Genomic DNA, 288,358 nt, shown 5'->3' with positions numbered 1-288,358 from the left:
TGTGGAGCAACAGGAAGCAATCTTTACACAAGCACACACGCACGTACATACAAATTGATCAGTCTGCAAAATGAAAACTGGCTCGTCCTATAGTTCAGGATAGTGCAGGAGAAACTAGTATTTATCCTTCTGTGATACCTTTCTTATTCTTTTCTCATCCAAACCTGTCTCCCTGCAGTTTAGGCCTTACCCTACAACCCCCTTCTCAAAAATACCACCAATACACCCACACCCTCATTTACCAAGTGACTCCATTCACCCTGCACTGGACCCTGCCAACGTAACATATTCCTCTCCCAGTTCAGAACCCTACTAACCTCCTCAGCTCCCTCTAGCTCCCCTCAGCTCAGAAGCACACGTATGAGAGAAGATTCTTCTCCATGGCTTGAGCTGCCCCCTCAGCTCTGAACCCTCTCCCAGCCAACACAACCAGGATCAGAGAGCACCCACCCCTGCCACATACACACACATTCCTCCAAAGTCAGAACCTTTCCCCTTCCAACTGGATAGCCACCATCATACTCCAAAAGTCACTTCCCCACAGCTCAGAAATCACACATACACCCCACCCCTACATTTATTGCTGGGTTTCCAAAAGCAGGAGCAAAGGCAGCAGGGAGCATGAGCATTTGATCGGAAATAGCCCCAGAGAGGCTTGTATTCCTTGCTCTGTGCCTCCTCCCTCTGCTGCCTGCAGACTGCCTGTCAGAATTGCCCCTCCCCCCGCCCCCCACTCCCCGGGGCAGTCCCAGTGCTGGAACAACTCCTGCCCCAACAGGAATCCCCCAGTGGCAGCAAGTGGTAGTGCAACCTGCAGTATGTCAGCCACACTACCAATGTGACATTATCAACTGGGCTCTAGCACCCTTAGCTCCTAACAAGCATCTTTTGGATGGGAGATTCCTGACCACTAATGATCATTAAAGATCTCATGACACTTTTCACAAGAGGAGTGTTATCCCCTATGACTTTCCAAATTCCAATCTGGGCAAATAACATGCTACCTAGTTAAACATTCAACATAAGCGTGTAGTTTCACTTTAATAAGGCTTTCATCACACTCCTGTTTTAAGCAGGCCTATATTTTTGCAGTGTGTTATTAAACAACTGCTGTGTTCTATTCCAGTTGTGGCTGCATTTATTGGTGATTAAAAGATTCCTACATATGGAGTATATATTCTGTAAAATGCTTTGGAATCCTTTTGAATGAAATATATTAATAATACTGCAATAATAAGTAGAGAACCAATTGTTTCTTACATTAGTAGCATTCATGTCATGCACTTATTAAATTACATATGCAATTACTGTCATAATTTAATGACAGGTGTTAACTTGATTAACAATAGTCTATAAATTAGTTTTTCAAAATGACACAATCAATTTGAAATCTAGTCAATTTTTCAAAATGAGTTAAAAGTATTTTCACTTATTACATCTGTCGCTAACTCTCTCCCTACCATCTTCATAATCTTTTTATGGTTTTACAACCACATTCTCCTGTGTTTAAATGCTTTGCTCTCCCTCTATCCCAGTTGCTGTGTGAAAGACTCATACAAAGAGTGAACAAGTGAAAATGATCATATGGAATGTTACGACAAATACAGGAAACAAACATAATATTAAAAAAAATTGTAATCTTCAGTTATGACAGTCTTGTTACTTGAAACAATAGTAGGAACAATTGCTATTTTTAGACAGTAGTGGGTATTTTTGTTTGTTTTAGCCGATAATCCCTTTAAGAAACATTCTGCACAAAAGTGTTACAAGTGAATGTGCAATACTCATTAACATAGATAAATGTTATCTAATTAGATCTTGGAAGTAGTTGGTTTCTCTTCTAATCTGATTAATTTGATATGTTTGTGGATATTACTACAAAATGTGTAATTGTATTTCTCTATGTTGTGGGGCATTTTTTATTAGGAGTTTATGAAAACCTTTGTTTAATTCAGGTTGAAAGCAACAGCCCACAATGCCATACTTCAAAAATAGAACTAAGTGGAGATGGGAAGTTTAGATTAAAGAGAATCCTCTCTTTAGCGCTTCAATAGCATTTCTATTGAACCACATTAATGGCCTGATCCCACTCAGTGATAAAACTCCTACTGAGGTTAATGGTGGCAGAAGCTAATCCTACCCATTAAGGACCAGGTTCTGATATCCTTGCATGTTGAATAACACTTCACAGTTTGTGGCTCCATTGATGTTAGTGGGACAACTTGTGGAATAAGGTCCTACTGTGTATCGGAGGTGAGGGTGAGGGTATCAGAATCTGGCCCTAAACCCCACAGCAAGCCTTTGAGGTAGGTTAGTAAACCTAGCTCAGCTATTCATTGCAAGCAAAATGCATTACTAATCTAGCCCTGACAGGTTTCAGAGTAGCAGCCGGGTTAGTCTGTATCAGCAAAAACAATGAGGTCCTTGTGGCACCTTAGAGACTAACAAATTTATCTGGGCATAAGCTTTTGTAGCCCACGAAAACTTATGCCCAAATACATTTGTTAGTCTCTAAGGTGCCACAAGGACTCCTCGTTGTTTTTGCTAATCTTGCCCTGGTCTCTGTACAGAAATCATTTGTGAAACATTCCTAATTCCTACTAACAGGTTTGTTATTTGTGAACAATTTTGATGAATAATTTTTAACCTTTGAGCTGTTCAGGAATTGTTTATATCAGTCCATCTTCATTCCTATTGTGTGACTGAATGGTCATCTAAACCATTAGTATAGTTTTTACTGGCTGGCTGGAACTTTTTAAACAGGGCACTGACCAGCAGTGAACAACAAGTGTCTGGTATGAATTTTCTGATGTCAAGCCATTTTTGTGTATGGCTGTTGGGATCTACACATACGTCTTCATGAATAGCTGGGAATCACCTAAATATTTACAAATAGTGAATAATATGACCTGAAAATCACAGTGAACTGAACTCAGTGCTTTTATTCACAACGTATTTGTGAATCAGCTCCTTTCACTGAATGGCTATGGTAGCAATTTGTGCCTTTGAAGCTCTCCCTGTGTATTGGTTAGTATTATCTCCATTTTATATATAGTGAAACTGAGGCACAGAAAGGTTAGGTGACTCATCCAAGATTGTACCAATTGCTGTCAGATCAGGGAAAGGTCCCAGGTCTCCTGTTTCCAAGTCATATATTTTAGGCTGTGTTCTCGTTCTCAGGACCCGTGTATAGTCTCCCACACCTAAAGCCAAACTGGACCTTTACTAAAGTTTTTTAAACAGTTGACTAAAGCCAAAACCAGAAATGGAAGCACTAAAATATTGAGACAGAGTATTGTTCTCATGTACTTGATGGTGAAGATTGAAAGTAGAAGTCAGATAAATCTGATGAGACAGTATATGTTGCCAGGTGTCTAGCATAACTTTGCAGAAAGCAGGAATCTATATAGTTCAGATAAGCTTCAGATAACCATCCAAAAGTTTGCACACTTGGCTGAACTGAAACCAAACTCAGAAACTTTCAAGGATCACCCACCACTGGTATTAACAAAAAAACGCCTATTTATCTTTATTATGACAAATGTAGATCCACAATAGGGAGATGAGCTGAAGAGACCAGAATAAACTAGGGCTTATCACATAACAGCTATGGATATTTTCACAAACTGACCAAGTAAATCTGACCAGTGCTCAGTGTGAGTCACTTTACTTTCAATAAATATTTATAATAAATACTGAATCAGCAGGGTCTGGGAAACAAGCTGCCCCAGTGTTCTACTAACAATCAATTTATTTTAATGAAAAAACCAAGATCAACAGTTTCTGTGATTTGCTCCAGCTCAAGTCATACCTTTGAAAGTCAAGCAGAACAATTTCAAAAACTTTTCCTAACTGGCACCACAAACCAACACAGCTGTATACAACACAGTGTTAAATAAATGAAAGTCAGTGGGACTTGGGGTCCTAAATCATTTAGGGTAAGTCTATTCAACCCACACTAGGAAGTGTCAGATGCTGGGTTGATGGACTTGGGCTCACAGGCTACCACTATAATGCTAAAAACAGCTGTGATGGGCTCGGGCTGAAATGTGGGTCTGAAGCCCACCTCCTCCCTAGGCTTTAGAGTCCTAGTTTGAGCCCAAACATCTACACAGCTATCTTTAGCACGGTAGCGCAAGCCCAAGTCTGTCAGCCTGGGCTCTGAGACTTGCTACCATGGGCTGCCACTTGCCATATAGATTGTGCTTTTGAAAATTTTACCGAAGTCTGCACAGTAAACACAGGTTTTATACCAATTTTACTATTTCAGTCCGGGGTGTGATTTGTTACTGAAATAACTAAATCAGAACAACCCTTAGGCCTAGTCATCTCTAGGAAATAAAGGTGTGTTCCTTCTAGATTAGACACTTGTAGTGCATTCTCCATGGGGCTACATCTTAAAACCAAACCATTCAAAGACTCAAGCTGGTACAGAACATAATAGTTCTCTTATTGAGCAGGGCTTCTTGCAGGGATCATGTGCACCAGTGCTTAGGCATCTGCACTGGCTGCCCATACCCATGGTCTTCATGTGGAATTTAAGGTGTTGGTCATGATCTATAAAGCCCTAAATGGCCTGGGACCAGCCTACCTGAGGGATCTCCTCTCTCCCCATGTCTTACTGCCCCAACTGTAGTCAGCATAGGTGCTCGAGCTAGCTCCCTCGATCATACAAGAGAGGGAGTGGCTGGTGGGTTGTTCTCTGTTTGGGCTCCAGGACTCTGGAACTTGCTCCTCCCTTGGTCTGAAAAAGCCCAAATTTAGTGACCTTCTGGGCATGCTGCTAAAGATACCTGTTGGACAGTTTTTGGAGAGAGCTGAGGGTACACTCCCTAGATGATGAAGGATCAGAAAAAGAGTTTTGTATATGACTGGCTGGCTGAGTTACTCCAGAATTGATTCTTATAATGCTGCTGAGATCTGATTGCAGTGCTAGTGATATGTTACAGTTCCTAGAGCCCTGAATAGGCATCTTTTCAGTTATTATTCAAATCTAAATACTATCTGGTAGCTAACATGCAGTAACTAACACAAGGTAAAACCCTTGTGAAGACAAGTAGTCTATCCCACCCTGCTAATATGTATGAAAACTACAAACTGCCTTGTCTTCTCTAGGATTTATCAGGTGGAAGTTTCCACATGTTAGCTAATATATGGTAGATGTAGTCAATGGAGCTATGGCAGTTTACACCAGCTGAGGATCTGCTCCTATGCATTTATGTTTGAGAAACTGAGACAGTTCCGATGATGCACCAAAGCCTCTCTTTAAAACTTGTAAAATTCATTTTCTAGCCTTAGTAATTTGTGATGTACATTATACTTGGAACTGAATAGATTCGATACAACCCCTCTGCATGTGAAGCTTGCTGTGTGGCATGCAAATATTTCAGTAAACTATTATACCAGCTATACAATATTATTTCAATTGCAATTAGATCAGGTTAAAATATAGCATATAGTTTGCAAATCCAAAGATATAAAAGAAGTAAGATAAGATGGGTCCAGAGTGGAGGGGGAAAAGTATATTTAAAGCAACTTCATAACAGTTTTGGTTGTTTTGCTAAACACTGGCTGGAAACTGTCTTTTGTTTTTTAAAAATTGAAATGTTATGTGCAATCATTCTTTCATATGGGCCGATACCCTTGCCAAAACCTGAGAGTGCACTGACGCATCAACCAGCAGACAGTTGGAAAATGTTTGCTGACCTTTTAAAAAAAATGCATGTCATTAAAAATCTGAAGTTTCTTCATCACTTGGCTCCTGCACTCCCCTTTCAACCTGCACCAGCCTGCTTCTGAAATAGCTTAATTCACTGTTGTCTAGCTGCTATTTCTGCTGAATATCAATGTCTATCAACCCGTTCTCCTTTAAATATTTTATTTCAATTTGAGATTTTTCCAGATCACAAATGAAAGTGGAAATTGATTCTATTTGCCTAGAAGAGAAAAGGTGGGGCCCTGAGTTAGTTACTTTGCTTAACTTTAAACACGTCATTTGTCTCATTGACCAAATTGGGGTCTAAAGTCAGAGCATGTATTGTAGCAAGGAAAAGTTAACTATCACGTATGCCAATTTACTGTGAATTTGATCCATTTGCCTGTACTGATACAGAGTTAACACTGCTATATACGGAAAAGAGCTATTAGGCTAATTGGTGAATCCCACTTTCAGAGCAGTGGGATTTACTAATTAAATTTCAAAAATCAAGCAGAATCTGTTTAAGGCTCTTATGAGAATTTCAGAACAGCATCCTTTTGCTAGGATATTGCATATCCTTTAGCTCTGTGACATTACCCAGGGTACAAGTTGGACCAAAGAACAGCTGTGACTCCTCAGTTCTCCAACTTGGGGTGCTTTTTACACTGCTTTGCTGTGGGAGTTACCACTCTTGGTCTGCTCAGACACAGCCTCCAGCATGTAAATTAGTCCCAGTTATATTGCAAGAGTGCTATGCCCAGCCACCCTTGAATTACATTGCGGAGCAACACCAGCGAATTCTTACTCACAGACTTTCCCCCAGAAATATATGCCTTGTACTGCCCAGCTCTCTGCTGGACAATACAAGCTCATATAAAGTCCATCATGTTATTAATAGAAAATGATATGCACAGATTCTCTTATGCCAAATGGAGTTTTCCAAACACTGCAATCCAAGCACACTGGTTTAGATAAAACAATAAAACAATTTTATTAACTATAGAAAGGTAGATTTTAAGTGACTACAAGTTGTGAGGCATAAAAGTAAGAATTGGTTACAAGAAAATAAAGTAAATCGCAACTAAAATCTAATTTAACAAGCTAGAGTGAATTCAAAGCAAAAGGTCTGTCTCACCACATGTTCTAGCCAGTAAGACTGAATTCCTTTCAGCCAGGATCCCTCCACAGTCCAATGATGCTTCCTTTGTCCTTCAAGTGTTGTCGATGCCATGAGTAGAGATGAAGAAAGAGATATTTTGGGCCATCTGTGCCCCATTCTTATACCTTTTCCTCTCTTTGAGAATCATCTCCAGCTGGGGTTCAGGAGACCAGAAAGTCTGTGGGTAATCTGCAGCTGTTTCTTTGCCAAGATGTGAATTTCTCGCTCACACCATTTTTCCTGTCAAAGAATGGCCACTTAGCCAGATGAGAGTCCATTGGATTTTGTTGACACTTGGCTGAGGCATTAGTTTGTATTTTGTGTCTGAGGAACTGGCTTGTGGCTGCTTCCCCATGTCCCAGTAACATCACCCAGTAGAATCTTATAACTTTATATACAATGTTGCCACACATATTTTACCAGGACATTAACAACAATAATAATCAGCAAATTATACATTTTCAAATGATACCTCACAAGGCATACTTTGTACAAAATTTATCATAGTTTTGAAAAAGGGTGGACGTAGGGATACCGACTATCACAACTATATCCCATAACTCTTTGGGACTTTAGACTTTGTTGGGCAAAATTATTTTCCAACAAAAACTTGGCCAAAATACATACATAAAGTGTGAGTAAGAAAATGTGCTTATTCTGAAATACTTTCTTTTCACCACACTCAAGTGCAGCACAATCACTAATCAGTAACATCATGACTGCCACAAAACCTCTCCAAACGTATCTGTCCCAAGAGGACTATGCTGCTATCAGGTTTATTCTCCAGTTCTAGGACAGAGGTTTAATTGTTTCTTTGCTGTAGTGACATTCATTGGGAACAGTGTTTTTAAAGTAGTGCTTTCCATGGCAGATTTCTGAGTTACACTTTCTTAGACCTGGCTGAGAATTACTGGGATATTTGTTTCAGAGTAACAGCCGTGTTAGTCTGTATTCGCAAAAAGAAAAGGAGTACTTGTGGCACCTTAGAGACTAACCAATTTATATGAGCATGAGCTTTCGTGAGCTACAGCTCACTTCATCGGATGCACACTGTGGAAGCTGCATCCGATGAAGTGAGCTGTAGCTCACGAAAGCTCATGCTCAAATAAATTGGTTAGTCTCTAAGGTGCCACAAGTACTCCTTTTCTTTTTGGGATATTTGTGCCTTTTTTTAAAAAATAAAGCACCTTCAGCTAATTAGACCTCTCACTTGGCTGAGCATTCTGACACCTCCTTTTGCCAAATACGAGGTCATTGCTTGTGTGATGTGGTGTCCAGCATACTATGCTATTGCACAAGAGGTGGGGGTCTTAAAAAATGGTATGAATAAATACATTAAACATGTCTGCTCTGCTAATCAGCCCTGGCATACACCTGTTCATTTTGCCCTGGGAACCAGAGTGTAGCTCCTTCTCCCTTCTGGCTCGGGAAACTAAATTAAAGATTTTCCTGGGTGTCTGCCAATGAGATGGTATTTCTTATTGCACTCCAGATCATTGAAAGACATGGATTAACTTCTCTCCTTTTCCCTCATCAGCTCCTCCTAGGAATGGGAGGATGAACAGCAGAGGTGGTCAAATAGGGGGGAAAAACTATTTTCAAATATAATATTCATTATGTATCACCAGCATGTAAATAATATGTTTGCGAAACAGTTTTCTGCAAAATCCTTTAAAGGGTATATGCTGCTACTATGTCTGCCCTTTCCGCTAGCTCTTTTACTTGCTATTTACTGTTAATTTTCAGGGGCTCTGCTGCTAAGGAGATCTGTGAGAGATATATGGTGATAATTTGCAGGAATAATTGCCTCTAGGCTTTAAAAAAAGGCAGCCTTCATAAGCCAGTATCAGTACCGTGTTTGGATCTTTTCTGCAATCTGGAAATGGTTGACATGTTTTAAATTACTTAGTAGTGTGAAAATATATGACCAGCTGAAGACTGTTGACTGTGTAAATATTTCATTGGTAGGGTTGCCAGCCCTTGATTAATAAAGTAATATTTATTCAAGGCTATTTATGTTGATTTCTTTTAATAATATGAGTGGATTTAAAGTTGACAAAACTTGCCAAAGAGGATTAGGATGTAAAATAGTGGCTCACTATTTGCCTTTCACATTTTATAAAAAAAAAAAAGGTTATCCTGAATCACTGGTTAACAAAAACAAAATTTTAACATTTCCCTAATGTGAAATATATTAAATATGTATTAGAGTATAAATATTTGTTAATGGTGTAATGCACTGAGGTCATTCTCATGAACCATCCAAAGTTAAACAAAAATAATTCCCTGCTTTCCGATAAATATAACAAAAAGCATCCTGCTAGCCTTAACTTCTGATTCATTTGTTCTTATAACATTGTTGAACAACCATCTCCAAGTGTATAAAAGACATCAAGTACAAGAGGAAAGATGCATGCACTCTTCTTACATCATGTCGTACTGTAAGGGCTTCATCATTCCCTCTTATATATGGCTCACAATATTGCTAATGGTAGTGTGCTCAGTGCCAACAGTGTGCTCAGCCCAAGGAAACATATAGTCTTAGGCTTCAGTCCTGCAGTGAGCTCTGTGCAGGCAAATCCCTGCACCCGTATGGAGCTTATTGCAGAATTGGGGTCTACGTGCTCCATCTCTATATTTGGGCCAGATTATGCCTGACCTGTATTGCAAGCATGCAGGGTGGGAAGGGTGCTCAACCCCTGCTCAAGGACCAGGGAGAATTACAGTTCTGGGCTCTTGGAAGCACATGTATCGTTCCATTTCTACTTCCTCAGGGTCACAAAGAACTGCAAAGAAGGAGAGGAGGTGAAGTCATGGCCCTGCAGTGACCCTGGCATGCAGTGGGACATATGCCATACCACTACAGGGATGTAGTAGCAGACACCCCAATACCCTGTGCAACAGGGAGCTCCAAGAGGCAGTCTTCCTCCATAAGGAAAAACGTACCCACTGAGGTAGTGTAACTCTGTATTACCCTTTCCTCTGGGCTACTCCTAGCAGACCCAGTTAAGCCCTTTGCAAGCAAGCTGGGGCAATGCACATAAATGCACAAGAACTGCAGCTGATTCTACAAGCTACCCAGCTGTGCTCATCCATGTGTCATCACAGGGCAGGATTTAGTCTTTAATGTTTATTGCAATGTAAACATTTCCACTGGCTGATCACAAATGTAGCCAAGGCCAAGGAAGCTTCCTTCTAAAATCTCTGCTGCAAGTTTCAGACAATCAGAATCCTTGTTTTGTTTAAATACTGTACTATATGGCCCAATTAATATGCATTCTAAAGTGTCTTCAACTCAGCTAGTTACAGGTAGGACCTCAGGCAGCATTTTAATTAAATTTTATAGGTCTCTTGTAGTTTTGCTGCTTTTCATTACTTTCAAGATGAAAATCTTCTGTTGTGCACTCATTGTATGCAGCAAGGTGAGAGCTGTTCAGAGAGCAGTTGCTTCAGAAATGGATATTAACTGATTAGCAGTGATGGGTGAACAGGGTCAGACTATATCTGTATTTAGGGGTCATATTAGTAAAATGCCCCAGAGCACTCTGGAATTTCAAAACCCCAGGATGTGAAAGCCTTAGTCACAAATGGAGTAGGAATAGTGGTTCCTGTTCTGGGACTAGGCAAGGCTGAAGTTCCCACAGGCTGGGAGTAGCTCATCCAGCTGAGATTCATTTATGTGCTGCAGACAATTATTATGTAAATCACACACATACACCTGGCAAACCAGGACTACAACTCTAGCTCTTCAGTTCCCCAAACAGCATCTACCTTTCAAACTAAAGGAAAACTTTTAAAGCTGCTAGCAGTAGCAGACACTTGTACCTCTTGTGGGCCAGTATCTGGAGAGTAAGCATAAATTATCCATCCACATATGTTATATGACCAGCCGAGAAGATCTAGGAAGTGGAAAAGGGCCACCTTCTGCCCCTTATGAGCTTGAAGAAGAGTGGTTAGAAAGCCACCAGATTTCCTCTCTAGGAGATATTTTTGGTTAAGGGCTACGGGAAGCCTGTTCTGAAGAAGGGAGAAGGATTCCTGTGAGAAGTGGGGAAGGGATCCAGGTCCGCAGAAAAGGAGAGAGAGTTCTTGACTGCCCAGCCATTGCTAAGTTTTCATGAGACATGAGGGCAGTCCATCTGAGCTGTGTTGGCTTGTCTAGCTCTAACAAGAAAGAGAAGCTGTGTAGAAACCATGAAGGAGCCAGAGGAGGTCTAGTGCTGTTGAGTGATACTGTGGGTGGTCCTACCAGAAGCCAGGTTAAGGCTATGGGTAAGCAGTAAAAATCTTTTTGTGAAAATTTGTGTACACACTTTTCCTTTTCATTTTAGGCTTTTTCACACCGCAAAACTTTGGTTTTCAGTGACATTTTGGTAATTCCCTCCCCACTTCCCATGCTGAAGCATCTGAAAATGGAAAACACCACTTTTGCTCATGGTTTGGTGCTGTGAAACTTCAGGTGGGAATAGTCTGCTTTCTGGGCTGCTAAAATAAAATTCTTGCAAGATGAAGTTTATGACATGCAAAAAATGTAAATGATCAATTCCTGCCCCCTCCCCCATTCTGCTCCACATTGTTATCTGAAGCCACAAACTCAGGGAGATTCATCCAGTCAGCCACTGATTCCAACCCCCCTGCCCCACACCTCAGTTTATGAAACCAATTAAATGTAGCATATGATATTTGGAAACTGTGTCCTGCTGTAGGCAGGTCTAGCTCCACTCCTTAGAACAGCACTTTGGGATGACTCTACTCCCAGCAGATGAAGCTAACATGCTAGAGGTGTTTTAATTGGTGACAGCTGTCTCCTGCTGACAGTGTCAGCTTTCTTCTTTTGGGAGATAAGGTGTAAACCATGATGTGCTTGGTATATTGGCCTTCCAACATGCATTAGTGCTCTCTGAATACATACATGACTGCCTGATTAGAGGGGCAATAGTGCATGTTTATACTTGGTCATGACACCTGTGGGATTATTCACATGCATATATATTTACAAGGTTAGAGCCCTAGATGCAAAATACATCTTATTCCAATTCTGAGCTATCCAGTGTGTGTGTGTGTGTGTGTGTATGTCTACTGAACTTTGTGACTTTGTCCTCACCCACAACTATTTCAGATTTGGGGACAATTTGTACCTTCAAGTCAACGGGACTGCTATGGGTACCTGCATGGCCCCTCAGTACGCCAACATTTTTATGGCTGACTTAGAACAACGTTTCCTTAGCTCTCGTCCCCTTATACCTCTACTCTACTTGCGCTACACTGATGACATCTTTATCATTTGGACCCATGGGAAGGAGGCCCTCAAGGAATTCCACCAAGATTTCAACAGTTTCCACCCTACCATCAACCTAAGCCTGGACCAGTCCACACAAGAGGTCCACTTCCTAGACACTACAGTGCTAATAAGCGATGGTCACATAAACACCACTCTATACCGGAAACCTATTGACCACTGTACTTACCTACATGCCTCCAGCTGTCATCTAGACCACATCACATGATCCATTGTCTACAGCCAAGCTCTAAGATAGAACTGTATTTACTCTGATCCTGCAGACAGAGACAACCACCTACAGAATCTCTATCAAGTGTTCTTACAACTACAATACCCACCTGCTGAAGAGAAGAAACAGGTTGACAGAGCCAGAAGGATACCGAAACGTCACCTACTACAAGACAGGCCCAACAAAGGAAGTAACAGAACGCCACTAGCTGTCACCTACAGCCCTCAACTAAAACCTCTCCAGTGCATCATCAAGGATCTACAACCTATCCTGAAGGACGATCCCTCTCTCTCACAGACCTTGGGAGACAGGCCAGTCCTCGCTTACAGACAGCCCCCCAACCTGAAGCAAATACTCACCAGCAACTACACAACACACAACAAAAACACTAACCCAGGAACCAAACCCTGCTACAAACCCCAGTGCCAACTCTGTCCACATATCTATTCAAGAGACACCATCGTAGGACCTAACCACATCAGCCATGCCATCAGGGGCTCGTTCACCTGCACATCTACCAATGTGATATATGCCATCATGTGCCAGCAATGCCCCTCTGCCATGTACATTGGCCAAACCGGACAGTCTCTACGCAAAAGAATAAATGGATACAAATCTGACATCAGGAATCATAACATTCAAAAACCAGCAGGAAAACACTTCAGTCTCTCTGGTCACTCAATAACAGACCTAAAAGTGGCAATTCTTCAACAAAAAAACTTCAAAAATAGACTCCAACGTGAAGCTGCAGAACTGGAATTAATTTGCAAACTGGATACCATCAGATTAGGCCTGAATAGAGACTGGGAGTGGTTGGGTCATTACAAAACCTAAATTTAACTTCCCCAATACTAATTTCCCCCTACTATTACTCACACCTTCTTGTTAACTGTCTGTAATGGGCCACTCTCTTACCACTTCAAAAGTGGTTATTTTTCCTCCCTTGGTATCCTGCTGTTAATTGATTTATCTCATTAGACTGACCTCACACTTGGTAAAGCAACCCCCCATCCTTTCATTTCTTTATACCTGCTCCTGTATTTTCACTCCATGCACCCAATGAAGTGGGTTCTAGCCCATGAAAACTTATGCTCAAATAAATTTGTTAGTCTCTAAGGTGCCACAAGAACTCCTCATTGTTTTATCTACACACACACACACATAGATAAACACACACATACATACACACGCATACATATATGTTATACACACATAACATACATACTACTTTTCAAACTTAAAAATAAAATTGGCTTGAGTTTAGTTTGAGGGATGGGCAATAATCCAGACCATTTCTTATTTTAACTGAAACAGTTTGCCCAGTGCTAATTTTAACCCATACAATTTATTTATCTGCCAATAGTACTCTCATTCTCCCCACCCCATTACCTCACCTCCCACCACTGGAAAGTGTGATGTCACCGATTTGGTTAGATGTACTCTTTATTTATAGAATCCTGCTATTGAAAGATGCATATTCTTCTTACCAGGCATAGCTATCTCTGCAGGGAAGAAGGAGATGTAAGCACTATCTAGATATTGTAGATACCTCCAGGGAAATAGTAGATTTAGGGCCTAATTATGCAAGCCTTTCTCTCCCATGAACGTCATACATGGAGTGCCGGGAATCTCAGTCAAAGACTATGTGAAGATAAGTATTACACCTGTACCTAGGGAGAAAAAAAGCAAAGAGGAAATGCTGTGTGTAAACTAGAAAATCGGTTAGAGACCCCTGACAGCAGCCTGTGACCTGTCCCTCACTTTTAATAAAAATGTCCATGACAAAACAGGGAGGGAGGACAGTCGAGCACCCTGCCTGGCTGTGGCTGGGAGCTGCGGCTCCTACCCCTTGGCTGGGAGCTGGGAGGGATGCCCACCTGTGGTGGCTGGGGAGCAGCGGGGGATCCCTGGCTGCCCTGGGACTGGGGAGCTCTGGGGGATTCCCCCAACAGGCGGGGGAGCTGTGAGGCTTCTCTGCCGCTTGCAGCGGCTAGGGAGCTGCCGGGGTCCCCTGCATCCGCGGGGACTGGGGAGCTCCCGGGGATTCCCTCCGCCCTCCGAGGCTGGGGAGTTGCGGGGAACCCCCGCCACTGGGGGCAGCAGGAGTAGCCCGCAGCGCCCAGCCACCACGGGAGGTGGGGGAACCCTGCAGCTCCTGGCCGCTACAGGCTGAAGTCACGGAAGTCATGGATTCCGTGACCAAATGATAGCCCTAAACATAACTAGTAGCACTCTCAGTTGGGGCTGGTTGAAAAGTTTCCATCAAAACTGGGTTGGATGGAAAACTGGGTTTTCAACTAAAAGGGTTTTTCCATAAAGGGTGTCTGCTTTCTACACAGAATTTCCCTATAAAGGGAACACCCCAAACTCAAAAAGCCTATCTCCTATGATGCACCATGGTCGCTCAACACGAGGGCAGACCACGGTGTGTTGTGGGAGCTAGAGTCTGCCCGGGGAGCAGAATGGTGACATGAGGCACCTGACTTACAACTCCCATGAGGCATTGCGGTGCCATTTCTGAATCCGAATGTTCCCTTTAAAACCAAAAGCTTTCAGGTAAATTTTTGTGGGTTTGGCTGAAAAATTCTGACTTTTGATTTTTTTGCCAAATAGTTAAAATTGTCTTGGGGGCAAGGGATCAGCACATTTTCTGACCAACTCTACTTTCAGTTCATTGCCTACCAGTGAAGCCACCAACACCTCACAGACTTTTTATTATTACTCTTTGTACACCGCTGTGTCCCGACCAAAATGGAGGCCACATTGTGCTACATACTGTACACAGTAAGAGACAGTCTCTACCCCGGAAGACTTACGGTCTAACTAAACAAGACAGATAGCTGTAGAAAACACCTACATAGGTCATCCAGTTCATCCTTCTGTGATGAAGGATGGTTTCCTAGAACATATACTTGCTGTAAGTAGTTTTCCTCATAGTCTAGTGCAGGGGTTCTCAGACTTCGTTGCACTGCGACCCCCTTTCTGACAACAAAAATTACTACATGACCCCACAAATGGGGACTGAAGCCTGAGCCCGCCCAAGCCCCACTATCCCAGAAGGGGGGGCCAAAGCCCGAGCCCCACTGCTCTAAGAGGGGGAGGAGGCGGCTGTAATCTGAGCCCCACCCACTAGGGTTGAAGCCATCAGGCTTTGGCAGTGGGGCTCAGGCTTTGGCCCCAGGCCCCAGCAAGTCTAAGCCAGTCCTGGCAATGCCATTAAAATGGTGTCACAACCCACAGCTTGAGAACCACTCGTCTAGTGCTAAATATCTAAAGACTGGACCATACTGTACTGTCTAATGGATCTCACTGTTGAAGAAATATCCTTTTTCTTAATTTATGTAGTGCTATAAATGTGCACCTCTATTTACATTCGATAAAGCATGCCAAAGAATGGAATTCCTATCCTGAGTACAGTCTAAAAGGAATGGATGAGTACAATACAGAACAATGGAAAACAGAACAAACAGAGTCTCTAGTGACCTTTACAGCTGGAGTGCCTCAGAGAACACTGCAGTTTTGAGAAAGTAAATGGAGAACAAGCACAAGGTATAGCATGGAAGAAGGTATGTATTTACAAATGGAAGGAGACAGAGGAAGCAATCAAGAGGGAAATATAACAAGAACATGGGGTATAGGAGGAGATAAAAGTAAGATGTAGGAAAACATGGATTTATGGACTGTTTTGAAAATGAGAAATCTAAACTTTGTGGAAGGGGGAGTGGGGTTGATTTTCTTAATTACATCCCTCTTATTTTTAGCTACACTGTTTTCTTGTACAATCCTGTACAAGGTTTGGCATCGTTCTAAAGTGACCCCATCATAGCTGTTACAAGCCTAGATGTTGAATGTCATATGATTCAGAAGGATGCTATATTAGGGTGTGACCAACCCAGTGAGCCCTAAAGTCTTGAGTCTCTCCCACCTCCCATATTTTAACACTTTAGTACCAAATCCCAATACATCACTTTAGTCTCCTGTTGAGGATAGCTCAGCACTTTCACTATATTGCAACCCTTTATTCTCAGAGAACCAGCTCCCTGTGGTCAACTCTGTTCCCTAGCCTGCTTCTCCTGTGCCTCAGGCCTGTCTCTTCACTCACTTTCCTTCCTCCTGCCAGCCAACATCCCACAGTGCTCAGGGTCAGCTTCTCCTGGGAGGCAGCTGGCGCAGCAGCAGCTGCTAAGCTCATGCAGGTCCAGCCCACCTGGCTCACCTCACTGCTGTTGCTCCACTGCCCAGTGCTGGCCTTTCTGCCTCTCCACAAGGGCACCTGTTAGGCCTAGTCGTGGTTGGCACAACTGGTGAGCATGGCCTTATGCACCAGGAGACGAGAGAGAGAGTGAACAGAAAGTTGAAGCCGGAGCCACTTGAGATCATCCATTGACTTTTCCTCCAGTTATATTCCTTTAGAACCACAACAGCTACAAACATGCTGAATATGAGAAACAGAAAGAATACATTTTTACCAACTATAAATGGAACTCAGTGGTCAAAATAAAAGCAGGGAAGCAGAGTCTAAACCGTCAATCAGAGCAGAGCCCCACTCTGACATATGGTTGAGTTTATGGTTTTGTGTGATACTTAAAAAGAACAGGAAAGGACACAACTTTTTAAAAAACACTGACTCTTAAAATAGAGTGTAAATGAAGGTATGTGATGCACGCTTTCGTTAACAGCCTGGGAAGCATAGTTACTTCTGTACAATCACACCTTTTAGCATCCAGGTTTAAAATTATACCCCAGCTGTCCATTCAACACACTTCATGATTTAAGAGAGCATTACAAAATATTCCTCTAGAATTACAGCATTCTGATTTATGTGCCCTATTAATTCTATGTGAAAAAAAGATCTTTGATAAAAGCAACTTTCTGCTGGTGAAGTATGCAGAGTAGGAGCCTTAGGGGATAAAAGTCCAATGATATTCTGAGTTCTCTTGATCCAAAATAGTCTGTCTCTCTGTGCCATGTTTACTTTCAGATAACCCAGATTTCTTAATGCACTTTTTAAAAATTAGTCCCCCCCATGAGTCAACACTCTTTAGGAGGGTGGGAGCCAATTACAAACCAATGACAGGGTGATCTTCTTAGGCAAATCTTCACTAGGTTGAAAAGAGTAAGCTACTGGGGATGCAAAAGGAGCTGTAATGCACACGCTAGAAACTCTCTGAATAGTCTATCATGATCTAAAGATGGATGTTAACCACTGTCCAGCTTCTGATGCCTTACTCATGTTCAGAAGTACCTTGTCTGCACCACCTTGGCCTGTTTATTAAAAGAAAGGTGGACATATTAAGTCACATAGAGATGGATAAGGATTAAGATTCCATGTAAATAAGCTAACCTACTTGTGATCTACTACCAGCCTAACTGAGACACAGGTCAAGGTGAAATGTGTTTGGAGACCTCAATTAGCTGATTGCCAGCACAGCAAACCTACCCATTTTCTTAACTTGTTGAATTTGGTTTCCAGCTAGCTCTACATTCATTAATCACTAAAATGCTCTTAGTCAGCCTTTTCTATTTAATTTCAGTATAGTGGTGATGGTGGTTATACGTGAAGTTTTCTGTGGCTGTTCAGACTCTCTTCTTTGCTCCCACAAAACATGTGAGAGAAGTTCCCAGATTATTAGAAGAGATGACGCTAGACCACATTTTTGACATAATGTTTGAAAAGCACTTTGAAGATGTGTAAGTGGTACTCTAAGTATTATTATTACTTATATAGTGTGCATAGTCACCAGTGGAAGCCTGGCTTTAAGTGCAGTTGGGAAGAAGGTGGAAGAAGGCTTTGCACAAATTCTATATCCCACTACTTTCACTGCATCTGTGCAGCTGGGAAATTGAGATAACTAGCACCTTCAGTTCCTCTGCTGTTTGCCTTAATTGTAAAGTGCAACCAAAAAGAAAGAGATCTAGGCAAGTGCTGAAAAAAGAGATGTAAAATGGGTTTTTTGAGTTGTCCAGCCCAAACTCCCTCACAACAATGGTTAAAACTGGCAAGATGCATTCAAACCCAGACAACTCTGAAATGCTTTCAATATCAATTTGTTTATAAAAAGATATTCAGAGGAACAGCCTATTCTAAAGCTTTTGAATGCCCCCTTACCGTATGATGCGCGGAGGTGGGAAGGGGAGATTTGCTACAGTACAAAAAAATTGAATGCCTATGTGTGGAAATGGAAAAGAATGCATAAGGGTAAAGGGTTATGTGGGTAAGTAAGGGTATGGGAAGGGCTTTATGAATGGGGAGAGGAGTAGGAGCATTTATTGAACAAATAGGTAGAACTTGGCTATCCCATTGGGTCCCAGCAATGGAGATGACTCCGATGGAGTGGAAGGGAGGAGTATGGGCTCTGTACCTTTCCCCTAAAGCCCATGGAAGCCCCTCCATAGCTTCTCTGTGGAGACCGAACTCTGCAGAGCAGTGCTATTTGAGTGGTTGATCTTCACAATCTCTCTCTTTCAAACCCCACAGGAAATAAACCAGATGATGCATACAAATCCCATCAGGATTATCTATCTAGTTTTCTCCTCAGCACTCTGAACACCCCACTCACTCACTGGATGATTGAATGCCATAGCCAGTACAGGGGAAAGCACAAAGTCCACGTAGACTAAGGTGGGCTGTAGGCAGCATGGAGGTAATGGGGAAATAGTCCGGCTCTCAAGCCAATCTCAGAAGATCCATAAGTTTCATGACCTTGATCCTCTTCTCATTCCCCAAGAATCAAACCCCCTTTCGACAGTAAGGCAAAATAATTTACTAAGTAAGAGAAGAAAAATAGGCCCTGATGTTGCCAGTTAGTCTGAATAGGCATATCCCAGCACCCACACAGAACCTCATCAGCTTCAGGGAACTCCATGCAGGTCCATCGGAGCAGATACATTTTCTGGATCCAGGCCATAGGGTGTAATGCATTTCAAACGTTAGACCTAGTGCGTGTATAGATGAAGTACATTTGAACCAGTTACACCAGTACAATACCCTAACATACGCTACACTGGGGTAAGTCATAGCAGCACAAGCACCAATTTACACCAAGGCAGGGCATCTGCACTGGGGAGGTTGTGGTAGCATAGCTACCTGAGTGTAAAACCTTAGGGAAGACAGATTATTGAGTAGAAGTTGTTGTGGGAATAAAAGAGATATAGACATGACTTGCATCTCCAACTGTCTCATTTCCTTGACCTCAGTGGAGTTATGCCAGTTTATACCAGCTGAGGCTCTGACCCAAGAGATGTATTTTTATCTGCACCAAAGTATAGACGGCTGTTTGTTGGCTTTATATTTAGCTTTCAGATAACTTCCATGAGAGGCGAAAACACAAAGGCATATAAATACCGGCCGAGTGCTGGAAAATCTTTTAGACTATTGGCAACAAAACACATTGAAGCAATGTTAGGATTATTGACGCCCAGACAAAAGCTAGGAGCATTCCAAGTGAAGGCTGATGCTGTATTTTGAACAGGTCCTGCTGGTGTGTTTATGTGTTGCAGAATGTACCCCGGTGAGATGTAAATGACTTTGTGAATGGTATAGAAAATATGGTTCTTATGTTTAAAGTGTCAGTTTGTGTGATTCCAGAACAGCTTCAAGTTTGAGCCAAACTACTTCAGAGTCTTCAGAGGCAGCAAACTCCATGACTCAGCAGAAGCTGAGACTGAAAGTGCTTGTTTCAGCAGGGACTAGTGGTATTAAGATCCTAAAGTATCCAGAGGTTTCTATAATCCCTTAAAGTATTTTCCATGCTGTTTTCCCCCATTTAGTTGTTGACAACTTATAAGGGAGGCCAGTGTCACTAATGAGTTCCAATCTGCATGTTTAATGATCACACCAGCTGGAGCCTTTTTCATCCAATGTGATTGTTCCCTATGTCTTATTTATTTGGGGCCAGATTATGGATTCCCCTTACATAGCTATGCTGTGGGGAAAGGAGGATGGGGAAAGGATGCTCCCCACCCTTGCAGAGCATACATAGGAGCTGGAACTCAGGAGTGTGAGGCTGCTGCTCAAGTATTTGATCAGGCCCTTTGTAAGCAACATTCCAAACAACAAAGAGGGCAGGGAGGGGCAGAAAGGAGGAAGAGCCCTAGCTCTGGCCCCGTGCTACACAAGCCAGCAGGGCTAGGGAAGTACACTATGCCCCAGCACCTCTTAAAGTGATGGGGCAGATCCAGGGAGCTACAGGAGTCAGAACACCGCATGGCACTCCCCAGATTGGCACAGCATGGAATTGCTTCAGTGCAGGACTGTGGCTAACTGTCCCAATCTAGCTCTTCCTAGATTTGACACCAAGTTCTCTATTTATTATATTTATGGGGGTTTTTGTCACAAAGCAGCCGCTAACGTTTTTAAAAATTGTTTTGCCACTTAACTGAATTACAATGAAAAGTCATGAGGAAGCTGTATGACTCTGAGTATGTTCACAACTCACTGAAGCAGGACTAAACAATTTAGCTGCACAACCTTCCTTGGAGGGGGGTTAAGTTCATGAACATTAGATTTCATCATATCTCCTCATGAGCCTGATCATCTGACCATTGAATTTGAGAGGCACTTTTAAGTTGATTAAAATGTGTGAATATTTTTATCCACTATCCCACCAGTTGGAAACATGCAACTCTGGACTAGATCTGTCTTGAGGAAGAGTTTAAATGTCTGCCCATTTGCCCCCTTAAATAGGTCTCTAGTCCTGATTCTTCTTTTATTATCCAGGTACTTCTGCCACTTCTGTTTCTCAATAATGCAGTAGAGATTGCACTGTTCATTTGGCATGAGGGTCTTTTGCCACACAGAATCAGAGGGGTAACCATGTTAGTCTGTATCTACAAAAACAACTAGGAGTCCGGTGGCACCTTAAAGACTAACAGATTTATTTGGGCATAAGCTTTCGTGGGTAAAAATCCCACTTCTTCAGATGCATGACTCCAAAAAAACTGGTAGTCTTTAAGGTGCCACTGGACTCCTCATTGTTTTAGCCACACAGATTGCATTGGCAGTAATCAGCAATATGATCCCATATGCTGTACACTACTAACCCCTAATAACAATCCCAAGAATGGCTGTCTCTGGGTGTTTCTCTGCCAGTACTCTAACCACCCCTTCCCACCAAAATTACCTCCAGCCCTAAATCCCAACATGCTGGTGCATCGGCGGCTGCATTTGGATCATCATGGGTACAAAATGATATTAGCATTTTGGCACCAGTCAGTGTTACAGGAGTACTCTATCGCTGTATATATTTAGTTAGTTAACAAATAGGGTGCCAGTAATGGTGATCAAGAATATGTAGTATAGCTCCTAGGTTTGACAGGACCAATAAAACTTGTAGCTGTGCACTGTAAATGGCTTCTTCTGACAGCTCTTTACACCAGCTGTTAATAATAAGTATTCAAGACATGTTTATACAATGTTCCTTTAGCTTCTACCAAAGAATAAGGGTACATTTAAAGTTCTTTACTAGGATCAGAATGCTATTGCTGTTCTCACCCAGCGATGCACGAGCATCATGGAATTTGCACTTTAAGAAGTTTTCAAGAAAGATAGAGTTTGGGAAAAGGTCGATCCTTGGCTATGGCCAAGAAGCACACAATACAAATCAGAGGAGGTCAAAGGCTGCAGTGGTGATATAAAACTTACCTTTCAGTCTCCTGATCCTGGGGCAGAGCTAATCTTCAAGTATAAATTACAATAGCCTGGAGGATCCTGGAACAGCTCAAATGGGCAGAAACCTCAGCCAGAGACTGGCTCAGGGTAGTGGTTTCCCAGCCATGACCCCATTCTTTTGGACACACCCTTTATGTTAGTAGCAGAGAGAAGGGCAGTGTGGAGCCCTCTGTACCAGCTCTGTGTCACCCCAGGATTCTCCACATGCCAGAATGATCCTTGCAGGGCCAGATACATCAGCGCGATGGTCAGAATCAGCTGGAGGATCAAGCTACAAGTGTCTGAACTGAGCAGCTAGTAGAGGGGTGGGATAAAACCCTTTATGAAAGTTTGGGGGCAATCTTCCCTCAGAAAAACATTGTGGAAATATATCATGTGGTGCAGTCTATTGCATTTAAAAAAGTGCTCTTCAGAGGCAGTTTCTGAGCCAAGGATAAAAGTGACCCATCAGACATATTTAGAGAAGAGAACTCTATAGGAAGAAGGTAAATGCTCTGCCTTACACTACAGAAGTTGGTCCACTAAAAGATATTACCTCACCCACCTTGTCTGCCCTCTACTGTTTACTTCAAATACTGAAAATGGGAGTGGTGGAAGAATTGTTAAGGATAAAAGAAGAGCTGGGCCTGAACCAGAGACTGGAAATAACACAGATTTGGGGGAACTCTGGATACATATATACTGAGATGCTTAGAAATATGAAGTGCAACCCTATTACACCATAAACAGGTTAATTTTCAGTGGCTGCAGCATCTGTCAATTAAGCTTCAAGGAATCTCTGGCTACTTTCTGGGTAATGCCTGCCCCCATCCATATTTCAGCAGCAGGGATAGCTTCCTGTTTCCCTCAGTAGACAGGAAAATCAGAAAAAAAATATTTTAAAGTGAAAATATAAACTAAGGCCAGATGCTCCCAACTTCTGCCCAGCACAATGAGGAGAAAAAGTGCAAAAAAAACCCACAAAAAATGGGAAAAACCTCTCTAGAATTTGGTCAAGCTAGGCATACCACATGCTCCCCTACCCCTGAGCCTGTGGAAAGGCCAGAAAAGGCTCCATAGAAAATTGGGGTGATGGGTGAGGTAGTTGATAGACATCTGCTATGTTAAAAAATAAAAAAGGCCTACAGACAGATCAAACAACTATGTAAATAGCAAATAAAGCTATTGGCACTCCTGAAAAACTCCCTAGAGAGGGGCTTGAAATTACAGTGACGTGGCAAGTGAATGAGGACTGGGAGAGATACTGAGTTCGGGTCTGACCCTCACTGTTGGGACAATGTTTCCAGCAGAACCTGATATATCCAGGTGTACCAGATCTGAAATTAACAAGATGAAATTCAATAAAAACAAATGCAAAGTACTACCCTTGGGAAGTAAAAATCAAATGCACAACTACAAAATGGGGAATAACTGGCTAGGCTGAAAAGGATCTGGGCTTCTAGTGGATCACAGATTGAATATGAGTCAACAATGTGATGCAGTTTTGAAAAAGACTAATATAATTTTAGGGTGCATTAGCAAGAGTGTCATATATAAGACAAAGGCCTGTCCTGCTCTACTCAACACTGGTGAGGCCTTAGGTGGGGTACTGGGTTAGATATTAGAAAAAACTCTAACTATAAGGATAGTTAAGTACTGGAATAGGCTTCCAAGGGAGATTGTGGAATCCCCATCATTGGAGGTTTTTATGAACAGGTTGGAAAAAACAACTGTCAGGGTTGGTCTAGGTTTACTTGGTCCTCCCTTAGTGTGGTGGAATAGGCTAAGTGACCTCCAACCTTACATTTCTATGATTCTATCATTTGTCTCCTGTCTCTTCCACAAAGATTGCCATCCCCACCTTCTCAAAGGAGTGATCCATACAGAATATTCAGGTGTCTTCTTCTTGCATATATTTTTCTGCAGGGGTGACCTGACTAGAAGGTGAAACTGGTTAGAAATCCTGGTGCCCTTTGAAGTCAATGGCAAAACTCTCATTGACTATAATGGGGCCAGGATTTTACCCAGAAAGTTAAACTAACTAGTCTAGTTTAATTGTGAGCAGTGCAGAAGTAAACAAACAGCATAGCTGGTGAAATGTAAACTAGAGTCTGCTTCTATAATTAAGAAATTAGTAGCATATATAAGGATTTTTTTTAAAAGAAGCTGTGTCTTGATACTATCCTTTATTATTTTGCAGATAATTAAATGTATATTCCCAAACTATAGGCCAGAGTCTGACATCCTGATTCAGTGGACTAGCACCTTTCTGCATGAGTGGTCCCACTTGATTCCATTAATTTAGTTTCACTCAGGGAACCAGAATCTGATTCTATGATTACTGTGAACTTTCAATTCAAAGCAAATTTACAGCTTGTGTACATGGGGGGCTTAAATCAGATCAAACTAAGTTAATCCAGTTTGAAAACACGTGCGTACCCACAATACCAACCATCACATAAACCCATGTAAACTGTTTTTATATGGGAAATGCTTGGATGAATCCTTCCATCGCACCATAATCTTGAGACAAAAGATAAACAACAATCATGTGTCAAAGTAAAAAGACAATTAGAAAGCTGATTTATACTAAATTAAAAATTTATTGACTAAAGTATGTTCTCCAGACAACATGATCTGATGGTCTATGGCTGCATACACGCAATGAAGTTGAACATGACGGTAGTTTAACATGGAATGTCAAACAAATTAGTATAATGTGTTAAACAAAACCCTTTATCTGTGCTACTGCGCAATGAAACCAAGCAATGTATTCCCTTGGTTGATCTGTGTTGAGCTAAAAGGCAATGTGGTTGAAGAAACTGGTAGATTTCTTTAGCATATATTTCAAATAAATTAGTTAGAATTGTACTCTTTAGAAACCCTTTCAGCTTCACTTTCATTCCAAACAAAATCTAAGTGCAAACATCAAAATTGCTGAATTCATCTAGAAAGATTTAACTGTCAACATTGGATTGAACCAGACTATTACAGTTGAGTATATGATTATGTGTAGGACAAAAACAAAAAACAAAAAAAACCCAGTTACTGAAAAATTCATGTAGGCACATTTTATTATTAATCCAACTCAAAGCATTTCTTCTAAGTTTCTCACATTAAAGACTAAAGCTTGTTTACAGTACTACAATCTCTATCATTCAAGCATCAATTATTACATAACAGGGAGAAGGACTAAATGATCTAATAGGTCTTTTCCATCTCTAACAGCTACAAAAGAAAATCATTCATGCCAGCAAGAGCACCACTCCTACTTTCTGGACCTGATCATACAGTCCTTGCTCAGGCAATACTCTCACTGGCATTCGAGAGAGTTTTTCCAGAGTAAGATCTACAGGATTAGGTGCTTTTAAAAAAACAAAACAAAACCCTCTATTCATACCTAACAAAGTAATAGCATCCATCATAGGATACATGGAAAGTAAGATATTGAATTAAAATAAAAAGTCAGACATGTGCTTTATTTGCACTGCAGGAATCATATAATGTAAACACCATGGTGGCCCACATCTCCACAAATACCATCAGAAAATGTCAACTATAAGTTTGCTGTGTGTGTTTCTCAAAGCTTGTGAGTGTGTCTTATGTATGTATGTCTCCAGGGAAACGCCTTCCCCACACAAATCCCAAATACACATACCTGTGTGATAGAAATAACTGAAGGTGCCTTGATTGTCTGACTCCAACTCTTAAATCTGCAAGTGGTAGCAAAATGGTTTTTTAAAAGGCTTTCATTATACTGTATGTGTGAGCTGTTGAATGTGAATATTGCTTTAGAAAACAAAATGTGGATGATACTGTAGGAATGATGTAGGTGTGCAGAACATCCAAACTCCACACACAACAAAATCTACCTGTATGAAGAATAGAGAAGTCTCTGATCAATGTATTTTGGTGGGCCTTGTTTGAAATTTTCACTGATGTGATTCAAAGGATATAAAGTTATCCATGAAGAAGTCTATTGATGCCAAGAGGATCAAAAGAGGAAGTTTACCTTCAAAGTGCAAATTTTAATAATGGAATGTTCTTGACAGGGAAATGATCAAAGACAATACTAGGTCTTTCACTTGTTCAACAGGAAAAACATATCTTCATCTTCAGGCAGCATTTCATTCTGAAAAAAGTGATTTCTTTTTTTTTAGTACAACAGAAGACTTTAGAAATGAACACACTATGCACAGACACATTTAGACATTTACATCCTTTCTAGAAAAACAAAACCCTACCTTAATGTTGGCTAATCTTCTCTTCTTTCTTAGTATTTAAATTCTTTAAACCAGCTGCTTTAAATACCAATATGTACTGTACCACCCCCATGCCACCCCTAGAGCCCCAGAAAACACCAAGTAACTTAAAAGTGTTTATGATTGTTAAAAACTCCTGGTTGAGACTATTAAGTACCACCTCCACTGGAACAAAATGAACACTGCATGCATCTTCCAATGCATTTCATTTAATAGTTGAGCAGCTCGGAATGGTTAGATCTCTAGGTCATCAGGTCTAGGTCTACTACTGGCTAGGCTGCTGGCTCTGCTAGGTGGCCTTTGGTCCACAAGGGTGAGGGGCTGCAGCTCAAGCCCTGATGCCAGTTTTTTAGTGTTCTGGGGATCATCATGTAAATCAAAGGGCTGGGCATGAGAGTTGGAGATGGTGCTGCCAGCCTGTCCCAATCTGTTCTGCTCAGCACTGTAATTTGCCCAGTTTTGCTCACTGGCTTGTTTATTGTAGTTACGACAGGAGGAATTGTTCCTGTCACCAGTAACAAGCTTGTAGCCTGGTGGAGACATGGGTGATAAGGGGGCAGTGGGAGAGGAACAGCCATTGAAATAAGCATATTTCGTGGATCCACATTCCTTGGCAGGACTCACAGTACCGGTGGGAGAGTAGGGGTCTGGTTTTCCTTTCACACGATCCTTGACACCCTTGAAGAACACATAGAAAAGCTCAATAATGTTCAAGGCAAGAGATACTAAAGACACTACCAGCATGAAGATAATGAAGATGGTTTTCTCAGTTGGACGGGAGAGGAAGCAGTCCACTCTGTGTGGGCATGGGTCTCGCTCACAAGTGTAAATAGCATTCAGGCTAAACCCATAGACGTACCATTGTATCACCAAGAAGGCCACTTCAAAGATAGACTTAAAGAGAATGGTGATTATGTAAGTACGGAGCAGTCCTCCTCGCATTTTAACTTTGCCATGCACTTCAATTCCATACTTGAATTTCTTCATCTCTATTTGTTTGAGGTGCATCTCCACGTTCACACCATCATTTTGGACACCCTTGAGCTCTTCTTCTCTCTTGTTCAGTTTCTCTTCTTTCCGCATCACATAGAACACATGTGCCAGATACAAGAGGGTAGGCACAGACACAAATATGATCTGCAGAACCCAGAAGCGCACATGAGAAATTGGAAAGGACTTGTCATAGCAGACGTTCTCGCAACCAGGCTGCTGAGTGTTGCACCGGAAAGCAGATTGCTCATCTCCCCAGGCTGATTCCACTGCTGTCCCCAAGAGCAAGATGCGGAAAATAAAGAGGACAGAGAGCCATACCTTCCCTCCTGCAGTAGAATAAGCTTGAACCTTGTCAAGAAGTTTTCCCAGGGCACTCCAGTCACCCATCTTCACGGGATGCTGGCTAAAAACAAAACAAAAATAGTAATAATTAAAGCTATGTTAACTGTATTCACACCTGTAGGTTTATAACACATGTAAGCCACCATAACACAGTCCTTATCTTGGTTCATGGATGTTAGTCTAGAGGGGGATATGTAGGTGGCCAAGAAAAACTCTCCTTCTACAACAAGGAGAATATTTCATAGTAGTAGTTCCACTGGTGAGGTATCAAACAGAAGTCACTATAGGAAGTCCACATGCACAAAATATAGAGCCAGATCCTCTGCTGATAGTAGAACTGGCAGTCCACTATAATGTTAACTGGTATAGCTCTAGGAACTTGCATTTACACTGATTTACACTAACAGGAGAAATACTTTATGGTGAGCTCCTTAATTTGTAGGCCTGTATTTAATGTAAATAAAATATATGACAAATTAAATATTGCATTGCATTTCAGTGCCCTATGGGAAATGTGTTTGCCAATTTCATTCCACTTTTCAATGGAAAGCAGTCACCACCACAAAAGTTGCCATCCGAGTTGGCACTAATTGGCATCTTTGTTGTCACAGTCTCAGCACAGATGCCAAAGCCTGAATGAGCCAGATCAAAGTGGAGATTCAATATGGAAGCAGTCTGGGGAAGTTTGCATTGACGCTGCCCGAGTATTCTCTGGATAAACAGAATATTTCAAATGCTTGGCCAGCAATCTAGATCAATCTTCACAAGTACTACATTCACACTTCAGTCAAAAAGAAAAGAAAACACATTGCAATATCATGCAAAAGCAGCGGAAAGGTTGTACAATTAAAATAATAAAAATCACAAAATACATAGGTTAAAATTATTTTTGCATGGTTAACTCAGCCAACTTTCACTCCGTATACTGTATGTTTAAGAATATAGGTCCAAAAGCTGAAAATATTTGCACACATGCTTAACTTGAAGTGACTCGTAGTGTATATATTTAACACAGAAAACAGGACTAGAAAATATTAAATATATGATATGTAGCCAAGCTAAGGTTCACATAGTGAAGAAACCTTAATGTCTGCATTTCCTGACTTATGTGGCTTCCTTATTTTGTGTTGTTTTTAGCCTTGTGTTTATGTAATTTCTGCATTTAAATTTCTATATTTTTTTTGAAAGAGAAAAAGGAAATAATGGAACAAAAAGGAAAGCAAATCCTTCCTATCTCCCCCATTGTTAACCATATAAATATCACATGGGTGCCTTCAACAAATGCGCCAGCCCTGCAGTGTGCAAGTAATAGGTATGCATTTCAAGAAGTCTGAAATAAGGCTAGTTTAACTGTCTCTCTCAATTTGATATTGAAGTGTCCATTTCTAGATTATGTGTACCTTATGCAGCATATCTGCAAATACACAAATACCTTAAAATGTAATGAAATGGTCAATTTTGCATGCTTGATTCCTGGCAGAGGTAACAAGCACTGTTGCCTTTGGCCAAATGGTACATGTTAACCTACTTAGAAATCTGTATCCTGGAACATCTAACCGGCATTGAAAATTTTGCACCTAAAAGAAGCATCCCTTTGGAAGCATGATTTGTCAGATAGTGATATTTAGTACCACGCAAACTGAGTAAAAGATTTTCCAATATTCATAACTTTATTAACTTCTAACCAGTTTCTTTCACAGTGGATTAGGGATGTACTCCTCAGTAAGGGCTATTGACTTGCCAAGTTCTACATTTCAGATATTCGTAATCCAGAAATGATTGAAACTGTTTTCTTTAAACTTTCTCGGGGGGAAAAAAAACTACCATAGACTTAGAATAGGACATTTCAGCCCCTGAAGATAATTTTTAGGAAAGTTAGGAGTGAAAGAAAACAGGAGGTTATAATGGAAACTGTTTGGCAACCTTAACCATAGTAATTGCTGTTAAATAAATTAACTGGCACCACCTCCTTCCCACAGGCAGCAGGCTGAGGGAGCAAGAAGAGGCAAGAGTTTAAAGGACCTACTTGTGGTTGCTGTCTCTTATCCTTGAGTCCCTTCTAACCTCCTTAACCCACATGGACATGCTCCTAAGGGTATGAAGAAGGACTCCCCATAATAACCTTTAAACCCCCTCACATGATTAGCTCTTTCTCATGCAAGTAGTCCTTTGAAGAATCAGACCTCTTTTAGAATTTAGCACAAGAGGCCATGTATCAACCTCTACAAGGGAGATTCTAGGAAGTATTTATTTGCCTTCCCATGTTAGTTCTGGGGAAAGGTGTTTGTCCTCACTGGTCCATTTTGATTGAGAAGAAGACTGACACATTCATTTAAGGGTCTCTGAAAAAAGATTATGAGCCCAGCAGCAAATTTTTTTATCATAAAAACTGGCAGGTTATGCTACCTCAGTAAAACACTGCTTCTCAAGCTATAATTGTTGAAACAGAAAACAATCTGTTGTGGTGCATAATATATTAAGTTTATTTAAAAGGCAAACTCCTTTCTCCATGTCCTAACTATGGAAATGGACAAAAGCAAGGATTTTTTTTCTTCAAATAATAGTTTCTTGATTATATTAGCCAGTTTTTGAATGATTTGAAAATACTGCATTAGCAGGCTTTCCCCAGGCTCAGTGGATTTCATTACAGTGTAAATGTTATTTCAGATTAAAAGTATGATTAAAAAAACAGAAGAGGTGTTATTTCTAGGCAGTTATAGGCTGCTTGCTTTTTAATTACACTCCACTCGGGTCCCTTAATATAGGATGATATACTCCAGTTTTGACTTACTTAATCCCACACCTGCAGTATTTTTAGAATTTATTGCCTATTTTCCAATTTGTTTCAGCATGCAAAATTATTAAGTTTCATTATATCCTCTGGCAATACAAACTCCAGGAGGACACATTCCTTGCTTGAATTACTTATACATAGTTCTGAAAAGCAAATTTTTTTTTAAAAAAAGAGATCAATTACCCTTTAGCATTTGCCAGTGCTAAAACACTTACATCAAATCATAACAGTGTGCTGTTAAGCAGATAACCTTGAAATGGCACAAACATATTATTCCTTTGCTTAAGTAGAGACTATTGTTCTATGAAGCACAGTATTTCAGTTTGTTGCAGAGAAAATTCATTGACTGGATCTACGTTGCTTACTTTCAGTGTACCAAAAGAGCATTTCTATTAATGAATTTACACTATTTGTTTACCAGATATTACGAAGAGTTTTTCTCTATTTCTGCAATGAACAACTATTTAAATGTTCTTACTGCTTTAAATTGCTTTAAAACTAAAGATCTCCTTTAGTGAGCAGCCCCTAATATCTCTTACCTTTTATGATTTAGACTGCTTTTAGCAATGTCATCCTAATGGAATGATTGCATCATAGCACAGTGGCTGATATAACTGATAAATAGTCAGACCCCCAAATTCAGCAAGGTACTTAACTATGGGACTGGCATGAAGTAGCCTAAGTTCTTACTCATTACTATTTTATGTGATGATATAGCTTGTTTTGAGATGGCTAATACAAAACTTGGACTGTAAAGCATTTTAGTAGGTCGATTTCTTCTCGGTTCTAGAGTGTGTGTGTGTGTGTGTGTGTGTGTGTGTGTGTGTGTGTGTGTGTGTGTGTGTGGAGACAGAGACTATGCTGTACAGAAGAAAGAACTATGACAATATTCATCTGTATGAGTTTTGGATGGCCACATGTAAAAGAAATTTGATCTATACATCACAATTGAGAAATTTGAGAACTTTTTTTTATGGAAGACATTCATCATGTCATGTGGTTCATATTTTCCAGGGGGAATAGGGTACTCTGAGTGCGCTGCTAAAGAGTCCAGGTCTGACTGCAGTGTCAGTAGGTCACATGGTAATGAGTAGATCAGGCACAGGGCTGCAGTGCAGTAAGTGTGTGGGATCTGAAATGGGGCTGTACAGCTGCAAGAGCATTTAGGAAATGGGCTAAGAGCTCTGGCCCTCCCCTAAACTCCTGCAAAAGCCTGCCCTTGAAACACAAATAGAAATAAATAACTAATAAAAAACAGAGCCTTTGAGAGAATTCCTTCCCCTTGAGCATCGATCACCGTGAGCCTTTCCCAAGAGCAGCCGACAGCTGAGGGAAAGGAGCTAAGATGCACGAGACTTGGGGTTGAGGATTTTTTTTTTAATGTTACATGTATTCAGTCTCACAAAGGTTAGGGAAATGGTACTCTTACATTCCACTGGGAAGGTAGAGTCCATCTGTAGGTCTGTAGATGCATGTCAGGGATAGAGAATTTCACCCACAAGACAGAGAGGGCACCCTAGATGGTTGCACAGTAATTGGTGCTTAACAGTCATAACTGGTCATTTGTTTTCTTTTCCAAGCTTCCAGTACTAATAACCACTGATGGAGTCTCTCCTCTATCTTTAGCTGCTCTTTCTACACCTATCTACCTCTATGGAGCTTTACAGAAGGACCAAATGCAAGACCGAAAAAACACAAGAACTTCCAGTTGTACAAGTCAGGTCTCCAGCTTATGAAACCCATTAACAGCCTATGAACCATGCATTCATGTTTTGGTTCAAATTTATCTGTTGTGTAAGTTGCTGCAGATCCCTTTGAAATCAGTGAAAGCTGCATCCACGTACTGTAGGCATGAATTTGATCCTGTATGTTTAACATGTATAAGTTTTCAAATAAGGAAGCCTGCAAAGGAAATGTGATATAAATGTGTATCCAGGTGCCCACATTCAAAGGGTGGAGGGAATATTATTTGTTTCACTAGGAATACTGCATAGACTTCCAATCCCACAAGTGTCTTTTTACCTAAACTGAGGTGCATTTGATTTCAGCATCAGACTGTACTCGTTTTTCAGGCTTGATACAAATGAGAGGTGAAAGCATTTTACAATATTTAGTGTGTGTATATACACATATTTGCTACAAATCAAATCCATTGCTCCTTCCTTTTCCCCATTTGAACTCAGCCCGTTGCTCATCCTTCTCCTATTTGTATTTGCTTGTTAGGTATCATGGGTCAGTGCCAATGTTTAGCTTTGAAGGTTCTGAGGGAAACACTTCAGTAAACATTTCAAAGTCAGGGGACTTCAGGAGTTCTACAGCGCAGTGTGTGCTGTCCAGATGTTAAGATGGCAAGATGAAAGGCTCAGTGCAAGTTCCCTCCATGCGCACAGACACAGAGAAATCAGAGACATGAGTTGTTTCTCAGGTCTGCTTTGTTGTTGGTTTTAATGAAACTCACTTAGAAGACTCTCAGTGAACATTCTGTTAGGAAAATACCCCAAACTGCAGGGCCAGTCAGTTATATTAGGACAGATGTGGGGAAATCCTAGCTGGGCACAATAAAACACAATTGTGATGTTCCACTGAAGTCCCTTCTTCATCCCCCTTGTTTTGTTCTTTAATTACTGGCAAGCACCCATGCAACAACAACAATAAAGAATCACACCAGAGTCTTGCAATCTGTTATAACTTCAGACAAGAGTCACTTCTGTGAAAGATGCTGCCCAAGAATTCCGTTCCTCTTCAGTCCTGTACTACAGCATTCAAGGCAGATTATTGGAAATGTATCCTGACACATATTGGGACTATTCTCAGACTGTTTCCCTTACAGAACTTGCACAGGCATTGCCAGCGTGGTGAGGCGGATGCCTGAGTGCTGCAGGGCTCCTCTAAAATCCCTCACTGGGGTTGCTAACACAGACTAACTATACACAAACTGGGTTTAAAGAAATCCTTAAACACACTTCTGGATTTTATCACATCCATTTAAAAGAAGGGAGAAAAAAATCAGCAAGACCACGTGAAAGTCACCAGATTAGTACCAGCAGAATTTTAACAAAGCAACTAATTAAGAACCTTGCTTTGCACAAACTATTAAACATCAATCAAGATTGCCATATGAAAGCAAAATGCATGGGGGACAAATGGGAAACACTTAGTATACAGTCTCTCTGTTATTAACTTCTGAGACCTTTTCAGTGCAACAAGGGATTCCGGCACACTGATTAAGAAAAAATAACAATTTAAAAGTAAACTAGCAAATTTAGACCTAGAAAATTGTGCACATTGAATTATTTTACCAAAATCCAATAGAGAGTCTCATAATCCAGTTTTGCAGATGAAGTTTTGCCATAGTTTACCTGTTGTAGAACTAGGTTAGTAGTTGAAAATTAAAATTATTTAGAGAAATGTTCAAAATGTAACAAAAACAAACAATAAATCTCCAGAAATGTTAACTGGATAACTTCTTTACAAATGTTGTGCTGTTTTGTACAGTTGTGGTTTAAATACTCCAATAATGGGGAAAACAACAGAAAACTCCTGAAATCAAACAAAGTAAAAACTTTCCAACTTACCCCTGCTGATGATCAGAGAAGCAAGCAAACAAGTGCCTCTTTGGAAGAGTGAGCTAAAATGGAAAAGCAAGTTCAGGCTTTCAGACCTGTCTATTTAAACTTTAAAAGTCTACTGCTGTTTTGTAGTTTTCATCCTTCCTTACCCACTAATGAAAGAAAAGTGCTGATACCTCGTAAAAAAAGGTTTTTTCAAACTTGGAACACTGGGAGAGCTTTTAACCAGCCACTGAAGGGAGGAGGGGAGAGGAGGGAAAGCTAGGGAATGGGGAGGAGAAAAGGGGGAGGAGGAAAAGCAAGAAGAAACAGCAGAAAACATTTTGGAATAAAGGAGAGAGTTTTGAGTGTATTGAAGTTGAACAAATGAAGAGTCACTCAGTAAGGAATATTTGAGATATACTAAGTGATACACTGAGTGGTAGTTTATCCAGAATAGGACTCAGGGTTACCTGGGACAAATGAGGTGGTTTAACTTTCTTAAGGAGTGTGGAGTCTTAGGAAAGGGAACAGAGTGAGAGGAATCAATTTGTAACCTGAGCCAGCCTACCAGGCTCTGGCTTGGGATAGTCTATTTTGCCCTCTTCATTCTCCTCCCTGTGGAATGGCAGTCACTGCATAAGAAGTTTATCTTTAGTTTCTTTGCATATCTTTAGTTTACTTGCTTCCATTTCTCTTAGGTGCTCAACAGAAAGTAACAGTGTGTTTGTTAATGTACTTTTTCAGCCCTCTGGTTGCCTCAAGAGATACACAGCACATTATATTTTGGTGAAGATTCCAGGGGAGCAGTGAACTTACATTCCAGAAAACTCATGCCAGGAAATTTCAATACAACACCCACAAAATAATGCAGGGCATTCAATCTCCAATAGTGAGCAGCACTGAGTAATCACAGTATTTCAGTTCATTTCACTGAATGCGCACAAGAAAAAGAAAAAAAGACCCTTCCAATTGGATTGAAGCCAAAATGGCTTTTGCCCCGACCTGATTTCGATAAACCCCCTTACAACAAAATGCTTTCTCTGTAAAACACAGCAAATTTTGTACTGTCCATTATGGTGAGGTTTCTCAGACACAGAGTCAAACAAGTGTCTATATGAACTGGACCATTCTGGACACTACATTAGGAATTTTATTTGTATTTTTCTGTATCATGTGGTGTTGGCTCCTTTATTGCCCTGGCCTGGGCAATGACTAGGATGGTTTAACTACTACTCCAACAGCTCCAAGTGGTTGGACAGCTCCCCATGACCATTCTTCTGTGATGCTCTACACTTAGAGTTTTTCAGGTTCATTTTGGGCCCTAATCCTCAGGGAAGGGTACTTCTGGATCCATTCAGGGTTCACAGCTTCTGGTCTCACTTAAAAGACTTATAACAGGGAGAAGGTAAAATAATAGCCATTTTGGTGTTCATCCCTGATTTTGGGTAAAGTTTCCTACTCATCTTCTTCTTGGAACTATGGATGTCAAATCATGTGACCCTAAGTATGGATAATATCATAGTCTTTTGCTTAGCTCTTATAGAGTGCTTTCTACCCATAGCTTTCAAAGTAGTTTATAGATTAAGGTAAGTATCATTACTCAGATGGGGAAAATAAGGCAAAGATATTTGTCCACAGACACACAGCAGGTTAGTGGCATGGCTGGCAAAGGAACCCAAATATACTGACTTCCAGTTCAGTGTTCACACTGTCTCCTGTTTTAAAAAGATAACACATGGGTTATCTATATACCCCTAAACCCTCCTTTTCCTGCGGCCACAGCCTGATACACTTGATTCTCTATCTTGTCTGGTTTCCCTTGATATTGGTCTGTTGTGTGAGGTGTTTTTTAGTTATTGTAGTCACCAAGCCCTGTGAGTATTGTTTTTCCTTTACTGGGAACTTTAACTCTGAAGAGGGAGAGCATCTGGGTAAGAGGATTGGGGCTATGTGCATTAGAGGGCCCTGGGCCCTTGTTGAAAGTTAAAATAATTTACAAGCCATGGGGTTCGGTCCCTTCTTCCCTCCCTCTCTAAATATGGGTGAGGATAGCCACTTAAGTAAATAAAATGTTCCTAATGCAACCTAGTATAGACTTTAGTTATTAAGTGGAGTATGGATACAAACCTCATTAGGTGACCATGGGATTATCAGCTGGACCCAGAAGGCCCCACACCTACTAAGGTGGGTGAGAAGATTTGGAGTGGCTTGGAGTTTGCCATTGGTGGAAGTGTTGTTCCTCCTGAAGATTGCCTTAATTTGAAAGGGAATCAGATTCTCCTCTACAGTCTGGCATGCTGGAATACAGTGCTGTAATCTATATGAGAGACTTTCAGGGTCCTTGGGCCAAAATTTGCCATACCTTATTTTTTTCTCCTATATCTGTCTGGAAGGTCTTTGTAATTCTTCATGCATGTCGTTCTCAAAAGAAAAGCTTGGAAGTGTTTCTCCACCTAAATAAACCAACCGTAAATGTCAGCAACCCAACTTCATAGTGTAACCATACAATAATGAGCCAGTGCATATAAGCACTATAAGAAAAAGAAATTTGGTAATAGTAAATGTAATACTTGGCATTGCCCTCTGAAAGGAAAGTGTTCTGTTTCAAACTTCCAACAGGACATTATAAAGAAATAAGAAAGATTATTATTATTGTTATTTTATGGCAAATACCTTGCCAATGTCTCTTTAAGAATTAGACTTGTCACTGAATTCATGTTTCACAGCTCGATTTTACCAGCTCTGCCAGAAAAGGGGCCAAAATTCCACTCACCTTTATTTGTGTGAAAAATTAAACTAACTTTTTCAAACCAAGTGAACATTTTCACACAGCTGCCCTCCAGTCAGATTCCTCAGTGTTCAGCAGAAATTTTGAAGGATGTCAGAGCTGTGATATTTGTAGGTCTGTTCCTATCTAAGAAGGACTAGGGGGTGAGTGAAAAGATGGATGTGGGATCTCACATGGAGATTTTCTGTTATTGAACCCAAACATCTTTCACTTTTTTGGAATGAGATCTTAGAGCATGGAGTATTGGGACCAGTCTTGCCATCTGATGATGTTTGCATTTTGAAGCATAAGTCATGATGTCATGAAGCAACACTTGAGCGTGGCAATGCTATTTCTGTGGAACATGTCTGGGTTTGATCTGGCAGGCTAGAATGCAACCAGTGCAGGCAAGTTCAGGTTCCTACCCAAACATTTTATCCTCACTCAGCTTCTGTTACATAGATCATTGTGACTAAAACTCAGAGGCAATTTATGCAGTATTTCTTTTAATTCTCTGTTCAGTCATCACTGGAGTAAGATCCTTTATATTAGGGCAACAGTTCAGAGACTGCAGTTCTGTTTCAATTTTTTCTGTCCAGGACTCAGATTTATCAGAGAGGAAATTAACTACACATTCTGACAGTTTATTTAATATTTATTGTCTTTAATACAGCACTCAGTCCAGTATTCCTTTTCTATTTATTACACACACATATGGTATGGTGAACATATATAATTCTACACAAAGGCTTTATTCTAAAAGATGCTATTTTTTTAATCAACTAGTTCACCAGGAAAGGCTGAATAGTGGAGTTTCATTTGAAATATAGTATTAATATGTCTATCAGGTCACTGATGTTAAAATCTGTTTGTCCAAATTGGTGGACATTACAGAGGCAAAAATTTCCCATTGACTTCTAAGACCCACTCAGAGCAAAGGGGTTTCACTATCCTACTGGTGCTGTGGATGCATAGCACATTCTTCCTGAGCTGCAATCTGAGCATGCGGCTTTGTCTGCACTGAAACTTTGTCTGCAAAACTTTTGTTGTTCAAGGGTGTTAACCCCCGCACCCTGAACGACAAAAGTTTTACCAATGAAAAGCACCAGTGTGTGAACAGCGTTTGTCGGCAGGAGCACTCTCCTGCCAACAAGGCTGCTGCCACTCGTTGAGGGTGGAAGTTTTTTTGTCGGCAGGAAAGCTCTCTCCTGCCAACAAACAGCAGCTACACTGTGTCACTAAAAGGTGAGGAGTGTAGACAAAGCCTGAGTGTGTTGACTGCAAATCTAACTTCACTGTACTCCCCTGTACTGCTCAGCCCTCCTTAACTGTGGTTCAGAGAATGAGGCCATTCAATGCAAAGTACGCTCAGCTGTGCACGCATGCACAGCACCAGTTGTGCATTACAGAGGAATTAGGCCTCTAACCAGGAAAGTAACTTAACTATGACCCTAGATGACCAGAAAAATTTCAACATCTTTCTTTGTTGTATGCTTAGGGTTATGGTTGGTGCAGAGCTGCAATGTCCCATGTCTTGCTGATGGAGGGTTGGTAATTCAGAATGCATGTTACCATAACTGTGCATGGTATCTTACTTATCTTAGTGCTTAAATGTGCAACCTTAACATTTTTTTAGAATAGTCGTGTTTTGGTTTTATTTTGTGAAATTAAGAAAAGGAAGAATTATATTCTTCATAGCTTTGAAGTTCTGCTTGCGTTCAACAAATTGGTCAAAACCTTGGTAATTTCCATAATCTAGGACCATTGGCCTAGAATCCACCCAGAAGACCTTATCCCACACAATTTAGGACTGAAGGAGGGAGCACCACAAAATGCACTGCTTATGAATTTCAAAAGGTCATTACTTGGTCAAATACAAGCTAAAAATCTTTAGATTGTAAACCCAAGGGGCAGGGATTGTCTCTTTTCTCTGCTTGTACAGCACACTCGGGCCCCAATCCTTTGGGTGCTACTATTATATAAATATTTACTGAGAATGAAAAACAATTGGGACATTCAAAAGATTCCTTCTTAGCAAGCATTATTGCCATTCCTTTCTACCCACAAGGTGTTGTGACTGTAGGGCTGTTCAAAAAAGGTAGCAACAATCTTTTCTAATGTTTTTTACTCTCCTTTTACTCAAAATCAGGTAAACTATTTTTGAATCAAACATTACAATTAAAAATATATAGGGTATCATCTTTGGGCAGAGATCAAGACTGAAGAATTTCAGCTGAAGGTTTCCAAAAGTTAGAAGTGACTAAAACCAGGTGGTTAATAGAATTCTTTATTCAACCTTAACTATAACAATCACTGTCACTCCTGCTGTAGTAATATTTTGAGATTCTATCCTGACATCTGTCTAGGATCTCAGAGTGTTTTACAAACATCAGTGAAAGTTAAGCCTTACTCTACCCCTATAAGCTATGTAGTATGAAGTATTTTAACACACAGGGAAACTAAAACATGGAGAAATTAAGCAGCTTGCCCATGGCCACACTGCCAGCTATTGATAAAGACAGAACTAGAACGGAGATCTACTAACTCCCAGGACAACACCTTTCTCTAGTCTTTCTGAAATACTGTTTAAGCAGTAAGAACAATTAAATTCAGGGTTTTTTTTTTTTAAAAATTACAACAGGTGTTACTGAAGTAACTCGAGGTTTGAAGTGAGGATGGGCTGCAGGGGATGTGGCTCTCCCCACCCCACTCCAAGTATCACAGCATGCAACTGAACAGCATTTTTCACAACTGAGCTGACACCACTACTCACTCATGGCAGTGTACTCAGTGCTGCTTGCCCCCTTCTCATGCCACATGCCGTGACATACTAACTCACCCCAATTTTATTCGCTGGTTGGTGGACAAAATGTGGGGAGGGTAATGAATGGTTCCTCTGATTCCTTTTGACTGTGCTAGCAGAACTTAATGAAGAGAACTTAAAGATTGAAAAGTGGTGGCTTTGTTCAAATAAAATAAAAAATTAACTGATCAGTGTAACTGATTCTGGCTAATGTCCACCCCTTCTGAACAAACCACCCTCCATCAAAGCAGTCATATAAATGAAAAAGCCAGTCAGAAGAGCATTTCAAGCAGGGAACGAAGAATGTGTCTATAGATACTTGAGAATTTGGCTCCACCTTCTGTACATAGTGAAAATAAACATGAATTAAATTGTGTCTTGAATGCTATTTTCACTTGTTATTGTTTTTACTTTCCAGTTCAGTTTCAAAAGCCTACCCAGATAGGTTCTCATGCGTTTTAGTGAATCTTCATCTCCACGTGTTGAAGCAGAGGTTTTTCAGTAATTCAGTTCCAAAGAGTGGGAGTATTTTTTATTTGGGAGTATTTATAATTCACTTTAATTTATCATTTTATATGGGAGTATTTTTAATTCAATTACTTTAGGGAATTGAAGTCAGGGTAGCAGCTGGGACTATTTAAAGATGTGTGATCTTTAGATTCTTTTAGATTTTTTTGGTGTGTAGAGGATTCAGTAAGGGTATGTTAGAATTTAGACCAGACTGTGTAGTGCTTACTTACATTGGCAAGTATTTACTCACATTAGTAATCCCATTGAATTTCTTAGGACTCTGCCCATGAGTAACTGCTCACTATAGTGAGCAAGGGCTCCACAGTCAGAACCCTAACTAGAACCTTATTTATGAATAAAAGGAGAAGAGGTTGCAAAAACCCTAAAGGTTTAACAGTTTAAGACATTTTTGAACTTCTATTATTTTAAAAATGCTTTCATTATCATTTGAATGTTCTTATAATTTGACGTACTATTAGTCTGCACAATAATCTGCATGCCCATGGTAGTTATAATAAATGAAATGATTAACATGTAAATAATAATACTTACCATAGCGTTTACATAGCTGTTTTTTCTCCAAGGATTGCAAATATTAATTAATACCTGGTAACACCAATATCTGCAATAGCTCACAAGGTTAGGCTGGAAAGTCTGAGTTACAGAGTGTTAACAGTATGCCAGGGGAAGAGAACCTAGGAGAACTGATTCTTTTCACCCTGAATTTAGAATTTCCTGGGTTTTCTGAGTTTCATTCAAATCCTTCATATTATTTAAACCAAGTTTTTCATTTGGGCATCTGGAGATACGAGTGTGAGGGTGGGAGACAAAGTGTTTTATCCACAGTATCAAACTAGACAATTTAATTATAGTGTCCTTCAAATGACTTAGTACCAAGAGGTGTTTGGAAATACATTTCTTCTTTGAGTCTGTGCTGTAAATTAGAAAAGAGACAGTGAGAGCCAATCATTTGCCAGTTGTGCATTTGTTATTCCTTTCCTATAGGAAGAACATGATCTAACTCAATTACTAGCTTTATTTTTATCATATCAAGATTAGAAAAAAGTTTTAGGCAGCACTTGTGTGCACGCAGTGTTTAGATTGACTAGCTCATCCAAATGTAACTTGCTAAACATGGGCACTCACCAGCATGCAGCGTATGTTGGTAACTTTAATGCCCTCTTCTTATTCAACAACCATGACAGGAAAGACAGTTGGTAATATGCCACATTGTAACTTGTTTGGGGTGCGGATAAGAGTAACATCACATGACCGAATTAAAATTACCAAAAAAAAAAAATGACAAGATTGACAACTGCGAGAAACAGTAATGGGTGAGATAAGACTATTAACTAACTCTTTCTCTTAGGACTAGTTCAGGGGAAACAAAATCAACAGATGGTATTGATAATATTTATGAGACTATCCCAAAAAGGTGGTCCCACATTATACAACTGAGTTTTTTAAGGCACACCAACCAAATAGACAAAACAGTTTAACTTTGTAACAAAACTTATTTAAACAAAATTGTAAATGTAACTGAACTGTGAGGATGTACAATGGAATTACACAGTATACAAGGTAAATAACTGAGTCAAAGTAGCACTATGTGTAAAGAAACAAAAAAGATTGAATTTATATTTCTTTATGTGTTTAAGCATTTTTAATCATAGTTGCGCATTTGAATAGTAGTTATTTAGCTGAATGTTGTAATCAAGCCAGATATACTTAAATCATATTCTAATATAACCTAAAGTATAGCCTAATCATCCTAGAAACAAACAAAAGAAATAAAAAAATAAAGTGAGAAAAACTATATTAAACTATATTAATACCATAAAAATGTTATTAAACCAAAGTAGGTTTAAGTCTAATAATTCTTTCTATACTGCCTTAGAATGAAATAAAAAGTTTCTAAAGCTTAATACAGTATTAAAAAGCAACAGCTTTCAATCAGGTAACAACCATATAGCTCAATGCTAATATTTATCTACACATGGGTAGTTGAAACCATTACTAGTGCAATTCTAGCACACTTCATTACAGTTCAAACCAAACTGAATACTGAAAACTGGTTTTACAAAGATTCTAATTTCAGTTTTTTTAACTGTTTAGGAAGGCAGTACTTTCTTCTTTCCCTGGTCAAAATCTTACACTCCCTTCAGAGCACAGTGTTCACCTATAGTATATGTATGACACATTTTGTTTTGCTCAACATCTCTACACTGAAGCAGGATAAGACAATCTCACCCTCAGCTTGAATTCCCTGCCTAGAGATGTTCTTCATGTCCTCAATCTTTAGGAAATATTCTATTTCCCAAGGCAACTTTGGTTAGGATATGGGATCCTAGTACTCAAATCCTCCAAATGTTTTGTTCATGGAGGACTTGGTTAAAGAAATGCCTCTGTTTTGGGGACAGGAAGATTACCTTTTCAGGACTATAAGAAGTGAGTGGAGAGTCTCTGGATCAGGATCAAGACAACTCTTCACTCAGGATGTGTGGATCTTCAGGTGCGGCTGCTACTCCACCAACCTGTGGTGATGAGGGTCTTCTTTTATGCACAAATTTTCCATTCAGTTGCATAGATGGTTTTGGGCCATCTCCTTGTGCACCATGTTCTGATATCAGCACTTTTACCATTGGTTAGAGAAAATTTGTGGGATGACCCTTCTTCAGGTTATAGATAATATCCATCACTTAGGCTAGTCAGGGGTCACTGACTTCTTTCCACCCATCCAGTAGCTGGCATTCAGACTTCACAAAGGTGCTTTCTAGAATCTCATAAATCTAAAAGAGAATTTAAATTATTATGCCAATGGTAATATTCTGAGGTCTTTTAGTTCTGTTTTCTGCTGTTAATTTGTCTTCTAACATTCAAGAACAGCTGTAACAGTCTCTTTGCATTCTGTTGTATATGTACAATACTCTTAAACTCCTTCAGTCTTGAAGCTTAAAGTTCATTTTTCATTTACTTAAAACTAACTTAAATTCAAGGTAAGTTTATCTTTTCCAGCCTCAAATATAGGAAACGTTATCCCCAAAGTTTGCTAAACATTAAACAACTTCCAAGGCTCAGTATCAAATTAACATTTCAGTTCCAAACATCAAAATACTCTTTGCCATTTCAAATTAAACACTTTTACTTTAACCAAAATTAATGCAGTAAACAACTTGCTTTGTGGGGATGGGTGTGAGGCGGACAGCCAGGGTCATGGAAAGTCTGATTTCTCAACCTCCAGCAGCCCACCTGGAAGGCTCTTGACAATTGCACTTTCTGCCTGCAGGGAGGCAGAAGAGCAGCCAGCATGTAAAAAATTCTGCATTAGGTCTCCCAAAAGGGAATAATTTTTTTTGGTATATTTGATTTTTCATCTTGATTCAGGATGCAAAACTTTCAAAAAAGTGAAATTTCTCATGGGAAGGGACTTCCATTTTCCAGCCAACTCTATTCAGAAACAGACATGAGGACCTGCTTTATTTCAACACTAATGCCCATCTAGTTTCTCCAGTATTTTGACTATATTTTAATTATGACCCTGTAGTAGGTTCCCTCACTGCTGGGGTGCCTTCTTGTGGCTGAGTCTGGGGATTAACTCCTTTCAGGGCTGGTGCCTCCCTTCTGATGGTTGTTTACATTGTGTTCCCCCAACCACTACCACCACTCTCCAGGACTCACAGTGCTTCCTCTTTGTGACCCAGCCCTCTTCTGAGGTATCGAAGTCCCACTGGATGAGTCATCCACATACCATTCCAGACAGATTTCCAATCCAAGGCCAGGTCCTGTGCCATTTTCCCAGCGGCTGGTTGGGGAACCTGGGCCCTTCCACTACTTTGGATTCCAGCCCAGGATTCCTATGTCCAGCAACTATGGTCTGTTTGCTCCCAGACCACGCCACCATCTCCCTGGACTCCTTCCTACTTCTCTATCTTCTGCCTCCACCCCCACCCCTACCCCCACCCCTCTCTGGGTTTACCAACCCAAACTCCCTCTTACCAGTGAGTAACTGAAGACTACTTTCAGCTCTGACTTCTTGCCAGACTCTGTAGCCCCAAACAAATCTCCCTTCTCACAAGAAGTGAAGGCAGACCATTTCATCCCTTTATACAAGCCCAGCCTGCTACTTCTCAACAGGACTTCATGTTCCAGTAAGCTTTACTGGTCCCTGAATCTCTTCCAGGTGTGGCTTATAAAGTTAATTGACCTAATTTAACCTGCTCTGCCTTTTGAGGGGTGAACATCCCATCACAGACCCCTTAAGTGTGACTGTAGAAATCCTACTAAAAAGAATGACTTGTGTGCCTAGTATAGATGCCTAAATTATGGTATTCTTTTAATGTCTCTATAATAGGTATTTACTTTGTGGTTGGTACGTAAGAATGACCAATGGTCCACCTAGCCCAGTATCTCTGACAGTGGCCAGTACCAGATGTTTCAGAGGGAATGAACAGAACAGGGCAATTATCGAGTAATCCATCCCCTGTCATCCAGTCCCAGCTTCTGGCAGTCAGAGGTTTAGAGACACCCAGAGCTTGGGTTTGGGCTAATTGTCATTGATGCACTGATCTTCCATGAACTTATCTAATTTTTTTAACCCAATTATATTATATTGGCCTCAGGGTGAACTAGAGAGTAAGTCTCTTCTCTTGCATGCCTTACAGCTGAGAAGGTTTCAAAGATGAGAGAAGGTTGGTTGTCTGTTCTTCTTTCAAGCAATGTATTTCTCTTTCAAAAAGGGCAAATAATGGTTCCAGACAATGTGAACCTATAAACAAGAGACAGGTCTGTCTTTATGTGCTATGCAATGCAGCGCACATTGCTGGCACACAGTACATAATAATAACAAATACAATAATAATAAATACAAATATTGATACAACATCATATTTGGGGAAATTTTGACCAACTCTAATTGTAATATCTATTAGCAGAGTTATTTTTCCCAGCTTCACGTGTATAAGCTATACACTAGCTATAACTAAAGATTTGTCTTACGTATTGTGACAATGATCTCTTTTGATTTTTGGCAATGTGCCAAGAAGCCAAAACATTGATACTTGTTTAACATCTGTTTCCAGACATAAAATAAAAAAAATCAAGGTACAGAACCATAGAAAGGTGTCTGAATAAAATATTTTGTTCATCTCTGACATTTGAAGATGTGCACAGAACAAAGAGGTACAATCTGTATATATCTGGTAATTCTCAGATGTACCCATCACATATTAACTTCTGGAAATGGTGAATGCTTAAGATATTTCAGGAACAGGCAATCTTTGTAAGTCTCTGTTTATGCTTACTAATAGTCTGGCATCTCACAGAGTAGATTCCTTTCTTGAAATATAGAAATTAGTCTCAGGTGTGGAGCCAGTTAGCCTGATAAGTGTAGAAAGAGCTTGCCAAAAAGGTTTCTAGATAAAGGAAAAGGAATCATGCCATTGAGCTAGAAAGATTAAAGACAGCCTAAATCCTAGGAAAGTGAGAACACAAAGCAACAGCTGCAATCCCAATGTTAAAAACCAAGATGAATCCTATTTGTATTATTTCAGTAACAAATTTATGGCTATGCTATATACTATATGCTATATATATCAAATCATTTCATGACTCAACATCCACTTACTGTAAAGTGATACCTATTCATACACAGGGCAAAATTATTCTCTCTAATCCCCACTGGCAGATCTCCATCGCAGATTCAACATTTGTTCCATGCACAGAATTCCCAGTGATGTCAACAAGAATTCTACATACAGAACAAACAGGGTCTATGCTGTAGAAAATCATACTGCGGTTCAGAGAGAAGAATTTTGCCCTTTGAGTGGACATGTGTATAAATATATATAACAAAAGACAGGCAACTGTGAGTTACGTGGATATACATAACCTTTCATAGCCAGTCTAAATATACATTAACTTTAGGAAAACACATTCTAAACAGTACTGTACACTAAACAATGTATGACAGTCAGTTTTGACTTCTCTATAATCTCACAAATGTAGGCTTGGTGGTCCAGGGAATAATAATGCACTTTTTTCCCTTTTATTTTTATAAGTTGTCCTGCAGAAAAGTTCAGGGCCTTAGTCCCATGGCATCCAAGACTGGATGGCAACATTTTTATCTCAGAAGAAAGGAAAGGTCACAAAGGAGTGAACTACAAATCTGAGTACTTTTTCTTATGTTCATGATATAATTTAGAAAATGCATGCACACTGGCTAGTAATCATACAGTGTTAATTCTGAATCTTAACTTTGTCCCTTGTACTTATGCCTTAAAGTATGGTCTATCTTTATGCTATTACAAATTATTTGTCAATTAATACAAAATGGAATTTCCATACAACTTCACAGATAAAAAGTTAGAGATTGTTATACAAATTTTTCAGATGTTTATTTTTAAAGAGACAAGTATGACTGAGGATAGAGTTTACCCCACAGAATCTTTATTCCTAGTGATAATGCATGAAGCACAGCTTGACTTTCAGGTCCCAAACTCAGTTTGCTGCATTGGCACTTAGAAAAAAACCTCACTGCAAACTGAGCAAACGTAACAGGGAATACACCGAGACAAAGGAAGCATGGAATGCCACAATGCAATTTTTACAGTCTCTTTTCAGATTTTAAAACACAATTTTAAGTTATTAAAATAAAACTTAAATTCATTACATTAGAATTTTCCTCCAGTTTTTTTTATATCACTAAGAGTCAAATTGTTGTGAAACAGTGAGTGCTTTTCCCCAGTGTGAGGCTCTTCTTAAAAGAAAAGGATATATTTATTTATTGATTTAGGAACAGAAGTGAAGTTTAGAAAGTTTGGGTTCTCTAGAAACTGCTGGATGTTAACATTTCATGTCACTTCCCACTAGGGGGAGATGTTACATAACAAGCTCTTCCTCCCTCTCCTCCCACCCCCAAAATCCCTCCCCCTCCCAGCACATCTGCTTGAAATCTGCCCACTAACTGTGGGTTACAAAAACACTTATCCATGGCCTCCACAGTTTTTATTGTTTATTGATCCCTGTTTGAGATAAACAAAAAAAAACCCAATATCTTCAGCAAACACTTTTTAAAAAAGTGTTTTGTTGTTGTTGCTGCAAGAAATACATGGCTGCGGATATCGGCTATTGACAAGCAAAACTCACCAGCTTTTTGTTTGCAGAAGTGAATCATTGTGCTTTAGGTAGATTCTCCCTCTTCTCATTTCACTTTGACCTTTAGGTTTGAATGAAACTAAAATCAAACCCACAAAATGTCTTGCATGATTTCCCCCTGAAACTATAAATTGACCCCAAATTGCTTGAAATTCAGTTCAATTTTTTTGAAACTTACCCCAGCCTTGTTGGAACTATGGAATACACTTGCCAAAAGGTTTACAGACCCTGACAAATCTCTACAAAGCTGACTCCGTTTTGATTTTCCAAAGAAACCTAAGGTGAGTTTTTGAATTTTTTTCACAACTCTACTACAACTCACTGTGGCCACTCTGCAAAATCACTCTGGGTTCGCCAAGAACGTGAATGATAATACCACATATTGTGACTCAGTGGTGCAATCCTCTTAATTTGCCTCTTGTCACTGCATCTCTGCAACATCTGCAAAGCACATTACATATATTATACAACCATTTGGGCTTGCACCCAAGTCTTTCCAATGACTTGTTGTGAAACAATCATATCCATTGCATTGTATGTTCTTTACTATGGTTGCATTTTAATTCATACAAATATTCAAGCTTTTAGCATCATGCTGTACTCTAGCATCAATAAAAACACATCATGCATTGCAGTCTGTGGTCTAATCTGTCAATGCTACATATATAATAAGCTGATAAGAGATCACTGACAACTGATTTGATCTATTCCAATTGGGAAGTACTTAAAACTATTGTGGAACTGGTTACTTTACCAACTGTTTAAATCTCACAAGAATTTCTGACAAGTGCTGAAGTTTCAATACGGGGCTGGTGCTGCTCTGTAAGAAGGCTGAGGACTTAGATCCCTGCACCTCTGTCTATCTACAAAGGCACTGCAATTCTTTTAAAGTAAATTAATAGAAGCAACACCTCTGGATACGGATATTTTGGGATTTAATGTCACAGAAGAGAAAAGCTTAATTTGCTAGAATTGTGACATCACTTCCAAAAATACCACTTTATACATTCGAGGTCAGTGAATACATGGATAATATGGGGCATCCTTGGTATATGTAGATTACAGGAATTTCAAATCCTACTCATTTCTATTAATGAAACAAAAAATATACCGTTTAGTTAAATAATGGGCATCTGTCCAATTCTATTTAGGAAAGTGGAAGTTACTATAAAGGACAACAAACCAAGAAATCGGAAAGCCAGAAATTGTACTATTTCCACCACTGAATTTAAGTGGTAGTATCAGTCATGCTGAGCTGGCTGCAATATTCACCATTAACGTTATATTTGATTAATTTAGCTCCTTTTCCTGTTCATAAATGATCTGCAAACAGACTTTGATTGTTACAGATTTATTCATTATTCAGAATGATTCAGCTAAAAGTTTATGTGAATATATTTCAGCCTAAGGAATGCCCATCATGAACTATTCACTATGACTGCTGCTTTTAGTATTCAGTGTCTGTAACTATTATTTGCGCTGTGTGAGTGAACACATAGGTCATATGGTATTATTTATATTCTGATTGGATGAGTCTCAAACCCATAAAGAACTTTGCAGATGGCCACTTAAATGAACACTTCTGGTACAAATACTTGTGCAAATGCACATTCACGTGCATATTTCTGACACTTTGCCTTTTAACAAATATTCTTTCAAACAATTTTTTTCCCCTTCACTAATATCCACAAAAAGCTGTAAAACGCTATGAATATGCATTAGCCAAACATAAAGTTATGCTTTAATCAAACATGTTACTAATTATTACAATAATAATATATAAACAATATTATTAACATATTACAATTATTAAGCTCAATGCAAGTGTAACTCGATTTAATGTAATGACCTGTCATATGCAGAAGGTCAGACCATATGTTTTAATGGTCCCTTTTGGCCTTAAACACTATGAATCTATTCATCTGTGAATGCTGTTGAAGCAGATTTGTGTTTTTTATTGAAGTAAGTTTTCACAAACACTTTTTTGCAGCGTTTATTTAAGGATATGGCATCGACTCTCGTGGTGGGTGTGTTAGAAATCTAGATAGATCAAGAAGGTAGGAAGGTCAATGGAATTTACAATTCAAGTCAGGGACATACAAATTGAGAATGAAGATGGTAGCAGCAAAAGAATTTTTAGTGCAGATACAAGAAATGAAAAATAAAGGACAAACTGCCAAGGACTTTCTGTATTGAAGGAAGGAGATCAAGAATGAAAACATTCTTAAATCAACTACTGAGGAGCTCAAAACCAAAACAGAAAAAAAATCATGTCACATAAAGTAGGTTACTATATCTTTCTTTTCATAGCTTGAGTTATTTAAAACTAAACCGGACAAAGCACAAGATACTACCCTGTAGGGAACAAGACCTCCAATGGCAAAGGGATAAATGAGATGACTTAATAAGTTATTTCCATTCTAATTCTTATTATTTTATGTTCATTCATTGTGGGATGTGAATGTAAAACGTAGTCACAGGAAAATCAGATTAGGTTGTGTTTTGACTGTGTCCTCTTTGAAGGTTGCAGAGATTTATTACCATGAAGTGAACAGTGGAACAAGATATTGTCAAAGCAGTGGGTGATTTTTAAACATTGACGCAAAGAAGATAAAACATTCACCTGAAAAAGAAACATCAGATAAAGATGAAAACTTCTTATTGAAAGCCATGCACTGTGTGATGGATGAGTACAGATTCATTCAAAGCACAGCACACTAGTAAACTGTAATCTCTGGAAGAAGACGTCCTATATATATTCAAGACTTCCCATTAGTAAATCAATAAAGAATTACACCTAATAGGATGGATGCTATATGAATGTGGGTGGTTTGTACTGACAGTGTGTTTAAAAATGCACCTAAATGTGTATTAGGCATCAATAATAAATAATAATAATAATAAAATGGCTTAATAGCAACATTTTAAGCAATAATTCACAGCAATTAACATACTTGACAAATTTAGCCTCATTTTGTGCTCACTGAATGTCTGCAATCAGACTGAGATTTCCTTGGTTGTAGTCATTATTCATATTGACTGTTAGCTTGTTGAAAAATATTTGTTTTGGTTTCTACTTGGATTGATTGTAAGCAGTTCACTTCAGGTATTCACTACTCAGTAATTAACTCTCATATTGGACCAAAAATCACCCAGCTATTTCCGAACTGTGGTCTTGGAGACCCTTTGTGTCTCAAAATTGGAAAAACAAAAACAAATGGGATGCGTTTAAAACGGACTTATTCTAACCAGTGAACTATAAAACTATGAACAAGTCAAATCTTTCCTGTATCAAGAAGCACACTACACAGTACTTGTGTTGCAGCCTAACTGACCCCATGATCAAACATTTTTTAAAAAGCTACACACTATACAGGTGTTGGGGTCTGACTGAAGCCATGTTTACATAATGAAAATACATAGCAACAGCAACAATATAAAAGGCACAAACAAAGCAAAGTAGCAGTAAATGGCCTACTAATTTGAACAAATGGCGTTAATAGGTGGCTTGTTCTGAATGTACAAGGCTCATACACTTTACACATTTGTATGTGTTTTTCTGCCTAGTTCTCTGGGGTAGATGTAACATCTTCCCCATTTCTTAGGCTGCATCAGCACCCAGCACATTAGACACTGTTTCCCTGGAAGCCTGAGGCAAGGCTGCAATGTTCCTTTCCTATACCAGTGGCTTCACCATTTCTGTACCCAGGTCTCTGAGAAACAGCCATCTCTTACTCAAAGATTTATTATGCCATATGCAATTCAACAAAATGCAAACAATATATGTATTCAGACATGCCATGCTTATGTGCAATGCAACAGAGTCTTTTCCCCAGCAACGCTGACTGACTTTGCCCTAGCAATAGCATCTGTCAAGTGTGGGCTTGCCAGAAAAGGTATCTGACAATTGGGGCTTCCCCAGAAACTCTTTCTAGCAAGTGTAGGCTTTTGAGAAAATAATATGATGTCATTATCTTCAAAGAAACTCAATTTGCTGGACAACTGTTATGATACATGACACATGTTATCTGGGTTTCAGAGACCCCCACCCCTTTTGGTGCATTTTGTTGAAAACCCCAAACCACTGAAACTACAATGATAAAAACAATACTGAAAGAGTCATATAATCAAATCATAACTGTGGCCTCAAAACAAAAACAATTTGATGCTGGAATACCTGAGTAATTAATTTGGGGTTTAACTGACCCCAATACCTTTTGAGTGACTTTTTTCACTACACTAAAACCACAACAGACATGCAGAGAAAACCAACACTAACAGGTTGTTCTCATCATAGTTTGGGAATTCTTAAAGAAAGAAGAGGTTGCTGTTTGCATAACATGTTTTACTTAAATGTTTATATGAGTTTGGGGTCCAAGAAATCCTCAAACACTTTGGAAGTGTAGTACTTTCATTTTCCCCAATGATTAAGATTCCTGGGTCTAATTCATCCCACTACCTTTTTAGTAACTTTTTGCTACACAAAAACCACAACAGGTAGGATGATAAAACCAATGTAGAACAATTGACCTCATCCTAGTCAGAGAATACTTGATGTATGAAGCAGCACAGATTTGACAGTAAAAATCTTATTTACACTTTTGTACACATTGGGGTCAGATAGACTCCCAAAACAGTAGGTGGGTTAAAATTTGAACTGCATTAAGTGTTTTTGGTAGATCATGTAAGTCACAAGTGTTGTTTCTGTCTGCTCATGGGCATAACTCTTAAAATCAAAGGTTTTGAGCTAAAGGGGTTTTGAATCTCTCAGGGAGAAGAAGCAAACAAGCAGGTTTAGGGGAGTTTAGAACACTTGTAACCTCTCTCTTTCTGGGTCAGATAGGCCTTGTCTGAAGTATCATTCCTAGAAGCATTAGGATACTCTAAGCAGTTGGATGCAAAGAGAGTAGAAATGTAGCTTTCACTTGTCAACTTCATGGGATAGCATGTACATCTGAAGTGCTACTTGTGGATGGTTTGGGCAACTCCTTGTCTAGCTCATTTAATTGTCTGTGTGCCAGAGTTTTGGAAACCCTGTCCCCCTGCTGTCACACAGTGTAGTGTTCCATACAAACTACAACCATGCTAGTACTGGTATTTGAAGATGCAAACTTAACATTCACCTTGCATGAACATTCCTATGGGTAAAACTTGATCCAGTGAATGTTCTTGGAACCGGGATCTTCAAGGGAATTAGGCACTCAACTGCCCCTGGATGTTAAAGGGAGCTGAGCACATAACTCTCTTAGGTTCCTTTAAAAAAATCAAGTTGGAAAGCAAACACTAAACGAGGCAAAAGAACTGCCACAAAAAAGGGTCACAGCCATTTTTAGATTTGAGCAAATATGGATAAGGTTTTTCAGTAATCACTCAGCTACCATATTAACAATCCCGTCCTATTCCTTCATTTTCTGCCATGCAAAGCATTGTTTGCCAAAGGGGAACTGTCATAAATATAAAGGGAAGGGTAACAACCTTCCTGTATACAGTACTATAAAATCCCTCCTGGTCAGAGGCACAATATCCTTTCACCTGTAAAGGGTTAAGAAGCTCAGGTAACCTGGCTGGCACCTGACCAAAAGGACCAATAAGGGGACAGGATACTTTCAAATCTGGGGCGGCGGGAGGCTTTTGTCTGTCTGTTCTATGTGCTTGCTGGAGAGAGATCAAGAAAGCAAGCAATCCAACTCTATTAGAATCAGTAAATACTGGCAAGGAAATGCATAAGTTTACTTTTGATTTGTCTTGTGATTTTCTCTGTGCTGAGAGGAAGGTGTATTCCTGGTTTTCTTTTTGTAACTTTAAAGTTTTTGCCCAGAGGGAAGTCCTGTATGTTTTAAATCTGATTGCCCTGTGAGATTAGCTTCCCTTCTAATTTTACAGAGGTGCTTCTTTTACCTTTTTTCTTTCTAATAAAGTTCTGTTTTTTTTAAGATCCTGACTGATTTCTCTATTGTCGTAAGACCCAGGGGTTTGGGACTGTGATCATTTTGTAACCAATTGGTTAGGATATTATTCTCAAGCCTCCCCAGGAAAGGGGGTATAAGGGCTTGGAGGGATAGGAACTCCAAGTGGTCCTTTCCTTGATTCTTTGTTAAATCACTTGGTGGTGGCAGCATACCCTCTAAGGGCAAAGAGTTTGTGCCTTGGGGAAGTTTTACCCTAAGCTGGTAGAAATAATCTTAGGAGGTCTTTCATGCTGGTCCCCACATCTGTACCCTAGAGTTCAGAGTGGGGAGGGAACCCTGACAGGAACACTGTAGGATTTTCTCACTACTATGAATCTGGTGATGCAAAAACAGCTGGCATGCATATGTATTTTACTTTGGAGCTTCATTACTAACATTCTGACTATTGCTATAATTTTGAATGAGTGCCAATTATGAAATACTGCTACAGGGGAATGTAGTGTTTCCTGATTTGCCATTAAAGACACTGTGACAACTTTTTCAAAGTTTTTAATAGGAATTCAGATCAGGGACCTATAAGTGGCCAACTATAAATCAGGGCAGTCTGTCAAAATAGATGCAAGGCCCTTGATGGCTTTATATTCCTCATAATACAGATCAAAAATAATATGGAAACCATTGTAATGAAAGGCTATTTCCATTCCCCCCCCCACACACACACACACACCTGCCCCTTCAATGAGATTCTATTTTAGTTCATTATCATTTCTTCTTTGGTAGCAGGAAAATATTTTAGTGATACAAACTTGTTCTTTACATTCCAAAGAATCTTTTAGCAGCCCGACGTGGGTCATAATTCTAAAATGTGGGTTGGATTTATCCTGTGTTTGAAAGATGAGGCACATAGTTCTATAAAAAATACGGCTGTTGTGCTAAAAATTAAATGGAAGTAATTATGTAGACAGATCTGTACAACTGAATTGAGAAATAGAACATGATATTTTCCCTTTATTTTCCATTGTGACTTTAAACAGGTAGTAGTCCTATAGATTTCAAGCACACGCTTCACTACTTTGATAAAACTTAATTTCAGAATGACTAATTATCATAGAATCATAGAATATCAGGGTTGGAAGGGACCTCAGGAGGTCATCTAGTCCAACCCCCTGCTCAAAGCAGGACCAATCCCCAACTAAATCATCCCAGCCAGGGCTTTGTCAAGCCTGACCTTAAAAACTTCTAAGGAAGAAGATTCCACCACCTCCCTAGGCAATGCATTCCAGTGCTTCACCACCCTCCTAGTGAAAAAGTTTTTCCTAATATCCAACCTAAACCTCCCTCACTACTACTTGAGACCATTAGTCCTTGGTCTGTCATCTGCTTCCATTTAGAACAGTCTAGATCCATCCTCTTTGGAACCCCCTTTCAGGTAGCTGAAAGCAGCTATCAAATCCCCCCTCATTCTTCTCTTCCGCAGACTAAACAATCCCAGTTCCCTCAGCCTCTCCTCATAAGTCATGTGTTCCAGACCCCTAATCATTTTTGTTGCCCTCCGCTGGACTCTTTCCAATTTTTCCACATCCTTCTTGTGGTGTGGGGCCCAAAACTGGACACAGTACTCCAAATGAGGCCTCACCAATGTCAATAATCCCTTGGATTATCATAGCTAGTTAAAATGTAACGATTGTGGGTAAATGGAAACCATTCTATAGAATTAAGAAATGAGAATCAGTTTTGCTCAGAAAAATAGGGCTCTCCCTGCTGAGTTTAGAGACTCTCCCATTTGCCTGGGTGAATATGCTGAGAAAAATCTTAAACAGTACCAAAGAAACAGACAAGAGAGTTGGCAACAGTTTCAAATTGTTCCAAACCAATAAAGCTATTAAATATTTATAGGAAGTTCAGTGTATCATTATCCCATTTCTAACGCAAATATGTTTTGTAGTGTGTACAGGGGAAGCCAGACTGTGTCTGTGTGTGAGAGTAGCATCACTAAGTAACAGAACATTAAGGCCCATATGTTCCCAACAGCTGCACAACTGGAAAATAGTCTGAAGTTGAGCAATTTCAGTCTAATGGCATCCACATGAATGCACAGGGTGCATGGTATAATGTCACTGTCAGATTGCCACATATGCTGCTGTCTGCATAACGGTTGTGGGATCTGATCTTAAAAAGCCTAATTCTACCACCCTTTCTCATGCAGAGCAATATCTTACTCTGCAAGTAGTCTCACTGATTTCAAATAAATGAGTAAAACCATACTGCACAAGAAGTCCTATTGCAATTAAATAGGACTACTTCTGGGTTAAGGTACTACTCAGAGTGAGCACGGGTGGCAGAATTAGGCTGAAAATGAGGGCTATGCAAGGAGCAAAAGTGAGACAAGTCAACGGAAAGGTAATATGCAATATTTGGTACTCTCCATAAAGTAAGGTTTTCATGCTCAAATATCCATGCCAAGTTACCACCCCATACCAGCAGTAACTTTTGATCTACAGGACAAATAATCCATACTTGGGCGACATAAAATTAGGGTAACTGTTTCCTTTCTCATTCCAAGATCACTCTACAGATCTAATGAAACCCCTTGGACCTCAGTGAAGAGAATTTGATCCTTCATTAATTATGGACCAGACTATGACCTCCTTAGTCTTACTGGTATCTGGTTACTCACATGAATAGTCAGACTGAAGTCAATTAAGGAGTAAGGGGTTCACAATCTACCTCTAAATTATTTCTAGTATATTGTGTCATAGCAAATTGCTCTCATTTATATAGCCTAAGGGCCTGATTCTAACTTGGAGAAGGATGAATCAAGTTCTAGGTATCCATTATGAAACTTCCACCTGTCAAGTTCATGGCAACTGAACCTATATTCCCCCTCTGTAGTGCAGTAAGGGCACCCACTCTAGGCTCCGGCTCCCCAGCCATCATCACTCGTGTATGAAGACCTGTGTCTATCTCCCTTCTAACAGGTTTTTGTTCAGACTGCATAATTCCCTGCCTATACTATGTTATTCCCAGCAAACTAGGCTGCCTAAGCAGGCTTGTGTCTGTGCTTTGCTTTCGCCTCAGAAGCTATGAGCAGTTGTGATTTCCCACAGTTATAAGTTACCTCACCGCCCTTTTTAAGCAAGCACATTTATTCTTAATGTGGAAGTATTGCAGAGAAAACATATTACAAAGACTAAAAGAACCTACACACATGCCAATAAGCTTGCCAGAGATCACGCCCTCCCCCCCCCACACACACACACAAAAACACACACAGCAGGGTCTCTGGCAGTCCTTCAAACCACACTAGGTGGGTTTCTGTGGTTACAAGTTCATAACAGCCTCTGCTCAGAACAAATACCCACATGAATAAATAGGACTGTCCTTTATACATCTTGGGCCTTTGATATTCAGATTCTGGGAATAGGGAATCTGCAGACAATGGTACTCTCTTCAAGGATAGCTTCAAAAGGTTGGGTCTGGACATGGGAATTTTCATGCATCTCTCCCCCCCACCCCCCCCACCAGGTATTTCCTAGGAAACCTATTTAACTTTGTCCCAAAAGTTCCTTCTTGTCTGGTACATTGTTTAAAATAGTCCTTTGAAGCTCATAACATGTTGCTGGGTTTACATCGGACACATCTCCCCGCTACGGAAGTTACAGCTAATCCCATAATAATACATAAAGTTTGCATTCAATGCAACATACTTCAAAGACACTTAATTTAATAACGTTTTTCAAGGATATGGTGGGAAATTGCCCTTTAACACCATAATTTTTGATGTTCACTGGGACAATTCTCTTCCTACAGCAGAATAAATAGTTCTTCAAGGTGAGTTGAATTGTGTTACTTTGAAATATGTTTTTGCATTAGGAATCTGACAAGTATCACATTTATGCGCTCTATATTCATTCTTTGAAATATAACTACAGTCAGTTTCTAATATTCCAAACAGCTAAGCCTGTTTTCCCTGTCATCTGTGAAGGAGTATTTTCTTGATATATCAAGAGCCATTGCAACTAGCTGCCCACTTACTTGCCTCCCAGGAAAAAAAAACAACTGCAACTTCTAATTTGAATGATAACTCCACATTAAATTGACAAATCATTGTTTACAACACTGAATTCAAAACAGCTAAAAATAATTTAGGTAAATAAAGACAGCATTGCTTGAGAAACAGCTATGTTAGTAAAAGCTTGCTGTGGTCCATGGTCAAGTTTAAAAAGATAGTGGGATAAACTGATCCACATACAAGGATCCATAAATATATACATTTTAGCTCTGACTTGGAAAATTAGTCTTAATTTTGCTGCATGTGACTTTACCTTTCATGGCTCTGATCCTGCGATCAGATCTGCATGGGCAGGCTCTTATGTCTGCATGGAGTGGCTTAGAAATCAGTGGGGCTCTGCATGGGTACAGAACATGTAGCAGCTCCAATTGTAGGCTTGGGGCCTAAATGGCTAAGACTTTGAACATGGTCCCTGCTGTTTAGTAAAAATAGCACAAAATAAATTTCCCTCTCAGTTACACTGTTGTAATTCCACTGAGATGAAAATTTAGTCAAATATTGTTATGTGGCCAAACAGTTCTTTATTTAACCTGTTTTTCTGTGAAATCTTATTCATCACAGTAGGTCCACATCTGCATGGCCTCCATACAAAGAGTTACTAGTTAATGGTCAGGATCGTTATGTTTGTATCAATCCACGGGAACCATAAAATGATGGTACCAAAATAAAATAATAATCGCTAGAGAATAGTACAAGCCCTAGCCAAATTTCAATTACAATAATTCTGTCTAAGTCTTCTCTTTTGTTTCAATCAGATAAATTAGTATTCATATGTCCTAATGCCACTGTCATGTAATCTGTCTGGAATGGAATAGCTACTGCTTTTCATACAGTAAGTGGCTGCATCTTAGATGAAGTGATCCCTGTATATAGTCTTTACAGTTGCACATTAAAGGATTCCTCAAAAGGCAAAGTTCTCCATAAATGTTAAAACAATATGATTTAAAGTTGAAGGATGGCCTTGTGGTTAAGGTACTGCATTGGGACTCAGGAGATCTGAGTTGAATTCCACCACAGACTTCCTGTGTGATCATGGGCAAGTTACTTGATCTTTCTGTGCCTCAGTTCTCCATCTGTAGAATGGGGATAATAATTCCTTTCTCGCAGCCTTTATCTGATTTAGCTATTTAGATTATAAACTCTTTGGGGTAACTAAAGTTTCTCATAATGCGTATGTAGTACCTCTAGAACAATGGGACACTGATATTGGTTGAGTTCTCTACGTACTACAGTACGAAAAACAAATAATGATTTTACACAAAACTAGAACTGATTTATCTCATAGTTTTACATTCTGTTGAGTGGTTTTCTAAAAAAGCCTAGTCCAAATGAAGTGTTCCATTTTTTTCTGGCATTTTTCTACTTTCTCCAGTAAACTTTAAAGATATATATCTACTCTGATGTTTGAGAAAAAATCCACTTAGACCACCAAAAGAGGCTAGAGCACATAAGGAATATAGAAACAAAATGTATGAACAGGAAGATTAAATAAATAAAATAGTTTTGAATTCACTTGCCACACTATTCTGTTACAGCAATAAAATATCATGAAGACAGTACTTAAGCAGTGTATTTTAAGTTAAATTGGCCCAATTTAAAAGCTGGATTTTATTAACGGACAGATTATTTTCAATCTTAATATTGTTCCAAAGCATGTTCAGTACATCTTCAGGGTTATTTACAGTCCTCACTCCAATGACAACTTGCAAATACTAAGCAGGATTGTTTTGCATTGCACAATTCTTCACAGCAGTGTGTTTCACATAGCCCAATGAATGACTAATTAACACTTGCTGAAGCTTCTCTGTTAAGAGCAGTGCAAGAGGAGAGATGATTCTGGCAATTTTAAGAAACTGTCTACAGGGTTGGCACTTTAGTGAAGACTTCATTAATCATGAATCCTCACAGTGGTGGTGTGAAAACTAGTTAGTTAATAGATTCATAGATACATAGATTCTAAGACTAGAAGGTACCATTGTGATCATGTCTGACCTCCTGTATAACACAGCCCTTAGAACTTCCTCTAAATAATTCCTAGAGCAAATCTTTTTAAAAAATCATCCAATCTTGATTTTAAAATAGTCAGTGGAGAATCTACCACCACCCTTTGACAGTGGCTAATTACACTCACTGTCAAAAATGTACACCTTATTTCCAGCCTGATTTTGTCTAGCTTCAACTTCCAGTTATTGGACTGTGTAATACCTTTCTCTGCTAGACTGAAGAGCCCATTATTAAATATTTGTTCCCCATGTAGATACTTACAGACTAATCAATTCACAGCTTACCCTTCTCTTTGTTAAATTAATAGCTACTTGAGTCTATCACTAGAACACGTTTTCTAATCCTTTAATCATTCTCTGAACCCTCTACAATTGATCAACATTCTTATTGAACTGTAGGCATCAGAACCGAACACAGTATTTTGGCCGCGCTCACAGCCTTGCCAAATATAGAAGTAAAAATAACCTCTATTGCTACTTGAGATTCCCATTTTTATACATTACAGGATCTCATTAGTTCTTTTGGCCACAGCATCACACTAGGACCTTGTATTCAGCTCATTATCCACCACGACCCCTCAAATATTTTTGGAGTCACTGGTTCCCAGAAAAGAGTGATCCTGTAAGTATGGTCTACTGAATGCATCCAATGAAGTGAGCTGTAGCTCATGAAAGCTTATGCTCAAATAAATTTGTTAGTCTCTAAGGTGCCACAGGTACTCCTTTTCTTTTTGTGAATACAGACTAACACGGCTGCTACTCTGAAACCTACTTTCTTTGTTACTAGATGTATACATTTATATTTAGCCATGTTAAAACAAATATTATTTGCTTGCACCCAGTTTACCAATCATTCCAGGTCACCCTGAATCAGTGACCTGGCCTTTTCTTTCTTTACCACTCCCCGACTTTGTCTCATCTGCAAACTTTATCAGTAATGATTTTATGTTTTCTTCCAGGTCACCAACGAAAATGTCAAATAGCGTAGGGCCAAGAACCTACCACTGCAGGACCCCACTGGAAACATGCCCACTCAATGGAAATTCCTCATGTCAATTACATTTTGAGACCTATCAGTTATCCAGTTTTTAATCCATTTAATGAGAGCCATGTTATGATACTGTTTTAGTTTTTTAATCAAAGTATTATGCAATACCAAGTAAAATGTGTTATAGAAGTCTTAAGCAGAAGTCAACGCTATTATCTTTATTAGCCAAACTTATAATCTCAGCCAAAAAAAGATATAAAGTTATTTTGGCAGAATCTATTTTCTATAAACTCATGTTGATTTACATGAATTACATTACTCTCCTTTAATTCTTTATTAACTGAGTCCCATATCAGCTGCTCCATTATCTTGCCCAGGATTGATGTCAGGCTGACAGACCTACAATTATCTGAGTCATCCCATTTACCCTTTTTAAAAATTGGCATAACATTAGCTTTCTTGCAGTCTTCTAGCGCTTCCCCAGTTTTCTAAGACCTACTGAAAAAATCAGTATTCATGATCCGGTGAGCTCCTCAGCCAACTATTTTAAAACTCTTGGATGTACATTAATCTGGACCTGCTGATTTAAAAATGTCTAACTTCAGTAGCTTTTCTTTAACATCTCCCAGAGAAAGAATGTATTATCACCATATGATGAGACTATATCATCTGTTTTTCCCCAAATACAGAACAGAAATATTTATTGAACACTTCTGCCTTTTCTGGTTTTATTTTATTGATAATTTTATGATTTCCATTTAATAGCCCAGATTTATCTATAATTTATGCCAGTCAATGCTGGCCTAAACCTCAGCGGAGTCCAGTGATTGATAATGCACAGTGTGAGTTTGCTGCTGCTGTTGCAGCCTTGTAACCACCCACTGCGGGGGAGAAAGAGGGCCTCTGCTGCCAGAACAGTAGGCAAGAACAAATGGGTCAGGGCATGCAATGATTCATTTCCTCTCCTTGGCAGAACTCCTGAAGATAACCAGTGGAAGTTACTGAGGGCAGTTGACCATATTGTCAGTGAATTCTCAGACTCAGAAATGATGTATGTGGATGTAAATGAGTCACAGGAAGTCTAAATGTCTAAACGTATGCCCACACAGCAGCTGGTAGCTGTGTAGCCTGACCCTCCTGGGTGCATACTTTGGCAGCTAGTTGCCGCCTGAGCCACTGTGGCCACACTGTGATTTTCAGGCACTAGCTTGAGCAGAGCTAGTATGTTTTCATCTATCTCAGCTGGGAATTACTCCTCCCAGCTGCTGTGTAGATGTACCCTAATTAAGGGTGAGGTACTGTCTATGTTATCACTCACATATCAATAGGGGTGTAGCAGAAAAAGTGACTCACATGAGAGTCTGTGAGAGTCTCCCTTGGGAACTGCCACCTGATGTGCTGGGACTACCTCTGAGCCTGTTTTTCCGGCCAACTTAGGACTTCAGTACCTTGCCTTGTTTGAGCCAGATACGCTAGCCTGCTGCAAACACAGATCCATGTCTGAACCACTTCCCCCACAAGCTGCAGGCTTAACTGAAAACAGCTTAAAAAGTGCTCCTGTCTCCAGCACTCAGATACCCAGCTCCCAATGGCGTCCAAACCCCAAATAAATCTGTTTTACCCTGTATAAAGCTTATACAGGGTAAACTCATAAATTGTTCTCCCTCTATAACACTGAAAGAGAGATATGCACAGCTGTTTTCCCTCCCTCCACCCCCACCAGTATTAATACTTACTCTGGGTTAATTAATAAGTAAAAAGTGATTTTATTAAATACAAAAAGTAGGATGTAAGTGGTTCCAAGTAATAACAGACAGAACAAAGCAAATTACCAAACAAAATAAAATAACGCACAGAAGTCTAAGCCTAATAGAGTAGGAAACTAAATGCAGGCAAATCTCACCCTCAGAGATGTTCCAATAAGCTTCTTTGACAGACTAGCCTCTTTCTAGTCTGGGCCCAATCCTTTCCCCTGATACAGTCTTTGTTCCAGCTCAGGTGGTAGCTAGGGGATTTCTCATGACTGCAGCTCCCTTTGTTCTGTTCCACCCCCTTATATATCTTTTGCACAAAGCAGGAATCCCCTGTCCCTCTCTGGGTTCCCACCCTCTCTCTACATGGAAAAGCACCAGGTCCAAGATGGATTCCAGCACCAGGAGACATGGCCACATGTCCTGTGAGACCCTAAACCCTCACGCCTCCCAGCCTGATTCACAGGAAGGCCTGCAGGCAAACAGAGCCATCTACAGTCAATTGTCCTGGCCAATAGGAGCCATCAAGATTCCAAGCCATCATCAATGGCTCACACTCTGCATAATCACAATAGGACCTCAGAGTTATATCCCACATTTCTAGCTTCAGATACAAGAATCATACATCCATACAAATCGGATGATCACACTCAGCAGACCACAAACTCTGTAATGATACCTTACAAGAGACCCCCTGCATGAAGCACATTCCAGTTACATTACATTCACACTCATTAGCACATTTTCATAAAATCATATGGAGTTCAACGTCACAATAAGTTTACATGGATAACCCCTTACTTAATTTATTTTTTCTTGCACTTTCTTCTGATCCTTGATCATATGACTTACACCATTTTAATCACCCCTCCATTCACTTAGACTCCTAGATATTACTTTAGAATGATTCTCCTCTCACTTATCCCAGTGTAAATGGAGAGTGACTCCCTGATGGAGTTACACTGGTGTAAAACAGGGATAAGTGAGAGAAGAATCTAGCCATTTTAGCCTCATTTAGACACCTTTACATCCACTTACCAATTACCACCTCGTCAATTAGACACACAGATTCTACAGGAATGCGCAGCAGTATAAAACAGATAGATTAGATTTAGGAGCTATAATCACCATAGAAGTAATTGTATGAAACTAGGCAAAGGAAAATGTAGGTTGTTTATCAGAAAAGTTTCCACAATGCCCTTGTCTAGTAGAATGCAGAATATTTTCCCATGGGTTGTGACAGAAACCACATGGAGAACAAACTAGACAAAACAAAAAAAATGTGGACTGGAAAAACCATCTGAAATATCCCATGAGAAAGAAAACCTGCACAAGCATGCAGAAAGACAAGATGACCTCAAGGACCAAACCTTCAAAGAGGTTTCAGCTTTGAGTGTAAATTAAATATGCAGTCTCTAGGCACAAACAGGTTCCATGACTTTAAAATGGATTTTATTAGATCTTCAAACACCAAGCACCTGACTGTGTGCAATACATACAAATAGCTATCAATACCCCTTTGAAAAGCAGGCATGACAGATCACTTCCTTCTCTAACTCTAATGACTTTCTAGTAGTGTGTATTAATCTATAAACATTTCACGAACAATAACATACTAAATACTGTCCAGCTGTGTGCAAACAGTGAGGTGGTATTTCCATCAATGAGTTCTCATAACATCAAACAGGAGATATTCATCAATATCATTGGGTTCATTAGTATCATCTGAATACCTAAGGTGGACTTACAACCTTGGGCTCATTTGTTTGGTGAAGAATATGCCATTATTTACACTATGATCAATAATGAGTTTTCATATCTGTATTACCATGCTTTATTTTCTCTTACTTCCCTCTTCTCAGCTGTCCCTGATTGTTGTCTCCTTTCTTCTTGTTTTTCCATGCTCATCTGCCTCTCTCATTTCTCCGTTCCGCTCCAGTCCAAGGGATTGGCTCTTGGTCTGCCACTGGCTGCAGGCTTCTATTCTGTTTTTTGGCAGCTCTAAAGTGGTTTTATATTCAAAAATACTGAAGTGGTAGTGTTAAAACTCTTGGTTAAGCTTCCTTAAATAGAAATTGCAACTTTAAATCTGTTGCTACTATTGAGAAGCACAAGAGTAGACACTGGCAGATTCAAAAAGCACATGCCATTGCTTAGAAAGGAAGGGTATTGTGATGGGTCGGGACTCACCACTGCAGCACCTCCTGCTGTTCAGTCCGGGAATTAGCTCTGTTCAGTGCGGAGTGCCCTCTGCCAGTGGTGTCCCATCCATCTCTCACCCTGCTGGCGTCTTGACCCGCGTTGCTCCCAGCTCGCGGCATCCTTTTCAGGACACTGCCCTCCAGCAGTGCCCCCAAGTCCACACTCGCCCCTTTCCGGGGGAGGGCCAGGGGGCTTAACAGCAGTCTCTCCAGTTTGCTCCTGCCGCAGTGGCCAACCACAACCTCTCGAGTCTAGCCCCTCTGTTCAAGGGCTGGTTGCAGTCTGTCACGGCCACCCTTCCACTGCCAGGTGCTGTACAAGGAGGAAGGGGGGGACCCAGGCCCGCCCACTACTCTGGGTCCCGACCCAGGAACCCTCTAGTGGCAGCCTCCCTGCCCTCTTTCTCTCCCCTTGTCTAACTGTCCCTGGGCCACTTCCCGTCTGGCCCTGCACACCCTCTAGGCCCTTTCTATCAGGGCCCGCAGTCTGGCAGGTATTGGGCCAGAGCCCTTCTATCCTCCCCCGAGCCTGCCCAGCACCGCTCTGTCTGTGTTTTTGGGTGCCTCAGTTTTTGGATGCCTAACTTCAGAAAACTCAAAGGGGCCTAATTTCCAGGAAGTGCTGAGCATCCATCCTCTGGAACTTGATGTACATCAAATTGGGCACTCAAAAATGCTAGTTGCCTTTGAAAATCTTGTCCTGCATATTTACAGTCCTATGACTGTCTGATACCAACATCAGTTCTAAATGATGGAATAAAAAAAAACCTTACAAAAATAAATAAGTTAAGAAGTTACTGCAGCAGCATGAGGAAAACACATTTTACAGCTGAAACTCTCCAGCTCTTTAATTTTTTATACCTGTGGTGGGGCGGCTGCCCCAGACCTATGAGAGACAGGGCTAGAGTAGGCCAGAGCGGCTGAGCAGAAGGGAAGCCAAACAGGAAAAGGCCTACTGGGAGGCAATCAGGGCCAGTATTACAGCCAGCCAATCAGTGCTAGGCTAGGCCTTATATAAAGGCAGCCCAGGAAGAGAGCAGGGAGTCTGTCCCAGACCTTTATGGGGGAAGGTCTGTCTCCTGAGCGGGAGACAAGCACTGCTGGTCGGAAAACATTAGCCCCAGAGTGTTATTGTACTGTGACAGAGCCACTCTGAAGGGCCAGGTTACATTCTGAACAGCACCTTACACAATGAGCAGTCCTACTGAAGTCATTCAGGTTGCTTGTGGCATAAGATTCTGCTCAGTGTGAACACAACAGTTACAACCTGGCTCTCTGCAGTTAAGAGAGAGTACCTACTGCTTTGATGAGTGCTGTTATTGTTTAGTCGGAGAGGAGAACTTGAGAAATCTACCCAGTTTCAAGAGACATTTACTGAGAACTCTCCTGCTTTATACAGTCCTACATCATCAACTGTCTCTCCCAAATCTCATCTCACTGTCAAGTCAAATTCAACATTGCAAAAATTGAGCTTCTCACCCCACCTCACCCTGCCTTCTCCCTCCCTTCTCTATCTCTGTCCACCATCCCCCTGTCACAAACTTTGGCATCATCTTTGACTCCTCTGATATGCAGCCTGACATTAAAAGCTATCTGTCTGTCCTTACAACAGCTCCAAAATGGATCTTTTGCGCGCTAACCCTACCCAAACTGTAGCCCATTCCCTCACCATATCTTGCTTTGACTACTCTAAACTAATCCTCTCTGATCTCCCTGGTTCCTACTGCATGCCCTTTCATGACATCGAACATGCTATCACCAGAGCCTCCTGCCACAGGTTTTACCACCAGGAGGGGATGATCTGGCCCTCTCTCAGAAGTTTCATCCATAAGTTATGAGGTTTGTTTGTTTGTATGTTTCATTACTACCTGAAATTAATAGAGAGGAAATGGAAGAATAACTCTGGGGGAATCATTTAACTCAACAAAGCCAAAAAATTCAGAGTTAAGGTAAAAACTTTAGCCACCAACAATATGCAGGATAAGGTTAGGGTAGACAGGAATATCCAGCATCTGGCTGGAGCATGCTAAACAGCAAATGTAATGTCTTTAGCACTTATTTTTAAGTTAACATAAAAAAAGTATTAGCTGACTTTTTCTAAACATTATTACAAATAATGTGTCCCTGGTAACTTAATGGATTTTAAAAGCAAACACCGAGAATCATCAACTTATCACGTTTCACTGTTGCTTGTACAGATGGTTGTATGAGTTTACTTGTATACTGTACACATGATGAAAAAAGGATAGATTAAACCTACCTCATACTAATTACGTACAGTTTGTCACAATCGGGGAGAAATCCTGGCACCACTGAAGTCAGTGGGAGTTTTGCCATTGATTTCAGTGGGGCCAAAATTTCACTCCAAGCATCTTATGTTTAGGAGAGGCCCACGACTATGATTTCAGTCCTGTAAAGCTTTATTTTCATGAGTAATCTTTGCTCAAATGAGTAAGACAATATTAGATTGGGCTGCAGGATAACAAGAGTTTAGCGGTTCAGGATGGACTAGCACTGCCAAAGCTGTGTCTGGATTGTCCCTAAGTGAGAACAACAAATTAAAGGGACCTCTGCACATAGATCTCTCACCTTCTGAATAGCAGTAACGCTCACTATCTCAGTGGCACAGTCCCCAGGCTTCTGAGAGCTCCAGGGCCTGGGCTGCACAGGGAAAGGGGTGCAGTTGTTGGAGTAAGGAGGGTGCCCATCTTTCCTTCTCTGGCCCCATGGAAAACAGCTGGAAAATAATGTAGAAACATGAATGAAAGTATCTCAGTCTAAAAGGTACAGTTAGTTACTTTGAGCAATAATAATGTTTCCCAAGATTCTCCAAACCCCACCCCCCTTAAAAGTTGTGACCAAATATTCATTTAACAAACAAATCTGGCTTAGATTTACAGTTTTGTCCTCAGAATTTGGACACATTTTGAGAGGTTTTCACTGAGGCTGGTTTAATTCAAATTAGGCTAATAATAATACCAAATGTACCCTAAAAAGTATATTAAAATATTAATTTGGTATGGTCAGTTTAACATACAATTAGACATTTTCATTTTTCTTTCACAGTCATTACCCAAGCAACTAATAATGACCTTCTGCAAAACATTTAAAATATAATGTGCACCTGTATGTGGAATGACTATTACCATAATATTTACTTTAATACATTCATGTGTATAGAAAAATATAAGCATAGGATGGCATCCATTCATAGTCAATGCCTCTAGGAATCAATAAACAAAAATGTAAACTTTATTATAGTAAGGGTATGTTTGAATTCTTTAAATGGTACTAAAGAACAAACTTATTTTCCTTTAATGCTTTTCAAACCATTTCAGAAAGTCATACAAACAGTAAGGCATGGTTTACTGGCTCCCTAGACTCTGTGCTACATCCCTCTTGATACTCAATGCCTTGTGAACACATCTGTTTTGCTGATTTCATGCTTCCCTGTTCTCTTTCACTTTTGTAGACCATTGGACCACAACCACAGTCACATTCAAGAAATGTTCCTGTGTTGCGGTTTCTGAAATTTGGCAGAGAGTACCATATTTCCATCCTCTGAGCCAAATGCGGTTCCCAGTCAGTGCTAGCTATGTGCATATATCTCACTGCCAAATTTGGCCCTTTGTGTTGATCCTGTTTCAGAATGGATTTCTGTGACTCAGCACTTAGTCTGGCTATTGGGACGTTGGGTTTTTTTTTTTGTTTTTTTTTTTTAAGAATAAGCAAAACAGACAATTCTTGATTAATGAACAGATTAATTCATTTTTACTCAAGTTTAGTTTAATTTTTTTCTTAAATCAAAGAAAAAAAATTAAAACCACATTTCTGAGAGCTGCTCATATCACACAACCAGATTAGCTTTTCTCTTTACAAGGGAAAGAATATATAGTATTGAGCCTTAATAGATTTCAGAGACCTCTGATGTGTTGGATAAATCATTTAAAACCTAAGCAAGATGAGATACTAGCCATGTTCAAACAGACTCTAAGCTCCCATGATTTTCACAATATGTGTTCTTGTTGCCTCATATCCATTTCAAACTTCTGAGCTCTACTCAAACAGTTGGATGTGCCACAAAATATACCACAAAAATGATGTATCACAAAATGCTGCTCCATTCTCCACAGGATGTGGGAAATTAATTCAGGTCAGAGCAATTATTAATAGCTTGAGATCCAGGATTTGCTATATTCACTCCTGGACCAGTCACAGATTTAAGGGCTGTGGGTCTGTTACTATTCCATATTTTCATTAATGACTTGGCTAATGGAGTGGAGAGTATGCTTATAAAATTTGCTGATGACACCATGCTGGGAGGGATTGCAAGCACTTTGGAAGACAGGATTAGAATTCAAAAGACCTTCACAAATTGGAGAATTGGTCTGAAATCAACAAAATGGAATTCAATAAAGACAAGTGCAAAGTACTACATTTAGGAAAGAAAAATCAAATGCACAACTACAAAATGGGGAACAACTGGCTGGGCAGTAAGACTGTTGAAAAAGATTTGGGTATGCTAGTGGATCACAAATTGAATATGAGTCAACAATGTGATACAGCTGCAAAAAAGGCTAATATCATTCTGGATTGTATTAACAGGTATGTCATATGTGAGACACAGGAGCTAATTATCCCATTCTACTCGGAACTGGTGAGATTGCAACTGAAATACTGTGTCCAATTCTGGGCATTGCACTTTAGGAAAGATGTGAACAAATTGGAGAACGTACAGAGGAGAGCAACAAAAATTATTAAAGATTTAAAAAGTAATGAGGAAAGGTTAAGAAAACTGGGCATGTTTATTCTTGAGAAAAGAAGACTGAGGGGGGACCTGACAACAGCCTTCAGCTATGTTAAGGGATGTTATAAAAAGGATTGTGACTGATTGTTCTTTGGGTCCACCGAAGGTTTAATCTGCAGCAAGGGAAATTTGGGTTGGATATTTGGAAAAACTTTCTGGCTATGAGGGTAGTTAAGCTCTGGAAAAGGCTTCCAAGGGAGTTGTGGAATCCTCATCATTGGAGGTTATTTAAGAACAGGTTGGACAAACACCTGTCAGGGATGGTCTAGGTTTCCATGGTTCTGCCTCAGCACAGGTGGCTGGACTTGATGACTTCTCGGGGTCCCTTCCAACCCTACATGTCTATGATTCTATGATTTCATGAATCATCAAAGCTAAATTCATCCTCAGAAAGCTGTGATTTCAAATGTCTCAGTGATATATACTGCACTCCATTCATTTCTAGCACATGTAAAGGGCACTGAGATCCTCAGAGGAGAAAGAGAAGGGTATTAGGGTCAGGTCAGATATCTTTTCACCACTGGAATTCATGTTAGTCTGATCACCATCTTGTTTTTCTGGCCCTTGGGTCAAATTCTGCCCTGATATAGGTATACTCACTTCTATCACTGAGGTAACATCTGTTGTTGAAGCCCTATGAATGCACCTAAGGGAAAAATTGGCCATTTATTCATCTAAAAAATATAGTGTAACACTACTGTATTTGCTATGTTGGCCCTTGTGAAACTATGTGTTCAGTTTCACTTTGTAATAAAGTTTGCATGTATATGACATAAAATAATCTGTGTTAAAAAAACACTATTTAGGTTTCATAGACAAGCATACAAATACCGCTATTGCAGTTGCTGCTGCTGCAGCCTTAATTCTGAGACTTTGTGTGTCTAGTCTGTGCACTGGTCCTGTGGAAGAAATAATATGTGAGCATGTAATTGAAGACTGTACCGTGATACATAGGCATAAAGGGGTGGTTGGGGAGACTGAATTAAGTTTTCAAGAGCAACTGAAAATCTGACGTTTCTAAAATTTCAGGTGCTTGTGTTTGCAATGTAAATAACATTTGAGGGGTTCCTTTTTTCAAATGTAATTGCCCAATTATTTTAAAGGTAAAAGGTAAATACAGATTCTATTGTGTGCATCTATAACAAGCTCCTCATCATGCATCATCAGCAAAGTTTCAAACCTTAGCATAACAGCACAGACTTCCCCACTTGAGCTATAGAACTAACTGTCAGCAAGAGGAGGCTGTTATCCTCGAGAAGGGGGCAGAGGGATAGACAGCTGGATTTATGTCCTGGAATCTGAGGGGCAGTAGTTGGCTAGGAGGAACCCAGGTTGGCTTTGCCAACTCTCTCTTCTCCTTGCCATGCCTACCCTAGGTGATGCCACAAGGTGCTGCCACCAGGATTGGAGGGAGAAGGCAATGGGCTGCTGGGGCCATGTTCTGCATCTGATAGGTAGTGGCTGAGATGAGCAGATTGGCCTGGCTCCTTCTTTCTCCAGCTCCACAGAAGTTGGGGGTTTCCTGCCCCAAATAATGCACCCAAAGGGGTGCATGGGCTTCTGGGACCTTATGCTGAAGAGAATTTCATGGGACAAATAAGAGGGCTAGCCCACTGCTAACAATTGAAGGCCTGCTGTAAACAATGGAAGTGTGAAAACTTCTCAGAGAAAAGGCTGCAAGTATGTCCTATAATGAAAGCGTAAAGCAACCTATCTAGAGAGGTCACTACCAGCTCCCTATAGAATATATGATGAAGAAAAAAGCAAATAAGTTGAAGAAAGAAAGAAAGAAAGAAAGAAAAAGATTATTCAAAGTTAATAGAGGAGCACAGGAAGTAACATACTTTCAGCTGATAACTGAAGTTGTACTAATAACTACCCATGCACAACTTTGGAAACGTATTCTAAACTTTCCCAGCATGATATTTGTAACAACCCTGGGAAGTGCCATTAGCCAACATAAATGAATGTGTGACTTCTAAGAAACTGAGCCCTGAGATATTTTTTAAGGTTTCTACAAAGTCACCTTCAAATTTGCCCAGCAAGAAATGTTCAGCATTCGATTCATTAACCAATTTACTTTGTTCTTCCGTCACATTTCTTGGCTGAAAGAACAACAGGAGTTGATAAAAAGATGATAATTTATGAGACAGTGGGTGAAATTCATCCCGCAGTATAAATTAATTGAAGGCAGTAGAGTTGCATCAGAGGATGTTTTCTCCACACTATTTTAAACACAAATCTGACAAAATTGTGAAAGATGCTGTTTTGGTATAAAATGTATACATTTTGTATAAAATATATAGTGCCTCCAAGAAGCACTGACACTCTCCAGAGCGCCAAACAAAAGTAAAAATTAATGGCCAGGCCTTAAGAAAGGGTATGCTTTAAACAGCAGACAGAAACTTTCATTTTCCATTTATTTCAACCTTCCATCTAACCATTCCTTCATCTTTCTCAAATTTGTGCAAGAAAGTTGCATTAAACAAAAAAATCCAACAAAAATGCTCCAAATTCCTGTACACTTGTGCCCTTAGGTAGACCACCTGGATAGATCATTTAGGATGCTTAGTTTTCAAACTCCTTGTGGCTTTCTTGTCTTCCAAACCATTTTTTATTGCCTTTCTTGCACGGTTTAATAGTCTTGCTTTCTCTCTCTCTCTCATAAAACTGCTGCAGGCCACAGCGCACATGCTGTCAGAACTTTTACTTTTTGAGAATGTTGGTAATTTATTTTTCCAGTTCTTAAAGCAACGGAGTGGTACCATGTGATTTGGTAGGATTGCTTTCTTCACAAGACCATTCTGCAAATCTTTCTCAGATATACATACAACCTACAGGGCCAGATACAAATCCCCCTGCAGTCCAGTAGAAAAACTCCTGTTGACGTCACTGGGCTTTGCATCAGGCCCTAAAACAGCAGATTATTTTTTAAAAGATAAAATAAAATGCACTTACTGTGGGCTAAGTCAGGCTACTTTCATGCTGCCCATAGTAATGGCTGGTGCACAGGCACACCATCCCAGAAAGACAATTGGGAGACACCGTTACTCAGTTATATAGCTTGAGGCTTCCCTACTGTGATGATGGGTGGGGCATGTGTACATGGTGAGTCGGGGGCAGAGCCATGCCCACTCCTGAGGGTGCTTCTGGTGTGCAGTCCTAGGATTCCTCCAAGCACAGAGTTGTAATCCAGGTAGCCCTTAAGTAGTGATGCTAAGTGGGAGGGGAATCCTTTGTTCTTCTTTCACAACCATTTAAGAGCCAGGCATAATCAAGAACATAAGAATGGTCACACTGGGTCAGAAGAATGGTCCATCTAACCCTGTATCCTATCTTTGGACAGTGGCCAATGCCAGATGCTTCAGAGGGTATGAACAGAACGGGACAATTATCAAGTGATCCATCCCCTGTCATCCAGTCCCAGCATCTAGCAGTCAGAGGCTTAGGGACACCCAGAGCATATTGTTACATCCTTCACTATTGTAGCTAATAGCCATTGATGGACCTGTCCTCCATGAATTTATCTAATTCTTCAACTATCAGTACCTGCAGAATTTATTTTCCATCTGGTGTAGGCACCAAAGGGAATGGGAACTGCCATTGCTGACCTAATACGAGACATATTAAGTACATTTGCATAATAAGTGTAGGGCTCTCCTGCTTCAGCCATCATCCAAATGGTCAATCTTGTTCCTGGAAAGCAGAGCTATCATCAAAACAGAGAGCAACTGTACTTTATACTATGAAAACACAGCACCAAAGACTTCTTGGGGGGGTACATTAGAAGAGAGGGGGACAATTCATCTCTGGTGCAGTTCAGTCAATGTCAGTGGAATACTGGGTTTCAGTTCTGCTTGATTTCATACTATGGATTTCTTTTAGCTCCACTGCTCAGAATTGGATACAGCTGGTCAGCATATGTCTTGTGTGACAGCCTTGTATATGCAGTTAACTGTATGAATCCCATGACAGCCTTGTATATGCAGTGAACTGTATGAATCCCATCAAAAATTGAAGTTTGGTAGCAATTCATCATTTGCATGCCTGAAAGAGAAAACACATCTATTTGACCTCACCAAAATTAGTGGTTATCTTCTAAGTTTGTCTCATTCTATTTTCATGATTTTCATTTTCATCAGTTATAAATTACTTGAGCACTTGGGCTTGACAATGACTGAGCTTTCCCTTTTGGTTGAAATTCACAATTAGTACTGAGCAGACTGCTGATCCAACTCCCATGATGATTCTCTGTGTAAATTCTGGTTGCTTAAAATAACAAAATCATCTTCACTACAGTCCCCCTTTTATCCTGGGTGAAGGAAGATGTTGGATTTTATTTCCAGCAACCAAATTACTTTGAACGTATTACTTGGATTTTATTTCCAGCAACCAAATTACTTTGAACGTATTACTTGGGAATGATACAGCAGTGAAAAACTCTTGCTGACTCAAGACATTCTGACGAAATAGGAGAGAGAAAGGGGTTATAAAAATGCAACAAAACAGCATGTGTGATTTAGTCTACATAGCTTGCTTTCTCCATTTGTTTGACACAGTATATTGCCATACACTAAATTCTAGTTATTAACAATGAATAAAATGTCACAAAGGATATTTTGCCTATAGTTAATGTCTTTAAAAATTCCAAAGTTGAGTCTGGAGGACAAAAATAGTTTGCTAAAGATCTTTACAGAGGATAAAGCTAGTATCTTGGCTATGAAAGTTAAGCCAATGACACATACTCAGGTGCACCAAATTAAAAGTCACATTCCAGAGAGAAAGCCAGTTTTGTGTTTTAAGATTTACAAAGTAATTGCTTGAAAACGCCATTAAAAAGTGACAGTGTGGTTGTAAGACTACAGTATACACACAATTTGTTATTTTAAAATTATAATTCAAATAATTATAATTAAGTTATACATAATAATTATATTGTCAGTTGTAAATTTTGTCCATGGGGATTTCTTTAATGAATTTCTATAACCAGAAAAATATTAGTGAATTAAAAAAAGGTTCAGATAAGAACAACAAGAATAGTCAGAGGGTGTGACTGATTCATAAAGAAGGATTAGGGGAGTTAATATGTATAATTTAGCAAAGAGCTGACTAAGTGGCAACGTAACAGTCTGATATCTGAAGACTTCACGGTGGCACATGTGGGTAAAAGTAAGAGTAATGGAAAATTTAGACTAAATATATGGAGGAAAGTCCTGCCATAGATGGACTGTTCTCTGAAGGGAAGTAGAGAAATTTCCATAACTTCAGAGTTTTGAAACTAGATGAGACAAAGCATTAGAAAATTTACTCTAGGGAGTAATCCTGCATTGGAAGATGGATGGATTGCATGAATGTATTGGTCTTTTCCTTCCGTAACTTATAAATTTAAGTCACAGCATTTTTGTTTTAGAATTAAATTGGCAAGGGGGACCAAAGTCCTCAATTTTATCACCATCATGTGGGTAATCAGATCTCATACTGATCATAACGGAAGTCAAGAAAATATCCCTTACCACCATCAATTATAATACTGCACAATTGGCTTGGAGAGTTATGGTAGATTTTCACCTTCCTTTGAAGCATCAGATATGGGTCATTGCCAGAGGCAGATTTCTCATGTGGGGCTGAAGGCCTGATGTAGTATAGCTAATCCTATGTTCCTTTTAAACAATGATCCAAACCCTGCTGAAGTCAATGGTAGCCTTTCTATTGACTTCAGTGGGCTCTTGACCATCTCATAATGAAATAAATCCCAAACCAATGCCCAAGGATCAGGACAGCCCAGGAAGTTAGATCTGAACATTGTTTACTAAGAGGGGAATTAAAATAGTGAAGAAGTGGGCTGGGGAGACCTTGTAAAGGGAAGTAAAAGCTATACTGCATGTTCCCTCTCTCGTGCAGCTCATCCTTGGGAACAATATGTTGGGGATCTGCTAGAAATTGGAGGGGGGTAGAAGATGGGGCAGTTTGCAAGACTGCCAAGCAAAGAAGCAAATATGTTCCCTGATCCCCTGAGGAAAGGAATAAATCCCTCACCAGTTTTATCATGGAAGTTGGCAGATTGGAATGAAGAAGCTAGTGGCAGCAATAGCAGAAGCCAGAGGTGCTTCCATAGGTAGGGCAGCTCTGTGGGTCTGGTCAAAGATCTTTGAGGTCAGGTCCTGAGTAGCCTATGAATCCCCTCCCAATTTTCCTTCTGCTAGGCCACTATTCCAAATTTAAAAAGGGAGGTTGTGCAGGAGATGAGGCAAAAACAAAGAAAGTTTTTTCCCCTCCTAAATAACTTTCCCCTTCCACTGTTTTTATGTCAAAAGGGAAGGATCTGGGACACAGTTGGGAAAACGAATACTAATGTATGCTACAGACACATATAATTATAATACAGATCTATACTAATACAATTTTATACAGTATATAATTTTATGCTCCTGGCATTCAAGGCTTGTAAAACCTAGGACTGCTTTAGGCTGCACACAAACAGGAATGTGCTGGAAATGCATACAAAAAAACCCACATCAATCGTATTTAAAGTGGGGAAAAGAAAGATATATCTGATATCTGATTGTTTGCAGTAGATCATTTATTTCTCTTTCCGATTCAAGGACTGAAAGTACTAACAGCTGGGTGTCAAAAAAAGACATGTTCCTGGCTTTTTGCCTCGACAGCCAGTTTAAATTCAACTCTGGCCAGTATTAAGGAAAAGAAGTTTAGTGCTTTCAGTTCCCTTTCTGAGAGACTATTGTTCCCATCACAGCAAGATCTCACATTTAGCACAGTTGAACAGAGTTATTAGTGGTTTTTCCTTTAAAATGATAGGACTAAATAAGCTTGCAGAAAGAAAAAAACATTCTCATTTCAACAGAAGATAATCTTCTCAGACTAGCAATGATTTTCAGTGGGCAGAGTCTTACAGAAAAGTCCTGTTTTACATTCACTGACAGTCTAGATAGCTGAGCACTTTAAAGAAAACCAGCCTCCAGAATGTTGGTTAAGCTAATCCCCAAACCACTGAAAATAAAACATCAAGAATAATGTAATGAACTTGGATAGTGTGTATATGTCCTATTGCCCTCTACTGGATAGAATCAGAATGATTCAACTATGGGTCATAGGTCCTGTCCCGCTAACAGCTAATAGAGATTTTTTTCTTTAGTTTCAGTGGCATGGGGGCTTGTGCTCACTGAAGAGGATCTGAGTTCTGTAAGTGATGCTACCTTAAAGCTATCATGTGCATCATGTCATGAAATCCTAGATGGTCAAAGATTTGTTATGATACAGTCTAAGATATATAAGATGTACAATTATCCTATACGATAAGTATGATGAATGAGTTCAGTAATTTACTCTTCCCCTTCAAGAGGATTTAGACTTTGACAAGTAAAATGCTGATTTTCATACAGTTCCACCAGGTCTACTAAATGAGGTAAGACAAAGCCAAACGGAGGGTAGACCTCACATTTACTATCCCTATGCCAAGCTAATTTGCACACAGCCTGTCCTACAGAAAGTGAACATCAGCTAAAATGACCAGTCTGTACTTGTCAAATGTGAAAGCAAGTTTTGCTAGGTGTTTACTCACAGAATCTGAAAAAAAAATATATTATTAGTCCTACACTCCTGTAAATATGCATAATACAGACAAACACAATATGACAAGGTCTCTTCCCCCCAAAAGTTTACTATCAAGGTGAAACTTACTACAAAAGACAACTTGCTGACCTGAGTGACTCTGTATAACCAGAAAAAGATTTACTAAATATGGCATGGAAACAATGGCTTCCTTCGTATAGGGTGGTACCTAACACTGAGGATTTCATACTTAATGATGTTGCATTTGCTGCTTCCAATGATTTTTCCATATCTCATCCACTTCTTCTGTGTAATTTTTTGTGGATGGTTCAACAGATGCAATTCTGAATTACTCTGATTTTGCTCCTTTAAATTAGGTCCTTAAGGTAGATAATGTCATTTAAGGAGGAAGAGAATGCTTGAGATGGACATTTTGTCAGATATTTTAGTTGTACGATGGCTGCTGAACTTCTACCAGATTATACCCATTGATTTTTGCAGGATAAAATATGTGATGGGTTGGTTGCTTATGAAGATATAGTACTACAGGTGCCACATATGAAGAAGGATGGTTTTATGATGAAAGCACAGGGTTGGGAGTAAGCAGATATGTGTTTTATTTCTGACTTTGCTGAAGACATGGGAACAGATCCTGCTCTCACTTAGGGCCTGATCCAAAGCCCACTGAAGTCAATGGAAATATCCCCATTATCTTTAGTGTGGGAATTGGATCAGGCTTTTACCACTGGTCTTGCACTGGTGTACTTCAATTCTTCTGCTTTCAGCTGAGTTAGAGTATTACAATTTACATGCACATAAGAGGAGCAAAATCAGGCCATTTATGTGTGACCTTGAGTCATATGCAAGTTTTAAGTATAGAAAATGTAGTAGGAGGGAAAAAGAACACACATGAGCATCGGAAGTCCAGTCACATAATAATAAGACTTAAATTGTAGTAACACAAGTAAACAACATTATACACCATTATATTAAAACAGAAGCTCATTTTGGTTCATGGAGAAAATAACTGATACATTAATGTACAGGAGGATGAGTGAACTGAAGTTTAGATACAGGAACTGACATCCATGAGAACAGCTCTATTACAGCTCATCACTTTTTCTCATATCATGGGATGGCTCTGGTTCAAAGTAGCATTCTGTAACGTTGGATGGACAAAAGTGTCTTGGGGAGAGGATTTCCCCATTGTTTTGTGCTACAGAGTTTAGCACAAGCTAGCAATGAATGTAAAAGTTTGTAATTTGCTGCCGAAGAGCCAAATCTTGCAGTGTTTACTACAGCTAAACTAGCAGTATTCTGGCACGGCTTTAAGTCATGTACACCACCAGACTGACCAATACTTAGGAAGAAAGTTAGGCTGCTCTGTGGTTGGAACCTGTTTAATCTAAGATGTGTCTGGGAGCTCATATAAATGAGCTCACATCTCCTTCACTGACTTGTGAAGGATCCTGATCCTTCTCTTTCCTGTTCAAGGACTGCAGAGAATACTGTTGTTTGGTGGCAGAAATAGCATCCTCAGAAAGGGAGGGAGAGTTAGTATTGGTGGGGTGGAGAGTGTGAGAGTTGAAGGGGGTTCTGCTGTTCTCCCCTACTTTCCTTTTCCTGCAGTATGGGGTTATTTTCCTTCTGGGTGGACCACCATCCCTGGCTGACCGCTCCATTTCACAGACGCCAGCTGGCTCTGGTGTTGGTAGTGATGGGGCCTGGCTCTTACTCAGTCTTCCTCTTCCTTCCCCACACAAGCACAGTCTGGAAATCTGCCTTCATGGAAGGTGAAAAGGCTAGGTAGCTAAAGGGCAGTTCCAGGGTTATGGCTGAGGGCCCCTCCTCTGTCAGAACTGGATTACTGTCCCATGGGTCAATGGCTGCACTAGGATTTGGCAAACTGAGATTCCAGTGGGAGTTTTCCCTGCTTAAGAGCAGATTTGGCCCTATAAGAATATTTACTTCAGTGCATAGCTAGTGGAGCTAATTTAGGAGCAAAGAGAAATTAAGTCATTAGGACTGTGGAAATAGCATGCCAGACATTTTCAACTATTAGCAAATAGCTTAAATCTAGTCATAATTTGACTTTATTTAATTCTAACCTCTATTTTTGTAACTTGTTTTTGATGAACCAGCTTTTCAAAAATCTTTGCATAACCTGTTATTTGGGTTAATATATATACATACTCCCCTTTGTAATTATAATTGTTGGAATGTATTCAATCTTCTCATTGCTGCTTAGTACAGTTTACACGATGATTAAGTAATTATTTACCTTTCAGCTTATTTTCTTCCTGTGTTTCATGATGCTAAATAGCAGCCAAAATAGAGAATGTGTTGCCTTTTATTAGAGCAATAAAAGAAACAAGCTCTGGGACCAGAAAGGTCACTCTGCTAAGGTACTGACAGGTTTAACAGCAAGGCTAATTTATACAAGACTGGCTATGTTGACTTAATTAATATGATTTACATAGTAGATACAATAAGAGAGAGGCTTTATTTTCACTTTATGAGAGGGTGGCTACATCAAAAGCTGATGCCGAAATATGTTAAGATATTCTCACTATTCTCTGGGCATAGTGGACCAAAATGGAAATCTGTGTAAGCAGGGTCTGAATGAATGTTGCCCTGACAGCTAACTGGGCGGAGGAGAGACTTTGGGTGTGTTTATGTAAATACAGTTTGCTCCTGCTCTTCTTACAGATTCAGCGGATACAGCCATGTCAAAGAGATCAACTTTGGCTGGTGCAGGGTACAAATCACCTTAGTACTGAATGCATGGGTAGTGAAATATGGTTACCAATGTTGTAATTATTGTAGGAACACAGGAAAGCATGACTGTGCTTAACCTGTACCAAATGAGGGGGCCACCCTCCTCCTTAAGCCAGGGCCTCGAATGTCAGAGCCCTGTGAAAGTAAGAGGGGTGGGGACAGGTATCCCAGTCAGGGGCCTGCACACCCTCACATCCTCTCTAGACTGGTTTAACCTGTTCTCTCCTCCTCCCCTTCCCCCTCCCTCTCCCCCCCCCCAGTTCAAAGAATAGAGCTAAATAGATTTCATTAGGAGCCTCTTTGTTATTTTAATTGCTCAATCAGAGCTGAAACCAGTTCTGGTAGGATGATAGAACTGTGCTTCTGCCCTGCCTTTTCAGAGCTGGAAATCACTGAGAGCTGAAATCACTTGTGGCAAGACTGTTTCTGCCCAGAGCTAAAATCACTAAGAGACTGACCAGCAGAGGTCACCCTGGGAGCAGCGAGCAGGCAGCCGGCGGTCGCGGCTGGCAGGGACGGCCGGTGGGAACAGTGAGCAAGCAGGCAGCTGGCAGGAGCTCAGGCAGCGGAGCGAGCATGGTGGCATTTACCCGCCCCCCCACACACACTCATGGCGGAGGAGAATTCACACAAATGTACCTAGGAACTCTGGGTCTGTGCTGACCAGGCACAACTATGAGTGAGGTTTTAAGGGGGGGGGGGGAGATTACACTGCAAGAAGTTGGGTGTTGGACTCAAGAACCTGAAGCAAAGGACACTGCCCAGCGTACTCTGGGGAGGATGTCTTGCTAATGCTTTTATGATTATGAATACTGCGTGTGCTGTTTTCTCAGATTAATGCTAGGTTACTTTTATTAAAGAAACTCTTTCTACCTCAGACTCTGTGCTTGCGAGAGGGGAAGAATTGCTTCTTAGAGGCACCTAGAGGGTAGAGTGAAATTTTCCCAGGTTACTGGGTGGGGGCTCAAGCTGGTTTTGGTTATATAGTTGAAAAGGAACCCCTAGATATTGAACCTGGCTCTTCTTACTGCCCTCTCCAACTGGCAGAAGGGTTACACCTCTCTCAGGCAGCAGGAGAAGAAGCATCTACAGTGAGATCTTTAGGAAGAGTTTCCTCCTATTTTGGGGCTTCCCAGAAGTGTGTCATATACTTGGGCTGGAACACAAGGTGAAAATCCAGAATAACACCAAATTCAAAACAAGTAACTGAGGAGCCAGCAAAGATCCCGTTAGGCTTCTCCAGGTCAGCTGATTTCAGGAGGATGACAAGACTGGCAGCAGATCCTTGGGCCTCCTTCTCCCTCTAAAGATGCTTTGTCCTAGGGAAGGACCACAGAGCTTTCCTCTCCAGATGACTTGTCATCTAATGACGGTGTGAACACTTTTATATGTGTGTCTTGAGAAGTTCTTTACCAGTAATCCTTAACTTCCATTTTAAAATTTCTAGTTTAATTAAAGACTAGATTGTACCAGGCCATGCATGAATTCCCAAAGGCTGGGCCATAAGGTGTTTTTGTCCCCATCTTCTGCCTTTCTGCAGGAGCCTACCACAGTCCCAGGGGAAAGCAGAAGAACTAATCCTAATGGAGGGCTACTGCCACTACCTGCTCTCAGCTAATACCCAAATGGTAGATGTAATTTGGGGCAGGACTATTCCCCTCTTAATCCTCTATATCAGGCCCAAAGTTGGGCCCCCATAGGCAAAAGCACATGCTGCTCCTTTCAAAATGAAGCAGAGCTCTCACTCTGGCTTATGCTAAATCAGAGTCCCAGGAGGTACTTCCACACCCCATCAAAATGCAGATTGTGTCTTAAAGCACTGACCGAAATGTTTATATTTATATTGCACTTTGGAACTTTCTATGGTTAAATGCCTTTTTGCTCATACTAAGGGTGTCGGGACCATTCAGCTTCATTTTGTGGATCTCTCATACTAAAAATGCACAAGAGACACCCATAGCCATAAAAAATCTGCTTAACACACACATAAACATAAAGCCCCTCCAGCAATATAGTATTACACTGCACGCAAGATTGCAGCTATAACATTCACTCACACAATTTCCATTTAACACATCCTCAACAAAAACCTTCAAACAACTCATTTTAAACTCAAATGTACACTGTAAAAGATTGTGGAATGATACAATACTGTGCTATAATATAACTGCTAAGTACCAATTTCTCTTTGTTATCATCCAAAGATACCTCATTTAGAAAGACACTAACAATGTTTAAGTATCAGTACATTACACTTTTTAAAGAACTAAGGCTAAGGCACGAGCTATGCCACTAAAACTTACAAGAAATGTGGCAATGCTTATCTAATCAAGGTTTTAACTCAGCCTCACATATGTTCCTCACATCCCTTCTGTACCAAATTATACTGAAAGTAAATTAGTACCATAGGAGATGTATTAGGGAAAACAGAAGGCATAAGTTCATTTCACACCTAGGTATTAATTAATTTGGTCAGGCTCTTCTGGAATAATCAGCACTTGAACAGCTTCTTTTGTTTTCAGTGAGCCTCTGCAGTCTGTCTGCTTAAAAATCCATGGGGGCCATAAATGCACCAGCCTGAATAGTAATGATCATAGAGCTCTCGTGCGAGTCTTTCACACTATAGTGCATATACGGAACTCACACTAAAAGTACTAGGTCTGACTCTCTCACTAACACTAGCGTAAATCAGGTGTAATTTTATTGACATCAGTGGAGTTACATTGGAGAGAGAGGAGAACAAGAGCGGGTATCTCCATTTGTCTCACATTGCGATCCATTTATGAAAAATCCAATATTAATGATGTTGCGGGAATTATTCAAGATAGTAGAATCTACGTAATGAATTATACACCAATGCTTTCATACCACGACACAAACAACATACTGTTAAGAGATGACAGGTTAAACTGACTTTTTGAGAAACATGAAAAATGACAAAGGACTGGCTGAATTTCAAGCATCCTTCCTATCAGTCATATAAAACCTCTAACTTCCAATGCATACCCACACTGAAGCAATTTGCCATAAACTGAATCCATTTTGTTCCACATGGTCCAGTACTGCTTTGCTTTCAATTCCTTCATTTCAGCATTTTGGGTGTAATTTACTTTACAGCTATCTGACTCAAAGTCTATCGAATATGCAAAACAAAAGCCAAGTTAGAAAAAATAGCTTAGGCATGCAGAGATATGATAGAGTGGTACTTTATTATTATTCATGAGAATCACCACTGACCTTCTGTTAAAAAAAAAAGTATGAAAAATGGTAGACATTTAGGCCCCAATCTTGCGAAGACTTGCATGTATATTTAACTTTATGTATGTGAGTAGATTTCAATGGGACTACTCACATGAGTAAGGTTAAGTACACGTGAAGTCTTTGCAGGATTGGGGATTAAAATGGTCCAGTTAAACAGGACATCAACAAAAATGGTAAGTATTTTAGAAATCATTACCTCTGAGGAAAGGTTGAAAGAAATGGACATGTTTAGTCTAAATAAGAGAAGGCTGAAAGGGGACTTCAAATATGTTTGAAGGGGATGTTTGAAAAAGGACAGTGATTAATTGTTCTCCCTGTCCACAAAGGGCAGGACAATAAATAATAAGGTTAGTTCACAGCAAGGGAGATTTAGGTCATATATTGTTAAGATATTTCTAACTATAAGGATAATTAAGTACTGGAACAGGTTACCTAAGGAGGTTGTAGAATCCCTATCCTTAGAGGCTTTTAAGAACAAGTTCGACAAACACAAGTCAGGGATGATCTAGGTATACTTAACCTTGCCTCAGTGCAGGAAGATGGACTAGATGACCTTTTGAGGTTCCTTCCATTTCCACATTTCTATGATTTCTAAAATTAAAGAAACCTTGCCCATATGTGAGCAGATATGAGAAAGATCAAGGACCCAATTCTTCAAGGTCAGACTCTGATTAACTCCAATAGTTGAGAGTGTGCAGCAATTCTCAGGACTGAGCTTCAAATTACACTTGAAACAAAGCATTACAAGGATAAAATGAATTTTAAAAATCAGGTTTAAGGGCTATGGAATTCAAGGAAAGTTTATTCTCTAATTCATATCAAGATCTATTTTTTTTATAAAATTCCATGAAAATTACACTTAATTTACTGTGGCTTGTTTCTTCAATAAAAGAAGTGGGAGGAAGAAGAAGAATTTGCTTAAATTTTATATATATAAATTTCGCCACAACTAGGGCATCTATTAAAATGATTTTTTTAAAGTGACTTTGATTTTATCACTGTTTATTGTATTGAGTTCTATGCAATATATTACACATCACTGCTATAAAGTACATAAAAAGTAAAGTAATGAATATGAAACACATTGACATTACAATTATTTAGTGCTACAAAGCAACAAAGGAACCTAGTGAAGTTAAAATGCTATACACTGAGCAGGGACATTTCATTAAAATTCTTCAAGATACTAAATGAAAAGAGCCAAGTAGACTTCAGCAATACACACAACTGCCCAGATCCTCAAAGGCATTTAGGTGCCTAACTCCCACTGAAATCAAATTTGGAGATTTGGGCCATCCTTCTTAAAACCAGAGGGTTCTAATTAAAGTTACTGGACCTACAGCAATTTACATCAGCTGAAGTTCTTCCCCTGATTTCTTCATCCCTTCAGTGAGCCCATCACCTTCCAAGGCAAGCACAGTGCTCAAGCAAGAAAACAGTACTGAGCAAAGAGGAGAAGACTCGAAGAGGAATAGAGAAAAAATATTCATTTACTTACAGAAATTATAATCTTACTTCACTCTTGTGTAGCACCTCCCATCCAAGAATCCCGAGAGCTTTATAAACATTAAGCAACTAATGAAAAAGCTCACAACTTCCATGTGTCCCCATTTTACAGATGAGGAAACCAAGGAATAGAGGAATTAAACCCACATCCTCAAAATTATTTATGTGCTGATGGAAATCAATACCTTTGAGGAACCGGGCCTAAAAGTTTCAGCTAAAATCAAACAAGAAATCTGTAGGAGAGCCAGGAATAAACCTTGATCAGCTGACTCTCATTGCCGCACCTTAACCTCAAGATGATTCATACTTCTTGCCCCTAGAGCCAATGGTGCCATTGTTTTTGAGTGGCATAACCTAGTAATGTAGGTTGAGATTTTGCAATAAATTATGTTATACCAAGCTTTCCATCTTCAATGAATTTGCAAACATTAACTAGCAGGCAGCTCAGTTTCCATGGGGTTATTCTGCTGAGAGTGAGAACAAAAATGCCAATTAGAGTCGACTGTGATAGTGACTTTTGAGATGTGCACATAAAATATCACATTAACCACTTCCTAGCTGATATGATACCCTCTCACAAACTCCCAAATTGGCAACCTTTTTGGCTGTTCCTGCTTCAAGGTCAAGGACTGAGTGTTCATAGAAAATAAAAACTACCCTTTCATAGTCCATTTAAGTCAGGGTGGAAGCACATTTGTAAGTTAGTGGCAGGGAAGTTTGCACTGTTAGTTTCTATGCTATACTTGGCAGGTTTCAGATTAGCAGCTGTGTTAGTCTTTATCCGCAAAAAGGAGTACTCGTGGCACCTTAGAGACTAACAAATTTATTAGAGCATAAGCTTTCGTGAGCTACAGCATCCGTGAGCATCCGATGAAGTGAGCTGTAGCTCATGAAAGCTTATGCTCTAATAAATTTGTTAGTCTCTAAGGTGCCACAAGTACTCCTTTTCTTTATGCTATACTTGTTCTGTAGCTAACAAGGGACTTCATTCTGCAGTGGTATACATGTGGCATTTTTATGAACATTATATTTACTTTTAAAAGTACTAAAAATAAAACATTGTTTTACTTCCTTGTCAACATACTGGTTTCGGCCTGAGAAATACTGTGCAAAGGGGTTAACTCTGCATTATAACACTGAGAATGCTAAGTGGGCAGGTGTACAAGGGAGTTAATGGACTTGCTTTTCTCTTGTATCAGAGTAACAGCCGTGTTAGTCTGTATTCGCAAAAAGAAAAGGAGTACTTGTGGCACCTTAGAGACTAACCAATTTATTTGAGCATAAGCTTTCGTGAGCTACAGCTCACTTCATCGGATGCATACTGTGGAAAATACAGAGGATTTTTTATACACACAAACCATGAAAAAATGAGTGTTTATCACTACAAAAGGTTTTCTCTCCCCCCACCCCACTCTCCTGCTGGTAATAGCTTATGTAAAGTGATCACTCTCCTTACAATGTGTATGATAATCAAGGTGGGCCATTTCCAGCACAAATCCAGGGTTTAACAAGAACGTCTGAGGAACGGTGGGGAGGGGAAGGAATAAACAAGGGGAAATAGGTTACCTTGCATAATGACTTAGCCACTCCCAGTCTCTATTCAAGCCTAAGTTAATTGTATCCAATTTGCAAATGAATTCCAATTCAGCAGTCTCCCGCTGGAGTCTGGTTTTGAAGTTTTTCTGTTGTAATATCGCAACTTTCATGTCTGTAATCGCGTGACCAGAGAGATTGAAGTGTTCTCCGACTGGTTTATGAATGTTATAATTCTTGACATCTGATTTGTGTCCATTTATTCTTTTACGTAGAGACTGTCCAGTTTGACCAATGTACATGGCAGAGGGGCATTGCTGGCACATGATGGCATATATCACGTTGGTAGATGTGCAGGTGAACGAGCCTCTGATAGTGTGACTGATGTGATTAGGCCCTGTGATGCTGTCTCCTGAATAGATATGTGGGCACAGTTGGCAACGGGCTTTGTTGCAAGGATAGGTTCCTGGGTTAGTGGTTCTGTTGTGTGGTATGTGGTTGCTGCTGAGTATTCGCTTCAGGTTGGGGGGCTGTCTGTAGGCAAGGACTGGCCTGTCTCCCAAGATTTGTGAGAGTGTTGGGTCATCCTTCAGGATAGGTTGTAGATCCTTGATAATGCGTTGGAGGGGTTTTAGTTGGGGGCTGAAGGTGACGGCTAGTGGCGTTCTGTTATTTTCTTGGCTGAAGGTGATGGCTAGTGGCGTTCTGTTATTTTCTCAGCTGAAGGTGACGGCTAGTGGCATTCTGTTATTTTCTTGGCTGATCAGCAGCACTGCTATGGGTACCCGCATGGCCCCACAGTATGCCAACATTTTTATGGCTGACTTAGAACAACGCTTCCTCAGCTCTCGTCCCCTAACGCCCCTACTCTACTTGCGCTATATTGATGACATCTTCATCATCTGGACCCATGGAAAAGAAGCCCTTGAGGAATTCCACCATGATTTCAACAATTTCCATCCCACCATCAACCTCAGCCTGGACCAGTCCACACAAGAGATCCACTTCCTGGACACTACAGTGCTAATAAACGATGGTCACATAAACACCACCCTATACCGGAAACCTACTGACCGCTATTCCTACCTACATGCCTCCAGCTTTCACCCTGACCACACCACACGATCCATTGTCTACAGCCAAGCTCTGCGATACAACCGCATTTGCTCCAACCCCTCAGACAGAGACAAACACCTACAAGATCTCTATCAAGCATTCTTACAACTACAACACCCACCTGCGGAAGTGAAGAAACAGATTGATAGACCCAGAAGAGTTCCCAGAAGTCACCTACTACAGGACAGGCCTAACAAAGAAAATAACAGAACGCCACTAGCCGTCACCTTCAGCCCCTAACTAAAACCCCTCCAACGAATTATCAAGGATCTACAACCTATCCTGAAGGATGACCCAACACTTGACATTCTTGATGTCAAGAATTATAACATTCATAAACCAGTCGGAGAACACTTCAATCTCTCTGGTCACGCGATTACAGACATGAAAGTTGCGATATTACAACAGAAAAACTTCAAAACCAGACTCCAGTGGGAGACTGCTGAATTGGAATTCATTTGCAAATTGGATACAATTAACTTAGGCTTGAATAGAGACTGGGAGTGGCTAAGTCATTATGCAAGGTAACCTATTTCCCCTTGTTTATTCCTTCCCCTCCCCACCGTTCCTCAGACGTTCTTGTTAAACCCTGGATTTGTGCTGGAAATGGCCCACCTTGATTATCATACACATTGTAAGGAGAGTGATCACTTTACATAAGCTATTACCAACAGGAGAGTGGGTTTGTGGGGGTGGTGGGGGGTGGGGAGAAAACCTGGATTTGTGGTGGAAATGGCCCACCTTGATTATCATACACATTGTAAGGAGAGTGATCACTTTACATAAGCTATTACCAGTAGGAGAGTGGGGTGGGGGGAGAGAAAACCTTTTGTAGTGATAAACACCCATTTTTTCATGGTTTGTGTGTATAAAAACATCTTCTGTATTTTCCACAGTATGCATCCGATGAAGTGAGCTGTAGCTCACGAAAGCTTATGCTCAAATAAATTGGTTAGTCTCTAAGGTGCCACAAGTACTCCTTTTCTTTTTTCTCTTGTAGGCACCTGGAATCAAATCTGGAATTAGATCACAAGTGGAAATGAATTTGATGGATACAGCCATATGACTGCTGGATCTTTACTTATGCCACAAACTGCTACAGTAACTATCAGTAAAATATTAACTATTCTCTTTGTTACCTGGAGCTTATTTTATGATGCATGGTAGTGAAATATATTTGCAGATTTATTAGGCCAAATTCATCCCTAACATAACTGCAATGAATTTATTGGAATTATACCCATTAACTTGAGAAAAGACATACATGTAATGCATTATTTTTTTCTCCAAGAGATTAGCATTAATTATCTATTAACACCATATATGTCTCTGTGTGTTCTAATTAACTTGTATTACGCAGCATAATTCACTTAGAAACCAAATACTAACTTCAGTGTACAGATAAAAGAGCAAAATGTCATGGTGAGAAGCTATTTTTGTTGTAAAATTCCTTCTCGCTTTTCCACTACTTTACACCAGCAGCTGTTTACATGAGATCTAAAAACTTTTCTGGATGTAAAATTATAGCAGTCTTCAAGAGAAATTAAACAACTAAAAGAAAATAAAAGTACAAAATATTGTCTTCCTGAATTGAAATAAACACTGGTGTTACTATTTGTAATGCTTTTAATTTTTTTAACAGCACTTAGGCAGTTGCAGACGTCATAGCTAGTTTACTGTCATTCAAAATACTTGAGAAACAAAGCATATTTCTTTCATGGTACTATATATACACACTTCCACTAAAAAGTTGATATAGTTTGACATTGTCTGGAAAACTAAGGGCCAAATTCTGCCCACACATACACACACATGTGGCCATTATTAAAGTGAATTACAGCTATGCATGAGCATCTGAGAGCAGAATTCAGTCCCAAGGAGAATCTCAGTAAGTATTTTTGAAGCACTTCAAAAATGAACCAAGCAAACCTACTTGTTTATCATTTCTAATTAGATCCCCATCGCCCCACCTCTTTGTATTCCCCTGAAAGGAAGGGTACAAGTCACTAAATAGGAACATTACACATTAAATGCTAAGGAAGGAAATATATTAAGTGTATGGCTCTACATACAAATGCAAGGATCATGGGAAACACTTGAGGTGATACTAGAGAGGGGAAATTCTGTCTTGTTGGGTACTGGTATTACAGAACTGTAGTGGGAAACCCTATGCATGGAATGTTATTGTTCATATTAATGAATAAAATTTGTGTAAGGATGGGGGACAGAGGAAAGGAAGAGAGGGTGTGGTTTCTCTATACAAAAGCATTGTAATTCAGATGGAACAATGATCTAATTGATAACAATGACACATTGTACAGGTTAAGTTGAGACAGATAGAAAACAAAAGGGAATTCACAGAAGTGTCTGCTGCAGAACACCACATCACGAAAGAGGGGGAGTTGATTAATTGCTTCTGAAACATACCAGTTTGACACTCGCAGAGGAATTAGTATTTAGCACTAAGAAAAATCTGGAGCAAGAGATCATGGACTAGTTGTACTCATTCACTGTAAGGAAGACAAGACTAAATGCAGGCAGTTATAAAGGTATTCAGCTTCTGAAAGGCAAACCTTCTGAAATTAAAAGGACAGTGGGGCAGGGTCTTATGGATACTAAATAGGGACTTACTGGGAGGAAAGATGAAGGATTCTAAGACATATAATTATTCAAGTTCAGTAAAAGAACAGGAGAAGTACAAAAAAAAAAACATTGTGACCATCCAGCAGATTCCTTATAAAACTGAAGGGTAGTAAAGATTTATTTAAAAATCTGAGGCCCCCATGCGTCCCTACATGGGGATAACTCACATCGGAGTATGTAAATTTATACCCATGGAGTTTCTTCCTTATTCTTCCATCAGCTGTGGGTGCTCAACTGCCAAGACAAGTGAGGCTATCAGGGGATCTATTGGAGGCAATAAGCATCCATGCAGAAACCCTCAGCTTTTGTACTGCTACCAAACCACCCTTAGCAGTATGGTCCCTTCCCTTTTGCAGAGCTGGAACTCCACAAAGCACTACAAAAGGGACTTATAAGGAGTGGCAAATGGGGAGAGTATAATTTCTCTCTTCCATGATGACCCTCCCACTATACTGCAGCTGGGATCTACAGGTCCCAATCCACTCTGCTTGGAGAAGGGCACACAAGTCTCCAAATGGGGTTAAGATTTATCAGATGACTCTACAATGGATGAAACCACCAATAACTACTTTGCCCCAGCCTGTAACAAAAATGCTTAAAAACAATGTGAAGTATATTGAGTTCAAGACAAATGTGATGTGAGGAAGTAGGTCAAAAAGATGTTGTTTGTATTAAAATACTATGGTGTCTGGTGTGGAGACAAAATTGGCTGACTGACTAGAAACAGAGTGATTATAAATGGTGCAAAATCAAACTGGTGTGGAGACAAAATTGACTGAGTGCGATTCCATAGCACCATTTATATTCTCCACTGCTGTCCATGGATAACTTTTGTAGTGTTAATGGGAGTGGTGCCCAGACATTGGTTAGGCAACTCACCCCACAATGTTCAGTAATCCAAAGCTCACTGAAATCAATGGAATGAATACATTTAACTCCGTGTGAGAGCAGAGTGTTTTACTAACACGAAACATTTTAGTACTTTAGGAAACGTCTTCAGAAATCAACCCCTTTAGTCTGTGAACTTCTGTCAGAGATTTTCTAAAAGCAAGCAAACAATAATAATCTGTGTTTTATTCTTTACTTTGTATTTATTCCATGCTTGTATAATGTGCTCACTTTGGTATCAGAGATATCAAGCTGTGGTTTTAATATACCACATTCAAGTGGCATGACAATTGGTACAACTCTGTTTTTATTTATAGTTTATTGCTTTACCTTGCATACATTAACTAAAAAGAATTAATATAAATCACACCTTTTAGTAATTCTACCAAAAGAAAAAATCACAATGGGAAATATTTACATGTAGTAATTGCAGCAAAAAAACAACAACACACTGTCATATTCTTTTCCTTAATAAACTAATGCTTAAACAAATGTCAGATTCCAGGTCAATAGCTTCAAAAGTCAGAGAGATGTGCAGGGCAGCAGTTAAATATTGCTGCCACCTTCAGGTTGCAAATGGTATAATTCACAAAAACTAATAAGAGAAATTACTGTTAGATTATATTGAAGAATTATGGTAAAACCACTAGTTAGCACTTATATCGTGCTTTACAGATTATATTGGAGGATTATGGTAAAACTGCCAGTTAGCACTTATATCGTGCTTTAGGTGTTCATAGTACTTTTCATATTAGCAATTGAAGTAGATTTTATTATCCTCACTTTACCAATGAGAAAACTAAGAAACTAATATTACGCGGCTTGCCCAAAAACATACAGAAACAATGACATACCCAGGATTAAGTTCTTGCCTCCCTTGAAGTTATGCCAAAGAAGAATTTGGCCCATTAAATCTTTGCCTTGGCCATTCAGACATGGACTACTGTCACTGAGACTTGTTTTGCTATTGACTTATTGAGATTGTTATTCATTATTTAAGTGCAGACTGTATTCTCTGTACTGTACTGTACAGAATGAAAGACTTGATGTGTGGTGTTATTAAGGGCTAAGCCCCAAGCTGGGAGCAAGAAAGTTCTGTGTTTTAATCTTGGCTCTGCCTCTTACTCACTATAATGGTGATAAAGACTGTTAATCCTTCATTCTTACCTATTTTGTAATGCAGTAAATAGAATAGCTTAAACTAGCTTAAACATAAACCAAATCAATAAGCAGTGATCAAAAACATTATTAGGTACTGCAATAATTCAATGAGATGGGGGAAAAGAGAAAAGCCCAAATAAGTGACATAATGCTGATGCCTGAAACCTTTTAACACTGAGATTTATACCCACATTTAGAGATGAACAATCAAACTATTTTGGTAACCTATTACAATACAAAATAAAACTATTCTAAAATATGGTAATTTATTATAATATCTGGGATCATCCATATCCAACAAAGGATGCTGTTCCAAAGAAATCAGAAGATGATTAGGGATGGCTCAGTCTGCTATGGCCTCCCTTAAGAAAGTGTGGAAAAACTAGAGCATCTCGAAATGTATGAAGGTCTCACTGCTAAAAAGCCTAATTTTTTCCATAATCATTTATGGATGTGAATCATGGGAAGTTAATGCTGCTGACAAGAAGAAAATTGAAGCTTTTGAAAAGTAGTGCTGATGAAGACTCTTGTGTATCTTCTGAGTGGGGAAAAAAAAAAAAGATGAATGCCTATGTTAGAAATACTATTGGAGAGAAGCATACCCTGAAGTCAGAAATCAACAGACACAAATGTATGTACTTTGGTCACATTAGGCATAAAAAGGAAAATAACATTGAGAAAGTTAGGATGGAAGGAATGGTGGGGGGCATCATAGCAGGGGAAAACCTGAGATCCCCGGAAGGTCAGCTGCTGATTGCCCAAAGTTAGCAATGGATCCTGAAGGCTTCCAAAATTTCTACTATGATGTCACAGATTTTCACACATGGAATAAATGTATTTATTTATTTATGGGAAACAGATTCTTTAAAACAACTCCAAAGGGAATTTTCCCTTTCACGGACCACAGTTTTTCCATCTGCCATTGCCTTTCTCATTTATTTATTTAACATTTATTTCACCTTTACCTGAAATCCTGAGGAAACACTGGAATCAGTTCCTAGATATCTGCACTAATGTAATTATATCCAAAGACTCTGTGTTAAAACAAATACAAAGAGAACTCATGGTGAATGCATAAACACAAATTTTGTTTCTTTTGTTTTTAAGGGGAAGCCTGCCATAGATAGCTTAGTGTTAGTGTTTTTGATTGCCACTTGGAAGAAGGCCTGTCTTAGGGCTTGTCTACAGCAGTTGCACCAGTGTAACTTAGATCAGTTTAGTTAAACTGGTGCCACTTTTGTTTAGTGTATCAATTTAAAATGGCTAATATCAGTTCAGTTTTTATCTCATTGGTGATAGCTAAACATATACAAACCAAGTTCAAACTGATATACTAGAGTCCACAAACAAAAGTTGCACCAACTTAACTAAATTAGTATAAAATCACACCTTTAGTTATATCGGTACAATTTTATATGTGGACGAGGCCTAAAATTGCTATTCCTGGCCTCTTACTCCAGGGGAGAGAGGTTAGAGATTGGGACAACAAATCAAAAAGGACTCTTGCATAACAGTGCTGAGTACCAACTCAGAGCCACCAAGTCAGATCACAAATATGAACTTTATTGATAAAAATGTAGGTTCGTGTGTTCACAACCTGTGATTTTGCCACATACATTTTATAGGAAGTTTTGCTGTGGATATTTTGTGAAGAAAGAAAGAATAGTAAGCCTTGTACAGTGATTTACTCTATGTATCCTTTAACTAACATGAGCAGAAGCCAACAGAATTGGTGTAGAAGGCATGAGAGGGAAAACATCAGTTCCTCTTCAGGCTCTCCATGAGAACCTGGAAGTGTCTGCTCCAGAGACTGTAGGACAGGAGCTCTATATACTGGGAGAAGCATGCCAGAGAGAGCAGCTGTTCTCTGCTGCATCCTGTCCTCCAAGCCTGGTGGTCGTCTGCACAAAAATTAATACTGCTATAAGAAGCTTAAATTCTGTTCCAAGTATGCAACCTCGCTAGTGAAGAGAGAACTCTCCTGTACTTCCTTGATGAGGACCAATTATCACCCAAGAAAGGACACTGCAGTCTCAAAGAGAGCTTTCTCCATTGATCCCCAGGATTTGCAGGGATGAAAGTCTTGCTCTCAGGCCTCATGCCTCTTACCTTTTGTGACCAGAGATTTTGCCTCAGATGCCCGAAATGCCTTACAACACTTTAAATTGAAGATCTGCAGAAAAACCTTGAGAAAGGGTTTAAATTTGGAAAAATTAGAAAGTGCTTAATTGGACATAAAATGAATGGCGATAATATCAGGATCCTTTGGAATGCTCAGAACAGTAATTACTTTGAGGAATAACTCTTTAATTAAAGAAAAATTAAGAGTAGTTTAAATTGGAACATCTTGTAATGGTGGCTATCGGGTGATGTAATATAGTAGGAGATCCCATTTCTAGGGCACATGGGGGTCCATTGCCTATGATGTAATGATTCCATTTCCTATGATGCAATGGTAAATTCCACTTCTTGTGGGGACTGACTCAGCAAAATTCCACAGAGATCCATTGAAGCCTATAGGAATACATGGGGCTTTCAAACAGGAGGTAGTTAGGGTTCATCCAAAGGTCAGCTGAAAAACTCCATAGGAATACATTGAGCCCATAAAAATGTATGGGAGGAGGAGGAGCTACTAGTACACATGTCTAATTAGCATATAATTAACATATGATAATATCTAGATGCTGAGCTTGAGTGTCACATGTCGGTACATGTGTCATAAATTAGCATAGGCAAATCCCTGAAAGCTGATTGGCTGAATTATGATAATAAATTATAGCTAATGAGCTGCAAATCATATATAAAGGAGACAGCCAGCAGGCTAAAACCTTGCAGGGGACAGGGACCTGAAGGAGATCCGAACGCTGCAGGACACCTGGAAGAAGGAAGACACTCACAGAGCTGTGGCAACCACACCAGCAGAACCTTGCTGTGTTAGAAAGATAACTATTGCCTTACAGCAGCAGAATAGCTAGCTACCCACGATTACAAGCCACAGAAAACACTCACTAGAGGCCATCGTTCACAAAGCAGCTACTACTGCAGCAGTATATCAACGGATATATCAAGCTATATCAACGGATTCTGTAAATAGCTAATGGCCTTTCCACCCTAGCAAAGCAGTTACAACAGCACTGCAACCCATACTCGCTAGCATCGTTCCCAAGCAGGTCTTGCAGCAGCAACAGCAGTCCACGCAGGGTTCCAAGGTTGCCCTGGCAATGGCCGTTTCTGCCACCCAGTCAGCAGAGGCCACCGCAGCAGCTACAGGGGGTCCCTGGTATACATCTCCCCTTTTTCCATTAAGAAAAGGAGGACTTGTGGCACCTTAGAGACTAACCAATTTATTTGAGCATAAGCTTTCATGAACTACAGCTCACTTTATCGGATGCATTCAGTGGAAAATACAGTGAGGAGATTTATATACACACAGAACATGAAAAAATGGGTGTTATCATACACACTGTAAGGAGAGTGATCACTTAAGATGAGCTATTACCAGCAGGAGAGCGGGGGGTGGGAGGGTAGGGGAAAGAAAACCTTTTGTAGTGATAATCAAGGTGGGCCATTTCCAGCAGTTAACAAGAAGTCTGAGGAACGGGGGGTGGGGGTGGGGGTGAAATAAACATGGGAAAATAGTTTTACTTTGTGTAATGACTCATCCACTCCCAGACTCTATTCAAGCTATATATATTTAGAAAAGCTGGATATGCACAAGTCCATGGGGCCGGACACGTTGCATCCGAGAGTGCTAAAGGAATTGGCGGCTGTGATTGCAGAGCCATTGGTCATTATCTTTGAAAACTCATGGCGAACGGGGGAAGTCCCGGATGACTGGAAAAAGGCTAATGTAGTGCCAATCTTTAAAAAAGGGAAGAAGGAGGATCCTGGGAACTACAGGCCAGTCAGTCTCACCTCAGTCCCCGGAAAAATCATGGAGCAGATCCTCAAGGAATCAATCCTGAAGCACTTAGACGAGAGGAAAGTGATCAGGAACAGTCAGCATGGATTCACCAAGGGAAGGTCATGCCTGACTAATCTAATCACCTTCTATGATGAGATTACTGGTTCTGTGGATGAAGGGAAAGCAGTGGATGTATTGTTTCTTGACTTTAGCAAAGCTTTTGACACGGTCTCCCACAGTATTCTTGTCAGCAAGTTAAAGAAGTATGGGCTGGATGAATGCACTATAAGGTGGGTAGAAAGTTGGCTAGATTGTTGGGCTCAACAGGTAGTGATCAATGGCTCCATGTCTAGTTGGCAGCCGGTATCAAGTGGAGTGCCCCAAGGGTCGGTCCTGGGGCCGGTTTTGTTCAATATCTTCATAAATGATCTGGAGGATGGTGTGGATTGCACTCTCAGCAAATTTGCGGATGATACTAAACTAGGAGGAGTGGTAGATATGCTGGAGGGCAGGGATAGGATACAGAGGGACCTAGACAAATTGGAGGATTGGGCCAAAAGAAATCTGATGAGGTTCAACAAGGATAAGTGCACTTAGGACGGAAGAACCCAATGCACCGCTACAGACTAGGGACCAAATGGCTAGGCAGCAGTTCTGCGGAAAAGGACCTAGGGGTGACAGTGGACGAGAAGCTGGATATGAGTCAACAGTGTGCCCTTGTTGCCAAGAAGGCCAAGGGCATTTTGGGATGTATAAGTAGGGGCATAGCCAGCAGATCGAGGGACGTGATCGTTCCCCTCTATTCGACATTGGTGAGGCCTCATCTGGAGTACTGTGTCCAGTTTTGGGTCCCGCACTACAAGAAGGATGTGGATAAATTGGAGAGAGTCCAGCGAAGGGCAACAAAAATGATTAGGGGTCTGGAACACATGACTTATGAGGAGAGGCTGAGGGAACTGGGATTGTTTAGTCTGCGGAAGAGAAGAATGAGGGGGGATTTGATAGCTGCTTTCAACTACGTGAGAGGTGGTTCCAAAGAGGATGGTTCTAGACTATTCTTAGTGGTAGAAGAGGACAGCACAAGGAGTAATGGACTCAAGTTACAGTGGGGGAGGTTTAGGTTGGATATTAGGAAAAACTTTTTCACTAGGAAGGTGGTGAAACACTGGAATGCGTTACCTAGGGAGGTGGTAGAATCTCCTTCCTTAGAAGTTTTTAAGGTCAGGCTTGACAGAGCCCTGGCTGGGATGATTTAATTGGGGATTGGTCCTGCTTTGAGCAGGTGGTTGGACCAGATGACCTCCTGAGGTCCCTTCCAACCCTGATATTCTATGATTCTATGAAGCCTGAGTTAATTGTGTCCAGTTTGCAAATTAATTCCAATTCAGCAGTCTCTCGCTGGAGTCTGTTTTTGAAGTCTTTTTGTTGTAATATAGCGGCTTGAATAGAGACCGGGAGTGGATGAGTCATGACACAAAGTAAAACTATTAAGCTGACTGGTAGTTGTCACAACTTTGAAACTATATTCTCTTTCCTTCATTTTTGGGGTCTTCCTTCTAGACTCTTCCTCTCCCTCCTGCCCAGTTTGTTTCATCCTTCGAACTTCTGCAAGAGCTCGTCTAACTTCTTAAATGACTTCAGATTAAAAGCCAGAAACTGACAAGACTTCAGTTAGTTTTACTGTTTTTCCTAAGCCTGTTAGGAGCAGACAGTGTGAATGATCAAAATATTGTCAATTTCCTTTCACTGATGACAGCAGTCATCCATGCACCTGAGGAAGTTTCTTATACCCTACTTGATAGGACAAGTGGATTTTTCAATCTGATAAAAAACAATGTATCACTTCACAACAGATAATTAGTAAGTACATATTGCTCACTTGGACCCCAACCTGCAAGTGAGTCCATACATGCAGAGCCCTGTTGACTCAAAGCTTGCCCAGTCATTTGCAGGATCAGGGTCTTAAAAAGAATACCAGTAACACTTATAATTTGATAACCAATAAAATGCCATTTTAAAAACTTTTGTAGTCATTATATTTATGTAGCATGAAATTTAATAAATAATTATCAACTTTATCTCTTTATATATAATATACATGTATTGTACCATAGCACTGTATTATTTATTGCAACCATCTGCTGAAAAATGGTATGGAAATTAAAACTTATGGTGCAATCCTGCTTCCACTCTTGCTTGGTGCTCACTTATTTGAAGGAAGGAAAATCTCAGTAGGTATCAATTTTAATGCATTTTTTATAACATTTCCCTCTTCTCATGGAGAATTCTGTTGTCCTATTACACTATAAATCCATGCATGTGCAGGTAGCTCCATTGTACCTGAATCTGCTCTCCTACTGGTGTAAATCTGTACTAATAGCACTAAAATCAAACGAATCACACCAATGTAAAAGCAAAGGGACAGGATAATCAGGATAACTAGCTTCTCATCTGAGTGAGGGTGGGCAGGCCTGGGTCTTTACTCCTTAATGTTGAAGCTGCAGAGAGCATATTTTTCTGAAATTGTTTTAGGTAGTGTCTGGTTGTTCTTCCATAAACTCTGGCCTTTCCTGGAAAGTTCTCCAAATTTCTGAGCCCTGGGCAAAAGTAACCCATGACTTCTGCTCTCTTGCCATTACTTTATGATAATGGGTGGGTGTATCGGGCAGAGACATTCCCTAAGTGTTTACAGGGAAGACAGGCAAGAAAGCAGATTGTCTCTGTACGATCTCCAACTTCCTCTGCCTTGCACAATGCTCTAGAACAGTGGTTCTCAAAGCCGGTCTGCTGCTTGTTCAGGGAAAGCCACTGGCAGGCAGGACCGGTTTGTTTGCCTGCCGTGTCCGCAGGTTCGGCCGATCGCGGCTCCCACTGGCCGTGGTTCGCTGCTCCAGGCTAATGGGGGCTGTGGGAAGCGGTGTGGGCCAAGGGACATGCTGGCTGCCCTTCCTGCCTGGTGTGCTAGGGGCTTCGAGAACCACTGTGTTGGGGACACTGGGGCATGGCCGCTAGGTAACTCGAGGGGATGGAAGACCACGAGTGTCGATGAAGCCCCCTCGCACTAGGCCCAAGTGTCCTTGGCCCCCCCAGGCTGGAGGCACCCGCAGCAGCTCTGCGTACTAGGCCCAAGTGTCCTTGGCCCCCCTGCCTGGAGGCACACACAGCAGTTATGCTGAGAATCTGCAACAATATGCTGCAGAGTCAGACTGCCTGAAACTAAGCAAGGCCAAACAGGGCAGATATGGAAGAACAATGCTGAATAAAGCAGCTTTATGTATGGTTTAACAAATGATACAGAGAACAAGGGAACTAGCTGGGAACTGGATTGGCTGGCTATATGGATACTTAGGGCAGCTTGCTATTGGATAAGAATGCTGGGGAAAAGGATGTATAAAAGCCTGTGTAACTTCCTGCTCTGTGTGCAGGATTTGAGATTTTATTTTCCCTGTACCTTTTTGCAGCTGCAAATAAACTTTTCTGCTTCTCCATCCCGTTGTGATTATTGGGTGACGCACACCAGGTAGCGAACCAACTTCAGCTGTTGTTTAGCCTCTCGGCACTGGGTGCCGGCAACAACTGCTTATGCTCAAATAAATTGGTTAGTCTCTAAGGTGCCACTAGTACTCCTTTTCTTTTTGCTCTAGAACAGCTATCAGGAGAGTCCCCGAGAAAGCCGGCAGCATGAGAGAGCGTGGCTGAAAGCCGATGTGTGCAGCGATGTTGTGGCCCTGTTGGCCCCAGGATATGAACGAGACAACGTGGGAGAGAGATGACATGAACCAACTTCGGCTGGAAGGGACACGCTTTCCAGCTTCACAGAGCTCTTCCTCACGTTTGGAGAAGGTAACCAGGCGATGCGTCAGGTGGGATGGGGAGAGGAAGGGGGGTGGGTATGTGTCACTCAGCAGTGACTTCCCCTCAACCACAATAACCTCACCAAGCTCCGGCTGCACGCGGGCCAGCCCCTGCTCTTCCCGCCCTGGCGCCCCGCCCTTCCCGCCAGGCCTCTCGCGATGTTGCTAAGGGGCCGCGAGACGGTGCGGCAGGCGCGTGGCCAGTTGCTAGGAGCTGGAGCTTCCGCGAGCGGCCGCTGCGAGCGGTTGGGGAGAAGCGACGCTGGAGCCCCCGCCGTGGTCACAAGGTGATTCCCGCCCCCGGGAGCGCGGCGCCACCACCGGCCCCCTGTCGGCTCCTTTGCACCGGAGACCTCCCGGGGCCTGGCTCCCACCCCGCCTCCCGGCCTGGCACGTGCCCCTCTGCGGGGCCTGGCTCAGTGACTCGCTCCCTGAGTCTGGGGGGTGTCTGGGAGCGGAGACCGGCGGCCACTCCCCGCCTGGCCGGCTCCTGTGCCAACCAACCGACGGGGGGACGGTCTGTGCGTCGCGCGTCGTTTGGTGATTGTCAGTCCCCCCCCCCGGTAACGCTGAAACAAACGCGCTGCGTTAAGGCCTCAGCCGCCCCCTGTCACCTACTGTCCGGCCAGCCCCGGTCCAGGCGGCTCCGGGACGCTGCGGAGCCTTAGCCAGGCCGGGGAAGCCGCGTTCCCAGCCCCACGAAGCAAAGGTGTTTCCTCCGCCCTTGGCAGGGGTGGGGCGGCCGCGAGCCGACAGGGTAAACTCGTCCCTGGGTCTCCGGGTGTCTAGCGCATTTCGCATTAACGGGGTAGAAGCGTCCGCGTCAGGGGCAGCCAGCAGTTCAGTTGTGGCAGTGTTTTTTAAAGCGGCTGAGCTGCTTCAAATCTGGAGGTTTGACCATAACTTTCCTTAGGGGGAGGGGGTCTGACAGCGGCCCATATTCTGATTTCAGCAATTGATGTGGATGAAGGTCATTGGCATCATTTATGTTGTCAAGTGCACAGAGTACTGTTGTTTGCAACCAGTGTACATTAAAAATCAGGCTGTTCTCTCAAATTTTTCAAAGGTACCTTGCCAAAATGAATAATGGGTCTGTGCCCATTTATGCTTCTTTATAATATATAAGAAAGACCTGAACAGTTGCCTTACCCCTCAAAATCTCCCTCCCCACCCATTACCTCCACTTGTTTTCATTCGAAATTCAGGTCCTTTGTAGTCTGGAGTCCTAGCAAAATGATTATAAGAGTCGAGAGTAAATGTTGAGCAATTGAATGGAATAGGAATTTTTAGTCAGACTATTTTAAAATGCTGTTAAAATTAACTTAGCTTCAATAATAAATTAACATTTTGGATTAAGGTGGCCTTTGGTAAAATTATTACCCCTGCACCTTCATTTAGAATGTTAAACTTTAGTACTACAAGCTTTTTCTCATGGATGGACCCTTATTCTTATGGAGCTGTGAATAGGGATCTGACTACATGGATCACTTTACAGGACAGGTCATAGACGTCACAACTGAGAGGTCCTATATCAAAACCAGGGAAAACTAGACCTGACATTTCAGACGTGTCTTCAGTTAAAAGGTAGATCTAAATCTTTCACAAAAAGAAAAGGAGTACTTGTGGCACCTTAGAGACTAACCAATTTATTTGAGCATAAGCTTTTGTGAGCTACAGCTCACTTCATCGGATGCATTCAGTGGAATCCACTGAATGATGAAGTGAGCTATAGCTCACGAAAGCTTATGCTCAAATAAATTGGTTAGTCTCTAAGGTGCCACAAGTACTCCTTTTCTTTTTGCAAATACAGACTAACACGGCTGCTACTCTGAAACTAAATCTTTCAGGGAATCAAAAAAAAATCCAACAAAGTGTCAATTTAAAAAAAAAAAATCCTATATGTTGCCCCTTTCAGCTGATGGTGTTTTAAACCAAATGACCTTATTCAGAGCAAACTAGAGACAGTATTCATGATGTCTTTATAAATACTTTGCAATGGTCTCTTCCTTCCTTTATTTTAATTTTTAGATGTGCCTGTTAACCAATACTCTAGATTTTTACACAATTTAAAAACACCAAGTGGTGTGTGCGCTTGTGTGTGTGTGTATATATAGCTATAAAACCATTAAAATGTTAAATGACTCTTAATAAGGGGTTCAAGATTACATGTGGAGATATCAAATTCACAAACTGATAACAGAGAGACTTGTGAAGGTGTGTCATTTACCTTCTTGGAATGCATTGAGTTTGATTAAATTTTTAGAAAGACTGAGGTTTTTAAAAATAGGGAATGGACACCATGGAGTTGTAAAAATATGATAGGGAATACAGCCTGTCTATTTTAAAGTTATTTCTGACATGCTTTTTTAGGTGGCAAGAAACCTGAGCTAATTTTGAATTGTGTTTGGTCAAAATTAAATGTTGCTATACAAGGTTTCAGAGTAACAGCCATGTTAGTCTGTATTCGCAAAAAGAAAAAGGAGTACTTGTGGCACCTTAGAGACTAACCAATTTATTTGAGCATGATGCATCCGATGAAGTGAGCTGTAGCTCACGAAAGCTCATGCTCAAATAAATTGGTTAGTTTCTAAGGTGCCACAAGTACTCCTTTTTCTTTTTATCTAAAGTGATTACTCTCCTTACAATGTGTATGATAATCAAGTTGGGCCATTTCCAGCACAAATCCCAGGGTTTAACAAGAACGTCTGGGGGGGGGGGGGGGGTAGGAAAAAACAAGGGGAAATAGGTTACCTTGCATGACTTAGCCACTCCCAGTCTCTATTCAAGCCTAAGTTAATTGTATCCAATTTGCAAATGAATTCCAATTCAGCAGTCTCTCACTGGAGTCTGGATTTGAAGTTTTTTTTGTTGTAATATTGCAACTTTCATGTCTGTAATCGCGTGACCAGAGAGATTGAAGTGTTCTCCAACTGGTTTAAGAATGTTATAATTCTTGACATCTGATTTGTGTCCATTTATTCTTTTACGTAGAGACTGTCCAGGATTTGGTGCCACAAGTACTCCTTTTCTTGTTGCTATACAAGTTTACTATTTTGGCAAAGGAAAATGTTAAACCAATTAAAATAATTCCTGAAAATAATATTTTAGTAGAGTTGCATGCCCTGGATTGTATTAAATATGACACTAATCAATGATGTTTTGCCACAATTTGATTTCACTTTTGGAATATAAAAATCTCTACTATCATTAGATGAATGCCTCAAATTGTGAACGTTATTGACTGTTGTTGAAATATTGTTCAGGTTTTAAATATTAGAAATCTTTTGCGGAAAGTGGGTCCTTAAATTGTTCTGCGTGGTTGTTTTTTGGATTTGTTAATAGTGGTTGTTAGTGGCAGTTATTCATTGTACAGATTGTATTAACTTTGCATATCTGATTTATATACAGGTGCTTACAGGTTTTAAGATTGGTGCTTTTGAGATTTGAAAAAAGTAATAGTCTCAAAATCATCCTTCCTTGATACAGATGATGACAAATCCAATCAGCACTGGGGAGTAGGAAACTTTCCTTGGAGAACGAGATGCTTAAGCCATTACTTGAGGCAGAAATAAAGCCCTTTTTTTTCTTTTCTTTTTTAAAAATGGAAGAGTAAACCCTCACAGCATGAGCTGACGCAAGGATGTCTTGCTGACGTGGCATACAGACAGATCTAATGCCTTACTTTTGCTGCTCATAGTTTTCTTAGGCCTCTGTAGAGTGAAATTGACAAGTCTCTGGTCAGGCAACTGAGATATTGACAGCCATGTGACAGTAAAAACTTATGTCAATTTCACTTTGCTCTTGATGTTGGGAAAACTATGAGCACCAGCCAATTCAGGCCTTGGGGAAGAGCATCCAAAAATCAGAGGTTGTGGGAGGATGTTGAATAGGAGAGATCCTTCGGATTATAGAAGGCTCTGTGGTGGACTGAGAAAAGAAAGTCATTTCTCCCTTTTAAGATGCAAACTGGTTCATGCAGTAAATTTATCAAGCACCTATTAGTCAGAGCCTGGTATGAAAGAAGGTGCTTATAAGAGGGGTCCCAGTCCCAGGGCATCTTCCTAATAAGACTCACAACACCCTTTCATTTTTCAGCCATGCTTATGTATATGGGGGTTTGGGAGATGGCTTCTGGGTTTCTCATCCAGGTACTCTCTCTAGATCTTATTGGTGAGGAGGCCCCTATATTTTTATATCTGCTGCTATCTAACAGGCTTAGTCCTCGGAATAGTAAGTGTTCAAGGGCTTGTCTGCGTACAAAATGGAAACAAAATAAATCAGTTGTAGTTCTCTCACCTTTAGTTATTTCAGTGTAAGGCTGTGTGTGGGCATCTTTATTTCAGATTAAGAGTGTCCTATTTCAATTTAAATTAAGTAGATAAGAAATCTCTTTGCCATTTTGAAGTAGGGCACTCATAAATAGAAATAAACTTATTAAATCCTTTCTGTGTATGAATGCATTTATATGTGTATTACAATTTTTGCCAAAGTGAGGGTATAACTTCATATTATTGGTGACCAGAGGAAGAAAAGTGATATTTGTATGAGAGATTAGTACTCTTATTTTAGGATATTGAGAAAACAGATCTGGGAAATGTGCAGTTACAGTACTTTCATATGTTTCACACAGATGTCTCATTTCTCTTGTGAAGATGAAGCTCTGTTACAGTCTATGCTCAGACAATTACTGCAGAGTGTGAAGGAAAAAATCATAGGAGCACCATCAGTGGAATGTGCAGAAGAGATTCTTTTACATTTGGAAGAAACAGATGAAAATTTTCACAAGTAAAAATATTTTTGTTATTTTAATTTTATGGAGTCATCTAAGTGCTGTCAACTGTTCTGTGAAGGGAAAATGTTTACTACCTATATTGACGTATATATTAAGAAATACTTTAAACTTCCCTATTACTGATGAGCTCCAGAAGAATGTTACTTCAGAGATTTAATAAACTATATTTTTCCTAGTTCTTATTTTTTTTAATTCTGTTGGTATTTTCTTTCTTCTTTGGTTGAAACATTATCAATAGAGTAAATGACTCTTCAGGGAAAATCCATTGTCTCTAAATGTATTTAATTAACTCTGATAAATGTGCTACATTCAGAGACAAACGAGCTAGAAAAAAATCCTAATTGAAGGATGCCAGACAATATTTGTAATTGCTGTTGGAGTCCTTATTATTGTTCTTCATGTAGGTGAAATACAAACAAGATGGCTAAAATACGATCGTTTACAGGCAACTTTCACAATTAGTCCTTAGCCAACTATCTTTTTATACATTTGATAAGATAAATTCTAGTTTCTAACAGAAATCCTATTACATTTTGAATAAAACTGAAAATCTTCTCTATTATCTCTAATGACTTTTGGATGTCCAACTTGTGCTAATGCACACTCACATATTTACCTACGTACTGTGCTCAAATTCTCTTGAGGTCACACTCATCTTTGCACTTCACCTCCATTACACAAACACAATATTGTAATGGTTTTGTGCACAGGCTTCTAGCCAATAGAATATATTTTGCTACATGGCAGTTTTTAGGACACAGTTGTGAGACCTGAGAGAAGCCATCTAACTTAGATGAACTGAAAGCTGTTTAATTGTTAAAACCTGGGTTCTGTGACCTTCATTTCTTCTGCAAAAGCTGGTGACCTCAAAAATATCTTTAAATAATACTAGGTAGTGCATTATCTGCACTTCTTATACTTTAACTAGCTGTCAGTGATGTGTTGTCAGTAGTAGTAGTAGTAGCGAGCTACCCGACATCTCTGAACTTGGGTGATAGCCAGTAAATAAAGTAAAAAATAGAAATTACTTTAAGCTATTTTTAAAACTACATTTAGAATTTTAATGCCTTCATATGTTTTCTGTTAATGATTTTAGATTTAGGGTTGTGCATTTGAGCAGTCCAAAAATAAATGGTCAGTGGACCAGTCAAATGTTCGCCAAAAATATTTTAAAGCACTGATTAATTAGAACAGTAAAAAATAAACAAAAAGCAAGACTTTCTTTATTGTCACACTCCCAGGTCCCCCTCCCCCCCCCCCCGGGGGTTCCCTGGGAAGGCAGATCAGCAGTGCATGTTGCTAACGCTGTTGCAAGCATCACAAAGCATTTTGGGGCGAGTCAGAGTTGTGAGTGTGAAGTGGAAGATTCCTTTGCAGGCTGTGAGAGGCCAAAGGGGGAGGGAGGAAGAGAGCAGAGAACGGGTTAACTCAATACTTCAGCTAGCTCAGTCCGAAGATAAGACGCTGGCCCCGGTCCAAGGTCATAGGCTTGATGAGAAGTCGGCAGCTGCGTTCACATTTTACCCAACCTCCTCCCCCCCCCCCCCCCCGCCAGTCATGAGAAGAGGAGAACTAAGTGGAGCAGGGCTGCAGAGATTACAGTGAAAAAAGAATGAGACGGCAAAGGCCAATGGGGGGGGGTGTTTTGGGAAAGCCGAGGAGGCCGCAGTGAGCCGGGTTGAACTGGTACAAAGAGCACGGGGAACAGAGGTTGCTGAACAAAACACCCCCAAAAGAACCTAGGACTTAAACTCCCTTCTGAGAGCTGAGGGAAATCAGAGATCAACAGAGGACCCTGGACAACCTGTGCACACAGGACAGAACTCCCGTCCACCCCTCCCTCTCTTCTTCTTACATTACACCCAGGCGTGGCCAGCCTCGGGTAGTGCGTGTGTGAGTATAAAAGTGGGTTAGGGCTTGGGGCACTAACGCTTTCTTTCTTCCCTCTGAGTGATGTGGGGAACCCCTTCCCTCCCCCAGCACTCTCTGCTGTTGTTTTATTATTTTATCAATAAAGCTTTAAAAGTCAGTTACGTGGTGTGCTCCATCATCTCCTCCCTAAAGATCCTGCGGCCTCAGCCTGGTCACCTGATGCCCTAGGCACATTTGGTAACAGAAATCTGTCACATGGCCTCCAACAGGCTTAGTCTTAGATGTTTATGCCTAATTACAAAAAACAAATTACTTAACTGAGTTATATTAACTCAGAAAAATGTGAAAAACAATGAAATGAAGTTCTAAAAAATGAAAGACGAGCACCAGGATGCAATAAAAAAAGGTAGGCCATTGCCTACATTGAGGAATTCTTGTTGGAATATTTGACCATGATCAAATAATAGGCAGTTATCTGACATTATTTAACTGGTCAATTAACTGGCTTTCCAAGGCTATTTAAGTCTTAAATGGTTTTATTTTTAAAATTTATTTTTCACTTGTAACTTGTATTATGCAATTGTTAATGCCATTTTAATGCTAATATCGCTGCAGCCATCAGAATTTGAGCTCTAGATCAGGTGTTCTCATGCTTTTTTTTTCTGAGGCCCCCCCCCCCCAACATGCTGTAAAAATTCCACAGCCTACCTGTGCCATAACTGTTGTTCTGTATATAAAATCCAGGGCCAGCATTAGGGAGTATGAAGCAGGGAAATTGTCTGTGGCCACGGGCTGCAAGAGGCCCCATGCCGCAGGAGGCCCCATGAAGCTAAGTTGCTTGTGGTTGGGCTTCAGCCCTGCTGCGATAGAGCTCCGGCTTCAGCTTTCTGCCCTGGGCCCCACTGATTCTAATGCTGACCCTGCTTGATGGACTCCCTGAAACCTGTTCACAGCCCCTGAAGGGGCCCCAGACCCTCAATTGAGAACTGCTGCTCTAGATCAGCAGATACTGAACACGAAAAGAAAAGTGGTTGCACAGATATCAGTATTAAAATTACATTTTAATTTCTGGCCAATAACACATTTTCATTAGAATAAGGTGACTTTCACATTATAAAATGTGAAATTAAGTTTTCTGATGTTTCTGAAGAAGCATTTGTAGCTTCTGGCAACATACTCCCCTCCACAAATGGTGCAAAAGTACACAGAAAATTCTACAAAATTCATCTTCTGGAGCTCATTGTGTTCAAAGAAATTGAGTGGAGGGATTGGAAGCGAGGAAAGGAGATGATCCTAGAAATGCTATGGGGAAAGCAGTCTCAATCTGGAGCAGCCAAAGATGAGGGTTAGCTTCTTGTGGGTCCTCAGCTTTTCCCTCTTCTTAGCAAGTTTCTGTGTGAGCCACACTACTATTGACTGTCCCCCATCTCTTATGTCTGTGCTGTAATACAGTTTGGAGTCAAAGATACTTAATTCTAATCTGACCAGAATTAACTGTTGCAATGAATTTCGTAATGCTTGATGGGAGCATGGATCACAGTCACTGCACTGGATTTGTACCCCTGTGACATTCTTCTTTCAACTGAACCATAGATCCCTGGTGGTCTAGATGGGCTTTCATTGGTTCTCAAAGGGGTGGCAATATGCAATGGAGACTCTGCTCCCCCAGTGCCTTTAAGTTTTGAGGTGTTCCTTTACCCTTTTCTTCTTCCTTGATGTTGAACAGCAGGAAACATGGAGCCCTTAATTTGAGTCTGCTGCAGAAGGACAGAATGGATGACATTTCTCTTTCCAAAGTTCATCAAAGCTGATTCACATCAATAATCTAGGACCTTAGAATTTTTTTTTTAAAATAATCATATTTACCTTGTTTTCTTCAGACGTGGGGAACACCAACAATATAGCTTGAATGGAACTTGCAGGCCCATGCAGAAATTTGACTTTTCCATTATTTTGTTACGAGCTAGTGAAAAAGATGAAAGAATGCTGCAAGGAGCAACACTGTAGTGTCAACTGTACAAATACATTTAGTCTGTCTTTAGGACTACCGTCTTTGCAGCAAATACACTGTGCTGTGATCTCTAAATTATTATTATTATTTGTGAGAATGAAGCAGTTACTTCAAAAATACATTTTCTGCAAACACCCCAGCCATTAAAAAAAATGAGAAAAAAAGACTTACGAAAGTTTTCATTCGGCAGACTGCCATAGTGCTATTTTTTATAGTAATAGTAATGGCTGAGCTAACCTTATAAACAAGTGAAAGGGGAGAGAGAAAATGAACAGAGAAGCTAAAGAGTTACATTTTTCCTTGGGCTGCATTTATGTTACCTCTACAAGCAGTGACAATCAAATATGAAAGGGAATAAATGGAAGAGGAAATAACTTAGAGCCATTACACTTAAAGTGACTTCAGGTAGCCAGAAGTTTAATCTGATGAAAAGAACATCATATGAAATACTTGATAACAAAAATGACTTGACTCTCTTACTCGTTCTTAAAATGTTCAAGAAAAAAGAAACTACTCCTGCAACTGCAATAGTTGCTTTTGTTTTCATGTGCACTTTCCAGGATTGGATAGTTCATATTAAAAGCCAGTACACCATATATAAGCATGTCCACTCCATATATTGATCCTTCTCAATTCACACAAAGTACCTGCTCACATACTCTCACCTTGTATCCACATTTGATACAATGAAAATGTAGTGTAATCCCATAAACAACTGTTGCACAGTCACTGTTGTGGTAACTTGCTGTATGTCTTGCCCCTAATGCAAAATAAACAGATTATCAAGATTATATGGCTCATGTAGTCTGGACAACTTTTTAAAAAAATAGTTGCCTCAAATAAGCGTGAAGCTACAGACTAGTCCTCAGTGCGGACTGTTGCTTTTTGTTTGTTTGAAAAGCCAGTGATTCTAATTTAACAAAGTTATGACTATTTGAAAATTGCTTAATGAAACTACAACACAGAAAATTTCCTTAAGGTTCCAGGTACACCTCTAAATATAGACATGCCCTGATTCAGTAAAGCACTTAAGCACATGCTTATGTCCCATTTGCTTTAATGACATAAGCAACTTTTGTCCTGAATGGGGATGTTTCTTGCTTGGAGGGGCATAATCATGCAACTAGTGAATTGTGTACTGGTTGGTTCAAGAACTCACTAGTTCTGCTGGAAGATTTTTTCCTTGACTAACTCCAGTAATTTAAATGCAAGAGACTGCATTAATGTGATGTAAAGATTGCAAAGCTAAAATAAAAAAGTCAGGAAACTCAAAAGTTAAGCTTTGAACAAGTTTTAATTCAACTGCTTAGCCTATATGTGCTGTTGTCCAGCTATACCGAAAGACGGACAGGAGACATTTGATGTGGATTTAATCAGGCTGCAACTTTATTATTAGATGTGTGGGACTACCTGGCGGATAAAAAACTGTACAGTGCAGGTAACCCCATGTTCATTCCATAATTACCTGGTGTGCTTCTGCCAGCTCCCCCTCTTTTTCCATTCAGATCCACCCAGTCAATCCATTGCTGGGATTTTAGCATCCACTCCCTCTTGAAGGAGGCTTAAGGTGGGCTATAAGAAAAGGGGGTTGGCTCCTGCCATATCAATCTTAGGAGTCCCCCCCTTTCCTTTTTAAGTCCTTTTCTAAGCCATTTATCTGGTCACTGTATACCTTCCCTGTGGAGTACCTGCACTGGACATCTGCCCCACACTTAAATAATGAGTTGTGACATACAGCCTACTGCCCTTCATGCCATGCATGAAAAAAGCACTTCCTGAACCCAATGCAGGGAAGGCGAAAAAACCCCAAATCCACCTATGCCAATCTGGTGGTAAGGGAAAAATTCCTTTCCAGCCCGCCATAAAAAGTGGTGGCTAGCGCACTGCCCACAGCAGGTCTTGACCAAACCTGGTATTTCAACACCTAAAGGGGAGGGAGGGTAGGTGCTGCCTCCGCCTGTTCCGTGTAAAAGGGGGCTTCCCACACAGGGCTGCCCCTTTTAAACCCTTCTGCCCATCCAGTTTGCAGAGGATGAGTCAGCGTTGTCATGCTGGTCCCTTGTTCCCTGTTGCAGCAGTTTTCCTCTCTCCTCCCAGCCATAAAACACTGTTCCCTTCATTAGGTCATTTTCTCTTCCAATTTTCCTAGTTACATGTATAGCTTGGATCAGTTGTTACTAATTGTCATAAATGTGTATGCTTCAAGGTACTTTTTTATCAGTGCATTCAAGTTAATGTTCTTCTTAGAGCTTTAACTTTTGCATTTACTAATACTATGATTTTTGACTGTGCAGCCTTGATCAATATAGATCTTTGCATTTAGGGGAAGATTTTCATAGGCACAAAAGGGAATTATGACTTACTGAGATATCCCTTCCATATGATATACCGATACTGAAGACATGCAAGGAAAGCAAAATTGTTTGGTGCATAGGTTCTGGAATTAGGGGTGTGGCAGCACTCCCTGTTTTGAAATGGTTTCCATCATATACAAGGTTTACAGTTTGGTTCAATGGCCCTCAGCACCCCACCTATACAAATTGTTCCAGCACCCCCGGTTTGGTGCTGAACTTTTCACTCAGCTGAAAAACTCCTCTTTAATTCTTAAAAGTACTGATATTTAAAGAGATATGTCTGCTGGAAAAATGTTGCATATGTAATGTTGAAGATGTTTGGAAGATGAATATCATGAAATACATTGCATTTTAATTTCTGGATATTTGTTGCAGCTATGAGTTTGTGAAATACCTTAGACAATACATATGTAGCACCCTGGGCTCTGTGATTGAAGAAGAAACAGAAAAATGTACCTCTGCTCAAAATCAGGGTGAAGGATCTGGTTATGACACTCTTGTCCAACATGTTACTAAGAAGACTCGTGAATCAAAAGAGTGAGTATGTGCACAGGATACATATAAAATTCCATTTTTAAAAATATGCAGTTGGCAGGATTGTCTGGCCCAACTTATTCTTTTTTCCTTTCATATCTTAATTGGAATATTTATGGATGAAGGTACTTTGGTTCTAAAATCTATTTTTTTTTTGGTCATTTATAACTTTCCTAACAGGTTGCCTTTTGGGTTGAAATTCCCCATGATTATCTTATCTTGGAAATGAAAGTATATTGCTATCTAGGAAAGTTTGAAGACAATCCACTGAACTATTTAAGATTTCTGACTTTGTAGGGTTAGGGGATTATTTAGGATTTTGGTGGCACTTAAACTCAAATAGCTGTATTTTAAATTTTAGACTTGATTTACAAATAGTCCTATGAGAGAAATGAGGTCTTTGTCAAATATAAATGTGTGTATCTGAGAAATAATTTGTTCATGCACAATTTTTTAATTTCCTTATAGATTTAAGTGGGCATAGAACATGATTATCTAGATATACATATGTTGAAAGCTGTAATTCAACTAAAGTGGGTTAGTTGAGCTTCTTTTAAATCCTGTCTGCATACAAATTCTCTGGTCTATGTTACACATCAGAACCATATTTATAATCATAGAATCATAGAATATCAGGGTTGGAAGGGACCCCAGAAGGTCATCTAGTCCAACCCCCTGCTCGAAGCAGGACCAATTCCCAGTTAAATCATCCCAGCCGGGGCTTTGTCAAGCCTGACCTTAAAAACCTCTAAGGAAGGAGATTCTACCACCTCCCTAGGTAACGCATTCCAGTGTTTCACCACCCTCTTAGTGAAAAAGTTTTTCCTAATATCCAATCTAAACCTCCCCCATTGCAACTTGAGACCATTACTCCTCGTTCTGTCATCTGCTACCATTGAGAACAGTCTAGAGCCATCCTCTTTGGAACCCCCTTTCAGGTAGTTGAAAGCAGCTATCAAATCCCCCCTCATTCTTCTCTTCTGCAGACTAAACAATCCCAGCTCCCTCAGCCTCTACTCATAAGTCATGTGCTCTAGACCCCTAATCATTTTTGTTGCCCTTCGCTGGACTCTCTCCAATTTATCCACATCCTTCTTGTAGTGTGGGGCCCAAAACTGGACACAGTACTCCAGATGAGGCCTCACCAGTGTCGAATAGAGGGGAACGATCACGTCCCTCGATCTGCTCGCTATGCCCCTACTTATACATCACAAAATGCCATTGGCCTTCTTGGCAACAAGGGCACACTGCTGACTCATATCCAGCTTCTCGTCCACTGTCACCCGTAGGTCTTTTTCCGCAGAACTGCTGCCTAGCCATTCGGTCCCTAGTCTGTAGCGGTGCATTGGATTCTTCTGTCCTAAGTGTAGGACCCTGCACTTATCCTTATTGAACCTCATCAGATTTCTTTTGGCCCAATCCTCCAATTTGTCTAGGTCCTTCTGTATCCTATCCCTCCCCTCCAGCGTATCTACCACTCCTCCCAGTTTAGTATCATCCGCAAATTTGCTGAGAGTGCAATCCACACCATCCTCCAGATCATTTATGAAGATATTGAACAAAACCGGCCCCAGGACCGACCCCTGGGGCACTCCACTTGACACCGGCTGCCAACTAGACATGGAGCCATTGATCACTACCCGTTGAGCCTGACAATCTAGCCAGCTTTCTACCCACCTTATAGTGCATTCATCCAGCCCATACTTCCTTATCTTGCTGACAAGAATACTGTGGGAGACCGTGTCAAAAGCTTTGCTAAAGTCAAGAAACAATACATCCACTGCTTTCCCTTCATCCACAGAACCAGTAATCTCATCATAAAATCATATTAGGGGACATGTGAGTTGTAGCCAGTTTCCTGAGATAGTGGTTTATTTAGTGAAGGCATGACCTTAAATGGAAAGCCCATGTATATGCCAGATAATTCTTACAACCTGGTTAGCCATCCCTTCTTTGCAGATTCTCTTGATTTCCCTCCCTTCCCATAGACTTTAAAATGGCATTGGAAGGAACCCTTTAGGCCTGGAGGCCTTTCTAATGAGCCTTTGTGGTGCAAATTTCAAATTTGTGTAAGATATAGCTGTTACGATTCATTAGAGCAGAGGTTCTCAAACTGTGGTCTGCAAGCTCCATTCAGGTGGTCTGCGGATAGTTCCCTCTAAGTTGTGCACCTGGGCGGCCGCACGCAAAAGAATGAAGGGCCACTCACCTAATTAGTGGAGCCACTCAGGCATGGCTTCACTAATTAGGTGCCTGGACCCTGGAGAAGACGCACATGTAAAGTGAGGTGGTGGCCTTGGGGGGAATAGGGCGTAGCTGGGAGAGGGCAGTAGGGTGAGAAGAGGGGGTGGGGGGAATTTGGGACCTGCAGGGCTGTGGCAGCCAGAGAAAGAGGTGACTTTCCCCAGCTCCAGGGCTGTGGCTGCCAGGGAGAGACAGCCCTCCTTCCCAGCATCAGCTCTGTGGCTGCTGCGGCAGGGGAGACCCTCCCCTCCTTCTCAACCCCAGCTTGGGGGCTGCCATGGTGGGGGAGATCCCCACCTTCCCAGTTCCAGCTTGGGGGCTGTTGCGATGTGCGGGAGAGGGCAAATCCATCACATTAGAAAGTTAAGACTACTGATATTAAAATATGAGTTGTGTGCTTTTATTTGTAGAAGAAAAAAAGTTAATTATTAAGATTTTTTAATAAAGCGCTTTTATCCAAAGCACTTTACAATAGTTAGCTAACGGTACAAACAACATTTGGAAAGATCATTAAATGGTCCGCTGAGACCCTCAGCAATTTTCAAGTGGTCCATGGAAAAAAAAGTTTGAGAACCACTGAATTAGAACATTGGTGAGTAGTGATACAAAATGGCTTTTAGTGTATGGAATTGTATTTCCAGAAGTCCTGGTGAAACTACACAACCTTAATCCGTGTGTAGTCATCCTTGGAGTTTCTGTTTCAAAGCAGGTGAAATAACAAACTGGAAAAAAAAGGCAATTTATCTGTAGCTTGGGCGTTCAGTGCAAAGTTAAAATCTAGTTGAGTACTGATGAATCTTGATATTTCAAACAACCTACTTGCCTTGAATCTTGAAATTGAGAAACACTTTGTCACAGCAACTGTGATTCCAAAATTTACTGGTTGTGTTAGGACTTGAATCCTTGCCTCATCACGATTCCATATGCTGGCCTCTCTCTCAAAAGTGATCTGCAAATCATAAAAAAAGTTTAAAAAATTCTTTATTACTACTTTATGATGTATAAAGCTGTTCTAACACTTAAAGAAACTCAACAACAAATAAGCCCATCTTTTTTCTGCTTGTTTTTGTTACATCAGATCCTTACTTTCCTTTTTTTGCCGGAGGACCTAGACTAGGTCTTGGGGAACATGAACAATGTTGTTACACAAGGCTCTATGAATAGTGATGTTTCACTGAAATCTCCCTCTTCTCCAGCCCGAACTCAGGGGAGAGGGAATATTGAATCTCAATTTACAATATCACTATGCTTGAAAGCCAACGAAGAAAGGAAAGTGAGAAATGTTGAAAAACAGAAATTACTATTTTCAGTTTTTGAGGTCATGTTTATACAACATGAAAAGAAAAACACCTTCTATTTGTTTCACAATTTACCTTTAGTGAACAAAACAATGTGTCTTTGTATTATCTAAGGCAGATAAAATGATTTTTGTGTATACACATTTGTTGCACAGTATAAACTTAATCTCTGTTTGTTGTGTTATGAATAGAAAGTGATTTTGTTACCAAAACCATTTCTTTTAATTTTAAGTTCTCAGTTCAGTAGGAAGTGAAAACAATCAAAGTTTGTTTTTGTGTTGATAGAAATTCATTTTAAATGTTTCACATCTAGAAGGAAACAAAATAACTGAAGTTTTAAACTATGCTTAAATAGTGTCTTGTACATGTCACCTGTTCCAAAATTTGTTACATTATGACTGCAAGAAAATCAGTGCTTTGATAATCTTCTGTTTGGGTCTCACAATCTAGTAGGTTTCAGAGTAGCAGCTATGTTAGTCTGTATTCGCAAAAAGAACAGGAGTACTTGTGGCACCTTAGAGACTAACAAATGTATTTGAGCATAAGCTTTCGTGAGCTACAGCTCACTTTTTGGTCTCTAAGGTGCCACAAGTACTCTTTTTCTTTTTACAGTCCAGTAGGTATGATTTCAAGACTATCGTAGCCCCTGTTGTGGATAACTATAGTCTTCCTGTTATTAACTGGATATATATTTAAGTGGATGGGGGTCTGTCTTGAGAATTAGAGCTTTTGATTATGAGCTATAGATTTAATGATAATATTTCTGAAATAATTTTGGTAATATATGGGTAGGTCATACTACAAGAAGAAATTAGAAGTTTTATTGCAGGATAAAATCCTTGCATGAGCAAATTCATTAATTAGTGCCTAATTGTTATTCACAAATTACTTTAGAAACACAAAGCAAAATTAGGGTGACCAGATAGCAAGTGTAAACAATTAAGGGGGGTGGGGAGTAATAGGTGCCTATATAAGAAAAAGCCCTCAAAATTGGGACTGTCCATGTAAAATCGGGACATCTTGTCACTCTAAGCAAAAATATCTTTTATAAGTCAATCATTTACATTTAGAGACTACAAATCAGTTCTTAACCAACCACTGTTGGCTTTCCTTTTGGCACTAAATATAATAATTTGTGAGACGTGCTTTTGAACTAAGCTTTTGAACTTCATATGTGTAAAGTTACCCATGTGTCTAAGTCTTGCATGATCTGGGCTTTAGGGCTTGATCCTGCGCTCACTGAAGTCAATGGCAAAGCTCCCATTGACTTTAATTGTGCAGGATCAGGGCCCAGGGCCTACCTGAGCAGTTGCAATGCCAGCTTTGTTCTTTAATGTGAAGTCTGAGTTTCTTTAGTTGTTTCTCCCTCAAAAGATATACTAGCTTACATTAGCATAATACCAGGGGGAGTAGTTTAATGCTTTAAGCATTAAGTTTGCAATACCCAAACTCCTTGAATTCCTAGGTTCAAAACCCAACAGCATTAACTCGGTTATTTTGGGCTTTTCTGCATAAAGACTTCATGCACAGCAAGCCAGGATGTAAATCTATAGTGCACTAGCTTCTCATGCACTAACTTGCCATGTGGCTTGTCAAAGTGCACTATGGAACTTTTAGTGCATGGTAGCAGGGTTCACGTGGTGACTTGGTGCACAGCAAGCCATGGTATGAATGTGCCATTCACTAAGTCTCTGGGTAGTCAAGCTCTTTATCATTTTGAGGTGTATATAAATGTAGTGCAGTTTACTGTCTGTGGGTCTTTGGGCAAACTTTAAATACACAAGCTATGCCTGCTGTGTAGAGGCACCAAAGATCTCAATGACTCTGTTTATTTTCTTTATACAGATGCTTGACCAAAATTGCTCGTTGCCCAGTGTTGTGCAGCATGCAAATTTTGCACTGGGCAGCTGCCCTGCATCTCATATATGGCTACATTTTAGAGGTGCTGAACATATATAGTCTGTGAAGTGTCTTGACCTCCTTCAGAATGAAAACCACTATTATACATGTAAAATTTAACATTATTGCATAGTTCTCTTTTACAGATCAAGTTTTGTTTTCATGTATGTACATATTGACTTCACAAAGGTCTGGCAATTGACTATTTTTCTCCATCTCTATTTTGTTTCTTGAATGGAGGGGATTTATTAAACATTAACTTTGGTCATTACAGAAATTGATTTGAATTGGTATTGGGGCCACACAGCTTACTGGAAGAGGGACTCGATAATGATGTGCATTTTATTTAAATTTGCTTCCCCACATGAACTATTTTTATGGCTACCTGGTTTCATGACAGGAATTATCATAAGTATATATTTCAGTATCCATCGGGCAACAGTTCAGCCTTGGATCACATTCTACTTTGGAACCCTGTGACTAAACTCGTCTCGGATGTACAGGTATTTAGGAATACTGATCTTGCTCTGGAATCTGATCATTGACTCCTAATAGGAGAAACGATGTTCTGCTTTAGTACCTACTGCATCAAAATGCTTCAGTGTTGATAAGCTTCATGTTGAAGCTATCACAAACAATTATGTGGTGGCGATTTCCAATAAATATTCTATCTTGGATGACTAGTTGTCTACTGCAGAGGAAGAGTGGACTTTATTTTGGGAATCTGATACAGAGATCACTGGAAAACAGCTAGAATTAAGGAGTATGAAAAAACAACGTAGGATTACAGATGATAACATCAACTTATGGGGAAAAAAGAGAAGTGCAGTGTTGAATGGGTGCAATAGAAGTTGAGGCAAGTTAATGAGGAAAAGGAGGAAATGGACAATAGAGGAGAAGAAATGTGTTGATCAAGTAGTTAAGAGGGTCCATCAAAATGACCATAGTCAATGGTGGAATAGTATGGCACAGCACATTGAGGAAGCCTCTGAGAGACATGACCAGAAATGCATATTTGAGATTTTGAATGTCATAATAAGACATCCATTCTCAAGACTTCCACCAATTAAGGACAAAAATGGAAAATATTGCCAGGATATAGATGCACAATTTAAGCGTTGGTATGAGCATTTTTGAGAATTAATGAAGAGATACCTATCGAGATGTAAACTACAATTTAATCCAAAAATGAGCTCAGTAGAAAATATGCCAGTGACATTAGAGGAAGTGATACCTGTGGTCGAACAGTTATCAAATGATAATGTACCTGACCTGGATAACATTTCAGAAGAACTGCTAAAGAGTGGCTGTCCGGGTTTAGTTCACTGGCTTCGTAGAGTTGTCTTAAAAGTTTGGGAAACCAGTCACATTCCAGAAGATTGGAAAAGGGGCTGCATCATGCCTCCCGACCCCCCCCACCCCCCCAAAAAATGAAAAGCCATCATTGCTCAAATTATTGTGGAATAGCAATGTTATCAGTCCCAGGGAATGCTTTTATGATCATATTACCTTATTTACCATATTTGATGATCAAATATTGTCTCAACTCTAACGAGAGGCAACCAGTGTGGTTTCAATAAAGGTGATCTACAATCCATTCTATTTATGCCTTGTGGAATGCTTTTGTAAAATGACTAGAGCAAAAAAGGAAGTTAATATTGCATTTATTGACTTTGCAGCTGCTTTTGACTCAGTGCATCAGTGAGCCCTATGGTTACTGCTATGTCAGTATGGGGTACTTAATGATTCAGTGTGCCTAATGAATACTTTTCCATGGTACACTTAGTTGGGCAAGGGTCAACAATTATTACAGACTAGTTTTCAGTAGAATCAGGAATAGGCCAGAGATACATTCTCTCACCTACATAATTTGATGTTCTAATAGACTATCTGATGACAAAGCTGAAGGAGGCCAAAACAGGTGGTGTGAAATTTAAAGATTCATTTTTAAAGGATCTTGAGTATGCAGTTGCCTTATTTGGAGAGACTACTGAGCAACTACATCTAATGCTGGAAAAGCTGTGAAGAATTGTAGAATCAATGGAACTTAAGATCAATGATGATAAAACTGAAGTTATGCACTCTACCTATAAAATGTCTTGCCAACACTGCAGGCAGATGGTGGTATTAACAACAAATGAGTGAATAGTTTTATCTATTTGAATATTTGGTTGACAGCAAGCGGTTATATAACTGAAGTCACATGTTGGATTGGTTTTATGTCAGTGGTGGTTCAGCATCTTCAAAGCCTGTCTTGGGGCAGCAGGTTTCTGTGACAACAAAGATACAAGTGTTTAATGCAGTTGTATTAATGACAAATGTGATGGGTATGATTCACCATGGTGGCATCACCTGCTGGCCATCTTGGAGATTCGCTCCACCTGTCGGTATGCCTTTTGAGGGTGCCTCGCCCCCATCACATCTGGTCTTGGACCCATATTACTCCAAGGACCGCGGCGTCCTCTTCACGATACAGCCCTCTGGCCGTGTCACAATCTGTGCTTCCCCCTTCCAGGGGCCCTGCAGTCAACTGTCCGGCCACTTCCCCCAGTGGCAACTGCAGTCACCTGTTTCTCCACTGGCCCAGTGATGATGGGGAGGCGGGGGGGGGAGGCCTGAAGTGAGCTGTAGCTCACAAAAGCTTATGCTCAAATAAATTTGTTACTCTCTAAGATGCCACAAGTCCTCCTTTTCTTTTTGCGGATACAGACTAACACGGCTCCTACTCTGAAACCAGAAGTTACAGTGTATTCTTAACCCCCCTCTAGTTTGATTTTTGTCACAGACAATCCTGGTAAGTTGCAGATTGTACCAGCTGAGAACAAGACAACGGTAATGGTGGGGTCATGCCCAACATACAAAAGAGGGCATGGTTCTAAAGAAGGTTTATGGAACTTAGGTAAAAGGAAGCAGAACAGGAGGTTAACAACAAATGAGGTTGGAAGATGAAACTGAGGAATTTAAGAAGCCTAAATCTTCCGGTACTGATTCTTGATGAAGGAAGAAGACTTGCAAGAGAATATTTGAGGTCGAAGTTCATTCTGCGCAACACCATGGCTAGTTACATTATAGCCATGTGGATCTCTTGTTTATTAAACATTATACATTTTAGATGAACTTGGTTATTAAGATCTTAAATCTGAGGGCTACTCTGTCCATGCATTCTGTACTGCTGCTTCTGCAGAGGACTTTTGTGGAAGAAAAAACCTTAATTAAACTTGCGGAGAAAGAAACGGTAATGAGGATCAGATTTGGTTTCTTGTATTTTGCTAGGGCCGTATTCTGCTGTTGGCTTGCACATTATTCCTATTGAAGGACATCTGAGTGCAGAGTACAGATTAGTGACAAAACTGGGAATGCAGGTCCCTATGTTGTTTGTTATAAATTTTAGTATTGTTATTTGAATAGTTGTAGGAGAGCCATAAAATTTAAAAGCTTTTTGGTTTATTTTTAAAATGTATATATCTGTAGTTTTTAAGTTTGCACGCACAATTACTTGGGATCTGTATAGCGTTTTTTATTTATTTTAAAACCTTTTTAGTTCATTGAGTAAATTGAGTGAAATGTAAATGTAATGGCATGCCTTATTCCATTATAATTTAATTAGTGATTTTTATGTTTAGTATTAACATAACCTTGACTTCGTAGGTACAGAGAAATGATGCATTCCTTGAAGAATGTCATGATGGTGGTGGTGGAATCTCTGATTAACAAATTTGAAGAAGATCAGATGCGTAATAAGGAGATGCATAGGAAAACCAAGAAAGAGCAACATAGTACTTACTATACAGACAACTGCTCTGATAGTGACTCATCATTCAATCGGGTATGATATTACGATCTGGACCTGTATTGTGAAATAAGTAAGAAACTTCTACTTGTAGTAGAAAGAGAGCCTGAGACATGAGCCTTTGTATCAGAGGCCTGGTACGAGGCAGGACCTGCTCACAGAATCTGGCAAGAACAGGGCTAATATTGCAGAAATACATAGTCTTAAGAAGTGCTAGTCACAGAGTACTCACTCAAACACATCCTGATATTAAGTGGTACCAGTACCAGAACATCAAAATATTGAGAATGGTACAAAAACATTCCCCAAGGATAACAGGAACACACTGACCCCTCTTAAAAGATAAGGTCAGGATGACAGTACAGAATTTAAATGTTTTAATCAAACCAACATGTACAAGGTGATGGATGATAACTAGCCACGTCAGGGGGCAGTAACTAACTATGTCAGAGGGGCAGTATTAGTTTGCTTGTATTGGGGTATGAGTATATATCTCAGAGGGAGTATCATCGTCTAACCTAGGGAGGAACGGAAAGTCCCACTGTTCACTGAGCTGGTCCATTGTTATGGGTATACATCTATTAGTGATCCGGTAGAGTCTGCGGGATACTAGTACCGTACTTCATTGATAATAAACATGGCTGGGTGCCTTCATCCCTTAAGGGATCTTGTGGTTATTGGGTGGTTCGCTCAAAGTCTGCCGTGCCAGCTGTCTGTGCAGGGCTGGGGCAGCACTCCAAGGGAACACACACACAGCCAAATATCTATCAACATCTAACCACACTTGTGATCTTGATTAATTTGATGTTTATGGTTCTCCATTACAGTGGTGACTAGTGATGTTATAATTAAGGATGAGATGGCACTTTCACTGTAAACCCCAGTTTTCAATTGATTATACCTTTTTTCAAAAAGTTACTCTTTTGTCTGAATATCTTCACATATGGTCTGAACCTTGAAGTGATTTTTTAAAGATGATATCTGAAGAATCTTTTCAGTTGAGTAGTAGCAGAGTTGAATCGTTTTTAAAAAATGAAAGCTTAGATTCTGCAGCCAGATTCTTCTGCAAAGGGTAAATTCTTTCGCAGTTCTGTTGCCTTAGAATAATGGAAAACATGGCTCCTTGCATTTACAATATCTGTGAGCATGCAAGTGCGTGGACACATATAATCTGCAAAATATGTGCAAAGAATGTGAGAACAAGGTAAAGTTTACATAAACACAATATTCAGTTTAACTTTTTGCATTTTTACTGGAAGAACAATAAAATACTATATATGTATTTCTTTTCCAACATGCAATACTATGCTATATTATTAACTGCATGCCACATTACCTAGCATTCTATAATAATTTTGTAATACAGAGGCAGAATGGAGAAGACAGAATCTTGTTACTGGAACTTCAAGTTTGCATTTTCTGAAATTTGGCCATTTAAAATCTCAACTTTAATGTTTCATTAAGATAAATGCTAACATCCTAATTGTTCAAAAATAAATTTTATATCCATAAAGTCTGATGATTTTAGTCATTAATGGTGCATTTTAATAGGATTTACTAAGTGAACTTTTTACATTGTGTGTTACAGAGTTATACATTCATGAATCAAGAACAATTACAGCTACTTGTGGAAAGGCTTGACCCTGCTCAGCCTAAGGAGGTAAGTCAAAAGAATATCTAAAATATCACTCATAAAAATGAAAACTTATGGTATATTTGAGAATATGGCACCTGTAGATAAACATGGGTGAAATCCTGGCTCCACTGAAATGAATGGCAAAACTGTAAATGACTTCAGTGGGTCCATGATTTCATCCTATGGACTTCAGCTTTATAGTTACAATAATATAAATAATAATAACGATAGTTACAGTTGCAGCCATCATTCCATTTCTGGTGTTGTGGAAAATGAGTCACACTATCTCTTTTGGTTCAAACAGTCTGAGGTCCTTTTATTTTGAATACAAGCATGCAGAGAGAAGGAGTCACAGATGGTCACACACAGGTGCCACCCCAGTCTCCTTTTGTCCTGCCCCTATAATACCAGTCTTGTATAATTTTTTACATTTCAGTAAATGATACATTTCCTTAATTTTTTTATCACTCAAGCATTGTTAATAAAGCCTTATAAGGAGCCAAGGTAAATAGTTTTATAATTAGCATTGTGCTGATGCACTTTGTTATTATCAAGATCTGTGGTATGCTTGTGGCAGCGTTTTGTCTAGGGGCTTTTGCAGGTTTGGGGGGGTTGTACATAATAGACAGCTAGGGACTTGAGCGAGGGTGAACGGTTGGCCTAGTTTGTTATCTGGGTGAAAATACCACGGCCCAGCATATGCTCTTAGCTTAAGCTAAGTCTTACAGGATGCAGGCCTGTAGGTCTCTTGCGTTACTGCTCTTGCCTATGCTGCATATAGTGCATAGGTCTTGTCACAAAGTGGGATAGGGTCAGGTCAGCAATACTTTCCCCCACACAGGGGTCGGCAACCTTTGGCATGCTCCCCATCGGGTAATCTGCTGGCGGGCTGCGAGACATTTTGTTTACATTGACCGTCTGCAGGCATGGCCCCCCACAGCTCCCAGTGGCCGCAGTTCGCTGTTTCTGGCCAATGGGAGCTGCAGGAAGCAGCGGCCAGCATGTCCCTGAAAGGTGTCTGGCAGTAAATTGCTTCATTTTTGTTGTTGTTTATTTTTTGCAATGCTATTACTCCAGGTTGTGGCATTTGATTAATAAAGTAAAGCAATTTAATGATCTTGTATAAATCTTGTATTTGATAAAATACATAGTTGCTATAGGAGAGCAAAACAGTAATAGGAATCCACATAATCCTTAGATTAATTTAATTATGTATTTTAAAAAATACATGCTTTTGTGTTGTCCTCACTGTTTTGTCCAAATTATCTTAACAGTCTACTAGCAGAAGAGGTATGAGTTTGTTTTTTGTTTTTGTTTTTTTAATTCTTGCTTTTTGCGTCCTATCACTATGGACTGTTTCCCCTCAAAAATCACATTTTTAAGTATTTCATTGTAATGGTGCTGTTAATAGCATTGTTTTGTTTATATTTCTTGATTATTTCAGGTGCGCCACGAAGCAATGCAGACATTATGTTCTGTGCCTCCCTCTGATGTACTTAACTGTGAGAGTTGGTCTAATTTGCGTAAACATCTGACAATTTCTCTCTCGGATCCTGATTCCAGTGTAAGCAAATGGTTTATATGTAGCAATCAGATGTTTATCCATACTAAACAGTTCACAGGAATAAACATGTACATTTGTGACATGGTAGTCCAGTGGTCTGGCAGGAGGTAACTAATTTGTATATTTATCAGTTAAATTGTTCTTGAGGTAAAACAGCTTACCAGGTTTCTCCAGCACTTGATTTAAAGGTGACTGGCACAGGATTCTGTAATAACTGGACTTGTTCCCTGTATTGATTTTTTTTATAATGTGTGAAGATGCCTAAATATTGTTCTTGGTTTTTATAGATTTTTTTCTGATTATTTTGCCCTTAGAAATATCTGTGTTTTGCTAGAGGTCTCAGAGGATGTGTTTTGTGTGTTCTCATACTTTAATTGAAGGGGTGCGGGTGTTTGTATTGAATCTTTAACAAAGACCTCCTTTCTCCAATCTTATTTCATTAGTCATTGAAGTTAAACAGATACAGATCATTTTTTTAAAGTAAAAAGTAACACTTTTTAATTACTATGTCTGTCTAGTGTAGTGCACACTGCTTTATTCAGTAATTTCACTCCAATATAGCCTGAAGGAGTGCCACAACTCTTAGAAGAGCTATTAGTGGGAGAAATTTTCAAAGGCATAAATTTGAGCAACATGCCCATCATCCATTGGCTTTTCGTGGGAATTTGGTGCCTGATTTCTTTAGGTCCTTGTGAAAATGTCAGCCTACATTAGTTTTAGGCAGTCAAATGAATTTCTGTGAAAACTAATCTACATGTTATAATATCAATCAGTTGGAGAACGTACCATGCTTCCCATTCCGGTAGAATGTGGTACAAGCTGGGTCCAATTCTGATTATCTGAACCTGAAGATCATTGTTTAAGAGGCCATGCCTTGGACTAGAGTGTGAAGAGATAAAGGACCTTAAAAAGTGAGACAGATTGGCAGAGATTACTGCAATTCACATCAGACCCGACAAATTATTCAGCATAGAGTTTACATATGTTTGTTGGAACCTCACAGGTATATAGTGCAGTATTTGCATTCAGTTGCCATTTTTCCGACAAGCTTTATGCAGCCAGTTCAATTCACATTTAAATCAGTGGGTATATGACTGATATCCAAATATTGCTTTGTGTAGACTCATTTTGACGGGACTAATTTTAAAATGAATATACTAAGGATTTTTTTCTATTCAGAAGAGAACTTCATTATTTCTGTATTATAGTGCTGACTGTGGTATATTAAATTTGCACTTTAAAAGTTAAGTGCATGGAATGTTATTTAAGTTGTATCTTCTGCTTTGTTCTCTGCAATAGCATAAACATAAAATATATTTATCATTTTGTTAACAAGATTGCTGAACTACTATATAAAATGTGATGGTAATCTCTCACAGTAAAGCGGTGTATTTTCTTATTGTCACAAAAGATATAATACATCATGAAGATACAGTGTTGCATATGCACTGTTCAGAAAAAAAGTATGATGCTTTCTTTATTGCTTTTGACATGATCTCTGGGGCACATCTCCTGTGGAAAAAGCAATGCAAATGAAGTGATGTGGGTTTTTTTCAGTCTGGAGGTGCCCTTCATATCTGCCAAAACTAAAATAGTTAAAGCTGCGTCAACTGCTGTCATTTATCTCTCTCCTTATTCCTAAGTAGTGCTTTCATTGGTTTAAAAGCAGTGGATAATCTTCATATATTAGTGTTACTGTGTAAGTTACTTGCATTTTGTATGACATTAAAACAATTAAAATATACTAATATAGGCCCTGATCCTGTGCTTGCATAGATCAATGCAGTTCCATTAGGGAGCAGCAAATTGCAAGATCAGGGCACTGTTACTTTTAGATTGTAGGTTCTTGAGACCACAGACCTGTTTTGTATGCTTGTAATGCACCAGGTGCATCTTTAGTACTATTTAAGTAATATGTAATATTGAGCATAACACACAATAATTTTTAATTGTACCATATTTTGCACCATGCTAATAAGGTTATTTGAGCATAGGTTACTAATTTTATTTCTTTTTCCGCTTAGGACAAAATTTTGAGATTCTATGCAAAGACCTTTTCATCTTCTCCACTAACTATGACAAGGGAAGTCTATACAAGTCTAGGTATGTGCATTTAATCTTGTTTTAAGAGTTTTTCATGTTTCATATGCTTTTCAGAAATCACCTTAAAAAAAATCACATCTTAATGAGGTCTGTATTACTAGTAATACTGTTTTTTTTTTTTCCTTCTCTTTTCAGCGAAACACTTAGAATTGTACTTTCTTTCTGGAGAAAACTGTGTTCCTACTATTTCAGATGGTATAGACATAACTAACGCAGAAATAATTCGTTTACTTAAAAAGGTATGTTAGTTTTCTATCCCTTTTATTTTTTTTAATTATTGAAATATTATTAATTCTTTTTTAAAAAAATTATAACCTTTATGTTCACAGGTGCGTCTTCTAAATGAGTACCAAAGAGAGGTACCCTCTTTCTGGATTCGTCATCCAGAAAAGTATGTCACCTTGAATCAGTATTTCTAAGATAAATATTTTTTACGTTAGTGTTAAAGGCATAGAATTTTATCAGAAGATTAGTAATGTGTATCTAAATGTCTGGATTGTGGAGGCAATGGAGAGGGACTGAGAGCTGGTTGAGCATGGGATGGGGAATGGCCAGTGGATCTGTCATGGCATGGATCCACTGGATCACAAAACTACTTAGAGGCTCACTGTGGACAGTGGTCTACTACTCCTTCCCTTCATTACTATTTTATTTTATTGGATGCTTTACAAATCAAGAGGCAAGGCCCCTATCCTGAGAATTTTAAAACCTAAACCAGTGGTTCCCAAACTTGCTCCGCCGCTTGTGCAGGGAAAGCCCCTGGCGGGCCGGGCCGGTTTGTTTACCTGCCGTGTCCGTAGGTTTGGCTGATCACGGCTCCCAGTGGCCGCGGTTCGCTGCTGCAGGCCAATGGGAGCTACTAGAAGCGGCGCAGGCCGAGGGGTGTACTGGCCGCCGCTTCCACGAGGAATGGTGGGTGGAGGGTAACAAAGGAAGTGGTGGAACTAGTAGTGATATTCAGTGTATCTCTTATTGTTCCTTGTTTTCTTTCTCTTGTGCACATACAAAGGGTCTATATAAGGAAAGCAGTTTTTGGATGGGAATGAGGAAAAAGGAGTTAAAAGGCTGTGTTGAAGAAATTAGTTTAAAGGAGAGATGCTATACATAGGTTGTAGTAATGGGTGCAGTCCAGCTGTGTAGACACTTGAGGAAATGAATTCACTCTACAGTCTCTGCATAATTTCAGTAACCCTTTCAGTCAGGCCTTGCTTGACGGATTATCTGCATTGTCAGCTGTTTCACTGCATAGTTATGGGCTTGATTCAGGAACCACTTGGTGAAATGCTATAGCCCATGTTATGGAGAGGGTCAGACTTGATTATCATTGTGGTTCCTTTTGGCCCTAACATTTGTGACTCTCTCTGAATAAACATGTAGGATGATTACTGTATGTACAAAACATCATTTTTGTGCCCCACTATGCCTTTTTTTGGGTACCATATTCTTTTTCTCTTTAATTTAGTATACTACTCATATAAAGATATTGGTTTCTTCCAATTAATTAGTCACAGTCTTACAGAAAGTCCCTTTCCATTTCTCATCTGCCAGTTCAGGGCTACTACTTCATTAGCCCTCTCAACTACCATCAGCTATGCAGGTGTCTTTGTGTAAATATATTTTTCAATATATACTCTTTCCATTCCCGCTGTTACCCGGGGTTCTTTTGACCCAAAGCTCTTGGTAACTTTTACTCTGTGCGAGGTGGTGTCAGGAAATAAATCAGGGGAGACACGGCCGTCCGACCGATAGATGGCTGGCACAAACAGGACAACACAAGAGTGCTTTCACTTAAAGCTAAACTTCACTTAGTTTCAAGCACTTATACACACGTCCGCAACAGGTTAGTAAAACACCCCCAACCCTTGATAATTACCAAAGCTGAGTGTGGCTCTCGAGTGGCACAGCGGCAGCCCGTCTGCCGGTGGGGAACACAAGATACATCCAGAGGGAGAGTCCAGTCCTGAAGAGTCCCACCACCTCAGACTTTCCCCCCTTTATTTATACATTAGTAACAAAATGACATGTCCCCTAAAGAAAACTTGTCAAGCAAGCAGTTTCAATGGTTAAGCAAGAGGCTTTCTTCTGATTATTGATTAACCAGGTGTGGGTTTTTCCAGAGTTTGCAGCCTTGAGACCCCAATAGACATTCCTGGGGAACATCCTGCTCTTCTAAAATGTATGTATCAGCAACTTCAACACAATTCTTATCAGGAAGGACGCAGGGTCAAGCTGCCCTTTCTGTGGCACCCAGCCCCCCCCCCCCTCTTCTGCCTTGGTTAAACTGAGACTGCTGAATGGCCAATTTACAGCCTGCTTACTTGGCTGCTTTTAGCAATAAGCCATAGTGGTTTCAGGAACTTTACTGATTTGCCAAAGTCTCCGCGTACACCGCCACCCTTATTTTGAAATCATAAAGAACCATTTGACACTAATAACCCTATCTTTCTTCTCTCCATAGCTAGTTCAACTTCTGGTTTTCAGTCTTCTGTGCCTTTCAGCCTTTCCTCCTACGGTCTTTCAGCCTTCAGGCCCCCTACCTTTGGGGAAGCAGGCAAACACTTTTCCCTGTTAGTTCCACTGCAGCTTGGCATCAGCTGCATGACATCAATTCCCCATCAGTGCACTCAAAATAATCTACCTCCTCTCCAGACTCTCTGGAAACCTTATCCTCTCCTGGCATCTTCTAGAATATGCCAACAGATGTCAGGCTCTCCAGTACTCAGGCAGTATGACTGTGTGATGCAGGAAGTGTTGGTGATTGAGTATGTAGCACTCTTAATTCCAAGTCATTGATGGTCCAGTACTGCAGCATCTCAGAGGTGCTTTGCTATTGGAATTGTTCTCTTTCAGATGAGAGAAAAGTGGCTAATCACTTTTAATTAAAAGATCAATGGCATTTTCCCCAACAGTCGGAGACTTTGGCCCCCAGGGTTCTGGCCAAATCCAAATCTAAGTACCGGTAATTACATTCTACCTACTTAAATTCTTTTTCCTAACAATTTGGGTAGTAGTTTTTATGCACAGTTAAACATTTACCTTCTTTTGTCTTGGAGGAGACTGCATTTCCATGGGGGTAAACAATTAATAATAATAATTACCAGCCAACTTTTATATACTGTTATGGATTCCTTTGGGAAGATGCTATATAAAAATATGCATGTTGTTATCCATTTTATTCACAGTAACGCAGTAAGGGCTAAAAATGAACATTAAAAGATCAAATTAAATGTAATTCAGGTTCCATTCATAGTGTATGTATATTCCCAATTTAAAAAGTTTCCCAGTATTATAAGCAAGATTATTTTTGACTGGTACCAGTATAAAATTTAATTTGATTTAACACTTGACCATTTTTTTTTTCTAATAATCTCTTGAGGTATATGGAAGAAATAGTTGAGAGTACCTTATTGCTGTTGTCAGTAAAATGTGAGCAAAGACACCTTGTCTCTCCAAAACTTTTGGATCCAGTCTACTTCTTGGCTCTGCTTGATATCAAAGCTGTGTGGTTTAAAAAATGGATGGTAAGGAAAAATGGAAGGATCTGCTGATGGATTTTATGGATTTCAAAATGTTTAACTCATAAAGATTGGAAACAGTGATTCTAGGTTGTATCCAGTTCTATAGACCAGTGATTCTCAAAGCCAGTCCGCCACTTGTTCAAGGAAAGTCCCTGGCGCGCCGGACTGGTTTGTTTACCTGCCGCATCCACAGGTTCGGCCGATCGCGGCTCCCACTGGCTGCGGTTCACCGCTCCCACTGGCTGTGGTTTGCCGCTCCAGGCCAATGGGGGCTGCGGGAAGGGTGGCCAGCATGTTCCTTGGCCCGCACCGCTTCCCGCAGCCCCCATTGGCCTGGAGCGGCAAACCGCAGCCAGTGGGAGCCGCGGTCGGCCGAACCTGCAGACACGGCAGGTAAACAAACCGGTCCGGTGCGCCAGGGGCTTTCCCTGAACAAGTGGCGGACCGGCTTTGAGAACCACTGGTATAGACTATAACATATGGTATATATACCTGCTAAAGGGCTTTGGGGGCAGAAAGTAATTGTTGCAGAAGTAGTTAAAATGCATCTTTTGTGACAGTTTTTAAGTAAAGGTGATTATAGTGTAATTAAGGGTTAAAATTTAAACATCATAAAACGATGAGAAACATATATAAAAAGTTGTGTGTGGCAATAGTCCTGGGCCAGGTTAGAGAGAAGGGTACAGGTGGAAGGATAGAGAATAGCTTCGTTGGGAAGGTGTGGTGTAGGTTCCTTTTGAGGTTAGAATTAGCAGTTCTCCAAGGGAGCACAAAAGGGTCAATTTGCATTCTGCCCCTCACAACTATGCCATTCAGGATTTGCATAGCTCTGTATGAAGCCATATCCTGTCATCTAAGCATAGTTACTGGTTTTCTAGTTTGGCACATGCGTAACTGCACTTTGTGTTTATTTTCATTCTGGCCTATCTCTAAAACTACTGTAGTTTTATTGTAATCCTCTCTTTTTTATTGCTACCCTAATCTAATGCCAATAGAAAAACATACCTGTATGCAACAGTGATTAACATGAATTAGAACTTACTTCTGTGCAGTAATTATTGGAATAGAATTGGAGAACTTTGATTTTTGTGTTGCAAAGTAAAAATTAAATCAAATGATTGATGTTCACACTATTTCTATTGTACAATTTTAGCATGCAAATTATAGCAGAACAGTGGTGCTGAGGCTCCTTGAAAAGAAATATAAATCTCTGGTAAGTCTATATTTGTGGTTACCATATTCTGCTTGGAATTTATTTTCATTATGTTCCTTGTGGTTTGAGCAGTTATTTGTTCCTGTCTTCTGTTGTGCCTGGTCTTTTTTCCTTTGGTAGACCATGTGATAGTTTTTTAAATTGGTCAAGTCTTTGGTTTAAAAAAATTGTTTCAGAACCCAATAGTCTTTTGTCAGTGCTAAATGCAATATGGGGCACGTGAGCAGATTTGAATAAGGGGAAATTGAAAAATTTTATATCAGCTATTTAATAAATGAGACTGTTGTTTAATACTATTTATACATGTTGTATTATAGATTTGTTGCATAAGACATACATATAGATGAGGATAAACACGTGGAAAATTGTCATAAAAACATACATCTTGAGTTTGGTTTTAAACTGTTTGATGAAAAAAGACTCCTCCTGTTAATGCAATATTAAGGTTATGAAATCAAGCATCATCAATCAAAAATTGTAAGGCTAAGGCAGAACATATCAAATATGTAAAGCACCAATACTGCAACTTGTTCCACCTGAGCAGACCTGTGTGGCAGTTGTGGGACCTGGGAAGTGTAAAGAGTTCAAATGACTATATTGAAATGTGGTAGCAGGCATGGACTTTTGGCACAATGTGATAAGTGGGTTTCCTGGGGAATCCTTGGGGAGTGTATAATGCAAATTCCACAGCCTGGGCTATGCAAAAGCCAAAAAAGATGGCTACTGACTAGTTACCTTGGCTCAAGCTCTATAAGAAACAGCTGAACTGTCCACTGGAGTGTGGTTCCTGGTCTAAAAACTGACATGAACTTGTAATCAAGGGGGCAAACCCAGCTGTGGGGTTTGAAAGAATGACACCTACCAGAACCCTGTGTTTGAATTAGGGGTGACCGCGGGTAAGCATTTATCATTCATATAGGTTCTTTTTTGGTTTTATATGTTTTCTCTGTAGTGTTTTTGCTCGAATAAATGCAGTTTGCTTTGTGAAGGCTGGTTGGTAGCTGGTGTATACTGTTATAGTGCCTGGAGAAAGAGTTAACCGCAGGTGCTGGATCCTGGTCAGACCTACAGGGAAATTACAGCAAATTGCAAAGGGACTGCAAACCTAAACCCCCAGTCTCATGGGAGAGAGATGCAAAACACCCTAAAAGAGGTGACCGCTGGGAAGCCTAAATTCTTAAGTGGGTGCCCTCGAGGAAGACCAGGAGGAGAGTCAAAGGTGCAGTTGACTCTGAAACTGTGCCCCCTGCACTTGCACAAAGCTTTGCTGATTTCAGTGGGGCTCCATGCAGATGCTAGTGGTGGTCCACCTGTATGGAACATGTTGCAGGATCGAGGCTATATTTTATAAAATATGTTAATACAAATGAAGAAGTTTGATGTTATATAATTTATAACATTATAATATATTAAATAAAATACAGAAAAAACATAAAAATACCTTTTATATCAGGTGCATCTAGGTTTATTAGTTGTGCACCAACGTCGTGCTTGGCTCTCTGAAAACACAGAGGAAAATGTGGTCCATGCCCCAAAGAGTTCATAATATAAAGTGTACACACAGTACAGTTAAACATACATGATCCGTAAGTATAAGTTAGGCCCACTACCAAGTTGTGCATTTATTTTACTTTTTTTCAATGTATATGCAATATGTGGGTCAATAGTAAAAGAGACGCGGTACCCCAGTATTATAATAATTGCAAATATAACTTCAGGCCATCTCTTTCATTATTTGCTAATTTCAAAAACACATTTCTGGGGAGGTGTACATCTGCAGTTTTAATTGCAGCACCTGTTTGAGTAGAGTGCTGTGTGTTGAAAACCCTTTTTTGTAAATAAAAAAATATTTTGTAGCATAAACACGCTGCCCTTTTGCAGAGACCATCAGTGCTAGCAATATTGTTAAGGCACTGACACATTTGACTTGTATAGATGGATCCTCTGATCAAACATTTAAAATCTGGATGCCTAAACCTAGGCTTCTAAATTCATATTTAAGCACCTACATAAAAGTAGCCGATATTCAGAATTGCCGGCCTCCAACTAATACCATCAAAATCAATGAGAGCTGCAGGTGTGCTCTACCTTCGAAAATCAGACCACTTTTATTTAAATGATTAAACATCAATTTAGAAGTCTAATGTTAGGCACATAGGTTTGAAAATGTTGACCACAAACTTTCAGATAATCTTAATCAAATATCTAGCTTATAGCACCATACGCATTTAAGCCAGTGCGAATTTGATCCGTCATATTCAGTGATATAGACACTATTGTACAGTACATTGGGAGGGGGAAGAAAAAGAAAAAATAGTTTGAGGCTTTGAAGACCAGATTAGGTGTCCTTTTGAAGCAGGATTAAAAAAAAATCTACATGTGTAGTGGGCAAAGTGACTTTAAAACATGGCTATTAAAAGTGAAAAGAGACCATGAGTGAAATTATTTTAAAAGGGTGATTAAAATGTGGGATAAATTAAAGAAAACATTTGGCTTTTTTGGACATATGTAGCTTATTCTCCTGACATCTTTACAATGCTACCCTGCAACATGTTTTTATTTAGTTAACCAATGGGAGGGGAGGCTTGCCGAAAGAAGGGGTATATCACTTTAAGTGCGGGGAAGAGAGGCACAGACCCTTCTGCAAAGGTGCTGGGAGTCAGTTGACTCATCCCCCAGGGACTGGAAGAGCTGGGGAGTTGATAAGGGCAAGCTCAGCAAGAGAAACCCCTTTTCACCAGACCGGGTGGAGCAGCAATGGATTGGCTGGAAAAAGGGGGGCTGGCGGAAGCCCCCAGGTAGAATCATAGAATCATAGAATATCAGGGTTGGAAGGGACCCCAGAAGGTCATCTAGTCCAACCCCCTGCTCAAAGCAGGACCAATTCCCAGTTAAATCATCCCAGCCAGGGCTTTGTCAAGCCTGACCTTAAAAACCTCTAAGGAAGGAGATTCTACCACCTCCCTAGGTAACGCATTCCAGTGTTTCACCACCCTCTTAGTGAAAAAGTTTTTCCTAATATCCAATCTAAACCTCCCCCATTGCAACTTGAGACCATTACTCCTCGTTCTGTCATCTGCTACCATTGAGAACAGTCTAGAGCCATCCTCTTTGGAACCCCCTTTCAGGTAGTTGAAAGCAGCTATCAAATCCCCCCTCATTCTTCTCTTCTGCAGACTAAACAATCCCAGCTCCCTCAGCCTCTCTTCATAAGTCATGTGCTCTAGACCCCTAATCATTTTTGTTGCCCTTCGCTGGACTCTCTCCAATTTATCCACATCCTTCTTGTAGTGTGGGGCCCAAAACTGGACACAGTACTCCAGATGAGGCCTCACCAGTGTCGAATAGAGGGGAACGATCACATCCCTCGATCTGCTCGCTATGCCCCTACTTATACATCCCAAAATGCCATTGGCCTTCTTGGCAACAAGGGCACACTGTTGACTCATATCCAGCTTCTCGTCCACTGTCACCCCTAGGTCCTTTTCCGCAGAACTGCTGCCTAGCCATTCGGTCCCTAGTCTGTAGCGGTGCATTGGATTCTTCCATCCTAAGTGCAGGACCCTGCACTTATCCTTATTGAACCTCATCAGATTTCTTTTGGCCCAATCCTCCAATTTGTCTAGGTCCTTCTGTATCCTATCCCTCCCCTCCAGCGTATCTACCACTCCTCCCAGTTTAGTATCATCTGCAAATTTGCTGAGAGTGCAATCCACACCATCCTCCAGATCATTTATGAAGATATTGAACAAAACCGGCCCCAGGACCGACCCCTGGGGCACTCCACTTGACACCGGCTGCCAACTAGACATGGAGCCATTGATCACTACCCGTTGAGCCTGACAATCTAGCCAGCTTTCTACCCACCTTATAGTGCATTCATCTAGCCCATACTTCCTTAACTTGCTGACAAGAATACTGTGGGAGACCGTGTCAAAAGCTTTGCTAAAGTCAAGAAACAATACATCCACTGCTTTCCCTTCATCCACAGAACCAGTAATCTCATCATAAAAGGCGATTAGATTAGTCAGGCATGACCTTCCCTTGGTGAATCTATGCTGACTGTTCCTGATCACTTTCCTCTCATGTAAGTGCTTCAGGATTGATTCTTTGAGGACCTGCTCCATGATTTTTCCAGGGACTGAGGTGAGGCTGACTGGCCTGTAGTTCCCAGGATCCTCCTTCTTCCCTTTTTTAAAGATTGGCACTACATTAGCCTTTTTCCAGTCATCCGGGACTTCCCCCGTTCGCCACGAGTTTTCAAAGATAATGGCCAATGGCTCTGCAATCACAGCCGCCAATTCCTTCAGCACTCTCGGATGTAACTCGTCCGGCCCCATGGACTTGTGCACGTCCAGCTTTTCTAAATAGTCCCTAACCACCTCTATCTCCACAGAGGGCTGGCCATCTCTTCCCCATTCTGTGATGCCCAGCGCAGCAGTCTGGGAGCTGACCTTGTTAGTGAAAACAGAGGCAAAAAAAGCATTGAGTACATTAGCTTTTTCCACATCCTCTGTCACTAGGTTGCCTCCCTCATTCAGTAAGGGGCCCACACTTTCCTTGGCTTTCTTCTTGTTGCCAACATACCTGAAGAAACCCTTCTTGTTACTCTTGACATCTCTTGCTAGCTGCAGCTCCAGGTGCGATTTGGCCCTCCTTATATCTTTCCTATATGCCCGAGCAATATTTTTATACTCTTCCCTGGTCATATGTCCAACCTTCCACTTCTTGTAGGCTTCTTTTTTATGTTTAAGATCCGCTAGGATTTCACCATTAAGCCAAGCTGGTCGCTTGCCATGTTTACTATTCTTTCGAATAGATAAGATAGGTAGATATTGAAATGAACATGGAGTTACCTGCACTATATTATATTATCTGCTGGGTTATCTCAGACATCTAATAATAAAGTTGTGGGCTGATTAAACCATACACAGTGTCTTCTGTCCTTCTTCCAGTATAACTGGACAATGTTGTGGTTTAGATTGGCCTGCTGAACTTCTTGACATCCCAAAATAATTCCTACCACACAGTTTCCATATCAGTGTTCCTGTATAACACTAAATACTGTACTTGTTCTAGCTTTCACAAATACCTACGAATATATTTTTCGCAGAATAATCCTTTTGATACCTCTAGATCTGAAGTTTCTATTGATAAACATTATGGACTTTGCAGTGGCACTTATATTGCTTTGGAAAATTTTCCCTCCTTTTGGTAAGTGGCTGATTCATTTTAAACTATGTGCAATCATATGAAAATTCAGACCCTGTTGTTAAGAGGTAGTACTTGGATCTAAAGGAGAATTAATTTATTGTGAGGTGTTGGAAGTTTTATTGTATTTTGCTTTTTTCAGATTACTGCATCTGTTCAACAGTGTGTTTACTACTTTGAATCATGTGAATCAGTAGTTGATGCAACTTCTAAAGTTAATGTTTTGCCCCAGCATTACAGCAGTAAGTAATTATTTTATCATGTGTTCTACAATTTTTATATATTTTATATTTTTATACATATACATACATAAACCTAGATTTTTATACTGTGCTTATTACTGTGATATCTGAGCTCCACATGGCAAAAGAAGAATACACCCTCACGCTTTAATCCCACAAAAATCTCTTTATGTATAATCTTTTGAAATAGCTCTTTATGTCTTTTTCACTTGAAATGGGGGGAAAAAGTATATTTCAGTGATATTTGCTTATTTATGCTGTCTGGGAAACTTCCTTTACAAATGTAATATTACACATTTATTGGTGGTTCAAACAGGAGGAATACATAATAGACAGGTATGGTACTGAAACTGTAACTGAATTGTGAGAAATGTTTTTTTTGTTTTTTTGTGTGTTTTTTTTAAGGCAATAACCAGAAGACTTCCTACTCAGGACAAGAATTACAGTATATCTATTTTGTTCATTCACTGTGCCTTTTAGGAAGATTGTTGATATATAAACAAGGCAGAAACCTATTTCCTGTACAGCTGGAAAATAGAAAAGGTATGGGCAAGTGGAGGAAAGAGGAAGATGTTTAATGACAATGTGTTTGTTGTTAAGCTGTGTTTCAAATGTGGTATTGTAGATGTTACGTGAGATTGTTCCTATTATTCGGCACTTCTGTAACTGGGAGTCTTTGTTAGACATAGTGTGGCTAAAACTGAGCCTAATTTCTTCATCCTTGATAGTAAGTAAATTTGTATTGTTGTCTGAGTAGTGAAAGTAGTAATGGCACAGTTAATGTACTAAGAATGGTTAAATTGTGACAATGATTGAGATAATAAGTTAAATCCACAGTCTTGTTGCATATTTATGGAAAATTCCCTTTACAATTAACTTCAACTTGTAACAGTCTTGATGAAGTTTGTCCAACTATTCATAAATATCATACATGTATTCAATACCTTTAAACTATAGGCCACCTCCTACTTCCACAGAAGATGTGGTAAAACTCCAGTTGATTTAAATGGGAGAGGATCAAGCCATATTAGATGATCTGGAAATATTTACAGTGGTTAGCTAAGTGGCTATAGTCCAAAATTACTGTAGTGTGTCATCTGTAGATAAAGCCGTTAATCACAATAAAACAAGAAGTTGATTACCTATGTTTAGAAAGTTCATTTTGTTATGAGGTTAATATAGTGCTTTATTTTATAGACTCCTTTTTTTCTTTGTGATTTTTGTAGATTTCATATCCCTAACCGACCTGTTGGTACTATTTATTCAATTTATTTATTGCTCTCCCACTTGCCCAAAGACAACTTTGACAGTGCACACAGGTAATATTGCCCTTTTTATTTAATTTCTTAATTGTGTCACTTTTGAGGAAGAATTCAATACCTTTTGTATCTGGTTACTTTTAATTTGGATATTTTAAATAACAGCTTTGCAAACTTTCTTTTGTTTTCTTTCTTTCTTGACTGGATATTACCCAACTGAAGATGACTCAAGTAAGCATCTGGATAAAAGTTATGATAATATATTAATGTTCATTTAATATTAAAAATTTAAACTAATACTTCTTGTGTTTGTCAGGCAATTATTCTCCAGCAATCCTTGTTACAGAGGTGCTACAAATTCTGTGTGACCGAACTGAATGTGCTACTGAATGTTTATATACTAATACGGTGATAGATGCACTTCTTCATCCCATTCATAATTTACTGAATGAAACAGAGGTTTGTAGTGTTCCCCCAAATAAACTTTAAATGTTTGTTTAAATCTTACCATATCAAAGAGATGTGTGAGAAAAATCAATACTTTTGTTAAAGTGTATTCTTGTGGTATTGGAAATCAGCGCAACCTGATAGTGTGGATGTTGTTATCCGCTATAAAGGTGCTTAATTGGTATAGTTTATTTTCATTACAGTATCTCCTTTAGTGTATGGGTAGTGCATTCTCCATGCTGATTCAGTCCATGGACTTTTTTCTGTCAGTATCATTAAAGGTGATAATTATGATAAGGATATGTACGTGCTTCAATTTGAACAGAGGCCATTTGCTAATTTTGTTTATGCCAGTGATACTCAGATCTCAGTGGTTCAGGAGCCAAATTAGCTATCAGCATTACGCAAAAGAGCCACGGTAGTGTGAATTCATTGTTTCATTTACTATAGTAATACACACACGCGCACTCTCACAGCAAATACGTTAATAACTTAATTGATTAATAGCATAGTAAAAGCATCCTGATTGGTTAATAATTAAATCACAGTGTTTTAATATCATGTGTTGCAAAGAGCCACAGAAGGTACATTAAAGAGTTACTTGTGGCTCGTAAGCATCAGGGCTGGTCTACACTAGCACTATAAATCAATCTAAATTACACTAGTTCAGTTATGTAAGTTACATAACTGAAGTTGACGTAATTTGGATCGACTTACAGTGGTGTCTTCACCGTGCTATGTTGACAAGAGATGCTCTCCCGTCAACATACCTTCCGCCTCTTGGGGAGGTGGAGTACAGATGTGGATGGGAGAACGCTCTCCCATCGACTTTGTGTCTTCACCAGACCTGTTAAATCGACACCGCTGCATCAATCGCAGTAGTGCCAATTTAGCCGATAGTGTGGACCTGGCCTCAGTTTGAGTATCACTGATTTAGGCTATTGAACAGCTATTGTAAGGGTGATCATTGGTCACTACAGACCTGAGCCAGACTTGTACACGCATATTTTACAGAAACATGTTAAAAATGTAAAAAGAAACTTTATAAGCCATTTACCTAAAAAACGAATGTATTTTTTTTAACAAAACAGATGTATATAAATTGCCCTGAAACCTCTTTAATACATATAGCTGATATTTTGGCAAGGATTGCTGCTGTAGAAGATGGCCTTTCTCTTCTCCTTTATGGAGGAAACATGAACTCTGCCAAAAAGGATAGGTAAGAGAGTACTTTAAAAAAATATTTTACTCCACTAAATATGAGCTTGAAGTCATTCATTGTCCCCTTGTTATTTATAAAGTATATATGTTTTGTTTTTGCTTTAAATAACAAAGTCTAATTAGCAGATACATGAAGGGAGTGTATCAGTGGAATGAACTGTGACAGGACAATGTAGAGTGAATCGCAAGGTGAAGGGGCACTTTTATAGAAAGCAAAGAAGAAGCAGATTTTGATTGTTTAAAATTTTCCTTTGTAACATGAGGGCTTTGTCCTTTCAATAGACTTTTAAAAAAAGTAATTGGAGGATTCTTGGGTCAATTTAATGCTCATGAAAGTGAGGAGTAAATAGTATTGGAACAGAGCCAGCTCTGGGAAGGTTGGTCACATGCCCCCTGCACCCATCTGTCTGTCTGTGCCAGCTCTACATTTTTGCATCCTTCTCTCACCTAAAATCAGCTATCAGCCTAGCATAATCAAAAAAACAGCTGATTGATAAAAACGTAGTTTACATTTACTGTTCCTTTTGAAAAGAATGTTTTCTGACTGGCTGAATTGTTGTCCATCAACAATAAGATTACCCAAACATAATGTAGTATATATTGATTGGAGATTGACACAAAGTGCGAGCTTTCTTCCCAGTGCAGTGCATACTACCTCCACAGCATTCCCTTTCTGGAGGTCTTGGTATCTGAACGTAGATCCCCTGTACTGCGTTGCCACATAGGCCATCAGCCTGTGTTCTCTTTGACATATTGACCTATAAAAGAAAATAATTTTGCAAAATGAATTACCTCCATTCTCCCTACAAAATAAGCTATTATAGAGTTTTGATCCGCAGTTTTACATAGATTATTATTTCCCTGTTATGGGCTGTGTGTGCTCCATCCCTATAATGGGTGGTAGGGCCAAAACCTCGCTACTGGGCAGAGAAGTGGAAACTAGCCTTTAAAGACTGAGCTTCAAGTTCTGGAGAGAAGATCTGACAGCAATGGCTTGTTAGGCTGTTTGGAGATGGAACTAATAAATATGCCTCCTAAGTGAGGGAAGTCATAAGAAGGTAGCAATTTTGGGGGTGGAGTGGGGAGAAAGGTAGAGTAAGAGCAAAGTATTTCTGACTAGGGAGAGGAGCTCATTGTCTTCTAACTTGGGAGACTTCTGAACCCAGACCCCAGCTAAGGGAAAGGAATAACTGTTTACCTGGATTGTACTGGTGAGGATTATAGTGATACCATGATGGGGCAGGGAGACCCCATCCAGTGTGGGGTGAGTTCACTCTGTCCTTCAAGCTGCCCTCTGTCTCTAGGCAGTGGGACCTAAAGGCTCAAGTCATTAGTGTTGCCCTGATCCGCAGGGCTGTAAGGCCCAATGGCCGGAGTCTATATAATCGTCCTGATCTGCAGGGCGGTAGAGTCTCATGATCCATGTCAATGGGGAAGCCCTTCTCTGCAGTGAGGCCTAGCAGCCAGAGTCAATAGTCAATAGGGTTTGCAGGGCAGTGTGGTCTAGATGTCAGATTTAATAGAGTGGCTGTCTGGAGTGGGGCTGTATGGCCTAGTGGCTAGCGTCAATAGATTTCAGCATGATAGCTGTGTTAGTCTGAATCAGCAAAACAACGAGGAGTCCCTGTGGCACCTTAGAGACTAACAAATTTATTTAGGCATAAGCTTTCATGGGCTAGAACCCACTTAATCAGATGCATGGAGTGGAAAATACTGTAGCAGGTATATATACAGTACATGAAAAGATGGGAGTTGCCTTACCAAGTGCGGGGAGGGGGAGGGGGTCAGTGCTAATGAGACGATTCAATTAACAGTAGAATACCAAGGGAGGAAAAATCACTTTTGTAGCGGTAATGAGGGTGGCCCATTTCAAACAGTTGACAAGAAGGTGTGAGTAACAGTAGGGGGAAATTAGTATGGTGAAATTAGTTTTTGTAATGACCCATCCACTCCCAGCGTCAATAGAGTTGCCCTCCAGGGTGCGGGTGGGGCTGTACGGCCTGGCAGCCAGTTACGGTGTGGGGGCCGCCACCCAGGGGGATGGTGGCAGCCAGGGTTGGGGGACCTGGGCCTTCCCTGCTCCACCAGGTCCCAGCCCAGAACCCTGGTGAGGGGTGAGGATGCCTGCCACTGAGTCAGCGGGGATCTGTATGCAATATGCTGACTATCGTTCGGACAATAGCTAGTCCCCCTCCTGGGCTATTTCCTACTGTACTACTCGTGGTGGTGGTCTGTGCGTCTTTGGGGTCTCCGGGTTCCTCAGCTGGTGTAAATCCCTGTAGCTCAAACTTCCCTGGGGTATCCACAGGTAGCTGGATGTCTGCTTGGGTCTCAGTGCCTCTGGCTTCCACCATCCAGGGTTCCAACTGCTCCCGGGCAGGAGCCAGCAAGGAACATCCTTCCTGTCCAGGGGTCAGCCCAGACTGAGCTGAGCTGAGCTGCTCCCTCTTATACTGGTGCTACACCTGGAGCATGCCCAGTAGGAACATAGGGGCATGGCTTCTTCTGCCCAAAGTGAGGAGTTAACCCTTCTCCGTCCAGGGCGGGGTGAGTTCACTCCATCGCAGATGCTCAGACTGTAACCATTCTAAGAACTGTCTTTTGTTGCTTTTCCCAACTGGATTCTTAGCTGAAGAAAGCAGCTTTGTGTGGTTTGTGGGCACTTGGAGCAAAGTGGTTTAAATCACTGATTTTAATCTTGCTTTACAACCGTTGCACTTTTTAGCTGCTTGGTAACCATTAAAACATGTTGATTTGCAACTAGATATAGCTGCACTTTACACTTGATTTGGTACTTCTTGCTAATCAGGAAGATACGCTCTATCTGTACACATTTATTTGCTTATATCAGCAGTTATATAGTTTAACATATATTTCTTCTATGAGAGATGTCGCTGTGGGTGCTCTACTTCAGGTCAAGATGCGTCCCAGCACCTTTGATCAGAGATTTCTACAGCAGTATGCCTACGGGCCACACATGTGCTGTGCCTACCTCACGAGCTGTCAGTGTTTGAATAGCGCGCGCACAGCCTGGGCTCCTTAGTTCCTTCTCTACCGTCCCAGGCTAGAGACGGAGTTCAGCAGTCCTCTCAGATTTACTCATAGATAGTTCTGTTTTCTCAGTTTAATTTAGATAGTTTAGTCAGAGAGTTACTATTTAAGAAAAATAGTTTATTTTTTAGAATTATTTAAAAACAAAAACAAAAACCCCAAAAACAAACAAACAAAAAAAAACCCCTCGGCTACGGACATGCCCGGCTCCCCTGGCTTCAAGAGATGTGCCTTCTGCAACGAGGCCATTCCTATCTCGGATGGTCATTCACAGTGTGTACGCTGTTTGGGGGAGTCTCATGTACCCCCAAAATGCATCCATTTTAATAAGCTTAAAGCGCGAACCCTCAAGGACAAGGAGCGAAGACTGAAACTGCACCTCTTAGAAAACTCCCTCAGACCCGCGTCTGACCCTGGCCAGCAAAGCTCTTTAAAACCCTCAAGGGAGAAAGGTAAAACAAAGAAACGGCCAGCTTCCTCCCCCTCAGGAGCCACTCCTCGGCAAAGAAGTCTCAAATGACTACCCCCCCTCACCAGTGACCGCCGCTCCACGGCTCAGGACTTTTAAGTGTGCAGGCACTGACTGTGAGTCAGCTGTTCAGCTTCCTGGTGCCGAGGCTCAGGGCTTTCAGCTGCCTACCTCCTACAGCTCTCCCTCGGCAGCCTTTGACAGCACGGTCCGAGAGCACAAGCAGAGATCGCGGCACTGCCGTTTGATCTTGCAGTGCCGCTTTCTCACTCGCCGCAGCCGACGCTCCAGGCACCAAGCTGCATCATATTGCCTGTCTGCCCACCCAACAGTGCCCAAGTCTGGGTCACCTACTCCTGCGGCACAGTATGCACCCCAGTGCAACCTTCGGCGCAGCAGATGTGTCCGCAGACTCTGCCTGCACCAACAGCAGCAGCACCAGCTCCACTTCAGTTAGCCCTTACTCCTCTCCTGCCTTATCATTCGGCACCTGGAGTCACAGCACCACCTCAGTTTTTACATCCAGGGGACTTAAGAGTGTCACATACTCCTCAATCTCCGCTACTTGGCACCGATCTATCACCGGGACCTTCAGCACCCTATCTGCAGTACTCCCCTACCGCTCCAAGCCTCTCAAGTGGAGAAGAGGAGGAGGAAGAGGACGATGACCATATGTTTTCCTTCCAGTGTTCCTCCCAGGTTCGCTTACCTACAAGTGGGAGATGCACTATACCGCGCTCCTCCTAGCCTAGTGGCTACCCACACTGGTATGGTAACCCCTGGATGGGACTACCTACCCCCTTTCCTGGGCAATGGCCACACTGGGATCCATGGAACTACACCACGGCACAATCCAGTGTTCACCGTGCCGCCCATAGAAAAGCTGTCAGGCGCTCCCTGATGCTTTCTTACACGGATAGGCAGATAACACCTGAAGTAGCTGCTCCGTCTGCACAGGACATTGCTCCCCATCCTACAGTGATAGCACCACAGGAAGTCACGGTGCCCCCACCACCCACTATTGATAAGCTCATTCACTTTCAGGAATTATTTAAAAGGGTAGCTAATGAACTCAAGATTACCCTAGAGGAGATATCAGAAACTCACCATGAACTCACCAACATATTACAAGCTACCACCTCATCCGAAATAGCCATACCAATTAATGGGGCCATCATGGAACCAGCTAAAATTATCTGGCAGACGCTGGCCACGATAACCCCCACTAGCAAGAGTCTGGGCCGCAAATATCTTGTCCCATCGAAGGGTTCGGAGTTTCTATTTACTCACCCATCACCCAATTCGCTAGTGGTTGAGGTGGCCAACCAGAAAAATAAGCACCAGCCTTTCCAATTTACACTATCTGACAAGGAGAACAAGAGACTGGACTCCTTTGGGCACAAAGTGTATTCATCTTCCACTTTGCAATTTTGAGTAGCGAATTACGCGGCGCTCTTAGCAAAATATGACCACAAAAATTATGCTAAAGTAATGCAATTTATTGATAATGTGTCAGAAGACAAACGATAACAATTCAAAGCAGTGGTGTCTGATGGCCAATTGATCTCCCGCATAGCTCTTCAGGCTGCCCTCGATGCTGCGGGTGCAGCCGCCAGATCCACGGCCACAACCATTGTCATATGGTGTGCCTCATGGTTTACTACTTCCTCCTTTCCCAAGGAGATACAGAGCACTGTCAAGGATGTTCCCTTCGATGGGGATAAGCTCTTCGCCTCTACAACCAATGAGGTCCTCCATTCCATGAAAGAATCACATGCTACACGCAGATCTTTAGGCATTCAGCCACCTGCCAGAAAAAAGAGACAGTACACATATCAGCCATACCAATGGCCACGCTACCATGCAGCATTTCAGACAATATGATAAACAGCAACAACAACGCCATAGACCCAGAACCCAATGACATCGCCCTCCACAAACAATGACAACCCACCCTTCTGCCTCAAACAAACAAAGTTGAAGCCTTGGTCGAGGGTATAGAAAACCTCCTACCCTCTTCAGCATTGATTTCAACCATCCATTTCTTTGGACACCATCTGAGTCCGTTCCTTGCCAATTGGGAAGCTATTACTATGGACAGATGAGTCCTGGAAATTATCGGATCAGGTTATGTCATCCCCTTCCTCTCTTTACCCCCCCCCCCCGCATCCACCTTCCCACCTCATCCCGCTTCAGGGACCCCTCTCACAAACAGTTGCTCAAGGGGTACAACACCTCATACAACTAGGAGCGATAGAGCGGGTACCAGCTCAACACAGAGGGAAAGGGTTTTACTCCCACTGCTTCTTGACAGGAAGAAAAACGGTGGATGGCGCCCTATCCTCAACTTTCGATATCTAAACAAGTGTGTCAAGAAACAGAAATTCTGGATGGTTACTCTACCAATGATAATTCCGACACTGAAGCAGGGAGACTGGTTTTCAACCGCTGCCCTCCAAGACGCATATTTCCATGTCACTATCCACCCTGTCCATCGACGTTTTCTCAGATTTGCTGTGGGAATGGAACACTGCCAATACAGGGTCCTGCCCTCTGGCCTTTCCACTGCCCCACGTGTCTTCTCAAAAGTGCTAGCAGTCGTAATAGCACATCTCATAAATAAAGGGGTCCTCATTTTTTCTTACCTGGACGATTGTCTCCTCAAGTCGCCCACTCACTTGGAGGCTATCCAAGCAACTTCTGCAACTTGCCTCTCTTCCCCAGGACAGATTCCACATATTGGGTACCCTAATTACCCAGATATGTGCTAGACCACTGGTTACAGTCCGAGATTCCCTGCAGCTGTTAGGGCACATGGCCGCCTCCACATTCGTGGTCCCAAATGCCTACCTGTACATGTGATGCCTTCAGGGGTGGCTAGCCAAGGTATACAAACCAAATATCCACAGATTAAACAAATTTCTAACTCTGCCTCCAAAGGTCAAGGACTCGCTCCTCTGGTGGACCTCTCCTATCAACATCTGTGCTGGGATTCCCTTCTGACAAGAACCCCCTTCACTGACCATCACTACAGATGCATCCGTCACAGGATGGGGAGCGCACATGGGTCATCTCACCACTCAGGGCCTCTAGTCCTCTACGGAAACCCAGCTTTATATAAATCTACTAGAGCTCCGAGCCATATGCAATGCCTGCCTCCATTTCCTTCCCATTATCCAAAACCGCAGAATTCAGATCTTGACAGACAACATCACATGCATTTTCTATGTGAACAGACAGGGGGGAGCCCAGTCCCACTCCCCCTGCACAGAGGCGGTAAAACTATGGAATTGGTGCCTTCAACAAAATATCCATATCTCCACCTCATACCTGCCTGGTTCTCAGAACACCACCGAACTCAGTCAATCCTTTTCCCCATACAGCACGAGTGGGAACTCAACTGTGCTATCCTATCCACCATTTTCCAGACCTGGGGTTATCCCCAACTAGATCTGTTTGCCACGGCACTAAACAAAAAATGCCCAATGTTCTGCTCCAGAGCCGGCTTGGGGAAACACTCTTGAGGAGATGCCTTCATGCTTCCATGTGCCGATACTCTAATGTATGCATTTCCACCAATACCTCTGTTGAACAGAGTAATACAAAAGATAAGAACAGACAGATCCAACATCATTCTAATAGCCCCATCGTGGCCCAGACAACCATGATGTCCCTTCCTCATGCGGATGTCGGTCAAGCCACCGATTCTCTTTTCCCCCCCCAGCAACCTCCTATCACAACGCAGGGGCCAGGTATTTCACCCCGACATACAGTGACTCCATCTGAGGGCCTGGCTAATCAATGGTTCTCTAATGAGGAGTTAGCATGTTCTGAACAAGTGCGGACAGTCCTACTACACAGCAGGACACACACCATGCGCACTACTTACCTTACATAAATGGAAGAGGTTTACATCTTGGTGTATGGCCAAACAGACCTCCCCAGTTTCCGCCCCGCTCCCACTGACACTGGATTACCTGCTGGACCTTAAAACATCAGGTCTCTCCATGAGTTCCCTCAAGGTCCACCTCGCGGCAATCACCACATTTCACCATAAGATTGACAACACTGTGGTCTTTGCCCATCCAGTAACCAAAAGGTTCCTGAAGGGCATCCAAACATTATATCCAGATGTAAATCCGCCTGCTGCGCCCTGGGACCTCCACCTAGTCCTCAGAGCCCTGATGGATAAACCCTTTGAGCCAATGGCTACCTGCTCCCTTCTCCACCTATCTATGAAGACCGCCTTCCTGATAGCAATCATGTCTGCCAGATGAGTGGGAAAAATGAGAGCACTGATGGCGGAACCTTCATATACCACATTCTTCCATGATCAGGTCACACTCCACACACATCCGAAGTTCCTGCCTAAGATGCACTCTTCCTTTCACCTCAATGAGCCAATACACCTACCAACATTTTCCCCCAAACCCCACACTAATGCTTTTGAAACAGCAGTGAACACTCTTGATGTGCGCAGAGCACTATCCTTTTACCTGGATAGAACAAAACTGTTTAGGAAAACCCCGAAACTTTTTGTGTCTACCACTCGGCGATCACAGGGAAAAGCTATCTCTACCCAGAGACTCTCCAAATGGATTGCAGACTGCATACGTCTCTGCTACCAACTGAAGCAAATACAACCCCCTACATCAAATAGGACACACTCTCTACTAGAGCTGTCTCCACTTCCACTGTCTTTCTCTGTAATGTCCTGCTTTCTGACATAGGCAAGGCAGCGACCTGGGCATCGAACCTTATCTTCGCCAATCATTCTGCTCTCGTGCACACGGGCAGCATCCAACAGCAGGATGGGTAGAGCTGTCTTGTCAACAACTGTCTTACCTGATCCGAAGTCCCAACCATCCTAAGGGATACCACTTTTCAGTCACCTGAGTTGGAGCACCCACAGGGACATCTCTTTCTCGAAGAGGAGGTTACTCACCCTGTGCAGTAACTGAAGTTCTTTGAGATGAGTGTCCCTGTCGATGCTCCACTACCCGCCCTTCTCCCCTCTACTTCAGAATCTGGAACGTGCTCCATTGTCGAGAAGGAACTGAGGAGCCCGGGCCATGCATGTGCTATTCAAACACTGACAGCTCGTGAGGCAGGCACAGTGTATGCGTGTCCCATAGGGGTACTGCTGTAGAAATCGCCCATCAAAGGCACTGGGATGCATCTTGACCTGAAGTGGAGCATCCACAGGGACAGTCATCTCGAAGAACTGCACAGGGTGAGTAACCTCTTACTCAGATTCTTAATATTTACATTTTATTATGTAAAAATGGTGAATGATGCACTTATTTACTAGATTAGTTTTTTACTTGTTATTTGTATCAAGCTGCATTTGTCTGTACATTGGAATTCAATGAAAATGCAGAAAAACTGCATTTTAAAATGGTTTTATTAGTTGAATAAAACTACTTTGAAAAACAAAGTAAGTTTACCAAACATGTTTTGTATTTTAAGATAATTGATTTATGAAACAAAAAATATATATAATCTGTAGTTAGTGTTGAACTGATTGCTTCTGGTCACTATGTCCTTTAAGATTTTAGGAATAGGAGACCTCATCGTCTCACAATTTGTTTTTATTCATAGATTGATTGAGGAAAATGAGATTTCCTTCTTTTTCAGCTCCCAGCTGGTTTCTTAACTTTGAATGAGTTAGTGACTGAACTGAACTAGTAGAATAAATTGAAATGAGGTAAATAGTCTCGCTGTACCTGCAGCAGAGGTAGCTACTGTCAAAAGCTGGGTTAGCACTTCAATAAACCTGGTTCCAGATGCTTAGCCAGTGATTTCCAACAGTTCAGTCACTTGGCTTTCTTTAAAATTTCATCAGCAAACATACTGCTTAAATATATACATATTAAAATTTAATTCAAATGATTGTGATAGATTATAGTAAATTGAGTCCTTAGCATTTTAAAGAGGAAAAATGTATTTAATTTATATTAAGATAATTTAATTTAAATTTTTTAAAAAATCATTTTTTGTCTTAAAAAATCATCAATTTTTATCCACCCTTATTTGGACTAGGTGGACGGAAGCTGCTCCACATTTGTTTTGTTTGGATCTGTAGTCCAAAGGAAGCTGCCCAGTGATTTTTATTTTCCTCTGACTGAGGTTGGAACAATTTTTTTTCTCTTTTTTGGAGGCATAACTTAAAGGGGCCATGACCTCAACCCCTAGGACTTCCCAGCAGTCCAGTTACACTTCTACTGTAGAAATTGCATGAGCTAATCAAAATGGTTAATTGAATGCTGTTTATTAGTGACTGCAAAACAATGTTTTAAAAGGGCTATTTTGTTTCTAGCCTTACAGCAGCTCATACAATTGTTCAATTTACAAAGAAACTCCTGGATGAAAATATTTCTGTTTTGTCTGGATCCGAGATGTTGCCAGCCCTTAAAGGAGCTTTCATTTTTGTGTGTCGTCAGATGTATAGTACCTGTGAAGGTCTGCAGGTGCTGATTCCTTATGGTTTGCACGAATCCATTGCTGACGCTTGGAGGAAGGTAACCATCTTATTGCAAACATAAGTTTTTTGTGAACAATAAAAATATATCTTTACTATTATATTGCTCTTCAGATTAAATCCTTTATATTTAATTTACACTGTAGTAGGGGTGCTTGAGCGGCAGAGTCCTGTGGCAACGTATAGACTAACAGACGTATTTTATGTAGGGATAAATGGACACAAATCAGATATTAGGAATGGCAATATACAAAAATCTGCAGGAGAACACTTCAATCTCCCTGGCACACGATAGCAGATTTAAAATAGCCATCCTGCACCAAAAAATCTTCAGGACGAGACTTCAAAGAGAAACTGCTGAGCTTCAGTTCATTTGCAAATTTGACACCATCAGCTCAGGATTAAACAAAGACTGTGAATGGCTAGCCAACTACAAAAGCAGTTTCTCCTCCCTTGGTGTTCACACCTCAACTGCTAGAAGAGGCACTCATCCTCCCTGATTGAACTAACCGTGTTATCCCTAGCCTGGTTCTTGCTTGCATATTTATACCTGCCTCTGGAAATTTCCACTACATGCATCTGACGAAGTGGGTATTCACCCACGAAAGCTTATGCTCCAATACGTCTGTTAGTCTATAAGGTGCCACAGGACTCTTTGCCGCTTTTACAGATCCAGACTAACACGGCTACCCCTCTGATACTTGGTATGCTTGAGAAGACCCTTTATTGTACAACACTTGTGCTCTACAGATAATTCCCATTCCTGAATCTATGCATCTGCATGCGGGCATGGCAGGATCCCATTTATAACTTGGAAGTTTTATGTCTTTGTATTAAACTGGGAAATTTTATACCATACCTGATGAAGTACATAGGCTGCCCTCAGTTGTCCACAGGTTAATTTATTTTTGAAGATTGTCCATGAAAGAGCTCCTCTGGGGTTGTGTCCCACCACTGGTCAGTGCTCATCACACGTCAAAGGAAGATTCCAAAGTATCACTTTCTATCGCCAACCTTTTCTAATCGCCACTCTTGGTTCCTGGGCTTGTAAAATTAAAACAAACAAAAAAATACTTTAGTCATTTTTTAAAATGAATTTTCCTATTTTTTTGGGGTGGGGTGGGGAAAGACACACAAAAAAGGTATTTCAAACTGTGAAATTATTGGTTAGACCCAACTGAGATTCCCTAACACTTGCACCTATGAGACCTGCACAAGGGAGCTCTTACCTTGTGTACCTTAGCAACAAGCCTGTCCTAGAGAGCCATTCTCCTGAAACTTGAAGAGCTGTGCAGCTTTTACTTTACAATATACTCAGTGAATAAACCATTTTTCAACCCTATTTCATTCACTAACATTTTCATTGCTCAGATAGGCTAGTCATGCACACGAGCAACATGTTCTTATATAAGCATGTAGTGAGCTTAGCATAGTCATTGTGAATGTTGCACATTCCGAGAGTGCAGTTGTCAAACAGTTCATAACTTAGTCAAATCAAAACAAATGTTTAAGAGGATGAAGATTTTCATGCCAAATTTCAATTTTCTTCCCTCAAGCACTTTGAGGCTAGAGTTGATTTCAAGTAAGTCACTGAAATATTTCAATTGGGAAAGTGGTGGCATTTTTTCTTTTCCCTCATGCTCAAAAATGAATGGAACATTTTAGCTCAAATATTCCCAAAATATTAACTTGCAACAGAAACCAGCCCAGCCCTGGAAAAGAAAAGTCTTTGAAGGTTAAATTTTCAGAAAGATATGATACTGAAGTCGTGGGGAAGGGAGGAGTTAGAACGGAATAGCTACGGCTTCCACTACGTTACTGTATATACACCCTATGATTAATGTGAATATAATATATATGTATGTACAGTATTAAGTAATAATTTAAAGTAATATAAACAGTCACAAATCTAAATTTAAGCATTCATTTACAGTAATCTAAAGTCTGAAAAAGAGATACTTAGAATCATCAGTTTATTTTGGATATTTCTTGCCCCTGTTGTGCACAGGTACTGCAGTGAAAGGCAAAGGTTAATTATTCAAAATAGTGAAAATAAAATAAGTAATTACCAGAATCTCAATTTTATAATGATAATTTAGATTTCTAATTGAACAAAGCTGATCTTGAAGCTTGTGCTGTCTGTTGCATTGAGAACGCTGGACTAGAATTCTGCGGACTTAAGTGAACTAGTTTACATGTATTGTGCTATACTTTATGTAACTCAGCAAGCTGTCTAGTCTAGCTTAAACAGTCTGTCTTACTTTATTTAATTTTTACTACATGAAATCTTACAAGCTTTTGATGGGCATTTCCAATTACCTGCTGTGATGAAGTGCTACAAGTGATATAGCTAGGCATACGTACACATCTCTATGCGCATTAAATTCTCTTGTCATAGTACAGAGCATCATTTGGACAAAAAACCTAAATTTGACATACAGAAGATGAATATGAAGAATTAGAATGAAAAATCCATCAAACATATAACTGTGATACAGCTCCTGTTCCTGTATCCCACATCAGAGGCCAAGTTGAGATTACAGTGTGAATGTGCCTTACATTCATCCCTAATGAACTGAATGAACTAGTAAAGAAATTGAGTTTTCAGCTTCGCCATCTTGGATATTTTTGTTAGTAGTTTTCCATTCCTGGTTTCTTCAAATTAGCTTCAACTTATAAAAAGCTTTACGAGTTCCAGACATTGGTAATGTAACAAAGTGTTTGAGCAGGTGATAAATCTCTGAAATTAGGAGTTGCTAGTTTTAAAGAATAAATCTGATGATTTTTAAAAAGTTTCTAGAAGTATCAGAGGCAAGCACATTGCCATTTTGTAAGGTGTTGGAGTCTTTGCCCAGCAACAAACATAAGTTACTTACTCATAAAGTGTAAAAAGGTTACTCATCATGTGGAGTGGTTTATTATTAAAAGGTAATTCCAAAGTAACAGTGGATGCCACCCCTCAACCTAAGCACTTTTTCCCAGGGTTGGCTGTTTCTGGGTTCTCTTTTTCAGGACCTGTCTGGCTCAAACCCTAGTTCCCCTGGCTAGAGCAATACTCCCATTTCCCTTCTGTTTATGGTGCAATCTGATGTAGAGTATCTTCCAGAGCATGTGAGCAGTAAGAAACCTTGTAGATACTTGCAAGATTCCGACAGCTGCTAAGAGTGGGGCAATGGGAGAATCCCATTACTACCCTCCAAAATAAAAACTGTAAAAATAGATTGAAAATATAACCCAAATGTGTCAGCTTTTTCTTGATACTAATATGTGGACTCACCGTTGGGACATTTATAAATCTCAACTTTTTATTCTTACATATATTTTGATCATGGTATCTCTTTCCCAACGAACGGACCGTTTCGCTTTTCACTCTTTTAGCACTGTACTTCTGAACATGAGTACTTTTCAGTAAGACAGATAAGGAACAGTTTCATTCTTCAGGGAAAGCCACTAAAAAGTGCTCATGATCAAGTATATGGCAGTAGTAGAATTCTGGGGCAGATGCTGGCATGATTAAAAAGAAGAAGATAAAAAGAGAGTTGACAGATCCAGAAAAAGCAACAGCATACTACACAATGATATTATGGATGTATATGGTCATGTGTATGTTACAATATAACTTCATTATGCTCATTGAAATTACACATCTGAAATTATATAATCTATAACATCCATTATCATTTGATTAAGTAGTATAATGTCCCCATCATTGCTTAAAACCTAAAAATCTTAAATCGTTGATCTTAAATAAAGTATTTTCTTAAATATTTTTTTCAGATATCTTTTACATTAGCATCCCCATTAAAATTGTTGACTTTTTTTTCTGAACGTTGATAGGGTTGTTGGTATATTCAATGTTGCATAGATGATTCAGAAGGTACTTCTTACTTCAGATCAGATCAAAGCTAATATGCAGTAAAGACACCAGTATCCTACAGTTAAGAACAATGATCTCTGTAGATGCAAATGGAATAAAAAGTTCTTCCTTTTTCTGTGTGAAATTTTGTAATTAAAAACAAAACAAAGTTATCTACAAAATGTTAGAGTGTGTGTAGTTTTCTTTTAAGTAAGATTGGAAAAATATATTTGCAATTCTTTCTATACCACATAAGATATGGAAATAGAATTACAATTTTTCAGATTTTTTTCAGGATTTTTTAGCTCTGCTGATAAATAAGTGATATAGAAAATATTTACTTAACTACCTTAATATTTTCACACCTCTGATAAATATTCCCTGGTATTTTACAACTGGGCAGATAGGTGTTTATTAATGAAATTGAACTAGTCTGATTCAGAATTCTGGCACACTATGCCAGGACATTCTGGATCTAAGCGTTTATTTTGGAGATTATTAATTTTGTTTTATTTTGTATATTGTAATGTTAGGTATTATTTCCTGACACTGAATTTCCTTACCTCACATAAAAGGGTACTGATAAAATCTCAGTATAGTGACAATCATCATGTTTTGAATTGTACAGTGCCATGGTCAAAGGAAGGCATAGGAGATTTTTTTTTTTTTTTTTTTTTTTTAAAGAAAACCAAAGAAAGCATTGAGGGGAAAAAAGGTACCAAAACTTTTACAAGACATAAAAAAAGGCCTGACTGGAGAGTCAAAGGTTATTTGGAGACCAGGGCCATTTACATTTCTGGGTCAATTGTGAAAAAAGAGCTATGGGAAAAATATAATAAAAAGAAACAGACCTAACATTGAAGGGAGGGACTCAGAGTACAGGATATCATAGCCAAATGATGTTGGATGGGTTGAAGTTGGAATGGTGACTGGAGTAGCACAGTTTGGGTGAGTTGCTCCTTTGCTGACCGTGGTCAAGAAAGAACTGACTAGGAGGTTTCAAGAGTTAATGTTTAGTCATTAGTAGCTGGGGTAGTGACTTGTGCTTCCATCAGCTACTACTGACCAAAAAATGCCTCAAAAACTTGGGAAGTTTTGCCTGTTCTCACACTAAGGAGCTGAAACCCAGGAGTGAGACTCCTACCAGAATGACATACTTAGAGAAGCAGAATTACAATGTAATTCCCCACTACAGTAGCACGTACGACAGTGCAGTTGTTTTTTTTTTCCTTTTTTGCTACTGTCATTTAAAAAATAGTCTAGGAACTGAAAAACTATGAAAGAAAGGTCCATAATAAAGTTATATTTTATTAACAGAAATTATAGTGTCACCTTGAAATATATTCCCTTTAAAACATATTCAGGGTTTATTTAATCTAATTTATTTTATCTAACTGAGGCATTTATATGGCCCCATTACTATAGTAGCTGAGTGCCTCAGAATCTTTAATGTCTTTGTCCTCACAATACCCCTGGGAAGCAGGGAAGGACTATTTATCCCCATTTTACATATGGGAATCTGTGACACACAGAGGCTTAGAGCCAGATTTGTAAAGGTATTTAGGTACCTAAAGGTTTCAGAGTAACAGCCGTGTTAGTCTGTATTCGCAAAAAGAAAAGGAGTACTTGTGGCACCTTAGAGACTAACCAATTTATTTGAGCATAAGCTTTCGTGTAGCTCACGAAAGCTTATGCTCAAATAAATTGGTTAGTCTCTAAGGTGCCACAAGTACTCTTTTTCTTTTTAGGTACCTAAAGTTGCAGATAGAAGCCAGAATGCCTTTTAGAATTTGTCCTTAAGTGCCTTGTGTACAATCACATGGGAAGCCTGTTGACCAAGCAGGGAATTGAATTCAGATCTCCCAAGTGCCAGGCTAATGCCCTAACCACTGGACCATCCTTCCATCCTTTTTCTTATTGGTAGTCAGAACTTCTAAGAATGATGTAATAATAACTGCATTTTTTATTTCATAGGCTAGTTCACTTTCAGAAAGGATTCCTACTCCTGTACCTGGAGCAGACTCCATTTCATCAGGAAATCAAGAGTCACAAAACATGTAAGTACTGCTGCGTCTATTCATATTTGGGTAAAATACACAAGTCCACTGCAGCCCAGATTTGTTGACCTTCAGAACAGTTATTAGGCCCATCTGTTTTCTTAGGCTTTTGCCAGGAGCAGGTTGGTAGCTACAAGAAGGTACATATCTTGAACTGAGGTTTCTCATTTTAGACCTCCCTAGCACAGGGCTCATAGAGTCATAAAGTTCTTCCCAGCTCTGTGTGGTTTTACTAAGTTCTATGTAGATTTGGCTCATAATTTGCTCTCTATGTGGATCAAAACTTGTTGGGGAAAATATGAATTAAAAGACGTAAAACAAAATAGTTGACACAGTTTTTCTCTCATGGCTTTGATTGTGTTATTAGTTAAAAATCCTGTTTTGTAGAATACCATCAATGCCTTCAAAACATCGTATAGTGAGATTATCAGAATACTGGCTGAAAGCCAGTCACACAGTGAGAGAAAAGACATCTCTCCTTTGATGTTAATACAAACTTCATTTCCCCAGTAGATGTTTGTATGTTAAGTTTTACATTGGTGAGAAATACGTGAACTCTATACTGCATGTGAATGTGGGGTGTTAAAAAATGTAATTAAACACTATTGATAGACTTATGTGTATCTTTCTTTACTTTTAATTGTGTGGGATAGCCTCTAAAAAAGCTTCCATACTTAATTTGTATAGGAATTACAATATTTATTGTTGGTTTATTTTTTAACCTTTTGTGAAGTGACTGTAGTGACTTTAAATCAGTGTTGAGAAAGGAAACCCTATATGAAGTGCTCTGCTGGAGATCCCTGTCAATAGTAAATTCCAATGAATTATAAAGTACAATCCCTTCCTAACTGCTGAATTTGACAGTTTTTTATGGAATAAGAGACTCCAAGAAATTATTTTTAGATAAAGCTTTTGCATCCCACTGAACAAGAAATGACTTCAAGATTCTAGGTACAGGGGCTAAAGTCTAGGGTGGTGTTTGACCATGGTTGGAAGTGTGGTTTCTGCTTATATCTGTCAAAGCTGCTGGTGGGAATCAAACATCCACCAGGGGAGCTCAGACCCAGATGTGAGAATCCAGTAAGGTGATGTGTTCAGGGAAGCAGGATTACAAGGTGAATCGTGATGGGATGGTGTCTGGTGAGAGATCGTTTAAATGCTGGGCTTCTCTTTCTTGGTTAGAGGATGGTTTGGGTGTATTCACACTTGCTTCTAATCAGGGTGAAAGTAACTTAAAGGATTTACTGGGTACTCTGGAGTCCTGAGCAGGGGTGTGTGGCCTTGACCAGAAGAGGGCATGGCCTTGACCGGAAGAGGTGGGACCTTTAAATACCCAGGCCCTTTAAATGAAGATTTAAAGGCCCCAGGGCTCCAGCTGTGGCCTTTAAATCACCCCTGGAGCTACCAGCTGCAGAGGCAAGTAGGAGCTCAGGGGCGATTTAAAGGGCCCTGGGCTCCAGCTGCCGCAGTGGAGCTCTGGGCCTTTTAAATCACTGCCGGAGCCCTGCCGCCGCTACCCTGGGGCTCTGGCAGCAGGGTTCGGGGGCGCTTTAAAAGGCCTGGGGCTCCCTGCAGCGGCCAGAGCCCCTGGCCCTTTAAAGAGCTGCTGGAGCCCTGCCGCGGCTACCCCAGGGGCTCCGGCAGCAGGGCTCGGGTGCGCTTTAAAGGGCCCGGGGCTTTGGCCGCTGCAGGGAGCCCGGGGCCCTTTAAAGCGCCAGCCTGGGGAAGCTGGTCCTGTCTGGCACGGCGTACTGTCTGTTGCCGGTACACCGGACCGGACCGGCTTACTTTCACCACTGCTTGTAAAAGTCATCTTTTCCCCTGTCACCCTACCAATTCATATATATATACACACAGTGTTTCTCACTGAACATGGAGTCACTAGTATCTGGACTCCACTGGACACATTTTAATCCACCTCAAAAGTGGAATAGTTTGGAAAGAATGCACATATGCTTACTGAGCCCACATGTGGGTTATTGTATGTAACAGCACCTCATTTTCATAAACACCGCCCCCATTTTCTAGCATTGTTTCACGTCTGGTATAACACCTACAAAACAGTTTTAATAATATTTTGCAGTTACATAATGCTTTTTATCTGTAGCTCTCAATATGCCTTACAGTGGTGAGAAAGCAATCTTATTCCCACTTTACAGATGGGGAAATTGAGACACTGAGAGGTGACTTACACACAGTAAGTCAGCAGTAGATTTGAGATTTAGAGCCCAAGTCTTCTGGCTCCTGGTCATGTTACCTATTCACTAAACCATCCTATCTTACCATGTGAGATCTTTTCTGTGATCTCGAATTTCGATGCAGTATTTGTATTCCGTGCCGCTGTTCTGTACATATTTTAACCCTCAAGAAGTAGTTGATCTTGCTACCATACACATAGGTCCAGTGAAAGATTTTTTTAAACTGAAAAGTTTATATTTTCTCTTGCTTTTCACTACTTTTATTTTTAAATCTTTTTTGATTCATTTTATTTTTCTATCATTTTCAGTATGGTATGGGAAGAGACTTTATTAGATGATTTATTAAACTTTGCTGCCACTCCAAAAGGTGGTCTTCTTCTTCAGAATACAGGAGCCCTCAATGAATGCGTAACCTTTATGTTCAGCAGATTCTCAAAAAAACTCCAGGTAGGCATGTCAGAGTCTAGTACAATCACTTTTTTTAATTAAGGTAATTAGAAGGGAAAACCATAAATCATTGTTTATCTGTTATTTTATTGGAAGAGTTGAGTTAAAATGTAATCTGACATTCTAAATGCATGGTACATGATTTTATTTCAGTCGTTACTCTGTAAAATGTCAATAAGAATGTCAGATATTGTCACTGTTACTTTTTAGCTCAAAACGTTAAGCAAAAGGATACTTTTTACCCTACATCTAATTTTGGGACCTAATCCTTAGTCAGACGAGTGCTCAGTGATATATGTACACTGAAATATATGTACAGTGGTTGCCAGTAAAATGGCAAGATCTAACATGCCAGACATCAAATTACATAGGGAATTATGCGTTCAATTGCGGAGGCAAAGTATGTTATCACATGGAATTTTAAAAGGTTTTTTGGCCCCTACTCTTAATTGGTGGGTGCAAAGGATTTGGGAGGTTCTAGTTTTAAAAAGTTGTTATTCTGTGTGCAGAAGTTGCATATGCTTTATCTTATGCTATTTATACTTTGAACTAGCAAAGGGAGAGATTCCTTTACTTGCTAAACAAACATGCTTGTGTTGTACTCTGACCCTGACTGGTCGAGATACATTTGTTTACAGAATTTAAAGTTCTGCAGGGAACAAGTAAAAATACATAAGAGAACATTTGAGAATATGAGTGTCTTGGTTGTAGTCTCCAAACTTCTTTTATCTCTTTACGTTTATTATGAATAGGTGAGTGGATGTGAAAGGTTTGGTTATGGAGTGATAGTTACACAAATGGCATCGACATCTCCAGGTGCAGTAGCTCTGCAGCGTTCAGGTAATTTTAAGGGTGAACTTTATCATAAGTACTAACATATTGTAATATTATGAATTAAAATAATACAATTCCAAACAAAATAAAGTCAGATGTGATTAACATAGATATGCAATACTAGCAATGACTACTTTGGAGCCTGCTGAATTTTTGGTGGGAAATTATTCTTTTAAATGCTTTTTTTCTTAAGTACAGAAATGCCTTATGAATTTAAGTTTTTGCAGATGGAAGAATATGATCTTGTATACTCTGTGAAACAAAACAAAGATAGAATTGTAAAAGAATGTTCCTCTTTTTATTTTTATTTCATTTGTTTTGATTTCAAAGAAATTTATCCTTTCACCTAAATGCATGAATGCATTAATGAATGTTACAAAACAAACCAGTAATAAATCACAAACCTTCCTCATTCATCAACAAATCCTAATTAATAAATACCAACTTTAACTGATTTACCATCTTCATGACCCACTCATTTCTCAAAAGCCTGGGAAGATGGATAGGTCTGAACATCAACAGACGCTAGCTGTTTAGGACCACTGATTGGTGAAGAAATGAGTTCCAGAATCAAGGATTCTTCACTAAAAATGCTGTGCCAGAAAGCTTCTCCAAGTTAAACCAGGGACTGACACCACAGCTCAAGTAGCCTGCACCTAAACCATGTAGTGTTTCAAAGATTAAAACTGATAACTTGAATTGCAACCAGTGTTGATTATGGAACTCTCTGGCAACTGTTCTGTTTGTTCATCCAGAAGCAGTTGGGGATGTAATTAAGATGGCAAGGGTATGACTGGCAAACTCCACCAATGAATGAAGCTGAAATAACCTCTACCAGTTCTTCAAACCTCTGTCCCTAAACCACAAGCTTTATTTCAGTCTTTTCTTGGTACAGTTTCAGCCAGCTAGTCCTCATAGTGAAGACACAACAGCTTCAATTTTCTCACTAATCTTTTAAAATGATCTGTATACATGTTTCAGCTCCTGCACAACAGAATGGAGCCCTATGGTATGTCACATAAGAGAAACCTTGTGACCGACTGAAAAAAAATGTCGACTACTACTTTCTAGAGTCTCTCAGGAAATGAGGAACAGATTAACTTGAGTGACTCCTTTTGTCCTACTATGGTCCACAGCCACATCCTATGGTTAATGGTATTGAAGGCAGGTGAAATACCTGAAAGAATCAGCCCAGATCTTCACCCCTACCAGAAGGCATTTATACAAACATGAATGAGGTCATAATTACCAGCCTATCATTTACAGTAGACAGTACTCAGAAGATATGTATTTCTACTTATCTTTCCCTTAATTTTCATTTGAAGATATATATTGATAAGATTTCTTAACATATTTTTACAATCAGCTAGCAATATACTTTACTAGGACCAACCCTAGACCATATGGCATCTCAGGTGAGGAGCATCTTTGGCACCCCGCCCCCACTCCATTTATTAAACTTTTGAATACCTTATTTTTATTGCAGTTGTAGCCTGTTTCACGACTTTGATGCACAATTTGCATGTGTGATTTATCCCTAGCATATAAGAAGATAAATTTGCACACTGTAAATCTGTATTTATTCATGCCATATATAAGCAAATAAAAAATAAATTCATTTCCTCTAAGCTTATAGACCCTTTTTAACTTTAAGAATAACTGAAGTGTACTAACATCAAGAAATTGAATTGTGCACCAACATTGGGTGGACCAGTATTAAATAGTGTTACGGTAGGTGACAGCCTTAGAATGTTAACCCTAGTCCTTTAGTTCAAAAGGTCGCTTTTCTCGCCTTTGCCTTCACGCACTGAAGCACAGTGTAAGAGAGTTCCAAAGACTGGCTAAGGGCATTTTCAGGTGATAAAATAACAAGTGATATCAGTCTCTTGTCGACCATCATCGGTCAAAGATACGTTTTAATGAGTCTGAGCATTGAAAAGCTGCACTCACCACTTGCAACTGTGACCGACAGCATGAGGAGAATCCTCAAAGCTATCCACACATTTAGGAAATGTGTCCTTGAACTCTGCATCATGATGAATTGGAGAACTTGGAGTGCAGAGGGCTTCCCAGGTTGCCAAATGTCACAGATGTTGTCCAATTCGACACAGAGATCTTTATCAATGACATATGAACATTCATCATGTGTCAGCATCTGGTGAAGCTCCGTACAGTTTTCCTGTCCGCCAGCAGCTTATTAAGGTCATACAAAAATCCCCAGATCTTTTAGTGGTGTTTCATTTGTCCAAACCTTTCTTCGATGGACAATGTAGCAGTGTCAACGAGTGAGCAAAAAAGCTCCCTCTTGAATTTTTCTTTCGAGCTTCCATCACCTAATCTCTGTCCTCTTAACCAAACTGTCTCTTCTTCTGATCAATACGAGTATCCTTGAAGACAGGCTGAACTCCTAAGTTTTCTGCCATTTCTTTGGTAGCAGTGATGGCATCTTCAAATCTGTTGTCTATGTAGTCCACAACAAAATCAAGGCAACTTCTCATCAAAGTAGTACCTGTCATGATGTCCATCAACTGAGTTTCTAATGTCTTGCTTACAGTGTTTACTTGGAACAGGATATTATGCCAAAACACAACTGAGACTAGAAATTTGAAGTCAGTGGTCTGGTTTGCCAGGCTTTGCATCTCGTGTTGGATTCTGGCCTCAGCTTTAGTCAACTGTGCCAGTTCCATCAGAGCATCATAAACCTCAGTCACTTGGTACCTCATTGTCAATATGGCTCTGCCAGTGAGTGTCAGTGACCGGCTTCACGGTCAGATTTGTAACATTGTCTGTGAGGATCTACTGCCTGATAGTTGATGCTGAAAAGAAGACTAATCTAATGAAGATGATGCTGCATCTGACAAATCAGGTTGAGGGAATGGCAGCCATAAGGCACAAAGAAAGCTCTTGGATTCAACACAAGGATCTTTGCCTGGATGCCACTGTTTCTTCCCTTCATGTTTACGCCATTGTCATAGCCTTGGTTGCGGCAGTTCTGAAGCTTTATTCTTGTTCAAAATGTTCATAAACGGTTCTGTTAGGCCTTTTCCAGTAGAGTCGTCCACGGACCAGAAACAGATAAAACATTCCTTTTCTTGGATACAGCCATCCTTGTTAACAAATCTTACTGTAAATGACATCTTTTTACTGTGACTAATGTTGGGAGTGCAGTTCATTATTACAGCATAGTGCTTTGCCAAGCTGCATCAATACGTTATCAAGCACTTGCCTTGCCATAAAGTCAATCAATCAGTTTTGAATTGTTTTGGTGTCGTAATGGTCCACATCTTCTTTACAAACTACTCAACATAGGTGTTCACGTATGACATTATCATATTTCTCTAGGAGTTCTGCCAAACTGAGAAAATTACCATTGTGCTCAATGAACAACTTATCTGACGAGCCCCGGAAAGCCAAATTATTCTTTGCAAGGAAGAGGATAATTGAGATCAAACACTCGAGTGCATTCCTCCAGTGCTGGATTTCTACATTAATAATGTGCTGGCTTTCTGTATCTATGCATTTATTCAGCTTGAGCCTGGACTCGACCTCCATCCATTTGGAGTGGGCCGTAAAATGGCTGGGTGACTTCAAAGTATCAGCTAAGTTATCCTAGTAATTGTACCCAGAAAGTGCAAACAACAATTTTACATTCTTGTCAAATATTTTGCAACAAAAACAGAACACTTTTGAAACAGTACGTGTTAAGCATGGCAAAAGAAATAACAGTATTTATTTTATCTTGTTGCATAGATAGGGTTTCGATAGATATTTCTGGCATCTAATTAGATCTGTCCTTTATTAGTCACTAATTACACTCTTCAAGTCTTAAAACACAAGTACACTTTCACAATTACACAATACAACAAGGTTTGCAATATTGCAACTGGGCTCTCACTTCATTCTTATATCTCATTGACTGACTGGTGATGCCCTGTCTATTATATACCTGCGAGGGCATGGCTGACAACATTCCAGGAGGGTCAAGGAAAATGTAGTTCTCAGAAAGTCTGGAAGCTTCCACAAGATTCTACAAAGGTCCAAAACATTCTAGGTGGTTAGTGAAAAATGAATCCACATACAGAATACCTGAAACATTTTACTTCAAACATTCTATTTTCCCTTTTGTTGCTAACAACAAAAACAGCACCCCAAGCCTGGTGCCCCCGAACCCCAGCACCCCAGATGGTCGCTGGATTGCCTGCCCCTAAATCCGACCCTGTATATTACTGTAGACTGGCACAGGCAGCTGTGCAAAACTACTCTCTCTCTTTAGGTAAATCTAGTTTATTATGCAAGTGGAAGTCAGTTGTTTCCAGACAAGTTGTCTTAAATCCTGTGTCTTTAGAATCAATGATATTGTATAACATATATTGTTCCCAAACTGTGGTCTATAAGAGCTAGAGTGTGACAAAATACTGGGTCTTCTTTCTTTCCAGCTACTTAATCGCTTCAAAACAAACAAACAAAAATGGAAAAATATATTACCTACAGTAATATTACCTTTCCTTGTAAATCGTTTCTGTAGTTGTCAAAATGATGTTATTCGACCATCAATGGGAAGGACAATGGTGTACCATATTATCATGGCTAGAAGAGGAGAGCAGTCCCTGAGGCAATCTCTTTTTAAGATTTGGTCCATGCTGTATAGAGTTTTGAGTTTTATTTTACTTGTTTTTTTAAGCATTTTTGTGACTAAATCAAATATTAAATTTTAGGGTTTATAAAATCACTTATAACTGAATTATGGGCTGTTTTGGAGTGTGGAAGAGATGATCATAGAGTAACTCACCCCAGTTCTACTCCAGTAGATCCTATTGACCGAAACTGTCAGAAGGTGAGAAATTATCTTATTTTATGCAATTTGTTACTACTGTGTATAAATACACAGGTGGTTTCATTAATATCCTAAATGTGACATTTCATCAGCATTGTTTCTAATTTAGGCACTTAAAGCAAAATTGGTGTAGTACAACAAGCAAAACAATGACTGAATGAAATAGGTTCCTGTGTTATATGGAGGGTCACAATTGCAAGGGTCACTAAAGTCAATTAAAAAGTACACTGGCCCTCGCTAGAACGTGCATCTGTATAGTGCGAATTCGCATATAATGTGGTCGTGGTCTTGGATCCCAAATGTAATTACTTTAATTGGAATTCATTTTAATGTGGTCCCTGCTATAACGTGGTCCCGCGCATGGATCCCAAATCCCGCGTTCTAGCGAGGGTCCTGTGTATATCATAAAAAGAGTGATATAGAGGATCATCTTGACGAAATGAGGTCTTATAATAGCATAAATTGAGATTTATGAGCAGTGTGATTGAACAGCATATAAATGTATACCTAAATTGGCTAATGTTTTAGATGGAATATGATTTGATTTTATACTTGATTTTCAGTTAGTTTGATTTTCGTGAGGTTACATTCTTTCAGGTGGAAAGCCCTCTTTCTGATAACGGTTACTTTGTCTTAGAATGAGTTACAACTACTAGTTCAGGATGATCTAAACCACCAAATTGTACAAGTATGTGATGATATAAGCAGAATAGCATTCGAAAATCATTCAACGTTTATTGCCAGAATTATACTTCATTCAGACCCATGGAAGAATTCTCAGCTTTCACTGGGCCATTTGTTTCTGCAATGTGTCAACACATCGGTTCACACAGTTCTCACAAGGTGCATGGGCACTACCTTAGGCTAGCATAGATGTGTCTCCCATTAGGATATGAGTAATGTTCCACATTTGTTTTGCTGGGTAGCTCTGCCTGTTTAAACTTCACACTGCAGAGCAGGGTGAGACTGAGACCTGGGCCAAACTTCTTTACGTTGTTTTTAATTAACTGCCAATTAAATGCTATCTAATGGTTGGTTATATAAATATAAAAGTTCACAGTAGCAACCTTTTTATTTATTTATTTTTTTAAAGTCTTTTCTAGCGCTGGTAAATTTGCTATCCTATCCTGCTATTTATGAACTGATAGGTGATCAGGAGATACCAAATAAACCAGAATATTCTCTCCGTGAAGTTCCTACAAACGTTATTGTAAGTAATTTTTTCTTTTTTTTCTTTCTTTTTTTTCAAAATACTACAATGTGGTTAGACATTTTGCCTGAGCAAGTATTATGTTAATAATTAAAGACATGCTCTATTTTCTGCTCAAATGATAAATTTAGACTTGAAATTAGATGAAGGTTTCTAACCATCAGAGGAGTGAAGTTCTGGAACAGCCTTCCGAGGGAAGCTTTGGGGGCAAAAGACATATCTGTTTCAAGACAAAGCTTGATAAGTTTATGGAGGCGATGATATGATGGGATAGTCTAATTCTGGGAATTAATTGATCTTTCACTATTAGCGGTAAATATGCCCAATGGCCTGTGATGGGATGTTAGATGGGGTGGGATCTGAGTTACTACAGAGAATTCTTTCCTGGGTCTCTGGCTGGTGAGTCTTGCCCACATGCTCAGGGTTTAGCTGATCGCCTATTTGGGGTCGGGAAGGAATTTTCGTCCAGGGCAGATTGGCAGAGGCCCTGGAGGTTTTTCGCCTTCCTCTGCAGTGTGGGGCATGGGTCACTTGCTGGAGAATTCTCTGCACCTCGAAGTCTTTAACCATGATTTGAGGACTTCAATAGCTCAGACATAAGTTAGGGGTTTGTTACAGGAGTTGGTGGGATTCTGTTGCCTGCGTTGTGCAGGAGGTCAGACTAGACGATCATAATGGTCCCTTCTGACCTTAAAGTCTATGATTCTGTGATTTTAAAATTGTTTTTGCATTTTTTATTGTGTGCAGCATGAGGGCAGCATATGCACATAGTATATTGGGTAATATAAAATCTTTGCATGATTTGAAGGTCTTACTTTTCTTCCTCACTTTTATTATAAATCTGTTCCCAGGGATAATGATATATATGAACATCTCTAATTTTGTGTGTGTGCGCACATGTACATATGTATGCATATATTTGTATCATACATTATTGTGTGTGTATATTATATAAGTGGAGGGAGGAGGGACTATATATATATAGTCTTATACCACACCCATTGTAGAGACAAATATTTAACCTTTTAATAAAAAATTAGTTTAAAATGGGTTAGCGTTTCTGAAGTCCATAAACTACCAATACAACATAAAAAGTCAGGAAGTTACTAGGTAAATGCTTACCCAGTCCTGGTAAGCTATGCTAATGATTGCTCATTCTCCACATTATTTTATCCACATTTCCTACCCTCTTCTTTCCTCTTCTACACGTCACGTGTAAACTTCAACTCTAACCACACAAAGTGGTGACAATTGGATGTTTGTTAATTGGTCAAACGGTTGAATATTGTATTAAAATATTTGATTAGTGTTTATGGTGTAGATTTTTAGTTATGCATGAGAGTCTTGGATGACTGTTAGTGCAGGGAATATTTTTAAAAGTGGAAATAGTTTATAAAATTGTCTGTCATGTTTGGAAGTTACTATTTTAAAATCTTGTAACACTATTTATGTGATAATGAAGCAGTATGGTGCTATTTTCTGTTTTAAGTAGTTATTTGTGTTCAGAGTCAAAATTGCATGTTTTGTGAGGCATAGGAGAGGAGTAGTCATTTGCTGAGGGTAGTGTATGCAAGTGATGTAATATGAAGAAAGCAAAATCGTGTTTGAAGTTTCCTATAGGTTGCATGAGACTTCAGTGATTTCATAGCTTTATAAATCTGGGTTGGTGTATTATGCTCTGGAGCACCTTTAACTGATTTTTTAATAAAGCTTTTTGTTTGGGGAATTTCTTAGGTTTGTAAAGAAGTGTTATTTCAGTGCTAATAGTTGCTCACATGGATAGTAGTAAAAGTTCATATATATTCTCCAAATTATGCTCTCTCCACCTTCAGAGCCCCGGTGTTTGCCCAAGCCCCTCCACAACCCAGAATCTTTTCTTGGCTCCTGTACACCTGCGCTCCTTCCCCATGTTACTCTCCAGATCTTCATTCCCTCATAACCCCCATCCATGGCTCAGATGTCCCCAGGTCACTCTTTAGAACCCCTGTGTCTCTGCAGTACTCCACTGCTCATTCTTGGCTCTGGGCTAAAACATACAGATGGCAGAAGAGGCTGCAGTTGTCAGACAAACATCCCGCAACATCTCTTTCTTTGAGCACACAAATAGCCAATTTGCATTAATTGTCCCTGTCAAGGTTCCTTCCCCACTCTGAACTCTAGGGTACAGATGTGGGGACCTGCATGAAAACCCCCCTAAGCTTATTTTTACCAGCTTAAGTTAAAACTTCCCCAAGGTGCAAACTATTTTACCTTTTGTCCCTGGACCTTATTGCTGCCACCACCAAGCGTCTAACAAAAATAACAGGGAAAGAGCCCACTTGGAAACGTCTTTCCCCCCAAAAATCCCCCCAAGCCCTACACCCCCTTTCCTGGGGAAGGCTTGATTAAAAATCCTCACCAATTTGCATAGGTGAACACAGACCCAAACCCTTGGATCTTAAGAACAATGAAAAAGCAATCAGGTTCTTAAAAGAAGAATTTTAATTAAAGAAAAAGTAAAAGAATCACCTCTGTAAAATCAGGATGGTAAATACCTTACAGGGTAATCAGATTCAAAACATAGAGAATCCCTCTAGGCTAAACTTTAAGTTACAAAAAGACACAAAAACAGGAATATATATTCCATTCAGCACAACTTAGTTTATCAGCCATTTAAACAAAACAAAATCTAACACATATCTAACTAGATTGCTTATTAACTCTTTACAGGAGTTCTGACCTGCATTCCTGCTCTGTTCCCGGCAAAAGCAACACACAGACAGCTTTGTTCCCCCCCCCCCCCCAGCTTTGAAAGTATCTTGTCTCCTCATTGGTCATTTTGGTCAGGTGCCAGCGAGGTTATCTTCTCTTCTTAACCCTTTACAGGTGAAAGGGTTTTGCCTCTGGCCAGGAGGGATTTAAAGGTGTTTACCCTTCCCTTGATATTTATGACAGTCCCTTATGAATTATTTACATTACAGAGTTCATGGCCAACCGACTGAAAAGGCAGCAGCAATCTTGGGGTAAAGGAAATGATATTCAAAAGAATCTTTGCATACACAAATGATCCAATAAAATCGAATTTCCAGTGATTTAGAATAAATGTTGAATTGTTTAGTTGCATTGCAGTGTAAAGTAGCAGCTTCACTTACAGTGAAGTTATTCTATGGTGGGCGGGGAGGGGCGGGATAATTTGGTGTCAGAGGATTCCACTATCTTTAAATAAGGATGCATTTTAAATAAAGGAGAATCTGCTTTGACCAATGTTATTTTACTGGTAGGGTAACTTTATTTTATAAAAAATGAAGTACAAGTTCTTATGGATTTTATGAAATTAAGTTTATATTTTTTTCTCTCTGATGTGGTCTTGAAGTGACTCATTGATCTAAAGAGTCAGTCAATAATTCTCCTTGCTGTTTCCGAGGCCATGCTTCTCAAATAGAATTTAATAAATAAGTAAATAAATAAATGGATTTCATCTGACACAAACAAAGCCCCTAAGGATTTTGTTGGTTTTAGTTCTTTGAGTTTACCACACCAATCTGAGTCCAAGAGAATGTTGTCAGTGGAATTTTTGTACATTTTATGCATTCTTTAAAATGCAATTATTAATTTGGGAGCAATATCTGAGAAAAACTAGAGAGAGGGATAATACAATCTGAACTGTGCATAAAACAGTAAGTAGCCCACTGGTCATTTACAGTTTTGTCAAGCACTGTAGGCTTAAAATAAAATTTCCCATATAAAACACTCTTACATCACATCATAAAGAAACTGATGATTTGACAGGGTTTTCAAATAACTAAAACAAACAAAAATAATCCACAGAACTTTCCTGTTGGGCAAGTTTTTCCATAATTGTCCACTATCAGATTTCTTGAACTTTTCTTTGCAGCATCTGGTACTCACCATAGTTAGAGCTAGAATACTGGACTAGGTGGACCATTGTTTAGTCTGAGTTGGTACTTATGTTTCTGTGCACAGAATTATTTAGTACCTGAAATTTTGATTAAATTAGCTTGAAATGGAAAGAACTGTACATATTTCAAAAACACTAAAAATACACTTTACCATTTTACTCCAATATTAACATTCAATAGTAATTTAAAATGTTTAATATTTCAGTGCCTTGACATGTATTTAGCTATGTGTTTGTGGCTTTTTATGTATATCTTGGCCTTGATTCTGCACCATTGACTTTAATGGGAGCAAGAACATTAAGCACTAACACTTTCAAAAAAAAATAATGTATTTTTGTAACATTTAGAATAAATAATGCTGTATTTTTACACATTAACCTTAAGTGTAAGAAATATAAGAAGATGCATGATAATTTTACAATAATGCCTTCTTTTTGCAGGATATAATTGACAGACTTATAATTTTGAATTCAGAAGCTAAAATTCACTCCTTATTCAATTATGAACAATCACACATCTTTGGTCTGAGGTAAGATCCACTCTGTTCAAAATGAGAATACAGTACGGCAAGTTTTTATTGGTTTCCAATAAACTTATATTATTGCTTCTTATTGTGCATGAAAGTGAAATTCAGTTAGTTATTTTTTTTTAAACATGGAAAGGTTGAATGAAAAATGCATTATATAGAATTAGGAAAACAGCAAAGACCATCTTTATTTAATATTCCTGTATCTGATGCAATAAAAACAGTTGCACAAGGTTATTTAGCATGGATGTTTGAAAAGCAAATGTAGTACATCCATCATGATATGTGAAACAAACATCCTGCTAAAATACTGTAATAAATTGAGGATTTTACATTACCATGTGAAGCTTTATATATTTAATTTATCTACAATGAGTGCATTTCAGAAATTCATTCTGTTTTAATTATATTACCAATTCCAGCAATATTCCCTGTGCTTAAAATGGGAGGTACCACTAGAACCAGTAATATGTCTAGAACTTGAATGAACATTTTAAATGTGTCTGCTGAATATGATGCTCATCAATATAGTGTCTGCATGGTTTCCACATATTTAAAGATAAAAATAACAATCTATCTATCTTTCTTTCTGCTTTCCTAGCCTGAATGATAAATAGTTTGCTTAGTTTATATATTCGTGTGTATAAGTGAAAGGATATCTCTACTAAGATGTGATCCATACTATGAAAAAGTTTGATAATATCTGATTGGGCAGAATAACGGTCCCCATGGTTTATAAAGTCCAAAGTTAGTTTTCTATAGCCCCACTTTTACCAAAATATCAGAGTAAATTAATCTGTACCATACATGCAAATAATAGTGAACTATGTACTGTAGATTACATCAAATAATCCAGGTAACATCTTTCATCTGGCAGGACAGGTATGAGATGTACAGTGTCAAAGTTTTGAGATATGAGAAGTACAGTCTTGTACCATGAAACAGGGAGTCAGAGATTGTTTCATAAAATAATATAGGACTATAGGAGTCTTAAGTTAGGTAGAAGTGATGAGTCTGCAAATAGCATTTGAAATAGCTAGTAGTTACTTAGGAACAACTGTGAAATCCTAGCACCATTGAAGTCAATGGCAAAACTCCCTTTGATTTCAGTAGAGCCAGGATTTCACCCCCAGTTGGGCAGGCTGTTCTGAAAAGGAACTATGAGTTTTGTCTGTGTGTTTATATTGCGTTTTTTATTAAGGTCCTGTCTACACTGCAAAAAAAAATTAAAAAAAAAATGGGGAGCTCATTGAACCATAAAATCATGCATGTTTTATACACAGAGATAAAACGTTCAGCTAATCTCTTTGAGTGGGTACACAGCTAGCTGACTCCCTGATTCCTTTTAGATTGACAAAATTAAGCAAGTACACATATTCCAACCTGATTGTGAATGCTTTAAAAAAATGTGTTTAACAAGCTTGTACCCGGTGTACATGGGCACCACAACCATGACACTTGAAACCATTTTATAAACATCTATTTAAGTAGATTAGAGGGGTCTTAAAGTTTACTGAAAAACTTGAAGCATAGAAGGAAATCTTGCACTGGATTATGAAAGGACAGAAAGCAAGTGAAAATTTCTGAGGGTTGGAAAGTTGGTCTGTTTCTCAATTCATGTAAAGAGACAAACTGCCTCATTTTTAGGCTTGGCAGAACTCAATTTTTATTTTTTATCATTTTGACAGATATCAGTGTTTGGTTTTAAGCTTTTTTTCTATATTTATATAGATTTTAAATTTTCACAGTTGTCAAAAATTGTGTGTGTTAAGAATTTTTTTTGTTAATTGCATATTTCTCAGTTCCTGGAAATTGTGGGTGGTCAGACAATGGGGGTGGTGGGTCAGAGAATAATTATTTAATGACAGGAGACACTGATATTCAAAAAGTTATTTTTAGAACCATTAAACCAAAAAATTGTCAACATCACATGTCAAAATGTACACAGTAAATAGCCTTAAATCAAACCCTAATTAATTCTCAAGCAGCAATTTTTCTTGCTTTGTCTATCTGTAAATTTCACTTATTACTGATGGAAATATTTTTTTTGTTGGTTTATGTGTATATAGTGATTTTCAACATTTATCAGCATTTGCTGATAAACATTTAATTCTTCCAAGCATACACATTTTTATTTCCCCATCTGTAAAATTAAGGTAATGATGCTGAACTCCTTTGTAAAGTTCTTTGAGATCTACTGATGAAAAGCTCTATATAAACTAGATAGTATTATTGTTATTGTTGCTATTATTATTTTAGGGAAAAAATAAGTAATGCGCTATTCACAATATGAAAATGTCCTGCATATCAAAGTAGGTAATGTTTTAACATAATATTAAATGGCTGCTACATCAGGAAATCAAAGGAAAGATTCTTTAACTACTGAACCATAATTTTCCGTGGGGCCGCCTAAGCTCCTTTTATAACCTCAGTGATGCCTTGGATATACCATTTCATAGCCTCCCACGAACGTCCCCCCTTCCCCTGTCTTCCCTCAAAGGCCCCATTTATTGCCAACTTTCCTTCTATTAGAAGAAGGGAAGATGCAACTCACTCTAGAGACTTTCAACACTGCTCATTACATTTATTAGAATGCCAAAGCGAGGCACTAAGTCTTCTGATCTCTAACAAACTCTGAACCCCATATAAGGGTATACAATGTCAGATGTGGGAGTACATGATCCCTATATTATGTGGCCTGTCACCTTCTTTTCAAATATTTTTATCCATAGTAGTAAGCTTGGCATTTAGTGTCCATTAAATAGGTACCCAAGAAAAAATAGCAAAGTCTATGATGTCTATCTTCTTTGTGACATCTCAGGTGGCTTAAATATGCTTTCTTAAGCTGTCAGTTTGATTCAAGAGAAAACTATATATTATTGTCAAACAATATCTACAATATTTATGAAAAAATTAATTTGAAGGGTATTTTGACAAGTGTTTTAACACAATAAAACACTTCATAACAAATATCATTATGATTTATTACAAAACTTTCTTCTGTTTTTATGGGCTTAAGTGAATGGCTTAGGTGAGACCAAAAGCATCACAAATCAGTCTGCTGTTTCTTACCCAAATATATTTTAAAGCAATATATGTAATATTTTGGAAACTATATTTTCAAAACTGATTAAACTTGTCCCCTTACTGTACTGATGGTCACTGATGTTTTAATACTTTTAAAAATCAGACCACAAAATGCATTCCCCATAAGGAAGTATAAAGAATAATGGTTTAAAGCGGAGGAAAAAATGGAAATATTCTTAATCCTGTATCTGAGACAGTTGACTTAGTATCCTCTAGTTATATGTTGCATTTTTATAACATCAGTAACACATTTCAGCTGAATACTGTCTATTTTTGAGTGTGTTTGAAGCATCCAGCTTCATGTTACATTTCCCTTTTGTACCTTAAGTTTGAAAATTGTTAGTAAATAGCTTAAATGTTTACTTATTGTTTTAATGGATTTTCATGAGTTTTGGAAGGTGCACACATACTATTTCACTGGTAATATTTTTAGAATTTGCAAATACAAAACTTTTATTCTGACTAATTCAGTCCCTTATAGAAGGAATCTGAACCATTACATACTAATTCCAAGTTCGCTCCTAAAATGATCTTGGATTTCTGTCTTAATGTCATGCTTTTTTTCTTTTCTTCAATTCTCTTGCTCGACTTGCAAGCACCTCTGAACCCCATGGAGTCAAACTTGAAAGATATATATTTCACTAGAATCCATTTGAGATTAATTTTTATCTACTTTCCTAAAATTTCTGAGTACAAAGACGTCTGTCTTTTTCAAAAGAAACATTGTCTTGTATAGTCAGCATGCTCTCCTGCGTTATTCCTTCAGTGACGTCAAATTTGCTAGTATATGAAGCAACTGTAATGTCAAACACTGAACTGTGGCATTATTGACCAAATCTGGTAGGAGCAGCAGGTTAATTATAATGGGATAAAGGACTTGTGTAGACATAAATATCTAGTGTGACAAAGTTCCCCCTCTGCCTTGGTGGGTCCTGTGGTTTTTGGAGGATTTGCTTGTCTCAGAGGTTCATGACAGTCCTCAGTTTGGCCGCTTCTGCTAGAGGCTCAAACCTGCCATTCACTCAGCTAACCTCGTCACTGGCCAGCATGGGGGAAACGGAGAACAATCTCCGCAGTCTCTGTTGCCCCACCTAGTGGGGATCTGCCCCACAGATCCGGGACAGGCCAGATCCCTTTCCAAATTAGACCTTCCCTTCTGGTATTGCTCACAGACCAGGTCAACTCCTCCTGAGTCCGATCAGGAGTTGGGGGGATGGGGGAATCCAGGTCCACCCTCTACACCGGGTTCCAGCCCAGGGCCTTGTGGATAGCAGCTGTCTACAATGTCTCCTGCATCAGCTACGTGACAGCTTCAACTCCCTGGGCTATTTTCCCCTGGCCTCTCACTCCCTGCTCCTTGCACTCCCCCCACTAACTGATCGGAGGTCCTTTTTAAACCAGGTATCCTGATCAGTCTGCCTGCCATAATTGATTCTAGTATGTTCTTAATTGGCTCCAGGTGTCTTAGTTAACTTCCCTGTCTTAATTGGTTCTAGGAGGTTCCTGATTGCTCTAGCACAGCCCCTGCTCTGGTCACTCAGGAAACAGAAAACTATTCATCCAGTGGCCAGTATATTTGCCTTCTACCAGACTCCTGTACCCCACTGGTGTGGGTCTGTCACACTAGTTAAATTTACAACAAAGAGAAATCAAATATTGTAAAAGTCAGTAGCAGCTGAAGGTTGAGAACAATCTGTCACAGCATGTTTTTGGTGATTTTTTTTTTAATACCAAGTAGTAGAGTTAATAAACTTATATAAAAAGGCTCTAAAGTCTTTTTCTCTCTTTCGATATCAAGAGAACAGGGTGATATGTGAACAGGAGAATATGCTAAATTAGCTGTCATCATGTGTTCCGTACTGCTGTTGATTGGTGGGATGGTCATTTGAATGCCTGTATGCATCTCACTCTTTGAAAGCAATGATGGTCAATTTAGTTTTAGCTCATGGTTAATACACAGAATTCTTACAAATCTTCTGCCTAGAGCACAGAAATTCTAAATTGCTTTCTTGCATTTCAAACACAATTTTTGGGTTAAAAACTCTAGTCTCCCTCAGTCATATGCTGTGCTTTTCTAACTTCAAATTTCATTGTACCTGCTAAATTTAAACTTAGTTTTTAAGATAGTTGTTACAGATCATTTCCCATAATAGCGACTTACAGATAACTAATTAAAATTTTAAGCTTTTATGTTATATTTTCTGGTGTTACTGTTTTCTTTTGAGTAAGCCCGACTATTTGTTCCTGAGTTGAGGGTCAGATCTCATTGGTTGTGATGAAGATAGATTAAAGATGTTATTCAGAAGAATGACACTGTGTGGACCCCATTATCAGCTTCCTTTTTAAAGTCTTATCTGTTTAGCACTATAGAAATCAAGGTAGAAAAAATTGCTCGGTAGAAATGCATAGTAGAAATCACAGTAAAGAAAATAAGACATGCCTTTGAGCAGCCAGTGTCTCAAAATCCATAAAAAAGGGCCCCAATGTAAGTGAGTACAGAACATGTTCTTCTGATCAAGGTGACATAATTAATTCCCCAACAAGAGAATTTCCAGCATGAGTCTATATAATTTTCTTTACAATCCTTAATTCAGAAGAGTTCTGACTTAAGATTTTGGTTCATTAAACCTGGCTGAGCTCCTGTGCTGGACACTGACATGGCTGTTATTTTTGGACCCATACACTGGACCATGTGCTTTAATTCTTCATTGTTTCTGAGTAGGCTCCAGCCACTGTCTCTTTGGCCTCTAGGTTCACTTCCAGGACATAAGCTCTCAGAAATAGGGCCATGCATTCCAGACAACCTAGGCCTAAGACCACTTCGGAACCCTAAGCCTGACTTCAGTATCGGACAAACTGGTTGAAACTATAGTAAAGAACAAAATTGTCAGACATATGGATGAACATAATTTGTTGGGGGAAGAGTCAACATGGTTTTCGTAAAGGGAAATCATGCCTCACCAGTCTACTAGAATTCTTTCAGGGGGTCAACAAAGATGTGGACAAGGGGGATCCAGTGGATATAGTGTACTTAGATTTTCAGAAATCCTTTGACAAGGTCCCTCACCAAAGGCTCTTTAGCAAAGTAAGCTGTCATGGGTTAAGAGGGAAGGTGCTCTCATGGATTGGTAGCTGGTTAAAAGATAGGAAACAAAGGATAGAAATAAATGGTCAGTTTTCGGAGTGGAGAGAGGTAAATAGTAGTGCCCCCAGGAGTCTGTACTGGGACCAGTCCTATTCAACATATTCATAAATGATCTGGAAAAAGGGATAAACAGTGAGGTGGCAAAATTTGCAGATGATACAAAACTACTGAAGATAGTTAAGTCCCAAGCAGACTGCAAAGAGCTACAAAAGGATCTCTCAGAACTGGGTGACGGGGCAACAAAATGGCAGATGCAATTAAATGTTGACAATTGCAAAGTAATACACATTGGAAAACATAATCCCAACTGTACATACAAAATGAAGGGGTCTAAATTAGCTGTTACCACTCAAGAAAGAGATCTTGGATTTAGTGTAGCTAGTTCTCTGAAAACATCCACTCAATGTGCAGCAGCAGTCAAAAAAGCGAACAGAATGTTGGGAATCATTAAGAAAGGGATAGATAATAAGACAGAAAATATCATATTGCCTCTATATAAATCCATGGTAAGCCCACATCTTGAAACTGCGTGCAGATGTGGTCGCCTCATCTCAAAAAAGATATATTTGGAATTGGAAAAGGTTCAGAAAAGGGCAACAAAAATGATTAGGGGTATGGAACGGCTTCTGTATGAGGAGAGATTAATAAGACTGGGACTTTTCAGCCTGATTACCAAATGAAATTAATAGGCAGCAGGTTTAAAGCAAACAAAAGGAAGTATTTCTTCACACAATGCACAGTCAACCTGTGGGACTCTTTGCCAGAAGATGTTGTGAAGGCCAAGACTATAACAGGGTTCAAAAAAGAACTAGATAAATTCATGGAGGATAGGTCCATCAATTGCTGTTAGCCAGAATGGGCAGGGATGGTATCCCTAGCTTCTGTTTGCCAGAAGCTGGGAATGAGCAACAGGGAATGGATCACTTGATGATTACCTGTTCTGTTCATTCCCTCTGGGACACGTGGCATTGGATCCTGTCGGAAGACAGGATACTGGGCTAGATGGACCTTTATTCTGGCCCAGTATGGCCATTCTTATGTTCTTATGAACCAAGAAGACTGACTTTGCAAAAGGAATTCTAAACCAATCACACTTTACTCATAGAGAGCACAAAAGATATACTAGCTAGTGGCCAAGCCAGTGCTACAGTCTGCTCTGGACACAGCTGATACAGCAGCCCAGTTCATCTCCACAGTGGTGGTTATGCGGCATATGTCATAGTTACACCTTTTGGGCTTCCCCAAAGAGGTGCAGTTGACCATCGAATACATTCCCTTTGAAGGCACAAAGCTCGTTGTGGATGAGACGGACACCTCCCGACATACCTTTAAAGATTCCAGGGCCACTCTCTATTTGTTGGATATCTGCACGCCTGGACAGAAGGGGAAACTTAGTCTGCAGCCCCAGCACAAATCATGCACCTCCCAATACCAAACTCAGTGCTATTACGAACCCTAGAGTAAAAAAATCTAAGTTCCTTAGGTGTAAACCATCTGGCCCACAGTCTTCCATGTCACAACCATCTAATTCCAAGCACCAATTTTAACGTGTTGGTCAAGGCATTAACGGACTACTTCCCCCAACCGCTACAGCTGACCACTGCTTCCCACCTATTCGGCTACTGTCTTGTAATGTTTTGCAGCACTTGTAACACATAACATCGGACTGATGAGTCCTGGAGATTGTTTGCAATGGGTATTCCATCCAGTTTTACCTCCCGTCCCTCTCCACAACACCCTTCCCATCACTCTTCAGGGACCCTTCTCACAAGAGTTTACTACAACCATCACTCTTCAGGAACCCTTCTCACAAGAGTTTACTACAACAAGAGATAGATTGTCTCCTCCAGTTAGAAGCCATGGAACCAGTACCTCAATATGTGTGAGGCAAAGTTTTTTATTCTCGTTATTTCCTAATACCCAACAGGAAGGGAGGTTGGAGACCCATAATAGATGTCAGAGCACTCAACAAGTTTGTCAAAGCTCAAAAATTCAAGTTGGTCACACTAGATATGAGTATTCCAGTGTTGGAACAGGAAGACTGATTTTCAGCCCTCAACCTTCAGGACGCCTACTTGCATATCTCAATCCTACCATCTCACAGATGGTTTCTCAGATATACTCTGGGACAAGAACATTACCAGTACAAAGTACTCCCCTTGGTACTATCATCTGCTCTGAGAGTAATCTCCAAGGTTCTCCCAGGAATGGCAGTACACTTATGCTCCCAAGGGATCATGATTTACCCCTACCTGGATAATTGCCTCCTCAGAGCCTGTTCTCTCCAAGAGGCTCTCCAAGTCACCAAATCTGCAATCAACTTGTTCATGGAGCTGGGTGTTTAGATCAATGCCCAGAAATCAACCATCTTTCCGGTACAGTGCCTGGAATTTATATGGGTCGACCTCGACTAGGTACAGGCCAGAGCTCTCCTACCTCAACACAGATTCTTCTCCTTGGCCACACTTGTAGAGACCATTCAAAAGAGCCCACAAATATCAGCCAGACACTGCTTTCTACTATTGGGGCATATGTACCAAATTCACAGTCCATTTTGGGCAATATTACAGTCATAGGATTTTAAAAATCATAAATTTCATTATTTCAGATATTTAAATCTCAGTTTTCATGGTGTTGTAACTGGAGGGGTCCTGACCCCAAAGGGGGTTGTGGGGGGTCACAAGGTTATTGTATGGGGATCTCCACATTGTCCCCCTTAAATCTGCACTGCTGCTGACAGCGGCACTGACTTCAGAGTTGGGTGGCCAGAGAGCAGCGGCTGCTAGCCAGGACCCCAGCTCTGAAGGCAGTGCCACTGCCAGCAGCAGCACAGAAGTAAGGATGGCATGGTATGTTGTTGCTACGCTTACTTCTGCACCAGTGTCTTCAGAGCTGGGCCCTCAGGCAGCAGCTACCACTTTCTGTCCCCCCAGCTCTGAGGACAGCGCAGAAGGGTGGCAATACCATGACACCCTTACAATAACCTTGCAACCCCCTCACCCTGAACCCCTTTTGGGTCAGGACCCCCAGTTTGAGAAATGCTGGTCTCCCCCTTGAAATCGGTATTAGGGTAAAAGTACAAAAAAAGACCAGATTTCACGGTCCATGACGTGTTTTAAATGGCTGGTAATTTGGTAGGGCCCTCGGCATATAGCAGCGGGCACAGAAGTAATACCACCACCTTCACATATGATGCCTCCAGATGTGGTTCAGCTCAGTTTACAGACCAAACAGCAACAGAGTGCAGACTAGACAACTCTGTCACTACCCACAGGATCAAAAACTTCTTTGACTGGTGGAAAGACCCAGCCAATGTTTGTAGGGGGATCCCCTTTTCACAATCCCCTCCCCTACATCATTGCTTCTCACTACCAACACAACGCTCATAGGATGGAGTTGACATCTAAACAACCTCAGAACACCAGGCAGGTGGTCATCAATGGAGATATCCCTTCATATCAACCTCCCCGAGCTAAGGGCAGTTAGAAATGCCTCTGCCCATTTCCTTTCACTAATCAAGGGATCACACACTAGAGTCCTTACAGACCATATGGCATGTATGTACTACATAAACTGACAAGGGGGAGCCAGGTCACCCTCCCTCTGTGTGGAAGTGATGAGACTATGGAATTGGTGTATCGCCCATGAGATCACACTGTCCTCAACCTGCCATACTTACTTGCAAAAATGGTCCAGGTTCCAGATTTGGTGAACTTCCCAGAAAATCTCCCCAAAATCCATGGCTCTGCCAAAGATCCTTGACTATATACTGACCCTAAAAAGATTGGGACTATCTCTCAGCGTCCACCAAGCAGCTGTAGCAGCCCTCCCCAACAAGTAGAGGGATACTTAGTGCTATCACACCCGACCACTAAAAGATTCCTCATGGATAGAGTTAACCTTTCCCCACAACCCTGACTTCCTATCCCCACATGGGACCTAAACCTGGTATTGAGAGGACTGACTAGGCCTCCCTTCAAACCTATGGCCACCTGTTCGCTTACACATCTCTCAGTGAAAACAGCCTTCCTGATAGCAATCACCTTGGCTAGGAGAATAGGAGAAAGAGCAGTTCTGATGGCACATCCTCCTTACACAATATTCTTTCAGGACAAGGTTACTCTCAGGCCACATCCAAATTCATCCCTCAGGTAACCTCCCCATTCCACATGAACCAATTGATTCATCTTCTAGCCTTCTACCCCAAGCTTCACCGAGAGAATAGGAAGGCTATATTACATGCACTAGATGTAAAGAGAGCCCTAACCTTTTACCTGGATAGGACAAAGGCTTTCAGGAAGTCTCCTAAACTTTTCCTCTCTATTGCGGAAAGATCCAAGGGCTCAGCAGTTTCAGCCCAGAGATTCTCTCCGAATGGGTCTCAAACTGCATAAGAGTGATCCCTCCAGATAGGATTTGTGCACACTCCATGAGGTCGATCTCCTCACCATTGCTTTCTTCAAGAATGTCCCCATGTGAGAAATCTGTAGAGCGGCAACATGGACGTCAGTCCATACCTTCACAGAACACTATGTGATCCGATGTGATCTTTGGCTCCACAGTACTGTCATCTGTAACTGACCAAACTCCAAAGCCCCAGCCCTCCAGTAGGGATACTGATCGGAAGTCACCTACAGGGGAGCCCTCTTAGGGACACTACTTGGGGAAAAAAAAGAAGTTACTCACCTTGTGCACTAACAATGTTTCTTAGAGATGTGTGTCCCTCTGGGTGCTTCACAGCCCACCCTCCTCCCCTCTACTTCAGAGTTCTTGTCTATGACTCTGCGGTAGACAAGGAGCTGGGGGGGGGGAGGGTTAGCCCACGTGCATTGGCTAATCTCGTGGCAGGGCACGAGGAGAGGTAGTGCATGTGCTGTCCAAAATTCTCCGATCAGCAGCTCAGGGAAGCAAGCACACTTACAGTGGAGCACCCATAGAGACACATATCTTAAAGAACCATTGTTACTGCACAAGGTGAGTAACTTCTTCTTCCCTGTTGCACTGCACTGAAGCAGTAAAGCTTTGGAATTGGTGCATTGCCAACCAGATAGTCATTTCAGCTTCTTATTTCTCGGGTATGCAATACACCATGGCAGACAACTTCAGCAGACATTTTCCCCTAAATTATGAATGGGATTCTCAAGATCTCAACAAAATATTCCTAATTAGGGGGTTTCCAGAGGTCGACCATGTCACACTGCAGCCACCATGAAGTGCAGAAAATTTTGTTCCAAAGGAGGATTCAATCTCCAATCTCTTGTAGATGTTTTTTTCTTATTACATGGACAAAGGTGGGGTTTTTTATGCATATCTATCAACTCTGTTGCTTTTAAAGGTTCTCAACAAGATCAAGTAGGACCAAGCCTGGGTCATTTTGATTGCACCAACTTCACCAAGACAAGTTTGGTTTCCTTACATCATCAGACTCATCTCTTGCCCTCCGTGGCGGCTCCCGATCAGTTCTCAACTGTTGTCTCAGAATGCGGGTCCAACACTTCACCCCAATTTGAATGTTCTGCAACTCCAACCGTGGGCCCTCAATAGTTCTTGGGACTTAAGGCATCCTGTTCATCAGGAGTATGTGCTCTTAAATAACAGGAAGGAATCTACAAGACTCACTTTCCTTCATAAATGAAGAAGATATCATCCTTAGTGTAACTGTTGTCATATGTCACCTGTCCAGTTGACTCTTTCTACAATCTTGGATTATCTGTTGGAATTGAAAACATCAGGTCTCTCAAATCAAGGTTCAGTCAACGTTCACTTAGTGTCAATAACAAAAGCGGCAAAGAGTCCTGTGGCACCTTATAGTCTAACAGACGTATTGGAGCATAAGCTTTCGTGGGTGTATACATGCATCGGACAAAAATACATGCAACCACGAAAACTTATGCTCTAATACATCTTTTAGTCTATAAGATGCCACAGGACTCTTAGTCTGGATCTGTAAAAGCGGCAAACACAGCTACCCCTCTGATGCTTGTCAATAACAAGTTACTGCTGGCCAGTGGAAGGTTTCTTAGTTTTCACACATCTGACCACTTGGAGATTCCTGAAAGGTCCTTGAGTAGCAGCTGTGTTAGTCTGTATCCACAAAAAGAAAAGGAGTACTTGTGGCACCTGAGAGACTAAATTTCTTAGTCTCTTAAGGTGCCACAAGTACTCCTTTTCTTTTTGCTGAAAGGTCTTATGATCCTTTTTCTGCAGGCTAGAGATCCTGCTCCGCTTTGGGATCTAAACCTTGTTCTTAATTGTTTCATGAAACAACCTTTTGAGCCACTAGCTACATGTTCTCCGTTAAATTTGTCTATGAAAACAGGCTTTTTGGTGCCCATCACTTCTTTGTGAAGGGTTGGAAAGATTGGGGCTCTATTTAGTAGGGGCTCTATTTAATAGGCCCTACATTTACTATGTTCTGCCAGAAGAAGGTATCATTATGACCCCATCCAAAATTTTTACCTAAAGTTTCTTCTGAGTTTCGTATTAACCAGACTATTCATCTTCCAGTTTTCTTTCCTAAGCTGCATCAGTCTACAGAGGATGCTACCTTCCATACACTGATGTTTAGAGGGCATTGGCCTTTTACTTGGACAGAACCAGACCATTCAGGAAGTCCCCTAGACATTTTGATTCTCTTGTGGTTAGGTCTAGGGGATCCATTATCTCTACACACAGACTCTCTAAAGGGATCTTTCGATGTATTATGACTTGCTATGGTTTGTCTGATGCTCAATTTCCCCTACGAGGGATTGCACATTCTACTAGATCACAGTCTATCTCTGTAGCCCTATTCAAGGACATTCCAGTTGCTGAGATTTGCAAACTTGCAATGTGGACTTCGGTGCATACTTTTTTCAGCCATTGCACTTTGGTTCATGCTGCTAGATTGAATGCTGCAGTAGGCAACATAGTTCTCTTCAGTGCTGGACTCTTTTCCGAATCTACCACCTCCTTAATGGGGTTATTATTTAGGGAGTCACCTGAAGTGGAGTACCCACAGGGGCACTACTTGAAGAAGATGGAGCTGTTACTCACCTTGTGCAGTAACTGGATTTCTTTGAGATCTCTGTCCTTATGAGTGCTCCACTACCTGCCTTCCTTCCCCTCTGCTTCAGAGTTTCCTCTGTAGGACTTTGTGGTAAAGAAAGAAAAGAGGGCCATTCACGTGCTCAATCCCATATAGCCTCAGTATGGGTCACAAGGATGTGCTGAATGGGCACTGCTACCAAAATTTTCCAGTCAAAGATGCAGGGTACATGCACACCTGAAGTGAAGCACCACAGCGACATGCATCTTGAAAAACTCCAGTTGTTGCACAAAGTGAGTGAGCTCTCCTTGCAGTTACAGTGCCTTATATACATTTTTTCCCCTTTAGGCACAGTTATGTTTATATGGAATTCTAGAAAACTATTAGTTTGTTTCAAAAGTCACACGTTTAGGAATATCTTTCCCAAGAGTATGGATCTACAATGAAAAAAGGAATTAGATAGTTATTTCCAAGTTTGTACAGTAAATACTTTGAATGTTACAGTATATTAGCAAAAAGAAAAGGAGTACTTGTGGCACCTTAGAGACTAACCATTTTTTTTGAGCATAAGCTTTTGTGAGCTACAGCTCACTTCATCAGATGCATGCAGTAGAATATACAGTGGGGAGATTTTATATACACAGAGAACATGAAACAGTGGGTGTTACCATACACACTGTAACGAGAGTGATCAGGTAAGGTGAGCTATTACCAGCAGGAGAGGAAAAAAAACAAACCTTTTGTAGTGATAATCAAGGTGGGCCATTTCCAGCAGTTGACAAGAATGTGTGAGGAACCGTGGGGGGAGGGGGGAATAAACATGGGGAAATAGTTTTACTTTGTGTAATGACCCATCCACTCCCAGTCTTTATTCAAGCCTAAGTTAATTGTATCTAGTTTGCAAATTAATTCCAATTCAGCAGTCTCTCGTTGGAGTCTGTTTTTGAAGTTTTTTTGTTGAAGAATTGCCACTTTTAGGTCTGTAATTGAGTGACCAAAGAGATTGAAGTGTTTTCCAACTGGTTTTTGAATGTTATAATTCTTGACGTCTGATCTGTGTCCATTTATTCTTTTACGTGGAGACTGTCCAGTTTGACCAATGTATATGGCAGAGGGGCATTGCTGGCACATGATGACATATGTCACATTGGTAGATGTGCAGGTGAACGAGCCTCTGATAGTGTGGCTGATGTGATTAAGCACTATGATGGTGTCAGGTTAGGGGGTGTCAGGTTAGGGGGCTGTCTGTAAGCAAGGACTGGCCTGTCTCCCAAGATCTGTGAGTGTGATGGGTCATCCTTCAGGATAGGCTGTAGATCCTTGATGATGCATTGGAGAGGTTTTAGTTGGGGGCTGAAGGCGATGGCTAGAGGCGTTCTGTTATTTTCTTTGCTGGGCCTGTCCTGTAGTAGGTGACTTCTGGGTACTCTTCTGGCTCTGTCAATCTGTTTCTTCACTTCAGCAGGTGGGTACTGTAGTTTTAAGAAAGCTTGATAGAGATCTTGTAGGTGTTTGTCTCTGTCTGACGGGTTGGAGCAAATGCGGTTGTATTGTAGAACTTGGCTATAGACAATGGATCGTGTGGTGTGGTCTGGATGAAAGCTGGAGGCACGTAGGTAAGCATAGCGGTCAGTAGGTTTCCGGTATAGGGTGATGGTTATGTGACCATCTCGTATTAGCACCGTAGTGTCCAGGAAGTGAATCTCTTGTGTGGACTGGTCCAGGCTGAGGTTGATGGTGGGATGGAAATTGTTGAAATCATGGTGGAATTCCTCAAGGGCTTCTTTTCCCTGGGTCCAGATATATATATATATATATATATATATATATATATATATATAAAACCATTGTGTATTCTATGACAACCTAATATGTATATTATATATATATAATATATATATATTATATATATATAATATATTAGGTTGTCATAGAATACACCATGGTTAATATGCTTTTTCCTTTTCATTCATTTCCTTTTTGGTGGCAAGAATGCAGAATAATACAGAAATGTATCTCATATATCTATATTTCTAATGGTCTATAGAACAAGTCAGGAAAAAAGATTTAGGAATGGGAGCTTTAACCGCTTACAGTGTACATCTATCTGAAAATCAAGCAGCCTATTGAAATATGCCGCAGAGTAGTATGTGTTAGTCAACATTTCATCTAGTTCACTCTATTTCAAATTCAAATGAATGCACCAAATTCCACAGAAGCTATGAGATGTGCAGACATACATTTGTTAGACAAATGTTATAAATTTGATATCTCTTTGAGGGTTTAGGAGATCCAAATACTAAACACTGTAACGTGCTTTTCAGTTGTGCTTTAAAGATGATTCTCTGTTCTTTTGCACTGTAATATTCACTCTTTCTGTATCCACAATTGCCTCTTAATGACAGGGGCATAATAGTAGCATTTTAAAGAATTTGTTCACCCAATTGTACCTGTAGTATATGCATTGTTAATTAACTAAATGTGTGAACTAATGTCTGAAACGCAACGAAGGGAATTTTAATTAATTTGTTCTATAAGAGGGAAGCCTTCAACCTTCCACATTCCTCTGTCAGGTCAGTATACTATTTAAGTTGGCCCTTTTTTTTTCTTTTAATACAATGCCTCTTACATTACGCTTACCAGCAAATTTTAAAATTATTGATTTTTACCTTTATAAAAATTAAAAATGATTCAGTTTAAACCAAAGTGACACTTTTCCATATAAAGTAGTTTCCATATGTAATTTTTCATTTTTAAATGTTTGTAATATAGTCCTTTCCATTTGCAGACCTTGTTTTTCATTGTTGAATCATGAATTCTCTCATTAGTTTCAGATATTCTCCCCTGACCCTGTTCTGCAAACATGCAGATACACCAGCAGCACTAAATGGCCAATCCAATTATCTCCATTTTTAAACAGGTTGACAGTCAGCCAGTAAGAGTGGCTGTTGGGTCTGATAACTCTTACGATTGCCAAAATTTGATTAACTGGGGCCAAAATGCCTACTCCTACAAAGAATCCTGTGATGCTATTGGTCAATTACCCTCATGCTTTGCAAAATACCTGTGAACTTACATTTACTTAGGCATAACTATGTCTCTGGGAAGGAAAGAAGGCCATAGACTGTGGCTTCTCCTGACCCATTACTTGCATCCTTGGGATCTATGGTGCACCCACAGAGGGTCTTTCTTATGGTCCAGGAAGAGAAGAACAATCTCCTGGAGAAGGTACTTCTTCCCTCTCTCAAGATCACTATATTGGAATCCCATCTTCTGAAAGCAAAGGAATCTTTCTAATGCTTTGGTTTTATTGCCACCAAATCCCAGTTAATATTCAACCATTCCTAATTAGTATTTTGTTTATTTACTGTCAGATATTCTGGTTATTATTGTAAATGTGTTTTCTGTCTAGAAAGTAAAGCATAGTTGCATTTTTTTAAAAAAAGCAAAATACATTCTGGGGCAATGTTATAAGACTTTCAAAGATATATGACATATTGTGATAATGCAGCTTTTCAATTAATGAACTATAGATGGCTGCTTCTTTCATATCACAAGTGACCCTGAGGGTTAATGTAATCCTTAACAGGGCAAATACTATTTAAAATCTTGTTGCTTTACTTAATCCTTCCAAGTCACATTTGTTGATACTTGATCAAATTAGACAAAAAAAGTCAAGCTACTATTGTATAAACTAGCTATCTGTATAGCTGTCTTGGATAACCTCATTTAATAAATCAAACCACGTTTTAAGTAATCTGACTGTACTTCCAATTTTGTTTTTCAGATGAGAAAAAAATTAAATGAAGGGCCAGTGAACAAAACTGACAAGCTAGATTTCATATGGGAAAATTATTCACCAGTAATTCTGTTTGTCATAGTTCCTTCTTCTCCCATTTTAGCTAGCAACAGTAGTTATAGATAGCATTGTAGTAACCCACACCCTGGCACTAGCACCTGCTGCAGCTGTGATTCAGCATCACAGAATGCTATCTTGGGGGGGAGAGAGAGCCAACAAGAGGGGAGCTCAAGCTGGGGAGGGTGCTTGGATTCCACCTGAAGGGGCAGTTGAAATAAAATCTGTTAGACAAGGAGAAGAATGTAGATGCAGAGGTAGCATGTACACTGGTGCCTGGTTTCAGAGTAGCAGCCATGTTAGTCTGTATTCGCAAAAAGAAAAGGAGTACTTGTGGCACCTTAGAGACTAACCAATTTATTTGAGCATAAGCTTTCGTGAGCTACAGCTCACTTCATCAGATGCAACCTGGTGCCTGGGTAGGAGAGGACGCAATAAAATAAAAGAAGAACAGGAGGATAAAAGTAGAGGACTGGGAAGCGAGAAGGAGGAAGGAAGGAAAATAGGAAAGGTTTCAGGTTCAGAGAAGTAGAAAAAATAGACCTAGGTATGTGAGCAGGCACTATTAGAGAAAGGAAGTAGATGGAAATAAAATCTACAGATATACTGGGGAGAGTGTATAAAGGGAAAAATCTGAAAGGAAATATAATTAGTGAAAAGGGGAATTGCTCAAAAAGCTGCGTTAGATGAAAACCGATCCAATAGTAAATGAGAAGCCCACCCACAAATGACCTACAGTAAATGAGTAGAGAGAGTGACTGTTTGAACATCTATTGAAGGAGTACAGTTCAAAGGTGTCTAATGGACAAGTGAGGACCCACTAGGAGAAGAAGCCCCACTTGCGGATAAACTTGATTCAAAGAAGTTCAGCCATGGGAACATTGAAGCCAAAGAGAAATAAAGAACAGGATAGCAAGAGTAGATCTGGGCTTACAGCCAAGGAGAGGAAAAGTTAATTCTTCTCTGAAGTAGCACAGTATGTTGTTAAGTAATCTCTCGCGTTCTTGTTACTAGCAATGCATTTGGCACTAACTGCACTGCATGTACAAGCTCACAAAGGTTGGGTAACCTATAGTTTATTATTATAACTAGTAAGTCTTTGGTAATATTCAATATTATTGATGCTCCTGATACAATTTTGGGGGTTTCCCTTATAAAATTTTAAACATTTAAAATGACCCCTGTTTGGCTTTGCCTTTGTCTCTCACAGTTAGCATAGTCTAGCCTAGCTGAGTCACCACAGCAAGCAATAAGGCAAAAGCTCCATCAGTCAAAACTAGTATATAAAGAACCTATCTACCAATTTCCTTTCAAGTTAAACATTTCCAGACCAAAGTAATGGATGAGAAATTAAGGGGAAAAATAAACCAAGAGACGCTTCCAAGTAGAGAGAGACGTGATATAGGCTGGGAAGAGAGAAGATGCAACAAACAGAATTACTCATCCCTTGTTACTCATTCCCCTTGTTCATTCCCTCTTCTCCCATCCTACAAAGTGACAATTATAGAAAACAGATGTTGAGAGCAGAGAGTCAGAGGAGTGAGCTTGCCTGATAGTAGCTTTTGGAACACCTAATAGCCAACAAACGTCAGCAGAAGAGAAACAGATACAATGGCAGATCAAAATATAAGGAGATGACCAAGTGGCCACCTCACAAATTTCAGAGGCAGATTCTTCTGCTCTGAGTCCAGAACATTTCCATGTCTTTACAGAATGTCAACTAACAATTTTGGATGTAGCCATTTGTTTTGGTGAATAGGTTACAATCTCTTATACACAAAGTTACTGTAGTCTTGGTTGCTTTTGACTCTGACAATCTTCAAAGCAAATTGTCAAAGGAATTCCAATAAGTTCCTAATAAATATAAGCAAACCTGTACATAAAAAGTGATTTTGATATAGCATTGATGTTGAATGCATTGCAATAAAATATCTTTGATTACTCATAAGTAATCCAAGGTAATAACTTTCATAGCACAAATATTTCACAGGAGTAGCTAAAGAAATACAAATATGATTTTCTTGTTTCTTTTGGTTCAATAAATCTTTATAAAACATCAGATATAAGTATTGATATCCTCAGCATGTCTGCATTCATACTTGGAATACATTAACAAAGTAGTATTTGTCTTGAAGGGCAAATTTTATGAGTAAATCCAATATAAAACCTCTATGCTACTAAATATGCTGATAGGTTAAAAAAAGTGGTTTACATATTAAAAGTCACTAATTGGTTTACACAACAATTGTGGAAATGAATTATGCCTTCTAAAGAATGATACTGTAAGAATGATACTGTACCTTTGTGCATATAATTAAGTATTTTGTGAAACTTTTTGATATGTATAAGTACAATGGTTCTCAAACTTTTTTTTTCGCGGACCACTTGAAAATTGCTGAGAGTCTCGGCGGACCACTTAATGATCTTTCCAAATGTTGTTTGTACCGTTAGCTAACTATTGCTTTTGGATAAAAGCACTATATAAAAAAACCCTTATTAATAATTCACGTTTTTTTGTTCTACAAATAAAAGCACACAACTCATATTTTAATATCAGTAGTCTTACCTTTCTAATGCGATGGGTGTGCCCCCTCTCCCCTGCCGCGGCAGCCTCCACTCTGGGGCTGGGAAGGAGGGGGGTCTCTCCCCCGCCACAGCAGCCACAGAGCTGAGGCTGGGAAGGAGGGTCATCTCTCCCCAGCAGCCCTCTTTTCTCTGGCTGCTGCAGCCCTGCACGTCCCAAATTCCCCCCACCTCTGCTTCTCACCCCACTTACTCCCTATTCCCCCCAAGGCCACAACCTCACCTTACATGTGCATCTTCTCCAGGGTCGAGGCACCTAATTAGTGTAGCAGCGCCTGTGAGGCTCCATTAATTAGGTGGTTGGCCCTTCATTCTCTTGTGTGTGGCCATCCAGGCACGTGCCTTAGAGGGCACTATCCGCAGACCACCTGAATGGAGCTCGGACCACAGTTTGAGAACCTCTGATATAGTACGTGCCAAAATATCAGTAGGAGTATGCTGTTAATGCAGTTTCGAGTTAGGCTGGAGGAAAAGGGAAATATACCTTTCCAGTTAAAAACAAACAAAACAATGAGATTTTTAGCGAAAAGATAATAATTGCAAAAGTTAGGGTTCTCAGTAAAACATTAATGCTAATGCCTTTACACCTGTTTTTATTCAGGATAGTACTTAAACATGTGCTTAACTCATACATAAGCTACATTAGGAGTAAGGAGCTACTACATAGGGAGAAATTGGTATACAGTACGCTAGATATGAGACAAAATATTACAAATAGTAATAGATCCCAGGGCAAGAAGAGATAATTGTGATCATCTAGTCTGACCTTCTGTATAACACGGCTAATACAACTTTCCCAAAATAATTCCTTGAACTAGAGCATATCTTTTTTTTTTTTTTTTTAAATCCAAACTAGATTTAAAAATTGCCATGGATGGAAAATCTACCATGGTCCTTCATAAATTATTCCAGTGGTTAATAGAATCCAGGCAGTGCTCCTGGCCTGGGGGTCTCTAAACACAGTGTCAGGGTGCAGATCCTCTATATAACATCCCCCTCCTGAGTTTAGACCCTGAGATGCAATTGCCTAACACCTGGGACTAGTTCTGAACACTCAGAGTCCCGCATAGTATAAACACATCCACTGTCAGCATACCAGCTGTGTGAGCACTCTGAGGTCACAGATTAACTCTTCAAGGACATATGGTAGGTGTAGCACATAACACACACTAACACACGCAGACAGCCTTTGCACAGGATTCAAACACACTATTGATCTTTACTAATCAAATAAAGCACAGAAATTACAGATCTTATGGGAAACAACCCATTCTGAATGCAATGCTTCTCACTCTAGCTCACCAGCGTGTTGTCTAGTATGATTGTATTTGAATAGAGGATCATCCCAATTTAACAACCCTCTGTTGTCAGCTCTGTATCACTAGTGCTTGGAATTTTAGTTCAGCATTTGGAGGTAAAAGGAAAACAGGTGAGGCAAAGGGCTGTACATTCAAAATGGAGTTTGCAGCTTGGTAAAGAGAGAGAGAGAGAGTTGTTAATCTCACACAGAATTCATGAGTTGTACAGACAGATTCCCCAGATGTTACACCTTCTATCAGGAGTAAGGCCCTGCTGGTACTCCATCTCCTGACAGCCTTACAAATCAGCTAAGCTGCCTGGCAGACCACCCTGCCTGATTGGCTGTGGAAGCTAGCAGGTTCTTACGCCCAGTAGCAGCAGTAGCTCTCTGGCTGCTAAAAGCACACACTTGTGGATTCTTTGCTTCCCTGTGCTTGCCGCACTCCAAGCCTGCTACTGTCTTGCTTCTGTCCTGATGTGGCCTAGACCCTGCCCTGCACCCAGCCTTTTTCCAGTCCTCTCCCAGCCTCGTTTCTGCCTTGGAACCAGCCCTGCTCCTTCCTTCCCTGACTTCAGGTAATCTGGTTCTGACCCCCGTTTCCTATTACTGGTTCTGACTCTGTATTGACCCTTGGCTCTGGTATTTGGACTCTGGCTCTGGTTCTGATTCCTGGTTCTGACTCCTGTGCAGTGTTTTCCCCAGGAATTGAAATTAGGGGGGGTGTTGGAATATCCAGGGGCAGGTGAGGGCCGATGAGAGCTGAGACTGTGAGGGCAAAGGTGGGCTGTATGGCACCATAGTAAAAACTGAAAAATGTTTCATGACTATTTTATTAGATTTAACTCATGTTTTAAAATCATCACAAAAATTAAAGCTGGGTACTCAAGCCTACTATGAAGCACTACTTCTACATGCATCTTGGTTTCTTGTTGTAATTTTGCACTCTTTGGTGTCTTCTTGTGTGTTGGTTACTTCCAGTCCTTCATAATATGCCCATGATCAGGCAGAAGGCGACTTCTTTCAGAACGCAAAATTCTATTCAATGAGGAAAAAATATGCTCAACTGTAGCTGTTGTGACTGGGATTAGCAAGAGATGAATTCCTTTCATCCCAGGAAACATAGCACAAAGATTGGGTCGAACCACTAGTGATGATGAAGTTGAAGTCAAATCTTCATTTATTTGTCATATGATATTCCACTCTGTGTTCAAAATTCTCTATTCTGTCCTGATCACATAGCATCCCCATTGCTGGTAATGCCTGAGTCCACTCAACTGTAGGTGTTTTATAAGACACGCATCTGTAAAAGCTACGTGGAGGTCGAATAGAATCCAGAAATTTCTATTGTGGATTTGTAAGAATCAAGTCTATGTACTTTTTCAGCTGGCATAACAAACTGTTCTCGTCCTCTTCACTTATGGAGTCAATATAAGTACCTTCATTAGTCAACTTCTGGACTGAAGTCTTTTTGCTTCTTCCAGTACATTTTCAATGGATATCTCTGATTGATCCAAGGATAGCTTCTATTTCTGGACAAAGATCTACTACTGTTGTAGCAGATGCCTGGATGACGTTTAATGACCCAAGTGGTTTCAACAGTAGACTTACAAGAGAGAGAATGGCGATAGTTTTCTCTGAACTTAATAACAAAAGTAGTCCACCAGCTCACTACTTAGATCTGTTCTATCTTGGTGGATACTTTCCAAAGCCAGTAATAATGGTTGCAGTAATTTTCAGACAACTGCCAAGAATCACTAATGAGAAAGCCAGCAGGTTTTCCCAAGTTGGACTCATTTGAACTTCAATCCCAGTGTATCTTCTATTTGTTTCCAAAATGTTCAGTCCTTTTGGACTCTTGCTGAAAAAAAAAGAGTATAAAAAAGCCACAAAGTTAATTATTTTTTTATGTCTCTTGAAGATTCTGCAGCTTGTACTAGTGCTAGCTGGAGTAGATGGCCTCTACAGTGTGTATAGGAGAGACTAGGGTTACGCTTTTCTCTGAGCAAAGCTTGTCCGCTATGTCTTCCAGAGAAGTTTGTAGCTCTGTCGAATGCACAAGCAGACATCTGTTTGGGGTTCAATTTACAAGCATTTAACTCCTCTAAGATGTCACAGATGCCGCGGATGTTCAGCTCTCAGTGGGGGAAACCTCGCTGCTAGTGCAGTCTGGGCCGTCTCTTCCACAGAAACACTGTCCCACAGCAGGTCTAAGCACTTAGACCTGATTATCAGAGATTTCAGCTGTAGTGGTCACTTAACAAACCAAAAGACTATCTGTGGAGCCTAATCAGCTTTGTCTTTAAACAGTAGAGAGGGGCATGTCAAATAGTGCTTGTGACTCAGGCAAACCATCAAGCAAAACACCTGTCCCCACCCTCTTTCTTGGTGCCCTCAATCAGCAGAGGCTGAGTACAGTTCTACTGCCCTTTACTCACACAATAAGAACGACAACATTTCATTCCCCCCTATCACCCCTCATTCAAGTGATTTGTAACCCAGTCCCAGCCAAAATCTATCACTTGGGCAATGTAGCCCTGTTTGCTGGATACCTAGGTAGATTAGGTGTGAATGTAAATACAATCTGGTCCTGAAGCCTTTCCCCCCCAGCTCATTACTAGCTGTCAGGGAGAGCTCATTTTTACTTTGCTTACAAATCATAGTTTGAAATTATTAGGTTGGCCAACATCACCAAAGTGAATGCACTTGACATTGTCACAAAAAACAAGGGCTGTATAAGGAAGCTAGTCTGTGTTCATACTGTTCAAATCTATTATACTTTTTCAGATACATGTATTTTATCATATACTTTATATGTTTTTATAGTGTGTATTAATGTTCCAGTTTCAATTCAGATTTCCAAACAATCACTAAATTGGCAACACTGCATGTAACTAGTTCACAAAACTGGGGGGGGGGGGTGTTAGGAAAATTCTGGGGGGGGGGTTAGAGAAATCCCTGTTTGTGCGATCCACTAGGTCTGACTCTTGCTCCAGCCACTAACCCAGACCACCTGTGACTCCAACTTGAGAGGTAGAGGAGGGCAATGTTAGTTTGAAGTGTATATTGTTTAATTTGATCCTTTTAATGGCTAATCTTTTGTAATATAGCCAAGTTCCGGATGAATGCCGCAGCGGAGATTACTCATGGGATGTTCTGAATCAGCACAATGCCATTCTCTTTCCTGGGCCAGATCTGCCCACTTAATGGACTGTTACTCTCTCCTGCCCACAAGCGGGGCTGTTATGATTGATGTATACTATCAAACTCCGTTCCTGGTAGATTTTTCTCTAATGGGGAGTTCAGTTAGGTTATATGTCGGTGAAAGCCACTGTCCATTCTGGACTAAATTCAGCTCAACATCTTTATAACAGTTGAAGTGTTCTTTTTCTAACTTGGCTATTTTAAACACATGAAATATTACAGTCCAGATGTTGCTGCTTTTGTGCTTTGGAAAAGTGCTAAGAATGAACCTCTGGTCTCATAGATAGGCACAAGTTAATAGAAAATAAATAGAAATACAATTTAAACAGGATGTAAATTAAGCAGACCTGAGTTAAAAATAGTCATTTTGGTTATGCATTCCTTAGTTATGATCACTTGAATATGCAGGTATTAAATTATTGTGAGTATGGCTCCGGAATTTTTCCTGTTTTCAATAGAAACATTGAGAACGCTGACTAACAGATACAAATGTCAAGTAATATGTATTCCCTAGGTTACAGCAGATATTATGTGAATGGAAAATGTAATGCTAATCAGATGTTATTCATGATGTGTTTTACTTCTACGATAAAAGAATGAAAGCAGCAACAAGAATTTTACTGATATATTTTTCCATAAATAGGGCACTTTCGATTAAATAATTTTTATGTGATTTACAGTAACCAGATTTATGCAAAAAATACAAAAAAGTTTACAATTTCAGTACTTCATATATTAACCTGGTGATACCTCAGATTCTACAACAGGTAACGTCAAGCTAGAAAGAGAGCATTATCATTGTGAATTTGGCCTGATGATGTAAAATAAAATTGTATTTAGCTTGCTGTCATGTGTTCTGGAGATTATTACCTTTACCTACCAAAATGTTCTGATATAAAAAATAAGAGATGCATTGTTTTAATTGCATGCTAAATCTTTTGTTGCCTTTGATCTTTGCATCAAATTTGACTAAACAGTAGAGTACTTACAGTAGGGAATATAAATTTGTGGTTTTTTTATCTTGACTTTTTCAACAGAACTTAATTAGAAGTTACATCAGCAATTTAGTTAGTGTTGTATCATTTCTTGACGTTTCAGAGTATTGGTTGTTTTATTAATTCCACATCATGTTTGTTTTCTGTGAGGTGCAGTCAGCAGACTAAGCTGACCAGCATATGTTTGTGAATGTTTTTTTACAGTTGTTCATTATAAATTAAAAATCTATTGGGAGCTAGTCTCTAGTTGCATAACCCCGAGCAAGCAGAATGTCTACTAACAGGATACAAAGCAGTACTTTGTCTCTTAGTTCTGTCTGGGTTTCTTAAAGCATAGTTACTGGAACATTTTTTAGAATGAGGGTGCTGAAAGCCATTAAAACAAAACTGTAAACCCTGTCAATGACGGAAACCACTTCAAACCAGGGAGTGCTGCCGCTCCCCCAGCACTCCTAGTTCCAGCACCTTTCGTCTTAAAGCACTTTTTTTTTACTTTGAGATCTCATGTTTATTCTGGTCTGCCTTAGTCTGTATTAACAGATTCCTAAATCATGCTGTAATTTCAATGTGTGTTCTTCTACAGGTTGTTAAGTGTGCTGTGCTGTGATCTAGATACACTTCTACTTTTAGAGTCTCAATATAAAGTATCACAAGTGCTTCTAAATGCCCAGAAGGAGAACATCATAGAAACTTCTGAAGGACCTGGGTAAGAAATGACCAATATAAATATGATGTTATTTTAGACTCAGTCCAGCAAGTACTTACACATTTGAATAGCTTTATTCATATAAATACTCCAATTGAAATAAACTAGACTCCTAACATATGTAAAATTATTTAAATGCATGCTTGCAAGATTGAGGCCTTAATCTTTAATAATAAAAAAATGCAAAATTAACAAACTGAAAAAAAAGAGAAATATTTTGTCTTTAGTCTCTTTAATATACAGTAATCCTAAAGGCTACTTGTAATAATAGTAGGCACAACATTTTCAGATGTAAATGTGATGGTCAAGTTGTGTTATTAAAGGACCCTTATAAAGGTCTGATGTACAAATAAATATACCTTGAATTTTCCTCTTTGTAACCTCAGCTCTCTCTCTTCCTCTTATGACTTCTAATTGCTAATTACAAAAGTAAAATTATCCTGTGTAAATAGACCACGTTCTCCTTAAAGAGAGGCCTGCAGTGCAGCCCCACACAGCATAGCGTGAAATTAGAAGTCAGTTTGTTCTTTAGCTCTCTCAGTATGTTGCACATTAAGAATTTGTCACGGTGTTTACAAATGTGATCGGTATAGACCTGAGACTCTAATAGTACAGCCTAGATCCTCAGCTGGTGTATATTGCTGATTTATACCAAGTGAGGATTGGGTCTATTATCTTTCTAAATAATGGCTACACACTGTTCTTATAGCAGACTCTGTATATGAAAAGTGAAAGTGCTTTTCCTTTCTAAAACAAATTTACTTTGGGTTAGATTGTGACTTTAGGCACAGTCTTGAGCAAGGAGTGACATGTAAGGTCTGAATCACTATGCCCTCCACGCTTTTCTTTGCTCGTGGAGTAGTAATTTGCTTCTGGCCTATGTCAGCAGCAAATTTTAAACCCCCCACTTGGGCTCAGGTGCTCTAGCCACTGAATTAGCAGGTGTAACTAAGGGTCCCCCAAATTCTCCATCCCAACCCACCCACTTCTCATCTGCCTCAGGTGGGAAGTAGGCATGCAGAGCCTACTTATTGCTACATGCCTAAGACCCCAGGTTCCTTTAGCCATCTTAGGGATGTGAGAGTTGTTTTTACTGCCCTACTAGTAGCTGAAAGCCCATGCTGTGGCACGGGTGTAATTCGTGAAGTCAGAATGACTTTGCTACTCAGGTTTATGGTTTTATGGTAAGTATGTCTGAGGGCTGGGGAATGTGTGTTGGCTGGTAGTTTTCTGCTGATTTTTGTGGGTGGTGAAAGAGAATTGTGTGCACTGCAGGGTGGGGTGTACAGTGCAGTCCTATGTGTGTATTTGGTGTTATCCTGTTTGCTGGTTGTGTTGATTTGTCTCAGGAGGGCTGTGCTGGGAGATTTGTGTTTGATGTGTATGAGTTGCAAATGAGGGGTGTATACTGTCATGAGGGGTTATGTGTGTTTGGGGTTATAGTGAATGCTGGTTTTGTTGTTGTGTGGGTGGGTGCTTTACGTATGGCAGTTGGGACAAGTAATCCACCATCTGTGCAATCTCCCACATACAGCCAATGAAATTGTTGCATGCAAATTAGCTTTAAGGTGGTGATTTATTGAGTTACCTCTAATATCACAATGATGTGGGGCTCTTGGCAAGGAATAGATACATATCTTTCTGTCATGTAGGTATAATTCATAAAGTCAAAATGGCTGAGAACTTTAAAAAAAAAAAAAGACATGAACTGCAGAGCCCAGCGATGATTGAACCTTGGGATATTCTGAACAAAAAGAGCTCTCAACCATGCTTGTAGCTGATGCTTCAGTCTGACTCAACAGACATTCTAGGCTTAGAGTGACGATCCTGGAATCTTATTATGTAGATTTTTCCTTACACAAGTATGTAGTCCTAGTCACAATCTAGCTCTATAATTATAGTGTGTCCCTAGAATTATTAGCATCCTTGCATATTTTCTAAGAGCAGCACTCAATGGTAAATCAAGTTTGTTTTGTTTTTTCAGAAATTTTATAATTGATGGCCTATCGGTAGAGAGAAACCATGTTCTTGTTAGGATAAATCTTACAGGAGGACCAGTGGAACGGATTTTGCCTCAAAGAGTACTAAATAAGGTTAGAGGGAAAAGTTTAACAATTGTTCTTGTGCTGGTTCTAGGTCTTAAGTATTCCTACTGCTAATTCACAATATAAATATTATTTAGCATCAAAAGACAACTGTCTGCACATCAAGAGTGTTAACGTTTTCCATTGCAGGAAAAGAGATTTGCTTAGCAAAGATGTTATTTCTAGTGTCAGTGGGCTACTAAGTGCTCAGGTAATATCTTTTTTTTTTTTAATTAAAAATCTGTTTCTCTAACTGTGGGAGTGATTTTTTAAATTCTTTAATAGATTTCTATCTGTAACATCTTCCTTTTATCAGATGGTTTTTTACCTATGGGCATAGTTTGGGAGGGACATGGGGGGTGCGTTCCCCCCGAAACTGCAAGCCTTGGGCAGGTACGGAATTTGCCCCCCATGCAAGGCTCCGTTGGCCAAGCTGGAACTGCCATCTCAAATATATGCCTATGATTTTACCCTGCTTGCTTTTCATCTGCACTATCAAATACTTGTATCTCTCATCAGTATTCTAACAGTGCAGTATTTATTAAGCAGGTTCTTTTGTTAAGTGCTATGGTTTTCTACTGACTGTCACTCATAAGGAGAAGATGGAAATTACTGTCAGCACAGAAAAGACAACTAGATCAATATATAAAATTGGAAATACAGTATTTCTTTTGAAAGCTATAATTTTCCTTTCAATGAAAAAATATTAAATTCAAAATTGTTAACAATAGTTACCAGAGCAAGTTGGTTAAACCTTCTGGCTCATATACGTACTGGATTTTGTATTACTTTTTCTTTTAATTATAGAAAATTATACAATTAAACTGTAGTGTCAATAATTCTGACAAATCTGTTGGAGATTAATTATACAATAAGCAAACTTTACCTGTGGACGAGTTGGGTAAACTGCTATTAATTTACCTCCTAATATCACTTTGTTCTGGTTCTTTTTTCTAGGGCACTGATCCATATCCCTGGCCAATGTTTTCATCCTACCCCTTGCCAAGGTGCTATCTTTCAGAAGCTCCTAGGAAAGCTGATTTTAGACAAGGTACTAAATATATTAATAGTTCAGATGCCAAACAAACATCTTATGTCAGTTTATTTTCATTCTTTTCTCAGAATGAAATCTTATAAATAGCCTGGGATTTATATTATTGGAACCATTTGTGGCCAAATGGGTTAATTTTTTTGTAGTTGTGTTGCTCTGTTTAGTAATCCATTTCTTGTGCAAACGTCAAGATTACCCTTTTGGCTAATCTCATGTGGGAGACACATGAGACATCAACATATCATCTTGTCTGGCAGCTGGAGTAAAACAATATGCTTAAGCTATAGGATTTCTTGTGTACTGTTTTTTTTATTTAGGTCTCTGTTTTCAGAGCTTGGTAGTGTGTGAAATAGACAGTGTTTATAACAGTTGGTTCTTGCATTGAGAATTAGTGTGGAATATATGCAAAGTGAGTAGTCTATTGTAGATTCATCTAGACAAAGTATATACAGAAACTATTTTAAGGTTTTATATTGAGCACACAGTACACTAGAACTTGGTGAATGAAAAAGTGACGCATCAAAGAGCGGGGATCAGCTTATAAACGGGTCTACACCAAAATTTCATGATTTTAAACTCTATGAAATTATTGAAGTGAATATCTAATACATTGTCGTTTTGTTTACCTGGAGCATCTGCAGGTATGGAGCCCCTCAGTTCCCTGTGGCCGCTGTTCACCGTTCCCAGCCAATGGGAGCTGCGGGAACTGATGCGCCACTTCCTGCAGCTCCCATTGGCTGGGAACGGTGAGACGCTCCAGGTAAGCAAAACATCCCGACCCATCAGCGGCTTACCCTGACAGGCCGGGAGCCAAAGTTTGCCGACCCATTTATTGATGTCAATACTGCAGCCTTTTAAAGTTGCAAAGGCTTTGTTTAGTGGACTAGATTGGTTTGAAAGGAATACTAAAAGAGCAGTGCTGCAGATCTGCATGACATTTGACCCATGCGTTTTACAAAATGCTATGCCTTACAAGACAATCAGAAAAATACAATGAATGATAGTACTATAGCACCGCTACTGTGTAATTTGATCTCTTCATGCGTTTCTACCAATGGACCTCATAAGTCTCGAGCCAATGTGAAAATATAACATGCAGAATTGATGGAATCGCTAATAAAATTGAAATAGCCTGTTATCCCCACAGACATGCCAATCTACAGGGCTGCTTTGAAATAAACAAAGAAAAATAATAATTTGACAGTGATAAAGAAGGTGACATTCCTATATAAAGTCCTACAAAATCTATAACTACAATAATAATAATAATCTATTTTCATACTAGTATTTAAAATGAACAACGGTGAAATCAAAAGAAAAAGGTCTGCTTATCACGCAGCGTTCAAACTTAAAGTTGTTGAATATGCAGAAGCAAACAACAATTGTGCTGCTGCTGCTCGTGAAATCTGTATCAATGAGAAGCAAATAAGAGAATGTCGAAAAAATAAAACAACACTAAAAGACATGCCAAGAAGCAAGAAAAAATGTCCAACGAGGTGCACTTGGTTTCCTGAGCAGGAGAAAGATCTCAGTAATTGGGTTGTTGAATGTCAACAAAATGGGTACGTTGTCACTGGCACTGGAAGTCGTCTGTGTGCTCTGCAAATGTCGAAAGATGACAAATACAAGTCAGTAAAGCCATCAATGTTTGTCATATCAGCAGGTTGGTGTACTTGCTTCATGAACCGTCATAGTCTCTGTCTTCTTCAGTGAACAAAGATAGCGCAAAAGCTGCTGAGAGATCTGGAAGAAAAAATCGAATCTTTCCAAAGGTTTATTATAAAATATCGAAAGGAATATGCATTTGAACTGTCACAAATAGGAAATATGGATGAAACACCAATGACATTCAATCTCCCGAGCAACAGAACAGTAACTGGTGTTAGTGAAAAAACAGTTTTAATTAAAACCACTGGCCATGAAAAAATCCATTTTACGGTGGTTTTATCATGTTTGGCAAATGGATCAAAGCTCCCTCCTGTTGTTATTTTTAAAAGAAAAACCTTGCCTAAAAACATGAAATTTCCTGCTGGTGCACACGAAAAGGGGTGGATGGATGAAAGTCGGACTATTGAATGGCTGGAAAAAGTGTGGAATAAGAGACCAGGAGCACTTTTCAAGAAACCTGCTATGATCATTTGAGACATGTTCAGGGCACACAAGACGGATGAGGTGAAAAATGTGGCCAAAAATATGAAAACTACTTTGGCTGTAATACCTGGAGGCTTAACTTCAGTTCTACAACCGCTTGATGTCTGCCTGAACAAACCCTTTAAAGACAGGCTTCGCAAAATGTGGTCTGAATGGATGTGCTCAGGCATGGTGAAGTTGACAAAAGGCGGGAATCTTATAAAGCCCGAAATCAGTCTGGTTGCCCAGTGGATCAAGGACGCGTGGGTGTCCATTCCCTCTGAAATGATAGAAAAATCATTTAGGAAATGCTGTATCAGCAATGCACTTGACGGATCAGAAGATGATGCCATATTTGATGATGACACAACAGAGGCTGATGATGAGAAGGAATCTGAGTCTGAAGACGAAACTGCCGACATCTACGATTACAATGCAGGTGCAGCTGTGACTGAAGCTGAGTTTAATGAACTATTTGGTGAATCAGAGACTGATTCAGACTTTGAAGGATTTTAAAACTTTTTAAAGTCTCATATTGTTCTAAGTTACTTGTTTTAAATATTGATTTACTGGGTTTAAATATTGACTGTAATTTTGAAGGTGAATACATATTTGTTCAGTTATTATTATATCAACAACAGGTTTTTCTTTAGATTACATTAAAATAATTCTAGCAAAACTTTTGAGTGTTTCGTGTGACGCCAGCTTTTAAAATATGGCAGGGGTTGGCAAACTTTGGCTCCCAGCCCATCAGGGTAAGCCGCTGGTGGGTTGGGACATTTTGTTTACATGGAGCATCTGCAGGCACAGAGCCCCCTCAGCTCCCAGTGGCCACGGTTTGCCATTCGCAGCCAATGGGAGCTGCAGGAAGTGGCGCCACTTCCTGCAGCTCTCATTGGCTGGGAACACCAAACCGCGCCACTGGGAGCTGAGGGGCTCCGTGCCTGTGAACGCTCCAGATAAACAAAACGTCCCGACCTGCCAGCAGCTTACTGTGATGGGCCAGAAGCCAAAGTTTGCCAACCTCTGAAATATAGGGTCAGCTTATGAAAGGGTCATACAGTTTTTACTATTTTTACCTATCCATCTTGGGGGGTCGGCTTATAAACGAACAGTCTAATGAATGATATATATACGGTAATTTCTCATGTGGAATTTGCCTGTTCGTTTGTCTGTGAGCAGATCTCAACATACTCCGATGTATTCATGATGAGAAATTATTTGTAAATTTATTCAGCAAATAATTCTTTCTCTCTTGGTCATTCATAAATATTCAAATTGTGAATACTCAGAAATTAGACTAAGCAAAATAATTGCATAACTCACATGGTATAGGTTTCTTCCCTTGATTTTATGGCTTATGATACATAACTAACACTGATGGGAATTCTAATATATAAAAGTGTAGAATTCCTTTCGGCTAAAATGGGAAGAGGTGGCCATGGATACTGCTTTCTTCATTTCCTGACCTGAGATTTTGTTATAGCAGAAGTTGGCTTTTGGAAACCATAGTCTGCAGCTGTGCAACCCCCACCCCTCTTCATTCCTCCCCAATCTAGGTAATGTAGGAGTTGATAAGAATCTCAATTTTGTATTTTTAAGATCGATTCTAGCACCACCCCCTTTTTTATTGTGTTCGCTTTGAAAACATAAACTGATGTAAGCCAGTTTCTAAGGTTGAAACAAAAATAGGTTATATTTATGGAGTGGGTGTTGGAAATGGCAAACATTTGTTTTGCAAGGCTGCTCAAATGTTATGGCAGACTTTAGACAGGGTCGTCTTCTCTCCAGCCCATGAGCAGGTGGACAAAGATTACTATGATAGCAGATCCACTTCTCCCCTTTCTCTAGCTTGAGGTCAAATGGAAGAGTCCTTGATGAGCACAAATTAGAACTGACCAGCAAATATTTTGGGCCCAATCTGGATTTTAAGAAGAGTAGGAACTTTGTCTCTGTAAATACTGTGACAGGTTCCGCCTCTAGGGGTGCCTCCTGGAACTGAGATACCACTGAGCCCACCTAACCCGCCAGCCTAGGCTCCATTTACACTGCTCTGCTGTGCAGCCTGCCAAGCCCTCCCCCAGGCGTCACACTATACTTTACCAGCTCACAAACAGGTAGGGGCACACCTAGCTGCAGCAACACACACACAGGCTGAAATCAGCTCTGCATGGGAAGGCTCAGCTAAGGTACCTCCCAGTTCCTAAGGCACACACTCCCCTCTGGAGTGTAAACCCAAAATTATATCGTCTTGTGCTGCACAGAGAACTGTACAGAGTAAGCTTACGAAATTTGCCCCCTCCCTCAATGTGGAGAGGAATATACACAGCTTTCTGCCCCAAGTTATGATTTCCACAGACTGGTTTTAGACAAAATAAAACAAGTTTATTACCTACAAAAGATAGATTTTAAGTGATTATAAGGCAGTGGTGCGCAATCTGCAGCCCATCAGGGTAATCCGCTGGCGGGCCTCGAGACAGTGTTTACATTGACCGTCCTCACCTGCAGCTCCCAGTGGCGATGGTTTGGCCTGATTAAGCAAGAAGCAGGCCTCCTGCTGTGAAGTCCAACTCTGGTGTCGGAGAATTCCCCCATAGACCACAAGGTGGGGTCTTGTTGAGAAGCTAGAAAGCACTCTCATAACCATGAATTTTCCTCTAAATCCACTTCAAAGAAATTGGACTCATCTGTAAAAAATCCCATCAACTCAGCCCAGGAGGACTTAGGACATACTACGTTCCAGATGCATGACCAGAAAGCACAAGCCCATGTTCTGTCAGTACTGTTATCCCCAGCTCCTCCCAAACCCCAGGATCCGTCAGCACCAACAGATTCCAATCACTGCCAACTTCAGATACCACCCTTCTTGCCGGCTCCAATGGTCTGGACAAGCAGAACCCCTCTCACATTGGCCACCCTGCAAGACATTTTGCTCTTCCGAATCTAGAATCCCCTTCTCCACTGGGGCCCTCCATTTCCAGACGGATAATATAATCTCTGAGAGAACTGACTGCTGGAAGAAGCTGATCACCTGGCCAATACACAGAATACACCTTCCTTTCAACAGCACCAATGGTATTGCCACTGGAACCAGAATCAGCCTTCTCCTCATTGGGAGATTCTGAACCATCCAATGAAACATTCTTCCCTTACCCTACATGTCCTCTACTACCAAAAAGACCTGCACTGGTTTGAGACCAACCTCCGCCTCATCTATCTCGGAGCTGCTGGTACCTAATGCCATAGGGGCCCCCCGCGACCACCTATTGACCCCTCCAACTGGCCATATTGGAGGCCTTGGGAAGAGTACCCTCCTACAGAGTCAATCCAAATATGCCAGGGAGTCACTTCTTGTCTCCTCTCCCACAAAGGGAATGCTCAGATCTGTCCCCAGGCCTGACAGAGGAGGAGGAACATAAAGCTCCAGATCCAGCGGTTTGGCCAGAACCTGCAAGACTAGCATTGTTATCCCCAGACAAAGTGGCGACTTCTACATCCCCACCTCACCCCAAAGCACTTCAGGAAATTCCAGGACCTTCTCTGCAGAGTTGCTGGAGAGCTTTGGATTCCTTTTAATGAGATCCAAGACTCCCAGCACAAACTTGTGGGCATCCTGCATGCTCCCAGACCCAACAGAATAGCTCTCCCCATTAATGAAGCCATTCTGGAGCCTCTAGGACAGTTTGGCACACACACACCCCACACACACACCTGTGCTTCTAGCCCCAAAGGGGCAGAGAAATGTTATTACCTGTCAGCCAAGAGTGCAGAATTTTTGTTTTCTCACCTCGCTTGTAGTTCAGTGATGGTCTGTGCCACTTCTCTCTCCACCCCTTTGGAGAAGAGAAAGAAGCCTGGACCAGTGTCTCCTTTTCGCTGTCCCCTCTGGCAAGAACCTCAAGGGCAGATAGTCCCTTTTTCCCCACTGGAAGAAACAGAGCAGTGGCTCCTGTTCTTCTTTTGTTGGAGAAACCTGTGGTGCATCAGGAACTCCTGTTAGTGCTTTGGCCTGAAGCCTATAATACAGGGAGCGCTGCTGACCATTCTTGTCATGCACATGCACATTCCAAGGATGGCATTGTTATGAGTTGCAGACAGCAGCCTGATGCTGTTTACTTGTTAAAATAAATATGTTTTGCATGGGTGCAAGACAGTGAAAGTTCTGGGATGAGGAATGCAGTGATATTTTATTTATTTATGTATGTACTTAATAAATAAATAAATAGAATAAGTTTAATGGAATTCCATTGGGGTCACTGAATCCCAGCTGTCAACTCTCAGGTATGAGTTTATAAATCCTTTGAATGAGCGGTACACATTAAGTGAATTTCTAGTTCATAACTCTCTTCTTAAGGACAAGCTTGTGCCTTCTGGGAGTAAAAACACCAAAAAATGGAAAATAGATTCCTTTTAAAATAACAGTTTTCAGAATGATTCAAATAGGTTATTATTTCTGTGATTCATCCACTTATATGAAATTTGTCTGCCATACTCACTGAGCTCATTCATTACTTAGCATAGCAAGCCCTGTATCACATCAGACACATTTTAGATGTCAAGGTTCTTGACATCCAGTAACTATTGATAACGGTAATAATACTGTACTTACTCATATATCACCACTTTCCCCCCTTGCATAGGTGCTCACAACCATTTTAAAGAAATTGTGACTAATAATTTTGTAAAACAAATATAAGAAAACTAGATAAACTATTTTAAAAGCCAAACAATTTGATGATATTTTAAAGGAATGTGGGGATTCAAAATTATTTAAAGCTGAAGGTGCCTGAAAAAGTAAAGTTATGAGATACCATTCTACAGTGCAGAATAAGCTAAAATGGATGGATGTCCAGGGGAGCAAGTTCTGCATTTTGTTGTTGGTACAGTAAAAACAAATCATCTGCAAAGCTATTGTGGGTAGTGTCAGAATGTAGATACCTGTCAGATTCACAGAGGAGTTCTCAAACATAGTTAGGTTTCTCCCCTGTTGTAAGAGTTTATAGACCACTAAAGACAATTTAAAGTCACTCTGTCACTTTATAGACAGCCATCAAAGAATGCAGGATGTGTGTAACGTTATCACAGCTACTCAGCAGGTGTACATTTGAACTCAGTATTTACTGCAAGGTGAAAATGCTGATGGAAGCCCTACTAAAAGGGAATTACAATATTCAAGCCTTGTCACCCTGAACTCATTTGTAGCTGTTGTGAAGCTGTTAAAAATAAATACATGTGCATTCTGTGAAAAGTGAAAACATTTTCATGCCATCTTGGACCTGTAGCTTTGCATGGAAAGATTATAGTCAAAAACCAATTTCCAGTGGCTTTAACCTGGCTTGTGACTTCAGAACATATCCTTTCAATAAATGGGGAATATAAAGGAAGAGAACCCTTTCTCTTAATGATGAGCCCTTCATGGCAACCAGTCATCTTTGTTCACTGGATTGAAAATGAGGTTCTTGTGATGCAGGCAGAAATATCACCCATCTCTGCTTAAAACTTTCCAAGAAGCTACTCTGTTCTGGCAGGTGCTAGGCGTTTGTCCATGTGTCTTTTGTTAGGAAAGGGTATGTGGAAAATAAAGTCATACGATTTGATTTATTTGCATGAATTATCACAGCTAAGAGCTGGAGACCTACAGGCTGAAGCACTGGCCAATAATAGAGTGTGTGTCTCTTTTGTTAGTGTGAATTTGAAACATAATGTATGATGAAACTTCAAATGACTTAGGAAGGTCATTATTTGCATGAGGAAATAAATGATGTAAATTCCACCTGTTTACACTGTAGCAAGATACCCTGTTACTTTTCTTTTACCTTAAACGTTCAATTATATTTCAGTAATATAATTTGGAGTAGAACTGCTAAGGGGTAAGTGGTTAGTGCCCTTCAAAGAATGATACACACAGTCCTCTTGTTGTTTAGGGGCAATATCATATTAAAAATAAGTGAGATTTCTTTACCTGTGGTATTAACAATACCATAGGTTATTCAAAGCAAAATTATATTAATGAAATTAACTTATCGTGATTTATGCTTTTAATTTGCATTTTGCATTTCTTGTCACGCAAAATTACATTTAATAGATGTATTGTTGTCTAATCTTCAAGAGCAGTGTGTTTTGATGATAAAGATCAGGGGGTCTCAAACTTTCTTGAGTGTAAATAGTTTCTCCATGAGAAGGTTATCTCTTTGAAACTTCTTTTCTATTTAGAATTGCGTGGACCACCTCTTCTCCCAACTTTTCTGTTTTTCCATTGTGAGTACACAATATCCTCATGTTGTTTACAGTAACATTTGCTCCTCTATTGCTTGAAAGACCCCACTGCCACTTTCTCCTCACTAGCTAAGGAACTGTGCAAGGTGGGAGCTTAGGCCTCAAGTATAGTTCAGGACCTGAGCAAGACTGGAAATCCAGCCATACAGAGTTCATGAAGTTCCTAGAGCAGCAATCCCACAGCTCAGGACCCTCCATGTACACTGACCTCATCAGCCCCTGTTCCCAAAGCTTCCTTCTTTTTCTGCCTCCCAAAGCCTAGAATCCCCACAACAGACCTCTTCAGACCCTGTTCCCAACCGTTTCTCCGCTCAGAACCTTTTACCCATACACCTCCTCAGCCCTTGTTCCCTGAGCTTTACTCTCCCTCTATCTAGAGCTTTTCCTTCATCTTTTGGGGTGGGGAGCACCTACTGCTCCAAGGACTTGCCCTTCATGGATTCTGCTTCCTTCCTCTACCCATCCTTTAATACTCCTCAATCCTATAATTAAGCTGTCCTGCTCCTTTCCTCCCTCACTCCAGTTACCAGCTACATCTGTCTTCCTGGTGCCCTGCTCAAAATGCTGGACACAATTGTTTTTCTCACCTGCATTTCTCTTCAAAGACCTGGTCTTCCTTCCCTGCTTTCATCCTTTGTCCACCATTTTAAGAACACTGATAAAGATAATTAAATGATGACCCAGTTGACACTGAGAGAAAAACCTTGTATAAGTCTTTAGTTAAAAAATACAGCCTTAATAGGATTTGTATTCAGTAGCTTGTGAATTATAAATTGGACACTTTGCCCATTAGGCTTCTTATTTTGGTTATTATCCATGTGAATTTGCAGGTTTTAAATTGATCACAGTGAGAATTTGCTATTGTCCCTTGAATGCAATAGAAACTCATTCAGATTTTCACAATAAAAGCAATCAGATATAAAGGCTTGTGACATTTATGTTCCCCAGTTCATGCCAAGACACTTTACACACAAAAGCTATCTGAGTAATAGTAGAGTTTGGAGGAGAATTAGAAAGTAGTTTCTTTTATGGAGAGAGATTAATTTAACTTTTGGAGAGCTACAATGTTCTGGTTCAGACCAGTTTCAGAGAAACTGTACATATACAAATGCACTGCAGGAAATTAAGCATTAACCCACTTAACCAATAGAGCACATCATAGATGCATTATGTAATTGGAGTTCTAACTGACTGATCATACCCTTAGGGCAGTATACTCTTGCCTAGCAACTTCTGAAACTTAACTAACTATTTTCTCACAAGTTCTGTTGGAGGTAACGATTACAATTCAAAAGTTAAATCAAGATACATTGGTTTATTACAGAATCAACTGAAATATATTTTACATTCTAGGTTGAAAGAAATGACATTCTCTATTTAACTACAAACTGTTAAGAAAAACCTGGGTGAAAGAAAAGAGGTCGTGATAATCCTTGAAATTCTATCTATAAAATAAACTCCATCCATGTGCCAAAATGAGACCGTTCTCACAGTACATAATGCAGATATTAAAACATGATTGTGTGTGTCTCTTGGCTCCTAGAGGTTGGCTTCAATTGGTGGAGCCTGAATATGCTAGCCTCCTTGGGTTTCGTTCCTTCACTGTTTTATTTTTGGTGGGGGGGATATCCCCCAAACACCATCCATTTGTAGCATCAAAATGAGACGTCACTCGCAGCGAATTGTTCAGATCTGTCCTTCATTACATGAGAAAGGAAAGTTTACAATGTTGACATATAATTATAATCTTTGGCCAAGTTAACACTTCAATGAGGTGAAATGGGGCAATTTACACCTCTCAGAGCCATTCACCTTTCCAGACCCTCTGCAGACTCAAGTAGGCATCTCTACATCAGCTACACTTTGTTCACATTTTTGAGATTTTCTTTCCAGTTGGAGATTTACTTTAAAAAAAATAAAATAAAAAAAGTTGATATTCTGGAGAACAAGATAGTATCTTCAGAAAGGTGCTTGTCCAGCGTACGGACTCTTTCCAAGCACTGAGAGAAACTTCTACCTGTGCTTCAATAAGGGTATTATATACAGGAATGCTGATTAGAGTCTGGTCTTTTTTTTTTTCCCCCCTGATCATGTGACATAGAATTGCAAAATGTTACACCCAAAAAAAAGTTACAGTGCAAGGCCCTGTGTCCATTGACTCCACTGATACTTCTTGTGCATATCAGCTATATGAGACATGAGCAAGCCAGATGCTAGCTGCTTTTGCAGGATCAGATGAAGTATTTTGGGGAATGAAGTTCCAGGGTTGAGTTTGGCACTAAACTTTATCTGCATGATTGAATGTGGCTGGTGAAGAGACTGTGTGGATATAAAGTGGAGGCAGAGTACTGGGAGGCATAACCTAAGCACAGTGAAGACCCAATTGTTGTAAAGACTGTAGGTGAGAGTCAGGAATAAAACAAAAAATGTGGAAAAACATTACTGAAAAAGCCATTGAGACTGACTGAGTAACTATGTGAAGAGAGATAAGAGACAAAAGATCAGATTGAGAGATCAGGAGGAACCAGCAGAGATGGTGAAATGGATGAAATCCTAGCTCTGTTGAAGTCATTGGGAATTATGCCATTGACTTCAATGGAGTCAGGATTTCACCTTGATCTTTTATTTTGTTCTCCTGCAACAAAAATCTCAGATTTAAAATTTTTATTAAAGCTAATGTTAAAAGATTACATAATACACAGGTTAAGAAAGGAGTGTCTGTACATCTGGGTGTAACTACATAACATCTAATCCTTAGTTGCCAACTTTAATTCCACCAGAGGACTTTGTAAAGCAAAATAACTAATTAACTTGTAAAGTGATACTTCTGCACTGTTCTGAAATTATCTTAAACCCTAGCCTTTGCAATATATTACAGCAAAGGGGAAAGAAACAACTACAAGTCCTATAATCCTGCCTCACATTAAATATTCAGAAACTATTAAAGTCAGCACATATTATTAGGAAAGACATTGACTGAGGATTTAATTATTTGGAGATAACAAGAGAATTTCCTTGTTAATTAATTTGGAAGAATTCTTAATGTTAATAGTTAAGTAGTGTAATCAGCTTTTCTGATTTATTCTGAATTGGTTAAATAAATCCCAGTGACAGGGAAACAATTTATAATGTGTAAACTGTTAAAATCCTGAGACTGGTTTAAAATAAATGATGTACAATGTAATAATTCTGTGAAAACCAAAAAGAAAATATTCTCGCTCAGTTCAAAGCAATAAGGTTACTTGCAAGAGGTGTGTTTGTTGTAGGATAATTTAAATTTGAATATTAAGATCTTATTAAGAAGTAAAAAATAAGAAAATTTGTAAAAGGTCATTTTCTTGCTAAAAGAAACAAGATAGCTTGTTGATTCCTAAAGATAAAAGTCACTTGCAATTGCTTGACTTAATTTCTGAAGAGTTACTTTTAAAACCTAGAAAGGGGATAATCAAGGCCCTGATCCTTTAGTAAGATGTGTCCAGGCTCGGGTGCACTCCTGAAAAAAAACCAAATAGTCTTCAACAGGGCTCAATACAGACATGCGCCTGTGCTCATTTAATGGCATGATCGGGGATTTAAATAGCCTCTAATAACTTTGATAAGATTGGTGATAGAGCTGGCTGGAAAACACAGTTTCACATCTTTGAAAATTTTAGATTGAAAAAAAAAATTCTCCCAAATCAGAAACTAAAAAAACAAAACAAAAAACACCATTGCCAGCTTGATTCCCCCAGGGGAGCTGGTTGCCCAGGCAGTTGGGAAGCCCATGGAGCCAGCTGTCCAGGGATTCAGGCAGCCTGGGGAGCTGGCGACCCAGGTAGGAGGTCTCCTGGAGGGCTGGGGATCCAATGGAACTCGGTATCCCACCATGCTAGCTGCTGGGGATCCTAATAAACCATGACCCAGACAGCTCAAGGAAGCTGGGAGCAGCACAGCACAGCAGTCTGCAAGCTAGTCAGCTAGGGAGATGGGCAGTGTAGCAGTCCATGAGCAGAGCGGGCTGGCAGGGTGCTAGATAAGCAGGCAGGCTGTTTCATCAGTAAACTTTCAACCAGTGGTAGTTGGTAATTTTTCTATAACATGACCTTATGTTTGAAATGGCAGTCAGTGTAACCATCTGTAAACAGCTGTTACAGCATCTCAATTTAGAACCCAATCTTTTAACAAATTGCACTTATGGGAAGAAATCATTCCCCCCTTTATTTTGCTCAGGTGTATGTATCCATTGTTCTTTTAATTGCTGCTTTGCTTAGATTTACTGTGTTGTGTGTCAAACTGGCTTTCTACTGTTTATCACTCTGCCTAAATCCCAAGAAATAATTTTTGTTTCCTGGTCTGAAGGTTTTCAGAGGATGCCATATTTAAAGGAAAAAAATCATAGAATTTTGAGTGTTGGGATTACACTGTAGGTGGCTAACCCTTACAGAGTTTCTGCTGTAAATATTTCATGTGGGGAACATTTATCCCTCTAATTCTTCAGTTTTTGAAGCCAAAGTTATAATTGATTACTAGTGAAATATGGAAGTGCTGTCAGTTTGTGCTATTACACTGTAGAAAAAGTGGCAAAACCGATGTAACTTACCATAACTTTTTGTAAAAAGTAAAGAGAAGCAGCATTTTACAGTTGAAAGAATCTAATCATAGATTGAGCACAATTAATCTTATTTTGTCATGACACAAATTGTCAGTTTTAATTTTAATGTGACTCTCTCCCCTTTGTATAGTAGAGAGAGGGAAATTGGCTTTAATAACAAGCCAAAAGGAACAGTAAAGAACAGTCTTTGGAACTGCCTTTCTTAGCATTAGGAAGAATTCTTACATAAATATCTGTGAACTATTGTACAGATTTGTTTTTAAAGCCAAAATTAATTCATAATGAAAGCTGAACCTGGTTATTATTGTAGTTAACATATACCAATATTCTATGGAAAAATCTATGTTAAAGGTACATTAAGTTGCAAATCAAACACAAAGAAGTTAGGAATGTGAGAATTAAGGTTTCACAGATTTCAAGCCCTAGTGCTAAAGCACAGACATGCTAGAGCTTCCCTATGAAAGGAATGTAAGAATTCTTTTTAACGTGGGCAAGAACAATATATTTTTCCCTAATCTCGTTCTCAGAAATGACTGATTTTTTTTTTCAAATTAATCATGGGGCACATACCCATCAGGTGAAATTTCAGCCCAAAAAGTTTGGCAAAGTTATTAGGAGCTGAAAACAGGGTTTTATAATAGCAAATGACAGTCCATCTTAACTACAGGCATTGCAGCCTGTGCCACCTCACATGCTTTATCTTGTTGTACTGTTAAGTGTTCCACAAACCAATATCAATGCTGCCAACTCTCATAATTATAGCATAAGTCTGACAATATTTGGTGTTTTTCTTTAAATTCCCGGTCCTAGAATCACGCAGTTCTGTGATTTTCTTTCTCTCTTTTCTAGCCTTCATGGCTGTGCAAAAAGATTTGAAAATGTGATCCAACTGCATGTAAAAGACTCAGAAAAACACAGAAGGCAAATAAAAATAACCCCAAATAATAATAATTAATATAAACCTCATGAGTTTTAAGCCAACCTCATTATTCTTTGGAAAATGACTTTTGATTTTTGAATGTTGGGGTTTGTAGTGCTGCTGTAGATTAGAATATCTATTCAGTTCCTGTTCTTTAGGTAGGCATTTCAGGCCTATTGGACTACAGATACCTAACTGTGGTAGCAGTGTTGCTGCTGGGAAGGAGAGAGAGGTCATGTACTAATAACTTGTCAAAAATATACAAAGTGCAGCCACATGGAGCACTTATGAATGCCAATATCAAGGCACTTCCCCATTCTCAGTAGGAGGTGGCGTGGGAATTCTGGAGGTGAGACATGACCCAGAGTCCCCCATCAGATGTGGTGGGTATAAAGACCTGGGATAAAGCACAAAAAATCCTGCTTCCTATCTCCACAGTTGGATTAGTTACTTCCCCCATGTGATGGTGAACAGCCAGCCTGGGATATACATGATTGTTATTTATGGAGTGCTGAACAATCTTCTTTTCATGAGAGCATTTGAGGGCTGCTCAAACACTGGCTAAGATGATAGCAAAGAGATGGAAGAGTCAGCTGAGTTTCCTGTTCCTCTCTGAACAGTACTAGTGTCTACTCATTCCCTGTGAAGCTAAGGAGTAGTAGCCCTCAGGCCTATCTGTAGCTTGTAGCTTTTTTACTATTTATTTTAAAAAATGTTGCTATGATAAAGCTGATTTGTGTTATAAAAAAACACAATGTGTGTTTCATTTTTATTTTAGATAGTGATCTCAACAAGCTGTTGGCATCCTTAAAAAATCCAGATAAACAGCTAGTATGGATTGAAAACTGTAGAAGACAGTTTTGCAAAATCATGAAAGCCAAACCTGATGTCATCAATGGAACCAGTGAGTGTATATTTTTTCCCATTAGGCACTGGTAAACAACTGTTTTTCACATTTTCACTGAGTACTGAATTGCTTTTACCGTATCTAATTATGCATTGACTCTGGTTATTTTTTTTCCCTTACTATCAGCAAATTACTGTTTCTCAAGGTTCAGCCAATACATTTTAGAAAAGGACCAAACGGATGAGAAAAGTTTCATTTCTTTTAACAACACTGTTTAGGAAGAACAGGGATTGGTATTTCGCTTGTGATCTCAGGTTAGCATTGTCATACATTAACATTCAGATATAAAGGCTACCACTTTGTCACACCTTAAAGTAGAACATCAGGGAAAGATGCTGCAGCACTGGAAATACTGGTGGACTAATGCACTCAGTACCATTTTTATTACTATTACACATAGCATTTTTGGTGTATCCCACAGATACCCAGAGGGAGTTGCTCTGTCTAATATAGAAGATGGCACTATTTTCAGCTGAGTAGATTTTCCAAAGGAGACCTTGTCAGATTATGGATCAGATTTCATCTCCCAGTTATTTACTGAATTATGGAGAATATGTGGGGTAAATATGTGGATCTACTCCATATTACCCAGAGACAGATGGCTCAGCTGAAAGGTTTTATGGGACTCTAAAAACGCTGCTGGGAACAAATGCAACCAAGAGGGCAAGTGGCTGTTATTAGCTTAGTGGGAAGTACCCCAAGAGTCCACAAGGACTCCCATGTGGTGTCCTGTGTGGGAGGAAGGTCAAAAGTCTCTTGGATTTCATCATAGACTCCTGGCAGTGGTGGTACTGAGGCTAAAGGGGGACCAGCTGCTGAATATGTTCAGAGGTTTAAGAAGGATTTAAAGTCTGTGATGGAGATGATTAAAATGAACCTCACTAAAAGCCAAGCAGCACAGAAAGCATGGTGTATGACCACAGTGCATGTAAATGCTCATTTGATGTGGGGGACTTGGTACTGATGTTACTCACTGTTAAAAGGGCACAAAATGCAGAACTCATGAGAGGGACCTTATGAAATTTTGGAAAGGGTTAATGAGGTTACTTATGATGTGCAGAGGCCCCATAGCAAGGCTGCTTCAAAGGCTGTGCATATAAACGTGTTGAAAGCCTATCACAATAGACAAGCCATTGTCAATGTGATGTGCTGAGGAGGATTCTAAGATTGCACCTCTCATTGATTTGATGGCTAAATGCTACAGTGACATATCACTAGAGGGCAATGAGATATGTGAAGGGTTAACCCAGAAACTGCTGGTAAAGAATTGATAACTAGAAAATGCATATACTGGAGGTCTGTTTCTTTCCAGGCATTTAATTAGATTTGTATGGGTAGTGAAAATGTTAAAGCTCCATCTATTTTAAAAAAAAAAAAAAGTAGGGTCCTGATAAACCATTCTCTGTTGATGGGGATACATCAAACCATAGGTGCAGACTCCGTGGGTGCTCCAGGGCTGGAGCACCCATGGGGGAAAAATTAGTGGGTGCTCTGCACCCACCAGCAACCAAGCTCCCCCTACCCCACCTCCTCTTCCCCCCCTGAGCTTGCCACGTCCCCACTCCTCCACCTACCTCCCAGAATTTCCTACCCAGCCGCCACCAAACCGTTGTTTGGCAACGTTAGCATGCTCGGTGGGGCGGGGGGAGCGGGAGGAGCGGGAACGTGGCGCGCTCAGGGAAGGAGGCCGGGAAGAGGTGGGGCTGGGGCGGGGATTAGGGGAAGGAGTTGGACTATTGGCAGGGAGGGGGCGGAGTTGGGGTGGGGACTTTGGGGAAGGGATTGGAATTTGTGCGGGGAAGGGCTGGGAAGAGGCGGGGCAGGGCCAGGGCCTCATGGAAGGGGTGGAGTGGGGCAGAGCCAGGGGCTGAGGCGGGGTCGAGCACCCACATGAAAGAGGGGAAATCGGCACCTATGCATCAAACCAAAGGTACCAGTTCCAAACTGCTACCTGAGAACATCACTGTCCAAGAATATGACATGGAAATTGTGCCTATTAAGGGAAGAGAAAATATGGTGGCAGACACCCTGTTCAGATAAGAGAATTATGACTCAACACCTAAGGATCAGCCAGTGGCTGACCCTCCTGCATCATTGTAAGAAGGGAGGTATGACCATAAAAACCCTTCAGTGTCAACTAGAAAAGGATTCACTGTTGTGTAAGAACAGAAGAGTGGCTATACTGGGTTAGACCAATGGTCCATCTAGCCCGGTACCCTGTCTTGGAACAGTGGCCAATGCCAAATGCGTCAGAGGGAATGTGACACTTTGTGCCTTGGGGGAACACCCTGCACTCCCATATTCATCCTTATAAAATGATTATGTGATATCCAATGCAAAGTTTGTCATGTCAGGTGTCTTCAGAAGGCTCATGATGCACTGAGCATTGATGTTAGAGGTTGTAATTTCATGTATATAGTTATGAGGCTGAAAATGTGTCCCCATGGCTTAAAAAAAGCCCAGGCAAAACTCTCCAGGAACAGAGGGGCAGTTCGCACCTCATCAGGGCATTTATGGGACAAACCCAGCCCAGCCTCACAGGAGCAAAGGACACTGGCCTTGGTAGCAAAAAAGGATCTGTTGGACTCTCGAGTGAGTCACCCCCCTTCCCTTGGTCAGTCAGGGATTAGGATGAGTTAATGCTCACCTGACCCGGGGGGGGGGGGCGAGGCCAAGAGTGAAAAAACAAAATGATAAGAGGGAGAGACATTTGCCATGCTCTTCCACCTCCATCTACAGACACCATCACTAAGTGACTGAAGTGCTGATCAAAGGGGAGAGCCTGGCTGAAGGGCAACCAGCCAGCCTGTGGTGAGAAGCTTCTAAATTTGTAAGGGCACTGAAAGTGTTAAAATCAGCTTAGAATGTGTTTTGCTTTTATTTCATTTGACCAAATCTAACTTGTTGTGCTTTGACTTATAATCACTTAAAATCTATTTTTGTAGTTAACAGATTTGTTTGTTTGTTCTACCTGAAGCAGTGCGTTTGGTTTGAAGTGTGTCAGATTCCCTTGGGATAACAAGTCTGGTACATATCAATTTCTTTGTTAAATTGATGAACTCATATAAGCTTGCAGCATCCAGCGGGCATAATTGGACATTGAAAGACGGAGGTTCCTAGGGTTGTGTCTGGGACCAGAGATATGGGCTAGTGTCATTCGGTTGTACAATGCAAGGAGCAGCTTACATGCTAGAGGCTGTGCATGAACAGCCCAGGAGTGGGGATTCTCACAGCAGAGCAGGGTAAGGCTGGCTCCCAGAGTTGGGGATTGGAGTGACCTAGCAGATCACCAGTCCAGATAACACTAGGGGAATGTCACAGGGACTTAACAGAACAGGGCAATTATCAAATGAACTATCCTTTTATCCAGTCTCAGCATCTGGCAGTCAGAGGTTTAGGGACACCTAGAGCATGGGGTTGCATTCTTGACCATCTTGGCTAATAGCCATTGATGGACCTATCCTCCGTGCACTTATCTGATTCTTTTTTTAACCCAGTTATACTTTTGGCCTTCACAACATCCAGTGGCAATGAATTCCACAGATTGACTGTTTGAAGAAGTACTTCCTTTTGTTTGTTTTAAACCTGCTGCCTATTAATTTCATCAGGTGACCCCTGATTCTTGTGTTATGTGAAGTGGTAAATAACATTTCCTTATTCACTTTCTCCACACCATTCATGATTTTATAGACCTCTATCATATCCTGCTCAGTTGTCTCTTTTCCAAGCTGAGCAGTCCCAGTCTTTTTTTTTGTCACATGGAAGCTGTTCCATAGCCCTAATCATTTTTATTGCCCTTCTCTGTACCTTTTCCAATTCTAATATAACTTTTCTGAGATGGGGCGACCACAAATTATATGCAGTAATCAAGGTGTAGGAGTACCTTTGGATTTATTTAGTGGCATTATGATATTTATTGTCTTATTATCTATCCTGTTCTTAATGGTTCCCAACATAGTTAGCTTTTTGACTGCAGCTGTATATTGTGTGGATGGTGTCAGAGAACTATCCACAATGTCTCGAAGATCTCTTTATTGAATGATAAGAGCTAATTTAGACTCCATAATTTTGTATGTGTAGTTGGGATTATGTTTTCCAAAGTGCACTGCTTTGCATTCATCAACATTGAATTGAATCTGCCATTTTCTTGCCTAGTCTCCCAGTTTTGTGAGATCCTCTTCACAGTCTTCTTTGGACTTAACTATCTTGAGTAGTTTTGTGTGGTCTGTAAACTTTGCCATCTCACTGTTGACCCCTTTTTTCCAGAACATTTATGAATTTGTTGAACAGCACTCGTCCTAGTACAGATCCCTGAGGGACCTGACTGTTTCTCTCTCTACATTGTGAAAAGTTATCATTTATTCCTACCCTTTCTTTTCTGTCTTTTAACCTGTTACTGATCCATGAGAGGACCTTTCCTCTTATCTTCTGACTTCGCTAAAGAGCCTTTGGTGAGGGACCTTGTCAAAGGCTTTCTGAAAATCCATTACCCTATATCCACTGGATCACCCTTGTCTACGTGTTTGTTGGCCCCCTCCAAGAATTCTAATAGAGTTGTGAGGCATGATTTCCCTTTACAAAAGCCATGTTGACTCTTCCCAAGCAAGTTGTGGTCATCTGTGTGTCTGATAATTTTGTTCTTGACTGTAGTTTCAATCAATTTGCCTGGTACTGAGGTTAGGTTTACCAGCTTGTAATTCCCAAGATTGCCTCTGGAGACGTTTTTAAAAATTGGTGGTGTTAGCTATCCTCCAGTCATCTGGTGCAGAGGCTGAATTAAGTGATAGATTACATAGCACACTTAGTAGGTCAACAACTCCTAACATCAACTCCTAATGGGCCTGACAAATTCACTGTACCTGACATACCACTTCCATGGTATTTGCCCATAAATGATGTTGTCAGACTCCTTAGGTCTTGAACCCAGGCCTATAAGGTTACTGAGTAAGAGCCTTACCCTCTGTGCCATAACATTGCAAGGTCAGATGAGGGAACTGCAACTGAGACCTCACTACCAGAGGCTGCACCTGCTGAAGCAGTGGGATCGAGTGACTAGAAGCAGACTGCTTGGACCCCACTTGGCATAAATCTTCTTATTCCTATCCCACCCTTTGTCTGAACAACTAGTTGCTAGGTCTCTTACCACTGCGCTCTCTGAGACCAAGTTCTTGCTTCTTGGCTTCGCTTCTACTCCTTGTTCCTTTCACCACCCCTCATCTCCTCTCCTACCATGCCCTGCTCTTTGTTTCTGCTCTTTGTTCCTTTCTTTGACCCCTGCAGCTGTCTCCATCCTTGACCTTTAATGTGACTTTTGAGTCTGACTACAGCTTAATCATTAGCATGACTCTGGCTCTGACACTTGGTGTGGCCTCTGACTCTGGTTTTCAATTTGGTGCGACTCCCAACCATGACCCTGATTCTACCCTAGGCTCCGACCGCTTGGTCAGACTGCCCTATTACAAAAAGAAAAGGAGGACTTGTGGCACCTTAGAGACTAACAAATTCATTTGAACATAAGCTTTCGTGAGCTACAGCTCACTATTACAGGCTCTGTCATGTGAAGTCTCTAATAAAATCTTTTGTCATACTGATCCTCATAATCATAACAAGCCGCATGTACAAATAATATTTAAGGAGTTGTGTATATGTACTAAAAAATGATTTAAAGTCTATCACCAACCAAAGAGAAAAATAGCTTTCTTCCAGACAGGAGGTAAGATGTGTATCTGTCAAAATGTAAATTAAGCATTGTAAGCCAGCACAGTGAAGCCCCATTTACATGGGAAGTCAACAGGAGTGTGGGAAGTCAATAGGGAGACAAGACGCATGAAATTGAACAAAAGGAGGTTGCCCTGTCTCATGAGGCAGACAGTGAACTTTGGGGAATTTAAGAGGAAGACAAAAAAAGCACCTTGTTCTGCACTAAGCAAGTAAATGGATAACATGTTTACATTTACGAAAAGGGCATCCCAACCAGCCCTGCTTGAAAATGCTGCAAGCTAACCGTCTGTCTAAAGTAGCTTAAGTTTATTATCTAAGAATCTTATGATTTTGTTTTATATGCAACCCTTCTGTTGCCATTATCCTTACTCACTATCTCTTAAATCTTAATCTTTGATAATAAACTTATGATTGTTTTCACTATAACTATAACTCAATGCTCTGGTATTATACAAAGAGCTGATCCTAGGTTGATTCGTTCAAGCTGGTAAGTACACTGTTCCTTTGGGAACAGCAAACCTGCTTTTACTATGTGTGATCAGTGCATAATGGGCTGAACACTACAGGGGGAATGCTCCACAGGGACTAGGGAACTGGGGTGCACCGTTTGTTAACTTGCAAGGCAAAGTAAGGGCTAGCATAGCTCAGAGGAGATTGTTTGGGTAACAGACCTCAGGGGTCAGGGAGCAAACGCTCAGTTAAGCACCATCAAATCTCTTGGTCTGGAGGCAGGGAGGTAACAAGGTGATTCTCAGTTCTGGGCGCCCTGAGAACCATCAGATTTACCCCTGCAGGTGACCGACTGAACCCCTGAAGCATAAGATTTTAGAAACATCTGACATGAACCGGAAGGGACCCCCAGGACTGCTGAGCCCTTCCCTCACCATTACAAGGAACATGGTTATATGATTGCACTCATAAATTTGTTCAGTTCTCTCTTTAAAAAATTAAGTTGTTTGCCCCCACGACTTCTTGTTCTTGTTCTTGTGCCAGAATTGTCCTTTAGATTAAATACCTCTCTTGATCCTCCCTGATGTTTATCAGCCTGATGTATTTATAGAGAGCAAGCATATCCCCTCTCTGCCTTCGTTTTCCTAAGCCAAAACAACCTCTTTTTAGTGTAATAAAATAAGTCCTCCTGATCATCCTCTTCTCTGCAGTTATCCAATTTGAATTAATCTTTTTTGAACGTGGATGACCAGAACTGTACATAGTATTCCAGATGAGGTTTTACCAGTGCCTTGTACTATGGCATTAATACTACTTTGTCTCTACAGGAAATGCCTCACCTGATATATCCTAGGATTACATTTGCCTTTTTCGCAGCCACATTACAGTAGCTCATAGTCACGCTGTGATCAACCGACACAGCCAGGTCTCTATCGTCCTCAGTAACTTCCATCTGATGAGCCCCTGTCTTATAGCAGAAATTCGTATTATGAGATCCTTAGCGGATGACCTTGCGCTACTATTAAATTTCATCCCCTTTTCATTACTTCAGTCTTCAAGGTCATTCAGTTCTTCCTGTGCTTTGGTACCTGTGTTTTCAGTGCTCTGTTGCATCTATACCCGTCTTAATCATCTTCTTCCTCCAGTTTTGTTAACTCCGATACCTTCCTCAGTGCACTAGCTGTGATCATTTTCAATGTTTGGGACCAGGCTCTTTTTTCTGACTCTTTATGATGTTTTGATACCAGTGTTTCAAGGAGTTCCCACATCTGTCTTGCACTTCTGATATGAGTGTTTTCCATTGCCTGTGTGAAGAACATGGGTTTATAATTTCTAATTATTTTATGAATATGTGATCTAATTATTAAGGTAATCATGCATAATGTAGTGAGACAAGGACTTACCGGTGCGGCGCCTCCTGCTGGTCATCTGGGAATTAGCTCTTTTCCAGCGTACGGAGCACCCTCTGCTGGCCGGTGTCTCGCCTGCTGCTGGCCCCATGTCCCTCCCAGACCCCAGTGCCCTTTACATCAGTGTTCTGCCCCAGCAGTACCCCCACACGATCTGGGTCTCCCCTCCCAGGGAACCTCCCAACCTTCTAAACCCACCTCACTTCAGTGGCTCCTGCCAGTCATCATCTAGCCCCCGCTCACTGGGGCAGACTGCAGTCTGTAATGGCCGTTCATCATTGGCAAGGGGTTAGGACCTGCTGCCTTTGCCTATCCCAGTCTGTATCTCTGTAGACCCAGTACCTTTGATAGGCCTTCAACAAGGCCTGCAGCCTGGGAGTTTACCAGTCTGGAGCTCCCCCGCTCCTTTGCCCTTCCCCAGCACTGCTACGCTTCAGGTACCTTGTTCCCAGGCAGCTAGCCCTTCCCACTCCAGGGCTAGTGTGAGACTCCTCCAGCTTCTGGCCCACAGCCCTCTTATCAGAGCCAGCTGGGCCTTAATTAAGCTGGCCACAGCTGTAGCTGCTTCCCCAATCAGCCTAGCTTGACTGCTTTTAACCTCTGTTTTACTGGAGTGGGGCAGGCGCCCCACTACAATAGCCATTTTAGGTTATTGAAATGTGTGAATGAACTGGTTCAGTTTAATAAGGGACTGTTAGGAAAGAAGCAAGAAATTAAACAATTGTCAGTGATAATCCATTTCTAGATAAAGAACTTCAAGGGAGCTGAGGAAACAATATCCCAGTCCAGATATAGGAGTGGCTTAGCTAATTGGAACTTACAAAACTTGCAAGGAAAGAATAAGGCTTAGGTAAGACCTAGGTTTGTGGTTCCTTTGGGTGATGAAACAAGTTTTGTTCGTGTGTTTGAATCTATTTTGAGTCACTTTAATCAGCTGCTGGTCACCAAAAGGGAAATCTTGTGGGGAACCAAGGTCAAATGTACCTGCCAGAGGAGCCGCATTTGGGAAACTGGGAGATGCAACTGAGAGATCCGGTCTAAGAGTGGCTTCGACCCTTAAAAGAGGTGAAGGAAGCCAAGCCTGTCACCTGGCAAGTGCATTTGAGAAGGATTGAAAAGAGATCTAAAGTGCAGCTCACCCTGTAACTGTGATAGCCTGCCTTAGTGCCTTTGGTGCCTGTGTTTGGCAGTAGACTATGCCAATGACTGACCACAAAATCAGTTACATTATCATCTGGGAATTGACCACAAAGTCAAAGGATGCCAGGTTCGCTTCCAGATGTGATCCTGAGCTTCATGGAAGAATGATAAATGTCTCCAATCCCTTTTCAGGACACCCCAAGCAGTTTCCACTATGTCCAGCATGAAGCTGCCCCAGAATATTTTGAAGGATAAATCCTTGAAACAGAAGTAGGAGTCAGCCCCGACACCTGATCACCTGTAAGTCAGTGTCACCACCAAACCCCACTTTCCCTCTGGGAATAGTAATGGAGCAGCTTTGTCATGGAAATGTTCCACACTTCCTTGTTTGAAGTCAAGGTCTTTGTCAAATGTAAGCTGCTCAACACACTGAGCCCTAATATTTGGAAGTTGATGGTAATGGTGTTCCTATTGTTCATTCATATTCTTGGGTTGGAGACAGTGATTCCAGATGCAATATGTGCTCATCAATTTAGCTAAGTCACATTAGGCTACAAATTCTTCAAGCTTCAGCATTGAGGTGTTCCTCTGGCCATACATTAGCATTTGCAATTGAAAAAAATACGTCCACCCTGACCAGGTCATTGGCTGTCTCTCCTACCTTCAGCACAAAAGGTTGTTGTTGGAAATAATGATGGCTGGAGAGAAGGCAGGCTGTTCTCATGGTGGTGCACCCAAAACCGTGACCTTCAGCATTGGGATTTTTTTGGTGTCATTTTTACCAAGCCATGGTTGCAGTCCACAAAGCTGTAGATTACCAGGGCTTGTTAGACAATGGCCTGGTGAAGCTATGGAAGAAAGCCTCTAACCTGATGAAATCTCTCTCCACCATGGAAATATTAGGAACTCAGAAGGCTGATGAATGAGAGTTGATGGGAATGTAAACATCTATGTTGGTAATGCACAAAAAGGAGTGGAATCCACCTCATTCTGTCTTAACTGAGTTGCCTCTTCAGTGCTGATGAGATTAAAGAGGAGTATAAACATTTTTGCCACTAAAGTAGGAAGAGATACAACTCACAGAGGAACAGAACTGTTGAGTAAAAAGGTGGCATTTTCAGAAACTCACTTTTCAAAGTAAGTACTTTTAGAAAGGTGGTCAATATAACTAACAAACATAAGAAAGCTTAGAGGAAAGCCGATATGTGTTCCCTTTACAGAGAGACTGTGCAACCCAGGGTACCAGAATTTCACCTTTACTTATAAGGTAAAGTAATCTAGGGGCTTTAGTGTCAAAGTAACAGAAAACTTAGTAAGTAATCTGTAAAGGAAGAGATTCAGTGTAAAGATTATGAAATAAGGAACTTTCCAGTACTAGTTTGTGTTAATGTGGCTCAAGTCAGCAATGATCAAAAGTTGCTAAATTCTCAGGGCTTTTCATTCTCATAAACTCTGTATAATGAGTTTATAGTTTTTGATGACTGTAGTTCACTGAGAGTCAGGGTTTTTCTTTCCCAAGCACTCCATAGAAAGGATAAACAAATGGAGGTCCACAACTCAAACCAGTAAGTGTATTTTATATGAATTTCTGTCAGTATAATAAAGATAAATTGAAATCTAATACATTTTAAAATAGATTTTTTTTCTAGCATAAAAATATGCGGACTTTTTCACACCTACTTTCTTGCATCTCTCACATTGACCTCCCAACCTTCTAAGCAGTTTTTCTTAGAAGTTGGAATAAAATTGGAATGTGTGCATAATCAGTTTATTTGTACGCAGCATTTTTACTAGTTTGCTCTCTTTGCTTGGGCTATATGAAATTAGTGTTGAAAACTGTCAGTGTATCCTGCTGAGTATAAAAAGAAACAGGCAATTGAGAAGAAAAACAATTTTAATCTGAAAACAGAACACTTGATGTTTAAAACAGTGAGCTTCCAAAGGAAAGAACAGAGATTTATTCTTTTGTGCTTTGTATTGGGCCATATCCAATGTCAAAAGCTGATGTGCATTATTTTCCATAACATCATTGAAAAGATATCAAAAGTGACAACTGAGAATTTAAAGCAAATATTGTATTTTGTTAACATGAATCCAAAAGATGTATACTGAATAAATATATTTGCATTGAACAGCATGGGGAATAGCTAAGCAAGATAGTACCCATGAAAGCATGTTTGTATATCACATGGATTCTGGAAAAGCATAAAGAAGTGTTATGGTACAGGAAGAGAGCATTACGGCCATGGAAACTGAATGACTTGAAAAGCAATTTAATTATTCCCAAAAATACTACCACAAAATAATACTTTAACTGAGGAAGGTACTGCTACCCCAAGGTGCTAAAAGCTCTCGTTCAAATGCAGTAGATCTGAATGGGGCTATTTCAGAAACAGCAAAATTCCGGCTAACTGTGTTGGTTTGGGAACGCTTGGTTTTTAATAAAATATATTTTATGGGAGACTTGGTATGATGTTTGCACAGCATGTATATTATGAGTAGATAAATTTATTAGGATTATTTGTTTTTCCTTTTTTGTTTATGAAGGTGAACAAGAGCCACAAACATTGAGTTTTGAAGTGAATTTAGAGAAGGGAGTGTATAAAACTTTCTGTCCAGGTATAGTTCTACGCACAGTACCATGATGGACAGCAATGGAACAATGGTTGTGTCTTGCAGTAGACTGTATTACTTGCAGTACTTTAGCAATCCTGAGTTTGTATGCCATGAGTATGCACAATTTCCTTTTTGATCTGGTTGAAAAAAATGACCAATCACTCAGTTGATTTTCATTTTAATGAAGATTTACTTTGCTCTGCAATATTTTTTACTTCCAAAACCAGAGAGCTCTGGATTCCAGAAAGAGCCCAACTGAAAGTAGCATCAGCATAAGTAGCTAAAGTAAACTTTTAGGTGATAAAGCACACAAACTACGGCAACTTAGAACAGCCTATCATTTTACATAAATAACATCTCAAAAGAAATGTCTTGTCCTGTGAAAGCCCTCAATTTACTTCATAACCAAGTTTATTTTAATACACTCCACTTAGGTATTTTTTTCTCTCACAAACTTGATTGTGTTTTCACAGACCCCTGCTGGGCACTTAGATGAATACTTACAGATGGCTGAAATCAATTTTGTTCTAGAATTTGAAAAAAAAAAAAAACTGCTTAGCAGTTGAACTGTCACTTCTCCCATTAATTCAATCACTGAACTAAAGTATTTGGCTGTTGGGTCAAGCATGTGGATGCCTTCCAATAAAAAAGATCAAATTAAAATATTCAGTATTGACTTTAAATTTTGTGAATTATGCAATCTTTTAAGCTTGTGACATTGCTCCAATTTATTATTCGAGCATGACATATTTCATTGATCTGAATGTGAACAGTCATATCTTAAATGTACTGTTACAAGTGAACTGCAAGGTTTCCCAAGAGAAGCTCTTTAGTTTCCATGTCTTAGTCTAAGCAGTAATTTTTTTCTTGTTTTAATTATGTTATGCTAATTGTGGCCCCAATTATACAAAGGCTTAAGTACAACAGTAGCGTTACTCTCAGAATGTAAAGTTAAACACATGCATATATTTTTTCAAGAGTGGGGCCATGCTGCTACATAAATATTAGCATGTTAATCTGTACTGAATCCAAGAAGAGGAAAAAGAAGAAAGCTTTTACAAATGTCTAATTTCAATGGCAAATGCTGCATCACAGAGTGGCTGAACTATGGCAACAGCAGAAGGGGCTTTTATGTGATAATTCTGAAAATAGTATTTCTTTTGAAAAATATACTGAACAAGAAACAGTTTGGCAGAGTTCGCCATCCTCAGGGATCCAAATTCCTCTGCTCTGGACTAGAAAATATTGCAGTCTCTAAACTAATTTTTTTTCAGGTACCCAAAAAATGAACATAAGGTTGTGCTTTAATGAGTCCTATAGAATAAATATGCTTGTGCTGTCTACATTAATTTTTATAAAGGTATGATTTTGTTAGGGGGCTTATTCCTTCACCCTCTCAGTTCCCTGATCCTTCTTGCATGAACAGAGAGCAACAATACCCGAAGTCCAAAGGTGAAAACAATTTGATGTTTATTGGGGTGACCTTCCAGCAAGCTTAAATCCAAGTTCCTTTTTCCTTATTTTTGAATCCCAACTTACCTCCTGTTTTCCCCTAATTTATATAGTAGCAATCTCAGCTATACCTTAACCAATCATTTTACTGAAATTTACCTAATCAATCCTAACATATTGTAACATGATGAGCTAACCAATTATATGCCACCACCTTAATTAGTTTACACCCAGCAAAATTAATTATACAGCAGACAGAAACAATCACAGAACCAGACAGAGACCATGCAAATAAACAATAGTAAAGGGGGAACTATAATAACAAAACAATACAGAAGTGAGTATTTTACAAGTACATCTGTAAAGACATAAGGGTTTCCCAGCTGTGTCTATTGATAAGTGAGTTCTTACCAGACAGAAAACTATCAAATTAAATTTCCTTTTACATCTTCTAGGCTCTTCCCTTTCTCTGGAGGTGATAGATAGGATCACCTTTCCAACAGCCCCAGATTGCCTTATTTCAATGTGACTAGGTTGGAATGTGATGATGTGACCATACGCTTCCCAGCTTATGGCTGCCTCTGCCGCTTAGCCAAAGGCCTTAGCCTAAGAACAGGGCCTCAGACTGTCACAGTGAGAGAAGGCCCTTACACAGATTCTTTGTTTTATACCTCTATAACTAGCTAAATGATAAACATATACCTAAATTCTTAAAGTATAGGTTTTTACAGACAGGCTTGAATATCTATATCCTAACAGATTTCAGGGGGAAAAAGAATGGTATTAAATATATGCAACAGTCCTATTCAAACAGAAGAGGGAAATAACCCAATTTCTATGAAGTCTCTATTGCTTTGATGTAGAAAGAGACTGATCTTTCTCGGTAAAAATGTAATGTTTCTCAATGTGAACTTGGTGTTACAACAATCATCATTTTCTATACCAACTGCCACTGCATATACTTTCCTTGTTACTACTGCAGTGAAATCAATAGTGGTATAATTAAAGTTCTTGAAGACTTCTTTGGAGCTGATTCCTATGCATTAAAGTTCCATATGTCTCTGTTTCCCCAGTGGGGAAAACTCCGGCATACAGAGTAGAGTCTGTAATCTCCCAGCAACTTCCTACAATATTTACAACTGTGGATTGACAAGACATAGATTTCTGTATGCAAAAATAGACAGTGTACGGTCTTTCTTAGTGGCATTTTTCTTCCTTAATTAAGGCATTTTTGGTAGACTGGATCTGTAAAAATGTGATTCCTGTGAACCTTTCGGACAATTAAACCAGCAGTGTATATAATTTAATGACAATAGATTAGGTTAAACAGTGGCTGGAGAAACTGTAAACATGATTGTCTTTATGCATTTTTAATTGTTAGGAGTGGTGAGGGGGTATTGTAAACTGAGAGCAAGATCAGAGCCTTTTGAAATCTGAATTGTCTTGGTAATGATACCTGTCTTTGGGTCATGCTCTCCTTGTTACATTTTCACTGGTGCTACCTTGAGTTCTGAATTTAGGTCATTATTGTTCCCTACATGGGATATCCCCATAGAGGAGATGGGAAGGCTTCATTTGCATTCTTTTGTTTAAAGTAGTGATGTACTTTGCCCAGCTATAGAAGTATAAAGGGATGCAGCCTCCCCAAACCTACAGGTAATTTTAAGTTTGAGAAGAACCTGTGCAATTGCAGTGGCTCTCAATCCCTTAGCAGTTCTTCAGGACTCCTTCTACATGATCAGGGAAAGCTAATGCTGACAGGGTGAGCACTAAGTTATTGGCTATTATCCTACAAGGGAGGTAGGTACAATTCTTTGGGTAGTGTCACATTCTGGGGTGAAATACAGATCGGTGAGGAATTGTCACCTCTTACCTGTAACCCGGAGTGCCTCACAATGTCTTGCTACTGTTGCCCTCTGCCTGGGATGCCCACAGACAGCAACAAGCATGTACTTTATGTATTGGGCAGCCCTGGTCCAATGGTTTGGATTCTGGAGCCTGACTAGACTTCCACTGATTCCCACCTGCCTTGGTTAACAACTGATAAGGTGACTTCACACTCTCCCCCGCCCCGAATTTTTCCCCAAAAGGTGTTCTGGAATGCCCAACCTTGTCATGGAACAAGAGAGGAATGATAAGGTTCGTTGCTCCTTTGAAGAGTCAGTATACAACAGTTTGATACTTTAACTGGAGTTACCAAACAGTTCAGTTCAAACACAGCACTGGGTTGGTTTATTTAATTCCAAAGAGATGGCTATTAAATGAGTACAAGGATTAAAGTCAGAAATGGTTACAGGAGAAATAAAGATAAAATACCTTCTGGCAACTAAAACTTAACAAACTAGACTTGATTCAAGGTAAAATCCTCACCATGTGCTTTCACCAAGATGGCTGACCGAACCCTTGGGCCAGAATCTATCTCCCCACATGTCGAAGGGCTGGTACCTTTGTCTTCTTAGGTGAAAGATAACTTAGGGTTTCTTGGCCCCTCTCTTTTATAGTCCAATAAATCTTTGAAATGGATTCTTCTGAAGGATATGTCCAGATGAGTCTCTTCCCAGATGTGAGGTAGGCTACACGGAGTCTGTCTTGAAGGAAATTTTCTGTTGCTTCTTCCCCTCCTGGAGTTGTCTGCTAAAATGTAAATTATTTTAGTTCCTGCCCCCTCCGGTGCAACTTAATGAACATTAAACATTTCCTCCTCTGTTGTGATAATGTAGGGTTTGCCTCCACCACTTGTTAGCTCCATGGGTCTATTCACACAATATGTAAAGGCAGTCTCATTGTCTTTCAAAGTACTATGGAAGCAACTCCCAGGTGAGGAAACTACATTCCTTTGTCTGAGATAAACTTGTTTAATAGCTTTACCTAGTCTAGGGCACCTGGTCTTGAATGTATGACAATGGTATCCTATAAGGGGAATTCATAAATTTACATATAATATTGCTATATACATTTTACCATGATGTTATTAACCTAAAAGTTATTAGTTTTCAAATGATATATCACAAGGCATATTTTGTACAGGGGTGCTTAGGTCCATGGGTAGTGACCAACTTCCAGCATCCTGCTTGACCCCACAATACAGACATTCAGAGCAGAGCACAATCCCCATGGGAGCTTCCATGGAGGGAGCAGATCTTTGAGTAAGACTGTAGTAATAATAAAGCATAGAAGCACCCCTTAAGATTTGTTCTTGCCCTCTAATATCTAATAATATTTACTGTATTTTTCATGTTTTGGAAAGTTGGCCATTACTCTTGTATAAATATGCAAACAGTTGATTTTGCACTGTTTCTCAGAAGGAAGGACAGAACCCTTAAAGTGCATTGTCCCATGTCTTTTGTTTTCAAGTAACATTTTTACCGCAGTCTACATCCACATACAAATGTGGTAAGGTATTGTAGCCTAATTAGAGTTAATTTTCTTTGTATTTTGAAACCATGTAACAAATTCTGAAGTAATCCTTGGAGGATCTAAAGATGATAAATAATTCCCTTTCAGTTAACACTGAATAGATTCTCAGTGAAGCTATTAAAAATTTAATTTGAATCAGGAATGTTATGAATACAAAAACACAATATTTTAAATTGTTTCCTCATACAATTGTGCATAAACATTCAGGAGTTCAAATTGCTTTAGTTGTCCACATGTTGTAATTTTGTTGGGTAGTGTAGTTCCACATTCCATTCATTGTCGCTAATGTTTTAATGGGTTTTTGCTTATTACAGTTTTGGCAGAATTAATTGAAAAGTTTGTGTTGCATCTTTCTGAAAACCCATCAGAATGTTACTTCAGCACTGGAGAATATGAAGGTAAGTTAGCAGGCACTTCATATTTGAATTTAAAAGAAAAATAATATATCCATATCTTTTTGACTATTAAAAAAGTAGCTAGACGTCTTTAATATTCTTTGTTTAACAGTTCATGTATTCATTATTCAAATCATGGGGAACATTTAGCGTCCTTCTGGAACAGGGCCTGTTTGTTGAAGCACAGTGTGACTAATGTTAATGGAATTTTGAACCTTCTTGTAATATATGTACAGTACATAAAGAGAGATACAGAATAAATGATGATATGATATAAAGGTTTTATGGATGCTTATTTAGGAATTAATTACATAGGTGACTGAGTAATACTGCCATCCCAAACAAATGCCAGTAAAACCCATCACGTATTGTTTATAAGTTACACATTTAACCAACAGCTATTTTAGAAATGTCTTAGTTTAATTGCAAGTGAGGGCTGTTTTTTTTTTTTTAATGCCAGCCCTCCCTTTTAGTTACTGTGAGTCCATCTACATGTGTCAGGGAACTAAAAATACAATTAACTCACTTTTTAAAACTCGTAAGAATGACCCAAACTAACTTTCCCGTACATTAAATGCCAACACTTTATAATTCACTTTTCTCCATACTAGAAGGAAATATTTTGTGTCCTATTGGAAACCTGGTAATCTTCCCATTTTGAATGGTCTTAAGCTCCTTTTTCTATCCCTAGTAGATCAGGAGATATCTTATCTTAAATCGGTTTCTTGTGCAGTGTTGTCCATCTAGAACCTCAGTACAAGTTCATAGGGAGAACTTACTGAAGGAAGAAAGGCTTTTTTTTTATAAGGGGTTTTGCAGCTCTTGGAAACTACTCAGAAGTTATTAATGTTTGAATAAATATTGATGCATATAGATTAGTGAGCAGAGTGCAGGTGAGTTATTCAAAGATAAAGGATAAATAAAATTTATCACCTGGCTCTACAGATTAACAGCATTTTTATCACCACAAAATATGTAGTATAACATAAGGGTTAATTGAGAGCTGGTCAGAAAAAATTAAGTAAGACATTTTGTATCAGAATTTGCCAACTTGTTGAAATCTAAATATGTTGCAGAAATGGTTTGCTTTTGCTTAAATTCTGACAGAACCCAGGCAGACTGCCCTGGAGCCAGGGCTCCCTGTATAGCTGTGTGGAGAACAGTTTTTCAAAGAATTTTGAAAATCTTTGGTTTTATTCCAAATTAGAGCAAAACCAAATTTAAAGATCTTCAAATCCTCCATGAAATGGAATTACCATTTTCTGCCCAGCTCCATTTATTTTTTGTGAGCTTAGGGTAGTTGTTATTCATGAATGAGTTTTATGAAGTAAAATTTTCAAAAGTGCCTATGTCCTATTGAAAATGAATCTAGCTTAGCCTCCTAAGAAACTTAGCTACTTCTGAAAATTTTATCATCAGCCCAAATCAATGCAGGTAAAGGAACAGATACTCTGTTAATGTAAATTTCCCTAGCTCCAGTTGGCCCCAAATCTCTTTGCACATCATATTATCATGTATTTTACATATACTATCTTTGCTACATAAACTATTTTAGGAGGGTTTTTTTTTGAGATTTTTAAAACACATCATTGAGATTGTTTCTTTATTCTCTTATTTACCATGTGTTCAACTGTGCTGGTTCAGAGACTGAGGAAAATAAAAACTAATAAATGTAAAATATTTCTAAACATAAGTTGAAATATTTTTTTCTAGATCAAAAATATAATTTTAAAGTTCTGTGTCTCAAGATCTTTCAAAGCTAGATGTAAGTCCTAGATTCTGTTGGAAAGATGGGATTCAACCTACTTTCTAAGATATAAAACTTACATGTATAGCCCTGTAGGGACGCAAGGTATCAGAATTCAGAGTTGTGATATTTGTATGTATAGAAAACCTGGGCCAGGTCTTAATGGGTATGACTACTCTGCGATGAAAAACCTGTGACTGGCCCATGCCAGCTGACTCAGGCTCCCGGGGCTTAAGCTAAGGGGCTGTATAATTGTGGTGTAGATGTTCAGGCTCAGGCTGGAGCCAGGTCTCTAGAACCCTGCAAGATGGGAGAGTCCCATTGGGCTGCAGAGGAATAGACAGGCTTGTGAAGGGAGTGTGTGGTGTTCTGGCAGTGTTTGGTGCTCGTTGGGGGTTTGTTTTGCTGCGGATGGTGGTGTTTTGGTTTGGTTTGTTTCCCAGACTAACAGGACTTAGGTGAGAAGGCTATGACATATGACATATGTCAGATATGACAGATCCAAGGATTGGAGATGCAGGTGGAAACTCTGGTTGAGTTTAGAAGGAGGTTCAAGCAGATGATGGAGCAAAGACATGAGGAGGCTGAAGGGAAAAGCGCAGACTTGCAGATGGAAGCAGGACCAAAGAACTCTGAGGGGAGACTGCTGGGTGAGGAAAGTGGACACAGGAAGCATGTGACTAAGAGAACCAGGCAGAGGAAAAGACAGGCTAGTGAAGGAGAAATAGTGATCAGGAACAGGTTTGCGGAGTTGGAAAATGAAGAAGGGTCACAGCAGGTGGTCACTGAAGGTGAGAGGGCAAGGAAGAAGAAAAAGGAAGCTAGTCCTATAGGAAGAGGGGAGGAGTCAATGGAGATGATAACACCAAATATGATCCCCGGGATGATACGGGATGTGATACGGGATGATTGCAAGGGACAATAGGAATCGAGAGGACTTGCAGCCAGAGGGAACAGGGGATAGACCGGAGAATCGCACCATCACCAGGAAAAGGCAGGTCTACATGATTGGGAACTTCTTACTGAGAAGAATAGACAGGCCTATAACTAGAGCTGATCCAGAGAACAGAAGGGTGTGCTGTCTGCTGGCTGCTAAGATATGGGATATGGACCTGAGGCTGAAGAGGATCCTAACGGGAGCACGAGAGGAATCCACTGATTGTCCTTTGTGGGAACAAATGATATGGCTAGGTTCTCGCTGGAACGTATCAAGGGAGACTGTGCCAGGCTGGGGGAGATGCTTAAGGAAATCGAGGCTCAGGTGATCATCAGTGGGATTCTGCCTGTTCCTAGAGAAGGGCAACAAAGGTGTGACAAGATTATGATGCTCAACAGATGGCTCAGGCAGTGGTGCTATAAGGAGGGTTTTGGGAAGTATGGCCACTGGGAAGCATTCATGAACAGAGGACTGTTCTCTCAGGATGGACTTCACCTGAGTAGGGAGGGAAATAGACTTCTAGGATGGAGGCTGGCACAACTGATTAAGAGAGCTTTAAACTAGGAAATTGGGGGAGATGGTTGGAAGTTGTCCAGGTAATCTCCACTCTGGATTTTAACATTGAAAGGGAAGAAAATGAGGTAAGAAAGGATACAGCCGTGGTTAGGAGAATGGACATAAGGAGGAAGGGTAGTGTAGATACCAGTGTAATAGGTGATACGGGCGGTAGAACATCTGTGCCTAATCGGGTAAAGAATGTGAGTGAAGCCAAACAGCAAAAATTAAGATGTTTGTACACTAATGCGAGAAGCCTAGGAACAAAATGGAAGAACTAGAGCTACTGGTGCAGGAAGTGAAACCAGATATTATAGGTATAACAGAAACATGGTAGAACAGTAGTCACGACTGGAGTACAGGTATTGAAAGGTAGGTGCTGTTTAGGAAAGACAGAAAAAAAGGCAAAGGTGGAGTAGCATTGTATATCAATGATGAGGTAGATTGTAAAGAAATAAGAAGTGATGGAATGGATAAGACAGAGTCTGTCTGGGCAAAAATCACATTAGGGAAGAAAGCTACTAGAGCCTCCCCTGGGATAGTGCTTGGGGTGTGCTGTAGACCACCGGGATCTGATTTGGATATGGATAGAGACCTCTTTAATGTTTTTAATGAAGTAAATACTAATGGGAATTGTGTGATCATGGGAGACTTTAACTTCCCAGATATAGACTGGAGGACGAGTGCTAGTAACAATAATAGGGCTCAGATTTTCCTGGATGCAATAGCTGATGGATTTCTTCACCAAGTAGTTGCTGAACCAACAAGGGGGATGCCATTATAGATTTGGTTTTGGTGAATAGCGAGGACCTCATAGAAGAAATGGTTGTAGGGGACAACCTTGGTTCGAGCGATCATGAGCTAATTCAGTTCAAACTAAATGGGAGGATAAACAAAAATAGTTCTGTGACTAGGCTTTTTGATTTTAAAAAGGCTAACTTTAAAAAAGTAAGGAAATTAGTTAGGGAAGTGGATTGAACTGAAGAACTTGTGGATCTAAAGGCGGAGGGGGCCTGGAATTACTTCAAGTCAAAGTTACAGAAACTATCAGAAGCCTGCATCCCAAGAAAGGGGAAAAAATTCATAGGCAGGAGTTGTAGACCAAGCTGGATGAGCAAGCACCTCAGAGAGGTGATTAAGAAAAAGCAAAAAGCCTACAAAGAGTGGAAGATGGGAGGGATCAGCAAGGAAAGCTACCTTATTGAGGTCAGAACATGTAGGGATAAAGTGAGAAAGGCCAAAAGCCCTATAGAGTTGGACCTTGCAAAGGGAATTAAAACCAACAGTAAAAGGTTCTATAGCCATATAAATAGGAAGAAAACAAAGAAAGAAGAAGTGGGACCGCTTAAACACTGAGGATGGAATGGAGGTTAAGGATAATCTAGGCATGGCCCAATATCTAAACAAATACTTTGCCTCAGTCTTTAATGAGGAGATTAGGGATAATGGTAGGACGACAAATGGGAATGAGGATATGGAAATAGATATTACTACATCCGAGGTAGAAGCCAAACTTGAACAGCTTAATGGGACTAAATCGGGGGCCCCAGATAACCTTCATCCAAGAATATTAAAGGAACTGGCATATGAAATTGCAAGACCATTAGCAAGAATTTTTAATGCATCTGTAAATTCAGGGGCTGTACAGTATGACTGGAGAATTGCTAACATAGTTCCTATTTTTAAGAAAGGGAAAAAATGTGATCCGGGTAATTACAGGCCTGTTAATTTGACATCTGTAGTATGCAAGGTCTTGGGGAAAAAATTGAAGGAAAAAGTAGTTAAGGACATTGAGATCAATGGTAACTGGGACAAAATACAACATGGTTTTACAAAAGTTAGATCCTGCCAAACCAACCTGATCTCCTTCTTCGAGAAGGTAATGGATTTTTTAGACAAAGGAAATGCAGTGGTTCTAATGTACCTCGATTTCAGTAAGTCATTTGATACAGTTCCACATGGGGAATTATTAGCTAAATTGGAAAAGATGGGGATCAGTATGAAAATTGAAAGGTGGATAAGGAACTGGTTAAAGGGGAGACTACAACGGGTCATACTGAAAGGTGAACTGTTAGGCTGGAAGGAGGTTACTAGTGAAGTTCCTCAGGGATCGGTTTTGGGACCAATCTTATTTAATCTTCTTATTATTAACCTTGGCACAAAAAGTGGGAATGTGCTAATGGAGTTTGCGGATGACACAAAGCTGGGAGGTATTGCCAATACAGAGAAGGACCGGGATATCCTACAGGAAGATCTGGATGACCTTGTAAACTGGAGTAATAGTAATAGGATGAAATTTAATAGTGAAAAGTGCAAGGTCATACATTTAGGGATTAATAACAAGAATTTTTGTCATAACCTGGGGATGCATCACTTGGAAGTAACAGAGGAGGAGAAGACCTCAGAGTATTGGTTGATCACAGGATGACTATGAGGTGCCAATGTGATATGGCCATGAAAAAAGCTAATGTGGTCTGGGGATGCATCAGGAGAGGTATTTCCAGTAGAGATAAGGAGGTGTTAGTACCGTTATACAAGGCACTGGTGAGACCTCATCTGGAATATTTTGTGCAGTTCTGGTCTCCCTTGTTTAAGAAGGATGAATTCAAACTGGAACAGGTACAGAAAAGGGCTACTAGGATGATCCGAGGAATGGAAAACCTGTCTTATGAAAGGAGACTCAAAGAGCTTGATTTGTTTTGCTTAACCAAAAGAAGGCTGAGGGGAGATATGATTGCTCTCTATAAATATATCGGAGGGATAAATACCAGGGAGGCAGAGGAATTATTTAAGCTCAGTACCAATGTGGACACAAGAACAAATGGATATAAACTGGCCATCAGAAAGTTTAGACTTGAAATTAGACGAAGGTTTCTAACCATCAGAGGAGTGAAGTTCTGGAACAGCCTTCCAAGGGGAGCAGTGGGAACAAAAGACATATCTGGCTTCAAGACTAGGCTTGATAAGTTTATGGAGGGGATGGTATGATGGGATAGCCTAATTCTGGCAAATAATTGATCTTTCACTATTAGCGGTAAATATGCCCAATGGCCTGTGATGGGATGTTAAATGGGGCTGGATCTGAGTTACTACAGAGAATTCTTTCCTGGGTCTCTGGCTGGTGAGTCTTGCCCACATGCTCAGGGTTTAGCTGATCGCCATATTTGGGGTCGGGAAGGAATTTTCGTCCAGGGCAGATTGGCAGAGGCCCTGGGGGTTTTTCACCTTCCTCTTCAGCCTTTCTCTGGGGCATGGGTCACTTGCTGGAGGATTCTCTGCACCTTGAAGTCTTTAAACCACGGTTTGAGGACTTCAGTAGCTCAGACATAGGTTAGGGGTTTGTTACAGGAGTGAGTGGGTGAGATTCTGTTGCCTGCATTGTGCAAGAGGTCAGACTAGACTATCATAATGGTCCCTTCTGACCTTAAAGTCTATGATTTTAAAGTTGTTTTTGCATTTTTTTTATTGTGTGCAGCATGAGGGCAGCATATGCACATAGTATATTGGGTAATATAAAATCTTTACATGATTTGAAGGTCTTACTTTTCTTCCTCACTTATATTATAAATCTGTTCCAAGGGATAACGATGTATATGAACATCTCTAATTTTGTGTGTGTGCGCACATGCACATATGTATGCATATATTTGTATCATACATTAGTGTGTGTGTGTGTATATATATATGTATATATAAGTGGATGATCATAATGGTCCCTTCTGACCTTAAAGTCTATGATTCTTGATCTACACCGCAATTAAACAGCCCCTTAGCCTAAGCCCTGGAAGCCTGAGTTAGCTGGCACGGGTCAACCAGGGGTTTTTAATTGCAGTGTAGACACACCCAATCTTGCCTGTTCTCGCCTTGGGCTGCTGGAAGAAGAGAGGGTTGTTTTACATTTCTGGAGAGAAAGAAGAAATATTTCCTTGATGGATTGATTTTCTTTTTTAAATGACACGCTTTAAAAGCTGCTCAGGAGTTTGAAATGTTAGAATAAATCCAGGGGTTAGTAAGTAAGTGATCCAGCTATAAGCATGTGAAAAATTGTACAAGCCTAACCAATTTATCACTTGTATATTGCCTATATAAATATATTATATTCTTGGATTCCAATCACAGTTTTAATGGTGTATAGAATTATGTAAATGCATGTAGAATTACTGTATGATTTTGTATTATTTTGAACAGAAATGCCAGGATTACAACATAATTTAATTATCCACTCAAAATCATACCTTTTAGGCTTTATTTTCAAAACCCTACAATAAAGCTGTGAATGAAAGAGGTTTGGATAATAGTTACCAGCTTCCTCCTGAGAGAGAGATCCTTCAGGCAGGCACTGCATCCTGGTCCCTCTGAAGTGTGGGAGGCTAGAAAGCCAGATCAGAAGACAAGCCCAATTCTGTTCAATTTGTAGATAAGATGGAGTTTCTCCTGCACATGTCAACTACAGCAGAAAGTGTGAATAGGCAAGGGAAATGTTAGGATGCATGTTAGGCTTGGGAAACACTCAGCTTCAATATTCAGTAGACTTTATACCCATTAGCTTCATTTCTCAGAATTGGAAAAAGTAAAAAAGTATGGACACAGCAACAAAACAAAACTGACAAAAGCAAAGGCCTCTTTTCTGGGTTACCTTGGGTTTTACACTTCCTCTTTCCATGGTAAATAACTTAGGCTGCATGATAGCCCTTGTCAGAATTTTTCAGCAGTATTTTAACCCAATCATCCTTATAAGCAAAGTTGGACACACATTATTGGAACATGACTGAATGTTCAGTTCTCAAAACAAACATTCCAGTATACATTGTGTTGTTTCTTGACATTACTGGTAGCAGGCACTCTGAGAATTCATTAATCAGTAAAGCATTAGTTCTTATCAGTCTCTTTTCCACAGTTGTATTTGTGCCATTGTCACAAATAGCGATACCCCTAATCTTATTAGATTTCTTATTCTTGCCCTGTATAAAGTCCTTCACTCAGTCTAGGTCATAAAACAAATATATTTGTTATGATTATGAAGAACCTAGTATTAGACAGTATTGTGACATACAAAAGTTTGAAAGTAACATGTGTAACCCTTCTGCCAGGTGGAGCGGGCAGCAACCAGGGCTGGGTTCAATATCTAGGGGTTCATTTTCAACAATACAACACAGAACCAGCTCCAGTCACCACGCAGTAACCTGGGAAAATTACACACCACCCCGAGGTGCCTCTGAGAGACAATACTTCCCCACTCTCAAGCACAGAGTCTAAGTGTAGAAAAGAAACTTTTAATTGAAGGGAGTGAAGTCACCTGACATTAAGTAGGGAAAATGCCACAAGCATGATTCATAATCATAAAACTGTGAGCAGGACACCCACCCCAGAGTACATAGGGAAGTGTCTTCTGCCTCATGTTCCTGAGGTCTACAGCCAAAAGTTCCTTTTCTGTGCACCTCTCTGTTCCCTCCTCATACCTCATTCACAGTGGTTGTCCTTGGTCAGTGAGGAGCCAGGAGTCAAAGGTGCGTCTGTGTGAGTTCACCTCCCACTCGGGGAAGAAGGCACCTTGCTTGCTCCTCCATCTGAGCCAGCCATGGTTTCTCTCTACTGACCACCCCACTAGCTGCAGTTCCTCTCCGCTGGCCGCCCTGCTGCCTCTCTGCTATGACCTCTGCAGGTCAGTCTCTTGAGGTTTCACCCAGCTCTCAGTGATTTTCAGCTCTTAGGCTGGGCAGATACGCTGTTCCACCACAAGTGATTGTCAGCTTTTTTGAGCACTTAAAATAAAAGAAGGCTCCTAATGGAGTCTATTTAGCTCTATCTTTGAACAGTGGGGAGGAACAGGTAAAACCAGACCGGGGATCCTTAGGCAGAGTCTGCTCCTCCTGGCTGGGATACCTGTCCCCACCCCTCTTACTTTCACGTGGTCTGGTATTAGAGCCCCTTGCTTAATGAGGTCCTTTCAGCTAAGGGTGACACTCCCTCCTCCCCTTTGGTACAGGTTAAGCACAGTTCTGCTCCCCTTTATTCATACAGTAAAGACAACAACCCTAATAACAACATTTCACTACCCCTGCATTCAGTACTAAAGTGATTTGTAACCCAACACCAAAGTTGATCACTTTGAGCAACACTGCTCTATCTGCTGGATGTCTAGGCAGAGTAGGTATGTTCATGAATTTAAAGTTCTGTGTCTCAAGATCTTTCAGAGCTAGATGTAAGTCCTAGATTCTGTTGGAAAGGTGGGATTCATTCATAAATACAATTTGCTCCTGAAGTCTCTTCCCCTCCCAACTAGCTGTTAGGGGAGAACTCTTTCAGACCCTTCTTATAAACGAATACGCTTAAGGGCAAAAAATAAAGATAAACCCTTTCCCCCTCATATGCTGTGAAATGAGTAGGGCCAGCCAGAAAACAATTCTGTTTTTTGAAAGCTTGCAAGGTTTAGAACTTGTTTTTGTTCCAATACTGAATGAAATGGGAATCAGGACCTATGCTTCCAGGCCAAATTTAAATGTTAGGTTCCAGCAGCAAAATAATGAAATACAAATAGAAACCCATGATCAATATGAACTGAGTTTCCTTATTTCTTGGATATCAAGTTTGTCTCTGATTGATCTGATAATGAATGAGTACCTTAATACCCAGCCTTTCCAAGATCTTCTGTCCGAGAGACTTATGGAAGGATTTCTCTAAGAAAGGGGACAACTGATTCTTGACCAAGACTAATTGTATTGCTTGTGTTACATGATATTGTCTTTCCTTCACCAGCCTGTTTATGCAATCTCAGCCAAGTCTTATAAATACTAATATTTAATACAAAAAAAAATCCCTACCAGCTCATGCATTATTAAGAAATTAGCCCATGTTTTACAGAATCAGCCCGAAACAAAAACAAATCAGTCAATCTACAGAAACAAAAATATAATAAGACAGACCTTCCACAAGAATTAATATGTAGTATTTAACCAATAACATATAAGTAAATTTTAGGACCACATCTCTTCCCAAGCACCTCTCCCACCTCCACCTCCAAAGAAGCTCACAGAGCATCAGATAGATGGTGGTATGCTCCATCCTCCCTCTGACATTACTCCTTGGGATTTGAACAGTCTCTTGAACAACAGAGGCTTTAACAGAAGCCAGATGTTTTATTTTAATAAACAGAAGCTGTAATTTGTATGAAAGTAGTTTCAGTACAGTGCATGGATACTCGGTGTTTATCATGTTCCTTGAAATAAGAAATTTATTATCTTTAAAAAAATGACAGCCCTTAGGTAGCCAAAATTAGAATAACACAATCATCCATCTGTTGTGGACTCCCTCAGGATTTCAATCTATTGTAAAATTCGCAAATCTGGAAAAAATCAAATTAGATTGGGTTGTTATCCCTTTAAAGATCAGAGGAGAAAAAATAACTGATAAATCTTTATGCAGTTGCAATACTTAATTATAAACAGCAACACAAATCTTAACTGAAGTTAACTTTCTATTATCAGCACTGAAAATGGACTCTGATTTGTACTCAGATGAGAGCACATGCACATAGTGTGGGCATTACAAGTTAATGAATTCTCTCTGTCTGCCTCTTGCCACTGGTACTTTCTTGTTTGCTTTTATTTTTCCTCTGACCTAAAAAAATGAATAGTCCTAGAGCTAAACCATGGTTCTGATAGCAAATGGAGCACTGAGCAGGGCAAGGAATGGGAAACTGCAGTGGTGATGGAGGGGGAGGTATAGCATCTGTAGAAGGGAAGGGAGACCCAGTCTTGAAATAAACACTTCGTATACTTGTAGTACAGATGTAGTTTTCCCTTTGTCCCAATGCTGACTTCCCAGCCCAACCCCCAACCACACATGCCCTTCTTGGAATATGCCGGTAGCTCTAGCAGCCTCTCCTTACATGTGGGAAGTACAAGCAACCTCATTATAGCTGCCTCCATCACAGTTGCACTGGGCTGAGGAGTTGAGAGCCAGTCCTCTGTTCCTCTCCCTCTCCTACCTGGTCAGGAGCAGATACAATTTGATGCAAAGGGTACAACTGCAGTTATAGAGTACAGACAGCTAGCTTGGGTATAAATAGCAGCCTAGGGGGTGAGACACAGCTTGGTGAGTGGAGTGTCATAAACACCTGAACCCTTATTGGATGTACCCTAAATGGCTTTCTACATGCTCAGGCAGTGTCTCACACACTGACAGGCTATTTTAGTCCCTCTGCATACCCATTGTCAAAGCATTTTCCTGCCTCAGCCAAAGGCTACAGCAGCAAAGAAAGGTTTTGGCAGTGGGGAGGCAGCGAGGAAAGGCTCTGGTAGAGGGAAGCTTTTCCCTGCTGCTTCCCTGCTCCTGGAGAGTTTCCCTGCTACCTCCTCCCTGCCGGAGACTTTTCCATCTGCAGTGATACTGTAGGTAGCCTGCTTTTCACTGTGGTGTGTAGCTACACATGTAGTGCCTGTATTCAACACTCCACCATAAGTGGAGACATAGCCTTAGTGTCCTGTTAATTAAAAAGTCACATAAGGGAGCAGGTAATTTGATTGATTTTTAGATAGTTATGATGACAGCCATTTTTTTACATCTGTCCTATTTTGTTTTCTTGTTCTTACATATTCCTAGTGTCCAAATGCAAGATAGAATATGCTACTTTTTAGATAGAAAAAGAAATCACTTCACCACGTTCTGCTTGGGAACGTTAAAATGTAAAGCCCAACATACAAATTGTGACAAGGTCAGGCCAGATGGCTACAGGAGAGTAATAAAAGGCAGATATATTAGCCCCAGGTTAAGTAGGTCCCTTTTCCCTGGGTAAGGTAACAGGGAAGGTTTCAGAACAATCAGGAACCTTCTGGAGACAATTAAGACGACAGGCTGATTAGAACACCTGCAGCCAACCAAGAAGCTGCTAGAATCAATTAAGGTAGGCTAATCGGGGCACCTGGGTTTAAAAAGGAGCTCACTTCAGTTTGTGGTGTGCGTGTAAGGAGCTGGAAGCAAGAGGCTCTAGGAGCTGAGAGTGAGAACACATACTTTTGGAGGACTGAGGAGTACAAGCATTATCAGACACCAGAAGGAAGGTCCTATGGTGAGGATAAAGAAGGTATTGGGAGGAGACCATGGGGAAGTAGCCCAGGGAGTTGTTGCTGTTGCACAGCTGTTCCAGGAGGCACTCTAAACAGCTGCATTCCACAGGGCCCTGGGCTGGAACCCAGAGTAGAGGGCGGGCCCGGGTTCCCCCCCAAACCTCCCAACTCCTGGTCAGACACAGGAGGAGTTGACCTGGACTGTGAGTTCATGAAAATGGCCAAACTGAGGGCTGCTGTGAAGCTCCAAGGCAAGCAAATCTGCCAATAAGCGCAAGACCCACCAAGGTAGAGGAGGAACTTTGTCACAAAATATAACAGAGAGAATGGACTTCATTACAACACAATAGTTGCCTGACATGGATACAATATGTTTAAAATTTGAAGTGTAGACTAGACCTAAATGTGTCCCTGTAAACAGGTATAAATCCTTGAATTTATGGAGTATTGCGTCATTCAATATACATCTTAACTGATCAGCTTGTCCTTTACACAATTCAGTTAGCCTGAGATGCATTCTAAGAGCAATGTTGGCAGATTGCTGTTACATATCAAGCTGTCATTACAAATGCACTGTGCATGCACAACATTCATAACTTCAAGCTTCATAACTTGGGCTAGATGTGAAGTCATGGTAGAAGAACAACCCAAGGGGTGACCTTTCCAGAGGTGTGATAAATAGTGGGTATGTGCTTCCTTTTCATGGCTTGCTGCTGGCATAGGGACCTTTTGCTCTGTGCCTAGAGAGACTTTTTTCTGACCAAATGTGCTGTTTAGTTTGTTTATGTTTGTTGCAGTTGTTTCTTTAGGTAGTTTAGATGGATTGATTCTAGGCCATTGGAAAAGGTTATTTGCAGGATAGATGTACTATTGTCCCAGACACCAATGGAAAACAAGACAAGACACAAGAAATGTGGTTTAACAAGTCACAACTTTATTCACACATCTGAGAAACTAGCTAGTAATAACTCATCCAGTGTGGGTCAGCTTTCCTTCTGTGAGCCATATTACCTGGGGGGAGAATTTCCCCCAACCCCTCCGCTCCAAGCCCTTTACCTGGTTCCATTAAAGTTGCTAGGATACCACTGGTCAGTCCTCCATATGACGGTTGAGACAATGGGGGAAAGGTGTGGCCTCTTGCTGTACCAGACATTATACCCACCCTTATTTTGGGGGATGCCCTCTAATACTAATTCCACTTCCAGTTTATCAAGGAATTGGACCCCCTATTCACATTAATCTGCACCAGACATTTGCCAGATTGGAATAGCATGAACTCCTAACCACCCAACCTCCTACCAGGTCTCTGGGCTGCTCAGAAGAAGGTGAAAAAACCCATACCAACCAGGCCAGTCAGCAAAAAAAAATCCTTCCCAGCCCCAAAAGCATGACTAGTGTAATGCCAACGGTTAGGTCCAGAAATCTGGCCCTACTCAAATTGCAAAGTGTTACAAATCAAGAAAATGTGTGTTATTTCTTATTAATATTATTTATGACCTCATCTCCCTGTTCAATTTGATATTGTTACATGTCTTAATGCATATAGTGCATTCCAAGGAGGCTGTAAAACAGGGTTGTTAAGGAACCAGGCAAGAAGAATAAAGCAATGTCCAGATAAAGGACATCGCCTCAAATGCATTAGCCATGTTTATAGCCTTGAGACTCAACTCTTGTGGCAGGGCTGTTCGGCCAATGCCGAGAAGAGAGATCAAAAGACACTGAGGGGTCTGTTAAGAGGTACCTCTGGCAAAGAGGGAGCGGGGAAATAGCTCAGCCGCAAGTTGGCAGAGAGAGATAGAGTCAGAATGCTGTAGGCTGACACAGAGATTGCCTGAGAATCAGAGTCTGCAACATGCAAGCTGTAACTTGATGCCCAAAGAGAATGGAGGGGTACCAAGGTACAGCTGTTACTACCTAGGGGTTTGAGGGGAATGACAGCATAGGTAAGACAATATGCATATAGGTCTCTTTTATTTTAAACCTAATTCTCTAAGCTCTGTGTACCATTTTGACAAAATAAATTTTACTTTGTTTTGGGGAAACTGCTTCTGCGGTCACTGGTTACTATTACTGATCAGAGGCTCCTAACGTAGAACTTGGTCCAACCCCACTTAGACTTAGTAGGTAATACAGCTGGCAACCAGGGAAGTGTAAGCTGGAGATGCAGTTGGAGCTTGGTTGGATTCCAGGGATCCACCCCAAAAAGAAGTGGAGGCATGGGCCTACCTCTTGAAAGATGTGCACTCAAGGGACTAAGAGAGGGTCTCAGAAGAGGCATCCTACACAAGGACTGTAACAGGGGAATGAGGAGAAACTTTGGAACTAGGGTGCAGAATGGTGCCCCAGAATGGTAAAGGCGTTTTAAATCCTCACCTTGGGTGCACAGAGCTGCACCCTTCAGTGTTGCCAATCATCTAGGGAGTCCCCTTTTCCCCACTGTTCCTCAACACCAAGCCCATGAGGAGAGGGAGGGAAAAGGGAGCAATCCTTAAAGTGGCACCAGGGGTTTCTTTCCACTGCTGGAGCAACGTTTTCCTACCTCTGAGGCTGTGAAAGGGGGTGGAGGGTGGACATTTGTGCTAGGTTTTACACCCATGTTCATGCCATGAGTCACAATGGTCCAAGCTTCTCAAGAAGGTTCTTGAAACACAGCAACACAGAAGGTGCATCCCACAAGTGAGAATATGCAGAGAGGGCTGCCCAAGCTCAATAATGTACAATTGCAAAAGCCTTCTGAGAGCAATCGTACAAATGCTCAATCATACAAAAGCAGAACGTACAATTCACTTCACATTTGACAAGGCTTCAGCCTGACACCTGGCTTTATATTAAAATCCATTTGTCAGTTTATAAGTTTGTTTCTTTATGCATTTTTTTTCTTTTCTAGAGCAAGTTCTTAGACAGATTAGCCATCAAATGGGCAATCTTGTATTTGTACCAAAAGAGTTGTCAATGGAGTTTAAGTAATCCAAAAATTAAAGGTTAACTTCTAAACTGCATGACATATCTCATAATTCCATATCTAATTAAATGAGAGCTGTGTAGACAGAACAGTGTTCATCTTAAACTACAGAAATCTATCCATCTCTGATGTGTTATTAAATCTGCCAACACTTTAAATAGTTTTTCTTAAACTTGAATTATTTTACTATTAACTAAAAAATGCCCTTTAGATGTCTAGTCAACTTTATTGGGGAGAAAAATAAAACATGAATAATGACTCAGTGGCTGCAACAGCAGCCTTTTTATTTTTTTATGGTGAGTAAAAAGAATGAAGGAAAAACAAAATGGGGCAAAGGGAAGGGGCATATTGAAACAGAAACATAAGTTTTGTTGCATGGACCTGATTTGATGCTGAATGATTAAGGGATGCCTTAGAGTGAATACCATAGAGCAGAGGTGGGCAAACTACGGCCCGTGGGCCACATCCGACCCATGGGACCATCCTGCCCGGCCCTTGAGCTCCCGGCCAGGGCAGCTATCCCCTGGTCCCTCCCCCGCTGTCCCCCCTTCCCCACCGCCACACTGGCAGCACAGCTTGCACCCGCCCACCTCCCAGGCTTTCCAATAAGCCTGTCCTGACGCTCTGAGTGACATAGTAAGGGGGCAGGGGGAGAAGGGTGTTGGATAAGGGGCAGGAGGTGTCAGGGGGCAGTCAGGGGACAGGGAACGGTTGGATGGGGCAGAGATTCAGGGGGGTGGTCAGGAGACGGGGAGCAGGGGGGGATGGAGGGGGGGTAGGGTCCTGGGGGGGCAGTTAGGGACAGGGGTCTCGGGAGGGGGCAGTCAGGGGACAAGGATTGGGGGGGGGGATTGGATGGGTTGGGGGTCCGGGGGGGGGGCCTGTCAGGGGGTGGGGGTGTGGATAGGGGTCGGGGCAGTCAGGGGACAGGGAGCGGGGGGGGTTGGATGGGGGTGGAGTTCTGGGGGGACGGTTGGGATGGGGGGTCCTGGGAGGGGGCGGTCAGGGGACAAGGAGCCGGGGGTTGGATGGGTCGGGGGTTCTGAGGGGGGCAGTCGGGGGGGGGGAAGTGGGAGGGGGCAGATAGGGGACAAGCTGATTGTGGAGGCACAGCCTTCCCTACCCGGCCCTCCATACCTTTTCACAAGCCCTGTGTGGCCCTCGGGCCAAAAAGTTTTCCCACCCCTGCCATAGAGTATGAGGTAAAGTTTATTATCTAATAATTTCTTTCTGTTCTTAACATAGTCCATTAGTCCAAAATACTTGGTTGCCTCCCTTCTTTAGAGGTGAACGGGAGTGCCTGAAGATGTTGATTAGCAATTTGTCCATTTAGCTCTGTCACTTCCTATTAATACCCAGACAGCTAAACATAATCCTTGCACAAAATTTAACATCAGTTCAATGTCAGTGTAATGTTATGAAACCTAATTTAGTAAACAAACCTTTACAGTTAGTAAGAATACAACCAATTTCCTTCACTACTGATAGGAATTCTTGTTGGTTCAAAGTTTGTGTTCTTTAAGTCATTGCATCAGGACAAATTGTGAATCTGATTCTTGCCAGAGACACCAGCCACTTGTGCTTCAGAGTATGCTTAGCATTTTCAATCAAGAGATATGGGTGGGGAAAAATCTCTTTCAGATGGTATTGGTCATTTCCTTTTCCATTGAAACTGATCCTTGACCTTAGTGGCCTTGGCCATCAGAGTTCAACTTATCAAATGTAATGAACAGTTTATTTTCTCTTTTGGTTTTGGTCTAGGTCTAGGTTTTCTAACTTTGAAGTAAATAGTGGTTTATAAAAACTACGAAAACCACTACCTAAAAAACCTAGTTGTTTTCATTTTGGTTTTGATCTTTTCTCTTCTTCCCTTTGATTTTTAATGTTGCCAGCAAGATATCTAAGTAGCAATCACCATTTAGCATATTGTTTACAAGTTTGGGAAGGGAAAAAAAGCCTCTGTCTGGTTATATCTGCTTATGCTCAGAACTGGAAAAGTTGTCCACTTTGGGGAAGGAGCTAATTGAGGAGGAATAATTCTATAGATTTTTTTTTCTTATTTTGTGGGTGCTTTTAGATTTTTTGCTCTTTTTATTTTTATGTCTTCAGTGGAACCACAGGCCATTCAGAGATGGGGCAGGCTTTGTGTTTTCTAAAAGTGTCCCAATGCCCCAGTGAAATGAGAACAGACTTGCTTAGTTCTTAAATTATTGTGAGATATGCAATTAACAAATATTGGTGGAAAACCTTTTAAGTCAGGCAGTTCCTTCTGGGATTCAAAGTGGATGCTTGTCTGTTTGCCAAGATTACATAGTACCCACTTGAAGATCTGGGGGAATCTTTCTGCTCCTTGCTATGCTTCTGTGAAGAGATTTTCGCAGAAATGCACTTTAAATCATTAGCTTAAGGCACTTTGGAGTGTGCCCTCAGTGCCCTTAAGTCTGTTAGCTTCTCTGCACTAACTCCCCACGTGCACACTCTGACTGTGCAGGGAGCTGCTGCACAGCACCTACTGTGGATTTTTCCGCCATGTAGACTAGCCCTATGTGTAACTCCAATCTGAGCAGAGACTGCCCTGAGTATTCCTTGTACTGTTTTGTGGAATCCTGGCTATGCTGCGTGGAGGAGGCCCTATTCTACATCAGACTTGGGACCCTTTTCTCCGGCAGATTATGGGTTCATGAGCTGAGAACAGGGTAGCCATAATTCCATGTTTGCTGAGGATTCAGTAGCTGCCTCACAAATGGAACACTTATTTGCCTCAGAGTTGTGCTTGTTTCTGAGCTCTGTCATGGTGTTGCATAGTGGGGAAAGAGGAGAGGTGTCAGTAAAGAGAGTTCCAGCAAGATTCTTGTACAACCCACCAAAATAATCAATCCACATATACAATAAAATCTCTATTTGTATTACAAGAGGTAAAAATCAAACATGAATATGGACTATGTAATAATGTCTATAAGAAATCAGCCAATTAATGATAGCTTGACAGATTGGGAGGGGGTTGGCCCTTTATTTATAATTGTTTAAAATAAAAGATACAAATATATGTTAAACTGCAACTGCAACTGCACAGACCTTCTTATGTTGTTTGTCTTAGATTACAAATTCTTGCTGTCAGGAAACATATCTAGGGCCCTAACAAAATCTCGGTCCTTTTTGGTCTATTTCACGGTCATAGGATTTTAAAAATCGTAAATTTCATGAATTCATCTCTTTAAATCTGAAATTTCACGGTGTTGTAGTTGTGGGTCTTGACCCATAAAGGAGTTGTGCGCGGGTGGGATCAGAAGGCTATTGCGGCGCAGCTGAGAGGGCTGCGATACTGCTACCCTTACTTCTGCACTGCGGCTGGCAGTGGTGCTGCCTTCAGAGCTGGGCAGCTGGAGAGTGGCAGCTGCTGGCCAGAAGCCTACCTCTGAGGGCAGAGCCACTGCCAGCAACAGTGCAGAAATAAGGATGGCATGGTAAGGTATTGCCATCTTTACTTCTGTGCTGTTGCCTGCAGAGCTCGGGCCTCAGTCAGAAGCCACCACTCTCTGGCCACCCAGCTCTGAAGGCAGCGCAGAAGTAAGGGTGGCAATACTGTGGTCCCCCATAAAATAACCTTGTAACCCCCCTTCAAATTCCTTTTGGATCAGGTCCTCCAATTTGAGAAATGCTGGCCTCCCTCATGAAATCTGTATAGCATAAAGTAAAAGCACACACAAAAGACCAGATTTCACGGGGGGAGACCAGATTTGATGGACTGTGACGCGTTTTTTGTGGCCATGAATTTGGTAGGGCCCTGAACATATTTGTCTACATACAGAACCAAGACATTGGGCCCTGTTTCTGACTGGGCTATCTTGGCACTCCTGTACTATCAATATTAAATTATACTAATAAACCACAGTGGTAAGCTTGCTGCCACCATGTGGTCCTCCTGCTGGAAAGAGAGAGAGCCAGATCCTTATCTGGGGTAAATTGGTATAATTCCACTGAAGTCAGTGGAGCTGTGCCAGTTTACACTATGTCATAATCTGGTTCAGAATGTCTGAGTTGCATTAGCAATGGCTGTCAATGCAATGAACAGCTTTGTTGAACTTGAGGTTTTTCCAGTTTACCTGTAGAGGAGATAGACTAGTGAAGATGTTATGAAGCAGAATGATATGAAATGGAAATTCATATTAATGTAAGTTAAATAGTAAACTTTCTGGTTTTTTCCCCAGCACTAAAATACAATGTATCTATACTTATTGCACAGTTTCATTCAGAAATTATTATTATAATTTTACAAAGTTCTTGTCTTTCAATCATTATCAGTTTTACTAACTATATTTTTATCAGCAAGGAGACTGGTATCCAAGCAAGATCTCCGTTGCTACTTGGTTCTGTAGCTCTTTAGGCTCCTGACTGCTGTTGCAGCTTCTTTAGAAGACTAGCATGCATAACTTAATGAATAACTGAATTTATTCATATTCAGTTAATTGGCCTCTGCAGTGTGCTAAAAAGGGATGTGGTGGTTGGCACCTTTATAACTTGATTAGTTTCCACTAAACTAAGAGATAACATCTCCAGGTCTTCAGCCTAGGTCTCCTGTTCAGACAGTTTAATGGCACAAACTGCCAGTTCTATCAGTTTAGTCCTTAAATCACCAAGAATTTTTGTTACAAACTATTCTTGCTTGTTTTTTCATGCCAGACCTATAAGTACAGTCATCCTGCTTTCTCTCTCTGCTCTCTGACTGTTGCTAGTAGTTCATGTTTTTTATTTTGTTTGCACAGTTACATCACTTTATTAGCCAGTGTCTGTTATCACAAAATGGCTATATTTTGTCTGTAGCATTACTTAAATATTCTGCAGTAGATTGGAAGAGTCTAAAATAGTGAGAAGAAAATAGCTAAGGGAAGACAAAAGGAAAGAAATTGGGCTCACTCAGAAGTCCCCGGAAAGGAAAGAGGTAAAGAAATTAAGGCAACAAAAAAATTATATTGGAAAGGTTTGGGAATCCAAAGAATGGAATCTGTAGTGAGAAAGAAAAAGACATAGTATTCTTAGAAATTAAATGTGAGGGGTCCAGACGATAAAAGTATTTTCAGATTTTAAAAAAGGCAGGAAAAATTGTCTTGTAGAATTTATCCCCCTTTTCTGGTTGCTGCTAAATTATTCGTTGCCAGGGATGACTTTTGTCCTTGGCTTATAAAGATATTCTGAAGAAAACTGTATTTTTTTAATGAACCGGATTGCACTAAATAATGGGTATTTTCAACCAAAGAGCAGGTAACATATATATTTAAAAAATCTCTCTCCCCTACTACTAAATTGTCCAGTCTGTGTCTTTTCCAGTGGGAAAGATTATCTTACTCTTTTTATTGCCATATATTGTATTATTTTCAGTCTGAGTTTTTAAAGGGTAAATGTGTGGAATCCTGACATCCATCAAATCATGAAATTATATATGAATTAAGAAACATCTATTTTGCATTTCATTCTTTTTAAAAATAGAATTAAACGTGTTCAGTATAGTTCTTTGTTTCCTGTGAGCTGTGAGAGGAAAGTGATTCTGTCCCTTATGTTTAATTCTTTTGCGGGATTTGACATATGGGAAAATGCTGCCATAGCCTATTCTGTTTAATTACGGTACCTGCATCACCTCTCCATCTAATTGACAGTTCAGAGATGTTCTGCCTTTTGTTTGAGGAGAAATCATGTTCTTATTGAGAAAATTGATCTTTTTGTGCTTGAATATTGAAAACCATAGTGTTTCAAGACAATTAAACATAACAGTTTTATTGATAAATGTCAGATCAGTTTTGTGGAGAATTAAATTGTACATATTGAATCAGACATAGTTTGGACTTCATTACAATCACAGTCAATCTTTCTTCCCAAGAACAAAAGTCCACCTGTTGTCCATGGATTGTGATCTACAATATTTAAATATCCCATAAAATGTTTTGGTAATCTTAAAGGAACATTAAGGTTTTATAGCTCCAGTTTTTTTAAGTAGATGGTGATAGTCCTCTGGATTCTAAATATTTTGTTTTGCTTTGTTTTGTTAAATCTTCATTTCTAGTCCATTAATTGAAAAACAAAATGAAAAGTCATAACTCTTTACATAAGGTGAAAAGTACAATTTTTATGTTCCCTTTGCTAGCTCTGGATTTGCAGTTAACCTGCACTATGTTCAGAGCTATGATTACATCAGATATACTAGTACACAAAAGCAAGAGTTTTTGGCTTGACAAGGTACTACATAATGTGGAATTGTTATTAAATCCAAACCCCATGTTAATTTTATCTTCCTTCAAAATGCAGAGAAAAATATAAAAGGGAATATGATAAAGGGAAAAATATTTTCCAGCAACTAAGAAATTATTACAATGGAGAATAAAAGGCAAATAAAATCAATGAAATCAATTATGTTCTTTGAATACCAAGTGGACAATAACAACTCACTGTTGTAAAATTGAAGAAGAGTCTCGGACTGTGGGCTGTGATGCACTCATTTTTCATAGTATCATTGGCTGATTCTGGTCCTAATACCAGCACAACCAGCCAGATGAGTTTCACCCCGTTATAGGACGGGAGGGGAGGAGGGGATTTTCTGTTGACTCAGAAACTGCTTTGCCATTGGTTTTTCAAGTAGCCGAGGCATTTAGGTGAAACAGGCTTTTTGTATCATGGACAGTTTGTTCCATAGAAGAAAATATCCAATAGGTCCAAACCACGGTGCCCAGAAGTTGGGGCTCTTCTGCTGATGATGATCCTGCTCCTTGTCCACAAAGAAATTTTTCAAAAATGAAAAATGTACTCCTTTCCCTTAATGACAGGTCATGAATGTTCAGGGGTTTAGTTTCAGTGAAACTATGATCATTTGCTTGGAAGGGAGAAAGCATTATCCAAAACAATCAGAATGCAACACGATGATTCCTGCACTGTTCAGCATCAAACTTTCCTGATGGGGATCAGAGCTCACTCTGAGGAGTAAAGGCCACTCTCTTATCTTCAGTAAGCTAGTGCTTCTTTTTTAACAGACCTGTAAGTTTCAGTTAGTCTTTCATACAAGCCTCTCATTTCACAAGGCATTCTAATTTGGGTGCCTGGAAAAATAACTCCTCCATATTGTTGTGGGCTTGCTATTTAGAGCCCATTAGAGAAAGATCTTGTCTTGCTCAGAGAACAAGTGATTTTTCTTACCTATAAATAGTGTTTCTCAGATGGACAAGGTCAGTTTCTAATTACCTTAATTCTTTGATGGTTATATCTTATTAATGTTTTAATACACAGTGTGACAGTGCACCCCAGAAGGCTTTATGGAAATATGCTTATGAATGTACATATGACATAACTGGAATATGTTTTATGCTACATATGCCATGTAACACATCTCTGTAAAGGTTATGATCTAGTGAATCTATTCATCCTATTGATATGCACGTATCATTTTTGTATTTGAAATTATGAATATAAAGATTTGGTCAGCTTCTTGAGAAAGGAATGGGCAAATTAAGTGCCCAGTCATGAAACACTTAATGAACAATGGATCTTGGAAGCCTCCAATCCACATAAGAAGTCTACTTGAGGATGTTCAAGGTGGCATTTGAACCATGGCTGCTACCTGTAAGTTCTGAGTCATGCATGGATGTGTGACTTGCCCATGTGACTCCAAAACTCCATCTTGTAGCTGGGATTCTACACAGGGGGAGGGAGAAGTGTCCAACCAGAAGAGAGAGTCTATTTAAACCCCCGGGAGACCCCTCCATTTTGTCTTCAGCTGGCTCAAGAGATAGCCTCTCCATCCCCAAGGATACCTGAGAGAAACTGGAACAAAGGACAGTAACTACAGGGGGTGTGAGTGATTGCTGGACCAAGACTAGAAGGAGGCTAGTCTGTAAAAGGAAGCTTACTGGAACGCCTCTGAGGGTGAGGTTTTATCTGTATTCAGTTTTCTTACTGTAGTAGGCATAGACTTGTGTGTTTTGTTTTATTTTGCTTGGTAGTCACTTTGTTCTGTCTACTATTACTTGGAACCACTTAAATCCTACTTTCTGTATTTAAAATCACTTTTTACTTATGAATTAACCCAGAGCATGTATTAATACCGGGGTGGGGGGCAGCTGTGTATATCTCTCTATCAGTGTTATAGAGGGCGAACAATTTATGAGTTTACCCTGTATAAGTTTTATACAGGGTAAAATGGATCTATTTGGGGTTTGGACCCCACTGGGAGTTGGGCATCTGAGTGTTAAAGACAGGAACACTTCTTAAGCTGCTTTCAGTTAAGCTTGCAGTTTGTGGGACGTGGTTCTAGACCTGGGTCTGTGTTTGTGGCCAGCAAGCGTATCTGGCACAACCAGGCAGGGTTCTGGAGTCCCAAGCTGGCAGGGAAGGCAGGGGCAGGAGTAGTCTTGGCACATCAGTTGGCAGCCCCAAGGGGGTTTCTGTGATCCAACCTGTCACACACAGCTTGTGTTTTCTTATCACTGTTCTACTGTTGAACTCTCTCTCTTCTTTGTTAAATGTAATTTTCCTGTATTGTTGTTTTCTTTACTCTTTCTATAACATTTTGATCTATTTCATGTGATCCAAATGGAGGGCTTGTTCTCTTAGTTGCTCTTGTTAACCTTTTTCATTCCAGCCAGGACTTCACCTCCCGCAGCTTGTAAATATTTTATCTTTAGTGCAATGGTATCCATGGCTTGTATGCAAACAAGGAAACTAGAGAGCTCACTTAAATTGGTACGAGTAGTTCCTTTAGTTTGGTTTCTTATGTCTGTTCAAGTGGGATGGGAGAAAATACCCATCAACTTAGAAAGTGAGCTGATCCGTCACAGAATATCACTTACATCCTGGGAAAATGGTATATTTTGGTTTCTGCTGAATATATATGTTAAAAAATGTGAAAACTGATCACGTATTTTAACAAAATCATGCCATCCACTAGATAGATGACAAAAACCTGCTTAGTGTCAATTTTTAGTACTTACTAGCCAGGACCACAAACTAAACTAGAAAATGAAAATTAGAACCTGTCAGACCCTGGACCCCTCCAACTCAGAACATTTATTATGTGTTAATTGTTTGCTGAGGACTCTATACTTGTCTTTCATTATAATATGTATGAGAGATAATATCCCTTTGTTAGGTCTTTTGCATTTAGGATTTAAATGTGTGATAAAATAATATTTTTAGAGGATGCTTAGTTTTAATGCATCAGATTTATTATATTTTTGCTCTTGTGATAAACTCAGGACAAATGGCTGCGAGGGGGAGAGGGGTAGAAAACAGTCTCAGAAGGTTAAAAGGCTCTCCTCCCTATCAACTGGGGAGGGGCGACTACAGGTCAATCAGGTTCAGTTGAGAAGCGGTTACCAGAGATCAATTAGGATCAGCTGAGAGGGAGATACCTGAGGTCAATTAGGATCAGCTGATTCCAACCAAGGGTGGCCTGGGACCTTTATAAACGCTCCCTGGGGGGCGGGAAGGAGTCAAGCTATCAGGCGAGTAGCAGCATGGGAGCAAGCCTCTCCAGGAGGGGAGGCTGTATTCCCTCCCATAATGGAGAAAAATAAGCCCAAAACATTGACTGAGGGAAGGACGTACTGCCCCTGTGCAGCCAAGAGGGACTGTTTTACCCCAACCCCGTCTCACCAAGGGTAAAAACAGCTGAGGCTTGCCACACTCTAGTTTACAGCTTTTAAATTCAATACGAAGTGCGTAAAGTAGAGGCGTACATTACAGTCATACAGAACAATAAATGAGGAAAGTACTTTTAGGTCCCTTTCAGTTCAATATTTTCGATATATTTGATGAGATTTACAGCACGGTATGTGCAAACAAGGTTGGCTTTACACTCATGAGGTCCCAAACTGCTGGAAGGGAGGGAATTGGGCCAGGAGTTACAGTTTTGTCTGTTTCACCTGCCATAGCGAAGATGTTATGCTGAGAATGGAGGTATCAAGGAGTAGGGCCCTTGCTAGTTGCCTGTTCTGGTTGTGCTGCAGGCTGGTTGTGACCATGAGAAACATGCACATAATTGCTTTTTGTTTTCAAACATCTTTTAAAAAAAGCAGACAGTTCAGTTGTATGTAGTTTCCTGTAATAATCTTTGCAGAGATTACTGACAGCACTTCAGATACAAACAATGTTCTGGATTTGGCATTAAAATATGTAAAAATATTACCTTCATCCCATTTTCAATTAAAATCATCATTATAATGCAGACTTTTTACATATTTATATTTATATTTGCTTTTGTTTTTAGCTGATGATGCAAATGTGAAGAATGAAAGCCTTTCATCTGTGCAGCAGCTTGGCATTAAAATGACAGTCAGGTACATTGCATTAAAATATTTCTCTTCTGTATTTCTAGAGTTTGTTTGATTTTTTTGCAATGACTTTAATGATATTTGATCCATCAACTCAACGTTTTGTACCATTTAAATCTAAAGATCATTTTTAAGAGAATGAATATTTACTTTAAAGATGAAAAAGGTATTAGTACATGGTTAAATTATCTGCAACAAATTAAATAGGTTATTATTCATTATTTTTCTAAGGGCTAATTGCAACTTGTTTAGCAAGATTTACAGCTAACCGTACATTATAGAATCTTAGAAATATAGGCCTGGAAAGTACCTCGAGAGGTCATTTAGTCCACCCCCCTGCTCTGAGGCAAAACAAAGAACATCCCTGGCAGGTGCTTGTCTAACCTGTTCTTTAAAACCTCCAACAATGGAGGTTTCACAGCCCCTCTTAAGCCTATTCCAATGCTTAACTATCCTTCTATTAGGGTATGTCTACACTACGAAATTGGTCGAATTTATAGAAGTCGGTTTTTTAGAAATCGGTTTTATATATTCGAGTGTGTGTGTCCCCACAGAAAATGCTCTAAGTGCATTAAGTGCATTAACTCAGTGGAGTGCTTCCACAGTACTGAGGCTAGAGTCGACTTCCGGAGTGTTGCACTGTGGGTAGCTATCCCACAGTTCCCGCAGTCTCCGCTGCCCATTGGAATTCTGGGATGAGATCCCAATGCCTGATGGGGCTAAAACATTGTCACGGGTGGTTCTGGGTACATATCGTCAGGCCCCCCTTCCCTCCCTCCCTCCATGAAAGCAAGGGCAGACAATCATTTCGCGCCTTTTTTCCTGAGTTACCTGTGCAGACGCCATACCACGGCAAGCATGGAGCCCGCTCAGCTCACTGTCACCGTATGTCTCCTGGGTGCTGGCAGACGCAGTACTGCATTGCTACACAGTAGCAGCAACCCATTGCCTTGTGGCAGCAGACAGTGCAATAGGACTGGTAGCCGTCATCGTCATGTCCGAGGTGCTCCTGGTCACCTGTGTGAGGTCGATCAGGAGCGCCTGGGCAGACATGGGCGCAGGGACTAAATTTGGAGTGACTTGATCAAGTCATTCTCTTTAGTCCTGCAGTCAGTCCTATTCAACCATCTTATGGTGAGCAGGCAGGTGATACGGATTGCTAGCAGTCCTATTGCATCATCTTCTGCCGGGCAGGCAAGAGATGAGGATGGCTAGCAGTCCTATTGTACCATCTTCTGCCGAGCAGCCATGAGATGTGGATGGCATGCAGTCCTTCTGCACCGTCTGCTGCCAGCCAAAGATGTAAAAGATAGATGGAGTGTATCAAAATAAGAAATAGACCAGATTTGTTTTGTACTCATTTGCAAACCCCCCGCCATCCCCCGTTTAGGGGACTCATTCCTCTAGGTCACACTGCAGTCACTCACAGAGAAGGTGCAGCGAGGTAAATCTAGCCATGTATCAATCAGAGGCCAGACTAAACTCCTTGTTCCAATAAGAACAATAACTTAGGTACACCATTTCTTATTGGAACCCTCTGTGAAGTCCTGCCTGAAATACTCCTTGATGTAAAGCCACCCCCTTTGTTGATTTTAGCTCCCTATAAGCCAACCCTGTAAGCCGTGTCGTCAGTCGCCCCTCCCTGCGTCAGAGCAACGGCAAACAATCGTGCATCTGAGTTGAGAGTACTGTCCAGAGCAGTCACAATGGAGCACTCTGGGATAGCTCCCGGAGGCCAGTACCGTCGAATTGTGTCCACAGTACCCCAAATTCAACCCGGCAAGGCCGATTTAAGCGCTACTCCACTTGTCAGGGGTGGAGTAAGGAAATCGATTTTAAGAGCCCTTTAAGTCGAAATAAAGGGCTTCATCGTGTGGACAGGTGCAGGTTTACATCGATTTAACGCTGCTAAATTCGACCTAAAGTCCTAGTGTAGACCAGGGCTTAGAAATATTTTCCTAATATCTAACCTAAATCTTCCTTGTTGCAGATTAAGCAGATTATTTCTTCACCAAATTTCTACATCACTTTCTACAGGAATTTCAGACCCTGAACTTGCAAAGGATCACACCCATGCTTAACTTTAAATGCATGTAATCCTATTAAAGTCAACAGGAGAGCTCATGTGAGTGAGGTTGCATAAGTGTGTGCAGGTTTGAGGCCTAAATTTCCAAATGATCTTAAAGAATTGCCTCACATGTAGGACTTCACAATAATCTTATCCTGAAATCACAAAGACATGGATAATGGAAGCAAGGTCTGTGTCTGAAAGAAATGGTTGAGGCCTTCTAGCACAGTGCAGATTTAAAAAAAAATACAATGTTGGCATCTGCTGCAATCTGAATGTCCAGCGACAGCTGAGGATATAATAAGACTCCTATGACAGGTTGCAAACCTTAGTAACAAATGTCTGCTGTGCTTCTTCAATAGAATCTAGACCAGTTCACCAGTTGCTTCCCGAACTGTCACCAGACTGAGTTCCCAGCCCTAACCACAGTATACGCTTAATTACATATAGGGCTATGAGTTCTTAACTTTTCATAAATCCTAGAACTGCATTAAATGCATCCATTAAAATGTGTTCTTATTTTTAAAGAATAGACATTTTATGTTTTACATTTATTGAAACTTAAGTGTCTAAGTTTGTTTAACGTTTATTTTATTAGGTATGGTAAATATTTAAATTTGCTGAAAGATGGTGCTGAAAATGATCTGTGCCTGGTGTTAATGCACTGTGATAAATTTCTGAAACAACAGCAAACATCTGTAAAGTCCTCACTTCGTATCCTTTTTAGATGACACGTTAGATTGACCAAGACATTAGTGACAGTAGTCACTAATCACTGTCAAAGAAATTTTTCATTTATCTTGTTCTTTGAATTCCTGGTGGTGGTGCAGACTACATAGTATTTTTCATTACATTTTGTGCACACATAAGAGAAAAATCCATTATTATGAAACCTTTATATCACTAAAATGTGTACTTGACAGAATAACTATATGATCTTTGACTGTAACCCTCGTCCTTCCCTTTCATTTGATTATTAAACTTGCTTGTGTGTCTTGTCTGGTTTTGATTTTAAGCTCTTTGGGGCAGAATCATGTCTTTCAATATGTTTGTACAGTGCCTAGAGCAATTAGCTCTGATCCCCATTAGGTCTGCTAGTTTCTTCTGTAATATTGATGATAATATTATTAATATTGAACATTTAGTCATCTGCAGTTATAATTTGATTTGCACTACGGTTTTGATCTAATATTTTTTCAAATCATTGTGTATTTTACTTGTTTGTATAAAAAAAAACCACAAAACAAAAAAGCCCTTTGACAGGCTATCCTACCTAGTAATGTGTTTGGTTTATTATTTTATACAATATTTAAGGATGCTGGCAAAATATACTTCATTTTTAAAACCTTTAATTTTTTTATGTTTACTATTGTTTTATACCTCCTTGGAAGTTTGGAAGCTACAACCTGTTTTCTTACTGAAATGTTTGTATCCAGGCTCCTCTTTATTACATGCTGTCATAAATATAAAGGGAAGGGTAAAGACCTTTAAAATCCCTCCTGGACAGAGGAAAAACCCTTTCACCTGTAGAGGGTTAAGAAGCTAGGAGAACCTCGCTGGCACCTGACCAAAATGACCAATGAGGAGACCAGATACTTTCAAAGCTGGAGGAGGGAGAGAAACAAAGGTTCTCTCTGTCTGTGTGATGCTTTTTGCCGGGAACAGAAAAAGAATGGAGTCTTAGAACTTAGTAAGTAATCTAGCTAGATATGCGTTAGATTCTGTTTTGTTTAAATGGCTGATAAAATAGCTGTGCTGAATGGAATGTATATTCCTGTTTTTGTGTCTTTTTGTAACTTAAGGTTTAGCCTAGAGGGATTCTCTATGTTTTGAATCCGATTACCCTGTAAGGTATTTACCATCCTGATTTTACAGAGGTGATTCTTTTACTTTTTTTCTTCAATTAAAATTGTTCTTTTAAGAACCTGATTGCTTTTTCATTGTTCTTAAGATCCAAGGGTTTGGGTCTGTGTTCACCTATGCAAATTGGTGAGGATTTTTATCAAGCCTTCCCCAGGAAAGGGGGTGTAGGGTTTGGGAAAGATTTTGGGGGGGAAAGATGTTTCCAAGCGGGCTCTTTCCCTGTTAGACTCTAGGTGGTGGCAGCAATAAAGTCCAAGGGCAAAAGGTAAAATAGTTTCTACCTTGGGGAAGTTTTAACCTGAGCTGGTAAAAATAAGCTTAGGGGGTTTTCATGCAGGTCCCCACATCTGTACCCTAGAGTTCAGAGTGGGGAAGGAACCTTGACACATGCACATATTTGTTTACTGTTATAAAAGTACTTATGGGTGTTGGGCTATTAGTGTTAACTTAAAATAAGCATTCAAGCACCTAGGTTTTGGTGTTTTTGCTTGTGTTTTTCGAAGGGTCATGGCAGAATTATGTGGACTTTGCAGAGAGGAAAATTAGTTCAGAGTCTAGGGGCCTAATTTATCACAATGAATTTTACTCCAGTTTTATACTGATTTAACTTTAATGGACTTTTTATGCTCAAGAAACCATCTTCAGTGTAGCTACACTAGTGCAACACCGGAGTTGCTACAATAGGGCCCTGGGTCTACACATCTTGACATTGTTGTGTTTGGATTGTTATATTAACTTTCAGATTCCCATTTTTTTTAAAGTACCTGATTTGTTGTGATTCACAATCTAATTTTTTTTATTATTATTTTGCTGATTCTTTGTTCCTTGGAGAAAAGAAACGTGGTTTTATGCCAGCAATAGTTTGTTCTTTGTCAGAGTTCCTTAACATTCTCCTACAGGTTGTCTGCAGGAAGGTTATGCTGGCTATGACTGGTTTGCGTCTTCTGTATTTCTGATAATGTCAGGAGAGAGAGAGAAAACATTAACATTTCTTCAACAATTTTCCAGTCTTCTCATCTCAGCATTTCTCTGGCTGCGAAGACTGCATGTTTCTGTAAGACTTTAAAAGCTTTTCTTTTTAAAGGTGGCTTTGAAATTTTTTAAAGGAATGTTTATCAGTTTCACTGAGTTATTGTTTCACTTTTCATTAAGATCCTCTAACTGAATGCTTGTCCCTTAAAAATTCTCTCAGAAAAATATAGATTTGACATTTGTTCAAATGGTTGTTTAAAGGCTGTGAAATAATGGGTATGCTAATGGCAGTGTTATTGAAAGTTAAAGTTGGCAATAAAATAAACTGTATTGGTTGTGTTAAATTCTTTGTGTAGGGAGAAGGTACTATTGAGTGGCCTTTTTATTATTATTACACTGTGCAAGTTCATTGTTTTGATTATTAGCTTTGTTGTATTATAAAATCAATAAAAGGCACAAAATATCAGAGTTGTACAGAAAATACTAAAATGCTTTAGTAATTAAAAACTTCCGTACTGACCAAGTACCGAATAATTCCATATTTCAAATGGCTGGTATTTAAATCAAGCTAGTTACACAAGCTCCATAATTTTCATCCTTTGTTAAATATGATGTCATCTATTTTAAAAAATCTCTTTTATTTGGTATTGTTCTTTGTCAGGTTCTGTGACTGGTGTAAATTAAACCATCAGCTATAGTCAGTCACTAGAAAATTGTGGTCTTATTAGATGATTCTCTAGCTCTTTTTCAAGAGGGTGTTTGTATATTCCTAATTGTAGTACATACCGTATGACTAGCACCTGGTCCAATTCTGCTGCTGTTCCAGCACTGAGAAGGTTGTCTTCATTTTGTGAGTCTGTTTGTGCTGACCATCCTCCGTACTGAGGAGTTTGGTATCTTCATAGCTAAATTAACAAGTGTGGAACCGCCAGGCAAAAGTATAAAGCAGTTTTAGGCTAAAGATCCCCACATTAAATGTTAATTAGCTCCACCAAAGCATTAACATGTGCAATCCAGAACTCACCTCTACCTCCTCTTTGCCCCAAACAGGAGTCTTAATTTCTCCCATTATGTAACTCTCCGTCTCAACTGAGGTGTCACCTATATGGAGTGGGAGGTTGTACTATACATGCAACCTCCTGTGAGCCAGGACCCAAAGGAAAAAGAAGGAAAAGTTCAAAGGAATGCACGTCTTCACCAAGCCAAAAACACATTACTTACAAACCACACACCCATCTACCCAGCACATTCCACACTGGTAACCTTTCATTCCCCATTCTCCCATTCAAATAGAACTTCACTTCTACCCTCCATATATATTCTCCTCCACATACACACACCACACCTGGGCAAATCATGACAGCTCCATCCAATTCTCTATCCACTACATAGGATTGTAAAAAGCATCTGTCATAAATATAAAGGGAAGGCTAACCACTTTTAAATCCCTCCTGGCCAGAGGAAAAAACCCTTTCACCTGTAAAGGGTTAAGAAACTAGGATAACCTCACTGGCACCTGACCAAAATGACGAATGAGGAGACAAGATACTTTCAAAAGCTGGGAAGAGGGAGAACATTAAAGGGTCTGTGTCTGTCTGGGTGAGGCTTTTGCCGGGGACAGAACAGGAATGGAGTCTTAGTACTTAGTAAGTAATCTAGCTAGATATGCGTTAGATTATGATTTCTTTAAATGGCTGAGAAAATAAGTTGTGCTGAATAGAATGAATATTCCTGTCTGTGTGTCTTTTTGTAACCTAAGGTTTTGCCTAGAGGGATTCTCTACGTTTTGAATCTGATTACCCTGTAAGGTATTTACCATCCTGATCTTACAGAGGTGATCCTTTTCTTTTTACTGTTTCTTCTATTAAAATGTTTCTTTTCAAGAACTGAATGCTTTTTTTCATTGTTCTAAGATCCAAGGGTTTGGGTCTGTGTTCACCTATGCCAATTGGCGAGGATTTTTACCAAACCTTCCCCAAGAAGTAGGGTGCAAGGGTTGGGAGGATTTTTGGGGGGAAAGACATTTCCAAACAACGCTTTCTCAGGAAGCCAGAGAAACGTTTGGTGGTGGCAGTGGAAAACCAAGGGCAAGGGGTAAAATAGTTTGTACCTTGGGGAAGTTTTAACCAAAGCTGGTAAAAGTAAGCTTAGGAGGTTTTCTTGCAGGTCCCCACATTTGTACCCTAGAGTTCAAAGTGGGGAAGGAACCTTGACAGCATCAGTCTCCTATTCTCCACTCCCTCATTTATAAACAACAGTCTCTATGTGTCTACTTGGGCAATGAATGGGGGGGGGAATCTCACCCTTCCTACTCTCAAAGTTAACATTCATTAAAACATATGTGTAATAATGAATTGGGCTGTCAACCAAGAGAAATAGCTTGTAAACCTTTTTGTTTCTCTCAACAGTTTCTCTCTCTACAGTTTTCCACTCATTTTACCACACTTTTCTCCTGCTTCTGGTACCAACGAATATTTACTTATTTAGTAGTGTCTTTTAAAGTAAAATCATACATTTTCTTCTGTAGTAAGTAACAATTATTATTTGTTGTTTGCTTTGTTGGTCAGGTACACCTATCTATTGACACAGCAGAATCTGGCATCCACCCAATCTATTTTTGCAGTGCTCACTACATTGAGATGTTGCTGAAGGCGGAGTTGCCACTTGTCTTTTCAGCTTTCCGCATGTCTGGTTTCACTCCATCACAGGTAATTTACAAAAGCATATTAAAGCATTGTTACATGTTTGACTTAAATCCACAAAATCAAAGCTATTCAGAGAAGGTTGAAGCTACTATGGCTCAGGTACATAACAAGCTATAAAACCCAGCCACAATAAAATGACTAAAGAATAAAGTTTTAGTCTTCAGCCACACAAAATAAATTGTTGTGAAAATCAGATAACTATTCATTTTGTAGGCTTTTTAATATAGATTTTTATGTTTAGGACTAAAAGTACACAGTTAAAACATTTTAAAATGGAAAACTGTTGACTTCAATGGAACTATGCCAATTTACTTCAGCTGAGGAGCTGCCCCTTCCTGTTTTATGCAAAAGCTTGACCAAAATGTGCTGGATATTTTAATGGAATCATAAGGGATAAAAAAATCTCAATGGCACGGTCATTTCCAGTAGGGGGATAAATTCTGTAGTACATTTGTATGGTATAAGACAATTCAGCTTATATTGGAGTTAAATTTCCTGATATCACAACCAATCATTACAATTAGGTGAAAAAGCAAGCCCAAATCCATATATTAATGTAATATTAAGGCTGAGATTTTACTCAAACACAGCAACCTTAGGTCCTCTCATGTGTGTTTCCATCGTGCTTTGAAGACGTAAAGTCCCATGTAAGTGCTGTTGCTTCTAGAGATTTACTCAAGGCTATGGATGAACAAACATGCAGGCTCTTCTTCACCACCTTACGGGTGGAGAAGGGTGCTGGAAAAGATCAAGAAAAAGTCTTATAGTTGCACTGGGCTTAACTCATTAAAAAGGTCATTTTGTGCCAAGATTTGGAGGCCCAAGTGTGTTCTTTATGGGAATGGATGTGGATGTGATGCAAGAATTGATTAAAAGAGAGAAAACATGAACTCATCAAGATCTACAATGTCTGAATTTGATTCTACTTCCTTATGTATACTGCTCAGCCTTACCCATAAAGGATAAAATTTAAAATATAAGAAAAAGCTGCCTTTCAAAGTGAAAGGAACGGACTGTTTTTTTAAAATGAGAAAGGGGAGGAAGTATAATAGCACAAAGCATCAGTTCACACATGGCCTGATCCAGCTGTTGTTGAAGTCAATTGTCCTTGTCTAGTTTAGGATTAAAAATGTGGTGTTAGTACCTGTTAATGAACCTATCCTTACAACACACTTTTTATCGTCCTTTAGACAAGCATAGTGAGCAGGATCTGGCCCCAATAAAGGTTAATTGCCTAAGTTTCAGAGATGCTGAGCATTCCCAACTCCCACTGGATTCTCATTCCTACAGGACAGATGTTCTTATCACAGAAAAGCTCAGATGAAGGGAATGAATGTCTTAGTATTAAAGCATTGGACTGGGATTCAAAGCCTTCCTGTGCAATCTTGAGCAAGTCACTTTAAGGCCTCATTATCAAAGGTGTTGAGATCAAGAATTCCCAAGTCAATGAGAGTTGTTGCTGCTCAACTCATCTGAAAATCAGTTCCTGAATTTCTTTATTCTTCAGTTCCCCATCTGTTAAGTGGAGGTAGTAATATTGTCCTTCCTCCACAAGGGTGTTACATGGATAAAATCATTGTACGTGAGGTGTTGAAATACTACAGTGATGAGCAGTTGAACAACCTATTAACTAAATAAATCAATATTGGTATTAACGCCTTTATTGGAAGTCTCAGCAGGGATGTTAAAAACTCAGTGAATATGGAGATTGAACTAGACCTCCATGCAATCCCTTCAGGGTCAGGGTTGAGGCATACTGGTGGGGCAGCGTAGAGAAAGGTACTGCACAAGCAGAATAATGCACGCTATTAAGTGGAATAGAGGCTTTCCCTCCAGGGATCTCACTTTCACAAACACTGCATTTACTTTTAATAATAATAAATAATCTGTCTTTTGAAAAATATATGAGATAATTTGTATGCCAAGTTTTATCACAATTCACAGTAATACCCATGGCAAGAATAAGCTTTTAATGGAAACATGTAACTAGAATGGACACCACTGTAATAGGCACACATCCTCTGGCTATATTATTGTGTTATTTTATTGCAAAAGATAATGCTTCATTTAACTATGAAAGCAACTTTAACATATATAAATGTCAGTGTACAGGAATACACAACTGAATGCAGTCTCATTCTAAAGCATAGCCATTGTAATCTAATTAGAAACACAGTACTTTCTGCTGCTTCATATTTTTAAACACTTAGGGGCTGATTAACAAAGGATTTGTGGTCTAGAGCTAAATGAAGTGTGCTGTACACAAGGGATTAAGCAACAAATTGTGATTTAGAAATGGAAAAAACACAAGCTGCTAAAGCCTGTCTCCCATACCATTCAATTAAATCCAAAGCTGCCTCAGGGAAGGACCTACCATTCATTTACAAGGCACAGAAATTCTTTAATTTAAAGGGAAACACACATTAAATATACCTTCAAAGACCTCCATGCCATTTAAAAAAATCTTAAGAAAATTCAGTACATAAAGAATAGTTTATTTTTTCTGTCATTAAACTTTGAAATTTGTGTTTCAACTTAAACAATTATAGATTCATAGATACTAAGGTCAGAAGGGACCATTATGATCATCTAGTCCGACCTCCTGCACAACGCAGGCCACAGAATCTCACCCACCCACTCCTGCGAAAAACCTCTCACCTATGTCTGAGCTATTGAAGTCCTCAAATCGTGGTTTAAAGACTTCAAGGAGCAGAGAATCCTCCAGCAAGTGACCTGTGCCCCATGCTACAGAGGAAGGCAAAAAACCTCCAGGGCCTCTTCCAATCTGCCCTGGAGGAAAATTCCTTCCCGACCCCAAATATTGCGATCAGCTAAACCCTGAACACATGGGCAAGATTCACCAGCCAGATACCCAGGAAAGAATTTTCTGTAGTAACTCAGATCCCACCCCATCTAACATCCCATCACAGGCCATTGGGCCTATTTACCATGAATATTTAAAGATCAGTTAATTACCAAAATCATGTTATCCCATCATACCATCTCCTCCATAAACTTATTGAGTTTAATCTTAAAGCCAGATATGTCTTTTGCCCCCACTGCTTCCCTTGGAAGACTATTCCAAAACTTCACTCTTCTGATGTTTAGAAACCTTCGTGTAATTTCAAGTCTAAACTTCCCAATGACCAGTTTATATCCATTTGTTCTTGTGTCCACATTGGTACTGAGCTTAAATAATTCCTCTCCCTCTCCGGTATTTATCCCTCTGATATATTTATAGAGAGCAATCATATCTCCCCTCAACCTTCTTTTAGTTAGGCTAAACAAGCCAAGCTCCTTGAGTCTCCTTTCATAAGACAAGTTTTCCATTCCTCGGATCATCCTAGTAGCCCTTCTCTGTACCTGTTCCAGTTTGAATTCATCCTTCTTAAACATGGGAGACCAGAACTGCACACAGTATCCCAATTGCCTGTATAGATGTACATTAATGGATTACATGCATTGGGTTCTTCTATATAGCAGTGTCAATCGGGGCTGAACATGCATTGTTTCAGGGCCAGTGATATCAAATGAGGATCATGGTCCCTGCTGCACCTCAGTTCTTTTTGACTATCATAAGCAGTGAGATCAAACTTCAAAGCTCACTTCATTATCCTTTTTTAAAACCCCTTTTTCCTGTTAGCAGAACAATAGTTGTTAAGAAGAGAATACGTTTAGGACAATTAATCTGGAGGTTTTTTCACTTTATGGGTCATTTTGTTTTGTTGGATTGACTTTGTTGGTTAGGGCGACGCTGTTATGTATCACTTTTGCATTGTTCCAAGCCAGACAATATTGAGACCAACATGTCTGAAGCCAGTAGCTGGCTTTGAATTATTTTTGATCTTATCCTTCTCAGACCACCTCTTGGAGAGTCACTTGTTCTTTTGAATCTCCCAAGAGTTGTGAGCCATATGGGAAGTTCTCAAAGGAGAACAATGGTTACGGAGTGTGCTAACTGCAGTTCTTTGAGATGGTTGCCCACAGGAATTCAGACTCACTGTGTACCTTCTTTAGAGCCTCAGGTGAGGGAGTCTTGAATACATGGGAATGACTAAAGGGCATTGGGAGCCACACCTCTTATGCTCTTACATCCCAGTACAAGGGAAGAATTTAAGACCAACACTGCTTGCTACAAACTTTTGGGTTTGTGCACTAGAGGCACACTTTTCTTAAGAGTGGGGATCTACACAGGCCTCTCTTCAAGAACCACAGTTACTATGGTAAATAATATTTTTTATTCAATATACCAACTACGTAGTGTATCCATTTTAAATGCATATATTAAGCCGGGGTTCTCTGCCTGTTAGTCATGACCACCAACCTATGGGTTGGGTAGGGGTTCTAGCTAGATCCTGGCTGGATGAGAAGGGGGCATAGGATGGTCTTGGTGTTGAAAAGAGGTTTGTGGTATAGAAAAGTTATTAATTTATCAGTGAATCACTGTAGGAAATTGAATTTGTTTTTATATTTCCCTAGATTTGTCAGCAGTGGCTAGCTCAGTGTTTCTGGAATTACTTGGACTGGAGCGAGATCTGTCACTACATTGCTACATGTATTTTCCTTGGTCCTGATTATCAGATCTATATGGGTATATCTGTGTTCAAACATCTTCAGCAAGATATTCTGCAGCACACACAGACCCAAGATCTACAGGTTTTTCTCAAAGTAATGTTTTTTTCTTTAGATTACCAGATTAGAGGAAAGCTACACTTTCCAGACTGAAAAGAGATACTATTTTGCCAAACAACTGAATTTCCAGTATTGATTTTATTTTAGTCTCATTCCTCTCTCTCCCCCCCTCTCATATCTGTTTTCCATGAGGAACAAAGGGCCTTCACCCGCCTACTATCTTTGCTGATCTCCTGCTGCATTCTTAGCTTGTTCCCATGTCATTCTGATAGCTTTCAATTCTGCTTCTTTTGTGTATTTTCATGTTATCCTTCGTCTACCTCATTGTCTCTTCCCCTGGGAATTCCAGTCCAAGGCCTCTCCTGCTATGTTATTCAGGTCTTTCCTCCATCTATGTCCTAGCCATCTCATTTTTTTAATGTAATTTCCTTTCCTATTGGTTTCTGTTTCATCATTCTCCAGAGTTGTTTGTTTGTGACTTTTTTTCTAGCCACCTGATATTGAGGATTTGTCTAAGGCAGCTGTTAATGAAAATGTGGAATTTAAATAATATGCTCATAATAAGTCTCCAAGTTTCAGTGCCACATAGTAAGCCCAACTGTACAGTGGTGTTATATATTCAAAGTTTAGTTTGGAGAGAAAGATTTCTGTTTCTCCAGATTGGCTTTAGAGTTACAAACGCATGTCTAGCTTTTACTCTTCTGGTTTTAAAGTCTTCATCTGTTCCACCCATTGTACTTACAGTGTTACCAAGATATTTGAAATAGCAGACTTCTTTGTCCGTCTCGGAAATTTCTGTTGGTGTTTCATGTTGTGTGTTGATTCTCATGGTTTTAGTTTTCTTGGTGTTGATTTTTCAACCTTACTATCTGTGCAGAGGCCTGGCAATCGTACTTTTGAACTTTCATGTCTCTGTTGGTATGGTATAGCAAGTTGATGTCATTTGCAAAGTCAAGGTCCTGTTAACTTGTGTGGCAGTCCATTATCTGACCCTGTAGTCTTTCTCATTACCCAATCCCCTATCAGTAAAAAAGATCATAGGTGACATAAAACAGTCTTGTCTGACACCTGAATGATTTAATCAGTTCGCTGCTATGTATTTCTTGGCACGTCATATTTTCATAAAAGCTCTGAATGATGTTCACATATTTCTAAGGGAAATTTCCATAATGGCACAGCAACTTCCATAAAAGAGTTTTATCCTCTGTATGGCTTTTTGGAAATCTATAAAATCAATATGAAGTGGTAAATGCCATTTGATCAACAGTTTTATGATGACACATAGGGTTACTATTTGATCTATACATTATTTCTCTTGTTTGAACAATACCTGTTGTTGAAACTGTGACCCTACCACTTTCTTTATTCTGTCGAGAATAATACCTTTAAATATGTTAGTTGGAATAGACAGCAGTTGAATGCTTCTCCAGTTTTTACCCCTTACTGAAGTCTCTTTTCTTTGGTAGCTTCACAATATGACCCTTTTTTCACTTGTCATTTGCTTATACTGTAGGGGTCTTACAATATTACAGTAGGTATGATACATAAGTTTCAGTATGATGTACTGTATTGCTTACTCCTGGGGGGATTCTGCTCCAAAAAATTCAAAATTCTGCATAACAAAGTTCAAAATTCTGCATATTTTATTTGTCAAAATAATGCAATAGACTCACACCAGTTTCAGTTGTTTGGGTAATTTATTTAAACTACAAAACAGAAAAAAGTTACAATAACTATTTAGCATTTCCTAAACAGATGAAAGTTAGTTACAAAGTTAGTAACTAATACCCTGCATTCCAGTTATAATTCTGGAATTTCATTGAAATTACATTACAGAACACCAAACAGCAAAAAAAAAAAAAAAAAAAAAAAAAAGAGTGTCATTTTAAATTGCTCAGACTTTCACACATGAAAGTCATGCAGTTTTGCTAATCATTGTCCTGCATTTCTGTGCAATCCAGTATTTTCATTTAAATTATAGTACAGAAAACGGAGCCTTCAAGTTTTTCTCACTTAGTGATTTCCTTCTGCTTGAAAGGATCAAATTGTACAGTGAAAAACTTCTCTCTGCATCTGCAGAATTTGAGACAGCATGTATGCAATTCAAGGCCAGTTTGGCGATATTTGGAATTCTCTGTGTCATTGAAAGTCAAAACACTTGGAGGTCAACAAAAAATAGGTTGACTTTGAATAGCTTCAGGCACAATCTTTTCCCTTACAATTTTAGCTTCCGTTGAGGTACCTCAGAAAAACCAGGTATTGCTGGCAGATTTTTTTTTTTTATTTTTCTGTGCGGGGGCACAGAAAAGTGGGGGCTATATGAATTCTGGAATTCTGTCAGGAGTAATTGCTTTCTTGTTTTTCAAACCACGGCAAGGCATTTTGAGTGTACTAAAGGCATTAGAATGTGAAAGGATGTTGACTTGTTCATCACCAACATCACCTTTGTTATATAATTTTTTTTAATCAGGAAAAATGGTTCATATAACTTATCATTTGTAGTACTGGTGTTCATAAAATGGAGATTCTCTTATATTATACACTAGAAGTGCCACCCGCATGCCGCACTGGGTATCCAGTGCTGATTTGTGTTTGGAGGGGAGTATGATTGTAAGTGCTTTGAGGGAGAGTCAAAGGGATGAAGATAAGAGAAAAGAAAAGGAGATGCCAAGACAACAAAGGAGGAAGAGAGCGGCAAAAGAAAAAATGAATCTTATGTCAGGAACAGTGCATCTTATTATTTACAGACATAAAGAAAGTGGTTAGGGTTTTAGAGGAGGGACAAATCATCGGACTAAGGTACTTTAAAAAATTCTCTCTTTCACATTTTAGCTCCTATTTTTTTAATGTATAATGGAAAAGATTCTTGAACCCTGAAAGGGTACATGTGACTATTTAGAGAATTTTAAGAATTAGGGCTAATATTATCTGGTGCTGAATATAATGCTTGTCTGTAGCTTCTTTTTTGTGTGCAAATGAAACTGTTCTCATATTTTAAAGGATTTTTTTTTTAAACTGGAATAGTAAGGTAGGCCAATATGGAAAGACAGTGGTGGTTATAAGCAAGATAAATAATTTTTTGCTGACAAATCATGATCCTTTCCTTTAGAAAATATAAGTGGCAGCGGGTAAAAAAAGAAAATATACAACCATCAAGCACTATACCATATCTTTGTATATGATAGATAGAGAGGGTTGGGGATTCTATACATATCAAATGACTCCTATTAATAAGAAATGGAGGAGATGTAGCACATCTAAAGAAATGGGAAAATGTATATTCAACTCCTTTTGCAATTACTATGCATGCAGAAACTTTTAGACTTCCATTTTATGGGTGCTGTTTCAGTACAGTAAGTGAATAATCCCTGCACTGAGAAGTTAAAACTCAAACCTGGACTTGTAAATTTCAAGAAAACTAGTAATTGACCAACAGCATTATGGGTATTAAACCTAATTAACCCTATTGACAGTCCATAAAATTGCTGAACTTGAATTAATAAAATAATAGAGTAGATCAGTGGTAGGCAACCTGCGGCCCGCGAGCCACACGCGGCCTGTCAGGGTAATCCACTGGTGGTCTGTGAGACAATTTGTTTACATCGACCATCCAGACAGTTTGTTTACAATGACCGTCCGCAGGCATGGCTGCCCGCAGCTCCCAGTGCCCGCAGTTCGCCATTCCCGGCCAATGGGAGCTGAGGGAAGTGGTGTGGGCAAGAAGCAAGAGAGACAGACTTTATCCTTTTGGAGGAGGCCTTATTTGTTCAACATTCTATATCAAAAAGCTGGAGACATCAGATGCCAATATATCAATCACTGAAAAGAAAGGAAAAAACTCTGGGTTCTTCTTCAAAGAGTTTCTCTGTGGGTGCTCCACATTAGGTGCCTTGATGCGCTGTGCTTGCAATAGGAGATTTGTGGTAGCAGTGCCCAGCTGGGCCGCTCTGCCATCTCACGCCGCTCTGAATGATCACATAGCGGTGCACAGCCAACCATTCACCTCCGTTGGCTTGAGTCGGAGCAATCAGCAGCACCCTTTCTTACCTCAGATAAGATTTATAGTAGCTAGTTCATAGTGATAGTGTTAGCTTAGTTGTACTTACTTCCCCTATCCCCTTGCATTACTCTAATTTCTTTAAAATTAAAAAAAAATTCCTTTACTTTCCCTATCTACTCCTGCCTCTCTCGCAGGTATATAGTCTTAGTCTCAAACAGGGTTTACCCTTGTTTTTTTCTCTCTAAGAGACCGACTCTCAGGCATGCCCAGCTCACCTGGCTTTAAATGCTGCCTGACTTGCAGACTCTCCGTACTGGTCTCTGACGATCGTGCTCAGTGTGTCCGCTGCCTTGGTGAGACACACATTACTCAAAAGTGCCCGTACTGCAGAAAACTGACAGCTAGGACAAGAAAAGCCAGGGATCTTCAACTGAAGCATCTCATGATGGAGAAATCCCTCAGGCCAGCCTCCAGCCCTGAGTTCAGGACACCCCCTGGCCAATGGTCACCAGCGGCAGCCTCTGACAGGGGCTCCACTTCAACAATGGCTACCAAGGAGCCTGCTCCTAGAAGGGCTACCAAAAAGCAGTTGCAGACATCCCCACATCAAGAATCGCCTAAAAGGAAGCAATCTCCAGTTGAAAAATCTGCCCCAGTACTGATGGCACCGAGAGCACTGGACCACGAGGCACTGGGAACCTCCGGCACTGAGAGTTCTCAAAGAGCTAAAGACCCTCTGCCAGCAAGCCGTAATGGAGGTTCACACACTAAAGTGAAATCTTCCAGCTTGGCACCCATGGAGCTGAAGAAAATCTCAGCACTGAGCGTTACAGTGGTGCCACTGCTGTATCTGTGCCTCACAGCTCTAAATCCTCAGCACCTGCAGCTTCAGCTCATGCTTCCGGGCTGTCCACCACACCGTCTCCGGCACCAAGCCTCACAGTTCCACAGCAATTTGTGAGGCATGCGGACCTGATAGTGGTCTTAATTCCTGAATGTCCTCTACTTGGCACCAAGGGTACCCCATCTAGATCGGTAGTAAGCCAACTGACTACTCCTTGCTGCTCAGCCACCACACTGTATATCTGCAGGTGGTTGGTGATGAGGAAGAAGATGATGATGCAGTAATAAATACTCTTCACAACTCCTCACCCAAGCCAAGACCATCTCATCACCAAACACTTGCAGATATACGAGGATGGTATGGTCACCCATGGGCACCGCCCCCCCATACCATTCCCACCTTACTGGTCATACTGGGATCCATGGGAAATGTATAGGGCTCAAAACCACATCCCCCCTGGTCTGCCTAAGTCCAGAACATCCTGGTCTCCTTCCCCAACTGTCCCGGAACCCTCAGAAATACAAGACGAAGACACTGAGGAACCTGAAGACACAGCTGAACATGACACTTCGCTGCCTACTCACCTCTCATCTTTGTCACTGGACAAAACTATAATGCCACCCCCCCACAAACACCATGGGGGATGATTTCAAATCTTTTCAGGACCTCTTCATAAAGGTTGCTGCATTTCTGGACATTTCATTGGCTCAGTTACAGAAGCCCAACACAAGCTCACAGACATACTCCAGGCATCCCTATCAGCAAAGATAGCTCTGCCAATTAATGATGCAATCATGGAGCCTTCAAAAATAGTCTGGCAGACACGTACTGCAGTACCACCCTCATGTAAAAGATCTGACCAAAAAAATATTATATGCCAGCAAAAGTTCCTGAGTTCCTATTTACATACGCCACACCAAACTCAGTAGTAGTAGAGGCGGTCAACCAAAGGGGGAAACAACACCAGTCTCGAACGACCCCATATGATAAGGACTGGAAAAGGCTAGACCTTTTCAGGTGGAAAGCTTATTCCTCAGCTACACTTCAGCTCCTCATAGCCAACTATGCTGCCCTGCTAGCCAAATATACACACAAGTTGTTCACCAAAATGTCAACTTTTTTTGAAAATTTACCAGATGACAAAAAGAACAATACAAGGCAAACATTTCTGAAGGGTCTCTCATCACCAGGATGGCCCTCCAGTCCTCCCTTGACTCTGCAGACACAGCAGCATGATCCATTGTGATATCTGTGGTCATGGGCTCCACCTCTCCAGGTTCCCAAGGGAGGTCCAGGCAACAGATGAGGACTTACCCTTCAAGGGGCGGAAACTATTTGCAGACAAAACCAATGTTTCATTACGCACCCTTAAAGACTCAAGGGCAACCTTAAAAACCCATGGCATTTACATACCTGCAAACAAAAGGAAACAGAGCAGGTTTTACAATCCGAGATTCTGGTATATGCCATATTCTTAGTCCCAAAGACAGTGTGACCAACAACGTAAACAAAGACAGAACAGATGTCAGCAGAACCAAGATCAGTCTTCGACATCGCAACAATCCACCTCTAAATGATTATTTTGAAGGTGTGATCGAGGGCACAAAACCTCCACACTCTCTGACTCTGGAACCAGAAACAGTCCCCCACCCATTCGGAGACCATCTGTCACCATACTACCCAGTCTGGAACACCATCATGACAGACAAATGAGTTTCAGAGATTATCCAGAAGGGCTACTCTATCCCCTTTATTTCTATCCCACCTACCCAGCCCCCATCCTTGTCCCTCTTCAGGGACCCCTCTCACCAGTGGTGGATTAATGATTTAGTCGCCCCTAGGCCCTGAAATAATTGCCCCCCCCACAGCAACTCCCTGCCCCAGCTCACCTCCACTCCGCCTCCGCCTCCTCCCCTGAGTGTGCCGCCGGGTCCTGTTTCTCCCCGCTCCCTGCCAGTGCTTGTGCGCGAAAGAGATTCGCGAAGGAGGGGGGAAGAGGGAGGAACGCGGCGCGTTCAGGGGAGCAGGCGGGGCTGGGCCAGGGCGGGGATTTGGGGAAGGGGACCATAGGGGCAGGGAGGGTGCAGGGAAGGGGTGGAGTTGGGGCGGGGCCAGGAGCGGAGGGCGCGAACTGGCGCCAAGGGAAGCAGCCTCTGTCTGCTTTTATAAATTTGCCACCCCTGCACATTTGCCGCCCTAGGCCTAGGCTTTGTTGGCCTAGGCATTAATACGCCACTGCCTCTCATACATACCTGTTACAACAGCAAATAAATCACCTGGTACAATTAGGTGCCATGGAACCTGTACCATTACAACACAGGGGGAGAGGTTTTTATTCACATTACTTTCTAACTCAGAAAAAGACCGGTAGGTGGAGACCCATCCTGGATTTACAAAAACTCAACAAATTCATGAGAACACAATGTTTCAAAATGGTGATTCTAAGCACAATAATTCCAGCATTAGCGAAAGGAGATTGTCTCTCAGCCCTGGACCTTCAGGATGCTTATTTTCATATTACTATCCACCCATCACACAAAAGATTCCTGAGATTCCCCCTAGGGAAACAGCATTTCAATATCTTCATTAATGATCTGGAGGATGGCCTGGACTGCATCCTCAACAAGTTTGCAGATGACACTAAACTGGGAGGAGTGGTAGATACACTAGAGGGTGCGGTAGGATAAAGAGGGCCATAGACGAATTAGAGGATTGGGCCAAAAGAAATCTGATGAGGTTCAACAAAGACAAGTGCAGAGTCCTGCACTTAGGATGGAAGAATCCCATGCACTACTACAGACTAGGGACCGAATGGCTAGGCAGCAGTTCTGCAGAAAAGGACCTAGGGGTTACAGTGGACAAGAAGCTGGATATGAGTCAACAATGTGCCCTTGTTGCCAAGAAGGCCAATGGCATTTTTGGATGTATATGTAGGGGCATTGCCAGCAGATCGAGGGACGTGATCATTCCCCTCTATTTGACATTGGTGAGGCCTCATCTGGAGTACTGTGTCCAGTTTGGGGCCCCACACTACAAGAAGGATGTGGAAAAATTGGAAAGAGTCCAGCAGAGGGCAACAAAAATGATTAGGGGACTGGAACACATGACTTATGAGGAGAGGCTGAGGGAACTGGGATTGTTTAGTATGTGGAAGAGAAGAATGAGGTGGGATTTGATCGCTGCTTTCAAGTACCTGAAAGGGGGTTCCAAAGAGGATGGATCTAGACTGTTCTCAGTGGTAGCAGATGACAGAACAAAGAGTAATGGTCTCAAGTTGCAGTGGGGGAGGTTTAGGTTGGATGTTAGGAAAAAAATTTTGACTAGGAGGGTGGTGAAACACTGGAATGCGTTACCTAGGGAGGTGGTGGAATCTCCTTCCTTAGAAGTTTTTAAGGTCAGGCTTGACAAAGCCGTGGCTGGGATGATTTAGTTGGGGATTGGTCCCGCTTTGAGCAGGGGGTTGGACTAGATGACCTCCTGAGGTCCCTTCCAACCCTGATATTCTATGATTCATTTCCACCATAGAGTACTACCCTTCGGCCTATCCACTGCCCCAAGGATTTTTTTCCAAGATTCTTGCTGTCATTGCAGCTCACCTGTGCAGACATGGAGTAATGATATTTCCATACTTGGACGACTGCCTCATACTGGCACCAACACAGCAAGAAGCAATAAATGCCACACAGAGCACGATAACCCTTACGAACCTAGGATTCCAAATAAATGTGCAAAAGTCCACATTGGTTCCTGTCCAAAAGTTTGAATTCATAGGAGCCTGTCTCAACTGTCTAACAGCAATAGTAACGCTACCCCAACAACGCTTCCTCACCCTCGTCAACCTAATTTCAGTGGTGAGGGAAAGCCCACAAACATCCACCAGAACATGTTTACAACTCTTGGGGCACAAGTCGGCAACAACATTTGTTGTTAAGCATGCCAGACTCCACATGAGATGCTTGCAGGCCTGGCTTCGAACAGTGTATATACCGCACAGACACTCTCTCAACAGATGCCTCATAATGCCACACAGAGTAAAAGACTCATTAACATGGTGAACACAACCAAAGAACATCTGCTCAGGAGTCCCTTTCCAATAAAGAACTCCAACCATGACAATCACGACAGACGCTTCCCTAATAGGTTGGGGGGCACATCTACTCAACAATACAGTCCAAGGCTGCAGGTCCCCAGCGAAGTCCAACCTACACATAAACTTATTGGCACTAAGGGCAGTCCGAAATGCATGTGATCACTTTCTCCTTCTAGTCAAGAACAATACAATCAAGATCTTCATGGACAATATAGCATGCATGTTTTATATAAACTGCCAAGGGGGAGCACGATCATACTCCCTATGTACAGAGATGATATGCCTTTGGAAATGGTGCATCACCAACAACATAGAGATATCGGCATCCTATCTGGCGGGATGTCAGAATACAACAGTGGATGTACTAAGCAGGGATTTCTCACAAACGCATGAGTCATAGATGGATCCTGAAATTCTCAAATCCATATTAAAACAATGGGGGTTCCCCACCATAGATCTATTTGAAACAGCTCAGAATGTCAAGTGCCCACAATATTGCTCCAGAGCGGGATTGGGATACCACTCCCTAGGCAATGCTCTTCTCATAAAATGGGAGGCACCACTGATGTATGCATTTCCTCTGACCCCACTCCTAAGATAAGTCATTCACTAGATCAAGCAGGACAAATCCAGGGGTCATTCTCATAGCGCCCACATGGCCCAGACAAGCATGGTTCCCATACTTGCATCAGATGGTAAACTATCATAGAATCATAGACTATCAGGGTTGGAAGGGACCTCAGGAGGTCATCTAGTCCAACCCCCTGCTCAAAGCAGGACCAATCCCCAACTATCCACAAGCTCCATCAGAGTACACTTGGCTGTTATTACCTCGTTCCATAAAAAGGTGGATGGGTTCACCATATTTACTCACCCGATGATTAAACACTTCCTTAAAGGCATTGAAAACACTTATCCCACAATGATAAACGCTACACCCATGTGGGACCTCAGCCTTGTTCTACGAGGAGTCATGGGAAAGCCTCTTGAACCCCTTGCAACTTGCTCTTTGTTGCACTTATCCATGAAGGGGGCTTTCCTCATTGCCATCACGTCCACCAGACGGGTGGCAAAATTAGGTGCCCTAATGGCACACCCACCTTATACAATATTCTTATAGATAAAATCACCTCCCCCTTTCATTTAAACCAACCCATTTACTTATCTGTATTTTTTCCTAAGCTGCATACGGATGGAAAGGAGGCCTCACTCCACACATTGGATGTTCTCAGAGCATTAGCTTTCTACACTGAAAGAATAAAAACATTTAGAAAATCACCTAGACTATTTGTTTCCAGAACAGACTGCTCGATGGGTCAAACCATCTCAAAACAGAGACTATCCAAATGGATATCAGGATGTATCCATTTGTGCTACCAAAACAACAATCTACAACCTCCTCCAGGAGTTTGCACACACTCCACCAGAGAAATGGCAGCATCTGTGGCCCTTTTCAATAACGTCCCTATCACTGACATTTGCAGAGCAGCTACCTGGGCATCAGTCCATACTTTCATTAAACACTATGCTTTAGAACAACAATCTGTGTCAGATGCTCACTTTGGAATTACTGTGTTATGCACCATCAACAGTGCAACTTTGAAGCCCCTCGCCTCCACTGAGGGGCACTGCTCCACAGTCACCTAAAGTGGAGCACCCACAGGGACACTCCTCAAAGAACAAGAGAGCGTTACTCATCTAGTGTAGTAACTGAGGTTCTTCAAGATGGTTGTCCCTGTGAGTGCTCCACTACCCTCTCCTGCCCTCTACTTTAGAATTTCAGGCCGATTATCTGAGGTAGAGAGGGAACATGGGGACGATTGGCTGTGCACCACTATGTAACCGCTCGGAGTGGCACGAGATGGCTACAGCATGTGCGCAGCCCAACCAGGCATTGCTACCACAAATCTCCAATTACGAGCACAGGGCATCAAAACACCTAAAATGGAGCACCCAGGGACAACCATCTTGAAGAACCTCAGTTACTATACAAAGTGAATAACCTTGTCTTCCACTAACCTGTTCTAGGTCCCAACATAAATACTTACCACTCTATGAATAGATTAGCGAAAGAGACCTAGAATCTTTATTCAAAGAGAAGTAGTACTCAAGACTCTGTTTCACTATGAAGTAGTGATTTTCAAGAAGAGCTCTAAATCTAGGCAAACAGAGGGAATTTCTTCAAATTTCTGTTTGCAGGTGTGGTTTAGGGATGTGAGGTGGTTCAGTACATTCAGTTTTATTGATTATGAGGGATTTAGCCACTGTTTAATGTAGAGTGCCAATGTGTATGTTAGGTATGGGAGGAAGTTTTGTATCTGATGCCTTTAAAGACCCTAGTCACCATTTGTGGAGTTGTCAATGAGGTCAGGAAGGTTTCTTGAGAGGTCCCGGCTAATCCTTTGATCTAACACTCACCAAAATGGAAGGATTCTCTGGCTCCTACTTACGCTTTCGGATCTAGAGACAAAGCATAGCTGCTCAGCTCCAAGACACTAATTCTGCTTCATCCATCCAGAACCACCTCTGTTGAATCAGAGCCTTTGTTGTGAAAATCTTCACTTCTTTAGGTGCAACCGAACACTGAGGCCATTCATATTGATCAGTCTCTCTCCTACTTCCCAGGGTTCAGGGACTCCAGTTTCTTCACATTTGCAAGAATCTTCCTACCAAATCTTCCCCAGTCATATGGGGAACAAATTTGTCAGGTATGGGCCCTAATGTTCAATTTACTGTTTATGGCTCTTGGGACATAAGACTTCATTTTCTGTCTACTTGATGTCACATAGGAGCATCCCCAAAAGAGTCTAACCAACAGAGAGGCTTAAATTGAGATCTAGCTAACTGAGGTTCATTCCAGAAAGACAGAGATTATTATGTGGAAGGGCTCCAATACATAATCCTAAAATAGATCCATTTAGAGTCCATTCTATCAGAGGAATAGTCCCCTCCAAGGCTCGTCTCCATAATATATCCACATTAGGTTCATTCTGTTAGAAGATCAGTGTTTTCCAAGAATGTATCACACATTGGTATCTGAGATACTGAGGTTATTGTCCCTATTTAGACAAGGAAGTAACTTGAGTAGCTAAGATACCAGTTTATAGTAACTTGTGACAGATGTTGACTTTATTGGCTGCTGCTGTATGTCTGAGATTTGTAAGGCTTCAAATCACCATTTGTAGTTAAATTTACACTTTTATTCAGCAATGTTCTCTGATTCTGAAGCTAAATTGGATGTTTGTTTGAGCAGGCAGCCTTCTTGAGTTAAACATTCTTCCAACCCTCCCCCTGGGAATGGCTTCTGTTTGCTACCCTCCTACAGTGGAGTTCTTCAGGAAGAAACAAAGTATACTTAGTAACTGGAATTCTCCAGAAGATTGTATAATTACACAGCTGTATTCAGGGGGGGCATTATGAAGCTGAGAGCTTTGAGAGGGGTAGTGTCTTGGGAAGCACAATCCAGGCCAAAGCTCCAGGGAGCACTTGGGGATTGTGCATGCTGCACTTTCCCTTAGGATAGTACAGCATTTTCCTTTATCTGTGTCTAGCTGATCCACTGGCCAGCATGTTGGTGAGGAAGGCTATGTCTCTTCTCTCTTTGAGGTGTCTTGCAGCCCCAGAATTACTAGAATCAACAGGTCTTATGGTGCTTCCTTAAATGCAAGGTCTGTGATTATCACTGGCCCTTGCATGGGGGCTGGGGCAAAGCTCCTTGTACCTTTCCTATTTCCATCCATCACATGAGGGTCTGGGTACTCTAGCTCACTGCCTCTGCAAATCCACATTTACTCTCCATCCTTCTCTGAATCTGTGGTGTATTATAGCTAGTTTAGATGAAGCAGAGGGGAACTGGGAATGGTTACAGGGATGGGGCCTTTTGTAATCACAGTTGGTCAGCTTTAACCAATATGTTGGTCTTTTGTATTGATGTGTGTGCATCCTCTAACAGTCAAACTGCTTTAGGATGTTTCATGGGTCTTGTCATGCAACAAAGAGGTTCTATAATGTGGGTCTGGAGAGGCAATATATCAGGTACCTTTTCTTTCTTCTTTTTAAGGAACTAAGGTGGGTTCCTACTTGGGAATGTAAAAGGAGTTTAACTCAGGAACCATTTTATTTCAGAAGTCAAATATGGCCATGAAGTAGCACCTTCTTTCTCTTCTACGTGGTCAGTAGATACTTTGGTTTCTTATTCTCCCTTACATAAAATATGCAGAGGAACTCAGAACAGTTTTGCAGACTGTTTTAAAGGTAGCTGAAATGAACACTAGCTAGAATAATTAATAACATATGCAATTATTTTATTTAATTTTTATTAGACATACATTATAGAACATACACACATTTAATCAATACAAACTTGGCTGCCTGAAAAAGGGAGTTAAACTCCTCCTACAACAGGCTCTTTTTTCTCCAGTGCCTAGTGTAATCAATCCTCTCCCATTCCAGATATGCAAAAAAGATTCCCCAAAATAGGACAAAATTGTGCCCTTGTTTGCACTTGTGAGGAGGAGAGGAAAAGGGTAAGGACATCCTCAGACCCTCATTCAAACAGGGATGTGCAGACTTTTGGACGGTAGGAAATTGTGCTCCATGAGCTCAGCTAGGGTGACCAGATAGCAAGTGTGAAAAATCAGGACAGAGATTGGGAGGTAATAGGTGCCTATATAAGACAAAACCCTGAATATCAGGACTGTCCCTATAAAATTAGGACATCTGGTCATTCTAAGCTCAGCAGACCGCTAGTTAGGGGAGTGCTCAGCTAATGCACCAGCCATGTGCCCTAGAGCACTGTCTAGCTCCTAAATGCTTGTTACAGCATATGCTGCTTTAGCAGTAACACTGCTCAGCAGATGGTCAGCACACAGGTTGTTCCTCCTCAAAGGAGTATCAAAGTGTACCAGAGAGTTTTTTCTTGGTTTTCCTGTTGAATCCAGCTCTACTCTCGGTTTCTTTTTGCAGAGGATACATCTGCCAGCATCCTTCTCCCTTGTCTACCTTGTCAGTCCCATGGAAGGATTTAGCCTGATCGTCTTTTTTGCGGTCAGACTTATTTTGCCCTGTTAAATATGGACATGAAATCCAGAGCTTTATAGAATGTTCATCGTTGTTTACAATGACGATGAAGCAAAAGTATCTTAGCCTGCTTTAAAAGAGCATATTTTGAAGATCAGTGTTCATAATTGGTTTTTAAAATATATAACGAGTGCTATTCTTCTAGCTGGCTGTTAGCAAAAAGAGTGGATCAACGTCCTGGGAACCTATTCATTATACCTAGCACATTAACAACCTTAGGGCTTCCAGAGCTTGTGTACACTTTGAGAAAAGACTGTTTTTGTAACCTGTCATTTGCTATTTAAGGCTTATTTTGTATTCCTTGAAATCATCAAATGGCATGCTCTCCTAAGAGTGAAGAAATGGGTTCAGTCGGAAAAAGCCATTTGTTAGCAAATTTCTAATTAGGAAGAGCTGTCTGAACATGAGCACACTGATTTTTCACTTTTAAACAAAAGGTAATAAAGTATCTGTTTGCACCATAAAACACCAAGGCAGTGACATGCAAAAGTAAAATAGGCTACCTTCAAACATCTAAAATTCATTACACTGTAATATTGCATCTTTTTTCATAGCTAATAATTTTTTTGTGTGTATTTGTGCAGGAAGAAGCACTCCATAGATTTCGAGTGAGTGATTATTTAGAATACATGGAAAGCTTGGAGGCAACCTACAGGCCATTGCTGTTGAGAGACATGAGGAACATTTGAATGCAGAGCACATAGATCAAGCAAACAAGCATTTCATCTTCAAGCTTTAGATGAGTTCTGAAAGGGAATGCTGATTGTTTTATATCAGTCTCCATAAAAATTCATGCTGTGGAAATATACATACGTTAAAATCAATAATAAAGGTTTTCAGAATATAAGTTTTTCAAGGGGACATCATCTGAACTGGATCAACTGAAAAATAAATAATTTTTCCAGCCATACTGAATGTATTGCCTTATTTTTATTTGGTAGATTGCTTGAAAATCTGCCCTTAGCTAACTTAGGGGTCTTGTTTGTATTCTCTGGAAGCTGTTCCCAAACTAATACATTTTGGTCATCTCCTACCCACATCATCTTACCTAAAACTTTAAAATTCTGCACAGGTCTGGCAATAAGAAGCAGTACTGAGAATAATCACTTGGGTATCCTGTATTTATGTGAATGGGGATGAGCAAAAGCAAAGCAGCTTTCCTGTATGCAGCTGATCTGACCTTGTGATTTGGCTGAGGAGGAATAGTTACATCCAAGTGGAACAAGGGATTGATACTGCCCGCAGCCATAATGATTTTAAAAATATGTCTATAGCATAAATTTATATTTGTAATCTTATATGCTAATTTTATATTCTCAGAATGGATAAATGGGAAGGCAGATTACTAAAATATGCATTATTTAGTACAGTCATTTTATTGATTGGCTTGATTGTACATATTGCCATTATATAAAAAAACTTGCACCAGTAAAAGCAAGATAATTCTGAGGTAAATAAATGATTTCAACATTCTTAAATGTGTGTTTTGGTGTGTATAAGCCTGGGTTTCTGAAACATAAAATAGGTCAAAATAACTTTATGTATCACTAGTACAAAAAATGGCAACTAATCTAAAATACTTTTTGCAAAACAAATTTTCATTAAGGTTCATTTACTTGTTTTATCTTTTCTGTTCATTGTGACTTCAGACAGTTAAAATACTGACTTAAAAACTGGAGTATGTAAAAATAATTCCATTACAGTGTAACCTATAGTTCTGTTATTACAATAGCATGGCAAGTCTATAAAAGAAAATTCAGTAAGTTAGCTTGACATACTGGACTTTTTGCCCCAACTGATATGAATTTAACAAAGGAGTCCTAAAAATGGTACTAAAAGCACAAGAACTACTTTAAAATTACATTTTCCAAACTTGTTTCCCAATGTATAATATAAGTTTATGGTTCCCTTTCTTCCCATTATGCTGGTGAGTTATTGTATTTGATGTAGAGAATCTTGCTGTGCTTTGTTACTGTTTTTAAAAAGCTGCATCACAATAACAGGAAAAACTGAATAGAAAAAAGGAGCTATAAATTAATTTTGAAACATTGTCTCCCTGTCTTGATTGGGATCTGAAGAAAGATGAAGCAGGTAACAATTACACTGCAGAAATCTGAATTCATCTTAGGCTGAGAGGCCAAATTTTATGTCACCAGGGAAAGTCTTGTGACTAAATATACAACAATTTGATTAGTTGATAACAGTTGTAAGCTGTGCCAACTGGGAGTCTTTTCACCTTAATTTTGTACCATATACAATCACTGATTTTAACAACTGAGTCAAGACCAAAAATGAATGTCCAGTGGTTTCTTGGATTTCTAAGACTTAAGTGCCATGTAGTTATGAACGAAGGGTCGTGCTTTCCTGGAACAGCAAAGGAATTGGATTTTTAGTCCTTACGTTCTGGTAAAATCCCAAAGGCTCTCACAGCTGGGATGCTGCCCCAGGTGTCAAAGGGAGGAGACAAAGCAGAGCACTGTTCAGCTGCTCCATTGAATTTGGGATATACAGATTTGTGCTCTGTGCATACTCAGTAGCAACAGCCATTGCTCTCCACCCTTCTTGCAACTATGTGGGTTACTCATGTCCATAGTGAACATGAGATGATAGAGACTCCTTTGGCTGGTTCTCCATTGCCTTCCCCATTAACGTATTAGAAAGATGGTATTTTGGCTACATCTTGCCCAAGCATGCTGGGAGAAGATCGGGTGCTAAATGTTCATTTTTGCTAGTGCGTATATAGGTGATGTGCTCCGGTCAATATTTGCCCACTTTTATTACACAGTGAAATCTAAGAGAAGAGTTTTCTCCTGTACTTACAGCAGGAAATGACTGTGGGGCAAGCTAGCAAATGTTGACTTATCAAAGGCTAAGTAAGTGAGTACACATGTGTGTGCTTGCATATGCAGAAGATGAACTCCAATTGGAACTTTATTTGTGATCATCAATAGGAGGAGGTCATTATTTTATCTCATTTAAATTCAGAAATGTAACTTGAATGGACTAATTTATTCCAGATCCAATAGTTTGTATAGTTCCAGTTTTCCTTCCCTGACAGACACCTATTAGTCTTATAACTGTGGATGATGTACTTACCTGTTTACCTCCAAAAAACTGGTCCCTGCTTTAGCAGAGTGAGGGCTGTGCGCATTTGTGATCTCAGCCACAGCTATTTATTTATACATTGTAGTTTTGAGCACTTGTATATGCATTCTTTTTTCATTAGACGTTCCGGAGACAATACAGAGCCAGTAACAATTTTGATCAAATTGTTTTGTTGGAGGCTAAATATGGCGTAAATGCAGAAAGGTTATTATTCTTTTTTAAACATCATTTTAAACACCAAGACAACTAATGTGAAATGTTGAAAGATGATCTGGAGCATAATCACATCTTTAAATCCATCAAACCACAAGGAGTCAGACTTGAGAAAATTACCTCTGACCCTTTACAAAGTCTGTGCTTCAGCAGACAAGAAGGAGACATCTGCTACTGACTTTTTCTTGGCCAGGGTTATGGTCAAGTGACAAAAGCTGCTTCTCTTCATTTAGAGGGACTTCACACCCCAGTTTCTCCCCTTCAATAAGAAGCAGCACCACTTTCCATCTCTTCTTCAGGATGGAGAGAAATCTCATCAGAAGGGGCTTCATCTCCTACTGCTTCTCATCAGTGATAGGACTACCAGAAACCATCACGTCATTGGTGAAATCTTGTTTCCACTGAAATCAGTGGCAAAACTCCCATTGACTTCATTGAGGCCAGAATTGCATCCTGTCTTCCTTCATTGACTTTGAAGAATTGGTTTGGGAGACAATCGTGTGGGTGCGCTTGGGAAAGATTCCCAGAACCCTCTTTCCCTTGCCCCTTCGCATAAGCCATAATCTGGCCCTAAAATTTGGAATTTTTTTAAAAAGAAAGCAGTGCAATCTTTGTGCACTAATTTCAGTCACCTTTCTGAAGCCAAGTCTTGCAGCAGTGAGCAGGATGTTGAGTCAATAAGGAATATTAGCAGCTAGGTGACAACATGTTCCAGCTGAACACTGCAGTAGTCCCACTAGTAATTACAGATCAGATTTGTATTTCACTCAAAATGATTGTACTGTTAGCAAACAGGTGGGCATTTAGCTAAATCAACAAAGGATTTAGATAGACACTGAAAAGATTAAAAGGTCACAGGATGATGCCATGTTGTCTATCAAATCTGTTTATCAAAATTTCAAGAAGAAAATTTCAAGTAGAAACCTAACCTTTACAATACCTGGATGGGCTATATTGACTGTGAACTTTAAATGTGGATAGACAGTTCAGGATAATTGCGCACTATCTGCCAAAAATCAAAACCACAAAGAGAGAGAATTCAGTATACTGCAAGAGACCAAAGTTGTTCTTATGCCACTATCTATTACAGTAATGTCTCAGAATGGAAGAAAAATTATGTGGCTTGTCTAAGTCGATCTGTGTGTGTGGCTAATGTCGGCACCCTATAATGAGGTTTTATTCCCCATTTAAGTGATGGATTGTGTGTGGGTGTGGGTGTGTGGTGGCAGCTTCTATTGCTGCCATTTTGAATGAGGTCTCTTTAAAATAACAAGAAGGCACACGTTATGTCTGATAGTTTCCACTACATTTTCCTTTTTGCAATAAGAAATCTTAGTTAGATTACTGTGCAAGAGTATAGAGGCTTTCAACAAAGATTTTCTATTTTGATAGGTGCAAGTATCCAGCATAATAGTTCACCCTTAAGAAAACAGAAATGTTGGGAACAAAGGGCATGCTATGGTTAGTTCCAGCAGCAAAGCAATATAAACTACCATAGTGCCTCCTGTATATATAGGCAGAATTACCGGGTGAGATGGGGTGCTCGGGGAAGTTTAAGTTAGGGAAGTACCTGGTTACAGAACATGTTGCAATGCACTAAGGGATTGCCACCTATGAATAAAGCTAGCTAGCTAGCTGTACAAATTAGGTGTGTCTACATCAGAATTTTTTAAAATTGAAATCTATGGCGGAAAAAAATAAAGCATCTCAGCTCTATAAATACTGTCTGTGCTGTATTTGAGGTTACCCAATGTCATCACAACACTTTCTCGTAATGTGAGTGAAGAAGTACTGTCAGTTTGGGGACAGTTAATTCCACTCGTAATGGCTCTTGTTTTTTTGCCCTATATTTCCACTGGTGTGAAATGAATACATACATATGTACACACTCAAAGGTAAAATATTAACATACTTGCATTCAGTAGTGCTGGGTTTTTCAGGTTTGGGGTTTTGGTTTGGTTTTTTCTACATGTAAATTTGAGAATGCTCCAGGAATTACTGACATTTTCTATTGATACTTCTTTTTTCTGTCTATAAAAATGTGTTTGATAGGGGTTGCTTAATAGAAAGAAATTGAAACTCTTAAACTTGATTAAAATAGTTTGTCTTTCTTAAACTGCTGGGTGGATTTCACACGTTAGTTATGTGTACTGTAGAGTGAAATAAAAGAATTATGGCAATAGTTAATGCTACCACATATTTATCAAACCTATGTTTTCAATGCTAGTACTGTCTCTGATTTGATTTTAAAAGTACCTAACTTCATTGCCACAGTGTTCAATACCTATGCCAGCTAGCAAATGTCCAGGCAGTTGTTGAGTGCTAGGCTCTTAAAATGTGAATATTTAGCAAACTTGTGCATTTTGGATATATTGAGGATGATAGCTATTATATTACTCATCAATTATATAACGGTTAATCCACATATCATTGGCAAATATGCAATGCAGAAATTAATGTCTCCTGCCACAGGCATTGGGACACCCAAGGGACTGTTACCAGTTTATTAGTAACCACCCCCATGCACAAATAATGGGCATTGCAAAGAGGTCATTAAAACACCATTTATACATAAAGCCACCAATGCAAAAACAGCTTTCAGCATCACCATCACCACCACATCTTCAAATCATCAGGAATAATAAGGTTTATATATTCAAAGACAGCTGCTCATAAAACATAGTGGATGACTTGAAGGAGTTAAAAGATACAGTACTTCAAAAATACATTAAATAATCAGAAAGACAGGTGAAGTGTGAGTACAGAGCCAAGATTCAGGAGTTCCTGAGTGCCAATGCTAATTCTGACAGAGTCCTGCCGTGTTGCCTTGGGCAAGTCAGTTAACTTCAAATTTCCCCATCTGTAAAATGAGAACAATAAAAGTCATTTCATATGGGTGTTGTGATGATTAATTAGGGAATATCTGTAGAGCACTCAGAAAATGAAAAGTGCTGTATAAGAGCTAAGTATTAATATCTGACAGTATAAAATCAAAAAGATTCCCCAGCACTGTATGAATAAGACACAGCACCACTGACATGCATGCAACTATGGGACAGAGGGAAGCAGAGCTTGAACTAAGGGGGAAAACTGCTGCTATGTCCTCTAGGCTATGATCAGCCTAAAACACTCCTCCAACACCACCTGGGCCACAAACATCAGAAGATACACCCACTCCCTGAGTGAAATTCAGCTGCAATATTCCTCCCTCCAGTCCTGGTGGGTTTAAAAATAGTTCTGCTCTCCACTCAGATTCCCCTTTTCTAGAAGTGAAATGCAGGAAAATAAGGAAATAAAATACAGTTTTCCAACCTTACAGTTGTGTGTTGCCTTTTCCCTCTGGTCTATACATTTCTCTCTCTCTCTGGTGCTGTCCTTCCACTCCTCTCTCCTCTTCCCTTGCTATTGTTCACTTTCATCTTCATATTTTCTTTTTCTTCTTGTGTATCAGTTTTCCCCTTTTATCATTCTCTCACCTCTGTCTCATCCTCTCTTCTAACCAAGTGACCTTTACCTCTATTATTTCCTTCCCACGGGCCCCAGTTCTCCTGGCTCCCTGTCCCCTGCGTCACTCCCGCCCCAACACCTATGTTTAGCCAACCCAGACTCTTCCTTTGATTGCAGAAAAACTGTTTTGTTTTAAAGTGTTTTGACTTCTATGTCAGTGTTTTGTTCACAGAATATACATCAGAATGAGCATCAATGGCAGAAGCCTGCAATTTTATTAATCAGCTGTTCAAGTCCATAAAAAGAATACAGAACCCTACCAACCGCACATCTCATTAACTGGAAGCCATCTTTGCACATAAAGAGGCCCAGACATAGAATCATAATAGTGTAGGATTAATTAATTTAAATTAATTAATTTACCTCATCCTCCCAACTTTTGCCATTTAAGGGCCTGTTCCTAAGCCCACTGAAGTTAATGGGATCCTTTCCAATGAGTTCAGTGGGCTTTGAATCAGGCCCTAAAGCATAACACATTACCCTCTTCAGCAAGGATTCCATGCAAGAGTTGCTAGTTGTGAACAGGACTACCTAATTCTATCACAGCAGGCTTCTGTCTGCTGCCCTTTCTTTGTAGCCTTTTGGCTGAAAGACTACATTAGTGAAGCAGTGTGGCCAAGAGGAGAGGGTATAGAATTAGGAGTCAGGACACTTGACGTTTATCTCCAGCTGTTTGCTTCAGATACCCTGTCTATAAAATGACACAGACATTTGTAAAATTACTTTGCAAAGCTGGGGCAACAGAAGTTTGCTGACCAGGACAAATGCCTCTGGCTCAAACCAGAGAACAGGGTGAAGTCATGCCCCCAGAATCCAGAAGGAAGGACATGAAGGCATTAACAGCAGGTGCTGGTGGGCAAACAGATAGGGGTATGATGAATTCTACTGCCCTACCTATAACCCCAGACAGCTCTATAAATTAAAAGAACTAAATAATAGTATTATAATGAAGAAACACTAGTCAAATTATATTGTGAAGGAGACACAGAAACAGTTATAAACACTTTAAATGGCAGCTTAAATTCAATGGAGAAAATAAAAT

The 288,358-nt window shown here is 40.2% G+C and overlaps 2 protein-coding genes and 3 long non-coding RNA genes across 5 annotated transcripts; 2 read left to right on the top strand and 3 right to left on the bottom strand.

Moving 5' to 3' along the window:
* Positions 1–24,628: 24,628 nt before the first annotated feature.
* Positions 24,629–34,184, bottom strand: GJA1 (gap junction protein alpha 1). Its single transcript, XM_074948324.1, has 2 exons — positions 33,983–34,184; positions 24,629–27,674 (listed from the first exon to the last, which is right to left on the bottom strand). The coding sequence occupies exon 2, from the start codon at positions 27,656–27,658 to the stop codon at positions 26,513–26,515; it is 1,146 nt and encodes a 381-aa protein (XP_074804425.1). The 5' UTR covers positions 27,659–27,674; positions 33,983–34,184; the 3' UTR covers positions 24,629–26,512.
* Positions 34,185–46,181: 11,997 nt separating this feature from the next.
* On the top strand, positions 46,182–49,910 carry LOC141984869 (uncharacterized). The gene is made up of 3 exons (XR_012638825.1): positions 46,182–46,205; positions 47,374–47,471; positions 49,714–49,910. It is a non-coding gene; the product is annotated as an uncharacterized LOC141984869 (long non-coding RNA).
* Positions 49,911–98,697: 48,787 nt separating this feature from the next.
* Positions 98,698–281,969, top strand: TBC1D32 (TBC1 domain family member 32). The gene is made up of 36 exons (XM_074948323.1): positions 98,698–98,800; positions 98,925–99,123; positions 103,765–103,919; positions 110,539–110,700; positions 119,787–119,964; positions 121,517–121,588; positions 123,009–123,128; positions 125,153–125,231; positions 125,367–125,470; positions 125,561–125,622; positions 128,608–128,752; positions 129,903–129,962; positions 135,316–135,415; positions 135,821–135,958; positions 136,642–136,734; positions 136,991–137,133; positions 138,213–138,340; positions 148,182–148,383; positions 154,174–154,256; positions 156,763–156,901; positions 157,654–157,741; positions 162,451–162,569; positions 163,663–163,779; positions 168,119–168,207; positions 193,982–194,104; positions 196,089–196,197; positions 197,146–197,239; positions 211,934–212,059; positions 228,582–228,665; positions 254,175–254,244; positions 256,905–257,020; positions 259,069–259,223; positions 261,709–261,849; positions 266,326–266,514; positions 278,038–278,120; positions 281,076–281,969. The coding sequence occupies exons 2-36, from the start codon at positions 98,986–98,988 to the stop codon at positions 281,101–281,103; spliced, it is 4,032 nt and encodes a 1,343-aa protein (XP_074804424.1). The 5' UTR covers positions 98,698–98,800; positions 98,925–98,985; the 3' UTR covers positions 281,104–281,969.
* On the bottom strand, positions 106,875–108,568 carry LOC141983974 (uncharacterized). The gene is made up of 3 exons (XR_012638593.1): positions 108,475–108,568; positions 107,665–107,761; positions 106,875–107,555 (listed from the first exon to the last, which is right to left on the bottom strand). It is a non-coding gene; the product is annotated as an uncharacterized LOC141983974 (long non-coding RNA).
* On the bottom strand, positions 143,433–166,542 carry LOC141984866 (uncharacterized). Its single transcript, XR_012638824.1, has 3 exons — positions 166,499–166,542; positions 149,203–149,387; positions 143,433–143,669 (listed from the first exon to the last, which is right to left on the bottom strand). It is a non-coding gene; the product is annotated as an uncharacterized LOC141984866 (long non-coding RNA).
* Positions 281,970–288,358: the final 6,389 nt, after the last annotated feature.

The sequence above is a fragment of the Natator depressus genome, chromosome 3, assembly GCF_965152275.1.
Source record: "Natator depressus isolate rNatDep1 chromosome 3, rNatDep2.hap1, whole genome shotgun sequence".
NCBI classification, from domain to species: Eukaryota; Metazoa; Chordata; order Testudines; family Cheloniidae; genus Natator; species Natator depressus.
This window is presented reverse-complemented; position numbering and strand designations above follow the sequence as displayed.

Bases quoted from the DNA above. Each gene is read 5' to 3' on its own strand.
- GJA1 (XM_074948324.1), bottom strand. From the start codon at position 27,658: ATGGGTGACTGGAGTGCCCTGGGAAAACTTCTTGACAAGGTTCAAGCT.
- TBC1D32 (XM_074948323.1), top strand. From the start codon at position 98,986: ATGTGTGCAGCGATGTTGTGGCCCTGTTGGCCCCAGGATATGAACGAG. The intron at 125,471-125,560 runs GTATGTTAGTTT...TTATGTTCACAG, and splicing joins TAATTCGTTTACTTAAAAAG to GTGCGTCTTCTAAATGAGTA. The intron at 154,257-156,762 runs GTAAGTACTGCT...TATCATTTTCAG, and splicing joins AATCAAGAGTCACAAAACAT to TATGGTATGGGAAGAGACTT.